General features: G+C 39.9%; 1 protein-coding gene, 1 long non-coding RNA gene and 1 pseudogene across 20 annotated transcripts; 2 read left to right on the plus strand and 1 right to left on the minus strand.

Annotated features, from left to right (window-relative positions):
• The first annotated feature begins 280 nt into the window (after window positions 1-280).
• OSBPL6 (oxysterol binding protein like 6) lies at window positions 281-213,844 on the plus strand. 19 transcript variants are annotated; one of them, XM_053215321.1, is made up of 28 exons: window positions 281-438; window positions 95,450-95,641; window positions 101,518-101,648; window positions 120,304-120,562; window positions 141,071-141,163; window positions 148,968-149,090; window positions 151,665-151,718; window positions 153,018-153,131; window positions 153,248-153,418; window positions 156,479-156,611; window positions 163,708-163,811; window positions 164,387-164,479; window positions 169,419-169,493; window positions 174,767-174,932; window positions 178,446-178,579; window positions 179,429-179,452; window positions 187,992-188,099; window positions 190,043-190,180; window positions 199,349-199,436; window positions 199,933-200,186; window positions 200,934-201,071; window positions 201,436-201,499; window positions 203,534-203,612; window positions 205,457-205,601; window positions 208,318-208,462; window positions 209,868-209,994; window positions 211,193-211,315; window positions 212,366-213,844. In XM_053215321.1, exons 4-28 carry the CDS (start codon window positions 120,461-120,463, stop codon window positions 212,472-212,474), a joined length of 2,904 nt encoding a protein of 967 aa, XP_053071296.1. In that variant the 5' UTR covers window positions 281-438; window positions 95,450-95,641; window positions 101,518-101,648; window positions 120,304-120,460; the 3' UTR covers window positions 212,475-213,844. The 19 variants fall into 19 exon arrangements, with proteins under 19 accessions (XP_053071296.1, XP_026911208.1, XP_026911209.1 ...); XM_027055407.2 differs by having other exon boundaries at window positions 120,344-120,562; XM_027055408.2 differs by lacking the exon at window positions 101,518-101,648.
• Window positions 113,123-113,202, plus strand: LOC113598408 (uncharacterized; annotated as a pseudogene).
• Window positions 213,845-226,497: 12,653 nt separating the features above from the next.
• On the minus strand, window positions 226,498-230,521 carry LOC128312131 (uncharacterized). Its single transcript, XR_008291031.1, has 2 exons — window positions 230,150-230,521; window positions 226,498-226,696 (listed from the first exon to the last, which is right to left on the minus strand). It is a non-coding gene; the product is annotated as an uncharacterized LOC128312131 (long non-coding RNA).
• Window positions 230,522-244,181: the final 13,660 nt, after the last annotated feature.

Here is a 244,181-nt window from a genome sequence, read left to right on the forward strand (position 1 = left end):
CCCCAGGGGGCCGGGCCGGGGGTGAGGCCAGACAGTGGGATCCCGCGCGTCGGAAGCTCGGCGAGCCCGGCCCGGAGCTCAGCGGGCGGCGCGGAGAAGGGGGCCGGCGGGGCGGGCGCGCAGCAGGAGAGCCCGCCGCCCCCGGGGCCGCTCCGGCCTGGGCGGCTAGCGGGAGCCGGGGGCGGGGAGCCGGGAGCGCCGCCCCGCCAGCGCGCCCCGCCCGTGGGAGAGGAGGGGCTGCGGCGCGGCGGACCACTGGAGGCGCAGCACCGCCGCCACCGCCGCTGTCGGTGCTGGAGTCCGCGGCTCCGCGCAGGCGGCGCCCGCGCCTCCGCTCCCCGGCCAGCCCGCGCGCTCGTCCGCCCGCCCGTCCGCCCGCCGGAGCCGCCTCCCGCCGCCGCCGCCGCAGACTCGGCGGCGCCGCTGCTTGCCCTCCAGGTAGGTGTCCTGGCGCAGGGGGACCCCGGGAGCCGCCACAGCGGTGCCCGCACCGCGGCCCGGGGGCATTGTGCGCGTCCGGAGGGCCGAGGACTCGGAGGGACGCGCGGCTGGGCACCCGGGCTTTGGGCCCTCGAGGCGTCGTCGCCCCCTGGGGGTTTCCCCGGCCGGCCGGTGGGCCTGGGCGGCGGGGGCGGCGATGCCTGTCCGGCCCTATGGCCAAGGTGGGAGGGGGTGTCTGGGTCAAGGTCCCCGTTCGCCGCCCTCCCTTCCCCCTCGTGGTTGGGGAATTCCGGCCGCCGGGCTCTCACGGCCGCATTCCTCCGCGCTGTCCCGCGCCCCCGCTCCCCCTCGGCTGCCGGAGATTGAAGCTGGGGCCGGGAGAAGGACTGATGTAATTGTCAGCGGAGAACCGAACCCGCGCGGTGAGAGCGCCGGCGCCCGCGCCTGCTCCAGCTAACGCCTACGCCGCACCTCCCAGCGAATCCGGGCAGCCGAGAGGAGCGGCTGGGGAAGTTGTGCATTGGGTTTTATTGTGCGCGTGCACTGCGGACTGCCCTCGCGGGGCACCCCTGTCCACCCGCTGCTGGCTCCCCTGCAGCTTTCCCTGCAGCCTTGGTCCACACCTCCAGCCAGGGCCGAGTCTGCCTTCCCTGGTTCAGACCGGGACAACGTTTGCATTGCAGTTAAGACGTGCTTACCCTGCATCGAGCCGGGAGCTGCCCGCAGATCGTGTCGCCGGGGATGCTGGGGGAGGAGGGGTAGGGAGACCTGGGGAGGAAGCCGGGAAGAAGTAATGACACCAGCAGATTTTTCAAAAAGCCTCTACTGTTGTAGACACATTTGCGTGACACCTTTGAAGATGGTTTTGAAAGTTATGACCAGATCCTGATTTTGTGGCAATTCTGTGATATACCTGAACGGTAGCTTAAACATAGAGACCTCTAAAGCTGGGGAAAGCATTACATAATGGACATGAAGCAAATGACACGAAACTAAGTGAACCCACTGGGTTGCCAGATTCTTTCTTTCTCCAAGACGCAAAGTCCTATAGGTTGTTTCCTCCATATGAATTTCCTTTTTTTAAATCGCTGGACTAGTTTTGGCAAATTGTTATATTCACTTTTGTCTTGTTTTGTTTTTCCTAAACAACAAAATCATTTTTTCTTGGACATCTTTTCTTAATTAAAAAATAAATTGCCTGCCAGCGGCTAGTTGTAGATCACAGAGCTGATTAATAAATGCAGTCTTTCTTCAAAGGTGAAATTTAAAAACATCCCGTCTTCATGTCATTAACTTTTTTTTTCTCTTGGTTGTGATTTTTCCTCCCTCCTCCCCTCCCATTTGCTTTTGGAAGCATTTCTACAGTTTTGGGTACTGCAGGCTCACAGTGTTGATAGTCCTCAGCAAAGCTACAGCATTGCAGATACAAAGACTAATAATAAATGAAACGGGAGACCTCGCAGTAACTCAGAGTGAGCAGAGTTCCCAAGGTCGGAGGGAAGCTGCAGTGTAGCTCCCCTCTAATCACCTATGGAGACTCTGCATAGTCCTCGTTGAGTTAGAAGGAAGGCCCTGGTTGGTGGAATAGTATTCCGGTTATTCTTTTACCCCGGGATTTCCTGTGTTTCCCCCTAAGAAGTAATTTTTTTTCCCCCTCAGAGTGGAAACAAAATATTTTCTAATGAAAATCTTTGCTTTTAGAAAACCTAAAAATCCAGTTTTTGCCCATATTTTCAACTTTGATGTTGATTGACTCAATTGTACATTCAGTGGCTGGATTCCTCTTGGGATGTCTCAGTTTCAAATCATGGTGGTTCATCAGATGTTTCTTGGTATAGTGTCCTGTGATTCTGCCGAACTTTTGCAGGATCTCATAAGTTTTCTTGTCCCTGGATTGATTTACCTTATGTTACCTTACTCCAAGAAGAAAGGTGAAGTCCTTCTAAGATGAAATATGTGTGGTTGGAGATCTGTAGTACCATTGCAGAAATAGAATTAGGTTAATGCATAAGTAGGTAAAAGTTTTATGTGACTTTATTCATGAATCTGCTGGATGAGGGAGAAGATTTAAATTTCATTAAAATGCCTTGTTTAGGTAGCATTCAGTAGTCATTCGATGGATAATAACTTATTGAGCATCTACCTGTTCAAGACATTGGTGTAGGCACTGTGGGAAATACACATGAGAAATAAAGATGAATCTGCCTTCAAGAATTTGTAGACTAGTTTGGGCAGATAAGTCATGAATTCTCAAAAGAAAGATTTTTTTTTTTAACTGCAAAGGTTAAGTAATAATTATAATACTTTTTTTTTATTTTGTTTTTAATCTTCCAAAAAAGGTCTCATACTACCCATTGACTTCTGGTAATTTTTTTCCATTGAACATATTGTCACCAAGATTCATCCATGTTGTATACAGCTGTAGTTCATTCACTTTCATTGCTGCACATTATTCCATTATGTGTCTATAGTAATATGTTTCCCTGTTCTGCCAATGGCCTTTTTTTGTTTCTACTTAAAAAAAAAATTTCTAGGTGTGCTTCTCTGATCATTCATGTTTCCCGGGGCACAGTGCAAGTGTTTCTTTTGGGTAAATACCACTGTACAGAATTGTTGATTTGTAGGATGTGTGAGTTCAACTTACTAGACATTGCCAAATTATTTCCCAAAATTGTTATACTAATTTACACAAGCCAGGGAAATAAGCAAACACAAATCATCAAATACAAACAAGCATTTATATATGTGTATGTGTTGAAATGCATGTTAGTTACTTAGTTTGTTTTAAAGCAAGAGAATGATAAACTTAAAACCTAGGATAGCAGTTGTCTTCTGGGAGGACCAGGCAGATGTCATGAGGAGGAACACACAGATGGATGTAAGTTATTGGTAATGATCTAGTAGTTAGAGTTGGTGGTAAGTTCTTAAGTGATCATTATAATTTTTTTTAAAAAAGGGGGTCATGCATAGATCAGTAATAACTTAAAATTCTAAGGAAAAAGAAAATAAGGACAATATAGAGTTAACACAAGGCAGAACAGGCTACTGTATTAAAAGACCCACAAGATGTCAGCTGAGGGACAGGGAAGCAGTCCCTGTGCATAGGCATGTATTGCATAGAGTTCACAGCAGAGGCTTACAGGGAAGATGAGCAGGAAGTGGCCTTGCTGAGAAGAGGAACTTCAGCCATCTTGGACAGAGGAAGTGAACACAAGTGGAAACAGCCATGGGAAATTTTCCAACAGTGAACCACTCTAAGAGTTTATTAAAAAGTCTGGAAAACTGATAGATTGGCAGGGTGGAAGGGGGAGAGATTCAGGCAGGATACTGGCTAGGAATACCTGGCTGATTGAGATGAGAGTTCTCCACTTGGCGAGAACTAAAAGGAAAGAATGGATTTTAAAAGACATTGGGAGGAGAATCCAAGACTTAAGATCCTAAATAAGAAGAGGAGGAAGGAGTCAAAGATGTTTCACTATAATTAAAAGAAATAGAGAAGTTGTGGTAGGAGATTTTAATAGGATTTAGACGTGTCAAGTGTGGGGTAATAGATATTCAAGCTCATGTTTGAAAATGTGAGCATGGAGCTGGTGGGCAGTTAGGACACTCACAGTGAAGAATGTGATTTTCTAATGATGTATCTGTTGCACGTGGAAGATTATCTGAGAGGGAAGTGTACATAAAATTCATCTGTGTAATTTTTTATTTACTTGTGTAAAGGAGGTTAAGGATTAATGGTTTAAGGTGTGAAGAAGATGTTTTGGCATTGGCAGTGAGTAGGGTTCATGGAATTGAGAGTGTACTGGCATCACAACCACAAGGGTTGAAATCAGATCTTTCTGGACAGTTTACTAGTTGTATGTAATTTGGGGGGAAAAACCCCTCTGATCTTCAGTTATGGCACATCTAAAACGAAGATACTAATGGCCACTTCCCATGGGTGCAGGGAACAAGATGTGATTGAGGGACTAGAGTCTTTAGGGCTCATGTTTGCTTTCATGCTATTTGCCATCTAATGTTGGAAAGTAATGGCGCATGCGTTTATATTCTCTGATATATACTCCATTGAAAAAGATAAAGGGTTTCAATCTTTTAGGTTCTCTTCATTATAATAAAGAGTTGCTTGTGCCCTCCTGTGGGGACAGGATAAGGCTTTTTATTTCTAGGGCTATTCTGGGATAATATATAGGGTCACTTTGATTGAATACTATTTTAGCTGGCATTTTTTCTTTTTTCTTTAATTTTTTTAATGTTTTTTAACGTTTTTTAATGTTTTGAGACAGAGAGAGACAGAGCATGAACAGAGGAGGGTCAGAGAGAGGGAGGCACAGAATCTGAAATAGGCTCCAGGCTCTGAGCTGTCAGCACAGAGCCCGACGCGGGGCTTGAACTCACAGACCGCAAGATCATGACCTGAGCTGAAGTCGGACGCCCAACCGACTGAGCCACCCAGGCACCCCACAGCTGGCATTTTAATTTGTAAATATTATGATAGGTATTCAGCATTTTCTCATCATATTTTAAAATTCCTTTTCTGATTTTACATATATTTCTTGATGTCTTGTCATCCTCTCTAATGTTATTTTCTCACTGATTTCGCACCAGCTGATACAATGATTAGTGGCTGTATAGTTTTCTCCAAGGCAATCTAGTCCTCAGTTGCCTTTCCTTGGCATAGTGATTTGGAGAACATCTTGACATCTTGCTGGTGGTTCCAACAGCAGTTGAATGGAAATGTGGCAGTATCTTAAAGAAAAAAAGAAAAAGGAAAAGATAGACCTTCCAAAGGAAAAAGGTTGTTGCTTACCATTATAGTCAGAAATGATCTAAAAGCTCCTAAGAGAGTATAGGACTCTCTCTCTACTCTCTCATGTGAATGATTAGTCACATTCCTTGCTTCAGCTACACCTTCCCCACATTCCCTCAATAGATACAAATATTTAATGATTTGAAAACCAGGGTGGACTTAGTAGCTTTGGTCAAAACAATGAGCTAAAATTAATTTTAGGGATAACTGACATGATACACATCTCAGTTAGTGAAATTGGCATGGTTTCTGGCATGGTTCTGAGTTTCCAAGAACTTTGGAGGCAGTTTTGCATCCATCCATTCAGTTACCAAACCCTGAGCTGATCACTTTCACAGAGAAGTGACCAGAGTCTGTGGGTCTTATGTGAAGGTGACATGGGCCATCAAGTGCCTTTCTTCTTCATTCACGTAGCCTTCATTCACTGAGCACCTACTATGTACCAGACACCATATTAAGTGTTGGGTCGTAAACCTTTCTGCCCTCAGGGACCTACCCAAAACAGAATCTACCAAAAACAAGTCACTATTGAATATGTATGCATGTGTGTGGGGTGGATCTGGCTTTGGTTTTAGAATTTGCATGAAGTATCTATTTTTTCTTTTGTTCCTTAAACTTTTTCCAGATTTATGTTTAGACCTCCTTGAATTGAGAGTGCTATGGGGAAAAAAATGCAGTGCCTGCAAAGAACAGTTACTTTAAATGTACTTCTGTTTTATCGGCTTTTTAAAGCAGAAGGTTTTAAACTCATGGTAAGTCCTTTTGTCATGGACACTTAAATGTTGTCAAATAGGAGAAAGGGATCAGGAAAGGGAGAGCTGGGTGAGTGAAGTCAGATGTGTAACGAATGGAGTGTGTCCTAGTGCTGAATTGGTTTTTAAAGGGAAAAATAGAAAATAGACAAATATGAATGTCTATTAAAAGATCCAACATAGTACTATAGGGAATTGAATATACTGAATCATGGTGGTCTCAAGATGATGTTCCTGTTGAGTTATATGAACCCTTTCTCTTTGAGTTTATGTTCACTTACTTGGTACAGTAGTGTAGTTTTTAAAATCAGTCCTATTTTTTTTTTTTGAAAGTTTATCTCTGTTTCTTAGTAATCTCTAACCCCAACCTGGGGCTTGAACTCATGACCCTGAGATCAAGAGTCACATGCTCTTTCGACTGAGCCAGCCAGGTGCCCCTTAGTATAGTTTTTATACTAGAATAAATTATAATGTAAATGTTAAATATCTGTAAACTGTAAGGATTACATTAACTAAAGAAAGCAGAACAATCCGATGACTCTTTCTGCTACTGCTTTGGCAGTTTATGAAAGTAAAACCTACCCTTTGTGATGGTATTCCATCTAACAAGGCCAGTGTCTCCAAATCTGCAGTAAGCTGTCAAACAGCAGAGCTAGAGAGGAGGCCAAGCCAAGTAGCTGAATATCCAGGACTATCTAAGGGAAAATTGGGTTAGAGAGAGTGTTAAGTAGGTGACTAGGTTCTTAAACTTCAAATAAGTTTAAATAAGTAAATATGTAAACAAGTTTACGTAAAAGTAAGTTTAAATAAGTACCTTAAAATTTTTTTTTTTAATGTTTATATTTATTTTTGACAGAGAGAGAGAGAGAGACAGAGAGACAGAGCATGAGCAGGAGAGGGGCAGAGAGAGAGGGAGACACAGAATCCGAAGCAGGCTCCAGGCTCTGAGCTGTCAGCACAAAGCCCGACACGGGGCTCAAACCCACAGACCGCGAGATCACGACCCAAGCCGAAGTCGGATGCTCAACTGACTGAGCCACCCAGGCACCCCTAAATAAGTACTTTTAAATAAGATACTGGCAGATTGTACTTTGAATGTGTTTCACCAGTGTTGACGCTGGGTGCAAAAAATTCATGATCAATACACCAAGAATTATCTTCTGCTTTAGAGACGATGGATTATATTTTTTTCTACTCAAGAAAACCTATATATGAATTTATAAAATATATGAAGAAAATACTCAGGCACTAGAAATACTTATCTTTGCTTGATGTGTTGCTGCTTGAATGACCTTCATATTGATTCATAAGATGTTAGAGCTGAAAGAAGTTTAAGAGATCTTCTACTCCGGGGGCACCTGGGTGGCTCAGGTGGTTGAGCGTTCAGCTTTGGCTCACGTCATGATCTCACAGTTTGTGAGTTCAAGCCCTGCAATGGGCTCACTGCTGTCAGCACAGAGCCTGCTTCAGGTCTTCCGTCCCCCTCTCTTCCCCTTCCCTGTTTGTGCTCTCTCTCAAAAATAAATAAATCTTAAAACAAACAAAAAACATCTTCTTTTCCAGCCTCTCCTGTTTTCCAGGTGGATAACCTGAGGCTTAGAGATTTGCCCAGTGAGGTGCAAGCCCCATGTACAAATATAGCTAGAAGATAATGTGCCAAAGAATTTGCTTCTGTTGGGGATAACAGGAAATAATGCTCTTCCCTAAATTATGGGTAAATGAATGAGAAAATGAACCGATAGCAACCTCTCCAGTGGAATTTTAATCCTCTTTTGCATCATTCTCCTTCTTGAATGTCTGGTATAGAAAGTGAAATCATACATATATCCATTTTTAATTTTGGGGGGGTGGGTTTAGAAAAAAGACTTTGTTCTGAGGGTATGATGAGAAGAATGAACACTACAAATATCATTATTCAAAAATTTTGGCTGTTTGCTGTTTTGATACTCATAGCTTTGTCTTTTAACTCCATGGACAGGAAAGGATAGAGAAAAATTAAATTATCCAGTGCTGTGTACTTTTCTATCTCTTTTCCTTTGTCATTCTCTTTCCATATGCTAATATAAGAGACAATCAACGTGTGGAGGGAATGGAGTCAGGAATAGAACATTAACTTCTACTTTTTGATCTTGCATCATATTGAGGCAGTTCTCACCATAGATCTTGAGACAGACCTACCCACTTTTTGAAAAGAGTGTGGAAGTAGAAGGGAGAACAACAGCAGTGTATTTTTAGAACCTTTTTTTTTTTTTCAAAAGTCAAACCTAAAATAAACCTGGCCTCGATTTTTAGCCATAGGTTTATTTTACATCTTCTATACAGTACCTAAGTTTTATCCTAATTTGAACAAGCTACTTTGATTTTTTGTATATTGTACAATGTTGCTATAAGTAACAAACTATCATGACTAGAGTTTCAAGAATAAAGTATCTAAAGGAACACAAAAAATTAAAAAAAAATTGTTTCATGTCATTTCTGGAGATGAAGTCTGATTTTTTTTATTTTAAATTAAGATAACATTTTTGCTTTCTGTTTATCTGTAGCAGCTAGACAATCTTTTGCATATTCGCACCCCATCAGGCAACAATCTGAGCAGTTTTTGTTGTATAATTTTCCTAGAATAGAAAAAGCAGCACAGTTTGAATGGCATGTTGATTATGAAAAGACATTAATGAAATTCTTTTTGATCTCAGTAAACTTCAAATGGAAGCAAGAACTATAAAAAGAGTGTGAGCTCCAAGGTAGGCCAAGCAAATGTAGGGTTCACGTGAAACTTGGTGAAGAAAGTGAGAGAGCAGCAAGCAAGGTCTGAAAGAGCTCAGGGTGATGGAGGAGGAAGGTCAGGGAGGGAAGGACATGGGTATTCTATCCCAGCTTGTCTTATAGTCTCATTTCAGTCCCAGCTGATGGAAATCAGATACAAGGGAAGATATCTGCCTCTACACTTAACAAAAAAAATCAACTTTGAACTATCTTGAAGAATGCAGAATAAGTAAGATAAGTGGTGATAAACTAAATTCCATTTAAGGAACAATATTATCTGTACAGAGAGAAGATAAACATGGCCACATGAGAAAGAAACTGTATCATGTCACAGACAAGGCATAATTCCTCAATATCCAAAGAGCTCCTATAGATCAACAAGAAAAATAACTGTTAATCTAACAGGAAAGAGGGGGCAAAGGAACAAACAAATAGTTCACAGAAAAGGAATTACAAATGGTGCTTAAAAAGATGAAATTAACTCATGATAAGAGAAATGCAATTTTAAACTATTTAACCTATTAAGTTGGCAAAGATCTTTGATGTTTATTAATCCCTTATGGTGGCAAGGCTTTAGGGAAGCTGAAAGGCTCATATACTATTGATAGGGGTACAAAATGGTACAGCATCTATGGATACCAAAATTAAAAACTCACCTACCTTCTCATCCTGGAAAATCTAAGAAATTTTTTTTTGTTCTTTTTTTATTTTATATTTTTAATTTATTTGTATTTTTTAAGCATTTATTTTTTTATTTTTTTTTTTAAATTTACATCCAAGTTAGCATATAGTGCAACAATGATTTCGGGAGTAGATTCCTTAATGCCCCTACCCATTTAGCCCATCCCCCCTCCCACAACCCCTCCAGTAACCCTCTGTTCTTCATATTTAAGAGTCTTTTATGTTTTGTCCTCCTCCCTATTTTTATATTATTTTTGCTTCCCTTCCCTTGTGTTCATCTGTTCTGTGTCTTAAAGTCCTCATAGGAGTGAAGTCATATGATATTTGTCTTTCTCTGACTGACTAATAAGAAATTTTTCTATAGTTCTACTTGTACATCCGAAACAAATTTGCACAAAGATGTCCATTGCAACATTGTCTGTAATGGCAAAAGACTTAGGGAAAGCTAAATATCTATTCATATGGGATTGGTTAAAAAATTATGAGCAGAAACAAAACTAGGTAGCTGTTAAAAAGAGTGAGATTATTTTATATTTGCTGATATGGAATGATCTCTAAGATATAATAAGGGAACAAATCAAGGTACAGAGTGGTATATGGCCATTGGTATTAAATATGAGTTTATAAATATGTGTTTATGTGTAAAGACTATGTCTAGGGCACTGGGGTGACTCAGTTGATTAAGTCAACTTTGACTTTGGCTCAGGTCCTGATCTCACAGCTTGTGAGTTCAAGCCCCACGTCGGTCTCTGTGCTGACAGCTCAGAGCCTGGAGCCTGCTTGGGATTCTGTGTCTCCCTCTCCCTGCCCCTTCCCTGCTTGCACTCTGTCTCTCAAAAATGAATAAATGTTACAAAAAAAATTTTTTTTTTAAAAAGACTGTCTCTGGAAGATGACACAAGGAATTGCTAACAGTGATTGACTCTGGGGAAGAAAATTGGACATTTGGGTGGGGATGGAAGGACACTTACTTAGGACACTTATTTAGTATATCCCTTACTTTTGAATTTTTAAGCATATGAACATATTATCTATTCAAACCAAGTTAATTTTAATATTTCTTTAAGAGGTGCAAACTTCAGTTATAAGATATTTCAGTCATGGGGATGCAATGTACAGCATAGGGAATATAGTTACTAATATTGTAACAGCTTTGTATGGTGACAGAAGGTAACTAGACTAATAAGTGGGATCATTTCATAATGTATAAAAATGTCAGATCATATGATGTACACTTAAAATGAATAGTATATTGTCTGTCCATTATATTTCAATAAAGTCTTGAGGATCAGTTGTACTGATCAAGAATGTTGAGTAGTTGTAACCAATAGCATTGCTTTGGAAATGGGGGGCCCATTCTGGACTGAACATGGTAGTTGCCATGAAGACTCACCCTTACTACTACTCTGACAGGCTACAGTCCAAAGAGGAGGGAAATCACAAGTGGTTGCCCTTTGGGACAGAGTTGTCATGCATCGGTTTGCTTGGTGTCCCTGGTCTTGCCACTGGGCTCCCAGCTAACTGTTCTCACTGGGAGGGAGACCCAAGGAACGCTGATTAGGAACAGGGTGCAGATGAGAGTTCAGAGAGAGGAGACATTGAAGGAGATGGTGGCAGAAACCTGAGGCTGCAAGAATGCAGACATGGAGATGGTATTAATTGCTACTCTGACTCCCTCAGAGGTGGTTTACAGTGGTAGCACAGAGAAAAATGTCATGTACGGGTCGCAGCCATTTTTCCTGAGGTGTGATACGGTGTCTAGGAATATGCATTTTTATTTTTTTAAGTTTATTTATTTGAGAGAAAGGGAAAAGGGGGGGAGGGGCAGACAGAGGGAGAGAGAGAATCTCACGCAGACTCTGCGCTGTCAGTGTGGAGTCTGATGCAAGACTTGAACCCACGAAATGTGAGATCATGACCTGAGCCGAAACCAAGAGTCGGACGCTCAACCGATCGAGCCACCCAGGTGCCCCAGAATATGCGTTTTTTATTTAAAAAAAATTTTTTTTAACGTTTATTTGTTTTTGAGACAGAGACAGAGCATGAATGGGGGAGGGTCAGAGAGAGGGAGACACAGAATCTGAAACAGGCTCCAGGCTCTGAGCCGTCAGCACAGAGCCTGAAGCGGGGCTTGAACTCACGGACCGCGAGATCATGACCTGAGCCGAAGTCGGACGCTTAACTGACTGAACCACCCAGGCGCCCCCAGAATATACGTTTTTTAAAGTGCCCTTGGTTTTGGGAGCTCGTTCTAAGAATCACTGGTCTCTTCCACCCTCCTTGTTGTATAGATAAGACTCTCCCCTTCATACCTTGAAATATCCATTCCTCGGAATATTTTTATAATCTCTAAAACCTTTTCTGGTGCTCTACTGTTAAACACATGCTTTCTTTAGGGGGATTGTTTCATCATGCCTTTGCCATCTTAAAGCCCACAAAAGGATGCTGAATATTAAGGTAGAGATTAGTAAGACGGAGAAAGCCAAGGTAGCAACTGAATAGTTAGTGGGTCATAGCTTTGGGAGGAACAATAATATGCTGATATGAATTTAATAAGCAATGATATGAATAGTTATGAGTTATTCTAAAGGAAAGGAAAACTTTGGTGATGATCGTAGGAATCATGTTGCAAAATACTTTTTCTAAAAATTGTTACAATCCTTTTTAATTATCATTATTATGGTTCTTTGAAAATTAGTTTGTTAAGTAAGTAGAAAATCCTGATTTCTAACCAACTTGGGGTAAAGCAGCCCTCAGTCCCCTAGGTCAGCCCATCTCTGGCTGTTGCAAGGATGCTGCCCTTCCCTCTCCCCACCCAGTGGCATTTTGTCTCTTCTCAGCTTCCATCACCGGCTCTTGCCCTTGCCACACACAGGTCTCTCTCTCCCATCACTTCCTTCTTGCCCCCTCTTACCTTCTCATTCCTGAAACCCCACAGCAGTCACTGTCCCCTACAACTCAGAGGCTCCTTCTTGTTCCTGTTCCACCATGGGTCTTCCCTTTGGCCGCCCCTTGCGGATTTTGTCCTCCCAAGTAAAACAGCAGCTTCTTTTTTAGGGCCAGTTTATACTTGCTGAGAGTGTGGGAGGTGAATGATCATTTGGCATTCTTTAATCCTGTCATCTTTCTCAAGGTCATCAATTTATTTAACAGAATATTTCTTGATCACCTACTGTGTGCCAGGCTCTGCTTTGAGGTCAGAAAAGGCCTCTTCGCTCATGAGGCTGATGTTCTAATGAAGGAAGGCAGTCAGTAAAAGTAACTGAAAAATAAAAGACAGTCATTTGCCGTTTTAGATACCATTGAGAACTGTAAGGACAAGGAAAGTGACTGATGGGTCAGAGAGCAGTTAATAGTGGTGGTGGGTATATTAGTTTCCTAGCCCTGCCGTAATAAAGCACCAGGAACTGGGTGGCTTAAAACAGTAGAAATGTACTTTCTCAGTGCTAGATGCTAGAAGTCCAAAATCAAGATGTGTCTCTCCTTGTCTCCTCTACCTTCTGGTGACCCCAGGCGTTCCTTGACTTGCTGTGGCATAACTCAGTCTCTGCTTACCTTCTTCCCATGGCCTTCTCTGTGTTTGTGTGTCTCCTCTTTGAATAAGGACACTGGTCATGATGGATTAAGAGCTAATCCTACTCCAGTATGACCTCATCTTAACTACTTACATTGCAACAATTTTATTTCTGAATGAGGTCACATTCTGAGGTATGGGGGGGGGGTAGGAATTTGGCATATCTTTTGGGGGGATACAATTCAATCCATAACAATGACTTATTTGGGTGAACTGTCCAGGCAGAAGGCCTTGCTAGGTGGAAACATTTGAGCTGGACTTGAAGGATGGGAAAGAGCAGGTTGTGAACAAATCTGGGTCCAGATCCTTTCCTGCCAGGATTTGTTTCGTGCTTTAGAAAGAAAGCACGCTGGGGATAGGTAGAGAGAGAGGGAGAGAAAATCCCAAGCAGGCTCCGTGCTTTCAGTGGATGCAGAGCTGAACCCACAAACCATGAAATCATGACCTGAGCCGAAATCAAGAGTCAGACGTTTAACCAACAGCCACCCAGGTGCCCCTTGGCAGGTTACTTTTATGATTAGTCAATAGGATTTTACTTTTGAATACTCTTGGATGTTTTTACTTTTGGTGAGGCAAAGACTGAAACAATTTTTCTTTAAAAATTAACTGCTGAGAAATCAGACCTACAAGCAGTGGCTTATGATATTTTAAGAATTTTGTTCATTAAAAGTTTGTTTTGCATTTTAATAATAGAATTCTCTACTATTTTTGGATTTATTAATCTAAAAGCTCTAAGTATAACATCTGGGAATTAAGCAGACTTTGTAGTAATGGAGATTATTTTCTAGAGGTAAATTAATTAAGGCTAAGTATAGCCTTTAAAAATCTAACATCATATATTAAATTGTCATTTTCAACAAGATTATAGAATTATTATAGTTGTCCTCTGTGACACTAATGCTAAGAACCATTAGTGTGATTTATGTTACATATTCATGAAAATTCTTAGTTTTCTTGAATTTAAAAATTGATTCAGAATACAGAAAAATCTATATGAAAATATAAATTTGCCAGGAGACTGAAGAATATTCCGTGTTAGATTGGTAACATTCAGAAGTTAAGATGAGGTAACTTAAAATATTGCACTATTTAATGTGAAATTGGTACTATGATACTTGCATTAGTGTATTGTATATGCATACTTTAGCCAGAACTTTGATGTGGTTAATACAGATATATTTGTTTATATTATAGAAAAAAATGTTATTTATGAATAGCAAGCTTCTGTAAAAGTTCTAGATGGGTTAAAAAATGCTTATGTAAAATTAGATTGTTCCAGAGAGTGGCTGTTTAGGTAAGGCTTAGTGTTAATAAGCACAGACTGGGGCCAAGGCTGCCTGGGTTCAAATCCTGGCTTGGCTTTGTCCAGTTGTGTGACTTTGAATAAAGTCCATTGGCTCCTCTTTGCTTTAGTTTCCTAAAATGGAAAATATAAAAATAGTGCCTAACACAGAGGATTGTTAGGAGGATAGAATGCGTGAAGGCATATACATTTCTAAGAACAGGGTACATAGTAAGTGCTACGTAACACCATGTTAATGGAAAATTAACTACATTATTCATTAGTTAGAAACTTACTATGTAAAATGTAAATACAGTCATAATGTCTTTTATGCCTTGTTACAGATCAAAAGCTAATTTGAGAGAGATAAGAAAATTGCCAACAGTATTTCTAAGGCTCTGTTTTAATGTTACTAATCTGTTAAAAGTATTTTATATGCTTGCCCACGTAGTTACTGATAAAAACGACTATGTTCAAGAGGTTTTGTTAGGTCTAAAGGGAGAAATAAAGATGATTTAGCTGTCAATCCTGCTTTGAAGAACCTGCCCTTCCAATATGGGAGATAAGATATAACTTAGTGTAATATCAAATGTAATGAGGTTAAGTGTCACACCAAGAATGTGATTTAGTGCTGTGTGGTATCCCAGGAGGTTTTGTGGTTAAGAGGGGCATGGATAAAAGTTTAGGAACAGATGACATTTTTAGGGAGTGGGAAGACCAGAAGGAGAAGTCTGGGGTAGAGGAGGAACAGATAGATGGATAGGTGAAAGACTGAGAGTCATGTCCCTGAGTCAAGGCAGGGAAGAACTTTTAGGAAGAGAAATGGGCTATCACAAATATAACAGAAGACTCACAGAGAAGGAGGTTTAAAGAAAGACCATGAAAAGCATTCCCTCCTCATCCTTCCTGGGGTCAGAGAGATTTGGTTGGGGATTTATTGACTTTTCTTGACAAAATAGCATATAATAGAATTTCTGGGACATGACATTAAACCAAAGGAAGCACCAATTCAGATAAGATACATTTATTTATATTGATGTGATTCATATATAGTAAAATTTCTAGTTTTCTTTCTTTCTTTCTTTCTTTCTTTCTTTCTTTCTTTCTTTCTTTCTTTCTTTCTTTCTTTCTTTCTTCTCTAATTCTCTAAAGGGCACTTTTAAGACTAGCTACCATTTGTTTAGCATTTTTTGTCTGGCAAGCATTCTCCTAAACATTTGAGATGATTATCCTCTTGTTTAAAGCCTTGCAGATGCTCTTGCAGTAGCTATTGTTACTTCCATCTTATGGATGAGGAAGCTATGGTCCAGGCAGGAGGTAACCAACTCACAGTCCACCTGCAGAAAGTGACCAAGGTAGAGTCAAACCTCTCTGGCTCTGAAGCCTGGGCTCTTAACCAATTTTAAATAATAATTGTTCAGTAGCTTCAAGGTGTTTTAGATGCAGAGCTGTGAAGACCCAACTTTTACTGATGACCAGCCACAGTGACCTTGTTGCTGTTCTTTTAATAAACCTGGATTAGTCCCACTCCATGGTCTTGGCACTTGTTCTTTTTCTTCCTTTAGAACACCTTTCCCCCCTGGGCTCCTCCTCACCTTTCCCATGTCAGCTCAAATATCAGAGAGGCCCTCCGCAGCACTCCGCTGATGTCTGTTTATCACACCCCCGTGCATCCTAGTCTGAGAACATCTTCCTTATATGTTTATTTGGTGATTTTTTTTTTTGTCTCCTAACTTTCATTGTCTAGCTTAGTTATTGCTGTATTCCTAGAACCTAGTTCATGATGGGTGTTTAATATTTGTGGGATGAATGAGTACATGATAGCTCAAAGATACAGGATTTTATGTCATTGGTGAGATTCTGCAGGTTTGTGGAGATGTTAGAAATGTCAGTTTATGTCAGTGATTGTTCCTTTTCTATTTAACATGTCTTTTTTCAATAACTTTGAATTAAAAACTAGGTGACATTTTAAAGGAAAGTACTAAAACTTTCAGCCATATTTAAAGTGATGCAAGCTCATTGTAGAAAATTTTGCAAATACAGAAAAACATATTTAAAAATCACCTTTAAGACTGTTTCTAATGGCACCTAGGTAGCTCAGATGGTTGAGCATCTGACTTTGGCTCAGGTCATGATCTCACAGTTCATGAGTTTGAGCCCCGTGTTAGACTATGTGCTGCCAGCTCAGAGCCTGGAGCCTGCTTTGGATTCTGTGTCTCCTTCTCTCTTTGCGCCTCCCCTGCTCACACTCTGTCTCTTTCCCTCTCAAAAATAAATAAACATTAAAAAATTTTTAAAAATACCGTTTCTGGGGGCACCTGGGTGGCTCAGTCGGTTAAGCGTCTGACTTCGGTTCAGGTCATGATCTCACAGTTAGTGAGTTCAAGCCCTGCACCGGGCTCTGTGCTGACAACTTAGAGCCTGGAGCCAGCTTTGGATTCTGTGTGTGTCTCTCTCTGCCCCTCCCCCGCTGATGCTCTCTCTCTCCTTCAAAAATAAGTAAAAACATTAAAAAATTTTTTTAAAAAAATATCATTTCTGGAAGCAAAATTTTAATGTTTGGATATATGTTTTTACTTCTTTACAGATTGCTTTCTTTAACTCAGTAATGAATCGTGGTTATTTATCATCTCCATTCTTCTAAACTTAATTTTAAAAATAGACTTTACTTTTCAGAACAGTTTTGGGTTGACAGCAAAGCTGAGCACAAAGCATAGAGATTTCCCATATACCCCCTACCCCAAATAAGCCAAGCCTCCACTATCAACACCCTGTACCAGAGTGGTACATTTGTTAAAATGGATGAATCTACACTGACACATCATCGTCACCCAAAGTCCATAGTTTTCAGTAAGGTTCATTCTTCGTGCTGTATATTCTGTGGATTTGGACAAATGTATAGTGACATGTATTCACCATTATAGTTTCATACAGAGTAGTTTTACTGCCCCCAAGTCCTCTGTTCCACCTATTCATCCTTCCTCCTAACAACCATAGCAACTTCTAATCCTTTCACTGTTTCGATAACTAAACTTAAAATTTTTTTTGTTTATTTATTCACTTTGAAAGAAGGGGAGAAGGGACAGAGAAGGAGAGAGAGAATCCCAAGCAGGCTCTGCGCTGTCAGCACAGAGCCTGATGTGGGGCTGGAACCCACAAACAGTGAGATCATGACCTGAGCCAAAATCAAGAGTTGGACGCTCTAGCTGACTGCCAGGAGCCCCTGGCTAAACTTAATTTTTAACACGTGCAGAATATTCCGTTTTATGCACATGCCATGTTTTACTTATTCTAGTTGGGACAGCCAGGTGGTTTTTCTGCATTATAAATAACCTGATGAATGGCCTTGTACATAGATTTTTGTTTACAACTCTATTCCCTAAAATGGCCATATTGAGGATAAAAGGATGTGAACACTTTAAGGCCTTTGTTACATGTCCTCTAATAGCCCAGTCCTTCAGACACTTTTTAAAATCATTTTTCACTCCGGCTAAGAATGTATGAAAGGGCTTAGTAGAAAGAATTGTCCTATTAGCTGTGAAAACATAGACACAATAATAATAGCTGATGTTATGCAGTTCACTAGGTGCTAGCCATTGTTTTAAGTGCTTTTCTTGAATTAACTATTAAATCCTCACAACAATGCTACTGGTTAGTATTATTATTAGCTCCATTTTAAAGATGAGAAAACTAATGCACAAAGGGGTTAAGTAACTTGCCCAAATGTTTTTCTTCACTGTAATGTAGGCCCTAAATCTCAGGTTATTGTGTCCAGTGTTTTGTGCTTTTCTGGCCCATAGTACACACTCCCCAAATGTCACCCGAAGTATTCAGGATGGGAGTAGTAGCATCACAGACGTATGAGAGCTGAAATGATCATAGTGAATTTAATTGGCTCTTGTTTTTCAGTTAATGGATAGTTACTCAACTAGAAATTTCCTTCAGATTTCGACCTTGTCTAACTCACTCGGCATTTAATACAACATTGATGTTAAGTAACTATTATTTAATGACAGTTTATAATTTTTTAAAACTTTCTGAAAAGAGACTGGATGTAGCATATGTCCCTTGGTTGCTTTGCAGTCTTAACTCTGGCTTTGCTATTTTCAGTATATAAGTAAATGCTATCTGGCAAATAGTAAAATATGACTAGAATTACTACTTTTTGACCAAAATTATTAATCCCAATTGGTAATTAAAAGAAGGATAGGCAAAACCCTCACTTAAAAAATTTTTTTGTCAAATATTCATTTATTTTTGAGAGAGAGACAGAGTGTGAGCAGGGGAGGCGCAGAGAGAGAAGGAGACACAGAATCCAAAGCAAGCTCCAGGCTCTGAGCTGTCAGCACAGAGCCCGACACAGGGCTAGAGCTCACGGACCGCGAGATCATGACCTGAGCTGAAGTTGGACGCTCAACTGACTGAACCACCCAGGTGCCCCCAAACCCTCACTTTTCTTAAAGCACATGAGAGTTGCCATGTGACAGCATGTAAAGACAGCATTTTAATTTTTAAAATCACGGTGGAAATGCTGCATTAAATAAAAGAAAGATTCTTTTCCCTCCTTTCCACTGTTCTTCCTCGACCATTACCCCTTCCACACATTTCATATTTCTGTTGATTTGTCCTGAGGATGCTTGATATTTGCTATATTTGCTGCTGAGTGCTTTTCTGGGTCTTTTTAGAAGAAGGCAGACTGGTTTATTGCCTAGGTCTGGGGCTGTATCCTATGGTTTCCTGGCTCACTGAGATATTGAGTCTTCAACCTTTCACTGCCTTTCAGTGAGTGCTGAGATGTCATGGGGAGCCTCAGTGGGACTGATAACCATTAAGGGTTTTTTTATTTTCACTTGGTAAATCCCCAAAACTAATGCTATTAAAGAGCTTTTCATAGAAACAGAAAGCTCCGTCTATTCATCTTTTTAGCTCCCATGTCACATAGCTTTGTACATAGTGGGCATTCAGTAAGTGTTGTTGAATATATAATTTTTGTTAATTGGTTCATATAAAATTATACTGTACATTGTTTGCTATTAGAAACACTAATTATGGGTTTATTTAATTTGTATTTATACTCTGATCTTTGAGAGCATTGAAGAAAAAGCTTCTAGAGTTTTTCCTTTAAACTTTAAAGGAAAACACGTATTTGGGTAAAAAAGTGCCATACTTCTATTCTCAAATGTCCATTTATAGGGTAGCCAGCTGACAATTATTTGCTTCTCTGTGTAAGAAATATATAAGAAAATACTTTGAGAAAAATTCCTAATTGTTCTTTGTAAGCAGGCCACATATGTGAAGTGACAGGTTTAGGGATAATAGTTTTCAAAGCCAACAATAAAGTAAACAAAGGTTAGCATGCATTTCTTTCAGTTGAAGACGCTAGAGCTTTTTAATTGCTTCCTTTTGGTTTAAAACAGTCCATTTCACATTTCTTTGCAAAGCAGTAATGTATGAGTTAAATGAAAGTAAGGTTCTGTTTCTTGAGACATTTTAAAAAGCTATCCACAAGTCTTTTTCCTTTCTCCTCTTCTGGTATAGATATGATGACTGTGTTTACAATAGGAAATTAGCAATCTCTTTTTGAGGGTGGTGATAGAACATTGACTTTGACAAGTTAGTTCACATCTGCCTCCAAGTTTTAGTTTAAAAATGCAACTTGGATGATAATATTGCATGTAAAAGTACTTTGTACCAGGATGTGTTGTGGGGAGAGGGAGTTACTTGGTAATTTTGTGTGGTTTTCCATGATTCCTTTGAATTTTCTTTCTAAAATGGATGGATTTTCTTTAGGAATTCCAGAAAACTTTTAGAAGAATGTTCCTAAAATTGTATGCCTCACATACATTATTATTTTTTGAGGATTAAAGTTAAATTCATCTCTCTGATTTGAAGACACTTAAGAGTCACGGTTAGTACTCTGTCTAAAGAAAATATTGATAGCAGTGTTGGGAGTTGGCAGATGGTGGACAGCTGATTTTCATAAAATCAGAATGACAACTTGAGAGGGAAAGAATGACCATGCTTCAGAATAATGTTTTTGGGGGATTACTTTGAGACTCTTTTGTGACAGATGCCCAAAGTATCTATCATTATATTTTCTTGTTGTCTAAATACCTAATATTTAACTAGGACATTAGCCTATCCAGCATTATCCAAATCGTAGAAAGGACCTTAGAAACTTCTGGTCTACCTCTCTCATTTTGTAGATGAGGAAACTGAGGTTCCGAGAGGTTCAGTGAAGTGTCCAAGCCAGTGCCAGTCTGACACTTATCATCAGATGTCTGGCTGTTTTATCCAGACCTGGTGCAGGGCAGACATTAGGGTTGGTTTGCAAATATGTATACAGATGTGGAGAAAGTGCTGATGGGACCAGTGGTATTCTTTTCCATCCTGAGAAGTCTGTCCGCTGATTAGGATTCATGGTTCTTCATCATCAGATATGATGTCAGCTTTAAAATCAAGTCACATGGTAGGCATGTGTAGATCAATGGGTTTCCTATAGTTCTGGGGGCTGGAAGTCTGAGGCCAGGGTTCCAGCATATTCGGTTCTGGCGAGGTTTTTTTTTCTGGGTTGTAGACATCTCATATCCTTACATGGCAGAAAGAGTTGTGGTTTTCCTCATGTTTCTTGTGCTTGGGGTGCATTGAGCTTCTTGGATCTGTGGGGTTTTAGCTTTCAAGAAGGTTTGACAAATTTACCCCATTATTTCTTCAAAGCTTTTTTTCTAGCTTTTCTTTACTCTCCTTTCCTGTGGGAGTCTGTATTTACCTGCATATTGGACTGCTTCAAGTTGTCTTATAGTTCACTGATGCTCTGTTCATTTTAAAAATTCTCTTTTCTTTCTGTTTCACTTTGGATAGTTACTATTGCTCTATCTTCAAGTTTAGTAATCTTTTCTTTGGTGATGTCTAAAATATTGATCCCATTGAGTGTATTTTTCATCTCAGACCTTGTAGTTTTCATCTCTAGAATTGATAGTTGGGTCTTTTGAAATATCTTCCATATCTCTATTTAACTTTTTGAACATACAGAATACAATTATAGCTGTTTAATGTCCTTGTCTGTTAATTCTAATATTTGTATCAACCCTGGGTTGAGATTGATTGATTTATGTCCTTATTATGAGTCATATTTTCCTGCTTCTTTGTGTCCCTGATGATTTTTGATTGGATGCCATGTATTGTGAATTTTGTCTTGTGAGTGCTGAATCTTTTTGAATTCCTATGAATATTCTTCAACTTTGTTCTGTGATGCAGTTAATTTACTTGGAAATGGCTTGATTTTTTTAGGTCTTATTTTAAGATTTGTTAGGTAGGTCTAGAACAGTGCTTAATTTAGGGCTAATTATTCCCCAGAACTGGGTAAGATCCTTCTGTGTACTTTGTCTAGTGTCTCTGGAATTAAAAGATTTTCCAGTGTGGCATGTGGGAGCAGGCACTGTTCTTGATTCGGTGTGAGTGCAAGCATAGCACTATAACCTCTAATCCTTTTTGATGTTTTTTTTTTCCTTCAAACCTCCTTAATTTCCTTATACCAATGAGCAAGACTCAGCTGAATTCTCGAGGAGAACTCTCTGCATATCTCCATATGTCTCTCTGTGAAGTTTTCTCCTTTTCTTTGAACCATAGCTGCTTGGTCTTCTGGACTTTCAACTCAGTAAGTCTGCTTGTACAATCTTAGGACTCACTCACTTTCCCATCTTCCAGAGATCACTGTTCTTGTTGCTAGATGGTGTCTTGAAAACCATTTCTTCATATGTTTTGCCCACTTTTTGATTGTTTCAAATAGAAAGGCAAATTTGGTCCTTGTTATTTCATCTTGGCCAGCAGTGGAAGTTTCCCCTGGGTCTTTGGAAAGTCAGAAGGCAGAGAGAGGGATGAAATAGAGACCTTGAGAGGTTGTAGTAAAGGTTCACATAGACGCTGTGGTGAATGGGAAAGCATAGCTGAGGTGCTAAGAGTTTGTTCAGCAATGTTCAGAAGCTCTGTTGATTGGCTACTGGCTTGATTGATTGATTGATTGATTATTCTTCTTTAGTCACTGTTTATGTGTTTGTTTGTTTAGTGCCTGCTTTGTGCCAGGGCCCTGACATACATTATTTCTCATTTATGCAATAGGCCTGAAAGGTGTTCTTATTGATAATCCTTCACCCCACTCTGCCTTCTTCCCACCCTCAGTCCCAGCTCTTCTCAATATCAGAGATGAGGAAATATAAAGCTGAAGTGACTGCCAAAGTCCCACAGCTCATAAATTGTATAATCAACTTTCAAGCCCTGTTCCTTGTAGCTTCCAAACTAATTGGTCCATATTACTTTCTCCTTGCCAACAGTGAGATTTGTGTTAAGGGAGTGTTTGGAGAATTGAGCATGCTGAAAAGGAAGAGGTTGCAGGAATAGCTCCTGACTAACTAGATCAGGAAAGGAGAGTGCCAAAGATGAAGGCTGATGGTTGGGAAGAAGAACAGTTTCAGAGTCCGTAAGGTCTCTGTGGTATTGACAATGGCTGTGATGACCTTAAAGGAATAAGGGAGCATGTGGTTAGCCCTGGATGATGGCCATGAAAGTGATATGGAAGGAAGAAGTCCCCAGAATTGTACCTGATCTTCTACAGGCATCACAATCCCAGACTTTAGCCTCTACTACAAAGCTGTAATCATCAAGACAGCATGGTATTGGCACAAAAACAGACACATACAGTTCCAGATCTCCAACAACAGTTCCAGATAGATTGTAGATCTGAAAAAGGTAAAACAACAATGCTCCTAGAAAAGAAATAAGAAAAGTTTTTTTTAAAAGACATAAAGAGTACTCATCATAAGGGAAAGCATTGTTAAATTTGACTGTAGTACAGTTATTTTATAAAAAATGCTGGCAGAGAGCAAAAGAGCAAGCAACAGGGTAGAAGATATTTCCATTATGTATTTTCAAATCATTTTTAAGTCAGTCACTTGGACAAATGGGAAGACAAAGGTGGTCATTTATTGAAACACTCAAATGTTTTATTCTATTAGAAATTCATTCACAAACACAATGGCTTTGTATATTTCCAGAATTGTTTGTCTAATCCTCTTAAGAGCATTATGCCACTAAGCACAACTAAGTGTTTGATCAGTTTTAATTAGAATGATCATTTGTCACACTTTAGAAGCCTTTGGCTCTTGGCTATAGAAGTATCAGAGAATGGGCAAAGAAATATTAATTCTGCCATCTTTTAAAGTTATATTTAAAACTGTTAAAACTAGTTACAATTGAATCAGTATGGAACCTTCAACCATTCTAGTTTATTCAGTATGCTGATTAATCAGATTATGCATCTAATTTTCCACAGTAATTTGTTGTTAATATGTGAAGGCCATGTGGCTAGGATTTATCTTATTGGCTCTTTTGAGGAAGTTACCATCTAATTTTTGTCTTGTATGAAGGCCTAGAGTGTTTTCCAATAGGTATGATGTAATTAAAAAAAAAAAGTCCTTTTTGGGTTCTTGAATGGGTGAAAAGCTATTGTATATTATGTCAACATAGAGAAAAATCAAGAACTCCCAGATTAAGTGAGAACTCAGGGACTATAAAACTGAGACTGAGTCCACAAGCCGCATGTGAAAACAGTGTCACTACTTGATAGTTTCCTTCCATAGACAGCAGACCAGTGGGACAAAATGTCAGAGCATAAAACCATGAGGCCAAAGGTAGTTCGCCCTGTATACCAAGTGATATTACTATTTCTTAAGGTTTTTAAGGTGAAGAGGGAGAAAATTTGATTCATGTTGAATCACTTAAAAAGGATTTAATTCAGTTACCAAAGGCTTTTTTAACATCTTCACCAACTTTCCCTTATAGGAGTTGGGTTGTTTCTTTTTTTTAATGAAAAAAAAAATGGTATAACTAGTGGGTCCCTGCATATAAAGGTGTGGGCCCCTGTGTGTGCTGGCATAGCGTGGTGGTAGTTTAGTTTCCTATGGCTGCTATAAAAAATCACCACCAACTTGGTGGCTTAAAACAATACAAATTTGTTCTCTCATAGTTCTGTAGTCCAGAAGTCCAAAATCAGTTTCGCTGGGCTAAAATCATGGGGTTGGTAAGGCCACTCTCCCTGCAGAGGGACGAGGAGAGAATCCCTTCCTTGCCTCTTCCAGCTTCCGCACTACCAGCATTCTTTGGTGTTTCTTAGCTTGTGGCCACATCTTCCTAAATCTGTCTCATCTTTACATCACCCTTTCCTCTGTCTCTGTCTTCTCCTTTTATGTCTTTCAAAACTCCCTCTGCCTCTCTCTTCTAAGTATACCTGTAATTGCATTTAGAGCCCACCCAGGTAATCCAGGATAAGCACTTCTTCTGCATATCCTTAACTTAACCATATATATTTTTCCCATATGAGATAATATTCTCTTTGGCCCTGTAAGGTAACATTTACAAGTTCTGGGGATTAGAAAGTGAACATATCTTTGGGAAGCCATTTTATAGCCTGCCACAGTTGGTTTTTCCGGCTGTGAGTGCACCTGCCACCAGGAGATGCCTGCAGAGGTACATTAGCAAACATCTGGATACCGTGAGAATGCAAGGGAAGTCACCTGTGAGAACCCCAGGTGTGCTGGGCTGGAGTCATTGCTCCTGGGTGTGTTTGAGGAGAGGAAGAGATGGAGACGGAGTGAATATTTATTGGGAAAGAATCTTCAGGGGAAGATAGCAAATGTTCAGGGAACTTTCTAAAGCTATGTAGTAACTTCTTTAAGACAGTCTAATTTAAGAGATAATGACTTTCAGCTGATATTGAGAGTACTTTTTCTTTCTCAACTGTTTGATGATTAACAAATATCAACCGAGATATGGAGATTGGGTTTAGAGAACTTGTATTGATGAGTAGCTAGGTTTTATCAGAAGCAAAGCGTTATCCAATAGAGTACTTTCACCGTTATTGCTCAGTTTGGTCTTAAACCTTTTTTAAAAATTATTGACATGCACTTAAAAAAATGTGCAGGCTTAGGGGCGCCTGGTTGGCTCAGTCAGTTAAGAGTCTGACTTTGGTTCAGGTCATGATCTCGCAGTTCCTGAGTTTGAACCCTGAGTCGGGCTCTGTGCTAACAGCTCAGAGCCTGGAGCCTGCTTCAGATTGTGTCTCCCTCTCTCTCTGCCTCTCCCCCTGCTCCCACTCTGTCTTTGTCTCTGTCTCTGTCTCTCTCAGAAATGAATAAACTTTAAAAACGTTTTTTTTTTTTTTTAATGTGCAGGCTTTGTTCTAGGCACTTTTTTACATTTATTAATTTACATTTATCATATTTTATTTATTTTTAGTTTCATTTTTAAAATTCATAATAACCCTAGGAAATCAATAACTATTATCCCTGTTTTACAGACTGATGTGTAAAGAAACTGAGGCTCTGAAAAGTTAAGTAACTTGTTCATGGTCACATAGTTAGTAATGGATTACTAGTATTTGAATTCGGAATCTATGATCTTAACTACGTGCCAGAGGTTGGTGAGATTTTTTAAAAAGGGCCAGATGGTAATTATTTTAGGCTTTGCTAGCCATAAAATCTCTATTGCAGCTATTCAGCTCTGCTGTTGTAGTAGTAAAGCAGCCATAGATAATATGTAAATGAATGGATATAGCTGTGTTCCAATAAAACTTTATTCACAAAACTAGTCGGTGGGCCAGTTGTAGCCTGTGCTCCATAGTTTTCAGCCTGTGCACTGTGCTGTACAAAGATGTTTTTTGTTTAGTGTTTTAATTTTGTATTTTCAAATAACTCTAGACTTACAGAAAAGTTAACAAATGTACAGCAAGCTTTCCTGGTCAACCAGGAAAAGCTGGTTTAGGAGGAAAAGTTCCTCCTAAAGTCAGCATCTTACATCACTATAGCATATAGATGAAAATAACATTGTTACAGTGCTACTAACCAAACTATTGGAATTACACCGTTTAAAAAATGTGCTCCTATCCCAAAGGCAACTCTGTTCCCCAAGGATGGGTCCTTCCCCCACTCCCCAGGAACGACATCTGGGCAACAGCCATTAAGCTGCATTAGTAAAGATGCTCCAGGAGTGTGGTCCGGCCAAGGCTCTTTCCAGCTCTAAATACTAGTGATGCCACGATCTTCTCGTGCTGTAGACTAAACCACAACCTCTAAACTCCATGTGGCATTGCTTTACCCAGAAGTTACGTTTTCCTTGAGTGCTCTGTCCTGGCCAGAGATACCTCTTGAATCAGGAGATTAATATGGTTCTTCAGGAAAGGACCTAGGTGAACTGGGGTTATTACCACAGAAAGTGACCTTGGTTCACCGAATTTGCCTCTGTTTTGAAGGGGCTTGGTTCAGAGTGACTTGTTAATTTACTCTTTAACTTCCTTGTGTGGTGATGGGTAAGTACACTCCATACACTCGACACAAATGTGCACGGGGTAGACTTAGCCCTTCCTCCAGTACTGAGTGTGAAGGCAAGCCTTGATGTAAATTACTCTTTACCCTCCTTACCCAAAGAACCCTCTAACTTCTAGGAGGAAAGGTCAGAAATGCTTTATCTTTGGTTTTATGAATCCCACTTTTGGTGCAGCTTGAGAGGCTGCAGACTGGGCTGCCAGAAAAGCTCATAGCCTAGTCTGGTAGTCATGTGGAGAATTTGGAAAACCTGTATCCATATTGGATTGTGTTTTAATGGATAATGGCTGCATTTTCCCATGTTAGAAGGATCCTAACAAAAACACCTGTTATTTAAGTTCCTGAAGATCTAGTTGTTCAGAATCCCCAATGATTCTGAAATGATTAAGAAATTTATCTTAACCTCCTCAGGTCACATTGTAGGAGCCGGTATAGCTGTGGAATTTTCTTAAGAACTCAAACTTTTAAAAACACCCATGTAGTTAAAGTTGGGAGGAAAGCAGATAAAAATAATAAAATTTATTTTTTTATATTCATTAATAAATGCTGTTGTGCCTGGGAATGATCAATCATAACATGTCAGGGTTTTTGTTTTGTTTTGTTTTGCTCTTTGTCATTTATTGTGTTATTTATGTTTCCAAAAAGCTAAATAAATATCATTTTTATTTAAATAAATAAATAAATAAATAAATAAATAAATAAATAAATAAAGTGATCATTTTTCTGTTCAGAGATCCAACCTGGGATCCTCTCACATGGCATTTGTTATTATTGCCTCCTCCAGTCTGTGACAGCTTCTTTGTCTTTCCCTATCTCTGATTACCTTGACACTTTTGAAGAGTACTGCTCAGATATTTTGTAGGATACCCTCCAATTAAGGATGGTCTGAATTTTTTGAAGATTATAATGAGGTTATGAATATTTGGCAAGAATACTATAGAGGTGATATTATGCCTTTCTCCGAGCATGCTATCAGGAGATGCTTGATGTCAGTATGTCTTATTATAGGTAATGTTGACCTTGATCACTGGATTAAAGTGGTATCTGCTGGGTTTCTCTGCTACAAAGTTGCTATTTTTCCCTTTGTGATTCATAAGTAGCTTGGGAGAGATAGTTTAAGAGTAGGCACATATCCTGTTTCTCTTTAACCTTTTTCACACTAATTTTAGTATCCATCAGTGGGTCTTGACTATAATAGTTATTACTGAGGTGTTCCCCTAATGTTGAGAAACGTCTCCCTTCTGTGAGAAAGAGTTGTCCCTTCTCCCTCACTTAAGTATTTATGTCAGTATAGACTTTTGGATATTTACTTGATTGTACAGGTTATAATTCAATTCTAACATTATTTACTTTGTTTCTCAAATTGTTGGAACTTTGGCCACTGGGAGCTCTTTTCCTTTTTGAGCACTGCCTTATAGTTTAACCAAAAATAACAATAGTTTTCTTTTCTCCTCCATCCTGTTGCCTCCTCCTCAGAAACAATCACCGCCACCCCGTTTAGTTAATTATTTTGATATTACTCCCCATATCTCTAAGTCAAATATATTACTAATTTATTATTTTCTCATTGTAGGAATTACATATTAATTTCTTACTATGGAACATTTGTATTAACTTTTTCCTAACACCTTTTGCCCACAACCAATTTCCTATGGTCCACCGTTTCAGTAGAGTTATATTTTAGTTAGATCAGTATTCAGTATTTATGTTACTATGACTATGAAAACACACTTTTCACACACTTGCTGAGCCATGGAGTAGACCATGATTACTTTTCTCCTACAAAATTTTTGTTTTGCTTTAGTTGATAATTATGGTTTTTGTGCTTTGCTTAGTCTTCTATGTATCTGTTATGAATTTAACCCCAGGTTATCATCAGTTGTCAAGGCTTTGCTTCTCAAAGTGTCATTCTTGGCCCACAGGCTTGGCATCACCTGGGAGCAGATTAGAAATGCAGAAACTCAGGCTGAACCTGACCATCTGTATTAGAATCCCCATTTTAACAAGATCCCTTCCCACATTAAACTGTAAGAAATCTGTTATACATTTCCTCTAAAGATATTTATTTAAATTGCCACAACTTTCTGGTTTTTACTTGCCTAGCTGGGCTGCCTTCTATACTCAGCAGGACGCATCTGTCATCCCATTTTTCTCTTTAGTGTTTTCCCCTGAAAACAGGACTCCCCTGAACCTCTCTTTTTCTCTCCCTCTCTCTCTCCCTCCCTCCCTTCCTCTCTGCCCTCCCTCCCTCCATCTTTTTTGACCTCCTCCAAAGATTTAATACATACAATATGAAGAACTGTTTCTAACAATGTGAAGATACTCAAGTCTAGTGCTAAAAGGATACAGATTTCTTAAGTATATTGTGCAGGTAAATTCTTAGTATATTTGTCTGCTTGTTTTTCATCTCTGACAGAATTATGTTAAAATCTCCCACTGTAATTATGTATTTGTCAATTTCTCCTTCTATTTCTATCAGTTTTACTTTATAAATTTTATTTATGTATTTATTTATTTATTTGTTTTTAATTTATTTTTAATGTTTGTTTATTTTTGATAGAGAGAGACAGAGCATGAGTGGGAGAGGGGCAGAGAGAGAGAGAGCGATACACAGAATCCAGAGCAGGCTCCAGACTCCGAGCTGTCAGCACAGAGCCTGACACGGGGCTCAAACTCACAGACTACAAGATCATAACCGAGCCAAAGTTGGACACTCAACCGACTGAGCCACCCAGGTGCCCCATTGCTTTATAAATTTAAAGCACTATTATTGGGTACATACAGTTTATGATTGTGCTGTTTTTATGATGGATTGACCCCTTTATCAGCAAGAAATACCTTAAAAAAACCATTAATGACTTTGCCTGTAGGTCTATTTTGTGTGATATTACTCTAGCTAAACCATTTTTTTTAATCCAGATTTTTATGTTCAACTTTTCTGTGTTTAAATTGTATTTTTTGTAAGCAGCATAAAGTTAGGTTTCTTTTCCATTCTGAAAATCTTTGTCTATTAGTTTGAATGTTTAATCCATTTACAGTTTAAGTGATTACTGTTATATTTGGAATTATGTCTATTTTTATGTCTTTTTTTCCTCTCTAGCCTCCTTTGCATTAATCCAGTATTTTTTTACTGTTCCATTCCCCACTCCCCTCCATTTCTTTTTGATGTAGCATACCCTTCATTAGTTTCCTGAGGCAAAGTTTTGATACTTTAAATGTCTGTAAATATTTTTACACTATTCTCATTCTTTATTGCTGGTTTGACTGGACATAGAGTTCTAGGTTGGAAATAATTTCTTTTCAGAATAATCTGAACCTTGGGAGATTGTCCTAAGTCCCTTAGGTTCAAATGTTTCTGTTAAGAAGACAAAAGCTATTCTAAAACCTCATTTCTAAAAATCTAATCCCACTTTACTTTCTGTCTGGCAGTTAGTAGTATTTTCTTTTTATGAATCCATTTTTTTCTGAGTATTTGGTGGGCTAGTTCATTCTGGAAAGCTCAGGTCCTTACATCGGAAACATCCTTAGTTCTGTTGATGATTTTCTTCCCTCATTTTTCTCTATTCTCTCTCTCTCTCTTTTTGGAATTCTTTTTATTTGACTATTGAGCTTATAGAAATCACTGGTTCTCTAATTTTCTTATCTTTTCTCATATTTCTTCATTTTTAATCTTTGTGCCCTAGCTTCTGGAGGATTCCCAAAGCCTTATTTTTTAGCCCTTCTGTTGAATTTTTTATATCTTGATTTCTTTTTTTCCTTAACCATACCTTTCTTGTTTTGTGGATATAATATCTTCTCTTACCCCCTAAGGATGTTTCCTTTTCCTTGTACAACCTCTAATTCCTTCATATTACTTCCCTTATGCTTGCTTGTTGGTATGCCTTTCATGTTAAGAGCTTTCCCTTAAATATCTGGTGATGCTTGATTATTTACTCTTATTTAATAATGAGTCCCCAGGGAGCTGATTTGGAAGCTCCCAGAACTCAAGTGTGGCTTCTAAAGTGAGGGCTTCAGACAGAACCAGTTCAATTTCTTGAGGAAGCATGCCCCGTAACATAGCAATATCTTTAGGTTTTTCCTGTTGGTCAGGACAGATGTTATAGAGGACAATCTCCCAAGGTTCTACTTGAAAGCCTTGGCCTGGCTGCCATTTCTTCTTTTGTACTAAATAACTTAAGTGGCTTTTTATTTTTATTTATTTATTTAATGTTTTTTAAAAAATTTATTTATTTTTGACAGAGAGAGAGAGAGAGAGAGAGAGTGCGAGCATGAGCAGGGGAGGGGCAGAGAGAGAGGGAGACACAGAATCCGAAGCAGGCTCCAGGCTCCAAGCTGTCAGCACAGAGCCTGACGTGGGGCTCAGACTCACAGGCTACGAGATCATGACCTGAGCTGAAGTCGGACGCTCAACCAATTGAGCCACCCATGTGCCCCTTAAATGGCTTTTTAAGACATAATACCTTCAGCCTCTTTTGTCCCTTTCCATATTATTGCTCTATATAAATATAACACTGTATTAACAAGTAAAAACTATAATAAATTTAAAAATAAAAAGAGTAGAGACATCTGGGTACTTACTCGGTTAAGCATCCAACTTCAGCTCAGGTCATGATCTCATGGTTCATGGGTTTGAGCCCTGTGTTAGGCTCTGTGCTGACAGCTCACCACCTGAAGCCTGCTTCAGATTCTGTGTCTTCCTCTCTCTCTGCCTCTCCCCTCCTCATGCTGTCTCTCTGTCTCTCAAAAAATAAATAAACATTAAAAAAATTATTTTTAGGGGCGCCTGGGTGGCGCAGTCGGTTAAGCGTCCGACTTCAGCCAGGTCACGATCTCGCGGTCCGTGAGTTTGAGCCCCGCGTCAGGCTCTGGGCTGATGGCTCGGAGCCTGGAGCCTGTTTCCGATTCTGTGTCTCCCTCTCTCTCTGCCCCTCCCCCGTTCATGCTCTGTCTCTCTCTGTCCCAAAAATAAAAAACGTTGAAAAAAAAATTTAAAAAAAAATGATTTTTAAATAAAAATAAAAAAAGTCAACAAAGCCTTTTAAAACCTTCTCCTAAAATTAGGACAGACTAGTATTTTACCGTTAGATGATTCAACCTAAGGATATTATTTGATGGCCATCTTTTGAATATTATGGCTTGATAGATTTTCAAATTTGGATATCAATTTAGAAGACTGATGTAGGGTTTAGAAGTCTAATGTAGGGGCATCTGGGTGGTGCAGTTGGGTAAACATCCAACTCTTGATTTCAGCTCAGGTCATGATCTCATGGTTCATGAGATCGAGCCCCACGTTGGACTCCACACTGACAGCAGGGAGTCTGCGTGGGATTCTCTCTCTCCCTCTTTCTCTGTCCCTCTTCCTCTCTCTCTCTCTCTCAAATAAACAAACATTGAAAAAAAAAAAAGACTAAGGGCACCTGGGTGGCTCAGTTGGTTAAGCATCCGACTTTTTTTTTTTAATTTTTTTAACGTTTTATTTATTTTTGAGACAAGGAGAGACAGAGCATGAACAGGGGAGGGTCAGAGAGAGGGTGACACAGAATCTGAAACAGGCTCCAGGCTCTGAGCTGTCAACACAAAGCCCGACGCGGGGCTCGAACTCACGGACCATGAGATCGTGACCTGAGCCGAAGTCGGCCACTTAACCGACTGAGCCACCCAGGCGCCCCAGCATCTGACTCTTGATTTTGGCTCAGGTCATGATCTTACAGGGTTCGTGGGATTGAGCCCCATGTCAGGCTCTGTACTGACAGCATGGAGCCTGCTTGGGATTCTCTCTCTCCCTGTCTCTCTCTGCTTCTCCCCCACTCACACACACACTCTCTCTCAAAATAAATAAATAAACATTAAGAAAAATTTTTAAGTTGAAACAAGACTAATGTATATACAATATGCCTTATGTACACTGGACATAGAAATGACCACTCTCTGGGGATAGAGCAGAGGCTAGGATAGGGAGTGGAATGAAGACCGTTATCTGGAGCCAAGCTGCCAAGTCTAAATGGGGTGTGACTATATGGATAGACCAAGATACAAAGTCCAGGAAGTTCTGAACCTAGTAAATCCTAGGAAGGTTGGACAGAGGAACTGCCTGTGTACAAATTGGGGAGTAGCTGCATAGCTTTTTATATGGCTTCAGAGACTTTGGCTAGCAGTATGTCCTGAAAGCCCAAGGGTCTGCAGTCTTTGATTAATATCTGACCTTACTTAGGACCCACCTTTAGGTTGTCCCTGACTCCAAAACTACCTTTCCCCTCAGGGCTCTTGCCAGAACATGGTTGCTTCCAGCACCTGCTACTTAACCTCCTGTCCACAGCCTGATGTCATTTTGGTAGGGAATCCCTAACCCTCCTCTATCCCTATAGCCCTGCCAGGGCTTGAGTCTTTGCCTTAGCCTACTCTCAACTACCTCCCACATCCTTATCTTTGGATTCAGTATGTTACATGCAGCGACTGGTCCTGACTCCCAGCTGCTGCTCTGCATTACCATTCTGCCCAGCTTCCCAGTTTGGAACCAGATGGATTCTTTTCCTGTGGCTCTTGGTCCATTCTGGGACTGCTGCAGAGGAAATATCCATTCTTGAATACTAAATTGTGCTCAATGTATTTTCTTCACAAAAGCGTTGTTATAAATGGTGGGTAGGAACTCTAGTTATACACTGTTATGGTTAGCACATGGCCTGGGCTCTACCATTTATGACACATTTTTTAAGGAAAAATATGTTTCAAGTTTTAGGTAAGAGACTTGAAAAACCAACTTTTTGGCACAAGTCCTATTGATAAATTGGGGACTGCCTTATAACAACGTGCAAAGGAGAAAAATGTTGTTATCAAATATTCATTAAGTTCCCACTTGTGCATCATGCTGTTGTGACTGCCGGATCTATGGGCCTCTGCTGGGCCTGTTTTTATAAGCTATAATAAGGCCGCCTTACAAATTGCCCTCTGAACCTCAGCACATTGTAGAGCTTTCTCTGACACATCTTGTGTCGTACTAATGGGAAGGATTAAGGCAAGAAGTGTTCCTAGTCTGAATATGTGCAGTTTTAATTTAAATGCGGTCTTTCCTAGAGCCTAAGTTCTTTTAGTCACTGAGCCTGCACTAATTTGTGTTATTCTTTTGGGCGCTGGGGCACTCTTAGAACTTTTTTAAATTAGTACTTCCTATCGGTTCAGTGTTTTCTTTCAAGTGAGACACTCTTAGAATAATGTGACACAAAGCGATTTTCAAAAGATTAAAGCAGTGTGTTCTAATGTGAGCCTTACAACTAATTGCCTGAACTAATTATACATAAAGGGCCAAGCCATTAGTGTTAATAAGAAGTGACTTTGGAAAGTACAGTTTGACCCAAGGACTGAATAACTATTGCAAACAGTAATCAGTGAGGTGGTATCCAATGAATAAAACACCTTTAGCTGGAAATTATTCATGTCCATTCCAATTGGGTTTTTCTTAAGTTGTAACTCTTACACTTCGTTATTTCCTTGTCAGTGCAAGTGGGTACTCTTCTGAGCATGGAGGCTGAGCTAAAATAGCTCACAGAGAAGTCTTCGTATAAATAAATGTGTACTCTGTGAATATAGATCTTCTTGATGTCTCCTCTTCAGGCTCTTTTTCCCCACCCACTTGAAATGTCTGTGCTCCCAGGGCTCTATCCTGGGTCTTCTTCCCACCCTATGCTCCTTCCCTGTTTGACCTCATCGTGTTCTGACTCTGTGCTAGCAAATTCCCCATATAAATATGGGGAATCTAGACCGGGTATCTTCTGGATTCCAGATGCAGATTTTCATGGGAGTATCTTGTAGGAATTGCAAAACTGCAAGCCCAAAATAGAACCGCGATCTCCTCTCCCAAATCCGCCCTCTCCCCCCATCCTGCCCCTTCAACGTAGGAAGTGATCCAACACAACTCCATGTTTTGTTGATTCTCTTTCAACCATTTTTGTCTATCCCCATCACCCTGCCCTTGTCCATGCCCCCATTTTCTCCTTCCTGCACTGCGGCAAAAGCCTTGTAACTGGTCTCCTCAAATGCAGTTTGCCTCCTTCCAAAGTATACACAGCTGCTAGCAAAGTATTAAGGCCCAAATCTGATCATGTTGTTATCTGCTTCAAAGTGTGAAGTGATTACCCATTGCTGAAGGTCAGTGTCTTTCACTAGTGTGGTCGTTTGATCTTGTACACTCTTCAACCCTAATTCACAGCAGCTCAGAGTTGCTGGCCATCTTTCAGGTGCTTGAATTCACTCAGAACCTTCTCTGTGCAAGGCCTTTGTATTCATGGCTCCCTCGGCCTGGGCCGCTCTTCCTCTTGTGCTCTGCCTGGTTACTGCCTACTTGCCCTTCTAGTCTTAGCCTCAGTATAATTCCTCAGTGACGATGTTCCCAAAAGCCCTCCCCAGTTGGTTAGATTCCCCTGTTTAAATATGCCAACAGCATCCTGTATTTGCTAGCACTCATCATAATTATAATTAAATGAGTATTTGTATAATTACTATTTTGATGCCTGATTATCCTACTAGCCTGTAAACTCCCTGAGAGCAGGGACCATGCCTGTCTGGCTCACCATTCTCTCCCCAGTGCCTTTCATAACAAATATTTGCCAAATGAATATATAATGAATGCAGTTGGACAGAAGCCGTGGCATATGTTATGTGTATTTGTACTTATGTTTGAATATGGGGTATCTGATGTTCTAGGACTCAAACACTTCCCACTCCATAATGAGCAATACTGTGAAAGCCTTATTTAGATCTTGTTAACCGTTCAGCTGTTGCATGCTCTTTCCCCTTTTATTCTGGGAGTAGACCGTATCGGTCAGGGTTCTGCCAGAAAAATAGAACCGGTAGGAGAGAAAGGATTTATTGCAGGAATAGGCTAATGTGATTGAGGGGGCTTTGAGGCAAGTATGGAATCCGTAGGGCAGGAGGTCAGGAAAGGCAGGCTGGAACTCATGGACATGGAGGGCAAGGCTGCTGTTCTAGGTGGGAGTTCTTCAGGGAACCCTCAGTTCCACTTTTCAGGACTTTTAATGGATCGAAGCAGGCCCACCCAGATTATCTAGGCTCATCTCCCATACTTAAAGTCAACTGATTATGTTCTTCAATTACATCTACAAAATGCCTTCATAGCAACAACCTAAATTAGTGTTTGTTTCAAAACTGGAGACTATAGCCTGTATCTCAGCTGACACACAAAGTTGACCATCAAATGTTCTGAGGCAAAACACGAGTTTAAAAACAAAATGAACCTTCTGAAAACAACTTGGCACTCCTGGAATTGAGAATGGTAATTAAATACTTATTCGGTGGGCTTATCAAGTATGGAAATAATGGCTGTTTTAAAGAGATTTTTGCCTATTCTGCTGAAGTATGCCCAGTAACCTAATTACTCTGCTGTTCAAAACAGATGTGTGACTACTTCAAACGTGAATCAGTAATAAAATCCTAGGAAAATGGGCTTTTATGTGTAGTGCTTTTAATAAGTGGACAACAATGTCTTCCATGGGTGCCTTTTCATTTATTAACAGAGCAAACATTTGCTGAGCACAGAGTTGGGCAGCAGAGATACAACACAAGGCAGAATACCACCCTCTACTTTGAGGCGTTGCAATGGACAAATAAGTCAACAAGTAGACAGATAGTTAAATCATTGCAGGCCTGGAGTGTGGTGTGGTTGTAGTATAGAATGTGAGGGGGTATGGTCTGGTGGCAGAGCATGAAGTACCCCGAACACCAAGCTTGGGGATCCAGCTTTATTCTTCAATGAGAGAAGAGGTTCTCTCTGTTGGGGAGTGCCATGTTTATATCACCTAGGACGAGGAATCTGAGGTGGAAGGTGAAGTGAGGGGGGAGAGAGAGTGTTAACAGCAGGGGTACTAGAGGCTGGATTCTAGCACTAGCAGAGTTTGTGCGTTGAGGAAGAGGGAAAATTTGAAGATGAAACTTGGAGGTTTATCGCTTCTAAGATGGGGACCGTCCAAGACCGGTAGTGGAGGTGGTGGTGTCGGAGGAGGAATGGATGTTTAGTTCTGAGGCAGGTAGAAGGACAAAACTAACACGATTTACCGAGCATCTATGCTGGGTCTGGTGCATTGACACACATCATCTCATGTCAGTGGAGATACTGGTGTGACTTTTAGCCATATGAGATCACCTACGAAGTATCCTGAACCAAGGGAGAAGTTTGAGGAAGACGCTTAGTATTGAAGATTGTGTTTTAGGTGTTCAGTCTTTTTATAAAGGATGATATAGGTGCTTCATTTTGAAAATTACCCAACATTTGATTCTAAAAGGGTATAATTAGAAATGAATGTCAGCTGGTAGCTATTGAGAAAAAAAAAAGGCTAACATCTGTGAGTGATTTCTATGTGTTGTCTTACAACTCCCAAAGCAAATTGAAAAAGCAGAGTTTTTTGGCCTTGAACATGCGTCTTGGTACATGAAATTGTATTCACTAGATCTGCTTTCCAAAGAGGCAAGTGCAAGGGGCTCTCAGTGATCTAATCTGGGAAAATGGCAGCATCCAAATAAATAATGATAATAATGTGTTATAAACCATTAGATGAAATAAGATTCAGTGCATCTATATTGATTAATAAATAAATGGGAGGAGGGGAGAGAAAGCTCTTCCTTATGGGAGAATGCCAACAAATAAATATAGAAAGAGTGAAAAAAATAGAAAAATCACCATTTGGGAAACATCACAGTGATGGTTGACGACGACAGGAGTTGTCCATGGGTGGGTGGATGTTTGATGAAGAACAGGGTGTTGGCATGGGCTTATGGTATTTTTCCACCAAACACTCCTAATTACAAAGAAGGCAATGGTGACTCTATGGGGAAGACTGGCAGATACAAACTTGTCCAGGTGATCAAGGTTAGCACCGTCAGTGATGGGACAGTCTGGCTTCCTGGGCCTCCTGGTGTGATGTGCTAAGAAGAGTCTCGCATCATTTTTGGGGTTGTCTTGCTACGAGTACATGGCCTGAATGTGGTCATGAGGAAACATCAGATGGATCCAAATTAGGGTGACCCAGGTCACCTGAGGGAGGAAAAGGTTTTGGCTCTTTAAAATTGTCAAGGATGAGAGAGGCAGGTGAAGACTGAGGAACCATTCCAGACTGAAAGAGACCTATGATCGTTCCGTAAAGTGTCCTTGTTTGGAACAACACATACTGGGGTATATGGGAGTGAAGGGACTCCACGGTTACTCTGGTTTGGTGAAGTAACCATGGTTACTCTGGTTCAGAAAAATACTGAACAATTGGGTGTCTAGGTCAAGGGGAACCAGGAATTCTTCGTGTTGTTCCTGCAGCTTTTTTGTGTGCTTGAAATTATTTTAAAATAGATTATTTTTGATGGGTATTGAGGAGGGCACCTTTTGGGATGAGCACTGGGAGTTGTATGGAAACCAATTTGACAATAAATTTCATATATTGAAAAAAAATAAAATAGATTATTTTTAAGAGTTATGAAACTCAAGGGAGGACCAAGGGGCTGTTTTAGACTGAAGGAGACAGAGACATGGTAAATACAATGAGTGATCTAGATTGGATCCTTTTGCTGCCAAGGAAATCATCGGGGTAGTTGGCAAAAATTTCAGGAGGGTTTTTAGGTGAAAGGTTGTGCATTCTCTGTTCTGTTCTGGCAGTTTATCTGTAAGTTTCAAATTGTTTTGAAATAAAGTCGTTTAAAAGTGCAAGAAGGGCTTTTCTGAAACTCAAACTAACTTTGATTTCCTTTTTCTTTGATCAGAATAGGATAGGATTTGTTCCTGCCTGTCAGAGGCCAGACTGTGCTTTTAATGACAAGATTAAAGAATGTTAAAGATGTTAAGAGTAGGAGATGCCCGAGTGAAGGATCTGTAGACAAGTCAGCCTCTTGATTCTTTGTCCTCAAATGTAAATCCAGGGTAACAGTACCTGCATGGCCTGTCATGCAGGGTGGGTCCTCCTGAGGGCAAAATGAGACAAATTTTGCCTGCCCACTCCCACATTTCCCTGCCCACATTTCCCTGCCCACTCCCTTGCCTTGCTTCTCTTTTTGTTGTGGCCTCATGAATTCTAGATACAATGTTTCCATTTGCCTTTATTCAAGAGGAAGGCCCATCTGAATTAGATTCCTAGCAACAGACGATTGGTAACAGGTGAAGTTTTGTTAGTAGCTACTATTTACTGAATGTATACTATGGGCTGAGAATTGTTGGTTACATTATCTTATAGTCACAATCCTCACAACACCATTTTAGAGTAGGTGTTTTCATTATGCCCATTTTACGGAATAGGAAACTGAAGCACAGATGTTGAGCAACTTACCCAAAATAAAAAATAGTAAGTGGCAAAGCTAAGCTTCAAAACACAAGTGAATTTCAAAACTCATGGTGCTTCACACCCACAGTATAGCCCAAGGATATCAGTTCCATACCTTTTGGGTTCTACAGGTAGTGCCTTTGGGGTCAAGGATGACATTTAGATGAGTATCAAAATGGAGCCAGGGATAACCATCTTGTATTGTTTACAGTAGTGGTGAGGAGAGGCGAAGCTCAGTTGTAGGTCAGCATCTGAATGGCTGGTTCTTGGCAAGTCATTATTTATAATCGGTGCAGGTTGTTGCTGAAAGCAATCCCCTTGGACCCCTTTCCAGAACGGTTCTCCTTTTGGAATGTAACGGGAACTAATTACGTGCTATTAAATCCAGGACCTGTTTCATATTCGGAGGTTCCAGTGGTAAGCCTCACATGTCAGAAGCAATTAGTGACATTGTGACATGTCATCTTCACTACACTGGACTTGGATCGTTTTCAATAACCATCACCACGGTGCCATCTGAGGAATGCTGCTTCAAGACAACACATTCTGGGCATTCGCCTAACTGGTCTTCTGGAGACTTGAGAAATGTGAGAATACCGTTCATTCTGACAGTTTTCAGATTTTGAGTGCCCAGGAAAGGGGCTAGAGGTACTGGGCAGGGGGCAGAGCCATGCTGCACGGTCTGCGAGCTGGTCTTGGGGGCCCTGCTCTCACGCGGTTCTGGTGGAATGACTGCTGTGCACCGACAGCACCTGGGCACCCACATAACCAAACGCCAGGATGTGAAAACAGGCTTGGCTGAGGCACGAGAAGCTGAGTGCTGATGTGCTAATTCACGACCTTGGATTAATGGGAAGTATATAGTCCACCATTTTTTTTAAGCTAAAAAATGAACAGACTTCTAACTGGAATTTGAAATTCTTGCTTATATATCTTGTACGTATCAGGTCCCAATTCTACTTTATAGAGAAGAATGCGAAAGACAAATGTATTTTTCCTTTGGAAATACGTAGCAGAAGTGTCATCGGTGGAGCTGTGTATACAGCCTGCTTTGTAATTCTGCCTACGTTGCTGACATTAGGATTATCTCCTGAGTGGGATCTTCCTGTTGATTTTGGATTTTTACCATGTTGCTGAGACACTGCATGGGAAAATGCAGTGACTGGATTTTTTTTGCTAGAGTGTAGTGGGGCCGTGAAAGCATCTGGAAAAAAATTGCCCTCTTGGGTTAACTGGACTGTGTCCATTAAGTCAGGTTCTGCCCCAGAATGCCCAGAATGTTATAGGCTTAGCTCACAGGTGATTGACTCTTCAGTGCACTGAGGCTGCCCGAAGACTCTCTGTGGTAAAGAACCTCTTTGTTCCCCCTCCATTCTGGGGCTTGGCTATTTCAACTAGATTATTCATATTGACTGTAAATTTTAACCATGGCAAAAAGGTCTCTGGAAACCGAACTGGCCAAACTTAGAGGTGGCCCCTTAGCATATGCCTTAAAAAAAAAAAAAAAAAAAAAAAAAAAAAAAAAAAAAGAAAGAGTAAAGAGGAAGAAAAGAAAGAAGAAATATAAAGCTGAATAAAAATAACTTGAGGGGCATTGACTAAATTTGGGTGGGCATGATGTTGTTTATTATTTGAGTGTAGGGTGGAAACATCGCTAGGAAACCTGATAAACACACGATACTGCATAAAGGGATGTATTGTAAAGTAAGCATACTTTAAGAAATAAAGCCCTTTAATAAATGAACGTGTCATTATTGAGTGAAATGGAAATAAAACACCCTGCAAGGGAAGATGAAGCTATGAATGTGATTTTTTGGGAAATATACGTTAAGTTCTAAAATTATTTGGTCCTAAATCTATTTAAGGTGTGTGTGTGTGTGTGTGTGTGTGTTATGCGTGATAAATTTTTCACTTGTGTTTCCCAAGTAGTAAACTTCTACTAAATATCCTCGCCATGATATTAACTGACCTTCAGTTTTGAATAAAAATAACAAGCGGACTGGACTGTCCATCAGTCAAGTACCGTCTGTTCTTAACAGAGATGTGGATTGAGTTTACAAAGGTGTGGCTTTGAATAGTAACTGATACTCAGAGGATAATTGAGTCAGTCAAACAGCCAAGTTTTGGGGGGTTTGGGGGCTGGTTTCACAGTTGAATATACATGAAGTAGCATGCTGTAGATCCTTTTATTTGGCTGACCAGGTATAAATGAATGGATTTTACTTTCCTGAGCTGACATTGTCAAGTGACCCCTCACAGACGCAGTATCCCCACTGGAGTAAACCACCACAGAGCTCTATATTTGAAGAAGTGCACATTCTTACATCCTATATTCCTGTTGTACTGTTGGCTTTTCTCTTTCTTTGTGTGCATTGGGAATAGAGTGGAAAGAGGGAAGGAAGGCCTCTGCTAAAGAAATCACCCTTATGGAGTCTATGGCCAGAGATGGCTTGCAGCAGGTTCCTGTCCAGCCTTGGGAAGTTCTGATTCTATGATTGTGTCAGAAGCAGCCCTAGGCCACAGCTTTCCTGGGTAACCAGCTTGGCTTCCAGGAATTGATGCTGGTGATGCCATTTTAATCTCTTGTGCGTCTGTCTCCCTAAAATCCATAGTTGTTTAAGGACCTTCTATATTCTAATTTGTAGAGACTCAGATATTGCAGAGATGTTTAATAATCTTGGCCTAACACAAAAGTTTGTTGACAAAATAAAACTTTTGGTATGCATGGAAATTAAATACAATTCCTTTTAACATTTCAGAACTAAATGTTGCTTTGGGAAGTAGTATTTGTTCATGGCAGAAAAAAATTAAAGTAGAGCCTCCCCTAAGAAATAAAAATCACCTATAGCCCATTATCCAAAAATAAATAGCACTTGGTGTCAAATACCCAGATTTTCTTCACTAGGATTTATATTCCTATAAATAACATATATATGTTATATATATTAAATATTATATTAATATTATAATGTCAATATAGTAATACTATATTAATTATATATTATGTAATAATATATAATATAATAATATTAATATATAACATATTTCAAATATATATTAAATATTATATATAAATATATATTAAATATATACATATTCTTATAAATAGCATATATGTTATATATGTTTTATATATATATATATATTTTTTTTTAACCAAAATGGAAACATGCTACTTTATAAATCTCTCCCTTTCCTTACCTTTGCCCCAACCAAAAAAAAAATATATATATTTTTTTGAGCCATTTTTGGCTACTATATATTTACGTCATCATTTAGAATGGCTGCAGAAATTTGCTGGACATGTAGGTTGTGTCCTGATTTTTTGCAAGGCAAAAAATAATAAGCAATACTTTGATGAGCATCTTTGTACACACGATTGGGCACTTGCTTGATTATGTATTAAGGTAAGTGTTTAAATGTAGTAGAATGTATTAGATCAAAGCAGAACATATGTTGAAAGCTTGTGAGACTTGTTACTATGTTACTTTCCCCAAAGTTTATTCTGATTCCTTATCAGTTATGTTAAAAGTGGTTTCTCATTGTTTTGAATTGTATCTTTTCAGGCTGAGCATTTCTCTGTCATGTGCTGGCCACTTAAATTTCCTGGTAAATTGGCTAGTTTGCGTTCTTTTCCCATTTTCCGTAGAGGTGTTTCTGTTTTGGCTTATTGTTTTGTGAGAGCATTTTATGGCTTAAGGACATGGATTTCTTCTCTGCTTTGTAGGCTTTTGCCCAGTAGATTGGAATTTTTATTGAGATTTAATCAAAGGTAAATTAATGAATTTAGTGGGTATGAGCATATTTCTGAATATTGAGTCTTGCTATTTGAGAATAATATCTCACACACTTCTCATGTAAGGACATTATAAGGACTAAACATATGGAGTGACATTTTCCCAGGCCTTTCAGTTTGTTGCCTTGCTTCAGAGTAGAACTGCTTTTAAATTATTTGAGAAACTGAGTAGCTTAAGTGTTTTTACCAGCTAAGTGATTGGATTCCATCTGGTTGATTTTTGAAGTATTCTTTTTAATGATTTTAGCACACTCACCTATTGTTATTCCTTTTCAAAGCTAGTATCTTTGGCTCTTTGAAATAGATTGTTCACATGGGTCTTTATGGCTTTGGGAGTCTGACAATTTTATGATTATGCAAATGTTATTGAGCTCATCTTGATGGATGTTCCCTGAGCCCTTGGCTGATTGCACAGAGACTGCGCCTTTAACTGTCACAGGGTTGGCTAGTGTGACCTTCACATCAGGCTGCGTAAAACATGCTTGCCAGGCATCCTAGGACAATTTGGAGCGGTTGCCTGGGCAACCTCACTTGCTTCTAATCAAATGCCCAAAGGATAACCCAAGTCCCAGTGGGAATGCCTCATCTGAAGAGAGGAACTCTGTCCTTAGCAGTGGAAGTGCATTTGTCAATTTTAGGGCACTTTGCTAATGTTGGGGAGAGATGAGGTTATGCCATGATCTGACAATGAACTTGGGGGAGGGAGAGGATGAAGGAAAAGTGCACCAACAGAACAGGGATAGAGGAGAAGTTCGCATGGAAGTGAGTGGTAGAAATCAAAATAATAAATGCCAACATAAAAAAAAAAAAAACCACTATAGCACAGGCACTGAGAATGAATACCAAAAAGTTATGTTTAGTGAAAAAAAAAATTCCATGGCCAGTAAATGAGTATCTGGAGAGGGAATAAAGAGTAGTGAAGACTTCTGAAAAGCATACAATAACAATATGGTTTTTTTTTTTTTCCACTGAAAACCATCTAATGTGTTTGGTCAGCCCTGGTCTAAGGAACTAACATTGTTTTCACCTTGTACTCTTCATTGTAGCCTGAGTAAATCATGAGTGATTTTTCTGGAATCAGAATGACGCCACTCAGAATCATAGGACACTTTTTACTTGTTAATTCCATGAATCAGCACTGTTACAGATTTGAAACTGGTGTAAAGTCAATTTGGTTTTTCTTTGAAACAAAACAAATCTACAGTCTACCAAGCTGGTTATCATGACAGGTGTGTTTTAGCTGCTTGGATATGCAGAATGCAGATTTGAGCAGAAAGGCATTGCGTAGCCTTGGGTTGGAAGCCTTTCTGGGGAACATCAGTGAGCCAACCATTCCCTATTCTCAAAACGGTTAGGTGCTTAATTCATCCCATTACATAAAAAACAAACAAGCAAAAAAAGTCTGTGACTCACTCCTAAAATACCCACAACTGCTCTTAAGACTCCCTTTTTTGAAGATCTCAACCAGGTCCAAGAGAGATGCAAACTTTAGTCAAAACTGGCATACTCAGTACGCGATAAAAGGTGCTGTCCAAGGTAGTTATTCAGCAAGTGTTGGACAGGGATGATATTGTCCAGATGTCAGACTCTTTGAAAACGTTAAGTTTTGCTCAGATATTTTCTAGAGATTGGATTTCGTGGTTGCAGAAAACTGTGGTTTCAGTTAGAGTCCTGGCAGGTAAGGGATGGCATATCCTAAAGGTTTACCTGGAGAGTATTTAATGAAGGAGTGATTTAAAGAGTTGAGGGCAGGGCTCAGGGAACCCCCCGGTGATGGTAAAGCAGTCCACGGGTGGCAGAGGTGGGATCCAACACTGTCTCTAGGCCAGAAGAAATGAGGGAGGAAGCAGTGTGCCTGGGACCCAGTGAGAGCCATGCCCCTGGAGCTGTAAATGTAGATACAGCTACAGGCTGGACAGGAGCGGGCAGGGAGATGGGGGTGAATGCAAATATGTTGACTCCTCTTCCCTCTCTCCGACTCTCCAGTCTCCTGCTGGTGTCTTTTGTTACCCAGATCCATCTGGGAGCTAGAGTAAGGGATCCTGGGTGATGCAGTTTATAGAGGTCAGTTTCCTAGAGCCAGAAGGGCAGAGAAGGCTGGATTATGGATCTGGGGCGGGGAAGGGCAGATGGAGACTAACCAACAGAGTATATAAATCTTCTATTATCTGAGGATCTCCTTGCCCTTTGGAAGCATAAACATTTGGAAGAGAAGTTATTTATAAAAGAATGTCTTTTACAGGAGATGTGTAGCAGATCAGAGACACCAGTGAGTCTTACGACTTTCCCAGCTGATGACTTCCTTTTTTGTGCTCCACTGAGTCTAGTGCATACTGTACAATTACTGTTATTTCTTTATATGTGCATGTCTTCCTCTCTAGACCTCAGGTCCTTTATATTACAAACTTCCTTTTATATGTCTTAGTGTCCCTGCATCTAGCCTAGTGCCTAGCATTTAGTAGAAACTTGTGTGTGTGTGTTTTGAGAGAGTGCATGTGAATGAGAAGTCATGGGGGAGGGGCAGAGGGAAAGGGAGAGAGAGAAGCCGGCCCCACACCCAGCTCCGAGCTCAGCCCACTGCCGAGCTGAATTCAGGGCTCCATCTCAAACCGTGAGGTCATGACCTGAGCTGAAATCAAGAGTTGAATGCCTTCTGGATATCCCAGAAGGATCAAAAATTTAAAAAAAATTTTTTTTTTAACGTTTATTTATTTTTGAGACAGAGAGAGACAGAGCATGAATGGGGGAGGGTCAGAGAGAGGGAGACACAGAATCCAAAACAGGCTCCAGGCTCTGAGCTGTCAGCACAGAGACCTATGTGGGGCTTGAACTCACGGACCGAGAGATCATGACCTGAGCCGAAGTTGGCCACTTAACCGGCTGAGCCACCCAGGCGCCCCAGGATCAAAATTGTAAATGTCAGGAAGAAAGCTTTAACACTTGGGAGTAGGAAAGGATTTCCTAAATGTTTTCATACTTTTAGTCTTTAGAGAAGGTTTCTTAACATACAAAGAAACATTTAATATAAAAGAAAGATTGACAAATTGGACTCTATTAAAATTAAGAATTTTCTTCATTTAAAGAAGACTTACTGAAATTACATGATGCCTGAGATTTGCTTCAGTATAATTTGTGGGAGGGGAAATAGAGGTATAGATGAAACAAGATTGGCCATGAACTGATCGTTTTTGAAACTGGGGGATGAGTATGTGGGGTTCATTATACTAAGCACACAGAAGATGAAAGGATTAATAGAATATACAGAAAAGTCCTGCTGATCAAAAGGAAAAGCATGGTGGCTCAGTTGGTTAAGCGTTCGACTTCGGCTCAGGTCATGATCTCACAGTTCGTGAGTTCGAGCCCCGCGTCGGGCTCTGTGCTGACAGCTCAGAGCCTGGAGCCTGCTTCGGATTCTGTGTCTCCCCCCTCTCTGCTCCTCCCCCACTCATGCTCTGTCTCTTTCAAATAAATAAATAAATAAAAAGTGCTAGGGCAGATGGAGACCTAGAGGATCTCACACCTGATAGTAGATTGGTGCAAGTACCTTAGAAAATAGTATTGACATTATCTCATAAAGTTGACCACATTTCCAACATTTTACTCCTAAGTATATTTGTAAAAGAAATTGTTGCACATATGCACCAGGAAATATGTGTGGAAGTATTTATGGCAGCACTGTATATGACATCAAAAGCCTGGGAACACCCAAAATGTCTGTGGGCAAGAGAGTAGTTGAATGAACTGCAGTATATTCACCCCATGGGACACAATTCACAAGTAAAGCATAATGGAAGAGTTACAACATAGATGAGTCTTACCAATATAAAATGAAAAAAATATTACATACAGTTCCTTTTCTGTAAATTTAAAAAGAACTAAAATCATAACTATAGGTTTTAGGAATACATATAGATGAGATGAAAATATATAGAAAGGAAAGCAGTAGAATATTGAGGACAGGAGTCAGGATGGTTGTTACCTCAGGTAGTGGGAACCAGGAAGATGAGACCAGGAGGGCCATTTGGACAGATAAGTTACTGTCGAAATCTGAGTTTTATGTCGGGTGAAGGGTTCATGGTTGCCTATCACAGCATTAGAAATGAAGAATGAGTGAATGGAGGCAGCGTGCATGGCCCAGAGATGTGAATGTGTCTCATCTCAAGATGGTGATTAACCCAGTTCTGTGCAGTTGAGGTTGAATAAAACAAGAAAGGAGGATTAGGATGAGTGGAAAGGGAACAGCAGCATAGTACATTTACCACTAGGAATTTGGAAATTATACATTTTGCATAGGAGGATAATCAGGAGTTAGGCTAAATAGTTGTTACAAAGAGACACAAATAAGATGAATTGCCCAAATAAGATGGGTAATCACTTTCCCATTTCCTCTCCCTCATTCACATAATAGTTTAGAACATACCGTTCATTAAATATGTGTGAGTCACATATGTCACAATATGAGATTTCTTAGTAGCCATGTTAAAAAGGGAAAAAGAAACAAGTTTACATTAGTTTTAATAACATTCTTTTTAACTCAATATAGTCAAAATGTTATTTCAACATATAATCAGTAGGAAAAAACACTAATGAGATATGTTACGTTCTTTTTATCTTACTAAGTCTTCAAAGTCTGAGATATTTTACACTTATAGCGCAGCTCAGCTTTGACACTAACTTTTCATCAGAAATACTTGATCTGTATTTAGATTTCATGATTTAAAGTTTTATATTTTTTATTTTTATAATTTTAGATTTCAAAGTTTACAGTTGAAAAAAGTAGTGTCACATATTCAAGATGTTCTAAATATACTTAAGGTTGTCATTAACTAAGTCAAGTATTGGAATTTAAGTTGATTAAAATTAAATAGCATTAAAAATTCATCTCTTCATCTCACTAGCCACTTTTCAAGTGCTCAGTAACCACATGTGGCTAGTGTCCACCTTAATGAAAGAGTGCACCTGGTTTATTGGCTATCAATATGTGCTCCCCAGCCTCTTGCACCAGATCAGCAGTGTTAATATCACTTGGGAACTTGCTAGAAATGCAAATTGTGAATCAGAAACTGTGGACGGAGGGGTGCCTGGGTGGCGCAGTCGGTTAAGCGTCCGACTTCAGCCAGGTCACGATCTCGCGGTCCGGGAGTTCGAGCCCCGCGTCAGGCTCTGGGCTGATGGCTCAGAGCCTGGAGCCTGTTTCCGATTCTGTGTCTCCCTCTCTCTCTGCCCCTCCCCCGTTCATGCTCTGTCTCTCTCTGTCCCAAAAATAAATAAACGTTGAAAAAAAATTTTTTTTAAAAGAAACTGTGGAGGTGGACCCAGCCAGGTAATTCTGATACACACTAAAGTTTGAGAACCATGGGTATAGAGGTCTTCAGAGACCTGGGCTCTAAAATGTTCCTGTACCATCATAGTCTTGCCCTCATCTGTAGGGTAGAAGCTGGCTGGCTAGGACCCCTTTTGAATCCTACCTGTAGGAAGGTAGGGGACTAGGGAGGAGGAATGCAGTGGGCAAGCACTTTGCTTTTTTTAAAGTCTGAGAGCCAAAAATGCATACCTCCTCACATCCCTTTGAGTAGAACTAAGCAGCCATTACCTAGCTGCAAGGAAGGCTGGGAATTATAGACTAGCTGGCTGTGTGCCAACTAAAACTTGTGGAGGTAGTTCTGTTTCTGAAAGGAAAAGGTGGAGAATGGACTCTAAAGCAATCTGCAATCTCACCATAATCGTTGGGTACAGTTTGATTTATTTTGCCACCTAGAGCTTAGCCTTGGTTTTATTATTTCACACTATGTGATCCTCGTTGGTATATTGGTTTCTTGGAAAAGTAAAATAGACAAAATAGGGATACATATAATGCCTGAGGAAGTCTTAAAGGTGCTATGAATTATGTGTAAATTCGAAATGTGCCAGAGAGAAGTCGAGTCATTAAGGTCAGCCCCTGACCATCCTCCTTTGAGGCAGAGGCTAGGCACAATGTGGTACATTGTGTGGACAGCAGAATTTACCCCTAGTTGAGATATTCAAGGGCAAGTATATGATTGGTTCTATTCTACTCCATAGTGATAATAATCATGGACTAAGTTGCCTAGTTTCTTGCTCTCAGGGTTTAAATAACATGTTACATTTTGTTCTTGTTTCTGTTGTCTTGAAATCACCTGGGTGGGGCTCCTTATTCCCAGAACACTGAGTTTCCACTCAGCCCACCACTTTATTCTGGACTAACAGCTCCCAATCGGTCTTCCAAAAGTAGCCCCAGCAATACCCCTCCTCAGTTCCTTTCCAGGCTGTGTGGTGGAGGTGGGGCCCATCCTGAGCCTCAGGTATTCTTGTTTAACTGCTCTCACTAAGAAACAGTGCACCGTGACTCAGCATGTGTGATTTTTAAAAACTACCACATAATGCGTCATTGTGACCGACATCGGATAGCAAATAATTACATAAAGAGATTTCCTAATGGCTTGAATAGAAACAGCCTATGGTATACTGCCTGGAATGTATTCATTTTCATAATATTGAAAACTGTAAACTCTTTTATACTCTTTACAATTCTCCAAGCACTTTGAAAACAGCTGATTCAAGACACATGTTTAATATTAAGAGTGTAGAAATAAGAAGTGTTGCTCCTTCATTCTTTGGGTAGATGTGAAATCAGGACCTCTCCTGTTTAAAAAAAAAAAAAAGGCGAGAAAATACAGGGAATCCTTGAATTGCCTTCAGCAATGAAATACACGGTAAAAGTGAAATTAGACAACAACTAGTTGTGTTGATGAATTTCTTACTCCTATAAAATTGCCTTGCTCTCTTGAAACTTTGGCCATTTCCATTGGCTTTGCTTGGCCTTATTTTATCATGGCTACTTCCTCAGAATTGGCTAAGGCTTCTCAATGGGATATGAGTGGGACTTCTTCATTTCTGGCAGTTCTGTTTTCAATGTAAATTCATCCAGAAGAATTGGAATTATGGTGAATATTATTACTTGCTTTAGTTGGTCGTTAAAATGTGTAGTGTCAGATTACAAACCTCATCAAGAACCCTGGACCCTTAATTTCTCTCACATTCTCAGAGCAGTCCTGGAGGACCCTTGCCCTCTGGGAGGAAAGGTGGTGATGACATGTGGGAGCAGAGATGGGAATTGAATGTTCAGTAGTTGGCGGCAGGAGTTTTGGCCTCATAAGAGATCTGACCGTGGACAAGCTAATTAAGCTCCCTATTTTCCCATCTTTCATAACAGTACCTACTTCATGGGTTGTTGTGTTAAGATGATCCACTTATGATAAGCTTAGCATAGTATCTGACGCATATAAGTACAGTACCTTATGAGTACCAGCAATTAATTAGTATTATTATTCACAGTAGGTGCCGTTCTAAAGACCCTGAAAGTACTCTTGCTGGTACACTTTATTGAGACAATAATAATTCTCTAGGACTAGTTTTTCTCCTTTTCTCTATAACTTACTTTACTCAGCTTTCTATAGTCTTATTTTTCATTTTTTTAATGTTTATTTTTGAGAGGGAGAAGGAGAGGGAGAGAGAGAGAGAGAGAGGGAGGGAGAGATTATGGGTGGGGGAGGGGCAGAGAGAGAGGGAGACACAGAATCTGAAGCAGGCTCCAGCAGGTCTGAGCTGTCAGAACAGTTTGACATGGGGCTCGGGCTCACAGACCACGAGATCCTGAACTGAGCCGAAGTCGTCGGATGCTTAACCGACTGAGCCACCCAGGCACTGCCCCCCCCCCCAACTTTCTATAGTCAAAAAATAATGTTCACTCAGTATTAGATTAATAGGAGGAAATACATATTTTCCTAACAGTTCTTAATGTGAATTATAATATATATTTGAAGTCATATCATTTACTCAGTTTCTATGGTACATGTCATAACACTGCTTTGGAGAGTAAAACAATAATGACGACAATAACAACGATCGCAGCTTTTGCACTTACATCTGAATTCTTACGGAACAGGAGGAGAACACGTGTCCAATGCAGGTGAACATTGCTGAAGATTTCACAAGTTGTGAATTGTCGACTTTACTGGATGTCAGTCCTGTTAAATAAATAGTATTTCAGGCTATAGTATAACCCACTGGCATGTTACCAAAGTGCAATATAGCTGTAGATAGATAGTTACTTTTTTTTTTTAAACTTTTTTATTTGAGATAATTAGAAATCACAGAAAGTTACCAAAAAATGTACAGGAGGTCTCGTGTACCTTTCACTCAGTTTTCCCTTAAGGTAACATCTTCCCTAACTATAGTACAGAGCGAAACCAGGAAATTAACATTGGTACAATCCATAGAGTTTTTCAGATATGCAGGTATTTTCTTTTAGTATGTAACTTGTCTTTTCATTCTATTCATGGGATATTTTTTTTTTACTTGTTTTCCACGTTTTTTTTTTTTAATGTTTATTTATTTTTGAGACAGAGAGAGACAGAGCATGAACAGGGGAGGGTCAGAGAGAGGGAGACACAGAATCCGAAACAGACTCCAGGCTCTGAGCTGTCAGCACAGAGCCCGACGCAGGGCTGGAACTCACGGACCACGAGATCATGACCTGAGCCGAAGTCAGCCGCCTAACCAACTGAGCCACCCAGGCGCCCCATCATGGGATATTTTTGTAGAGCAAAAGTTTTTAATTTTGATAAGGTCCCATTTATCAATTTTTTTTTTCTTTTTATGGTCTAGGGTTGTATTTCTCAAAAGCATGTCCAAACAGTACCTGCTTTGGCATCATCTCAAATGCTTGATAAAGCCCATGTGCTTGGGCCTCACCCCAAACATTCTGAATCACACTCTTAGGGATGGGGTCTGATAGTCTGTCAATTTTAGAAACTCCCTAAGATCTGAGAACTGCTGATTCAGAGAGTTTGGCCTTGAGTCTTTTTTCTTCTTTCTCTACTTTGTCTATGACTCCCCCCATTCATTCTTACCACTTGCATTATCAAATACATGTGGATAACGTCCACACCAACCATCTGACGAACTCTGGATTAGGTGCCCTGCTGGATACTCTCTGCTGCTGTACAGAGAAAGTCTTTAATAAATGATTAAAGGATTATTGGTTAGATGTTACTTTCCTGGACCCCTGTTAATAGGATGCAGTAGAATAAGGGCCATCCTAATTATTATTTATACATTGTCTGTCAAAAAGGCAAGACATTGGTCCTGATGCTTGAAATTACTTAGTTATATCATATTTGGGGGGAGGCGGGAGAGGGGAGGGATGTAGTTACATAAATAATCTTGGGATTATTTGTTTCTTTTGCTATTTGGTCTTATTTTTTACCTCCTCTTCTTTTCATTAGAGCAGATCATTTGATATAACCTCTATTTGGAGAAAAATTCACAACACTTGATGAATACCAAGATTTCTATGTTTTAACAACCTAATATTTAGATATTTCGTTTTTTTTTAAACATTTTTAAAGTATTTTTTTCATTAGCATAAAGAACTATTAGTGGGATGTCTCTAATGGCCCTCTGAAAAATGGCAGTTTCATGTCTGGATATTTATTTGATTTTGGAATGTAATTAGAACCTTATTAAAATATCAGTTTTAGAATGTTTCAATTTTATATCATTTGCTTGAAGTAGTTAGGCCAGTTTTATTTATTTAATATTTAATAAATTAAACTCTCCTTTTGTGTGTTCTTCTGAGTCATTTGCTCTATTCAATCCATGTTTCTGTTTGCTACAGTCCCTTAAAAATTGAGTTGTCCTGGGGCACCTGGGTGGCTCAGTTAGTTAAGCGTCCAACTCTTGATTTTGGCTGAGGTCATGATCTCATGGTTTCATGGGATTGAGCCCCGTGCTGATCTCTGCACTGACAGCACGGAAACTTATGGGGATTCTCTCTCTCCTTCTCTCTCTGCCCCTACCCCGTTACTTGTGTGCATACTCCCTCTCTCTCTCTCTCTCTCTCTCTCTCTCAAAAAATTAAATTGCCCCTTTAAAATTATAGGGCATGCTGTAACAGGCCTTGTGCTAAAACATAGCAGCTGAAATGATGGCAAAATATAAATTTGTTTCTTGTATCTTGATCTTGGAAGAAAATGCTAAGTTTAGGAAATAGCCCTTACCGGTGTTTGTGTCTTCAGACAGTACGATCAATTAGAGTTTAGAGGCAAGAATGAAAGCTAATTTTGTCTTGGTTGTAAAGTTGGATTCACTTGTTACCACAGTAAAGAATAGTGATAGCTGTAGGCCATGATGTCCATCCTGTAATAAGGACTATTATGTGCTACCATATCATGATAGAATCTTTTTCAATGTGCAACTCTTAGAAGAGTTCGATGTCAAAGAGATTTGATTTCTACCAGCCAGCCCCGGTGACACAGTCTTTACTAACTTCATATGGTCACGTCACTGACATGTGCTGTGGGATGTACAAGGGGACCCAGTGACAGTGTGATTGGTGCACCTAGACAGAGACCTGTTGTTAAGTGGTCACCAAAAACTGACGCTGGTAGGAATATATTAAGGATGGTGCAATATAGGAAGCTCGGGTCCTCCCTGCCACCCTTAGATGTCAAAAATAGTCTACAGCCATTTACAGGCATGCCTTTGTCTTGGACCTCATCATGATTTGAAACAATTTATCATCCAAGATCTGAGACCTCAGAATTACCATCTTGACCTTGGCTTCCTATCACTCCTTTTCTGTTCAGTCTTCCTCCTACCCAACCTGTGCCCAGCCTCCTTTCTGTCTTCTCAGTTCATCTGGTTTAGATTTCATTGCCTTGGTGTGGACCTCAAGTAAGCCAGTTCAGCAGAGCTGTCTAGTCTATGTTACCTTTTGTCCTCTTCTTGAGTTATCTGGTCAGTCCTGACCTTGAGAAAACCCTGATGTTACTCTCTTATCTTTTGCTCCAAGGATAAATGACTTTTTTTTTTTTCTGTAAATATTCAGGAAACTGAGTTTTTTGTTTTGTTTTTTTTTTCTCCTACCAATTCCTCATAGGTACTTGGTAAACCTTTTGTGTTCCTCTAACTCCTTCACCCACATAGGGGCTGTTCCAAGTGTTTTTTCCTCTCAGGATCCTACTTCCACCCCCATATTATGCAGAGTTCCTGCTGCTTATTTTTCTAAGGAGATAGATCAAGGCCATCCAATATGAGTTCCCTCAACTTTCATCTTTCATCTTTTTGGTCTCCAATCTTCTGTATTTACTGTTGTCTCTGCTTCCATTCCCTGTTTCAAACAACTTGGGAAGGTCTTCTCTTTTCCAGTGCTCATCTACCTGCTTCTGCCCATAATCAAATACCTTCCACTCTTTTGAGACCCTGATTTGTCATTACATCCTTCCTTTTTTTGTAACTTAAATTTCATAGCTCTTACCATGTGAAAACGCTCAGATCTTTCTGATCTTTTAGAGTAGGATTTCTCAGTGATTGGCCGTTGATATTTTGGGCAACATCAACATTTTGTGCTGGATGATTCCTTGTGGTAGGGGTCAGTCCTGTGTATTGCAAGATGTTTAGCAGCAACTTTGACCGTTACTCACCAGATAGCCAGTAGCACTCTGGAGTGTTCCCAGACTGCCAATATCTCTCAAGGGGCAAAATTGCCCCTGGTTGAGAACCAACACCTAAGAAATTCTTGCAACCAGGCCAATCCATCCATTGTTCTTCTGCTCTTCTTTTCATTTCCATAGTCACCAAGTTTCCCTGTGGACCACTCAATTCTTATCTCCACCCCCTCACCACCCAGTCAGACCTGAATCAGACTTCTGACACTACCCCTTACTGACAATGCTCTCAGAGAAATGAAGTGACCTCCTGGCAGCCAAACCCAGTGAGTGGCCTTTTCTCGGTTCCTCAGTTTTCTGAAACTTTTGACACTGTGTCCTCATTTTTGGTTTCCATTTTATGTATCCTTTTTGGCTTTCTTCTTAGCTCCCTGTCTCCTTTAGATCTCCTTTCTCCTAGACTTTCTAAATATAGGGACTGCTCTCTGTGTAGGCCTCTGCTGTATTCTTTTTCGTGGTTCTTATCCCTTCTCATGTCTCTTCTGGTCACTGCTATGCAGATGACTTCTAAATATAGATTCCGTCTCTCAGCCTCACTCTAGGCTTACATGTCCTTTTGCCTTGTGGGTGTGTCCATCTGATCTTCTACCTGCCACACTAACTCAATATATTTCAACATGTTCAAAAACAAGCTCCTTGCCTTCCCTCCTTTCATTGATTCCCATTAATGGGACCACAGTCCTTTATATTAGTGGCTCCCCAAATGCTTTTGGTTGTACACCACATCACTAAAAAGTTTTTGTGCATGTCATATCCAGAGTATGATATTTATTAATAAATTTTATGCACACACATAGTATTAAGTTTTAGAACATGAAGTAGAAATTTTACAGAGGTTAGGAAAGATGAAGTTAATACTTAAAATTTTACAATAAACCATTGTTCTTTTTTTTTAAGCTTATTTATTTATTTTGAGACAGAAAGCTCAAGTCAGGGAGGGGCAGAGAGAGAGAGACAGAGGGAGGGAGGGAGGGAGAGGGAGTGAGTGAGAGAGAGAGAGAGAGAGAGAGAGAGAGAAAGAGAATCCCAAGCAGGCTCCACGCTGTCAGCACAGAACCTGATGTGGGTCTCGAACCCACAGACTACGAGATCATGACCTGAGCTGAAGTCAGATGCTTAACCGACCAAGCTACCCAGACACCCCAAAACTGTTTTGTTCTTTAAAACATTAATAACTTAATATACTTCATTTTTAAAATCGAGATTTAATATTTGTTATACTGAAATCTAAGTACAGTTTATTTAGATTCTTGATTTTAATGTTGTCTTAGTTGAAAAAGATACCCTGCAAACATGTGTGGATTCAAATAGAAGAAGTATATTATTGGCTATACTTATGAAATCATAATTCTTTTTTTTTAAGTTTATTTATTTTGAGAAAGAGACAGAGACAGCATGAGTTGGGGAGGGACAGAAAAAGAGGGAGAGAGAGTAGCCAAGTAGGCTTTGCACTGTCAGTACGCAGAGCCTGTGGAGGGGCTCGATCCCACAAACCATGAGATCATGACCTGAGCCAAAATCAAGAGTCAGACACTTAACTGACTAAGCCACCCAGGTGCCCCTGAAATCATAATTCTTAGGTAGTATGGTGGTTGTTAGGGATTCAGGAGAGAAGGGAATGGTGGGGGGAATATTGTTTAATGGGTACAGAATTTTAGTTTTTCAACATGAAAAGAGGAGGTGGATGGTGGTGATGATTGCGCAAAATGTAAATGTACTTAACACCATTGTACCATATAATTAAAAATAATTTAGATGGCAAATTTTATGTTATGTCTTTAACCACAATTAAAACTAATAATTTAAAAAGTGTTTGGCAGAGAACTAGTCACATAGTAATTACTTAATAAAAGTCACTGTTAATATTGCTATTATTTTTGTTTTTTATATTTTTAAATGTTTATTCTTAAGAGAGAGAGAGAGAGACAGAGCATGAGTGGGAGAGGGGCAGAGTGAGAAAGGGACACAGAATCTGAAGCAGGCTTCAGGCCCTGAGCTATCAGCACAGACCCTGACGTGGGGCTCGAACTCATGAGCCGTGAGATCATGACCTGAGCTGAAGTCAGATGCTTAACTGACTGAGCCATTCAGGTGCCCCAATAATTGCTATTATTATTTCTATACCACTGTCATTTGTAATTGTCCCCATTGGCCCATTCATATTTGTCAGGCAGTGTCCTCATTTGGGTTCAGTAACTGATTACCTTACTGTGCCTCACACAGTTCCTAATACAACATAGTAGATACTTAAGGAACACTTTTTGAATAAATGATGTGACAACAATGGATTACAATCACCTTTTGCTTTGCTTTACTTCAGGGATTTAGTTCTATGAAAATGGACATGGCTCATGAGTAAATACTTGATTCATTTTTATTTGATGCCTTAAATGTACTAATGGCATTCTGCATGGATGGTTATTCATGGTAGAAGCTTATATTTAAGGCAATTAAACACATATTGCACAGATACACTTTTTACCCTTAGAAATTTACCCTTACACATACTGTGTATTGGCCATATAAAAAGTTTTATTTTGTGACTTTAAAAAGATGTCTTATCAAGTTGTGCCAAGTTAGCCTGATTGCTTGGACAAAAGTGGGCTTAAGATGTTTTTAAAGTATATCTTTTGAACGTGTGACTGAGAAGCTGTGTTTTTAAGTGGGTTCGATGTGGGAAATGTGCACTCAGAGAAGGAAAAGGGAACACTTGGTCTCAGTCTTTCACAGCTAAGACTGTGCCTTTTGCTTGCCTGCTTAACCAACACTATTTGACTCTTCTGATCTCATTTCACAAAATAGCTGCCTTTCCTTTCTTTCTTCATTGGCTACCAGTAACCTTTTTGAGCAGTTGTCCAGCTCAGCATCCTACTTTCCAGTAAAATGTAATCACAATTCCCGTATCGCTCCTGGCTTCACTGTCTGCTCCTCCTAGTACCCCCCTTTCCGCGTGAATCAGCAGATGTGGATGACGTCATCTTTTTATTTGGCCGTCTTGCCTGTGTTAAATGTCGCCCTGCTAGAAGTTGAGCATGGTGAGCCTGCTTCTGCAGTTTTTCCTCTTAGGAAATTGGTGGAAATTTTGAATGAACAGAGAATTTTGAATCCTAGCAATCTGGTTGAAAAACAGAGGTCAACGCAGGGATCAGATACGGGCTAGGAGTCCCTTACAACCTGAAACTATGAATCAGTGCTTGATACAATAAGTGATTCCATACCATCTTGCAGTGCTTTTCAAAATACTACAAGTTGGCCAAAATGTGAGAATATTGATGCCCTAAGTTTTTATCAAAGAGATAGTACATGAGCTCATTTAATCTAAGTCTTGTCTTAAATGTTAAAAAATAATTTTAAGATTTTATTATGATAGCTGTGAAACAATATGCATAATATATGAACCACAGAAAGTCTTCAGAAATGCATGTGTATTCTCTTATATAAAATTTGTTTATATAAGAATATTGTTGAAATTATTTTCATATGTATTTTGTGTATTTTATTAATATATTCATATAAGTATATACTTTATAAGATATATGAAACTGATTGCATATATAAAAGTTTACAAAGTCTGTAACACTTTATACTGGGTTTGTTACAAAGACTTCTCTGCTTTCTTAGAATGTAAATTGCTATAATTGAGAATGAGCACTGTTCACAGTTCTTAGGAAAGATCTGTTTTCCCCTCTCATTGGCCCACTCCTTGGCATGGTAATGGACTGTATCCAGAGGCAAGTAAGAAGGTGGGAATGACTTGTTCCAAGAAGGCTGGACAAGTTGAGCTACTAATCTAGATTGTCAAGAGTGAAATGGCACACGCCTTACATTTCTGTTTCATTTAATCCCACCACTTACTTGACTTTCCCATCTGGAGGTCTCATTTAACTTCTTAACATTTTGGTCAAAACCAGTCTTTTGATCCCTTACTTAGCAGCTAAGCCTCTGCCTCCCACTGGGTCCCTGTCTTTGTATGAAACCTGTATTCAGTCACTTGCTCCAGCTAGAGACAGGATCACCTTTGACGCCCCATTCCCTCCCACTCTCCCTGCCTGTATTGAATAGTCCTATCCATCCATCTCTAGAATGCATCCCAAACTTATCCTCTTCTTAGAAAACAAAACAAAACCCAAATATTTCATTTGATTCCAAATTATCTGGCTCTTGCATACAACTACCACCTCATTTAGTGTCTTCCTCTCCCTCGTACACTCCACCCAAATGCCACTGGTCTTTTTCTCGTCCTTGGTATGTCCAACTCTTTCTTGCCTGAGACCCTTTGCACCTGCTGTTCCCCCTGTCTGGAGTATCCTCTCCCTCTTTGACCTCAGTGTTAGCATAAATGCTAGTTCCTCTGAGAAGCCCTCTCCTCCTTTCAAGTTAAGTTAGGTCCCTCTCATTTTTTTTTTATAGTAGTATAACTTTTTTCCTTCTAGCATTTAAAATTTATAATCATATGCTCAGCTATTTATTTATTTATTTATTTATTCATTCATTCATTTATTTTGGTCTCATTAGACCATAGGTCCGTGAGAGCAAGGACAAGTCTGTTTTAACACCACATTCCCAGCTCCTAGCACTTTGTCTGACACATAGTAGGGGCTCAGTGTATGAATGAATAAATGAGTGTCTTTTTTTATAATAAGAGAATAATAATAATATCACAGTCCTAACATTTTCTCTTTGGGTGTAAAAAGGAAGTAGGTAGCTTTCTTGAATTGAAGGTGTTCAATAGATGGTGCTACTACTATTTGCTTTTATACTTTCACGTGATTCTGAATATCCGGGTGTTTGCTATTCGGAGGGAGACTACTGCTTATGCTTATTTCATGGTTCCTGACACTTGGTTAGCAATTTAATTTTAAATCACTACTGAGACTTGCCGCGAGTGGAAAAAAAGACTTTATCTAGGTTGTTTAAAATGTATGAACCTTACTGTACTATGTAGTTCAGCAAAAATAATTTGCTTCTTTGGTAGTGAAAAAAATATATATATTTTCTCTACATGTGTAATCCTCCCCCCACCCCAACCAAAGTACTCAGTTACAGGTGTAATATTACCTCTGTAATAAAAAGATCTTGATCGAATCGTAGGTAAGGCTGTATCAGCCATATTAAAATGTACTTTTCCAGAGTATGCTCCGTTTCAGAGGTAACGGGGATGCAAATGAGACATGACATGATGGATTTGCCTGCCGCAGCTTCTTACTTGATGATGCCACAGAATTCAAGCTTGTCTCCCGCTGCCAGCGGGTTTCTGTGGAACCATGTGAGAGCCATGTGGGCAGACCCTGCCTCCTGGCTCGGCTGGGATGTGGTGGTTGATTTTCTCTAGGTGCCTTTTCTAGATGCAATGGCTACGTGCACTTGGAACATGATATCTTACTGTTTTCTTCTTAATTAAAAAAAAAAATCAGTGTAACATATGGCAACCTTTTCATAATTGTACTTGTGCTCATTTGGAAATGCTGTTACAAAGTGTATGTAGTTGAACTCCGTTTCAGTGTGCTAGGAGTCTTCACTAAAAACTCGGGCTGGGAACCTACCCCAGGTTTAGAGATGATGGTTTCATGTGCCATGGTGTGGGACATAGAAAGCAGTTCAGCCATATGCCCTTCATGAAGACAAGGTTGGTTCTTAGTTCAAGTGTGTGATAAACACCTGTACAAAATACTGTGTCAGACCCTATGTGGGATGCACACAGAATAAGTAAATATTACCTCTAGCAAGAAACAAGTGTATGTGGAATAACTAGATCCATTAATTTATGCCACAGGGCTGGTCTGCCTTCAGGGTACATCCACACAAATAGCGTGTTTGGAGACCTCACACTGACACTATGAAGTAGGTCGGGGTGTGTGTGACTGGTATTGTCACACCTAATTTACTGATGGGTAAACTGAGCTTCGGATAAGTTAGGATGTGTTTGTTCCCAGGGGAACAAGTGGGGAGTGTCAGAACTGGCGCACCCAGCTATGTCTTAGACTCTAAGCCCCCAGCCTTGAATTCCACAGTACACCCTAGAGGGATTCAAAGAAGGAAAAGCCATTCACGTTGCCACTGGGATGCTGGCCTAAGTGAGGTCTCCACACGGCATCTGCACTCCTTGCTGTCACAGTTTTGGAAGGGACCCTGAAAGCTACCTTTGCAGCATCCATTCTGACCGTGGCTCCTTCCTCTCTCCTCGCTCTATCACCTATCTCCTCTTTTTGGTATTTGTGCAGTTTTGACCTTACCACTGGCCGTTCTGTTTTTCTTCCCTTCACCGTGAGTGCATTTCCTGATCCTCCTTTATGAATGCCATTCACTCCTCAACCTGAAACGGTTTCTCAGTAGGATCACCAGTGGTGTCTGAGGTTCCTGTTTTTGAGCCCTCACTCTCTGTGGTGTCTGTACAGTCTGCCTCTGGGGACCAGCTGCCATTTGCAGAATGTCTCCTCTGGTGGCTTCTGGGCACCTTCTCTTTTGGCCACCTTCTGTTTTGGCCACGTTCCTGCTGCTATTTTTGTCTTCTGGTACTCTTCCTCCACTTCCGCCCCTTAAAATTTGAAACTTCCAGAGTTGTTGCATGGTCCTTGTAGACACGAGCACTCAATTACTCATGGTCCATTTCTAAATGTCCAGCAGCCACCCCGTCACCAGAGAGATGACCACCCCCAGGATCTCCAGTTCCTGCCCCCTCCTACAGTCCCACCGAGCCTCTAGATCATATCTCGCAGTGCCCAGCATGGAGCAGAAATTCTTTCCACCTACTATGGAGCCATTCTCTAGCTTCCCAAAATAGAAGCTTTGGTGTCTTCTTTGTATGGGATCATCAGGAAACCTTGATGCTTTTATCTCAGAATTATTTATTGCGGCCCGCTAATTAGCCTCCCTTTCAGTCTCGCCACACTCTATAACCTCTTCCATTCCGCTTCTAGAGTTACCTCCTGTACCGTTTAGTCTGATTATATCACTCTCCTTACTAAAGGTCCCCGACTCCGCATTTGTCTTCCCTGCAGGGCGAGAGCCATTGCCATTGACAGCCACCAGCAACTGTGTCCTCCATGCTTAGACGCTCAGAAGTGTGTGCGGAATGAATGAATCCAGTTCCAGTCTCGATGATCAACTTTATCTCCCTGTGACCTGCCCCTGTGCTGTTGTGTACCCAGCTCCTCGCCATTTATCACGCATGTCCATTTCTTTTACTTTGCTGTTTTTAGATTTTTCTCCCATGTTCCTTATTAAATTTCAACTCACATCTATTTTCTCTTGGGCACCTTAGAACTTTTCAGTTCTGACGAAAAAGTTCTTCTGTCTCTTTCTTTACTTTCTTTCTTGAATTCAGTCGACTCTCCTCACATTTCTTCCTTTTCTGTCCTCGTCCATTTCTGTTGTTAATTTTTGTATGTCTGATTCTGGGTGTGTTTTCAGTTCTCCAAATGCTTGTGTGACGAGGATATTTAATTCAGTTTGGAGTGTTGCTAGAGTTTCCTTCTGCTTCCTGGTTTTCGGTGGGGGGAGTTTTCAGCAGCTACGTGGTTTGGTTCTGACATTGTTCTATTCCTAAGCATTTCAGCGGTGCTTTTCTTGGTTCAGGAGCTCTCATTTCTGTCAGAGGGGCTGTTTCTTCAGTGTGTGATGGTGGTGGTGGATGGTGTGTTGCAGGATTCTTACTCTCTCTCTGTTCCTTCTCTGCCATAGCAGACGCACAGAGAGCCTCTAGTTCCTTCTCTCCCAGAAGCAACACTTCTCTGAAGCCTGTGGTCTCTCTCACCTAGTGCTTTCCTCACATGGAGCTGGTGCTGAGAACTCCCAGGTCTCAGGCCTGTGTGGGATACGTGGAACTTGGTACAGGACTTTCCCTCTTGGGGGGGTGATGTTGTCTGGGCTTCATCAAAGTCTTCTCTGTGCCCCTGTTTTCCTTTTCACAGTTGCCTCTCCTCACACTCACTGGTTTGCAGCAGCAGAAGAAGCTCTTTTTGGATACTGGTATTTCCTTTGACACTTACGGGTAATTTGAAGTATGTGGTATTTTGCGTCCCTAATCGTAACAAATGGCTTGGGTCTTGTGAGGAGGTTTGTCATCTTGTTGATTTTGTAGTCTTTTGGGAAGAAGGTGTAGAGGGATTGGGATCCATGCAGCTGCCATGGTCCTCTAAACTGGAAAGCTTCTCAGGGAAAGTTACATTCCCCCCACTTTTATTTTATTTTATTTTATTTTATTTTATTTTATTTTATTTTATTTATTCTTTTAAATGTTTATTTATTTTTATTTTTGACAGAAAGAGAGTCAGCTGGGGAGGTGCAGAAAGAGAGGGGGACACAGGATCTGAAGCGGGCTCCACAACGACAGTAGGGAGTCCCATGTGGGGCTTGAACTCACAAACCTGAACAGAGAGATCCTGACCTGAGGGGAAGTCAAAAGCTCAACCCACTGAGCCATCCCAGCACCCCTCCCTCTACTCTTAGATGAGAAAACTGAGACTCAGAAAATCTAAGTAACTTGGTCAAGATTGCACAGATACCAAGAACTAGGATTTAAGGAGAATTTCTTCTTTTGCTTACATCAGAGGAAGTTTAGTCTGCTATTATGAAGCTTATTTATGGTTTATGTTTTTTTTAATTTTTTTTTTCAACGTTTATTTATTTTTGGGACAGAGAGAGACAGAGCATGAACGGGCGAGGGGCAGAGAGAGAGGGAGACACAGAATCGGAAACAGGCTCCAGGCTCTGAGCCATCAGCCCAGAGCCTGACGCGGGGCTCGAATTCCTGGACCGCGAGATCGTGACCTGGCTGAAGTCGGACGCTTAACCGGCTGCGCCACCCAGGCGCCCCTATTTATGGTTTAGCAGAGAGGCGATGTAAGTTTTCTGGATAAATTTTTAAAGTCCTGTGGGGAAGTAAAGGCCCTCTGAAAATACTTAATGTTTCTTTCAAAGAAATTTCAGGTTCGGTCGTGACTGTGATGGGGTGTAAATATGTACAGACTGAAAGTTTGTGTGGCTTTATCTTATAATGAAATGAAATTTTTCCTGTGATCGTCTCTTGGTGCATACTGTTGAAGATTCAACAAAGAATGTTAGCTATTTTGTAACTGTGATGTTGGTTGTTTTAGGCTTAGAAAAGCATAGCCACTGGTGGGGAATGTTTCATTATGGAAGGATCAGTAAATATCGCTCTCCATGTATACAACAGTGTCATGTTCCTTTTACTGTGAGGGTGGTGATGGAGACATTTGTATCAAGACTTCAGTCTTAGAGTTTTTCGTGAGCATTTCCTTTGGAGATTTGAGGACTAAAAGTGTCAGGTATTTTGGAGGGAGAAATCAGAGTTCTCTGGTTTGTTTTATTTTCTGTCTACACAATTAACATTTACTCATGCTGATAGTTTGAAAAAAAAGTACAAAAAAAGAAAATCATCTGAAATCTCATTATCTAGAATCAACTGTTATTGATTTTCTGGTATTGTTTGCTCTGCTGATTTTTTTTTTCTATTGTATATTATGCATACTAGTTTGTAACCTACTTTTTTGGCCTGCCAGTAAAATGTGAACATTTTTCCAATACATTATCTATGGGATTATGTTTATTGCTGTACATTTTTCTTTACATAGATGTGCCATACTTTACCTAAATCAGTCTGCTATTATTGATTTAGGTTGCTTGAGGTCATTTTTGCTATTATAGCATTACAATGAATGAATATCCTTGCAAACATATCCTTGTATATACTTCAATCTGTAAGGTGTTACTCTCTTTTTTAAGATTACCATTTTTCTGCTTGGAGAAATAGGATAAAATGTACAGATGCTTTTTATGTCTATTTACTTTCCTTCAACTTTTCATCTTTGTTTTGTGTTTAAGTAACTCCCTACAGGCTCATTCCTTGACCCCTCTGTTTTCCTCCCTAAGAGTTCACTTCTGCATCAAATTACTCTATCTAACTCTGGGTACCATGTATATGCTGATGATACCAGATACTGACCTTTTAGTCAATTTATAAGTAAATCTCCAGCTGCTATTATAAAATCTGTAATAAGGTGTTTGATTCATAATCTCATAGCAGCACTGAACATTTATCATCCCTCCCACTCTCCCAGCAGGAGAGAGTTCTGAGCTGCAGAGCTGAGCTATCTAACTGCCTACTGGACATCTTGCCCAAGGTCACTGGTAAGACATTTCAGACTTCCAGTGCCAAAAAAAAAAAAAAAAAGCCCTAGCTGCTAATGTTTTTGTTTGTTTGTTTGTTTGTTTGTTTTTACATTACTGTGTGCCAGGAATCATGCCAAATGTTTTAAATGCATTTGCCCTTTTTATCATCACAACAGCCACATGGGTTTGCCCTAATTCCCATTATACAGGTGATGGAAACAGAGCATAGAAGCTAGGAGAAGCTAGTAAATAGAAGCTAGTAAATCTTACTGTGCTCCTTACAGGTAAGCTGTGTGGTTTATGAAATGGAATTCTTGATGCTTCACCCTACAGTGTCTTCCCGAAGCATTTCTTATCTTGGTAAATGGTGCGTATCTACCCAGGAGCCCATGCCAGAAAGTTGGGAGGCGTCCTTAGTACCTGTTTCTCCTTCATTTGTCAGTATCTCCCGTTGATCCTGTTTTCCAAATATAGCTTGAGTCATGCCACTGTTCTGCACACTACTGTGCACCCACCCCACCCCCCTGCCAAACCAGGCCACTGGCACCTCCTTCCTCAGCCATGCCTAACCCTGCTTCTGTTCCTGCCCCTCTGGACTAGTCCTCACCCACAGGGTGGTCTTTTATTATTTATTTTATTTTATTTTTTATGTTTATTTTTTGAGAGAGAGAGCGAGAGCACGTGAGAGTAAGCAGGGAAGGGGCAGAGAGAGAGAGAGAGAGAGAGAGAGAATCCCAAACAGACTCCACGCTGTCAATGCAGAGCCCCACATGGGGCTCAGACTCGTGAACTGTGAGATCATGACCTGAGCCGAAACCAAGAGTCGGATCCTTAATAGACTGAGCCACCCAGGCACCCCAAGGATGGTCTTTTAAATATGCAGATCTAATCCTTCACTGCCCTGTTCGCAGCCTCCCATTGTACTTAAAATGAACAAAACCCCGTACTTTGACTTAGAAGGCCACCTCTTCTCTTCCCAGCCTCACTCTCATCTCCCTTGACTAGGCCACACTCTCTCTTCCTTGGGGTGCCTGCACCTGCCCTTCCTTCTGCCCAAAATGTTCCTCAGCTCCATTCTTCACCTGAAGACCTCCTACCCCTGGTTTCATTTTAAATGTCACTTCTGTATAACAGCAGCTTCCCCAGATCCTGAATGAGGATCCCCCTTTATATTCTCAGACTCCTGCTATTCATACCCTCACGGCACTGAACACAAGGTATAGACTCATAATCCTAGACTTAGACACATCTATAATATAAGCTGACACTCTGTGGGATTATTTATCTGATAACTGCCCCCCCCCCCCACCATCCCCTCACCTGTCAATGCTCTGAGAATGTTGCATCTGTGTCTATTTTTTCACCCTTGAACCTCAACCGGAAGGACTATCCTTGGCACATGGTAGGCATTCATCAAATATCAGAATTTAAAAAGGCATAAACATATTGAGCTCTGGCTGAAAGTGAAATGAGCTGGGATGTCTCTCTTCTGTCCAGGGGTGTGGGCTTGTGGTTGATTTTCTGTGTTTTCCAGCAGGAGCCTAAGAACCTCAGGCAGGGACCCACCTTTACGTAAACAAGGGAGTGGTGGGCTCAGGGAGTGGGCGATGGTACACAATGGAGGAGTAAGATTCAAAGGATGGAAGAAAGAACCACAGTTCTGCTTCTGTACCAGTGGGAGCCCATTGTGATCCCTAAGAGGGGTGGAAGGATTGAATTAGTCCCAGTTCTTAAAGTTTTTATTTGGTAAACCATCTACTCTGTCAATATTGTAAAGTCAAACTTAGCACCAGTTACTGTGAGTTTTTTTTCCTTCCTGCTCCTCTCAACTAGAGGACTATCTGTGTTTAATTTTCTATGGCATAAAATTTCATTAACTGTGAGTGTGCCATTTCTGCTTACAAGGGCTTTCCGTGGAGCAGAAAGGAGATTACAAGGGGCCCTTCATGCCTGATTACTGCAGAGGAGGTGGTATTCAGCAAGGGCCTCTCAGAGACCATAATATGTCATTCTGGCAGTCTGTCCTCCAAGGCATCTATGGAGGGCTCTTTTAAGGCTCAGAGTAGTTTCGGTTTTGAAGGCAGTTGTTCCTTCTGATCACGCGCCCTTCCTGCCTAAAGCAGCAAAGTCACAGGAGAACTGTGTTGATTTAAATTCTAAATTGCTACAACAGTGACAGTACCTTCATAGGCGCTGGCACCAAATGGAGACAATTTCTGTATTCCTGCCCCACTGCATTTTCCTCATCACACCACAAATAATGGTGGTGGCAGCCATCCTGTGCACATGCTTGTCATGGTGTAGTTTCATGTTGTGAAATGCTCAGAGCAGAAAGTCATATGCTTTCTCATATGGCCATGCTTGTATGTTTCTCCTTTGGATCTTCAAGAATGTGTGAGGCCGAAGAGCGGTGTCCTATTGGAACTACTCGTGGCCATAGGAGCTCCTACACCAAAAATGCTCCCTGGACACTTGGAGACTGCAAGGGATTAGCAGAGATTGGCAAACTCTGTAAAGGGCCAGATAGTAAATATTTGGGGGTTCATGAGCCATATGGTCTGTCACTAACTACACACCTCTGCTGTTGTCGTGTGAAAGCAGCCATAGACAGTACATAAATAAATGGGCATGGCTGTAGCCCAGTAAAACTTCTGTTACAAAATAAGCAGAGAGCAAGATTTGGCCCTTGGGCCACAGTTTGCCAATGTAATTAGCGTAATTGCCCAAACCAAAACATTTAAAGCAGGGAGGATGATTTGGGCGAAACAAAACATGGGAGACATTTGTTCTTATATGGTCAGTGGTTTTTGTTAAACACATAGGACTGAGTTAAATGCAATCTGTAATCACAGGGAACGACATTGGTTACTTGAGGCTCTTTGAATAGAACCAAATTTGGATATACAGAAGGACATAAATCTTATCCCATTTCTTATAATTAATGTTAATACTTCTAGGTTGTCTTTGGTCAGCATGAATTAGAGGTCTGCTGTTCCTTCCTTCCTTACTTGATAAGATCATGACACAGCTCCATCTTAGAATAGATTTGGATATTCTGCTAAAATAATATGACCTTTGGTAAACAGTACAATAGGGATCACCACATGTGATAATGGCCCCTGGTGTGATCACTATGAGGGACCACTAGTTTCTGCAACCTTGAACATTTCTGCAAGAGTCGACTGTGGCCAGAATCAATAGAAGGTGGCAAATATCGGTGAACATTCAGGCCACTGTACAGAGAAATTGTTATTATTGCTGAGTTTCGAGAATATAGGTTTCAGGAAATGCTTTTGTTCTTTCTTTCTTTTTTTTAATGTTTATTTTTGAGACAGAGAGAGAGAAAGAGAGTGAGAGTGAGTGGGGGGTGAGGGGCTGTCAGCACAGAGCCTGACGCAGGGCTCAAACTCATGAACTGTGAAATCATGACCTGAGCCAAAGTCAGATGCTTAACCAACTGAGCCACCCAGGCGCCCCTCAGGAAGTGCTTTTGAAAGAGAAATAGAAATGGATGACAAATTGAGTTGATTGGGGTTTCTGGGGTTTTTTTGTTTTGTTTTGTGTTTTGGTGAGGAAACTTCCTCCAGGAGACATGAGAATTTCAGATATGGATGATTAACTTTGATATAGGTGAAGGCTTGTAAATAATTCAGTGGTTTGATGGAATTTTAGATCTAGTTCAACCCTTTCCATTTCACAGTTGCAGAAAGGGAGGTTATCCCTATAATGTCATCCTGCTTATTCTCACAGTTTGTTCTGTTAGCTACATGCTGTATATTCTAAAGGGATAAATTCAGAGCCAGCAAATCAAAAGAGGCTATAACAGTTAGTGTGTTCTTTATGTGCATGTCGATTTTACTCATCATCATAGTGGAGGTGGGGCTGCGAGTTGCCATATTTAGTAAATAAAAATATAGGACACCAACTTAAATTTGGATTTCAGATAAATAAGGAATGGGTTTTTTAGTATAAAAGTTTAGTACAAAATGCAGTATTTTTTGAGACATGTTTATACTAAAAGATTCCATGTTGAATTGACATTCAGATTTAACTGGATGGTCCTGTATTTTATTTGAACTATCCAAGGGCAATATAAACTGGGAGAAATATAAACTCAGAGCCTAAGTTTAATGGTGAAGGCTTTTACAAGCAGGGTGCTAGCTGGAATGAGAGTTTTAGCTTGAAGCCTTGATTTTTCTTCAGATGACCAGTACTTTTGCTACCGTGTTATATAATGTGTTCTACCATAACAAAAGAATAAGAAGTGAGCAGTTTCAATCATATTTTTGTTTAGTAATTTCATAAACAGCAGCTCAGATGGTGTTCCTTGGGCCATTCTGAAACCCAGCAGTTGGCAGGGTAGGCCAGCACTTTTTAGAGAAGTCATGTGGAAAAAAACAGACATGGCGTTTGAGGCTGCCTGAGGAGGAGTGCACCAGGTCACTTCATGCAGAGTGGAAAGGCCAGGCTGGAGAACTGACATGTAGGGAGCACATTCACCTAAACCGGGACTGGGAAGATGTTCGAACACTGAAAGTAGGCACTTGGTACGTATATCTATTATTTGAAGATAAGATTAATGCAAAAGTTGGGGCGCCTGGGTGGCTCTGTCGGTTAAGCATCCGACTTCGGCTCACGTCATGATCTCATAGTTTGTGAGTTCAAGACCCACGTTGGGCTCTGTGCTGACCGCTCAGAGCCTGGAGCCTGCTTTGGACTCTGTGTCCCCTCTCTCTGCCTGCCCCTCCCCTGCTCATGCTCTGTCTCTCCCGAAAATAAACATTAAAATTAAAAAAAAGAGATTCATGCAAAAGAATGTATCTAAGTGACTTTCTTGTAAAGTATATTTTTTGAATTGGAATGTTCTTGTTAAAACATCACTCTGGCATGCTTATTTACTTTGAAACTTGAACCAACAACAGCACACCAGGCCAACCCCTTAGTGTTTTCAGGGTACACACTGACTAGACTAGACTGAGACATTAGGATAGAATTACACCACCTCTCTCTATCTCTGTGTCTCTGTCTCTCTGTCTCCATTTCTCTCTGTCTTTTTCCCAGTACAGGTTGTATTTTGTGATAATTGTAATTGACCAAGGGTAGCATAACAGACAAGTTAATAAAATAAAGGAATGGTCCATATGTCTACCCGGCTTCCTTGGGTTGAATAGTTATGTGCCTTAACATTGGAGAGCCATATGTTTAGCCATATGTTTAGAAGTCCAGCTTTCTAAGTATCATTAGATTCACATTAAGAATGTACTGTTTCTTGTCCCTAATGTTGTGATTTTATATGCGCTCATGAACATTATTTTGGATGGTCAAGCTTCAGTGGGTTATGTAACAGTTGAACCTCGATTTTAAACATGTGAATTATCTATATCGTTTGAGTTCCTAAACCACCTTCCTTCTGGAGTGTGCTTTTAAGGTATCTTCTCTCAGCCATCAGGTTGATGTTGGTATAAGACACTCAAACTTTTTCTAAAGGCATAAATTTCTGCATTATTAGGGAGTTATGCAAAATATATTTTCTCATAAATATAAATGACACTTATGTTATCTATCCTTTTGATTTATCAGCTCTATTACTATTTTTTCAAGCAGGAATTATTATTTTTTTTAAAGTGTGACTTATTTAAGTGACCCCTGCACCCAGCGTGGGGTCTGAACTCACAACCCTGAGATCAAGAGTTGCACGCTCCACCAACTGAGCCAGCCAGGTGCCCCAAGCAAGAATTACTGAGAAATGAATAGCTATATCTCATGTTTCTGTTGAAAGAAAAATATTAATGATCTCCTCAAACATTCTAGAATGGATTGTAATCTATTAGTAATTATAAATCTTCATTATTATTTTGTTATATTTATGTATTACTTCGCAGCTTAGGGAATTACTTTTATTTCCATTGCCTCACGTGATAACTTGGCAACAACCCAGAGTTATTTTGAGTGAGGTGTACAGGGATCATCATCCTCAGTTCATAGATAAATAAAATGAGATTCAAAAGGTTGAGATTTGCCAAACACCCAATAGCTATTAAGTAGTGGAGAGGGGATTAAAGCTCTAGTCTTTTTTAAAGAACGTTAGCATGGAAATTTTTAAACATATACAAAGTAAACAGAATAGTATGGTGAACTCCCATGTACCTATCCTCCAATCTCAACAATTATCAGTATTCTGTCATCTTAAAACATCTATACTTTCACTAGCTCTTACCCCCACATGATAGTTTTTATATGATGATAGTTTTTATAGTTTTTTAAAGTTTATGTACATTGGAAAGCACTAACCTTAGCTGCATAGTTTTAACAAATGGGTCTACCTATGTAACCTACACCTCATAAAGACAATTCCATCTTCCTAGAAAGTTCTCTCATCCCCTTCGTAGTCAGCTCCTCACCCTCCCTACGTAACCACTGTTCTGGTTGTTTTGTTCTTGTTTTTTGTGTTTTCCCACCAGAGATTAGTTTTGTTTGTTCTTGAGCTTCCTAGGAGTACAATCATTCAGTACATACTCCTTTGCATCTGGCTTCTTTCCGTCAGCATCATGGCTGTGAAGCTCTAGTCTTTTGACCCAGAGTTAGGTACTTTGTTCAGACTGGAGCTATATTCCTATCTCATCGCTACAGAAAGATGATTCCCTGAATGATACCCTGAGAAAACCCAGGTCCTGGCCTCATTTCATCACTGCTTAAGCTCACATAGAGAGTTGAACAGTTTTTCTTTACATACGAAGCATCTATCATTCCCTCCAGCAAGAGCAGATTCTGTTTGGAAGGTTGGTGGTGGAGGAGGTGCTGCACCCTGAAAAAATTTGCCTGTAGCTAGCCAAGTCATTTGCTTATATGGAATGTTTCCCCACCTCTTAAGTCCCCTCCCCACCAATTTCCGCTGATGTATCTGCCTACATGTTTTTGGAGTCCTCTTGATGAAATTCCATTTGAGCTTGTGCTGATTTTTTAAGGTCAAGTACTGACAGTTGTAAGATTCAGAAAGCCATTTACCTGTCTTGTCATTTTTAATGGGATTATTTAATGGTTTAGTTTTGCTAATTAAGTAGAAGAGGAATGATCAAAATAGTGGTTAAATTACTGTACCCAGAACTTGAATTTCATTTCATTTCATTTAAAAGAAATCAGTGAGGACTCAACAGTAGAATTAGATCCAAATGTGTTTTTCTTCTGTAGGGAATTTTCTTTGAATTCTTTAACTCGATTATCTCTATTTTCGGTTACAGAAGGACAACAACAGACCCAAAAAAATAAAAGCAGAATTACCCTTACTTGTCACTTTTAGGGGATATATGTGTAAGAATTTGTCAAGGAAAGGCTCATAAGTAGAGCGGTGAACCCAACGATGAACTCATTTATAGGTGCCTCTGGCTCCTTTGGCAAACAGTTTCTTTCCCAAAGAAAGTTTATACACTGATGTTGTTGAATTATTCATAGTTTCTTTAACTGATTGGGAAGAAGACAGTCTGAAAGGTAAACTTAACTTTGACTTTATTCTATTTGCTGTTTGTATTAAGTCAATAGTGGATGATTCATTTCCCCACGAAAACTTTGAAGGATGTGGCTGGCTTCTGGTGATCGTATCACTGAGGACTGTTGCCGAGATCCCATGCACTCATTAGGAGGTGCCACAGGGTGATCTTCTAACTCTAACATTCTTCTTTATTTATTAGCTGGAGTGCTTGCATAAAGAGAAACTCTTCTGTATCGAGTTCTCACTCATCCTGAGGAGCAAGCTTGTAATAGAAAAGCAAGATAAATGGTGATTCTTTCCCTTTACTTTACCAGTTTCAAAACGAGTTGGTTAACTGGCTTCCTCTAAAAGTGACCAATAATTTTTTTTTAATGAATTTATAGATTTAAACACATTTGATGTGTTTCAGTCCATTTGCAATCATTATTCTGTTTGATGATCAAGTTGCCCAATTTTTGGCTAGGGAGGCTTCTTCTAAGTGGCTTCTGAACTGTGTGTATAGTATGTATGTATTTGTGTACATATGTATGTATGTATGTATGCATACGTGTATTAACCATCCACTTATCTTTTTTTAAAAATTTTTTTAACATTTATTCATTTTTGAAAAGCAGAGACAGAGTGCAAATGGGGGAGGGGCAGAGAGAGAGGGAGACACAGAATCGTAAGCAGGCTCCAGGCTCTGAGCTGTCAGCACAGAGCCCGACGCAGGGCTCGAACTCACGGACCGCGAGATCATGACCTGAGCTGAAGTCGGATGCTCAACCGACTGAGCCACCCAGGCGCCCTTATCTATCTTTTTTTTAATTTATTTAAAATGTTTTTGAGGGACTCCTGGGTGGCTCAGTTGGTTGAATGTCTAACTCTTGATTTTGGCTCAGGTCATGATCTCATGGTTTTTGGGATCGAGCTCCATGTCGGGCTCTGTGTTAACTGTGGAGCCTGCTTAGGATTCTCTCTCTCCTGTCTCTCTGCCCCTCCCCACTTGTGCCCTCTCTCTCTCTCTCTCAAATAAATAAATAAACATTAAAAAAAAAAAAACAAAATAAAATAAAATGTCTTTGCTAGAGAAGATGTTCCAGGCTCATTGTACTTTTTGTTCTCAGACCTCAATTCAGCCATTTCTCCAAGGAGATCCGGCTCCTTTTGATGGAAATAGTATTTCAAGACACAGAATGAACACTAGGGGTGGTGATTGCTGCTGGCTTGCCATTATTTTTAGGTCCTTTCAGAGGACAAAGTTAGGAAATTAAGTAAATTGCTTCATGAGTTCAGACTGATACTTCTAATTCAAATTGAAGATTACTAAAAAATGATGATTGTTTGGAAGAGTATGGAGCAAGTAACCAAGGACTGTAGAATAATGGAGAAGGAGCTATGGAAATAATTATAAAATTACAGAAGGTAGAACTGCAAAGGAGATCTTAAAATATATGATCTGTTTTTCTGCCTACTTCTTTGCCCTTTTCATAAAAGCTACATTTGAACGTGTCTGAGTAGAGAAGAGGTTCAAGAAGGTGAAGCTCAAATATTAGTCACTGGTGTCAGCCATACAGGAAATGGCTGGACGCCTTGATGTGAAGTGATTTATGTGAAGTGAGGAGATCAGAAAACAGATTATGGCAGTTCAAATGGAAAACTTTCTACTGAGCAAATTTCAGCTTCAGTTGACCCTCCTTCAACTGTTTTCTCACTTTGAACTTCTTGGAAAAGGGCTCTTATCTCTAGAAATGAGATATTTGGTGTGTGAAAACAAGGCAAAATTCACTGCCGACAAGCCCCTCGTACCCATGGTGGTTTTGCTTTTCCTTTATAGTCAAGAGAGCCCTATGCATTATTTTTGTCAGATTTCTCCTACTGATCTTAACTTTGATGTTGTTATTTGTGAGGCAGTGTATGAGACATAGTATTTTGTATTACACAGGGTGGAGGCAAGAGGACCAGGCTTCAGTGTCTCCTGGCAGGTCTGGAAGGTATATGGGTTCATGTACCCATTCAAGGTCTAAAGCAAAATAGTACACGTATGCAGGTTATTATCATAATTAGAGATGCAAACAGGAATTATTTTACTTACTCCAGAGGGAGATTCAGAATTAAGTGCAGAGATAAAATTTTGTTCTTTGCAAGAAATACTCTGCTTATAAAGGTTTAAAATGCCAGTCTCTGTTTTCAAATTGAGTATCTACAATAAATGAAGTAAATGTGTTAAATGTACCCAGTTGTTTTAGTATTAATTTTCTTAAATGCTTGTTGCAAAAGGGAGTTGTTTTTGATGGGGGAAAATACAAATTTACCAGCTTTTAAGGTTAGTATCAACATGTTAGCAAAACTGTATTTCATTATTATATTCAGAATCTGTCTCCAAGGGAAGCATTTCATGAATCAAGATACATAAATGAAGTGTCATTTATGTTTATTTTAAACCTAATATTCATTTTTAAAGAGCAAATGTTAATATTTTGAAATAGACATCAATGAAATGCAATGTTGTAAGGACAAGTTTCCTTTTGATATTTCAACAGAAAATAGCTTAATAGTCTCCCTCTCTAGGACTGTAGGTTCCAATGAATTAAAGGTGGAAGAGGCTGGCCTTCATTGAAATTAAAAACACCACAGAAGGACGCCTGACTAGTTCAGCTGGTTAAGTGTCTGACTCTTGATCTCTGCTCAGGTCATGATCTCATGGTTTGCGAGTTCAAGCCCCGTGTTGGGCTCTGCACTGACAGTGTAAAGCCTGCTTGGAAGTCTGTCTCTCTGTCCCTCCCCTGTTTGCTCTCTCTCTCTCTCTCTCTCTCTCTCAAAATAAATAAATAAACTTAATTAATTTTTTTTATTAAAAAAATTTTTTTTTAATGTTTATTTATTTTTGAGAGAGACAAAGACAGAATGTGAGTGGGTTGGGGCAGAGAGAGAGGGAGGCACAGAATTTGAAGCAGGCTCCAGGCTCTGAGCTGTCAGCACAGAGCCAGATATGGGGCTCGAACTCACAAGCTGTGAGATCATGACCTGAGCCAAAGTTGGATGCTCAACCGACTGAGCCACACATGCGCCCCAATAGACTTAATTTAGAAAAATAAAAACTTCTACTCTGTGAAAGACAATGGCAAGAAAATAAGAAGGCAAGACACAGATTAGGAGAAAAGATTTATAAAAGACATAAAGGGTTGTTATCCAAAATATACAAAGAATTCTTAAAACTCGACTATAAAAAAAACCCAAACAACCTGATTAAAAAATGGACCAAAGACCTTAACAGACACCTCACTCAAAAAGTGGTATAGATGGCAAATAAGCATGTGAAAAGATGCTCCACACCATATGTTATCAGGGGAATGTAAATTGAAACAACAATGGGATACCACTGCACTCCTATTAGAATGGGAAAAATCCAGAACACTGATAATACCAGTTGGTGAGGATGTGGAACAACAGGAACTCTCATTTGTTGCTGGTGGGAATGCAAAATGGTATCGGCTATTTTGGAAGAAAGATTGACAGTTTTTTTACAAAGCTAAACATACTCTTACTATATGATCTGCAATCACACTCCTTGGTACTTACCCAAAGGAGTTGAAAACTTATGTTCACCCAAAAACCTGTACAGGGATGTTTGTAGAAGCTTTATTCATAATTACTAAAACTTGGAAGCAACCAAAATGTCCTTCAGTGAGTGTTTCAATGGAATATTAGTCAGCACTAAAAAGAAATGAGCTGTCAGGTTATGAAAAGATATGGAGGAAGCTTCAGAGTATATCACTGAGTGAAAGAAGCCAATGTGAAAAGGCTACATACCATATGATTCCAACTATATGACATTCTGGAAAAAGGCAAAACTATGGAGACAGTGAAAAGATTAGTAGTTGCTCATGGGTTGGAGTGGCTGGGCAGGGAAGGGATGAACAGATGGACACAGAGGATTTTTAGGGCAGTGAAAATACTCTGTAAGTCACTATAATGGTAGATGTCATTGTACATTTGTCCAAAGCCATAGGATGTATAACAAAAAGAATGAGCCATAATTTAAGCTATGGATTTTGGGTGATTATGATGTGTCCCTATGGGTCCATCATTTGTAGCAAATATACAAGTCTGGTGAAGAATGTTGATTACGGGGAAGCTGTACCTGTGTGGCTGCAGGGGGCATATAGGAAATCTCTGTACTTCCTCTTCAATTTTGCTGTGAACCTAAAACTGCTCTAAAAAAGAAAATCTTAATTTAAAAAAGTTCTGGGGGGCAGAAGGTGGTAGGAAAAAATGGAATTATTGGGTTTCTATATCTCTCAGTGTTTCTAAGAATTCATAAATGGGGAAATATGGGAATAGAGGTGAAGAATCAGAATTGAAATTCAGAGTTGGAGAAAGTATGTCCAAATCCCATCTATGTTTCAATATACACAGCACCTGATACTTTAGTAGCTCTTGTCTTATCAGAAGCTCGAGACTCAGTCTTTTGTAGATGTAGTTGCAAGTTTATAATGGAAATGGAACGTGTGTTAGTATGATCCTGGACAAAAGTACATGTAGAATAGACTGTCAGAGCTGGAAGGATCTTTGTGATCATTTGGTAGCCTAACATCCTCAGTTTGTTTGTTTGTTTGTTTGTTTATTTATTTTTTTAACGTTTATTTATTTTTGAGACCGAGATAGACAGAGCATGAATGGGGGAGGGTCAGAGAGAGGGAGACACAGAATCTGAAACAGGCTCCAGGCTCTGAGCGGTCAGCACAGAGCCCGATGCGGGGCTCGAACTCATGGACCGCGAGATCATGACCTGAGCTGAAGTCGGACACTTAACTGACTAAGCCACCCAGGCGCCCCTAACATCCTCAGTTTATAAATAAAGAGACCAAGCCCCAGTGATGCTGCCCAGTGACTTGCACAATGACACATTTCAAATCAGCAGGGCTATAACTAGAAACCCAGACATCCAGCTCCTGGTCAGTGTATTTTTCAGCTGTCTTGGGATGCTTGGTGATTGTGCCTTTCTCTCTCTGACCACATGTCTTTCACACCTTAGTTAGGAAGCCTGAGTGCTTGCAGAGATGCTCAGGTTATAGGTATATGCGTGTTTTACTCGTGAGGCACAGAAAATTCTTAGTACCTTCCAAAATGATAATGAGTAATTTAAAGTTGGCCTCAGGATATCCTTGAAGCCTCTGACATTGTAGCCTTTTGCCAAGAGCTTTTTCCTTTTGCTGGCCAGAGTCACACTAAGCCCATATTTAGAACAGAGGACAGGACTGTGGCCTGGTGACAGAAGGCTCAGGGAGCTGTCCAGGGTGGGGCCTTCTTTCATTATGACCCACACAGTTGGGCTATACACGGAACACTATTCTAACACTGCTCTAAGTCATGAATGCTAGTTGCTTTGTTCCTTAAGGTCTTCCATTTATTTTTGAATTGTGGAAGTTAACCAGAGAAGAGTAAAATCCACATATATGATGGGGCGCCTAGGTGGCTCACCCGGTTAAGTGTCCGACTTCAGCTCAGGTCATGATCTCATGGTTTGTGAGTTTGAGCCTCATGTGAGACTCTGCGTTCATAGTGCAGAGCCTGCTTGGGATTCTCTGTCTCTCCTTCTCTTCCTCCCCCTCTCCTGCTTGCTGATGCTCTCACATGCACTCTCTCTCTCTCTCTCTCTCTCTCTCGCTCGCTCTGTCTCAAAAATAAATAAACATTTAAAAAATTTTGGCTCAAAATAATAAAGACCTATTTCACATGTGGACCTTTTCCATCGGTGCCACGGGAAATAGGACCAATTTAAGTAACTACTAAGCTGCGTGACTTTGAACTATATAAAGTATGAGGACAAACATAAACTTTCATGGTTTTCAGCATGGCAATAATTGGGCTTTCATGCGTTCAATCTGCAGGTAGTACTTGGTTCTGTGGGTGCATGTGAGCCCCTCACAACAATTACATCATCTCCACCGGGTCCCTAGGCCTTTAGGTAAGGAGTCATTGGTGCAGGCCTCAAGGGGGTGTGAAACATCAAGAGTATTACCAGTGGACCACAGTGGTTTTTTAATATTTTACTTTTTTATAGTTTGGTACTGATTGTTTCTGTTTCAAAAGTGTGTGAATGTGTGTGTATGTATATAAAATGACTAAATATGGTCCCTAAAGTTTGCACAGAACAATTTAGTTTAGTTCATGCTGTTTCAAGCTCTAGGACTGAATAATTTTCCCCCAGCTGTGTTAGAGGTCATTGAATCTTTCCTAGTGGCTTTGACTGGAAAGATTTAGGCCAGCTCTTGGAAGTGTGGCAACCTTTTGGTGGTGAGTGTGACCAGGTCAGCATGCTTCCCCTACCACTGGCTTCCATCTGATGAGACTGAAGCACATATGCAATAGACCGAATTCCTCCCCAAATTCAAATTCCTAACCTCCTCCCCACCGCCTCCCCACCACTGCAAAATGGTGGTATTAGGAGGTGGGGCCTTTGGGAGGTAATTAGGTCCTGAGGGTGGAGCCCTGATGAATGGGATCAGTGCCCTTATAAAAGAGACCTCACAGAGCTCCCTTAGCCCTTCCACCTTGGTTAAGCCACCAGTGTGTGGTATTTCAGTATGGCAGCCCAAAGAATGGACAAAGTCAGTGACCGTGTCCTTACATCTTTCTCTTTAACTTTGCCTCTTGCTCCCCTTTCCTCCTCTACCCTTTTCATCACCTCTCTCCCTTCCTTTTTACTTCTTTCCCCACTTTGTTCTGCAGATACTTGAGAACCATGTAGCTGTGGGAAGCTTCCAGACCGGTGGTTAAAACGTGTGCCTACAGAGATCACAGAAATCTCTCTTTGCAAACTGTGACATCTGCCGCAAGGATGCGGGTGCTAGGAGAGCATGATAGAGGGAGGCCCACCTGCGGGGTCAGAGAATGTGGGGGACTGACAGGTGGGCCAAAGTGAGGTTCACTAGATGATGAAGAAAGGGAAAGAAGTGTTATGCAGGCAGAGGAAACAAAATGCACTTCAAGAATTAAAAGGAAGGATGTCTTGGGTGGGGTGGGGCAAGGACAAATCATGGGACGTTTGTAGGACTGGCTGCTTGGAATTCTTGTCTCAGTCCTAAGAGTCGGCTTTTTTCTCTGAGATGCTTCTTTGTGCCCAGGTGATTGAAGGACTGCACTAGACTACGTATATGTGTTCAATGATTTTTACGATTGTATTAGTCAGCTAGAGCTACTGTAACAGAAACCAGCCACATGCTGGGTGACTTCAGCAACAGATATTTATTTTCTCACAAGTTCAAGACCAAGGTGCCATTGGGGTTAGTTTCTCTTTCTGGCTCATGGACGGCCACCTTCTCACTGTGTCCTCACATAGCTTCTCTGTGAGCTAGAGTGGGTGTGGGAAGGAGAGAGATTGATCTCTGCCGTCTCTTCCTCTTCTTATAAAATGTCAGTCCTATCTGATTAGGGTTCACCCTTTAACCTTAATCACTTCCCTAAAAGTCCTATCTCCAAATGTTAAGCATTGGAGCTTCAACATATGAATTATGTGGGGACATAATTTTTAGCATACACTGACCTGTCCTGACCTGGAGCATGACTTCTGATGATTGTTCCCAGGACAATACCTCATGAATTAGAGTGGGCTGTTATCTCTGAGGAGGATAAAAAGAAAAGCCCTGCGGCATTTGGGCTTCTCCCTTTGAATACTAGTGAAAGAACCACACAGAAACTGATTCTGTTAAATCAGCATGCCCTATCACGGAAGCCACAGGCTTGTGGTTGATCAACTTGCTCAGTCTCTGAAGTGGGCAGAGCTCTTGGGAGGGGGCGGCTGGTGCTCAGTTGCTGCGATGCCGCAGGTCAGCAGGAAACTCAACATGAAGCCTTGACACGTGGAGAGAGTCTGAGACTTCCAGAAGCAACCCTCAGTCTTGTGACTTCAGGCTATAACAGGTCGTTTCAGGAATCACATGAGGCCTGCTGTATGTAACAAGACCACAGAGAAGGAAATTATGAAACTCAAGTTGTTCATGGTTCTAAGATCAGTGGTAATTATTGATCAATGATAAGGCTTATCTTTTTCTGGTACTTTTATACTAGTGACCCTTTGAAAAGTCATATTTAAAAATATATATATTGGGGCTGGGGTGCCTGGGTGGCTCAGTCAGTTAAGCCTCCGACTTCTGATTTTTGGCTCAGGTCATGATCTCACCACAGTTGTGAGATCGAGCCCGGTGGTTGGGCTCTGGGTGGAGAATGGAGCCTGCTTGGAATTCTCTCTTTTCCTCTCCCCCAACTCATATGTGCATGTGCTCTTTCTCTCAAAATAAATAAATAAATAAATAAATAAATAAATAAATAAATGAATGAATGAATGTGTGTGTATGTGTGTGTGTGTGTGTGTGTATGTGTGTGTGTGTGTGTGTGTGTATATATATATATATATATATATATATATATTACATATGCTGGGGACATGAATAAGCATGGCATCCTACACATCATTCTCCAGGGTGTTTTCTGGGCGTGTGGATACATATGGCATCAGCAGGACCATGAGCACTGTGGGAAGACTCAGCCAGAGAGGGGTGGCTATTTTTGTTTTTGCTAGTGTATCAAAAGTCATCAAAGTAAGATTTATCATTTTCTCCTCGATGACATGAGTCTATTGATTACATCTGTACTTTCCCCACTTTACCTCTTCCATATTCTTATTATAGGATTCTATAATAGGATGAAATTATATAGGATGAATTTCTTTCTATTATCAGATGAAAGCGTTAATGCAAGAAAGAAAACTTAGTATAGCATAAACGACGTCCTATACTCTACTAATAGATAGAATTTATGTAAATATAAACTGTGTATTTTCTGAAGTGTTTGATAGATTTTCAGGCTTTATAGGTGGCAGAAAAACCTGAGGAAACCTGAGGCCGAGAGAAGCACTATGGTGTTATAGATTGATCAACAAGAAATTATTTAAAATGTGCTCTATGTGAGACTGTGCTTGGCATTTAAGGGCATAGAAAGATTTAAAACAACCGAGGAATTTATATTTTAAGTTAAACCAGACATAAATATAAGCAAAATATAAAATTATCAAGTAATTGAAAAAAGTACAAATGAGATGTCAGAAGGTGGTATATCATTTATTGCCAAATAAATAGTGGTGCCAGTAAAGTGATTTTCTCTACCAGCATCCAAACTCCATAACAATGAGGACCATGTACGTTATGCTTGTGATGTTTAGTATAGTGGTAGGGTTTCATTAATCAGTCAAGATGAGGGAACACTTAACTTCCTAAATTAAGGATGTTTTTTGCTTGTTTGTTAATAAGGTATAACTTACGTACAGTAAAGTATGCAAATGTTAAGTGTAGGCTCAGTTAATTTTCTATATCTTTATCTATGCACAAAACCACCTCTGGATAAAGATCTAAAACATTTCTAGCAAACTGGAAGGCTCTGTCACGCCTCTTACAGTCTGTACCGACCAGCAGTAACCACCATTCTGACTGCTGTCACTGCACTTTAATTCAGCCAGTCTTTGAACTTCATATAAATGGAATTATACAATGGTCCTCTTTGTGTTGAGATTCGTCCATGTTGTTGCTCGCTATTGCAAGCATCAGTAGTTCATTCCTGTTCATTTCTGTACACGGTTCTCAATGGATATTTGCGTTATTTCAAGTTTGGTGCTTGAGCAGGTTCACATTTGTCTTTTGATGGACATAAGCACTCATCTGTCTTGAGCATATTATCCAGGATTGAAATTGGTGGGTCACAGAGTATTATTGCTACTTTTAGCAGATATTGTCAAACATGTTTCCAAAGTGGTCATACCAACTTACATTCCCCCCAGCAATGTAAGAGAATTTAAATATGGATTCTAAGTTGTTTCAGTAAAGTTCATTCAAAATGTATAAAGACCCTGGTCATTACAACCCAGAGAAGTGAGGGAATGAGTTTTTCCCATTGTTAGGATTGCTCATATTTCCAGATTCTAAGCTCTCAGGGCCAGAGCACAATGTAGGCATTCAGACAGTATTTGAATGGATTCTAAGGTGGGTTCAGAGTTTAGGAAGAAACATGAATATGAGAGCAGAGCATAGTGACAACCAATTATTGAGTTCTGACCTTTACAGATATCAAGGCTCCCAGCTGTATCCCTTGCCAGTTTCATGATGTCACTCATTCTGCAATCCTAATTGAGAGTCTGCTCTGTGCCAAGAACTCTTGTCCTACCGTTGCTGCTGAATAACATTAAGGATGTCAGGCAAGGCCCATAATAACACAGTGGCTGGTCCAGAATGGGTTGGTGACTGAAGCTTTCCTCCCTTCCCAGAGTAGGACATGTTTGTGGACTACACCATGGTAAAGTGAGCCTGTGATAGGGTCCTGCAGCAGGGCTGGGGGTAGGCTCAGGTCAGGTCTGTACCAAGTAGGACAGGAATCAGGCAATGAATGCTTTCTAAGAAATTCTTCTGTGTGGCTGTCTTATCAAGGAAGTTCTCTTGTTTTCTTTTTTGTGGCGAAAGATATGAATAGGAGGAACCACCAAGCATGACCAGGAATAATTTGAGTCTGGAAATATGTGCAGTGTGACTTTTGGCCAAAGCTGTTTTATTTTATTATTTTTTTAAAATCTTAAAAAAAATTAAATGTTTATTTTTGAGAGAGAGAGCGAGCGAGCGAGCATGAGTGGGAGAGGGGCAGAGAGAGAGGGAGACACAGAATTCAGGCAGGCTCTGTTAGCACAGAGCATGATGCGAGGCTTAAACCCATGAACTGTGAGATCATGACCTAAGCTGAAGTTGGACGCTCAACTGAGCCACCTAGGTGCCCCTGGGCAAAGCTGTTTTAAAAGCTCACACTGAGTGCCTCCTACATACCAGACATTCTTCTTTACTCATCGTTATAGCCCTATGCAATGAGTACTCTTACAGCCCCATTTCAGATAAGAAAACCAAGGAACAGAGAAAAGACAAGCTAGAGAGTGCCAGAGTAGGAATTTGAATCTAGATGCTTCCAGAGACTAGGCCCTTAGCCACTCACTGCACAACAACTGCTTATTAGTTAGGGTATTTTAAACTTTTAAATATGTAATCTTTATTTCTGTGAGCCTCATAAAAGTTGGGTGTTTGACAAGAACATTTCGATGATTTTTTTACTTGTAAATTTTGCATGTAATTTCTTCCTGGAATGGTAAACTTGTAGCCTGAAGACAGTTTGGCATATAGAGGTGTTAGAATAATCCAGGGATCTCAGTTTTTGAAAAGACTAATTCTAACCTAATATTAGTTGATCTGTATCTGAAAATTTGTGAATTAGCAGCCAATCATACATTCAATAATGTCTCTGTGTTTTTGCATAAACAGTGTATGCCGTGAGAACTAAAGGATAATTCTGGGGGTGCCTGGGTGGCTCGGTTGGTGAAGCGTCCAACTTCCACTCAGGTCATGATCTCACAGGTTGTGGGTTCGAGTCCTGCGTCCCGAGTCCCCCTCTATGCTGACAGCTTGGAGCCTGGAGTCTGCTTTGGATTCTGTGTCTCCCTCTCTGCCCCTCCCGTGCTCACACTCTGTCTGTTTCTCTCTCTCTCAAAAATAAATAAACCATTAAAAAAAGAATAATTATGAAATCCAAAAATTTGAGAGTTAAAAAACCCTTATATTCAGTTACCACTTGAGCACATGTCATGTGGTATGTGCACCTCTAGGTCCTGAATATGCATGTCTGTAATCTCCAAAGCAGCTTGAACTAGGTTTTATTAGATTCCAAACCCCCACTTTTCAGATGAGGATACTGAGGGACAGATAAGCTGAATAAAATAAGCTGCCCCGTTTTATAGCTAGAAAACGTCACCTCAGGGATTTGAACTAAGCCTGTTTGACTCCAAGACTCCATGCTCTTTCCATGATACCATAGGCTGCCACGTGTGCCCAAAGGAAGCACTCAATTTCAAGGAAGTTGCCGCTCTGTGATAACATGGTCCACCCTGCTTCCCCATCCTTTTTTGTTTGTTTGTTTTTAATCAATCTATGGCATCAAATTAAATTGCCAGAAAAACAGTTTTGAATTGTAATGGATGGCATTGTTCACTGTCTTAGCATTTTCAAATTTGTTCTGATTTTACTGACAATACTATATCTGTCTAAATACAGGAAACTTTAGTCATAAGAATGCTAATAGGCCTGATTTAGTTGTCTATTTTTTTGTGGTCTCATGAGCAAACAAGCAAGTTACTGTGGAAACCAAATAGAAACCTAGATGAATTGATACGGTAAGAGGCCTAAGAAATGGGGCAGCTTGAAATAATTCCATCAAAGTGGCATAGGGGATAAAAGAGAATGCCTTGAAGATAAATTAGGCCAGGGTTATTCAGTTGAGCCATATATATGGAGTATACAAACCTTATATTTGTTTAGGGCCTATTTTATCATTTAAGCCATTGTGTAATTTATGATGATACCACTGACGATATTTACTTAATCTGTTAAAGTAAGTTTTTAACTTTATTTTGACTTCAGTTTGCATGTGGTAGTTATATTTGTACTTTAAAAGAACATACGCAATAGTAAAGGCAAGTAAGATAAAACAGAGTCTCCTGCTATCTGCCCCAAGGATTCAGTTGCCATTCCAGTGATCCAAGAGATGCTGGCAATGTGATATTGGAGACTCAGTGTTCCAAATGTCATTGATATGAAAGCCATATCAGATAGAGCACTCAACAGAAATTTCCCGTTAGCACAACTCTGAGTCAGGCCATCCCTGTAAGCCTGTTCTTTCATGTGGGTTTAGGGCTTGGGTCACATACTCTTTCAGGATTTGGGGCTTAGGAAAATTACTTATGTCTAGGAGTGCGTGTTAGAACTCATTTATGTAACAGTTTGTAAACTGAGTAGGCAGAGAAATGTCATCTGTGAAAGAAGGACTGCAGACAGTAGGCAGCTGTCCAGAGGTCTGGCAAGAACGCACGGATCAGCACAGCCCTGCAGCATCAGCCCAGAGCGAAGTCAGCCTCTCCTTTGTGATCCAATAAGCATTTGACTTAATGCCATCCAAGTGGCCTGTTAGGACTAGTGAACCTGTGCCCAAGCAGTATCAGACTGCCAGGGGTTTGTTCAGGGGCTACTTCATTAATTTTTCCCTCTCTTGGCATTTTTTGGGTTCTGTTATGTATCAGATTCTCTGATTTTTGCATTTTGGTCCTTGAATATTTCCCATTGAAGGCATATGAGATAAGACAATTGAAATTATCATTATATACACAGGTCTTGAGAACTCTTTAACCAAAGCCCATAGGTGACCAGTGTTTTGAGTCTATAGTAGAAGAAACACAGGACTGACTACCTTGTGATTTCTCTAACTTGAAAGAAAGTACGTTATCAGTTACCTGAGTAGAAGGGAAGCTTTTAATGTACTGCTGTTAGTAATTGTAGGCAAGTCACTGGATGGTAAGTGTACATGGTGGTTTCTTTGCCCTAGGAGTAGCATTAAAATTCTCATCTCTCAACTTCATGAGAAAACAAGGCTTGCTGCATATCTTTTAAACTGAAGACTTTCCTTAAAGCTTGTCTGAGTATGTCAAAGTATGTTTCCATCCATTTGGTGTCAATGATCAATCACAAGAAGCTTTAGCAAAAGGTCTGAGTTCCTGCCATGTGCAGATGTGCCATGGTGCAGTTGGGCTTATGAAGATGAGGGAGGTGTGGATATTGCCCTCAAAGAACATCCAGTTTGGGGAAGAAAAGACACGTGTCTCAAGAACTCTGATCAAGATGGACTGAGGAAAGTCTAAGAGGTGCTGAGCAAGGACTATGAGAGTTAAGAACCTGGAGAATTACTTCTATCTGAGCCATAGGAAATGACTCCATGTCACCCACACAGGGTTTAAAGGAAGGATGGGATTGAGGTAAGGGGAAGACTGTTTCAGTTAGAGGAAGCACACAGAGTGGGTGTGCCTGGGAGGGGGGGGGGGGGGAGTTGCTAGCAGTTCTTTTTGGTTGAAGATTTCAAGAAACCTGTCATGGAAGATAAAGCCAGAAAGTTTGTTGGAATTGGGTCATGGAGGACCTTTAATGGTAGAATAAGGAATTTGGACTTTATTCTCTTTTTCCTTAGTTTCAAATACTTACACAAGTGTGTTACTTTAAGGCCCAACTCTTAAGTATGATTATTAATAAAGAGTAAAGTTATCCTTTTGGCAGTTTGTGGGAAAATGCAAAAAGTGCTGTTATACAATTGCATATTTGTGGTATGGGTCAAAATAACTTTTTTTGGCTGAAAAATTTCCACAGAGACAGTGCTAAATATATCACATAATCCTATAGCTAAGGTGGAAGCCAGCTACATCACTACAGCATGCCCTTATTTTGATTCCTCCTTAGGTTCAATGATGTTGGGATCTACATTTCACAGCCTTTTTTTTTTTCGGCCAGGTGGGTGGTGCTAAAATGCCTAATACCCCATTTCTCTGGCAAACAAGCTGATTTGTTTGAATTATGAGTCATTAAGCTCCTTTATCTTTTCTCCCAATTTCCTACTTCATGCTTTCCCTTCATATTGGGCACTTTGTAAGCAGTGAGGTGTTTCATTGATTTGCTGCCCATAAAAGAGTAGCTCTGGTCTTTTTTTCTATTCAGAGGAATGATTTTAACCTACCTGTGATGTGCATTGGAAATAGTCTGAGCTGGTACTTTTAGCTATTAGAGGCTAACAGGAAAAAATATCTGAATTTTATCAGATAGTTTTGAAACACTTTTCAATTGATAAAAACATTAGTGAAAAGGGCTATCTTTGTTAGTATTCTCTGGCTAATTAACTCTGTTGACTAAAGCTTGAGGCTTATATGGCAAGGTCAATTAGTTTTACTCTGTGATGATCTTTTGGAACCTCTGGTCCTGGCCATTGCCATTGATTTCAATAAATAATTATAATAATAGCAGGCACTTATATAGCTTTAACTGCTATACGTATAGATTTATTTAATTTTCAGAATAATCCTAAACAGTAGGTACTGTTACTGTCTCCATCCATAATGGATCATGAAATTGAGAAGCTATGTGACTGACCCAGGGTCCCCTTACTGGTAACTGAGCTGCGATTCAAACCTAGGCACTTGGACTCCAGGGTCTTTATTCTTGATTTCATTACAATCCAAGGACACCCAGCAAGCATGTCCGTAGACTTAAGTAAACACAATATGTGTCTAAACATTTAAGACTATTTATTTTGTATAGTATGAAGCTTTGAATTTAAGAAATTTCAAACCAGTGTTATGATATACAGACACCACAAATCTATTTAGTGTCTCTTTTGCCATCTGTGCAACATAGTTGGACCCTTGGGCGAGTCTTCATGGAAATGACATTTGAGACCTGAGCCAAGACTTCAAATGTTCAGGTGTTCAACAGGCAGAAAAGAGCACCACAGGTAGAGGGAACAGCATATGCAAAAGTTCAGAGGTGAGATGGCATTCAATGTGCATGTTTGGAGGATGTGCATCCAAAATAGGATGTCCAGTGTATCTAGAACAGGGTGGAAGATGAGCAGAGTGACTAAGATACAGTGGAAGGCTGCAGGTTGTACCCCGCTGAGGAGTTGAAATTGTTCTCTCAGACGATGACCTTTGTTTTGATCAAGGACTCACAAATTTTTATATCATTTCAGAGGGTTCCTAGATGCTCTGATGCTTACCAGTAGGTCCATAGACCCCTTTCCCCCAAGCCATAGAGATTAATTGAGAATCAGGAAGTGTCTGTGAAGGGAGAGTGGTAGGAAGCAGAGAAATGAAGAGGCAGATGCAAATAGTCAAGGCCAGAGATCGCTGAGATGGCTAAAGAAGGTGAAAGAAGGTAGGAAATAGAAGTGAGCAGGCTTGGGATGAGCTACACGGGAAGGTTGCAAATGGAGTGGGTAAAAGAAACTGCAGTTTCTAGCTTGGTTTAAGAATAGATAGTGATGTCACGAACAAAAGCTGGAGACAAGAAGAGAAAAGGTGCAAGAGTAGGAAGGTAAGGGGCGCAATTTTTAGACCCATGGAGTTTCAGGCGCCCATGCTACATTCCAGTGGAAATGTCCAACAGACAGTTGGAAATGCAGTCTGGAAAAGTCAGCCTTGGAGAGAGATTTAACTGTCTCCATAGCAAATGGTAGGTTGAAGCCCTTGGAGTTAGGGCCACCCAGTGAGAGCCTTAGGAGAAGGCAAGGGCTCCTGAAGAGCAGCAGTAAAGCTGGCTGCCGAGAAGAGACTCAGGGGAGCCACAGAAGCATCACAGCACGTGAGCGCTTCCCGTGCGCTGAGTTTGTTCTGAACCCTTCACATGCCTTAGCTTGCTTCATCCTCTGCCACCTCCGTGACAGAGCCACATTTCACACATGCAGAACCCAAGACACTGAGAGGTAAAGTAACTTGCACAAGGTCTCACAGAGTTAGTGAGTCACCTTCAATGCTGAATTAGTGGTTAGCATCATCAAACTGATGTAACTGAGTTAAGATAGTTTTTGTCATAACTTTTCTATAGATTTAAATATAGCCTGGTAAGCTTCAAAGACAGTATTTCCTTACTTTTCCCCTGGATCTAGGAAGTAAATATAGTATGATCATCAGAATTCACAGAGGAAGCATGATCTGAGACTTCCATAAATTTCCAAATTCCCTGGCTTTCTCTCACATGAATATTCTGTTAAGAGTCATGCATTTCTTAAATATTTTCTTATTTAATAGGTAAAGCTTTCACTGAAGTTTTTTCTCCCAGGGAATGAGCATTTTGGGCATTGGTTGGAGCATTTCCTGAAATGGTTTCATGAGTCACATTTTCATATTTCCTCTTAGAATATACATTGGTCTCTCTTAGGGTGATCTGGGATTATCACCAAACTCCCCATTCCTATTCTAATGTACCCAAAATGTCTCTTGTTTACTTAATTCCATCACTGCTTAGAACCTCTCCATTTTGTTTTCTTTTTAATCACTACACTAGTAGTAGAGATTTTCTTTGGAGCCCATTTTCTCAGAGTAATTTTTTTTTTTTTATCACTTCATCAGACTTATGTACATTGAGGAACAAAAAACAATGAAATCACACAAATTGCTACAGCTGGGCTATCTGCTAGGCAGGGGTCAGCAAACTACAGTCTAAGGACTGAATGGAATCCACCACTTTTTTGTAAGGAAAGTTTTATTGGAATATAGCCCTGCTCTTTCATTTACATATTGCCTCTGGCTGCTTTCCTGCTGCAATCACAGAGTTGATTAGTTGCAACTGTGTGACCCCCAAAACCTAAAAGTCTAAAATGTTTACTGATTTGGACTTTCACAGAGAAAGTACTGACTCCTGCTATATAGCATACTGCTTTTGGAAAATCAGAATATGTCCAAAGCACATTTATAGTGCTGTAGAGTTTCTAAATAAAATTTTAGCCAACTGAATAATAGAACCATTGAGTGGCTTCTGTGATATTTGTTTTTCAGATATAAAACAGAAGTTGGGCAAGGGAATAATAAAATTGAAGACTCCTTTAAGTAATAGATCATTAGAATTCTTACCTGTATAATCAGTCATCTGAATTTTTGTCAGTATTGACAAAGCTGTTAATTTGGAAAAAAAAAATTTTTTTTTTAATGCTTAATGGATATCAGGTCCTTAATTGTGCGTGTCCTTTGGGGTTTGGAAAAATAATCCTTTCCCTATCCTCAGAGAAACACATGTCAATTTAAACCAAGTTAGATATAAACAAACAAACAAAAATCTGGAAAAATTGGCCTAGATCATTGAACTATAACACATTGAGAACATGTGTCAAGTGGGGCACCTGGGTGGCTCAGTTCGTTAAGAGTCCAACTTCGGCTCAGGTCATGATCTCACCATTCATGAGTTCAAGACCCACATCAGGCTCTGTGCTGACAGCTCAGAGCTTGAAGCCTGCTTCGGATTCTGTGTCTCCCTCTCTCTGCCTCCCCCACTTACACTCTTGTCTCTCTCTCTCTCTCTCTCTCTCAAAAATAAACATTAAACAAATTCTTAAGAAAATGTGTCAAATTATTTCAGTTAATTAATGTTGACCATATATTTCTTCAATCATATCTCTGAAAAAAATGGATGCGTTTTATTCCCCCTTGTTTTACTAAGACAAGAAATACATGAGGCCAGATAGGATCACATTCTGCTCTGTCAAATACAAGTTCCTCGCTTGACCCTCCTGAAGGCCCATTTTCCCAGGTAGCTCCACCCTCCTTTTGGGGCTGCTGATGTCTTCTGAGGTCCTCTCTTGCCTTTGGGTTCTCTCCTCGAATGTGTTCTCCTGGATTAGCCCCATTGGTGCATCATCACATGACTCCCCAGCTCTGAACTCCACTTCTGTTCTCTACAGCTCACCTGATGAAATCTGGCCTTTTACTAGTACTGAAAACCTTCCACAGAGGCCTTTGTGGAAAGTCATAAAGGTTCCACACCCCCTCCTTTTTTGTGTACCTTAACTCTGAGAACTGGAACTGCAGTCTACCCTTTCCCATCTGTTACTTTTCATACACTTTTCCTCACTGTTTGAAATGTCCTTTATCCGTGTCTGCTTTTGTCCATTTCTTGCCTGAATCTATTCGTCTTTCAGATGCCTTCTCTTTTGAGCAGTTTCCTCTGGTCTGCTTTCTACCTACCTCATAAATTCCAAGCTAGAATTGATATTTTCATGCCATGAATATCCACAATACATTTTCTGCTTTTGTAACTTAAAAAGGATCATTCACATACCTTCTCCTGTTAATGGCTAAACTCTAAATTTCTTAAGGGAAGGAGCTTTGTTTTTGTTGATTGTTTATTACACTTCTACATTTTCTTTAGTGTCTGGTTTGACTGTTTGTATATAATAACTACACAATCGACTTATTGTTGAGTGGATAAATCAATCAATGCTTAGTGGCAGATATGAAAACTGTGTTATATCAAATGGTGAATTTTACTTGTTTGATATATGGTAGCCCTAATGAGATGAGATAAATTTTCCAAGTTATAAATCAGCTTTTCAGTTATTGACAGGAAAACCACAGTAGTTACTAGATGAAAGTGCCTAAAGATTGTTTTTCATCTTCAGGAAGTTATCTCAGCACAGCCTGTTTTCATAAACTCTATTGGGTTGTGGCACTAAAACTATTCTCCAGGGGTTTAGACACAGTGTAAAAATCCTCAGTGTACTTGGGATTATCACAGGTAAGAAGAGGAAAATCAATTTCTTGTCTAAACCTTGCTGCTGGTGAAAATAGCAAATGGCAAGGTCTTTTTACCAACTATTTAGTGCAGACAGTAGACAAAGTAAACAAGATAATGAGAAAAGGTCTTAATACCACATTTGAGGCTAGTTTTCCGGGAAAACAATTTAGGATGTTTAACCCTAAATTAAGACCAATTCGTCTTTGTGAAAATGATACGGGCATTGAATCAGAACAATGGGCCACCTAATGTACAGAAAATAGTCAATAATGTCTCATCACTTATTTTTGTTGTGAAATGGACTTTGCTATGTAGACTGCTTTGTTCAAATACTCTTCCGGTGGTCTTTCTGTCTTTACTATTTTAAGGTTAATTAATTAATTAATTAATTTTTTAGTATTTTATGGAATGGTGGAGCTCGCTTTATCTTGTCTCCATTTTGCATTCTATGCATTAACTTAGTAGCTACAGAAGACAGTCTGGTCTTCTGTAGAATACGTCATATGCTCTGAGGGGCTTGAAGAAGAAATGAGTGGAATGTGTGGGGAGTGTGCTGGACGAGAACATGGTGTATAGTGGGCAAAATTCAGGCTGTGGGAGGATTAGTCATAACCTACAGGAAAAATTCTGTTGCAAAGATAATGGATCATTTGCTTCCTGAATGAGCCATTCAGAAGGAACCTTTGCCAAATTCAGTAAACTCCCTGATGAGATTCTTCAGAGACTCCTACCCAAGTATTGGTTGTTATAGAAGGCTTTGTTTGAATCAGCTTTCCCAACCTTTACAACTTTTAATTTATTAATTGCTTAGGTGGAGGGTGTCAGGAGCCTTTTTGGTTTGCAGAATGTATCATTAAATTAGAACATGATTCTTTTTGTGTGTTTTGATAAAACCCAGATATAATTTTTTTTTTAAATCATCCATTTTGGTTATAGTTTTAAAAAGAAACGACCTCTTCCCTTCTCTGAGTATATTTTTAGCAAGAGTTTTAAGAATTAATCTTCAGTATGTGTTGTCACAAGGAGTAATCAGACTTGAACTTTATAAGCTTATTGCCTTTGAACTTCTGCCCTGCACACAGTTTATATATAAGAGAAAATAACCCTGTGTAGTTTCTTAATTAAAATAAAGTTTAGTTGCCACTTGGTTAACTTCTTGGTTTCTTAATAAAACAATATATTTTGTGAGTCACCTGTAATTTGTAACTTGAATGTGATGATATAAATCTTTCTGTCCTAATCAAGTTTTTGAAGCTGAATAAAACAATTCCTAATATATCTGCCTTCAGTAACTATCAGGGATGATTGATTATATCTGAACCACGTATTGATAGAGTGCTAATTTTTTTTAATGTTTATTTATTTTTGTGAGAGAGAGAGAGAGAGAGAGAGAGAGAGAGAGAGACAGACAGACGAGTGGGGAGGGGCAAAGAGAGAGGGAGACACAATCCAGAAGCAGGTTCTAGGCTCTGAGCTGTCATCACAGAGCCCAACACAGGGCTCAAACCCATGAACCACGAGACCATGACCCAAGCAGAAGTCGTACACTTAACTAACTGAGCCACCCAGGTGCCCCAATAAAGCCAATTTTTTTTTTAGTATTTTTATTTATTTTTTAGAGAGAGAGAGACAGAGTGGGAGAGGGGGAGAGAGAGAGAGAGAGAGAGAGAGAGAGAGAGAGAATCCGAAGCAGAGCAATAGAGCTAATTTTTAATCAGACTGGTTAGCTCCCACAAAGGATGTCTTTCGGAATTTGCACAGAATGCCCATATGAACATTCATTATAGTCTCAGAACAATTCAAAAGCTGGGGCGCCTGGGTGGCTCAGTCGGTTAAGTGTCCGACTTCGGCTCAGGCCATGATCTCACCGTCTGTGAGTTTGAGCCCCATGTCAGACTCCGTGCTGACAGCTCAGAGCCTGGAGCCTGCTTTGGATTCTGGGTCTCCCTCTCTCTCTCTGCACCTCCCCTCCTCATGCTCTTTCTCTCAAAAATAAAATAAAAACATTTTTAAAAAGTTAAAAAAAAAAGAACAAGCCAAGACATTTATTCCATGACCTTGCATACACACTGTATGCAAATAGACACTTTTGCACAAACGGAACAATAATAGATTCATTTCTTACAACATACATATAAATAGAAGCATTGTAAGTTTCACTTTTTAACTCACACTTACTTTGTGCAGGGAACTAAGGTCCAGTCCTTGCTCCTCAGAGTCAATACAATCTGATGGGGGTGGGGGGAGGGTAAGAGGTGTAAGCACCAGGTAAGATCAAGACAGCTGTATACCAATAAAATTGACCAAAGTACCAGGTGTGATGAGAAGTTGCTTCTTTCTAGTAGAGAAGATCAGCAAAGGCGTTGATTGAGAGTTGTGGCTTTGAGCTAGGTTTTGAAGGATGCGTAGGCAAAGAGATGGAGAAAGAGACGAATGAAGTGCAAAAATGCTCCTTGGGCCAAGGTCTGAGTTACATAAGCTGGCGACAAGACACACACACTGTTTGGGAATTCGTTGAGTATGGTTAGTAAGATTCACCTACCTTCTCCCTGGCCTCTGCAGCTGGACTGGAGGAAGCAGATGGAGAGGAAACCTTGATTTTACCCCATGGTCATCTGTTCTTCTTTACCTTCCTACTTGCCCTTACAGGATGGTAAGAGGTGGAGAAGAAGACTAGGGAAGAGGACTGGGGGAGGGGGGTGTGGATGAAAAGAACTGCAGTGTAGCACAGGGGGCTCTTCGCCATACTTTTCTTCTTTCTTTTCGTTTTTCAGTGTTCCCTCCTTTTCCAAAGCTTGGCAGAGTCCATCATAGAAAAGAGCAAAGAAAAGGTGGTCAGGGGATTTTCTGTAGCTGACCATATTCAGTCTATCTATAATTATATGGGATTAAAGAGCATAGGGACTCCTGGGTGTCTCAGTCGGTTAAGTGTCTGACTTCGGCTCGGGTCATGATCTTGCCACTCCTGGCTTCAAGCCCCGCATCGGGCTCTGTGCTGACAGCTCAAAGCCTGGAGCCTGCTTCAGATTCTTTATCCCTCTCTCCCTCTGCCTCTCCTCCGCTCATGCTCTGTCTGTCTGTCTCTCTCTCTCAAGAATAAACATTAAATTAAAAAAAAAAGTGTAGATTGAGTAGTGTTTGCAGAAAATAAATATGTCATGCTGAACATACAAAAATAATCTTGTTAGACCCTGGCTTTCGTTCTCTTATGTCCTCATTACAGACATCAAGTAAATTTTATTTAGGACCTACAAGATGCATGGAATTGTCTTACAACATAATAGAGATTTAAAAATCATTTTTTGTAGAGATGTAGGGGGATTTAGGACCCCCCCCCTTCCCTGCCCCAAACACTTTTTTTTCCTAGAAAAATAATACTTGCAGGAGCTATCACAGCATAGGATCCTGAGTAGACATCAATCTTTTGCGCTTCCGTGAAGACGTTGTCTTTCAGAATGTGTGTGTGTGCATTTATTTTTTCCTTTTCCATAGGTAAAAAGAAAACTAAACCTGAGTGACAGAACAGGCTTGAAAGATAATCAAACCTGGGGAGTAATTTTTAAAGCTAACTTGTGAAGAAACGAGCTTGCTAGAGAGGTTGCTCAAAGGAAACTGCTGTCACATTTCAGGATCAGAGTGACTAATTTAGCTTCTACTTTAGAATAGGTCTGTGTGTCTGTCTTTCTATCTTCCTTCCTTCCCTCCTTCCTCTTTCTCTTTTTCCTCCTCTACTTCCTCTTCTGAATCTCCTCTTCCTCCTCCTTTTTCTTCTTCCTCTGCCTTAAAGTGAACATATTTTATATTCTTGTAAAATATTCTCTGCCTTCTGAGAAATAATGTCAAGTTGAAAATTGTATTCTTCGGTAGTATAGTCAGCTCTTTCACTAGAGGATTGTTGTAGGAGTTTGGCAATTGTACTCTGTAAGGCAAATTGCAGACTATTAATGAGTCCTTATCAGGGAACAGTGATAGTGCATTTATATGCTTATATGGTGAAACCACTTCATACTTACTGGTTTTTAAAAACTAAGGCTTACATTTAAATGGAGGGTTAAACATGTTTCTGGAAAATATGCTTTGTCCCCTTTTAGAAAATATTTGCTATATAAATTGAGAGTTTTCATGCTCCAGACTCTGGGTGAGGTGGGAGTTATGAATGTTACTGATGGCTGAGTTCAGTGACTACATCTTTCAGGTTACGTAAGACTGAGCAAAGGAGGTAAAAATCTGAGACACCATCCTTAATGAACTTTCACCTCAAAAGATAAATTGGAAGGAATTTCCTGATTGGTCATTGGCAGCCCCCTGAGAAACTCATGCGGATTATGTGGAGTTGTACTATGTGAGTGTAATCTCTCTTTTTCAGTTCTGCCCGTTGCTGCAAAACAGCAAGAGAAAGAAATCAAGGAGCCTCTCCTGTCATTGACCAGATAACCCCACTGGGGTCAATAGACAGACGGAGTTCCCAGGGGAAAAGCTGCCGACATCAGAGGATAAAGCACTTTGGACAGCTTTTACCTTAACGCTGACCTGGAAGACTTTGACACCTGGTTACAAGGTGAGTTAGGAGAACACAAGCTTAAGATCAAAAATGGGGTTAGATTAGGCAGTAATCACATTAAAAGATTAGTGAGACATTACCAAATGACAGGAAGTTATTTCTTTATATCTTCTTTTGTGTATATCTGATCTAAAAGCAATACACAGTAATCCTGGTTATGTGTAGGCATCTTGATAAAAAGTTCTACTGAAAATTTTTTTAAGGATAGGAAGTAGAAAAACATGCTAAAGTATTTGTTAACTTTTTTCTATCTGCAGTCTGGCATCATGTGGAAATGACACTCCCCTTCCCTTCTGAAATAATAAAGCTGCAGATTTCAGCCTAAGCAATGAAATGACAACCCTGCTTGCATTATATATGTATATGCAAATACATTCATGCATACACACGTTCTTAAAATGCATCCATTTTTTATAATCTTTCATAGTAAACAAGTAGGTTTTTTCCCCCCAAGAGACTGAACTATGATACCAGCAATGCTTACTATGGGCTCCTTGTCATCTTTGATATTTGCAGTTATTATTTTCAGAGCCACTTCACACATGCTATTTGATATGTTAGGCTCAGTGACTTTGGCCTTCACAATTTGGACACATTCCTCCCAGTTAGGCAAAGCTTTCTACTTTCTTGAGGTCAGTGACCCCCAGAGTGGGAGGGTGTACCATGAAAGTTGTTGGGAGGCTCTCACAAGCTGTGTGTCCGCTTCTCAAACTCTTATTTGCCCTGGGACACAGGGGTGGTGGTGGTGATAATGTAGACATCTGTAATTTGGAAACACCACGGTTATTTTGATATCCTCCGACCCTTTCTTTGTACGGACTGGTTCTTCTTGGTAGAGCAGAAACCAAGGCTCAGTAATTTAGTGTCGTCATTGTTCTGTGAGAAGCTTTCTGCTTATTACTGCATTATTTAAAATTACATTTTAGGGGCCCCTGGGTGGCTCAGTGGGTTGAACATCCAACTCTTGATTTTGGCTCAGGTCATGATCTCAGGGTCATAAAATCAAGCTCCAAATCAGGCTCTGCACTGAGCGTTGAGTCTGCTTGGGATTCTCTCTCTCCCTCTGCCCCTCTCCCCTGCTATGCTCGCTCTCTCTCTCTCTCAAAATAAATAAATAAATAAATAAATAAATAAATAAATAAATAAATAAATAAATGTTAAAATAAAATAAAAATAAAATAAAGTAAAATAAAATAAAATAAAATAAAATAAAATAAAATAAAATTACATTTTAGTGCAGAGCTTGCAAACTGCCGGCCCATAGGTCAAATTTTAGACTATAATCTCTTAACCTGTAAACATTTTCTTTTTTAAAATTGAATGAATTGCCAACATTGATCAGTCTGGAAACTTCATAGAAAAAACTTGGCTTCTCTTGAAAGATTAAAAATCTGGTTTTGTTACTATTCCAAAGACCAAAGTTTGCTAATCTTTACCATTCCTTACATATTTAACCCAACCAGCCTTACAGATTTATGTTACCTGCCTGGCATCTGTAGGCTTTTGCTGTCAAGATTCCTGTTTTAGGCATTAGTTTCTTCTCTCCTTTCATGAAGTCACTGTCATGTACTTTACACATAACACACTGTTAGTCTTTATTCTTGTTTGGCATTTTATTACTTTATATAAAATGTGTGTGTTTTGCGGGGTGCCTGGCTTAGTTGGTTTTGGTTTCAGTTTAGGTCATGATCCCAGATTCATGGGGATCAAGTCCTGTGTCTGGTTATGCACTGAGCATGGAGCCTGCTTAAGATTCTCTCCCTCTTTCTTTCTCCCTCTCCCCCTTAGCCCCTCTCCTCCACTTGTGCTCTCTTTCTCTTTCTCTCAATAAAATAAAATAGAAATACAATACAATACAATAGAATACAATACAATGTGTGTGTTTTAAAAATAGTGGTTTTCTGAGGTTAAGCTGATATCTCCCAAACTTGCCAGTGAAGAAGGAAGACTTTTCCAAAATCGGAATGGTGCGTTGTTCTTAATTTGGAGATCTCATTTGCATGGTGATGGGGTTTGAATCTTTCTTTCTGTACCTTCAGGGTGTCATTTCAGAGTCTGATATTTCATGACCCAAGGGTTCTATCACCTAATCTTTCTGTTTCGGTCCCTGGGAGGCAAAACTGATTCATTGATTTGGCCTCTTTTTGAATGACACCCATAGGAATTAGAGTCCATTGACCAGCTCCCTACTCAGTCTGGACACCAGAGTGATTCAGTGAGCAAAATGCTGTGCCATCTTCTTGTGTAGGACTTTTGACATTGAGAAATCTCACCATCAGAATCAGATGTACCCTCAAGCACATTGGTTGTAGTTCATCACAAAGTGTCTCTTTCCCCATCTTTGATCACTGTCTATTGTTAGGAGCTGAACTATTTACAGGGGTATTCCTGTTAATTTGATACTGAATCAAACTTTCGTACGGTAATAAAGAACTTTAGCCATGAAGATATTTCAAATCATTGGGTCCTTTTCTGTCTGCATTAGCTAAACTCAAACATGAATTATTTGATCAGAGTTTACAGATGGAGGAAACTGATTTTGATCCTAAAATAGCAGTTCTTGTCCCAACAACTCAATTACCTTCAGACAGGTAGTGCTGTTACTTAAGCAGATTTTAGGCCTCAGATTACCGATTTTTAATGTTGAAGCAAACAGGAAAGAAGGCCAGCTGGTTTGGATGTTTATTTTGAGTGGTTTAGTGGCCTGGCTGCATTGCTTTGCTCTGTCTTATGGAATCTCTTAGGTCAGTATTGCTTAGGATCTCTTGATACTTGACCACAAGCAAAGATGAAATGTACATGAGTCCCTTTGACTGTCAGGTTTAAGTTCCTGGAAATAAAGTAAGTGGAAATCTGTTCCCACACATATTTGCCAAGTTGTGCGTTGACTGTATAAGACGGAAATTAAACTTTTTTTTTTAAAAAGGGAAATGCAAGTGATCAGCATCTCATTTCCTTTACGAAATGTGTTTATCTGATATTGTTCTTTTGTCACAGGAATTAGTTTGTACTCATGTATATTCAGGAAAGCTTTCAGAAAGCGCCTTTGCCTCTTTTTCTTGGAGTTCCTGGTATCACCTCTCTATTCCCTTTCACTTAATTCCCTGAGGAAAGGGCAACCAGCACTGAAAAAAAAATGGAGTAGGGGGTGTTTAGAAGTCATTATTGACATAAAAACAGGTTGAAATGTTGCGAAAAAGGTAAACTCAATAAATCAACTAATCAGCAAAGAGAACATGGGTAGAGGAGAAAGTATTCCACTTTTTGCTGATGTTTGTTCCCTTTTATCTGTTTTGAGGGTCTTGAGACTCCTCCCTCAGGTAGTGGCAATGGAGAGACTATCCAATGAGAACTGGTAAGGCGGATGTCATTTTACCTGTCCCTTTCTTCCTCTCCTGGGCTTTCCCTCCTCTTCTGTCTCTCTGAAGGAGGTCTCTCCTGCTCAATAGGCATCTCATTCTAAAATGCTGAAGGGGCCAAGGCGAAGGGAGCAGGCCAGTAGCCAACTGGAAGAGGAGTGTGAAGAACCTCAATGAGATGACAAGAGTGGAAACAAAGGATCAGGAAAGAACCTTTGTCCAGGGATAAAGGCCATGCCCTAGACCAGTCCTCCACCTGTACGTTGTCTTTCTCATTCTGCTTGGTGAAGTTTTAGAAAAATGGTCACCCCCTTAATCTGAAAAATTTAGACCAACTTTGAAAAATAAGTTGTATGTTAAATACATATTCAGTAAAATTGGGAATGAAGAAAAGTATACTGTTAATATCAGAAGTTTCATAAATGAAATGGTAGGGAAGAAGGAAATTTTGATTTGTTAAGAATCTTTTCATCTTTTGCTGTTTTTTTCTCTACTTAAAAAAATACCTTTCATTGAGAAAAATTTCAAATTACACAAAAGACAGTGAATAGTATAGTAAACTCCCATACACACACCCAGATTTGTCTATCCATCTCCCTTTTATTCTGAAGCTATTAGAAGTAGACATCATGTATTTGGATGAACTAGTATTTTACCCTGAAATACAGTCATACAGGAAAAAGCAGAGTAAGTGCTTAATACTTCCTTTTTAATAGACAGTTTTAGAGTTGGTACTTTAGTTTTTTCAAAGGGTATTAAAGAGTTTCCTTTTTTTTTTTTTTGAGTATCATTATATATTCATGGATTTAAAAAATATTATGTTTTAATTAGTTGCGGTGATTTTTTTTTTCTGGATGCTCAAGTACAACCTTGGTTCACTGGGATCCCCTTCAAGTTGGCTCCTGTGTATACATAAAGAAAAGAGAGCCTCTCATAAGAGAATCACAGTGAATTTTCACAGACTGGCCAGTTCCATATCATCAGCAACCAGGTCAAGATAACAGAACATCCCAGAAGCACTCTTGTCCTGTTAATTTCTTTGACCCTACTTTTTGGTACAACAGGATGCTTCTCTTGTACATTTCATATCCCAGTCTAAGTATCAGCCATTCTAAGAAGCTCTGGTTCTTTTCAGTAGGTAATGGAATTTAGAAACTAGAGTCTAGGGGCACCTGGGTGGCTCAGTTGGTTAAGTATCCGACTCTTGATTTCAGTTCAGGTCATGATCTCACAGTTCATGAGATCGAATCCCATGTCAGGCTCCCAGGCTAATGGTGTGGAGCCTCTCTCTCTTTCCCCCTCCTCTGCTCACACACTTGTATGCTCTCTGTCTCTCTCTCTCAAAATAAATAAACAAACATTAAAACAAAATAAAATAAATAGAAACTGCAGTCTAGGTCTTAGGAGGGCTTATTCCTGTGGGTTCTCAGTGATTCTAGGCTTTTTGGGGGGCAGGGTAGAAACTATATACATTTAAAAATAATACATATGAGTTCATACTGGTTTTTTCAAGCTAACTTTATGGAATTTTAATGTTGTTTGATTTTATATTTGTATCTCTTTTCTCTTACACTGAAGATCTTGGTTCCAAAATCAGATTACAAACTTATTTGCTCTATTCTTTATTTTTTTAATTTTTTTTTCAATATATGAAATTTATTGTCAAATTGGTTTCCATACAACACCCAGTGCTCATCCCAAAAGGTGCCCTCCTCAGTACCCATCACCCATCCTCCCCTCCCTCCCACCTCCCATCAACCCTCAGTTTGTTAAGAGTCTCTTATGCTTTATTCTTTAAGTACACAGAATACTTTCAAATGAATAAGCTCAGTCAGCATTACTACTACTAATTATTATTCTGTTTTTATGCAGAGAAAATATGTAGAGTTTTATTTATCCTTTTTTTTTTTGGTCATTATTTTTGGTCTTTTAAAATTCATGCATGAGGTTAGAAGATGAATGTTTCCTTCAACTCCATTTTTAGTATTAATGTTGATACGTTTCTTGGCAGTGAAATTCAGTCTATTAAATCTTTAGTTTACCAGATAATTTGAGTTATTTGCAACTCATTACATCATAAGCAGGAGATGTTCCAGAAGCGACAGTGGGATTATTGTTCTCTCTGGGTGGTAGATCGATTTGTGCTGCATTGGATGCATTTATTAGTGTCTACCCTTCCTCGTAGTGCAGGTCCAGAGATAGAAGAAAGATAAACACTCTAAATGAAGCAGAGAGCCTGAAAGTGCCCCAGAATTTTTGTCTTCTTGCTTCTTTTTATTTGATAGATGGTTATTTGATGGGTGCATATTTTGGAATGCCTTTTCGCCCCCTTGGTTGGTCAAGTGATCAAGTGCTTTGACTTTTGGACACATTTTGTAATATTTGACCCTGGGATAAATGTAAGCATTCATAGAGAATATGGGTGTAGGTAGTCTCTCCCACCTTCCTCCTGTCCATCCTTCCTTTCTGCCAACCATCTATCCTTCCTTTTTTTTTTTTTTTTTGCACACCCAGTTAATTCCTGGACCCCAAGCCGAGGGCTGCACAAGGGAGGAATAAGGAGAGCTACATCACTCCCTATTTTGTCTTTTAAAACTTTTAACCTGTCTTCTCAAAACCTCTTATTCTCAAACCACCTCCATAAGGTATTTGAGTTCTTTCCAATATATTTTTACATACAGAAGAATGATTAATACTGTAATTAGTCTAACTGTGAGGTTGATTTAAAATTATTTGTTTATTGGCTTTTTACATCAGATGAGTAATGCTAGGAAGTACTGTGTATATGAACCCACAAGACACATCGCTTTGAAAGGTTTGGCTTTCAGAGAACAAGGATGTATTGGAGTAACAATTCTAAACTTTGCCCCAGTAAGAAATGATTACAAAGATGATGGACTAATACATCGACTCCCCAAAACTTCATTGTGTATGGCTGGTGGTAGACTTTTAAAGGTTTGGGATTTCAGAAACAATGGTGTGTCTTTTCTCCTGTGCCTTATAGCAACCCTGCTGTATCTGAAGTGTTCACTCATTTGTGTAGGCATTTGGTCATTCATTCATCCATCCATGTAGCAAAGTCTCTGGAGTATCTATCTATCAATATGCACCAGTCACTATTTTGGACCCAGGAATGATAACAAAGAGAGCAGGAATCATAACTGGTGAAGTCTCTGGGAAAAGATAATAAGCCAATAAACAAATAATGTAACTATTGAATGAGGTAAGAGCTGTGAAGGGAATGAAAAGAACATTGTGCTAGAGAGCGACAGAGATGGTGCCTATTTCAAGGCAACAGGAGCTGAGAACTGAAAGATGATTTGCTGACTGCATGTTCATGTTTGGAGTACTGAATTTAGAAGCACTGTACAATTTACTTAAACAATACCTGACAAATTCAGCATGTGAATTTATTTCCAAATGTCTTGTTTTTTTTTTTTGTTTTGTTTTTTTTGGTTGGTACTTTAAGGTTAAAATCTCTTGTTTTGTCAGTTTATAAAAACTGGAGGAAGTCCTTGGGGGAAGAGTATATATGGGAACTTGCTGTGGTGTATTTGTAATTCTCTGCAAATCTTAAATTGTTCCAAAATAAAACACTTAAAAGAAAAAACTGGTGAGGAAATACCAAAATTTTTAGCAAATCAAACACAGTGTTGCTTCGATTTGCAGAGATGAGGTAGCTAGGTTTACACAGGAAGGTCCTGTGCAGAGAGTGGCACGTGTTGAGAATTTATTACTTAAATGGTCTCGTACTTGTCCCATCACTCATTTTTGGACTGGACCAATTTCCCCCCCGGTTTTTGATCCTTAATTTTATCTTCTTAAATTTCAGAAATGTAACAAAACTTACCAATAAAGTTAATTTACACTTTTCCTTTTTTAAAATAATTCATGCATTTTCTTGAAACCGTCTTGGACTATGTAGGGTGTTATGTTTCAGTTGGATATTAGCAAATCTTTTTCACGTGGGGCTTTTAATAAAAAGTTTACCCTGATCAAAGTGATCCCCTCTACCCTTTATTCTATTAATAATTTTCAGTTTGTGTATTTCTAAACATAAAGTATCTTCTTTTTTACATGTTAGGGGAGATAGAGAAATCTGAAGTTGGCAAGAAGCATTAAATTCAGAATCTCCTCTGTGAATGCTTGCCAGCTGCAATGTGGATTAACAGCCCTGCCATGGGAAGCTGTTGGGGAATCTACAATCTTTAAAAGTACTTTGCAGTATTTGGTCCCAAGAATGCTTACTCATCTTCAATAATCTAGTTCAAGGATCAGCAAATTATAGCCCACAGGGCAAACCTGGCTTGCAAGCCTGGCTTTATAAATTAAGTTTTAGTAGAACATAGCCATGCTTATTCATGTGCTCATTTTCTATGGCTGCTTTTCCACTACAATGGCAGTGTTGAGTAGCTGCGGTGAGACCGTATGGCTCATAAAGCCTAAAATATTTTGTTTGGCCCTTTACATAAAAAGTTTGCTGACCTCCGATGGAGTCAGATGGTGACTGGATTATCTCTGCCCATTTCGGAATCTGGGATCCAAAAAATGTTGCAGTTGCAGGGATTAGTAGACAATAGAGTCCTGTTGGGTTATGATAGAGCTTTTTGCTTTATTTTATTTCATTTTTAAAAATGTTTTTATTTAGTTTTGAGAGAGAGCGAGTGCGAGTGGCAGAGGGGCAGAGAGAGAGGGGGCAAGGGATCTGAAGCGGGCTCTGTGCTGACAGCAGAGAGCCCAATGTGGGACTTGAACCCACCGACTGTGAGATCATGACCTGAACCAAAGTCAGACGTTTAACTGACTGAGCCACCCAGGCGCCCTGCTGTATTTTCTTTTTTATTCATAGGTAGAGATACTGTGTTTGTAGTAAAAATACTTTTTCATAAGCTTTCTAATGTTTTTAGTAACAGTTTTGTAGTATGAAGCCCATTTCTATAAATGTTAAATGCTAAACACCTTAGTTATCAGTTGAAATTCTTATTATATATATTTTTGAATTGCTGAGGAACAATTTTAACAATTCCTTAGTTTTGAGGCTTTACATCTATTACTTGGGAGTGACTGTGTCTAATACTATATTATTATTCCCTAGTGTTAGTGTTAGGTCATCGAAGAACAGGGCCCAGCTGGCGATCCTTTACACCTGTGTCCAGAGTCAGGCTTGTTGAAACAGAGTGCTGGACAGAGTGCTCACAGGTTTTGACCCACTAGTGTGGACAGGCGCAAGAATTTGCATTTGAAATGAGTTCCCAGGTGGCATGTTGGTCCCGGATCACCTTTCAAAACCTCTGTAGTAGACAGCACTGGTATTTCCTAAGCTTGGGATTTGGGGAAAAGTAGCTTTTTTCATCTCAATTCAATATCAGGTGACACATTAAAACTTCCTTTGAATTTCTTAAACTTCCACTCATCATCTTTGTGGCAGGACTCACTAATGAACCAGGTATCATTTTACTACTTTTTTCTGTTTTCCAGTCCCAAACTTCTGTTGCCATTGCCTCCTGGCCTCACTGCTCTTGGGTTTTACTTTTTAAAAAAAGAAAATCTCTTTACTGATGTTTTCAGTGGAATTTTGGGATGAAACAGATTCTGTCTATATTCAGTCTGCCAGATTTACCCCAGTGTGGTGTGTGTGTGTGTGTGTGTGTGTGTGTGTGTGTGCGCATTTTAAAGTACTTCTTTCTTTTCTTGATTCTCGTAAAATCCTGTGAAGTGAGTTGGGAACTCAAGTATTTTCTCTGCATAAAAGAAACCAAGGTCCTGAGACACAAGATCTTGTGATCTGCTGGAAAAGGAAGGCTCCAGCTCAAGCTTTTTGACTGACATCCATTTCTTTGTTAGTTGTACCATGAGTTTGACACTATCTGGACCTCAAATGTAGTTTGTCAAACTATTAGGACCCCTATTATTTCACTTCATATCAGTGTCTCAATTATTTTTGATAATAAAATAATCTTAAGTGTGTTATTTGATCGTTCTTTTATATTTAAGTGTGGGCTTATTTTTAATAAGGATATGCCCCAAATGCATTTAAATACATGAACTGGTACATCAGTTTCTATTTTGTGGATTTTTGTTAAATTATGCCCCCTCCCCAAATATTCTTGATGGAAAATTAGCAACCTTTTTCATAGGGGCTTTTAATAAAATAGTGTCATGGATCAAACCAGTCTCAAAATTAGTACTCTGGAGAAAGGTGTCCTGAACCTGCTCATGGAGGAAGTTGATGTTCTCGTGGGTACAGTGTGTCCTCAAATCTTCTCCCTGACAGTCATTTGGAGGAGGGGCTCAGAAGAGGATGCATAATAACAGTAACCATTTTACACAAATAATGGCATCTGCTTCTCACAACTTCATGAAATAGATATTTTTATCCCTGTTTTTAAGTTTATTTATTAAAAAACTTTTTAAACATTTATTTATTCTTGAGAGAGAGAGAGAGAGACAGAGTGTGAACAGGAGAGGGGCAGAGAGAGAGGTAGACACAGAATCTGAAGCCAGCTCCAGGCTCTGAGCTGACGCGGGGCTCAAACTCACGAGCCATAAGATCATGACCTGAGCCAAAGTCGGACGCTCAACCAACTGAGCCACTCAGGCACCCCAATTTATTTTTAGAGAGAGGAGAGAGAGCGGGAAAGGGGCAGAGAGTGAGGGAGAGAGAGAATTCCAAACAGGCTCCTTGCTGTCAGTGCAGAGCCTGATGCAGGGCTCAGTCTCACGTACCATGAGATCATGACCTGAGATGAAATCAAGATTCAGACGCTTAATCAACTGAGCCAACCAGGTGTGCCTATCCCTATTTTATAGATGAGGAAATTGAGGCATAGAGAAATAAAGTAAATTGCCTGATGTTTGATAGCTAGGAAATAACAGAGTTGGGATTGGTTTCAGACCTAGGCAATCCATGAATTTTTTTTAAGTGTGAAAATAGAAAAAACAGCACAGGATATATGCAGTGGAGTACTGACAAACATTTAAAAATCACCTCTCTAAAAAGGGGGAGGATGCTGATTTGCATGGCTTACTTCTATCATGGCCAATTTCAAGTTCCTAAGAGGATGTCTCTGGAGGCTGGTCTGGCAGGCAGGGGGCTCCTGAGCCTGTGTAAGCTCGCTCCAGCCCACCACCAGGTGTGTGGGAAGATTACCACACCCCAATTAAATGAGTACATGATGCTGAACTGCCTGGGGCCTGGCAGCAAATCCTCAGTTATTGTCAGCTGTTCCTTCTCTCCTGTGGCAATGAATGAGCAATAATTGAAACTAACACTCATGCTGAATACCCGATGCAAATAGAAGTATGGGCACCCTGATATGTGGGTAAAGGTCTACATAAACATTGTTATTCTGGAGGGATGACAGTTTTTTAAAATTCTGCGTAAGGCTCTTAATCATGAAATATTTGCGATTAGGTAGATAATGGCTAGTCAATTAGGTAGGTGGCAGGTGCGGTAACTCTGTGCAGCCAGGCTAATTCATCATCCGTATTGAAAGAATTACACTACTGCCTCTCTTCCTATTCCTAATGTATGACTCGGCACCAGGGAGAACAGAGCAGATAATGCCCCAGGCCCCTAGAGTACCATTAGCAGGTTGGTGGGTCTTTTTTTAGGAAAACCCAGAGGTTTCCCCTTGGGAATGTTGAAATCTGTACAGTCTTTCTCTCTATTGAACAGAAAGGGAACTCCACTCTGCAAATCATTTGGATTATTTTTGGGTTCTCTTTGGGCAAATATAATAAAATCCAAGACTTGGCATGAGGGGGTTATCTCAGGCAGCCTGTGAGCACAGTCAACTGTATTTAATGTATATAATGAGGGCTTAGATCTTAACTGAAATGATAAGCCCAGCAAACAATCTGAGTGGTTTTTGTGGTCCCTGATATCCGACTGCAACGATGAAAGTGACATAGTCCCCACCCACGAAGATTATACAGAATCGGTACAAATAAACAGTGCGGTGGTATTCAATAATATATGCATGCATAAATATAGAAGTAATACAGATTGCAGTGGCAATTCTAATTGATTAAGAAAGATTTTATAAAGAAAATGAAACCTGAGCACAAAATAACACAGAAGTGATGTCTGCATATTATAAAAGTTATTACAGGTGATAATACAGGAACTTTTTTATTTTTGTAAAATATACATAAAATTTACCATTCTAACAGTTTTTAAATTCTTATTTCAGAGGCACTAAGTACATTCACATTGTACTATAACCATCACTATGGTTTGAATGTTTGTGTTGCAACAAAATTCATATGTTGAAATCCTTATTCCTGAGGTGATAGTATTTGGGGAGGTGATTAGGTCATGGGTGGGTCCTTGTGAGTGGAATTAAAAGAGACTCCAGAGAGATCCCTTCCCCCCTTCTGCTATGTGAGGACAAAACAAGCAGATGACCATTTATGAACTAGGAAAGTGGGTTTTTACCAGGTGCCAGATCTTCTGGTGTCATGATCCTGGACTTCCCCAGCCTCCAAAACTGTGAGAAATAGATGCTTGTTGTTCAATTTTTTCTTTAACATTTATTTATTTTTGAGAGAGAGAGAGAGAGACAGAGAGAGACAGAGCGTGAGCAGGGGAGGAGCAGAGAGAGAGGGAGACACAGAATCTGAAGCAGGCTCCAGGCTCTGAGCTCTCAGTGTAGAGTCAGATGCAGGGCTTGAACTCAAGGATCATGAGTCATGACCTGAGCTGAAGTCAGATGCTAAATCAACTGAGGCCACCCAGGCACCTAAATCCTTGTTGTTTTTAAGCCACTTAGTTTATGGTATTTTGTTAATAACAACACAAATGGATTCGGACAACCACTTTTTAATTGAAGTATAATTGACACAGAATATTAATTAGTTTCAGATGTGCAACATAGTGATTAGCAACTCTTTGTGTTATGCTGTGCTCACCACAAGTGTAGCCAGCACCTGTCCGCCAGTGTCCCCATGCTGTACCTTTCATCCCTGTGACCTATTGATTCCATAGCTGGAAGCCTGTACTACTCGCTCCCCTTTATCCATTTTGCCCAGCCCCCAGCCCAGACAACTACTTTCTTTCTCGAGAACTTTTTCATCTTCCAAACTGAAATTCTGTACTTATTGAACCCAAACTCCGTTTCCCCCTCCTCATGGACACTGGCAAACACCCTTCTATAAATTTGACTCTGTAGGTACCTAATATAATTTGACTACTGTAGGTACCTAGTATAAGTAGAATCATACAATATTGGTCCTTAGGTTACTCAGCATAATGTCTTCGAGGTTCATCTGCAGTGTAGCATGTATCAGAATTTCCGTTCTTCTTAAGGCTGAATTCTATTCCATTGTACAAATGTACCACATTTTGTTTATACGTCCATCTGCTGATGGACACTTGGGTTGCTTTCACCTTTTCCCTATTATGAATAATGCTGCTCTGAATATCAGTGTACAAATATCTGTTCAAGTCCCTGCCTTCCATTCTTTTGGGCGTATACCCAGAATTGGAATTGCTGAATCATATAGTAATTTTATTGCTAATTTTTTGAGGAGTCACCATACCATTTTCAATAGCAGTCTGCCATTTTACATTTCTGGTAGCAATGTATCAGAATCACTTCTGGAACATTTTTAACCTAAGCCATTTTGTCGGCTTTAAGCCAACTCTTCAGCATAGCTCAGTACAGGAAATTCCTCTAGAGAACAGGACATTTGCCGCTACTCAAGTCATTTGGTGTCTCAGTAAAAGTTTATACACACTCAACATGGATTAATGAATTATTATTTAAGATCACAAGGCAGAGGCAAAATCTTTGATGTTTCCTGTTGTTGCCAAAAAGTCCCCACTGTGCTGACAATCAGTAGCTATTAGCAGTCATGGGAACCATAATTCCCAGTATTATCTTTCCTGTTAAAATATGAATTATGACATTACCAAGCTTCCTTTCAAAACATGTTAGCAAGAGTCAGAAACCAAATAATGAATGAAAAAGTGGCTGACAAATCTTAGAAAATTAGCATTGGCAAAATTATCGAGGTGATGGTACCAAAATGGCCTTGTCAAAACAGGCTGTGGCACATGCTCCCATCAAAATCAAATGTCCTGTGATCGCATTATGTTAAATATGTTGTACAGCTTTTGTGCCCATGGATTGTCTTTTAACCTGTACTGGTAAGAATCCTTTTAGTAATATGAACTCCCAAGGATGTACTTTTTTTAGCCTTTTGATAATCCGATGAAAGGTATTGAATATCTCCCTAGGAAAATATGATGCTTGTATGCCCCATACATTTCATATCATTTAAGAACCTCTATAAATTTGTATTATACATCAGTAATGTACCATCCTGTAAAAAAAAAAAACACCAAAAAACTAGAGTTCTCATTTATTCATTGATTTATTAGTAAAATAAGGGTAAATAGCAGTGAAAGAATTTGTTTCATGGGCTTTGAGGTCAAATAGATTTGGAAACCAAACTAAGGACCCTGTTTAACAAACCTCCTAAATCCTACTTTTGTCATCTATACACTATGAATAACAAAAGAGTTCTTGGATGGGAAGTAGGACATCTGGCCTGCTGGGTTTTTTGTTTTTTTTTTAATTTCTCTTTTTATTATTATTGTGTTTTTTGGTTTTTGTTTTTGAGAGAGAGAGAATGGGGGAGGGGGAGAGGAAGAGGGAGAGAGAGAATCCCAAGCAGGCTCCATGCTGTCAGGGCACTGCCTGACTCAGGACTTGATCTCATGAACCATGAGATCATGTGCTGAGCCAAAATTAAGAGTCAGTTGCTTAACCAACTGAGTCACCTAGGCACCCCACAACCTTCTCATTTGATTCTGTACTTGAAATAGACATAAAATAGAACATTTTAACATGTTTTATTTCTATTTATCCAGAGTTTATATGTCTTTATTATTTGTTTTTAGGTTTATTTATTCATTTTGATAGAGAGAGAGCACAAACAGGGAGGGACAGAGAGAGTGAGAGAGAATCCCAAGCAGGCTCATCACTGTCAGCATGGAGCCTGACACAGGGCTCGAACTCACGAACTGTGAGACTATGACCTGAGCTGAAGTCAACATTTAACCAACTGAGCCTCCCAGGTACCCGCTAAAACTTTATTTTAAAAGCAATTTTAAGCTTACAGCAAAATTGCAAAAGGTAAAATTGCAGAAAGTACAGAGGATTTCCACATCCTTCCTGCTCCACACACATAGCCTCTTCCATTGTCAACATCCCACACCAGAGTGGTACCTCCATTACAATCAATGATGAGCCTACACTGACAGGTCATTATCACCTAAAGTCCATAGTTTACGTTAGGGTTTACTCTTGGTGTCGTACATTCTGTGGTCTGGACAAATATATGACACATATCCACCAATACAGCATACGTAGAATAGTTTCACTGTCCTAAACATCCTTTGTGCTTCACCTATTTTATCCTTCCTCCCACTCTCCCACTCCCAACCCTGGCAACCACTCATCTTTTTTTTCTGTCTCCATATTTTTGCCTTTTCCAAAGTGTCATATAGTTGGGATTATATAGTATGTACCATTTTCAGACTTGCCATTTTCACTTAAAAAATGAAGATGGATGGATGGATGGATGGATGAATAGATAGATATGCAACCAGCTACATTACTGAAAGCTTGCTTTCTTTTCACCCCTTCTGGTTGACTTTCATTTGATTCTCATGTGCATTTAATTTTTAAAATCTTTTTTATTTTTTACATTTTATTTTTGATGGGGTTGGGGGGGAACAAGTGGGGGAGGGGCAGAGAAAGAGGGGGACAGAGGATCCAAAATGGGCTCTGCACTGACAGCAGAGAGCCTGATGCTGGGCTTAGACTCACAAACCATGAGATCATGACCTGAGCCAAAGTCAGATGCTTAACTGACAGCTGTCCAGACCCCCCTCATGTGCATTTCAGATGAACGATTATATTGTTCCCTGGTTAGCATTCTCAGAGCCCAGTGTTAACAAGGTAATAGCCAGTATGATTATTTTGTTGTTGACATTGACGAAAATGGTACTGATGTTTCACCATTGAGCCTGATGCTAGATTGATTTATGTGTCTGTGTGTGTATGCTTATGCGTTTATATATAAACAATAGCACATAGAAAGGCAGCTATTCCCAGGTGCCTGAGTAGCTCAGTCAGTTAAGTGTCCAACTGTTGATCATGGCTCAGGTCATGATCTTGTGGTTCGTGAGTTTGAGCCCCATATCAGGCTTTGCACTGCCTGCTTGGGATTCTGTCCCTCTCTCAGTCTCTCTGTCTGTCTGTCTGTCTCTCTCTCTCAAAATAAATAAATATAACAACAACAAAAAAGAGGTGTGTGGGTGGCTCAGTTGGTTAAGCATCTGACTTTGGCTCAGGTCATGATCTCAGGGTTCGTGAGTTTGAAATCCACATTTGGCTCTCTTCTGACAGCACAGAGCCCACTTCAGATCCTCTGTCCCTATCTCTCTATGCTTCCCCCACCTCAATATAAATAAACATTAAAAACATTTTTTTTAATAAAAATAAAGGCAACTATTCCAATATTTGTTCAGAGTTGTTAAATATTTGGCAATGGATATTAAATGGTGTACTTTTTAAATCAAGATGATTGTAGAATATTTAGCCTTTGGATTATTATTAGTTTTAGTTATTTATTATAGATTGCAACAATTATCTAATAACTTAGTGTCTTCTATTCCTTGGTTATGTACTTTTTATAACCTTCTTTCTGTACTTATGGTTCCTGTTTTTCTACATATTTAGAAATGAAAGTATAAGTAAATAATGTAAATTAGTTGATAAATCTAAGACGTTTATTTGTTTATATTTTTCTTATATTTGGCTTTTCAAATTTCATAAATTATAAAATTAATGCATTTTTGTTTGTTCATTTATTTATTTATTTACTGAGTAGGCTGCCCACCCAGCACGGGAGCTCAACGTGGGGCTTGAACTCATGACCCTGAGATCAAGACCTGAGCTGAGATCAAGAGTTGGATGCTTAACCAGCTGAGCCACCCTTGAGATCTGTTTTTATTCTTTTGTGTTTAATAATGGAAATGATTAAGACCATGAATTTTCCTTTCATTATAGCTGTAGCTATGTTCAACATTTCTAACATATTCTTTGATTGCTTTTACCCTAGTCTTTCACCTGTGAGTTAACTGGACAATGCACTCCCATCATTCAGAAAGAAAGGGGAGGGAGGTGAGGGACAGGACTGAATGCTTTTGGTTTCTGCTCTGTTTTCAAATGTTCTACAATATCAATGTGCTTTATTTTTTCTTCAACCTAAGATGTACTTAGGAGAGTATATTTTTGAACTTTTTCTAGGATTAACCCCTGCTTGCTTCCAATGTTTCATTAATATTTAACTTACTGAATTGCTTCAGAGAGTGATCGAAATTCAGCAGTATCATTAAGATCTTATTTTGATTTGCTTTTTACTAATTTTGCCTGGTAAAGATTTTTTTTTATTTTCCAGATAAAGATACTTATTTATATTGTTAAAGATTTTATTTTCCAAATTGAAGTCTTCCTTATGTTAAGGAATATTTTTGAATACTATTCCTTTTCGTTTTTGGTTTTTGTCTTCAGGGCGATCCATATCTGTAGATTCAGGTTCTATTATCTGTTAACTTTTCCTGCCCTTTTTTCCATTTGCAAGATGATTTCCTAAACTTTATCTTTTAAACCTACCTCTTGACTAGATTTTTCTGCAGAAGTGTTCAGTGTTTCATTAATATCATTTTAATTATTTTAAAATGATGGTGTCATCATTTGTTACCTTTATTTCTTCCTTACCTTTACTAGTTCCCACTGCTTCTGAACCTGTCTTATTTCTTATTCAGAGAATTTTTTTTTTTTTAATTTGTGAAAGTGTGAAACAGTGGTGCTCTAAAGCTGCCCTCTCTTTTACTAGGATTAGCATTCCAGATCAGCCCTCTAGTTACCTCTTGCACATAGTAATTTGCTCTCCTATTGGAGGAATATATTTTATAGTGTTTTATACACACACACTTTTTTTTTTTAACTTTATTTTTCTTTAAATGAGATCTGTTCCTTGTCAAAAGAATATTTATGCCAGTTATCCTTTGCTTCTTTAGTGTTTACTTAATTAGCATTCAAAGACTATACTTTCAGGGATCATTTCTATAGTTCTTTACTTAATTAGCATTCACATCCTCTGTAAACTCACCCTGGAGGTCTAAGCGATGTTGTAGAATGAAGGTCTGTCCTGTTCATTTCCTTGGTAAAGGATCTTAGGAGAGTGAGTAGAGAGTGACCAGAGTTTTCATCAGTCACAATGAGAAGTCTGTTTGTATGCTCTTTTCCTCGTTAGTTTTTTAAATAAGTGCGCCAGAAGCCATCTTGGCAGGGAAAGCTGTATTTTGGGGGTGCTTTGGAATATGTCCATGATGCTCTTTGGAAGCCAGGACCAAGGAAAGCAGCAAAAGATAAGGCAGGGCCATGTTCTTGAGTGCCAGGAGAGCTGTGCCTCCAGGCCTAGGAACGCTGTTAATCTGTGGTGAGGCTTTTCCCTGGGCTTCTTGCTCCTCGCCTCTCTTATCTAGAGAAAATAGGTGGAGTTTGCCCGCCTTTCTTCTTTTAACACCACTTCACTGTCTTAAGAAGGGAGATCTATTTGGTTTCATACATCATGGTTTGGTTGTGATAAAGTGATTCCTTACATTTTATGGCATTTATTCTTTTTTCTTTTTAAGTTTGTTTCTTGAGAGAGAGAGAGAGAGAGAGCGTGCACAAGTAGGGGAAGGGCAGAGAGAGAGGAAGAGAGAGAGAATACCAAGCAGGCTCTGCATTGTCAGCCTGGAGACCAATGTGCATCTCGAACTCACAGTGAGATCATACCCGGAGCTGAAGTTGGACGCTTATCCGACTGAACCACCCAGGCGCCTCATGGCATTTATTCTTTAGTGAAAGTACTTGATTTTTTAATTTTTTTTTAAATCCTTTTAGCCTCTGCCTTTTAGTCATTTTCTAGGAAAATGTTTATCAAATACCTTATACCACCATTTTTTTTTCTTTTAGAAGTGATTGGCTTATCTTCATGAAAGCATTCCTTGATTTTCTTTTTCTTTTTGTGCGTTAATGACCTTAGAAATAAAAAGATTCCCTACCCTCTCTCTATAAGGGAGAAAAAAAAACCCTAATGTAAATGACATTGTAATGACTGTAATATATAATGATAATAGGCATTCATTGCTCTGGTGATGATCTTGATCGGAAAACTAGTTTATTCCATCCAGCAGTACAATGACATTTGCACTGATAAGATCAGTTGATGATAGGATTGCCCTGTCCCTGTGGCTTGTGCCACATCTACTGTGGCTCCTCTTGATTCTCTGTAAATAGTCATGCAGATGTTGAAAAAGACAAACCATCAACAACCCAGATACTAATTTAAAACACAACCTAATGTCAAAACCATGAAGGACTAGACCCTAATTTTATGAAGGCTGCATCCCAAATTCAGGAAAATAGTGACTGAGCCAGGTCTTGATCGTGGCAAACCTCAGCTGCTGTTGCAGAAAAGGAGGCTATTTGAGAAAGAGCAGAAAAAGTATTACTTAATTCTTCCAGGCTGTCTTCACACTTGGAGATTCTGGTTGGCCCCAGTCAGAAGTGGTATCAGCTCCTCCATGTTGTGTTAGAATACTGAGTGTAATTCTCTAAAATTTCAAATTAAATCACCAAGATTGGGAAAAGGACTAGGAAAAGAAAGTTTTGAGGTAGGGTGGTGTGGGGGAGGTTTTATATTGCAGGGGCGACTAGAAGGATACCATTTTACTCTTGACTGTCACATACAGACTGTAGGTTCCAGCAGGATTTAGAGAAACTTGAAGGGAAACAGAATATTACAAGGGAAATTTTATCTTTCACAGTAATGGCAAATATAAAACTCAGTTAAAACCATCTTAAAATCAGTATTATAAGGAAAAGCAGATTATAAAGGAAAAGCCATCAGGCATTGAAAGAAACAAAGAACCATAAAATAGGAAGTGTAGCATGATTTGTCAGGGATAAGGCCAACTATTAGTTATAATATTAAATGGAAATGGGAAAAATATCGCTAATATTAGATTTTTTTTAACAACTCAACATGATCTTTACTACAGGAATACATAATACAAAGTGATACAGAAACTTTAAATGTAAAAGGATGGACGAATTTCACTAATCACTTGCAACCAGAAAGAGAGCAGATGATACCAAATAAAGCAAAAAAGTATTGAAATGAATGAAGAGGGCCATTTTATATAATAATCAAACGCAAACGGAATTATTATGAACTCTCCCGTGATAAATTTCATTGTTTCAAAATATACAGAATATAAACGTATCATGGTATATCCATGTGGTGGCCTCATGCGTAGTGATTAAGAGCCATGATACTAAAGCTCCTTTGTTCACAAAGAAGGCTGTTACCAATATATTGTTGGTTGAAAAAAGCATATTGCAGATAGATTGGACATTATTTTCCTACTTTGGTTAAGATAGAATCAAATGTTAACTAGGGTTATTTTTAGGTTGACGAAACTAGAGTCAATTAAAATATTTATATCTGAGCTTTTAATCTTTTTCTATGGTGAATATAGTAGATTATTGTCCCAAGTATTTTTTGTTGCCTTATATTGGATGCTTTATACTTTCATGCATCGTCAACCTCAGTTTGGCTATGTGACCTGTTTTGGCCAATAAGATGTGAGTGAAAGTGACATGTTCCACCTGCACCTAAGAACTGTCTCATGGTTCTACCTTCATCACTTGGGGGTTGAAACAGGGTAGAGCTGCAGCTGAACTCTACAGGACATGTAAATAAAACATGTAAATAAACCTTTCTTGTAAGCCCTTGAGATTTTGTGGTTGTATATTACCACGTCACAACTCAGCCCCGCTGACATAGTCAAGTTCCAGATGTTTTTCTGAACACATACAATTTATAATGCTTGTGAACAGCAGCTTGTAGAAGTCTTCCTTGCCACCTCATGCTTTAGTCATGTCTCTAGGTCGTAAATCTGAATTTTATGTCACTCAGTGTAAATGCAAATGTTATAGCACTTACAAACAATTGTAGTGATCCCACTGATATGAATGGGGAAGAAGACAGGAAAATCAGATGTTCAGCTCTTGTATTGCTGTTATTTGCAGCAACAATATTTTTCTCATTGAGTATAGAAATTATGTTGGTATTGATTTTAAAATCTATGGTCTTTCAAAAAACTAAATAAAATAAAATCTATGGTCTTTCTTTACCTTGGGATTTTGTTTAGGCAATTTCTGAAAATGTGCTTTGATAGAGATGAAGTAATTTTTTTTAATGTCACACTAATTCTTATACTTTAGGAGTAAAGAGTAAATAGGTATAGCCTACTAATAGAATTTAGACTTACTTTTGTAATACACTTTGAAATAGAGCAGGTGATTAAACACTTGATTGATAATCAGATTGGAATGAACTTTAAAGGTCATCTCACTCAACTTTAGGTACTCAAAATCCTCTTTGTTAAAAAAAATCAGAAGTTAATAAAACAACAGTAATGTCAAAAATGATTCTTAGGGCGCCTGGGTGGCTCCATCCGTTAAGCGTCTGACTTCAGCTCAGGTCATGATCTTGTGGTCTGGGTTCAAAACCCGTGTTGGGCTCTGGGCTTACAGCTCAGAGTCTGGAGTCTGCTTCTGATTCTGTGTCTCCCTCTCTCTCTGCCCCTCCCCTGCTTGCTCTCTGTCTCTCTCAGAAATAAACGTTAAAAAAAAATTTTTTTTAATGATTCTTAGAGTGAATTAAATTCTCTAAATCACCTTTTCTTATTCTTGGTATTCTTCAAGATATTCATAATGGTAATTCAACCAAAAGATTGCGTTTTCATCATCGACAACTTACCCTGAAAATGTCATTTTAAATTAAAAACCAAGGTATTAGCATTTGGTATGTATTAATGGGGAAAGTGCAGTTGGGAGTTGGGCGCAGTTAAGAAAAAAAAGTTCAAGGGGAGCCTGGGTGGCTCAGTCAGTTAAGTGTCTGACTTTGGCCTAGGTCATGATCTTACGATTCGTGGGTTCGGGCCCCAGCTTGGAGCCTGGAGCCTGCTTTGGATTCTGTGTCTCCCTCTCTCTCTGCCCCTCCCCTGCTCATGCTCTCTCTCTGCCTCAAAAATAAATTAAAAAACATTAACAAAATTTTTTTAAAAATCAAAAGAAAAAAGTTCAAAAGAGGAAATGTTGGCTCTTGATGTAGCTTGGATTGAATTTACTTCCAAATGGATAACAGTCTAATTGGTTTGGTTGTTTCAACCTCATCCCTTGGGGACACGTGAATACCTCACAGAACCTCCATACTTTTTAGCTCAAGTATCAGCAGCTTGTAAGACATCTTGGACCAGAAAGTACTTCAAGTCAGAGACCTGAGCAGTGTTCTTGCTTTCTGTTTGCTGGCATCACAGCTTGGCTTGAGAAATTTCAGTCACGCTTTAATTAGACTACCTTCACAAAACAAAAGGATTGGATGATCCATCTATCGCATGTCGGTATATCACTGCCTTTTGACAATACTCATTGCAAGCTGATCTCCAGCCAAGGAAAGAGCACTGCAGCTCTTTACATTTCTGTTAGTCCAAAAACTAATTTTGTTTCCAGAGAAAGTTTTCCAATTTGGGGGATAAGTGGTGGTGATAATGAAGTTGAAATCTGAAGAAAGGATTTTAAGTTTTATTCGCTAGAGAGTCCAGGTCTCCCAATTTAAAATAATTTGCCTTTTAATTATTGGGATTGTTCTTTTGAATCTTCTCTGTAACCAGGTGCCATTAAAATCCTGATTAACACATTCAGGGTCACAAATCCATTAACGTACTGTTGCAGATTTAGAAAATAATAACTATTTGTAGGCCTGTGTAAAATGTACCTGCACTTGCAGAGTTTACCTGATCTGTACAGAAATCATACAACACATTTATATCAGAAACATAATCTTTAAACATTTGTCTATAGCCTAAATTTCTCTGAGCTAGGGACTACATTTCCAAGTGTTTATCTCCATTTGAATGCCTCAGTTATACCTAAAACTCATTGGGTTGAAACCATACTCGTGCCTTTCTGCCAATCCTGATTTTCTTTGGCCAGACTTCACTCAGAATACCAGAAACCTAGGAGTCTTCCTCAACCCTGTCTTCTCCTCTTCCCCACTGCCCCCCTTCATACCCTGTTACAGCTGACAAGACTGGATGCTGAATTTCTTGCCAGCTCTCTAATCCATTATCTCTTGCATCCTGATTGGGTCTCCCTCACCTCCTGTATTTCCCCAATTTGGTTCTCCTCGTGGCTATCAAAGTATCCTCTTATTTATTTTTTTTTAAATGTTTATTTATTTATTTTAACAGGGGTGGGGGCAGAGAGAGAAAGAGAGAGAATCCCAAACAGACTCCACACTGCCAACACAGAGCCCAATGCAGAGCTCAAACAAACTCACGAACCGCAAGATCATGACCCGAGCAGAAACCAAGAGTTAGACACTTAACCGACTGAGCCACCCAGGTGCCCTTCAAAGTATCCTTTTAAACACACAAATCTGGTTATAGCACACTCCTTTATAGCTTCTTATGCCTTAATGATAAAAATAGAAAAGTTGAACATGGCTGACAAGGCCTTGCCCCTGCCTCTCTCTGACCCATCATGCCACTCTCTGATCATGATGGGCAGCACTAACTTCTTGATCATACCAAGCCAAATATCCAGGCACCTGCTTAACTCGTGCTTCTCCTTCAGACCTCAGCTCAAACACACTGGATCAGGGATACCTCAGACCTCCAGACCCATTGAGTTCCTCTCACCATGTATCCTCAGACATCTTTATTTTTTTTTGATTTCTTGATTGACTGTCTCTTCCTCTGGACTCAAGTTCAGGTCCCATTTTTCTTTAGCCTTAAGATTGCTTTCTGATCATTGCCAGGAGCTTTCTTTTCCAACCTGCACTATAGAACTTACCGAAGTCTTCTGTGCTTCCTTCAAGGAGTACTATCATTAAAATAGGGGCTAGAATTTGGTTTTCTGTTTTCTTGGATGAAGAAAACTTTGGGTAAGCTTTTCATCTTACACCGTCATGCTTACCTTAAATTTTTTCTTTTAATTTTAGTTTATTATTTTTTTAAATGTTTATTTTTGAGAGAAAGAGCATGAGTGAGGGAGGGGTAGAGAGAGAGGGAGACACAGAATTCGAAGTAAGCTCCAGGCTCTGAACTGTCAGCACAGAGCCTGATGTGGGGCTGGAACCCACAAACCACTAGACCATGACCTGAGCCAAAGTCAGTCACTTAACCGACAGAACCACCAAGGTGCCCCCCCCCCTTTTTTTTTAATTTTAGAGACAGAGTGTGTGAACAGGGGAAAGGGACAGAGGGAGAGAGAGAATCTTAAGCAGGCTCCATGCTCAGTGCAGAGCCTGATGCAGGGCTTGATCCCATGACCCTGGGATCATGCCCTAGGCAGAGATCAATAGTCAGACACTCAACCAACTTAGCCACCCAGGCTCCCCTAAAAAATTAGTTTTTAACAACCTGTGTTGCCAATTGAACGATGCTTCTTTCAGGCATAAGTTTTTGGTCCTAGTACTTACAATGCAGGCTTTCTTTATTTGAATCCAAGTGAAAAATGAAGTGGCTCTTGGTTGAGGATAAATGGAAGGAAATCTGAGCATTATCCGGTTTCAGAACATGCCTGTCAATCTGTAGGTACTTGAAAGCTTGTTGTTTTCTGAGCTGAGAATCATATGTAGATGTGCTGTGATCTTGAGGTGCAAATAACTGAGTGTGTGTATTCTTGATCCTTCCTAAATGCTGGATCACACAATGCATAAAATGTGTGAACCCTTTTTTGCCTTTTGTATCTGTTTTGTGTTGGATTTAACATCACATACATGACTTGGCTGAACTCAACTGAAGACAGACATGGGCTGAGCTCTTATGATCCATTGGGCAGGGAAATTTAACTTTCAGGGGAAGAAACTGACGTACTTTGGGTACTTTGGCCTGAGGGACCATGTAATCTGCTTTAAAACAAAGAGAATGGTAGGGAAGAATATGACCTTGGCATGTGGTTTCTTTCCATTTTCCTTGTTGACAGCCTTCTTTTTCATATTAACACCTTTAGCCTCCACGTAAAACCTAGAGGAAGAAGAAGTATTTCCTAATGTGTCAGAGTTCTTCCTCTCACTACGTGTTGGTAATTTTTCCTAAATATAATGACTTTGTATTTGTATTTTAATTACATGAGGTTTTCTTGCTTCTTTTGCTTGTAGGTATTTTGGACGCCTTCACTATTTGCCTTCCGTTTTCTAGTCAAACCTGATTCATGAAATGGAACTGAAGCTGAAAACCCATCTACTTCTTTGTCTGTGAATTGGAGACACGACTGGGATGGTCTTAAGCGCATACAACTAGACTCCAACTGCAGCTATGAGTTCAGACGAGAAGGGCATATCCCCTGCTCATAAAACATCCACTCCAACCCACAGAAGTGCCTCTTCTTCAACACCCTCCCATAGGGACAGTCGGCAGGTAAGAGAATATGGTCCAAAGTGCACTTTGTTATCTTATTCAAATACAGTACCATTAGGATATGGTGGGCTTGCTGATTAATCCTGAAATTTTGTTGTGAAGATTTTTATTCCACAGGAAGGCTCACTGTTTTCTGTAGATCTACGTGATGATGCCATGAAGATCCTGTTCTTGTTTCTCTGTTATTTAGGATCCTTTTTGAGAGTGTAGACCACAGGCAGGGTGGCTAGGAGAAGCCCTGCTTTCCTCCTCTCTGGGCACCTGAAGAGGGGGAACTGCTTCAGAACTTAAATGCTCTGCTGTCTATTCGTGGAGGTGGAAAGGGATGTGAGCCTGCCAAAGGCCTTCTTCCTACAAGTCTGTCACTGGCCTGTCCTGCACAAACTTCTGTTTGGGTTTCGTGGAATCTGGTTAACAGTCAGATTCAGGAATTAGGATACAAATAAAATTGTAGCATTGGGGAATTAAGAGCAGTGAGAGCTCAGGTAATGCTTAGAGCCAATAGAGAAAATGAATTCTTATTTAATTATCCCATTGAGCCAATTCTGTACATTGTTTTTGTTTACGGAGGTACTTTGTTGCCACGTCAGTGGCTGTTCTATGTGCCAAGGTTGTGGGGGAATCGGCCATATGGATTTTCTTCATTTCCCAAACAGGCAGCTGTTTTGCCCAGCACATGTCTCAGTATTGCTCTTTGCCGTTATGACATTATCTTGTGATAGGATTTTTTGTTGTGTAACTGGAAATTCACAGTAAACAGGTTTAGTTAACTGTTTATAAAAATTTCCCTTGTGAGGGATATTCATTGAGTAAATTATTCTTGCAGGAGTTTTCCTCCCTATTCTGTGTGTTCAAGGTATATTGTCTAGTTTGTAGCACTATGAACATGAGTTCATTCATGGTCCGTAGCATAGACTTGGGTCTTGAGACAGCCAATCCAGGTGTGAATTCATTCTTCTAGATGGTGGGGAAGCACTGTTGAGGGAGTGGGGTCCCTTAGGGAACTTTCAGTCTGTCTACCTTCCCAGCACCCCCTCCTCCCATTTCTAGCAAGAGATTCATGGGGAATCTGTAAGAATCAGAGATTCCTTAGATGTGTATCTTTCATAGATTCTAAGGCAGATATTTGTGCTGCAGATATTTTTGACACTGGTGCCCCGCGTTATAGAGTTCAAACGGGACATCTACGTTCTGTTCATGAGAAGCAGTTATAGCATTAACTAAATCTGTGATTACACCCAATTATACATTTACTGCACTGCATTCGTATAGTAAAAGAAAGCAAAAGTACCATGAATGAAAGTACATTTATATTAAATAGCAACTACATGTTGAGATGCTTTCTAAGTTTGCAATTCCAGTTTATCCTTTACCTGCCTCTCTGTCCTTTCTTGTTATGGCTTCTCCATTTTTTCCTTGCCCTGGGCATTTCAACCAAGAGACATTTTAAGCAGTGTGGCCTTCCTGGCTGCTGCGGGAAGGACGGGATCGACCCAGGTCACCCTGGAGAATTGTGGCAAATGGAAAAGACTGATGAGGGCTGCGGAAACATCTGTCATGCATTGTTGATCTGCCTGTTGCACCTGAGCTCCAGGGCCGCCGTGCAAAACAACAGGGAAAAACTGAGACCCGAGGCTGCAGAGGGAGTCTAAAGGAAGAATATGGAACTCCTGGCTGGCTTGTGAATGATAAGTTTTATGATGGGAATAAAGTAGCGTGACTGTAAATTGATAATGAATTTTAGAAAAGTAAGAGACAATGTTCAAATGGTTGTTGTCTTTAAGGAGAGTTTAGTTTTTGTTCATCTCAGTGCAAATTCTCCCCAAAATACTTTCTTCTCTGCTTCCTTCCTGTCTCCTGTTTTGTGTCTTTTTCATCTCTCTCAGGGGAGAGAATAAAGAACAATTGTAGTTCTGTTTTTTCTTCCTTATCTCAATCACTTACTAACATCCAGGTTTTTATGGAAATCGGAAATTCGAGTGATCCTGTGATGTAATATGAGGCACTGGTTTTTATATGCACCTCTTTTTGTGTGTGGCTGTTTTCATAGTGAAGGGACATAGAGGAGGTGTGATAAATTAGTCTTCATTAGATGTTACCATTCTCCTGGTTTAACTGACATCTATGCAAATGAAGGCCATCATTCATGCAAATGGATCGTATAGGACATGATCTAGCACATAGCTGAGAATTCAGCGATGCCTTAATGCACATTGCCTGTCATTCCCAAGTTCTGGTTCTAGATCACTAATTAATTGATTGGGCATTTCTACCTTTATTTACCACTGCATCTTAAATTAATACATATAAGCCCGTTTGCTGTCAGGATAATCATTCTCTTGTGGGCCCAGGGTCAAAGCCATTCCTTTCTCCTTTGATTCTCCCACATTCAGTAGGTGAACAAATTTTATTGATTATTTCATCCTTTATAATGTGATCATTTCTTTCTATTTGCACTGTCCACTCGCTAGCCCAGACCCTCATCACCTCCACCCAACATCCTGGAGAGTACTCTGGCCTCGCTGTCTCCCTTATGGCCTGAGGTTGAATTTCCTTAACATGGCAGATTTATGCTCACAACCCTTTAAAGACTCTTGTTTACCAACATAGTTAAGGTTGGATTTCCTTACTTGGTATCCCATGACCACCAAGATCTGATCCAGCCTCAGCGTCCCATTGTCCTCCTACTCTGTACAGTATCATGTGTGCACCATTCCTAAAACTGCCTTATCTCTGTCTCTGCCCTTGTCTTTCCTGCACGGAATATTCCCACTACACTTATCTTGACCTGATACCTCCCTGTGCTTCAAGGACTGGCCCACGTGAACTTCCACTGACCACACGACCTCATGTTGCCCTCTCCCTTCTCTGAACTTTTATAGAACTTTTTGACAATATTTGACATTTTCATATTGTTTGTCTTTTTGTGTACAGATCTCCTAAACTGTGTTGCAAACTCTTTTAAGCAAAAGACACACTCTAATTCTTCAGAGACAAGCCTTGCACCTCAAATATTTTAATATATCCTACAAAATATTTTTAAAGGCTGCAGTGGTATTAGTCTTGTCTTCGTACTACAGATTTGCCATTCCAGATTTATTTGTCCTCTCCCTTCTTCCTTCCTCAGAGATAAGTAAAACAAAGAACATCTGCCAAGTGCATAGTAGTAATTGGCTATCCTTCCTGTGGCAAAATTATGTAGCACAACAGGTGAAGGAGGGAGAGGAGCTAGGAAATGAAGTGATTCAGTTGCCCCTGTGATTTCACTGAGTGTTTCTTCATCAACACAAGAGGGTCAAGTCTCCACTTAGTATTTAACAAGTTGGAAGACTTTAGTAAATGCTCCATTTACATTTCATTCCAGACTGATATTTGATGTTAGAACATCTAACAAAATTAACTGTATGTGTGTGTGCAAGAGAGACAGAGAGGGAGAGACAAAAACAGAGAGAGAGATCAATAATGATTCATAAGCTGCAAGAAATATATGCCCTAAAATTTTCAAAAAGGATATAAAGGAGTTGCTTAGGACATCTAGGTTTTACATAGAAACCAGCATTTCCCAGTGTATGCCAAAGAATGCTTTCCCCTTGATGTTGCATGAAAAAGAGAATTTTATTGTCAAAGAAGTTAGAGAAATGCTAAACATGGTCTCTTTTTGCAATATGCGTTAATAAATTAATGTATATTAATATACATTAGGCAGCTAATGTAACGAGTGAGTTACAACTTTAACTGAATACTTCTAGAATATAGTAGGTTGTGGAACTTTTTTTTATTTTCCGAAGATTTAGTTGTTATTCCAGATTCTTCTTTCTGTTAAGAAATTGGAAAATCTAGGAATACTGAGCCCAGATTGCAAATGGCAACACTAAACTGGGCTCAGGAGTAGCTTCCCCTTTAGATGGGGCATATACCCTCTGATCAGCCACAGTCCCCTACCTCTCCTTATTGTATTTCAATACGTATGTTTCCTGCCTGGCCCCAGAAGGCATTTGAATTGCCAGCCCTGATCCTGGATATCATGTCAACCACAGTGATATTGAAGTTACCAAGGGTGATCTCCACTTGGACGTTAAGAAGGCATCTCGGGGTGCCTGGGTGGCTTAGTTGGTTAAGCACCCGACTTCGGCTCAGGTCATGATCTCACAGTTCGTGGGTTCGTGCCCCACGTTGGGCTCTGGGCTTATGGCTCAGAGCCTGGAGCCGGCTTCGGATTCTGTGTCTCCCTCTCTCTCTGCCCCTCCCCCGCTCATTCTCTCTCTCTCCCTCTCTCTCTCTCCCTCTCTCTCTCTCTCTCTCTCAAAAATAAACATTTAAAAAAAATTTAAAAAAAGAAGACATCTCACACTTAACATGTCCAAAACTGAATTCCTAATTTCCCTCTCCAATCTGCCCCTTCCCAGTCTTCCTTATCTCAGTAAGCAGCAACTCTGTCCTTCCTTTTGGTACAGCCAGAAACCTCACCAGGAGTCATCCTTCTTGTTTTTTTCTCACACCTGCTTCCAAACCCTCAGTGAATCCCATCAGTTCTACCTTCAGATGTACCTGGGTTCTGACCACTGCTTATCACCTCCTCCCTCTCCACTCTGGTCTGAGCTATCATCATTTCTCACCTGGATGATGGCCATAGTCTTCCAGCTGGTTTCCCTGCTTCTACTGTTGCCTGACATACAGGTCATATTTTTACAGAGTAGTCAGAGTGATCCTTTCAAAACCTAAGTCAGAGCAAGCCACTCCACTGCTCCAAACCCTTCATTGGTCCCCATCTGTTTCTAAATAATACTTAAATTGCTGACCATTGCCTACAGGGTTATTCATTATCTGGTTCTGCCTACCTCTCTGATCCCGTTTCCTGCCTTGTTCTCCTTCACTTAGATCTCTCTAGCATTTTTCCTCAGTTGTGCTCCCACCTCGAGGCCTTTATGTTTTGGATCCTCTTAGCCTCACTTGCTTTTCATTCCAGGCATCCCCAGGTTTGCTCATACATTTGACTCATTTCCAAATGTAGCCTTTTTGCATAGCCTTCTCTGACCTACCCTGCATATCTTCATCACTCATCGTCTATGTACCTCATTTTATTTGTCTCTAAAGCATTAACCACGACCTGACAGGTTACATATTTATCTGTTCATATCTGTATCCCCTTCCTCTCTTGATTGTCACTGACCTGTAAGCTCCCTGAAAACTGGGATTTTATTTCATTCAATAATGTACCCCTAGCACCTCCCACAATACCTCACATATGGTATGGCTCAGAATATATTTGAATGAATAAATGAGTGAGGGATTGGCATGGAGAGGCAGATTGGGAACCAGGCTCCAGAGGTCTTGAGAACTATGAAGGAATAGTCATGAGGTTGGGAGGTGACAAAGAAAGTAGTATAGTGGGGAGCTCCGTGTCTCCCAAGAAGAGTAGATCTTGAGAGTGGAAGAGGGATGGTCCAAAGGTGGCAGGGGGGAGCTAAGAACACAGACTTTTCTGCTTGCTGCTGATGGTGATTATATGGTGGAATAAATGACTTGAGGCTTATGAAGCAAATGGCATCAGACAAAAGCAAAGCATTGGCAGTGTCCTGCACACATATTAAAAATATTGTTGGGGGTGGGAGGTAACATTTTATTTTATTTTATTTATTTTTTATTTGAGTATAGTTGACACACAATGTTAAATTAGTTTCAGGTGTACAACACAATGATTTGACAACTTCGTAAATTATGCTATGTTCACCAGAAATGTAGCTACCATCTGTCCCCATACATTGCTATTAAAATCATTGACTGTATTCCCTATGCTAGGCCTTTTGTCCCTGTGACTTACTTATTCCACAACTGGAAGCCCGTGCCTCCCACTGGTCTTTGCCCATTTTACCCAATGTCCCACCCCACTCTTCTCTGGCAGCCATCAGTTTGTTCTCTGTACTTACAATCTCTGATTCTGATTTTTGTTTGTTAATTCAGTTGGGGTCTTGAGTTTCTTTGTTTGTTTCTTATGGGTTTTTTTTTTTTTTTTAGATTCCACTTATGAGTGAAATCATATGGTATTGGTCTTTCTCTGTCTGGTTTATTTCACTTAGCACAATACCCTCTAGATTCGTCCATGTTGTCTCAAATGGCACAGCCTCATGCTTTTTACGGCTGAGTAATATTCCATTGTGTATGTATGTAGGTATGTGTGTCTGTGTATGTATACCACATCTTCCATATCCATTTGTCTATAGATGGACACGGGTTGTTTCCATGCCTTGGCTATGTAAATAATGCTGCATTAAACATAGAGGTGCATATATCTTTTCAAATTATTGTTTTCAATAACTTTTTAAATTTTGTTTTTAAGTTTATTTATTTATTCTAAGCGGGTGGGGGGCGAGGGGCAGAAAGAGGGAGAAAGAGAATCCCAAGCAGACTCTGTGCTACCAGGGAAGAGCACAACCTGGGGCTCCATCTCACAAACCATGAGATCATGACCTGAGCCAAAACCAGGAGTTGGACACTTAACCAACTGAGCCACCCAGACACCTCCAATAACTTTTTTTTTTAAAAACAGGAGTTACTATTGCCCAGTCATATTACTTATTTTAAGGTAACATTATATAATAGGCTAAGTTTATGACCAGCTGACTGGATTTTATTTGTTTGTTTGTTTGTTTTGATAATTACTCTTACATTTACATATTTTAGAGAATTTTTTTTTACAATATATGAGACTGAGACCACCCTGTTGAGACAGTTTCTGTAGTTCTGGGATTAGGCCCAAGGATCTGCATTTTTAAAAGTAAGGCCCCTAGGGGCACCTTAGTGGCTCTGTTGGTTGAGCATCCAACTCTTGATTTCAGCTCAGGTCATGACCCAGGGTCATGGGATCAAGCCCTACATCAGGCTCTGTGCTGGCAACATGGAGCCCGCTTGGGATTCTCTCTCCCTCTCCCTCTGCCCCTCCCCTGCTCTCTCTCTCTTTCTCTCAAAACATAAAAATAAATAAAAGTGAGGCCTCTGTTTGGAGCCATTGATTATTTTTTATTTGTATCATTAACAGGTCATTTCAGAAAATCAGACACTATTGCTCTAAGAATTTAGGATTTGGAATGCATAATTACCAGATGATAGTGTCTGTTATCAGTGAATTGTTTTAGCTCTACTAGGTTAGACATTGCAAATGCTTAATTAAATGAGTCAGGCTTTTTAATTTAATGGAAAATCAAAGAAAAAAAGTATTAGCCATTCCTTATAATGATTTAAAGTTCGCCGAAGCTCAGAGATCATACAATAAATAATTTTTAAGGAAAAAATTATATTATGAATAGGTCATAAGAGGCTGGGAGTTAATCTTCTTGCCAGTTTTTATGAAATATATATTTAGTATTGTAGTCGGTCTTAATGAATAGAGTGTCAATTACATGGGTGTCTAATGATGTTTCCTACACATCATTAACAACAGTACACCCCCCAGCCAACCATGGCCCCTTCTGTTAATGTCCATGGATGACGAGTGAAAGGTATCCCCAGCAGAGGTTCTGTGGGACTCACGTCACCATGGACTGGCGACATAATCTCCCAGTTCTGGTAGCAGCAGCATATGCTACATGTGCAGCTTTCATTGTAAGTGAGGAAGGTGCCCAAAAAACTAGAAAGTGAAAGTGTTCTTCATCAACGTTTATACTTTATGTATGGGGTTTTCATAACAACATTTCTCCTTAGACAAACAGGCTGATACAAACATCCCCTAGCATCTACGTGAACTGAATTGGAATGTGTCTCTCCCAACTGAACCTCTGACACATCTTCTTCAAATAGCTTTATTAAATGAAATAACCAAATCGCTGCTTTGAAATATAGTATGTCTACCTGCTGAATATGAAACCTATTTCCATCTTTGAGTTGAAAAAAATAAAATATTACCTCAAACAAAAATATTCTAGCTCTTAGAGGGGAAAAAAAAAAATCAAGGCTTCCTGATTTAATACCAAACCTCCAATTTAGCCTTTTTTGGGATTCCATTCATCCCATGGAACTTAAGTTCGAAGACTTAGGACCGAGGTCAATGGGAAAAAAAATAATTTCTTACAAAAACACACTGTGAGAAACAAAATACAAAATACAAAATACAAACAGCATTTTGTAAACTGGGTGTTCTGAAAAGTTTAAATGTTAGGCAAAGTTCATGAATAAACAAATAGAACAACACCAGCAACAGCTAGTATTTCGTGCGTTCTCACTGTGGAAGGTTGGGATGGTCATCACCTTTTTTTTTTTTTTTTTAATTTTTTTTTTTAACGTTTATTTATTTTTGAGACAGAGAGAGACAGAGCATGAACGGGGGAGGGGCAGAGAGAGAGGGAGACACAGAATCGGAAGCAGGCTCCAGGCTCTGAGCCATCAGCCCAGAGCCTGATGCGGGGCTCGAACTCACGGACCGCGAGATCGTGACCTGAGCTGAAGTCAGACGCTTAACCGACTGAGCCACCCAGGCGCCCCGGTCATCACCTTTTTTAGAGACCTAAACTATGGCATAAAGTGGTGAAATGTCTTCCCCACAACTAATGAACAGCCTAAGACAGGGTCTGCTCCCTGGAAGCCTGATTCTGGAGCTCCTAAAGTTCTTGACCACACCACTGTTAGCTCTGTTGCAAGGTTTGACAAGCTGAATGTCCAGGAGAAGGGCCTTCTGTTCACTTCTAAGCAAACTCTGTAAGCAGCATTTGTCAATTATTTTGAGTTATGTTCGCCTCCTCATTTTTTCTCTCCGTAGCAACAGTGATTTTTTACATCCTCATTGGCCGAGGAAGCAAGACCAAATGATATATAGACCACTGTATTAATAGTTTTTATCGTGACCTACTGTTCTCAAAGGTGAATCACTCTCTTTGTGCTTTCCTGAATTTTCTGTATTTTCACTACACCTATTGCCTTTGGAACGAGAAGTTTTGAGCATTTGTTCATTGAGAACTGTGATTAGCCTTTTCCGTGAAATGAAATGAGCATCCCCATAGTTTTCTTGCTGTGCCCACCCTTTGGAGACCACTGTCACCGCTGCTTGATGTTTACAGTGTGTGCCCAGTCCATGTCACAGGTGCTAAAATTGAGATCATTGGAAAGAAATTTGCCACCTGTCATTCAGATGCTCATTATCCACGAGTAATTCAGAACTCGACATTATTTGAGAATCTGGCCACTGCTTTCCCTGGTGTGTTTGCAGAATCCTTTGATTTTTCTATGACTGTTTTATCAGTGTCTCACTGAAGAAGTGATCTCTTATTACTTGAGCTGGCTGGTTTGGGATAGCATTTTCATAGCAACAGATTTGTCTCCAGACTCAAGATTAACACTGCCTGTTCAGTTCTTAGGCATAACACCAAATGGAAAGAGCCACAGTATAATCAGTTAGTGAACCCCAAAGGATCTCATTCGTAGGTCACTGAGGGGGCCTGGGAATCTGTCATATATAGAAGCTTCCCTAGGAGACTGTTATTTACCCAGATTTGGAAAGCATTGCTCTTACAGGATACATTTATAGGTATTTCTGAAGGACAATAAAAACATCGTCTCAAAGGATCATAAATTCTACAAAAACTGCTTTATTTGATTTTCAGTTTTGACAAATAGAAAATTTTACCATCCCTTTGCCCAGTAGCCACTAAAAGTGGCTAGGCTTTAAGTAAAATACTGTCACAAAGGTAAAGGAAAGCCCCATGCATGTTGTATACTTTAAAGTTCCAGACTTCTTGACTTCAAATCCTAATTAAGAGGTGATTTTGTGATAGTGATAATAGCCAGTGTTCATGAGGTTTGAGGGAAATGGACATTCTCGTGCACTACTGCTTAGCATGTTAACGGATTCTCCTTTTCTGGAGGGAAATTTTGTAATGCATATCTAAAGACTTTTCAAAGGTCATCCCATAGGACACGGTAACTCAGCTTCTAAGAAATGTATTCCAAGGAAACACCAAAGATACATGTAAAGATTTTTGTGCAAAGACCTTTATCAAAGTATTTTTATACTATTAAAATATTAGCAACTGCCTAATGTTAAACAAGAAGTTATTTAAATAACCTGTTTTGGGGTGCCTGGGTGGCTCAATTGGTTGAGTGTCTGACTCTTGGTTTCGGCTCGGGTCACAATGTCACTGTTCATAGATGCGAGCCCCACAGTAGACTGCACTGGCAGCGTGGAGTCTGCTTGGGATTCTGTCTCTCCCCTCTCTTCCCTTCCACCCCCTTGTGCTGCCTCTTTCTCTCTCAAAATAAATAAATAAACTTTAAAAAAAAAAAAAAACCTATCTCAGGATGCCGAGATTAAGCAGTGGCTCAGTCGGTTAAGCATCTGACTTCGGCTCAGGTCATGATCTCACGGTTTGTGAGTTTGAGCCCCACATTGGGCTCTGTGCACAGCTCAGAGCCTGGAGACTGCTTCGCTTTCTGTGTCTGCCTCTCTTCTTTCCCTGCTCGCCCTCTGTCTCTCTCTCTCTTTCTCTCCCTCTCTCAAAAAAAAATAAATAAATAAAATAAACATTAAAAAAAATAACCTATCTCATAGTCATGCAGTGGAATATTGCACAGCTGCTGAAAATGTTTTTGAAGAATTTTTCATGCTGTGAGAAAAATGTTACATTGTTAATTGAAGAAAACTGGCTATTAAGAATTGGGTGGATATATGAATTGAAAAAAAGCTGAAAGCAAATATACCAAGATATTGAAAGAGGTTATTGCTGGTGTGGTAGTTTTAATTTCTTTTTTCTTTTCTGTTCCCCCCACCACATTTCTGCAATGAATGTTTATTGCTTCTATAGTAAAAAATATATGTCATATTTTGTGAGTCATTTATTTTGTGAGTTACTGTGCATATGTATGTAGGTTTAAATAGTATTTTGAGCAGAGTAAATATAAGTGTCAGCCGTTTTAATAATAAAATTGTAAGCCTTAACTCCATAAAGATTTACAAATAAATGAATATGTAGGATGTGCTACAGGGGAGACTTGGAACAGATTTTTAAAACCATCTTTGAGGTGCTGAGGCAGAAGCTGGGCCAGCTTTTCTCCTCTTAGCGACCTGTATTTATCTCGTGCCAACTTAATTTGTTCTTTCATTCAGCAAAGACTTATGGGTACATATAGGCAAATTATAGATATATCTGCTCTGAGTTCACACGGGTGATCACAGCAAATCAACTCTGTCTTAAGTATACATATGTAAATGTTGAATAGATACATATAGGATTTTTTTTTTTTTTTTTTTTTTTTTTTTTTACTTTTATTGCTAACAAAATCACGTGAGTGATTGTCCTACTAAAATCCTTTGTCTGTTCTGGGCCATTTGAATAGCCTTTTAGAAAATTACAAATTACCTTGACTTTAGTGTTCTTTTCCAGTCACACATAAGTGCTCTCCTGCCTTTTATATTAACTCTTCATGTTCCGGAGCCTTTGCTCTTGAAGTGACCTAGTACTTGTCTCCATTATTCACCATTTATTTACAGTTGCTGAATGGTCATAGTTGCTGGGGTTTTCGGTGATCTTATTAATGTGCTTGTGAGTATTAGAGTACAGGAGAGTAGCAAACCTGCTCCTAGAAGCAGTAAGTTCTGCTTCTAGTGCTACTTGAAGGCAATCATGGGAATTAAAAAGCTGTTTATTCACATGCCTTTTGCCACTTCATAGTCAAGATTGCTGAAATGCTCTCGGCTATAAATGGGCCACTTGATGGGTCCTGATGGCATTTCTTACAATGCAGTGTTTCCAACAATAGGCCACTTCAATGTGGGGCCAAAGCTGTTGGTTCTTAGGAAGTTTTCATGCTTGTACACACACAGAGTCAAGACTGTGGTGACTGCTACTGCTCCCTTTAGGGTTTTCCAGGTGTGCTGTGTGGAATTTTTCCAGCCACTGTTTCTAAAATTTTCTTTCATTCATTTCAGTGGCGCTTATGTAGAGATTTATTATTAATGCAATTCTTCCATCTTTCAGTGAGAGTAAGACAATTGCTACTATAAAGAAAGTAGTAGGATTACTACATATTCAGTCATGGCCTTATGGCTTTCATGATTTTAATATTTTATGCTATTCCAATAATAATATTTCCTTGAAGGGAGTTATTAAGAAGACAGCGACAAGTCCATATGCCTCTTCTGCTGTGCCATTCAGGGGGGTGCAGGGTGGGCATTGCCATTCAGGGGGTGCAAGGTGGGCATCACCATTCAGGAGGGTGCAGGGTGGGCATCACCATTCAGGAGGGTGCAGGGTCGGCATCTCCATTCAGGGGGTGCGGGGTCGCATAGCCATTCACAAGGTTCAGGGTCGGCATCACCGTTCGGGGTGGTGTGGGGTCAGCATCCATCTGCTGCTCTTTGTCCTGCTAGCAGGTGTTTAGGGCATCTGTGTCCACTCATTCTGTCAGCTTCCTCAGTAAGTTCTGATGCTCTGTTCGCAAAGTAGTGCTGACTTTGGTTACTAGGTTGACCAGGTAACATGATGATCATGTCAAGTATGGATTCTTCATTTTCACTTAAAAATATATGTTTATTTTGAGAGACAAAGATAGAGAGTGAGCAGAGGAGGGGCAGAGAGAGGGGAGAGAGAGAATCCCAAACAGGCTCTGCACTGTCAGCACAGAGCCTGACCAGGGCTCGATCTCACAAAAGATGAGATCATGACCTGAATCAAAACCAAGGGTTGGATGCTTAACCAACTGAGCCACCCAGGTGTCCCTGGATTCTTTATTTTCAGATGTCACACCCCAGCAGGGTGTTTGGACACATCCTTCTATGACAATAAAATCGCACAGAATTCCTTTTTTTTTTTTTTTAATTTTTTTTTTAACGTTTATTTATTTTTGAGACAGAGAGAGACAGAGCATGAACGGGGGAGGGTCAGAGAGAGAGGGAGACACAGAATCTGAAACAGGCTCCAGGCTCTGAGCGGTCAGCACAGAGCCCAACGCGGGGCTCGAACTCACAGACCGCGAGATCATGACCTGAGCTGAAGTCGGATGCTTAGCCGACTGAGCCACCCAGGCGCCCCAAGAGTTCCTAAACATTTATTCTTACAGCATTACCACCGAGATGTTAGCTACCATTTATTAAATGCCCATGGTGTGCAAGGCCCTGGGCAGCACTGTGCATACACTGGGTGCCAGCTCTGTGATTTGCAGTGTCTTCTAAGGTAGATGTTACTATCCCCATTTTATAGATAGAGGACACTGAGGCTGAGAGAGGTTCATGATTTGCCCAAGTCATGTGGTAAATAGCAGCATGAGGGTTGGTATGCTCATCTGTGTGACTTCAAAAATTACATTGTTTTCTCTGCATTGGACACTGGATCTCTGAAGGAAAAGCTAGCTGGCTTGCTCTTAGTTCTTGACTTGGAAACACCATAAGGCTGTACCATATTTAAGAGTGCTGCAATCCTGTTCTGTTTTACTCATTTCTGCCTCTCTGCTTCCACAAAAGCCTGTGGTAAGAGGATGGCTTTTGATGTGTTCAGTTAGTCTTGAGGGAATACACTGCTTGAAATTACTATCGTTTCTGCCGTTTACCGTCAGCTTTAATTTCAGTAGAAGGCAGTACTTAAAAGCTCGGACGCAGAGTAAAGTCTCCATTCACATTCCAACTCCAACACTTACTGACTCTGTGTCATTAATTTAACCCCTCTGTGCCTCTCCCTGTTCAATCGGCCATAAAATAAATGTCATAGTCATTACTCAAAGGCTTTTTGTGGAAATGGAATGAAATAATCCATGTAAAACCTGGAGACAGGGATATAGAGAACACCAAATATTAACTGTCTCCACCATCGTTGTCATCAGCACTATCACATGAAGGTTACGAGCATCACTGAAATAGTGCTGCTGTGTTAGAATTCAGTGTCACTAGAAGAGACACATGCCTAGCAACCAAAAGCTTGAAGGAGAAAATCCTTTAGAGGTTTAGAAATTATTTTCGGTATTTTTCTTTGAAAATATTTTATATAGTTGATGATTATAAAAATAGCTTAGAGGGGCGCCTGGGTGGCTCAGTCGGTTAAGTGGCCGACTTCGGCGCAGGTCATGATCTCGCGGTCAGTGAGTTCAAGAGCCGTGTCGGGCTCTGTGCTGACAGCTCAGAGCCTGGAGCCTGTTTCAGATTCTGTGTCTCCCTCTCTCTGACCCTCCCCCGTTCATGCTTTGTCTCTCTCTGTCTCAAAAATAAATAAACGTTAAAAAAAAAAATAAAAAAAAAATAGCTTAGGATCATCGGACAATTTCAGCAGAGTTAACATTTAGAGAGAGGTGGGCCAGTTCTCCTTTTTACTCTGCTAAACTTGTATGAAAAGTGAATCTGTACAGAAATTTGTAGCCATGGCCTGAAATAGTTATAGCAGCTCCTATACGTCTTTGAAATGAAATGAGTAAATGGACAGACCCAACAAACCAGGAGAGCTGTTCAGATCTTGTGCACTCTCATGTTAGAGTAATGTTCCCCTCTGCAGGAGTTGCACTGGATGAACTTTTACCAAATTAAAGAGCTGTAGTGGCATGTTTGTCCTGGACTCCTGGCTTTAAGTGAAATATACATCAGTTCTCTTTGAGCAGGAGGAATAACGGTTAGCCAAGTAGTACTTCCCACCTTCTCTGCGTGTGCTAATAAGTTCCCTAGAAAACTGACCTGTAACCAAGCTAGGTTCATCACTATCACAAATGTACCACTCTGGTGGGGAATGCTGACTTTAGGGGAGACAATGCCTATGTAGTATATGGGCCAGCGGTATATGGGAAATCTCTGTACCTTTCTCTCTGTTTTGCTGTGAACTTTTATAAAACTACTCTAAAAAAAAGTCTTTAAAAAAAAAAACCCCACTGACCTGAAAATTAAGTTGTAATTTTAGGATTTGAAAGGAAACTTGACTTTAAAAGAATAATTAACAGGGCGCCTGGGTGGCTCAGTCAGTTGAGCGTCCGACTTCAGCTCAGGTCGTGATCTCACGGTTCGTGAGTTCGAGCCCCGCATCAGGCTCTGTGCTGATGGCTCGGAGCCTGGAGCCTACTTCAGATTCTATGTCTCCCCCTCTCTCTGCCCCTCCACCGCTCACACTCTGACTCTGTCTCTCAAAAATAAATAAACATTTAAAAATTTTTTTTTAATAAATAAAATAAAATAAATAAATAAAAGATAAATACATACATACATACATACATACATACATACATAAAAGGGTTATGTAACCCTTTATTTAAGCTCCTTATCTAATATGTATAACACCTTGACAGTATTTCCACATTACCGTGAAAGAATGTGAAAATAGCCAGCTTGTAAAGAAAAGTACACAGAAGTATATAGCACAAATTATGATCTTAAGGGAAACCTTATGAAACAGATTCATTTTTGTTACTGAAGATGTTGCTACATTAAATTTTACCAACCATAGCTTTAAATTGAATAAACAAGAGCCCTGAGGTTAATCCACTGGATATTTCGATTTTAAAAGTTAAGTTCTTTAAATGTTTTCAAAAGTTCTAGCCTATTGGAGCTGTGATTTTTATAATTCCAAGATGAAGCTAGAAGGCAGTTTTATGCCTAATCATGTGTCAATAATTACTGAGGGACTGTTCTCTACAAATTATAATCAGAGAGCACTGAAAAATTCCAGAAATTTCTGACCGGCTACAATTTGCAAGGACTTGTGCCAAGGGTGGGCTGGCAGTAGAGGAGGCAGGATACCAAGATGAATATGAGCTTGTTCCCCGCAATCTAACTAGAGTCCAACACCGAGTATGGTTAAATTTGAAAACTATCTTCTTTTTATCTGCCGATGTTGAAAATGCAGCATTCAAGTATTTAGATAGTTCACTACAAATAATGAAGCATTGTGTGTAATTATATAACCTCAGGATATGCTTTTGACTTTAAACACCATGAAGGCAATTCTTAAGGTAGTGGATTAATTTTTTATCATGGGACAATAATAAATAATTGGATAGATAGGTGTCTATAGAGACAAAACTCATTTTTATCATACTTTAAATATCCTAAATTGATCTTCTATAGGTCTGTGGCTTGGTTTGGAAATTAGAGGATTTAGTTTCCTTCCCCTGGCTAAATTCCTGAGTTAATCCTTTATTTCCTGCCTGCATAGTTACTAAGGTCAAGTTTTGCTTTCCTTACCATGTTTATTTGACAGGGATGGGGTGGGGGAGGCAATGTATATGTGTTCTATTGCTCAGCAACCTGCAAGGATGAGGGCTGAGGAGGGCCCTTAAAGAGAAGCTCAAGCCAACGATATTTCCCTGGACAATATGAAATAAGTAAAAGCAGTAGCCGCATGGAACAGGGTTAAGGCGCAGGTTTATAAAAATTTGTTCAGCCTTTTTTGGTCTTTGGTATAAGACCTCTCTCTAGAATATAATCATTAGGAGCAATTCTCTTGTCTATTTTGTTCTCCGCCACCCTGTCATCTGCTCCTAGCACAGTACAGGGGCCCAATCACCAATAGGTTATTTGGTGATTAATTGAACCACTGGATGGATGAATGAATTACAGGTACATTTCACCGGCAGACAGAGTTCATTGACACCTATATATCTTTTATGCTCATGGTTGTTTTTTTAGAAAAACCAACTCATGCATTTAAAAAATACTTTCACGTTTTTTTTTTTTAATCTTTATAGAATTTACAATTAGGGAAGGTTTTCTCAGATATATTTGAAGAGTACATGAAACATGATTTGGTTTCCTCTTACCGGTTTATGTGATATGTCTGGACAGTTTGGGATTGTTAATGAGTAGATTTATATAATTTAGTTTGAGGTAGATTAAGTAGTTGTAAGTAAATTTTGAAATATTAGTTTTTTTTTAAAATGCTTTTCCTGAAAATAAGCTTTATGAGAAAAAGAATAACTTAGGTGCAAGTCAGAATTCTCCATTTTAATAACCACAAAAGTTTTATAGTATTTTTTCTAGAATAGCAGTTCTCAGGAACCCTTTACCCTCTTTAAAACTAATGAAGACCTCAAAGAGAGTTGTGTATATGTGGATTATGTCTGTCTGTATTTACTGTATTAGAAATTAAAGTGTATAAAAAATTTAATATTTCTTAATATATTTATTTATTTATTTAAAAAAATTTTTTTTAAACGTTTATTTATTTTTGAGACAGAGAGAGACAGAGCATGAACGGGGGAGGGTCAGAGAGAGGGAGACACAGAATCTGAAATAGGCTCCAGACTCTGAGCTGTCAGCACAGAGCCCGACGCGGGGCTCGAACTCACGGACCGCGAGATCATGACCTGAGCCAAAGTCGGCCGCTTAACTGACTGAGCCACCCAGGCGCCCCTTAATATATTTAAAAATAAAATAGACTCACCACATGCTAGCCTAAATAACATTTTTTATTTTAAAAAAGTATTACCGGGGCACCTGGGTGGCCCAGTCAGTTAAGCATCTGACTTCAGCTCAGGTCATGATCTTACAGCTCGTGGATTCAAGCCCCATGTCGGACTCTGTGCTGACAGCTCAGAGCCTGGAGCCTGCTTCGTATTCTGTGTCTTCCTGTCTCTCTGCCCCTCCCCCACTCAGACTCTGTCTCTCTCTCTCAAAAATAAATAAACATCAAAAAAAATTTTTTTAACAATATTACCAAAATTAATTTTAGTGAAAATTATAATGTTTTATATTTTTGTAAAAAAAATTTCTGATGTTTGTAGAAAACAACTAGATTCTCAGTCGGCTTCTGTTTAATATGTTATAATACCACATGTTATGTATCCTCCAAAAACCTCCACTGTACATTAATGAGGGAATGAGAATTAAAAAGGCAAGTAACTTCTTGGCTTTATTATAAAAGGAGTTTTCACCTCTCAGACCCCCTGAAAGAGCCTTAGGGACTCCCAGGTTCATGGACTACCTTTTGATAAATCAGTGCTCCAGAAGCTAAGGGGTAAAGTGATGAGCAGCAAAGGAATGGGAGGTTTGACCTTTTCTGTATTTCTCTGTTGTGTTTGAATCTTTTGTAATGAACGTATATTAGTTTTGTCATTTTAAAACATAAAAATCAAATGAAAGTTGGGAGGGGGACATTACCTCCCAGAAGAAGGTAATAACATTCTTGGGGTTGTTTTGTTTTGTTTTGTTTTGGCGGGGAGCAGGGGGCGGGGAAAGGACAGAGAGAGAGAGGATCCCAAGCAGGCTCCATGATCAGTGCTGAGCACAATGTGGGGCTCAATCCCATGACCCTGAGATCATGACCTGAGCTGAAATCAAGAGTCAGATGCTCAACCAGCTGAGTCACCCAAGCACCCCATAACATTCTTGTTTCAACAGCAACAAAATTCTCATTTTAGTTTCTAATTATATGCTCTCAGAATACATCTAAAATTTAAATTTAGCTGATATGTTTTGAATAGGATCCTATCCAAAATATCAATATGCAAGTCCTGAGTCTTTTGCTCCCTTTTTGTCTAAGATCTGAACACACACCACCAGCTTTTCACTCCATAAGATGCCTTTGCTTTTGACTATCTCACAAAAGGCACTGACACAAATATGGATGCTGAGCTACCTTCATCATTTTTCTCTGCTCATTCAGATAAATCCAAATATGGGAAGAACAGAGTCCCAGCTAATGCTTAGATTGTCCTTGGACACTATAGGTGTCAGGTTAGGAATTCTTGCTGCCCAACTTTATATTTGGCCCCAAAATATCTGTTCTTTTCTCATTTCTTATATTTCCTCAAAATTGGAGAAATGGGGAACAGTTTATAAACTTTTCACTGTAATTATTCTTTTTTTTTTTAATTTTTAATATTTATTTATTTTTGAGAGACAGAGCATGGATGGGGGAGGGGCAGAGAGGGAAGGAGACAGAGAATCTGAAGCAGGCTCCATACTCTGAGCTGTCAGCACAGAGCCCCAGGTGGGGCTCGAACCCATGAACCATGAGATCATGATGCTTAACAGACTGAGCCACCCAGGTACCCCAATTATTCTCTAATAAATGATTTTAAAAATGCATTTGGGGAGGATTTCAAAATCTGTAATCAGACACTTTATTCTCAAGGTAATAGAAATAACCAAAAGCTTGGAAACTTACCAAGAAATTAGAATAATTTGGCTCAGGTTGGAGTGTAATTTTTTCTTGAAAAAGCAAATATTAACCTAAAAATTTTCCAGTGAGATATCAAAAAACAGAGGCCTCAATAAGTAAATAAAATACTGACCTCATTTATTGAAACAGTGAAATGTTCCCACTAGAATAAAAAAGTTACTTTTCATTTTCAGCCTACACCTAAATATTAATTCCATTGAGTTATTTCTTTGATGTCTTTCAGGTTTATTCCCCCATAGAAAATACTTTTTCCCAAATACACAAGTTATATCTACTTATTGCATTAAAAAATAAGAAAAAATTAAAAATACCTATAATTCTATCCCCTTTATGCAGTTGCTGTGAACATTAGGGAACATGTTTTGATTATATGTATAGTATCATATTCTACATACTCTTGATAGCCTGATTTTTCAGTTGACAGAACATCAGGGGTATTTTTTCCATATCAGTAGATATAGATCCACATTGTCATTTTCGATCACTGCATGGAGTTGCCTTATAAGTCTCATATGTGTTAGATGTTTTTTACTACAGTAAAATAATAGTAAGCTGTCTGTCCTTATATCTTTGTATAGCAAATCTGATTCCTTCAGGGTAAAGATTTAGCTATGGGATTGCTAGGTCAATGAGGCATGTTCTTTTTCCAAAGAGTTTTTTTTTTTAAATAAAACGGCTCCTCTTTAGAAAGATCACACCCGATTTATACTCCCTTTCTCCCATCTGATCTATTCTTGAATCTAATGGTTTTAAAAAAAAATCATTATTTGGTTTTCATTTCTTTGAATACTTCTGAGGTTGAGGTTGAACATCTTTTCAAATGTCCTGCATGAGTTGCCTGTTAATGTTCTTTGCTATTTTTCTGTTGGAAAGTCACTGATCTGTGAGTCCTTTTTGTAGTCTATAATACACATCTACTGTTTTGTATTTGATGAATCATTTTCTTCTCTGCTCATTTAAGAATTTTTGTAAGATACTACGATTACAATGATTTCATAAGGATTATAAGAAACTCTAGAGACTAAGTGGTATTAAGGCTCTGGGATTTTTGATGTAGACCTTCCCTTTTGTCTGTTGCCCTCAGAGAGAGGTAAGCAGATATTTTTATGTAAGGCTAATTGTCTAAGTGGTGGATATACATTCTCGTAAAGTAATAAATATGTTGAGGCATGCTCTGTGGTTTTTTAAATGTGTGCAATCTCTGACTTTTTCTCGAAGACAAACCAGCTGTTGTAGAGCATATCTGGAAGAGGGGAAAACAAAATCCCGTGCTGGCATTTTTCTGACTGTTGCTGCTGCCTTTGGTCTCCTCAGGAACTTGCCATCGTTACCATGGCTCACTGTGTTTACTGTAGTTCACTGTGTGACCTCGCCCCCGTGTCCATCCATGTGAAAAATGGGCTGTCTCACCCTGGGATGTATTTCCATTTATTTTCAGAGTATCCACGTCTTGGAGAGGACTGCTTCCTCCAGCACCGAACCCTCTGTAAGTCGGCAGTTGCTAGAACCGGAGCCCGTCCCCCTCTCCAAGGTCAGTGGTGGAATGTGGTGCTTTCTCAGACGGCTTGATGCCTGCTGTGGGCCAGCTGGATCGTAAACAGCCCTTACACCTGACTCCCCTGAGGTAGCTGTGATACCTGTTGTAGCACTGTGCTACCACGTCTTTCTGCCTCCAGTATGTAAGGTTTCTCTGCCCTGTGTAAGGGAGGAATAGATGAAAGTATATTTTGCTGCAATTTGCAAGGTTACAAAGATCCAAAATACTCTGGAGTTTAAAGGAAGAGAAAGTATTATCGTTCCTCTGTTGGAGACATGAGCAGATATTTCTATGCCAAGCTAATAGGAAGAAAAAAATCACTGGGTCCAACAGAAAAAAAATAAAAATAAAAAATAACACCACCACCACCAGCAACACCACCTGTTACCATCATGGCCCCTGCACTGTGCACCAGGCATTGTGCCAGGTGCTTAAATATATTATCCCATTTAATATAACCCTTGCAAACAGCTCCATGCAGTGGAGGTATTTATTACATTTACAAATATGGAAACCAAGAATTAGTAACTTGCTCAACGTCTGAAAAAGCAAGCAGAAAGTAGAAAAAGTAGCAGAGCAGGGATTTAGACTTAGACCATTTCAGTGCTAGGCCACCTGCAGATAAAATAGTACCTACCTGAGGGGCTGTTGGACGTGAGGGTTCCAGCCTTCTCCTTATATCTGGCCTGCCTTGCAGTGAGCTCTTGGAAGAACACTGCAGATTATTAAGAGCTCTTCCACTTAATGGAAGCCAGCATTCCCTCCCTTCAGCCTTGTCTTTCATGGACTAGGGAAACATTAAATTTATTTATGTCTAAAATACAAAATCCTAAAGAAAAGCTGGGGAGATGCCATCCTGCTCACCCCTACCTCTTGCTCGACTCCTGTGATCTTCAGTGGGCTGCCTGTCTTGTGGAGAAACTCAGCAAATAGACTGCATGGGGATTTTGAGTTCAGATATAAAAATAGCACTTTATTTCCCCCAAACGACTTTGAAATATGTTGAACTGATTCTTCTTTGCTTTCCCTGTGTTAAACAGAATCCTTTAAGGAAAGAACACTTTCCTACCCTAGTGGTATGGAAAATATGTGCTTGTACCCTTCATATTTAGAAGATATTACAAGCTATGAAGTTTGTGTTATTGGACAGGAGTAGACTGCTAATCTAAGGAAAGGGGGTTACTAAACTTAAAAAATAATTTAGAGAGAAATAGAAAGTAATCTGATTTCTATTTGAATGGCAAACAGAGAATGGTGACTTGGTAAATACAACTGGTAATCTCTTTGAAAATATCAGCTCTCTCTTACAGGCAGCTAACAGAGAGAGAGAATAAATAAATCCTGGGGCCATGGGAATGGCAGCTAACATTTATTGGGCGTCTACTTTGTCTCAGACATTGGATCAGTACATATAGTCTCTCACATAATCAGCCTGCTGGATGAGGTGACTATTGACGTTCTCCTCATTTTACTGATGAGGAAACAGACTTGACGCCTAAGTAAGCTAGTTGTCCGGAGTCAGATAGGTGGTGTGTGACAGAGACCAGGATGGTGAGAGATACACAGTGAAAAGAGAATGACACACAAAAACGACAAGGAGAATTGCTGGGCTGAAAACCACAAATAAGGAAGAACTTCCTGGTCGGTGAACATGGGGAGGCACTGGAGGATTGGCACCCCTGCAGAGGGCATGGAACTTCCTCACCCTTTCCCCGTACCTTGTCCTCTGCATCCCTTCCACCTGGCTGTTCCTGAGTTGTATCCTTTTACAATAAACTGGCGATCTAGTAAGTATAATAATTAATAATAATAATAATAAGCAAACACACACAAGACTTGCTTGGGTCCTTCGTCCCCCACCAACTGCATCTCGAACCTCCATGGCATCTCACTTTACACTCCAGCTACATCCACCTGCACACAGTTCCCTACACTGGCCATGCTCTTTCTCTCCTCCACTGCTGCATGTCTGCTCCTTCTGGAGTACCCCTAGCTGAAAGCCCTACTCTTCTAAGTCAGGCCCACAGGAATCCTTCTTCAGATGCTGTTTATCACCTCCCTACCCCAATGCACCCTCCGCCCCAGCCTGTCCCTGCACTTACCACATCTGTTACTTTATTTTACATCCTTTCTTACTTCGGGTCCTCTAGAAGGAAGACCTGAGACTGGGCTTAGGGTGTTTGTGGCTCATTATGGGAGAGCCCTCAAGAGAAAGGGTAAGAGAAGAGGTTAGGACAGTGCGGTGCTGGCAAGAAGTGGTTTTGGCCGGAGTCTACCTTCAGCCCGACTCCACGGTGAGCCCTGGGCATGAATTGTATCACAGTGTTGCTGTCATTCTGAGGCAGGGATTTTTGTTCCGTCAGCTGTTGGTATTCTTGTGTCCTTCAGCAGTTGAGAGTCTTGAAGGAAGGAGATGCTGAGGTGTAGATGCCCCAGCCATGGAGGAGGGAGATTCATGCCCAGGCTCTATGGCCCCAGGTTCAGTAAAAGGCAGTTCACGGTAGAAGGAGGGAGCCTCTACCGCTGGGGCGTGGATCCACTGGGCTCTTACAGGCATCTAGGTAGGGCACCAACTGTATCCACTTCCCATTACTCTTCCACGCTGTTACCCGCTTGGATCTTGCTGTAGGACTACACTATTGTTGTTGTGTTTTGTATTAATACCACATTGCTCAGGGCCTCATGAAATCAGAGGGTCCCATCCATTCCAGATACCAGAGCATCTCACCATCCCTTTGAGAAGAGATGGACTTCCTGGGCCCTGGTTGACGGTAGAAGAACATTGTTTGAAGTACATATTGTCCTGTCTCAGGATTTGTCGAAATTCTTAGTTTGGTTGATGTAGCACCCCACCCCCATCCCTGACACTCATGCCTCTGGAGTATACCCTTGAGAAAGGAAGTGTCTCAAATGAACAGATGAGGGCTGTTACTAGGTTACTTTCTGATTTTAGTTGTTGTTATTAGATTAAAAGTATATTTTAAATTTCTGTAATAGCAAAAATGTTTGTGTATCTGACTCAAGTCCCGATATGATCACATAAGGGCTTTTGACTGTTTCCATTACAAGTGTACCTACAAAAATTGGAGACTTTTAAACAGAAAATTAATATCCATTGAAATTACAAAAACTCCTTCAATTTTCAGAAAGTAATTTTAAGTTCCTTAAGATAGACCTAGTCTACTAAGCATAGAGGTGGGTCCTATTAAAGGCTGAGATGGGCTGTTTTCATTTCTTACACACCTTATTTGTAACATTGTCATCTGCAGTTATAATTGAAATAGGGAGGATGTTGTTTGCTCTGGATTTACCTTTTTGCCTCTTTGTCAGTTGGACAGCTTATTTAACTATAAGAACTGTATTGGGATTCTTTTCAATTTCTTTGGGTTTAGTAATATTGAATCAGAGCAAATAGAGTTATTTGTTTGGAGCTACTGCATTTATGTTTAAGAAATACATTTTAACCTTTTGCCTTTTCTGTCTTATCCCTTTATTTCCCTCCTCTGTAGTTAAACTAAGAAAAATACTACTGTGATAGAAATCAGTAACCATTGTGCCACAGGAACAAGCTGGTATTATGGTCTGAGTTTAATTAGAAAAAAAAAAATCCAAAAAGCATTGTACTTATTATTAAATGTTTCCATTTTTACAAGTTATCCAGAGTATTCTTCATCACATGTATATGTATTTACTTATGTATACATGTATACATATATACCTATACATATGTATATATATACACACACGTACACCATGCAGATCATATGTATATATACACACAGCCACACATAATGGCCACACATACATATATAATGTATATATATATACACCCACATACCACACATCATATATATGTATGTGTACACACACACACACACACACACACAGAATAGATGAAAGATGAACACTAGCCTTCAAATGAGAACTAGTTGAAAATAAAAATGTTATTCTAGAGATGCTATACATGGATAGGGCTACTAAAAATAGAAATGTCATTAAATACAGCTGATATCTAAGAACAGAGAAAGCTCTAATGAATATATTTATACATATACAGAGAGTTATTCTTTAATTATGTGATTATATCAAACTTTTAAAAAGAAATCAGTAAAAATCCATCATTTTTATGAAATTTTTTGTCTACTTTCTTTGGTGAAAGTAGAACCTAGTATCTTCTCTGATGATTGCAACATTATTCCTAAGCAATGCTCACTTGTTAAGGTGCAATTCAGTATTTTATTTTATTTTATTTTATTTTATTATTATTTTAATGTTTATTTATTTTTGAGAGACAGAGAGACAGAACATGAGTGGGGGTGGGGGGCAGAGAGAGAGGGAGACAGAGAATCCGAAACAGGCTCCAGGCTCTGAGCTCTGAGGTCCAAGGTGGGGCTCGAAACCACAAACTGCAAGATCAGGACCTGAGCCGAAGTCAGACGCCTAACAGCTGAGCCACCCAGGCGCCCTCCAGTTCAGTGTTTTAAAATGGGAATACCAGAGCACCCCACTTTGTGCTCCAGATGATAATGCCATCTGTACTGGTATTGTCCAAAAAACATGGTATACAGCCTGAAACTGTCTCATCGGAAACATTTTTTTAAAAAATTACTGCATTTGGGTGTTGTGTATAAGTGATAAATCACAAAATTCTACTGAAATTAATGTTATACTATATATATTAACTAATTGGAATTTAAGTAAAAACTTTAAATATATATATCAAAAATATTACTGTATCTAATTAACAGTTTTGACCAGCTCAACCACATGTCTTAACAGTATTATCTTTATACCACCTCACGCCAGTCAGAGTGGCCAAAATGAACAAATCAGGAGACTATAGATGCTGGAGAGGATGTGGAGAAACAGGAACCCTCTTGCACTGTTGGTGGGAATGCAAACTGGTGCAGCTGCTCTGGAAAACAGTGTGGATGTTCCTCAAAAAATTAAAAATAGAACTATCCTATGACCCAGCAGGAGCACTGCTAGGAATTTACCCAAGGGATACAGGAGTACTGATGCATAGGGGCACTTGTACCCCAATGTTTATAGCAGCACTCTCAACAATAGCCAAATTACGGAAAGAGCCTAAAGGTCCATCAACTGATGAATGGATAAAGAAATTGTGGTTTATATACACAATGGAGTACTATGTGGCAATGAGAAAGAATGAAATATGGCCTTTTGTAGCAACGTGGATGGAACTGGAGAGTGTGATGCTAAGTGAAATAAGTCATACAGAGAAAGACAGATACCATATGTTTTCACTCTTATGTGGATCCTGAGAAACTTAACAGAAACCCATGGGGGAGGGGAAGGAAAAAAAAAAAGAGGTTAGAGTGGGAGAGAGCCAAAGCATAAGAGACTCTTAAAAACTAAACTGAGAACAAACTGAAGGCTTATGGGGGGTGGGAGGGAGGGGAGGGTGGGTGATGGGTATTGAGGAGGGCACCTGTTGGGATGAGCACTGGGTGTTGTATGGAAACCAATTTGACAATAAATTTCATATATTTAAAAAATAAATAAATAAACAGTATTATCTTTAAATAGAATATTATTTCTTGGGGGCATCTGGGTGGCTCAGGCGGTTAAGTGTCCAACTCTTTTTTTAATCTTTATTTTTGAGAGAGAGAGAGAGACAGAGTGCAAGCAGGGGAGGAACAGAGAGAGAGGGAGACACAGAATCTGAAACAGGATTTTTTTTTAAATTTAATGGGACACTAGCAGTTACTGTAAAGAGTTCTTAATGTTGCTAAATGAATATTAGTAGGTATGTTTTTGTAAGGTAAATAGTTCATTCAGTGGGGACCCCTCAGGGATGACCAAGTAGATAAAGAAATGACACTGGTCTCAGATTGGTTTTCCTTGTGGAGTAGGGGACATTTACACTTGCATTTGGGAGGACAGAGGCATGATGTTGGCTTAGAGGGCTTTTCATAAGCCAGGAGTGTCTCCTAGGCTTAGCGATGCTAGAATGAAGCAATGTTCAGCTGCATCTCCTAGAAATATAGCTTACTGTGAAAAAACACACCCCATTTATACATGCTTGGACTTAAACATAGATTTGACTTGGCCATTGGGCAAGCAGCTTCTGGGATGGAAGGAGGGACAAAAGGAAAAGAGGAATGGATGATAAAATGCTAGCCTCTCCCTTCTGGTCCCCAAGGCCAATGTCCGTAACCAATCGTGGCACCTTTGCCTCTGGGCCTTGTCAGAGCCTCACAGTCCTTCAACAGGGGCGGCCACCACCTAGACATTTGTGCCAGCAAGTCCAAGATGGAACTCATCAGTTCCTGTTGGAGCCTTGTTGTGTGATTGAAGGATGATTCCTGATAGAATATATGTCTTCAGAAGACAGTTTCCTGAGTCCATTTGGGATGGGGCATTCTGCAGAGATGCCTGCCCTGATCTGTGGGCTCGTCCCGCTTTCTGAAGCTGAGGCAGTGGAGCAGGTTACACCGAGAGATTGTGCTTCCCTGCGCCGGGGGCAGGATCATAGCAGTTGTGAATGGGATGTGATGTTTGCTCCTGCCTCTACTGCTTGCTTTGTGACCCATGCCTGAGATCTTGAATGGGAGTGTTTGCCAGGTCAGCGGTTACTTCAGGGTGGCGTAGGCCCGTAGGAACCGCCCGGTCCAGGGATTTGAAAACCCAGGATGGGGTGGCTCAGTCAGTTAAGCAACTGACTGCAGCTCAGGTTATGAAACCACAGTTCATGGGTTCGAGCCCCACGTCAGTCTCTGTGCTGACAGCTCAGAGCCTGGAGCCTGCTTCAGATCCTGTAGTCTCCCTCTCTCTCTGTCCCTCCCCTGCTCACTCTCTGTCTCTCAAAAATAAATAAATGTTAAAAAAAATAAAAAAAATAAAAAAAAAAGAAAAGAAAACCCAGGATGTCGCTAAGGGTTGGGTATCTAACACGGAAGCAGGCCTGAGGGGGGCCGTGACGAACTGAACATGTCTGGACACCCATCCCTCGGGGCAGACCCAGTGCTGCCAGATCTGATAGACTTTAGCAAAACACTCAAAATTCAGATTTTTTATACCTGAAACCGTCTGACTTTTAAATGTTGACAGCTCATTAAAAAATTTAGACATCATAGACAAGACAAAATGTGTCTTATGAAAGAGGAAACCATGATTTGGCCTGTTTTTAACAGAGGAGGGTGATAGCATAGCCTCTAAAATCCAAGATTTCTGGCTTTCAAGTCTGGTGCTCTTTACATGGGCGCCCAAGGGTGAGTGTTTCTCAGGATGTGTGTCTCTGAAAGCATGGACTTCTGAGTGTCCTGTGGCAGGCAGGGCATTTCACGAGCCCTCTGAAATACGTGCAGCCCGTAGCACTGCTTTTAGCTGGGTAGGTGATGGGCCACTCAGACCACTGCAGCCTTTCCATTTTATACAGGAGCCCAGGTCTCCACACTAATTGAACATTTGTCATCAAAATAGCCTTACTTTAAAACGTTAAAGTGCCTTTGTGCCCAGAGATGAACTGTCTGGAAAAATGCATTTTAAATCTTCTGAGTACATGCAATCAAAACTCCATTCTGCTCCAGCCCCCAGCACCCAGCCCCCAACCCGTCTCTGATGGACCTGCATGCATCCAGGTCTACTGGAAACTCATTTTAACTTCACTTATAAGTGCGTCGCTGTGTCTGATGTTAGAATTTGCTTCAGAATGTGGTTCAGACTTCCGGTGTGTCCAGTGTTGTTTCAAAAGCAGCTTCTACTTAAGAGTCTGCTTTGACTGTGTCATCAAACACCGAGAAATACGTGATTTGTTTTTCTTCTTTTCTCTCAGGAAGCTGACAGCTGGGAAATTATAGAAGGGCTGAAAATAGGCCAAACCAATGTCCAGAGACCAGACAAACATGAAGGCTTTATGCTGAAGAAAAGAAAATGGCCTTTAAAAGGCTGGCACAAGGTACCATTTTCATCATATTCATCTCCAGACCTTCGTCGTCAATAGAGAAGATCTTATTTGGTGTCATTAGGTGGGAAACGAAGAGAATGGTTGTATGTGTAAAACTAATTTTCAAAGCCTTTTTTGTTTAACCGTGTGGGCTACAACCCATTATACCCATTTAAGTCTGAGATACATGATATCTGTATGCAGGGAAAAAATATTTTACATTATATTTAAAATCCAGTTTGCACATGTTGTCTATTCTACTTTTTCATTTAAAAATAATATGAATATAGAAAAATAATAACATGAATGTTTGCTTATTAAATATTCTCTGAAATAAGATGTTTTTAAATGCATGCATATGTTCTGTTCCATTGGATGGATTTATGCTATATATCACACCATTATTGAACCAATTCCCTATTGCTGCACATGTAGGATATATCTAACTTATTTACTATAATGCTGTTGTGATGAACATCCTTATACACAAATTTCCATTTAAGTCCTTGGAATAAAGTCCTGGAATTACTGTTACCAGTACAAACTGAAGATGGAAAATCACAGAAGTCTGTTTACTGCTCTTAAAAGTATGTGATTTATTCCTCTCTCCCCTACCTCTACATCCTTTCTCCATCTTCCAGTTTTAATTATGGAGAAAATATTTTGTACTACACCAATGCAGTTATCTAAGTAACAAGAATTCTGTGAGGCTAAGAAGAAGAAAATTATCCTCCATTTTCAATATAAGGTCTTCGACAGACCACCAGTACCTTCTCTGAAATCACTGGAAGAACAAGTTCATGTACTTACGGCACCTGCTGATGGATTTCATCTCAGAGCAGATGGATCTATTGGCCCAAATGACTGGCTGGTGACTCTCCAGTGGCCCAAAACAGGGATGTTATGGATTATAGCATCTTTTGCAAACACATTTTTTGCGATTTAAGGGGAAGACTTAAAAATTAACCGACGGCAAATGCCCTACTTCCCAGTCTCTGTGCGTGAAATAAAAATAGCTCAAAGAGGCTTCTAATGTTCCTTTCAGAAGCCTTCTCAGTCTCCCCTGAACCCATAATATTATCCCAATACCAAAATTTCTGTCCACCCTTGTTCTTCCTTGGATTTTGGCCAGCTGGCCATACTGCTTCCTAGAATCACCTTTTGCTTTTCATTCTGGCTTCACCACTTTGCAATTCCTCGAATCACTGGCCTTGCTAATCTCTTCCCCCATGATCACACAGTAGGTTATACCTGCTAACATTCTTTGATAGGTAGAAATGGAAAAGTAGAGAAAAGAAGTCAAAGAAACCAATGTTACATGAATCACTAACTTTAATTTAGCATTCTCAGGTCCACATCTCAGTGGTTCAACAGCCATTCTTTCTAGGTCATACCTTTGAGCATTTTTCTATATCAGTAGTAGGAGGTTCTCAACTTGGATTGCCTTTTCTTCTGGTCTCTAGCGCCATCAGATATTTAGTCAAGCATCAGCATATGTGATTGCCCGTGTCTTGGGTGATTGAGTAATCAAGTGTTTTTCAGCTGTGGGGATACTTTCTTCTGGTGCTTTCTTATTGCCCCCCCAGTACCTGTGTCAAAAGGGTTTTCATGGCTTTCTGTGAGTTCTGTGCAGAGTATCCCTGGGCTTGACCACCTGCTACCTCAGCAGCTAAGTGGTCCCAAATCACATAAAACCTTCCCAGCAGAGTAATTTTCCAGCCATAGAGAGACTCCTTGCACTTTTAGAGACCATAGGAGGGCACTGGACCCGTTGTTTGAGTGGGTCCTGAGAATTGTTTGTTCCCTTGTGAATTGCCCATGGAAAGGAAACCAGCAGAGTCTTCCTGAGTGTTTGTGGAGCAATAATGGCTAGATTCATTTGGAGTGGACCAGGAGCTTCTTGAAGGAGACAAAAATTGCCAAAAATCCCTCTCTCTCTCTCTCTCTCTCTCTCTTTTTTAACCCTGAATGTAATTTAGAAGTATTTTTAATCTCTTTTAGTGAAATGCAAGCATTTTGCTAAGTGGAGATAACAAATATATTGCTAAAGCTCCTTCGTAAATGTTCCAGATAATTTATTACTCCTAGATCTAGTTCACTGGCTTCTGTAACAGACTTGAGCATTTTCAGGAATTTTCTATGGTATCCAGGGAAATGCAGGAGTTTACATCCAGAGTGAACAATTCCCTGTAGAGAAGCTCCTTACAGAATCACTGTGATCTAAACTGAGTTATTCTCATTTCTCACTTTCAAAGACACCCTGATGTGGTTCATTCAAAAGTCTTGGCTGTGGGTCCTGAGACTCCATCCCCCAGGCCCACTCCCTTCAAGGAAAGCATGGCGAGAGATTCGCTCTCCATCAGATTGTGTGTAAAAGAACCCTAGTAAGCTAATAGTATGGAATTCAAGCTCAGATTTCCTTACCATTTAATGTGACTGACTATGGCCAGGTACACTGAATTCATATAAGTTAAAATGATCAAACATACTGATTACTTAATGCCAAGCAACGTTAGACCCATGCTTGTGAATGTTTTATAGAATTCAAAATGTAGACGGTAACTGGGCGTTGTTTGGTTTTTGCAGCGGTTTTTTGTCCTGGATAATGGCATGTTAAAGTATTCCAAGGCACCACTCGATGTAAGTAGCACACAGGACATGTTTCAAAGATTGTTTTAAAGTGAGTAAACACCACAGTTGTGTAAGCCTTGTGACATAGCTACCAGCTTTGTGCTCTTCTGTGCCTGTAAGATTTAATAAGTTACCCTGCTCACTTCGGCAGCACATATATTAATACGTTACCAAACTTCCATGTCCCATGGAAGATGTGTTTCATGCTTATGCTCAAGCTAGCATAAAAATCTCAGATGGGAGCATGAAGATTTAATTTAACAATTGTGATGTGTGTTTTTCAAAACAGAAGGTTACACCTAAAAGTGATACACTAATAAAAATCACCCCTTCTGTCTTGGAGAGAAAACCCAAATAGACTTTTTTTTTCTTATGCATCTCTCAATGAACTATGCTTTATGTGCTTTTTTTGAGATTTAAAGCAACCTTTGTTCTTGTCTATATCCTTTTAAAACCTATCTTATGAACTTCATTTGTGTTTCATGCATCCTTTTATCTTGGGAATCCCAACTCAGTAAAATTATTACAAATTATTTTTCTTTAATATAAGAAGTAGTTGTTTGCATGTAAAACGGGAAAATGCCATCCTTTTTATCATTGTGGTGTAGGGGAAATAACAGAAGGCTCAGATTTCAGTTTTGTCCCCGTCTCTTTCACTGAATCATCTGTGTGTCCTTGATCAGACAAAGGCAGCCAAGAGGGAGCCCTGGCTGCTCTGTGCTCTCAGTCTCAGCTGCCTGGTTCTGCCTCAGCAGCTGTCTTCTAGTTGATTACTTGGGGATGTTCTGAGTTGTGGGTCAAAGATTGACCATGGTTATTTTAGGAACCACTAAGCCTATCTTTTTTGGGATATAAGCTTTGCAATCTAGAATTATGAAGATTAGCATTATACATTGTGCTAGAGACAGGACTAAGAAATGAATAGTCTTAGGTGCCTGGCTGGCTCAAGTTGAAGGGCATGCAACTCTTGATCTCAGGTCATGAGTTCAAACCCTCGCTGGGTGTAGAGATTACTAAAAGCAAATAAACTAAAAAAAAAAAAAAAAAGAAAGAAAGAAAAAAGAAAAGAAAAGAAAAATAAATGAATAGTCTTATTTATTGAAATTGGTGTGAAGAGGTCACAGAAACTTCACCTGTCCTCAGATTAAGGACCTTAACCTCGGAACCTTAACCATTTTTCTTTGTGTAAAGAAGGTGTGGTATTCCCTTTCCCAAAGATAAATTAAAGATTACATTAAGCTCATTTCAGTACAGAAACACATCAAATCATATATCCTTCTAGCCTATTTACTAGTCTTCTGACTTCAGATTCAAAAGGGGAAGGTCCATGGAAGCATTGATGTTGGACTCTCGGTCATGTCAATTAAAAAGAAAGCTCGGAGAATAGACCTTGACACAGAAGAGCATATCTACCATTTGAAGGTAAAGTCATTTCTCAATAGTTTTTCTGCCTTTATCAGGGGAATTCACTTGCCTGTGCCAGTGGTAAACAGGAGATTGGTTTCACCATTACCATCTCCTCTTGTTCATTGTTTTAGGTGAAATCCCAGGACTGGTTTGATGCATGGGTCTCCAAATTGCGCCATCATCGATTGTATCGGCAGAATGAAATTGTCAGATCACCAAGAGATGCTAGTTTTCACATATTTCCTTCAACCTCCACAGCTGAATCCTCACCAGCTGCTAATGTTTCTGTTGTGGATGGAAAGGTACGACTCTGTTATATAAAAATCAGCCCAGAAATTGCTTGGAAAATTATGTAGGCACATAACTGAGTGTCATTTGACAAACCAGGAAGAGAAGATTTATTTTGTAAACTAACCCTCAAGACAACAGTGACTTTTGGCATCAGAGTTAATCACAAGTATAGGTTAGGTAGAATGTGGATCACCAAGAGAATTAATAGTTACTTTTCCTTTCTATGAATGGACCATATCCTAATTTTATATGGCTTTGTAGGGATATTAGGAAGTAGAGTGAACATTTGGCTAATCAGCCCCTAGAAATTGATATTTTCCTGGGTGGTGATAAGAAGACCACAACGTTTTGAAAATTAAATTTGCTTCTCTACCTTGAATATATTACACGTGTAATATATTGCATACATGACTCAGAGAGATACCATTGAATTTGCCCATGAAGTTAAGGTAAGTTGGCTAAAGAATGTGACTATAATATATGTAGTAGACTATTTGAGTGATTAACCATTGTGTTAAGCATTTGACACTCATCTCTAGTTTTTAATATAGACTAAACTCAGAGACAGTAAAAACTTTTTTCAAAAAAATGACATAACCATTAAACAGCTGAGCCAGAATCCAAATCCTCATCTCTGTGTTTCCAAAGTCAGTGCCCTTTCCACTGTACTAAGTACCAGATTAAGGCAGGCTGAAGCTGTTCTTTGTCCTGTATTAAGAGTTCATATTTTTCATGTGGCTGAAAAGCTAGAGGTGTTGCCTGTTAAACACTGAAGTGAGGACAAGAGACAGGGAGACGGTTGTTTCTGCCTTTGATTCAGTAATTAAGTTTTCTGAACCATAGCCACATTGCAGTGCCCAGGGGTGTTCCAGCTTCCCACTTGGCACCTGATATTGAGAACACAGACATCTGTGAATGAATAACTGGCTGCCATAAAGATTTGGGTTTAAGAACCTTTCAGTGAAGATTCTGCTTTTCTCTGCTTTCTTATTTAGGGATGTATGTAATATATATCCAAGTGTCCTTAGCAAAACGTTGAAAAACCCCATGGAATCTGCGAGATTACTCAAATCAGATTACATGAAATACTGCTGTATTCACTATTTACTATTTTTTTTAAATGTTTTTTATTTATTTTTGAGAGAGAAAGGCAGTGCTCACATGCGTGCCCATGAGTATGAGAGGGGGAGGGGCAGAAAGAGGCGGGGACAGAGGATCTGAAGTGGGCTCTGTGCTCACAGCAGAGAGCCCAGTGTGGGGCTCAGACTCACAAACCATGAGATCATGACCTGAGCCGAAGTCAGATGCTCAACAGACCAACTAAGCCACCTAGGCACCCTCATTATTTACTATTTCAATGGGAGTCACTTAAGTGATTTTTGTTAAATCCCATTAATTATGTTTCACAAGGCTCTTAAACCTTGTTTCATTCTGGTGGTAGCCTTGCCAAGAATCGTTTAACCAACATCTTCCTCCTAGGACCAAGGTATTGGGTTAACCCTCATACTATCCAGTTCTGAAGTGAAAAAGAAGGAGGGCAGAGGGTAGGAAGTAGAGCACTTACTGGGTGACCCAACACACAATGACTAAGACAGTCCTCAGGTTTTCCAGGCCCCCTGAGTTCTCACCACAGAATAGAATGAATCCCAGGGTTAGTCCAAACTAAACAAGAATTATATCCCAGATGGATATTAAAAAAATTTTTTTAACGTTTATTTATTTCTGAGACAGAGAGAGACAGGGCATGAGTAGGGGAGGGGCAGAGAGAGAGAGAGGGAGACACAGAATCCGAAGCAGGCTCCAGGCTCTGAGCTGTCAGCACAGAGCCCGACGCGGGGCTCGAACTCACAAACCGTGAGATCATGACCTGAGCCGAAGTCGGTCACTCAACCGACTGAGCCACCCAGGCGCCCCCAGATGGATATTTTAAAAATATGAACATTTAATCCTTTAAGATGCTTCTGCCTGCATCTTTGGCATAGACTATTGATAAAAGATGTAGTATTTTCATCCCTGTGTTAGTTATTAAATAACTTGGGTGATACCCGAGAATGGAGAACTGAAGCCAGTTCTTCTCCACTGTTTGCCTTGGCATAAGAAGCTCTTTAGCTCTGGTTTTCATAGAAGATCTATTGCTGTAGTTACGAATGACACACCTCTAAGATTGAACTTGGTGAAAGATCTCCGTGACACTTAGCAGAACGCAATAAAGAGTGAAGAGAGTTTTTTGTCACTTGGCTTGCATTCTAAGTATCAAATTATGAGAGTCCTGAACGTTAATTGGTATGTGGCCCCGTGTGGGTAATAAATAAGTCTGGGTTTGCTAAATACGTGCATCTTTCACTTCATGATGATTTAGGACAGACACAATCAATTGTAATTGAATATGAAAGTCAGATATGGAGTTTTGACATTGTTTCAGCTTTTTCAAAAGTAAGTTCCTGCTTTTTCAACTAAGTGTTCACTGAACTCACTGCGTTATCTCCTTACTATACTTCCTGCAACTTCATTTCACATAAAATCCCTTTACGGGAAAGTCTATCAGCTGTAGATAATGATAGTTTGCCAATGCTGACTTTTTGTATATTACAGTTTTTAATATGCATTCAAAGCAGTGCGCAGCTGCTGGATGGTGGATAATGCATTTAGGAATCACATGTGGCTGATGAGGCCTTGAGCTGATCATAAGGAAGTAAGAGCTTCTGGAAAGGAAAGGCCTTCACTCATGAATTAGAAGTCCTGTAATAAGGACCCCATGCCCAATACAACTTGCTGAGCAAATTAAATTTTTTGGGAATTTGAGCTGGCAGACCCTTAAGATATGAGATATAACATACATCAGTGTTTTCCACTCCTCATATGGTGGAGATAGCGGCTTAATGAGTGTTATCACTTACGAATTTCGGCTTCACTGAGCATGTACACATTTAGCCCCGAGGCTTCCTCCCTATTTCCAGGGTGCTCTTTCTTCTCTTTTTTGATGTCACTTTGAGGATATCTCAAAAAAATTGTTTAAATCACTTAAATATACTGTTTCTGCTTAACCATCCATTTCCTCTTGTTCACTGTAGGTGCAAGCAAACAGCTTTCCATGGCAGTCCCCTTTACCGTGCAGCAACAGCCTCCCCGCTACCTGCACGACCGGCCAGAGCAAGGTGGCAGCCTGGTTACAGGACTCGGAAGAAATGGACAGGTGTGCAGAAGGTTAGTTCTTGCCCAGGGCAGGCTCTCAGGATAAGCCATGAGAACAGAAACGAAAGAGGTGAACTTGAACTGTGGATGCTGCTCCCTTCCCCCTCCAGCCTCCTTGTTTGCCTCCACCTTTCTAGTTCTTATTTTTCTGCACCAGATCCTTCCCCTTCCCGTGACTCCATCTTCCTACCACCTGTTCATTCTCCTGCACCCTCACAACTACTGAATCTTGTCTCCCCGTTCCCCTGCCTTTCACCCCTTTCCGCTTTGGCCTTGCCACCTCCTTCCTCACCACCAGTCCCCGTCTTTCTTCATTAGCCTCCTACCTGCCCCACCCCACACCCTGGGGGCAATCTCACAGCCCAGTACAGCCCCCGGGGTACCTCCACCTTTGCTCTCGACTGCTGCCAGGTCACTTGTACAGCTTCCTTTGCTGCTTCAACTTGTCCTAGAGCAGGTGTATGTCTCCTGACAACCCGCAATAAGTAGCAAAATTATATGGCATTTCCTAGCCACACTTAACCTGTTTTGGTGTTCCACCATGGGACAGTTATTAACCATTCTGAACATATACACAATTCCCTCACTCTGCCATTGTGGAGCCTCTTAATCTCCAGAAACTTTTCTATTCCCTCGTAATAAGCCTGACTGAGCATTTTGGCCCAAACTGCCACAGACCATTTCCATTCTATGAGATAGTTTTCATTTGATCTAAACTGAGAAAACAAGGATAACATGGCAAGGATTTTATAAAGCTAAATTGATTTAATTTTTAAAAATTATTTTGTGATGATATTGGACCTAACTTATTTATATTAAATTATTTTCTCTTATGGAATTATGGTGAAAGTAGATGTTGGATTATTTTCTTATGTCCTCATTTAGAAAAACTGAAGTTTGGCAATTCCTGTTGATCCCAACCCCCAAAAGTATATATATATTTTTTTGTTCTCTGTATGTGTGAACTCAAAGTCTACAGCATTTTGATTAGCCCTGGACACATCCCATACTCAATCTTTATGTGAAAATATGATTTTACACAGGATGTTATATTCATAAAGCATGTCCAACTGACATTCCATTCAAAGGCTTGTACTTAAATGTATTCACAAAACACACAGATATTCATCTGAGTATGTGGTCTTCAGGTTGGGGAAAGAAGCCAAACCTCACTGTCTTAAAACACTGTAGTCTCGCCTCAGCAGTGGTTCTAGATGTTTCCACCTGTCTGCTAACTTCACAGTTTTGTAAACACGCATGGTATTTAACCTGGCTGCCTCCTTTGCCGACAAGATTGACACCATCCACTGGGGCAAAATCCATTCATCTGACCAAAGTGAAGAGACATTGGCTTTGATGCCAGGAAAGCCCCTGGCTGGTGGGGCAAGAGGGATGCGTTTGTCTCTCTGTGTGCTCTAGAATACTCATGGCCCTTCCCTGCGCCTCCTCTCCTGTCTTGGGGTGCTCCTGCTTCTTCCCACCCTGACTACTCTACCTGTGTCTTCTATCCTGCCTCTCTGTTTCCTTCAGGATTTAGTGCAATAACTACCCCTTCTCTGGGAGACAGCCTTATCTTCCATTCACTTCTACTCTCTGTCCATAGACTCCAGCTTCTCTCCGTAATTTGATGTTTGCCCCTTTTGTTCAATGAAAAAGGCATTCTTAGTAGCAAGAGGTCATCTGATCTCCACTCTGTTCTCAGACCTCATCTCTGACCTGCCCTGTAGGACCTCCTCTGGGAGAACTTCTCCCTGAGACCCCATGAAGTTTTCCTTTTTCTCCAACTGCTCCTCCTCCATTTCCCTGGATTCTTGTCTGGTCAGCGTCAGTTGTGGGGATCGATCAAGGTTCAGTCTTCTGCCTTCGGCATCTGTAATAGTAACTCTGGTTGACTGGGAGCTCGTTAATGGGCCAGACACTGAACTGGGCGCTTTACATACGTGGTTCATGTGAATCTTCACAGTAGTACCAGGCAGGAGTTAGGAACCATGTGGTTATAGATAGGGAAACCGATGCTTCGAGAGGTCAAATACCTAGCCCGTGTTACACAGCAAATACTTGGGGAGAGCTGGAGGGCTAGGGCAGGCCAACTGGATTCTAACGACTACGCTCTGCACTTCGGAGGTGACAGGCATGCGCATAGTGTCAGCTGGAATCTCTATTTTGATGAGATAGTGGTGATGGTGATGGGAGTGGTGGCGGTGATGGTGATGATGAGGGGGGTCGGTGGCAGTGATAATAGCAGCAGCTAACAGGTATCAGGCTCTTCCTGTGTGACAGGCACTGTCCTAGCTGTTTTGTATGCATCAACTCATTTGATCCTCTCAGAGCCGTTTTACAGATGAGAAAACCTAGACTCAGGGGAATCAACTCACTCCGACCAAGTTCACACAGCTAGCGACGGTGGAATTGGGGTTCAAGCGTGGGTGGTCTGACTCCAGAGCACATGCACCATAACCCTCTCAAAAAGACTGAAAACTGCATGAATCTCAGCTCCTCATCCAGCCTATGTTTTGTTCCTGCCGCCTCTCCTCGCCATTGGCTCCGTCTGTGTGTACTCTCTGTCACGCCCCTCCTCGGCCTGTCTGAAACCAGCCTCTGTCTTCTCCCGGCAACAGCCCCAGCTGCTGGGCTCCCCTGTTTTTGTCAGTGCTGCTGTCATAACCACCTCTGAGACCCGAGAGGTTTTTTGACCCTCCCACTCTGTTCATCTAGCCCAAACTCAGTTCTGTTATTTCTTTGAAAACACCCACCCTTCCCCCTGCCCTCATCTGCCCTTCCTCTCAAATTGCTTCCCTCCTCAGACCCACCGTTCACCTAGTCTCTGGCCGGTCAGCAGCCTTCTGGCTGGCGTTGTCGTCCTCAGTCTCCAGCTCTGCTGTTCACCTCTCATAGGCTTTTGGGAAATTGCCATTATTGAACGTGTTAGCAACTCTGGACTGGCATTTCCATGTTTTTTAATGTTTATTATTTATTTTTGAGAGTGAGAGAGAGAGAAACAGAGTGAAAGCGTGGGAGGGGCAGAGAGAGAGGGAGACAGAATCCGAAGCAGGCTCCAGACTCTGAGCAGTCAGGACAGAGCCCGACAAGGGGCTTGAACCCACAAACCGTGAGATCATGACCTGAGCCGAAGTCAGACGCTTAACCTACTGAGCCGCCCAGGCCCCAGGCCGGCATTGAGCAAGCCATTGCACTCAGCCATGAGACGCAGATATTACTAATCCCCACTTTGCAGAAGAGGAAAGTGAAATGCGTACAAGTTAAGGAATTTGCTCAAGATCACACAGCTGCCCTGGTGAAGATGTTTGACTAACCCTGAAGCCAGTTCTTTGCCCATGACATACTTCTCCCTTCAAGACTGACATATCTTTAAATAGCTTTTATGCAAAAAAATCCCTTCAGGTGTTTCTCCATGGGCTCTGCAGCCCAAACTACTTAGCCTGGCATTTAACATCTACCCTTCAGGAGTGCCTGGGTGACTCAGACGGTTGAACATCTGACTCTTGATCTCAGCTCAGGTCTTGATCTCAAGGTCTTGAGTTCAAGCCCCATCTTGGGCTCTGCACTGGGCATGAAGCCTACTTAATAATAATAATAATAATATCCACCTTTCAGCTTTCAGTCCCTACCTACCCTTTCGACTTTGCTTTCCTTTGGCCCAACTGAACGTATTTGCTATTTCCTGAACACACTTGCATGTTCCCTCCTCCGTGCTTTGGTGCGCATTGTTCTTTCCCACCTGCAGGGCCCTTTCTGCCCTTCTCCACCTTTCTCTTTTGCTGAATCCTTTCCATCAATCCTCCAGACCCAGAAAAGATTCCAGTCTCTCTTTTAAGTGTGCTCTGATGATATCAAACCATGATAACTCTATTTTCTAAATTCCCACAACACTTTTATTTTTAGTCTCTCCTAATCATTTCATAGAGTCCCCAGTATTGAGGTTTATATTTCAAAAATTCATCATGTAACATCTTGAACCCATAATATATCTGATTTATAGTGCTAATACTCAAAGTGGTGAACCATTCATAGATCTGAACTTACATCAGTCCAGATCTCAATTACGTAAGGGAATTGTTTGGCTCTTGGAAAGCATTTTTCCCCCATGGAAACGAAATGTTAAATTAGTATTCTATATGTCAGTGTTGAAGATGGATACTTAATAGTTTAACATACAAATTGTTTGCAATTTTTTTTTTTACCAGAATGTAAATTCCATGAATCTTACTTGATTGCTATATTCCCTGTACTTAGAACTGTACTGGGTACCCAGTGTCTTCCATCAGTGGTATCTAAATGAAATAATAGGTTGATAACTTTGGACATACCGTAATTTATTTAACCATTCCACAGTTGGACGACTTGTTTCTTTTTGGAGCAAGGTAGAACATGATGGGAAAATAAGTACATTGCTAGATATTTAAGTTTTTAACTGTTCACTATTATGAACTATCTCAGCAGTTATTTTCTCAGCATACTTTTCCTTTTCCCCATTGCTAAAATTAGATTTAATCTTAGTTAAAGAAATTTTAGAGATTTCTTTTTTTAAAGATACCTCTGTTGCCTTTGGCAAATCTTTATAATCCTTATGTACATCCAGACTTAGGCAAGCAGTGAAATCCTGCCAAGGAGTTCATCTCTCCCATATTTCGAGCGATAGAAGTGGTGAGGACGGGTGCAGCTTGCTCCAAGTTAAGGCCATGCGGCATGATTAAACACAGTGTGATCAGTACTTTTCTGGGCTTCAGCGTTTTCCCATCTACCACCTCAGTGGCTACTCTAAAGCAGGAAGGGAAGAGGCGGGTATATTACTGCCACCACTTGGCAGGTGAAGAGACTGCAAACCGGAGATGTAAAGTCAGTCCGTGTCACCTGAAGCTTAGTTTTAGGTTTCTTGCCTTGAATCACTTTCATTCACAAAGATCTCTTTCCATTCTTCTGGAAAAAGAGTGGATATTATTTTGATGGTTTGAAGCCCCGTTTCCAGATTCCTATGCTACCTCCATACACCGTTTGTGTATAATAATCACGCTCAGTAAGAAGCATGGATGTCATATTCACTAGATGGAAGGCTCAATGCATGGATAATGTGAAAAAATGTCCCTGCTAGCATGGTGCTTATGATACAGTTTTGTTCTTTAAAATGCAAATTAGGGGTGCCTGGGTGGTTCAGTCAGTTAAGCGTCTGACTCTTGATTTCGATTCAGATCACGATCTCACAATTCGTGGGCTTGAGCCCCGTGTCAGGCTCTGCACTGATGGTGCAGAGCCTGCTTGGGATTCTCTTTCTCCCTTTCTCTGCCCCTCCCTTGCTTGTGCTGTCTCTCTCCCAAAATAAATAAATGAACATTAAAAAACATATAAATACAATGCAAATTAAAATGTAGGCCCTTTCTAGCCCATCTCCCTTCTCCTCTTCCCTCTAACCCTCCTTCCTTATTTGCACTACTTTCTTCCCTCTTTCTTTTCCTTTCATGCTCTGTATTTCCTACCCTCCTGAACCAGTGGACCCTTGTTTTCTTCATAGGGAAGAGGATGGGAGCACAAGGGCACGGCCTCCCCTGAAGGTGGTGGCAGGTGCTGTCTTCTTCAGTACTGTCCTCCACACACCTTCTCTCTGAAGGAGTTTAAAGGCACTGATGGCCAACGGTTCTCTGAAGAACAACCATTGCCCTTGAGCAGCCCATCTGGGCTCCATGCTCAGGCAGATGCTGTGAAGAAGAGCGTGTGGCCTGGCCCTATAACTGCTGCTACCCTGCTCTCCATAGAGTGTGCAGTGATTGGGAGTCCTAGAAAGACCCTTGTAGTAGTAGTAGCTCCTCTGGTTTTTTGTTTTTAACGTTTATTTATTTTTGAGACAGAGAGAGACAGAGAATGAACAGGGGAGGGTCAGAGAGAGGGAGACACAGAATCTGAAACAGGCTCCGGGCTCTGACCTGTCAGCACAGAGCCCAATGCGGGGCTCGAACTCACGGACCGCGAGATCACGACCTGAGCCCAAGTCGGCCGCTTAACCGACTGAGCCACCCAGGTGCCCCTAGCTCCTCTGTTTTTATATCCAACAAAAGAGTCAAAAATCCCCCAAACACAACTCCCTGTGTTATTTGGCCCAGCTCATCTTGAGCCATATTTAACAGCAATATTTTGCTGCCTGTACTATATCTGTAAAAATGCAGATCCTTGAGACTTAATGAGAAACAAAGAAAATATAAATGAAATTTCCCACCAAAATTTGACTGACTACATACTCTAACCACTTTATAACAGATTTATAGATGTGTCCTGTTGCGGTCTCTTTATAAACAGTATACGTCCAAAAGTAATCACATAACTACCAGCACGTTCTAAATATTGATAATTGTGTAAGTAATACTAATAACTCAATACTCTTGTACCAAAATTCAATTTTTAAGAGTGATGTTTTATTATGCAAATCTTTAAAATTCTCTCTTGTTCAAATATAGCCAAAAATTAAAAATAAAATTAAAAGCCATTTCTTCATTAAACATTCAATAAGCTTCATGCCCAGGTGATTCTCATGCTGCTGGGCCAGGGAACACACTTCGAGAATCTTTGGTTGTGTTTAGTATAACATCCCTCAGAGGTTTTAAAGAAATCATTCATTGCAACATTGTTAGTGATCTAAACCACAGAAAAATATGTCTATCTGACTTTGTATTCCATCTTATTTTCCTGAACTTGACTTTGACTCCATCTAAATTCCAGGTAGCCACCTTGTAAACTATGTTAGGAGTAAGTAGACAGGTTCCTAAGACTAAAACCATACATACAACTGCTGAAGTTCCCTTGAACGTGCTTCCTATGTAACAAGGGCCACCTGAACAGGAAAGTGAACACACACAATTTCACTGAGATTGTCGTGGCTAGCTGTTAACTCGTAAGTAGGCATTGACTTCATTTAATCCTCAATGCTTTTAAGGTGCTAATCTGGAGAAGGGTCTGTTTTGTTTCATTTGCCAGTATCATCATTATATGAACATGGTTCTACCTAATCCTACTTGCCATAATTTGGATTGACTGTCTTTTATTGCCATCCCTGCCCCTCCCTGCCCAGTTCTAACATATTTTTATTTCTGATTTTTCTTAGACCTTGCACACTGCCAGTCAAACCTTGTGGAACTTAGCAAACTCCTGCAAAATTTGGAAATACTTCAGAGAACCCAGTCAGCACCTAACTTTACTGACATGCAGGTAAACATTACCAAAAGGACTTTAAGTCATTAACACAGAATTTTTACTGGATTGTTCTACGAATATATAAGGTAACATTTAAAAGGAAATGACTAATACAGTACAAATTAATCTATATTCTGGAGTTATCCTAATATTTTTGAATTCATGGTGTCATTGTGTTAAGATATCTATTTTGACATCTTAATGTATATTTTATATCTAAGTACAAACTCATAGAAGAAATAAATATGTGAATTATTCTTCCATGTTTGTGTCACATTAGAAATGATAGCTTTGAAGATACAACTTAGTATCAGAATTACTGCCATTTTTTTTATGTAGGAAAAAAATGCTAAAGATCTGTAATCCCATTTTCCTTTTGTATAGCAGACAGATATATTTTATGATCAAGTTCTTATCTCTGCTTTTTATTCCCGCTGTGCGTCAGATATGACTTTCTCTCCTGGCTGGTTTGCTTTAGGGTGGCTAACAAGGATTCTTTACTAACATGTTATGCTCTGTTTGTCTATATCTGTATCATCTGTGTGAACTTAATAATACTTTGTTGCTTTTTAACTATTTGTGTAATGTAGGCTAACTGTGTAGATATTTCAAAGAAAGACAAGCGGGTCACAAGACGATGGAGAACAAAAAGTGTCAGCAAAGATACAAAAATACAACTGCAGGTACAGACTTTTCCTTCATTCATATTTTTATATGATTTTAAGATGTTAGTCTTTATATGTCAATTCATGGAAGTTAAGAAGTTTAAAGCAGCTGAAATGCTTTAAAGCCAGGGCTTTACAGACTGAGTTATACTATCTAAAATAGCAAGAAATCTATTCATCTTACTCTGGAATAAGTAAAAATAATTTAAAAGAAAGGTTAAAATGATTTAATAGGACTACAAAATGCCATTTTCCTTCTCACTTATGGCCTTTGAATCATTAAAATGTAACTTAACAAAAAATTACCTTAAAAATCTAGGCTAAAAATCCAGTGTGTTGTAATGAGCACTCATTTATATACACTTGATCTTAAAAGAGCCTTTTATGTATTAGCTTTATCCAAAATTTTATGTATCAATAAAAAAGGATGAGGTCTGCAAAAGATTGGAAGTCAGCAAACTCAGGCTCTAGTGTAATCACTGTGATTTCCTGGCAGTATAATCTCGTGCATTTCTATTAAATTTTCTAGGTTTCCATTTGCTCCCGGGTAAAGTGATGGAGTTAACTTAATTATCTCTGAATTCCTTTTCAACTCTAAAATTCTATGATTTGTCAAACAGAGGTATTATTTGACGATCAATAATCACTTTTAAAATCTGTATCATGAAAGTCTTAATGACTCATGATAAATTTACTTGAAATTTATTGTAAGTAAGTTATTTATTTGAATGAGTAGTTTAAAATTTTTCAAGTAAGAACATCTTATGTTATTGCATCGAAGTGATATGAAATATGGTAAATGCCTAAAACCTCTTGTGTCATAATCATATTATTTTCAGATCTTTAAACTAGAATGTTTACTATTCTGATCCTAGCTATATATTATCTAAAAAACTCTTGCCCCAACAATCAAAATCAGACTTAGGATTTTGCTTTTCTTTTTATTACACCATAAATCAATTTTTGGTGTATTCTAAATATTCTAATAAAAGGTAAAAGGAACTGCTTTCCAGAAATCTTCAGTGTCTTCTGAGTGAATAATAATTCTTTAATTCTGACCATATTGATATTCTTTGTGTTGTGTGTAAGTAACAAACTCTTTGGTGCTTTGCTTGCTAATAGGATATATTTGAAAATAAATTTTCACAAGCACTAAAGATTCATGGTTTTTTTAGTTAGACTGTCCACATTCTATGAACACAATTTATTGTGTTCCTTTATTCAGTATGTTTTTGTGTGTTTTCTATTCAGAACGTTAATACTGTAGAAGACATATGTGCCAGATGACTTCACCAAAAATTTACCTCAAATTGCTTTTGGTAGTTTCATTTGCTTTGAGCACGTGATTGTCTAGTTTTGTGGGGCTTTTTAAAACATGTTATCAATGGTTCTCATAGCCAATAAAGAAAGAACCATTATAAAAATAATTGAAGAAGGCCGCATCATATGAACGTATACATTTGTAGACAGATATTGTTTCGATCTCGTTTTTATGAGGTATGCCATTGAACACATTGCTGTTCACAGCCATTGCCTTGAAGAGGCTGGCTGGTCCTCAGAGAGTCTGAGCCGGATGCCCGTGGCTGCCCTGCCATGGCCGTGAGGCTCACCGTGGTCCCTATTATCTCTCGGTTTTTCCTGGAGGAAACAGAATGCAACTCTGAATAGCCCTTCTAGTCACAGGCTGTGCTTTTCTGTATGAGGAGAGTTTATGAAGATGTTTTTGAGTCATCGGAAGAAATTGGTCAAAAAGCAGGAAAATATTCTTCATTCGTGCTTCTGCCGCATATTGGGGTAGTTTGCTTTTAAATGTTTATTTATGCTTTGTTTTTGTTTTGCCAAAGAGTAACAAAATGGCCCTTGTGATTCCAGTTCAATTATTTTTGAGGGAAACTGAAACCACTTCATCCCCACACTCAAAGAAAACGTTAAACTTTCAAAAGTAGAAGATTCAGTTCTGACTCCAAGTGGAAATCACTAGGCCTGGAGGTGGCAGTGAGCTATTTATTACTCCCAGAGAAACCCTGCGCTCAGTTAGATTGGTAAAACAAAAGGTATTATAGAGTGAATGCTGCAGAATTTGGGACTGTCCCTGCACCTATGCTGCTTACCCAAACCAGCAGGCCTTCTAGCAGCCCTTAGGATGCTCATTATTTTTTTTTTAATTATTTTTCACATTTATTTATTTTTGAGAGACAGAGAGAGGCAGAGCATGAGCAGGGGAGGGGGAGAGAGAGAGAGAGAGAGATAGAGAGAGAGAGAGATACAGAATCCGAAGCAGGCTCCAGACGCTGAGCTGTTTTAGCACAGAGCCTGACGCGGGGCTCAAACCCACGAACTGCGAGACCGTGACCTGAGCCAAAGTCGGATGCTCAACCAACTGAGCCACCCAGGCACCCCTGGGTGCTCATTCTTTATTAACAGGAAGTTACTTGGAGGTTTCTCCAACATACACACTTGGCTAGGAAACCATAAAATTAGCCGGGGATGCCTATGACCAATGTAAATGTCTTTACTCGTCATTGTTTTACTTACAGAAAGACATAGCATTTATCTTTATTTAGTGGATAAATAAAGATACCACCTTCTCCCACCCTAGTACACAGGTTGTTCCCTCCTTGATCACAGGAGCCGAGGGCAAGTGTTTATTTTGAGCCCACTGTCATCTCCCTTCTTGAACCACTTTCTCTGTGTCGTGGTGGCAGCCAATGTGAGAGGCTTTGTAGGGAGTGGCTCGTTTTTCAACCCCTCTGTTGTTTGTAACCTGTGGTGCACCAGCCCTTTGTGGAGGAACCTCGATGGCCTGGTGGTGGTAATGGTGCTTGTTGTCACTGCTGCTGTTACTGGTACTGTCGCACTGACCTTTGTATTCAGCATTCTGCAGTAGTTGTTGTTTTGAAATGATTATAAGACAGGTCATTTAGAAAACTGACCTCGGGAAAGTAGCAGTGAAGAACGTGTTACCCTGTATGTTCGGGATCTTATTCTTCACATAGGTTAGGTTGTGCTGTTGATTTGAATATGAAGGTTAAATGTTGGATCTGTATGGCCGTATTTCTACTAGAAGCTGTTGAGAAGCTAGCCTCAGAAATCCTTCATGTGATTCATCGAAGGCATTTTTTCTGGAAGGCTCTGTGGAGATTACCTTTTAGAAAAAGGACTTTCTCCCAAACTTCAGGTTTCGGGTTCTAATAAAAATCTCATTATAACCATCACACCGTAACAGTTTGGCTGTTTTCAATGAGGTAGAGGAGGGCGAGAAGGGACTGGTTTGTGAAGGGTTGCCACAGACCCGAGAGCTGCTGGGTTTCCTGCATGACTAATCGCACAAATTAATACCAGATCCCTAGTTGTTGGAGAGAATGAGGACTAGCAGGAAGCATGGAGAGTAGCAGATAAAGGATCTGTTGTCATTCATATGTAGCTGTCCTAGACCTCACAGGTGCTCAAATTATACTGAAGGGTAAAAATGAGTTCTTCCTCTTTTTACTTACTACATGAAAGATGAAGGGGTTCTGTATAGAAAACTTTTTGTGGAAAGCACATTATACAGGCATATGTGTATCCAATAAATATATACGTAATGCATGCAGATTTATGAACGTGGAAGAGCAATGGGAATGTCACGTGGAAACTTCGAAGAGGATTAGAGAGATAAAAATTTAAAATATTTTTCTGTTGTTCCAAAAAGGCTTAAGCGGTCATACTGCTTTTCCTTAATCTGCACTGTTAGGTGGTATTAAGTCCCTCTCGGGTCACTGGAATTGAAATTACTGCTCACAATCACGAAGAGTGAGGGTCTGTCAGATGGATGCAGACTTGAGTGGTTAGAAGGAAATATCATTCTTCCATAATCCTGGCCACCAAAAAGAGACAGAGAAGAAAGCTCCGGTATTCTTCTACTAGTTTATGCATAGATGCACATCACTAAATGAAACCCATGCTTTCAGGTTTCCACAGTTGATTTTTGTAAGCACAGTGCCAACACACTGAGGACGTTGAGTGTTGTGTTGTTTGTTTGTTTGTTTTTTCTCTATGCTGTGGGGACTGGCTTCCTCCTTGAAAAATTCTCCAACCTGAAAATCCCAACACCATTCCTAATGTTGAATCCCAGTGAGCTTTCTAGTAGGGGAATAAGTGGGAAGCTGAAGATTCCTGGTACCCTTGCTTGTGTACTTTTCCTCCCAGTAAGGAACAAAAAAAAATTCTGCCTGGCTGACGGGAGACTCCCATTACAACTTGCTGGTTTTGGCCTTTGCACATTATTTATTTAATCATTTTTCCTGAACTTAGGTTCATCTTTGCTTCCATTGATTGGAAATGCCGTTGGTTTCATACAACGTGACATTGCATGGGTAAAACAATATGCGCATTTATTTTACCATAAAATCACAAGCTGTTCATCACTTCATAATTTCCCATATCCCTTTGGGGTGGGGTTATATTCAGCAACTAGACTTAAACGTTTAGGGGTTCTGCAATGAAAACAACAAACTTTGGGGAGCCTGGGTGGCTCAGTCGGTTGAGCGTCCAACTTCGGCTCAGGTCATGATCTCGCGGTTTGTGAGCTCGAGCCCCACGTCGGGCTCTAGCTTGGAGCCTGGAGCCTGCTTCAGATTCTGTCTCCCTCTCTCTCTCTGCCCCTCTTCCACTTGCGCTCTGTCTCTCTCTGTCTCTCAAAAATGAATAAATTAAAAAAAAAAACAAAAAACTTTTCTCACAGCATTATGAATGCCCCTTTGAGCACTTGTCAGGGCTATGATTTAGGACAAGTCAACTCCACTTAAAAACTCTCCCTTTCCCTTGTCCGATTATCTCTCACCCTCCTGTATCCTGTCCTCTCCTCCCCCGCCACCGTGTCTTCCCCTCCCCGCTCCCCGTGTCCTCCTTCCCCCCCCCCCCCCCCCCGCCTCCCCGCGTGGCCTCTCCTCCCTCGTCTTCTCTCATTCACTGTCAGGAAGGGCCATCTGCGAAGGGCCAGTTCAGCACCACTCGGCGCCGGCAGAGGCTAGCGGCAGCAGTGGCTACAACAGTGAGTGGATTTCAATCTCAAGTGGACATTTAATAAGAATGAGAAACTGTCCAAGCGTCACCTTCCCTGTCCCAGTGGTGCCCCTTCTGTGTAGCCGCATCAACTGTAACCCACTCCCGTGCTGGCCTAGCTTTTGCATGCTCTCTGGCTGTCTCTGCATGGCAGGTGTCACACATGGGTATTCGTGTTTGCGATGGAAAACTACTCCCTGATCCAGTTCTTCAACTGTCCGTGTAAGAAACCATGTAAATTCGAGGTTGCAAAACTGAGTAACCTGTTACTGATACAGAATTTCCTAAAATGATATTGTTATCTACCTATCTACTTATTTATATTTTCTATTTTTTTATTTTTTGGTCATACTGATATCAGAACCCCTGCTAACTGATTTCTGTTTTTCTAAGAAAAGTCATGTTACTACAGACATAAATTGTGCTTTTTTTTGTAGCATTGTGACTATTTGAAAAGGATGTGAGAATAAAGAAAAGAGAGGGTAAGAAAAGGTGAATTTTGATGTCATTTCTAAATGGCTACCCAAATTACACCTAGCGAGGGAAAATTGTTTTCTGGAAAGATTATTGAGCTGAAAATCAGAAAATACAGTGTGGAAAGGAGAAAACTACAAAGTTAAATAGTGCTTAATGTACATATATAGAGACAGGTTGGTTTGTTTTGGTTTTAAGAGAAAATACGATGGGTATTAGGAGGATAGAGTAAGTATTGAAACAGATAACGCAAATAACCAAAATTTTAAATTGAGTAGAAGCTGTTTAGAATAGTGAATGGTGCATTCTGAATAGAAAATAGACTATGTAAATACAAGAACCCTTTGCTGGATAAAAGCATATCATAATATTTGCTTACTCCTGACATCCTGTCAACTTTTTAAAATACAGAATACTGAGTTCATAGCAATCATGGATGTTAGGTTTTTCTGGCTATTAGGTAATATTTTCTGAATTAACAATAGTCTTGCCCTTGCTGATGGTGGAATATACTTGAAGGCTAGAATTGCTGAAAAACATGAAAAGGTTTTGGTTGCATTGTAAGAGACTGGATACTCATGCAAGGATTGTTGGTTTTCTATTTTTGATTAATAACTGACTCCTGCCTTATATCTGGGTGCTTAGCTGGATCTTTTGAGAGATAGAATTGCTTTTGATTATGAAATGAACCAGTGGCTTGGAGTTTATCAGGGAATTGATTCTTAAACTCAGTTTTGTGAACATTTAAACAAATCAGTGAAACTGATATATGATTAATCTATATCTTATGCATGTATGCATAATATGTGACACCATAACAGATTACTACAATAGAAAAATGTAAAATTAGGTAAATAGTTCTTAATCTTTCATTTATAAAATTCAGAAATCCAGATGATTATCAGAGAGAGAACAGTACCTCAGTATGGAAAGGAAAGGTCAGTCCTCTTGTGAAAATACCTGTGGTTCCTTAAATAATGTCCTTCAAGAATGCATGCAGGGAAGTGATTGTGTTTCTACTGTGTTCATCTTTCTAACTGCAGATATATACATATATATATATATATATATATAGATATATATATATATATATATAGTGAGTATAAGAAAACTGGGATTAGAACCTATTTAAATAGAATGGGAAACAGAAAAGAAAAAGCTTTTAAAAGCAGAGAGTATTAACGCCCACCTCTCAGGGTAGCAGTGACCACAGAAGTTAAGAATAACTTCCAATAATTCCAAGCATCAAATGACAAAAGCTGGCTACATTTAGTAATTATTCAGAAATAAAGGGAGGAAATAGTTACTCTAAACCTTGTAGGATTTATAGCTTTGACTCCATAGCAAAGTATAACACCATCTAGCACGACCTTCAGCTTGCTCCCTTGGCCCCCTCATTTATATCTCAAGTGATCTGATGCTGGTGACTCTTAGTCAGTGTTCCTCTGAATTCCCTGTCTTCCCTCTTCCCAGCACTAACTCATCCTATACATTTTGAGTGTGTCCTATTTTACCTAGAATTCTTCCAAATGACTCCTAGCTACTTACTCTCCCTCAGAGAGAAGGAGACCCATTCAAGTGTGTGGGGCCGCTGAGATTGCTCCCAAAGAAAAGTATACCCAAAGGAGATGTTTCAGAGATGTATTCTTGTCGGTTCCTAACACTGGAATTTGAAATGGTTCACTTATCACATCAGCCAGACCCAACAGAACAGGAGTTTGGGAAAAGAGACACACCGGCCCCTCCCCTCAGAAGAACACCGAGGGCCCCCAATGCGATCGGTTCTCCACCTGAGGCTCCCTGTACGCATGAGGCAGAGGAAGGACAGCAGGACACTTTCCACATTTGCTCCATCAGTTGCATATGCTTAGGATCTTAGACCTGCTTTTGTGTCTTCCTTTCCTCAGTCATGTTTACCATTGCTGTCGTTCTGCTATCGGTCATTTCTCTTTTAACTTCTTTACAGACAGGTGTTCAGAGTACCTCCTAACACCCCCATTCCAAACTGCAGTTAGCTGGTACCAGAATGTTCCAGGATCAGGCTTCTTCCCCGGCACAGGATCTCAGGGAAGGCTTGGACTTTTTTCCTGAGCAGGGTGTAAAGTCTGCAGCCAGCACTGAGGATTCTGGGGCACAAACCATGAGACCTGTCGACAGCTCCCATCCCAACCATCACTGACAGAAGACCTAGCTACCACTTCAGTTTCTGAATCCCATAATACCCAAATCGATGAACACAAAACTGAAGGGGCTGAAGAGGCATTCAGTTAGAGTTAGATTAATACATCTCCATTTGTATTCTCAATTTCACGTCATGAATGCTTCGGTTAAAATGTCCATTCCGTATACTTCTTTTAACAAAAAGAGTACCAATACTTTCAGCCAGAAGTATATAAAAATTAGGTTCAGTTTCCCAGGGAACTGTCTGATTGCAGTTGGAATGGAGCATTCTGAGTGCTTTTCCCTGGGGGCTATATACAAGATCATTTTCACTGTTTGTTTTTTAGGTTTTTCTGTTTGTTTCATTTTGACTGCTTAAATTACCAATTTAAACTTCCATTATGTTCAATAAAATAAATGTGTAATGTGTTTTTCTTCTCAGCATATTATTCCAACTTTTAATAGACAGGCCATTATCTCAGGGACAAGTCTGAGCCCTCACTGGAATGTCTGGGCCTTTATTGCATTGTGGCCTCCACTGGCCTCCCTGCCTCCCCTCCTACTTCATGCCAGTCCTTGGAGCGTTGAGGGCACCCGGATGCAAACAGAACCCTTTTCCATGATCCTCAATGCGTTTCATTCCCCATCACCAAACACCACCATTTCTTTTTCTTAAGTGCTCTTCTAGATCTTTGTGTCCGGAAACCGTCTCCTTAAATCTGAACACTCCCCGGTCTACCCATTTGCTCAAGTCACAGTTTCTCCCCATGACTTCCTGATCTCCACCAGCCTTCCCATGGATTCTCTGTGTCCCTCCCAGAGGGCTATGGGCTTACTGCTCTTTCTGGATTTAGCATCCTCACAGTTAAGGTCAGAAATGCCCTTCATCTATCTTCGAATATTCTTCTACATCCTTTAGAGACATCCCCAAAAGACCTCAGTCATTATCACAGAGTTACCTGCACAGGTTTCTAGCACATTATGGAACCCAAGGATTCCATTTTCTCAAATGGCTTCTCTGCCACTTTTATGTTTCTTCTCTGGAATAACAGGAATTCTGATCCTGCTGAGATAAACCAGTTGTAGATGTGTCCCAACCCAGTGTAACCAAGGTCCCCATGAAGGACAAAGTAGAGCTACTTGGTAATTCCAGGTACCAGATGCTTTGGATATCATATATGAACGTGCTTAGCTTAGCTGAGTTTAGGGGAAAGCTTCATGCCCACTTCCTTCCCCAGTAAGTTTTGGATATCCTTGGAGATAATAACTCCTTGCCACTGCCATGGCAAAGCTACATGCAAAGGACCCCCTCCAGTCCCAGCTGCCCTCACTCAGGGCCACAGACTGCCGTTCAGCCTAGGTTTTTTGGTTTGCTCCTTGTCTTCCATCTATCCTCTGTATCCTCAGTACACATGCGCATGCTCCTTTTCCCGTCCTCTCCTCCTTTTTTTCTGTCTCACGCTCTCCATCTCTCCCTGCCTCCCTACCCCTCCCCCACTGTCTCTCATTTTCTGTCAAGAACTTTAAAGCTAAATCAAAATGTGAAAAAAAGGAAGTGGCTCTGATATACATATACATCAGACAAGCATATTTCCTGTTAGCTAGAAGGTGTGAACTACCCCTTAATTTATATAAAATTCATCTCTTGGAGGAGTCTAAAGAATGATTCTTGAAGACATCTGAATGAACATCTGTGCAGTAAGAATTAGGGGAGATTACTGGTGATCTGATTTACAGTAGGAATTGGTATTCTCATTTTCTAAGAATGTTTGGCCTATGGCATTTGTAATAGTCAGGTATAACCTTCCAGAAGGAGAGGGAAAGGTGCTTTGCCCCCACCCATCAGAAGGCTAGCCCAGATCCAGCATGAGCAAGAAAGTACCTCTAGCCATTTGGGAAAATCTATAGTAATATGACTTTTTTTACTTAATGTTTTTCAATATTGGCCAGTTCGTAAGCCACATTCATATGTGTAACAGTGTTGTATGTGACAAAGGGAAACTACAGTAATTTATTTCACTTACAAATATATTTGTAATAAATCAATTTCACTTACAAATATATTTTATATATAATGTATATTTCACTTACAAACATTTTAATAAATCAATTTCAAATTTATTTGCGTCCCTTTAAGCCATTATTGTATTTACTATTAAACTTATTTATGTTTTGTCTGATGGCCACGGAGCAAGTAAATCTTTCTGTCTAGGTGCCTCTTGAATTTTTACCTGTTCCGTAAGCTCCTGTTCCGGGCCCAGAAACAAGTGAGCATAAAAAGCCCTGTGACACGAGTACCCAGACTTTGTAAGAGAGTTCAGGCTACTGTTTCCTGCCAGCAATTTTTTAGACACAACTGTATCGATGCCTGTCCTTGCTGTCATTCTGTAGCCCTCTCTCCCTGTAACGGGGAGAGGCCGGTGAGTCCACGGGCAGTACCACCTCAACCATGGGGAGTGAGGCTCTTTCCCACCGCAGCCACCTGCAAATTAAATGAGTCCTGAGTGTCTCTGCGTGTATCATTGGAGAGGAATCTAGTATTTTGAAGAAGGGAAGAGATCTTTCCTGTGTAAGAGAATGTGGAACATGTACGGTTGCTCTTTCCTAACTGGTGTCTTGCCCCCTCAGGTCCCTTTCAGTGCTACCATGTCGCCAGTTCGCTTGCATTCCTCCAACCCCAACCTGTGTGCAGATATCGAGTTTCAGACACCCCCTAGTCACCTCACAGACCCTCTGGAAAGCTCAACGGATTATACAAAGCTTCAAGAAGAATTTTGTCTAATTGCACAGAAAGGTAACAACAAACGTAACGTGCCCTTTATAGAAGCTCTCTTCTTTGGTGAGAGATTACCATTTACTCTCTCATCCTTGCCTAGGTGGTCATGGTAGAAAGATTAAATAGTGCATATACTGATTGGAGTTCTATATAAAGAATGCAGTGGGGTATCATGCCTGCCTCTTGGGAGTACACGCGTCATAGGTTTACAGTTTTGACTGAACAAATAAAGTGTCATGAGTGGGGAGAAAAAGGAGGAAAGACAAAGTTTTTCTAGGTAGGCCACCAGGACGCTACTACTCAACATCTTTTTTTTGGTGTCTTTTAGTTATCATTTCATACCTACTTGTGGGTTATCCTCACTTAGCAAGGAGCTCTGTTGGAATCTTTCTTTTCCTTTATTAAATAACACTCATGGATTGTATCTTACAGTCTATAGTTCAGGCAGGGCTCGGGTAGGCAGTTCTTTTGTGCCATATGGCATTGCCTGGGCTCAGTGGTATTTGGCTGGAGTCTGGATTGGGCTGAAAAGATCCAAGGTGGCTTCCCCTGTGTTCCTGGCATGTTGGAGGGGTGGTTGCAAGGTTGCACATAGCTGTGTCCCTCTTTCTCTCCATGGCGGCTCAGGACTCCAAGGGGATAGAATAGACGGGGATAGAAGCTACCAGTCCTGTTCAAGGCCAACTCTGGGATTGGGACAGTCACTTCCACTGCACTCTACTGCTCAGAGTCTCACAGGCCAGTTCAGATTGGAGGGGAGGGGAAGCTGACCCCACCTTAGAGTCACTTTTTTTAATATTAAATTTTCAATAAGGTGCGTTGCATAGGTTCAGTTATTGCCATCAGCCATAGAGAGCAGGGTGTAATAAATAAGAGTCAGGGCAGTAGCTTGTAGGTGGATTGAGCAGTCCTATCTGTGTTTACCAAGAGCCTGGGTTCCAAATTACCACCCTCACTTTTGCTACAGTATTTAAGTTTCAGTCACTGAAATTCATTTTTTGATCTAAGATAGTGCCTTCCCAGGCATTGTCTTTTAAAATGCATAATCTCAGGGTGCCTGGGTGGCTCAATCGGTTAAGCATCCGACTCCGGGTTGCAACTCAGGTCAGATCTCACAGTTTATGGGTTCGAGCCCCATGTCGGGCTCTGCACTGATGGTCTAGAGCCTTCTTGGGATTCATTCTCTCTCCCCCCCCCCCTTGCTCTCTCTCTCTCTCTCTGCCTCTCCTGCCTATGTTCTCTCTCTCTCAAAATAAATAAATAAAACTTAAAAAAAATAAAATGCATAATCTCTTAGAGAAAGATATACATTATGTTGTTTTCAGTCACTAACATCTTACTGTAAATTAATGACATTTATTTACCCTGGGGCTATTGGTAATAGGTGCTAAAATATTTTGAAAATGTGTGCTAAATAGAACATCTCAAGGGCCCAATAATGCCCAAGAGCCTGGTAGCTCAGGAAAAGAAGGGGCATGCACTGAGGGCATCTCTAGGAATGTTGAAGTCCACAAAATTTTATACTGTGAAACTATCAGCAAAGATGTACTATGAGATATTTCTTCAGTTCTATAATCTGGAAACAGTTAAGCTAAATCATCTCTCCGCTTTTTTTCTGTAGATTTCCCAATTGCAATTCTGTAAGGCCAACTCTCTTTCACCTGCTATTTTACTCCTGCTATTTTTTTTTAAGTTTATTTATTTTGAGAGAGACAGTTGAGTGGGGGAGGGGCAGAGAAAGAGGGAGAGAAAGAGAGAATCCCAAGCAGGCACCACACTGTAAATGTGGACCCCAAGGCAGGGCTTGAACTCATGAGCCTCAAGATTATGACCTGAGCCAAAACTGAGTTGGATGCTTAACCAACTGAGCCACATAGGTGCCCTATTTGCTAGTACGTTTTTATTACACCTCTGAGCCAGATGCTAATTATGTCAATGTTATTTTCTGTATGTAACAGCATAGGATTATGGCCAGTAAAGCCAGTACCTTTCACTTCTAACAGCAGGGGCGGGAGGTGGTTGTAGAAGCAGGTAGAATGAGATAACAAATGTGTGAATTAAGTGTGTATAGCACAGCCTCTAAAAGGAGATGAATAAATTTGAAGATAGCCCCAGGAAAGTTTTGTGTATTCAGTTGCAGTCCTGAGGTTTTCAGGAAATCCATGTTTCAACAGGATTTTAAAGCCCCTGTTGAAACAACATATTTTTTTCTAACTATGCTAGAAAAAAGGGCTTTTCTATGACTACTGGTTGAACTCTTTAGAAAGAATTATGGATTTTGAAGTGTATGAGAGTCTGCTTATAGAACTGCCAGTGGGGTTAATGTATGCCAGCTATCAAGTTAGTAACTTTAAATTGATGATGACTAGAATATGGCACATAAATCAATAGATTTTGAGTCCCTTGTGATCCCACTGTTTTTCCCTCTTAATTCAGGCCAGTGATTTTGCTAAGAATTTCCACTTCTTTTAAAAACAACCATTCTTAAACAAGGAAATTCCTATTTTAGAAGACTGCATATTATAGAAACTGTTATTCTAAAGATAGGAGTTGGAAATTCAGCCTTCTTGTATTTCGGAATTAACGACAGCCTCAGATTTTACAAATGTAGGTTATTAGATGTACAGAAATGGGGGGGGGAGGAGTTGTTTTTATTATTACATTTATTTTGGGTGTTTTTTTGGTAGCTGTACTGATATGTTTGACATATAATATTTCATAAGTTTAAGGTATACCTGTTGATTTGATACACTTGTATATTACAAAATGATTACCACTGTAGCATCAGCTAACACCTCCATCATGTCACATAATTACCATTTCTTTTTAGTGGGAAAACATTTAAGATCTACTCTCTTAACTTTGAGGTATGAATACAATATTATCAAATATCACCAAACTGGTATATTTCCAGAACTTATTTGTTTTAAAACTGGAAGTTTTACTCTTTGAAAGCACTTCTCATCAAGGTATTCCTGGCTGAGAGAGTAATTTAAGTATTATTTTCAAGTCCAAATCATTTCCTACCTCGAAGAGAACTAGTCAGGACTTCTAAATCAGCCTGTTTTATTTTGGCAGGATTTATAAAATATTCTTTTTGAGTACCTGCTTTCGGAAATAATTACTGGATAGTTCTAAATGATTTGCATGAGAATTCATTGTACACAGAACTGTTAATATTCTTATCAGCCAGTGCAGAGTAAAACTTATTCCTTTTTCTTCATAGGAATTATAGAATAATTTTTTAAATATTGATATTTAAGAATTAATATCAATTTATTTTGTATCCTGTTTCTAAGTCTTTTCTGGTAGGAAATGCTAGAATTTCCACCCTGATTAATTACCATTACTGTATTTGTTTTGTGTATCGGTATTTTGAAAGATACCATTGTAAGGCTAACTTGTATTAGACTGTAATGTCATCTTTCCAGACAATGTCTATACATGAGTTAAAGTGCTAAGAAATGTATCATTTTGTATGTTCTTTCTGGATGCATTTGATCTTTGTTTCTCACTTTTTTCCCCACCCAGTGCATTCTCTTTTGAAGTCTGCATTTAATAGCATAGCTATAGAGAAGGAGAAGCTTAAGCAAATAGTTTCGGAACAGGATCATAATAAAGGCCACAGCACGCAAGTGGCACGGCTCCGGCAGTCACTGTCTCAGGTAAACGAGGGTGTTTGTTTCACTGTCTTGACACATTCCCCACCCTGTAAGGCAAGGATAAGGGTGGAGGTGGTCCATCATGGATGGCATGTTCAATCGAAAATCCCCTAAGATGTTGCAGTTGCCTGATTAAATTTTTAAATTAAAGCTTAAATTAAACTTTTCTTGCAAAAAAAGTCAAGGTAAGAGCAAAAATCAACCAAACTTGCTTGTAAACATATAATTGCTATTTCAGCTGATTGAATACTTTTTGATGCTTCTCAGTGGCCATTGATAAGGCAGTCCCTGGTTTTAAAAGAAGAATCATGCATTTATACTTGGCTTACTCTTTTTAAAGTATGTTCTAGAATATATTCCATCCAGTGTTCAATAGAACAGAATCTACTAAATCTTCCACACTTACTATTTTTTCTCACTTACACTGCATCTTAATCTGTTGAAAATTACTGATTATTATTACCTTTTGTTTTCTTTTCTGATTTATACTTTTAGGATTTTCTTCCTATCTAACTTATACTCCCTGAAGCTAGACTCATATATTTCAAGACATATTGTACATTATAAAATATATTATTTAATATATTCATTATATATTATTCAATATATATTATATTGATTAATACTAATCAAATCCTTATATATATCAAAGTTGATATTTCTGATAAAAATCCTTTAAAACTGTATGTAATGCTTTTTTACACTGAGCAATTCCTCTGAAATAATTTCTTCATTCAGTCTATAACTGCACTTTTAAAACGCCCTTTGGGATCTCAATGTTGTTATGTGATTTTTGTGTGAGAACTCAGTGTTTATATAAAATATTGTTCACTTCCTGGTGCCTTGGATCAGAGTGAAGGAGCAAGCAAATCCTGGGTAAGTGGTTTTCCATGTGGATCAGCTCCCGCTTGAATAGTTTCCCTCCGTCCCTGAAAATAGACTTGAACTGTCTCACCATGTTTTATGTACCTGAACCGTCAGCTAACTTTCAGTGTTAAGTTTCATGCTACTGTGTATGGTTACCTGGGCCACACTTTTGTTACCCATAAAACACTGTCAGTTGAGGTGCATATTCTGCTTCCCATGCAAAACTGGGGGACTCAGGAGCATGAGCATTCAAGCATTCAAAGCAGCAACTGTTGTGCCAGTCTGCGAAGGGGTTTCTTCATAAGCATATTTTAATGGTTTGCCTTGGGCTCCTTATGTCATGTATGTGTTGAATCCTCGGTCTGTGTTAATTGATCTTCTGAATCATTATTTTAAAGTATTAGAATCAGAAAGATCAAGCTAATGGTTAGGTAAATGTACAAATGTCATCCTGTAAACATGTAAAATACACTTTTATCCCCCTAAATGTTGCAATGTTTCCTTTAGATGTATTAAACGATAGAGGCTTAGTGGTACAAGCTTATGCTAAGAAAAACAAGAAAACGTATTTTTTCTTTCTTTGCACATTTTTAAAAAATTTTTAATTGTAATTACCTGGTGCTCACCACAAGTGCACTGCTTAATCCCCATCACCTATTTCACACTTCCACCCCCCTGCCCTATTCATCACCCCTCTGGTAACCAACAGTTTGTTCTCTATAGTTAAGAGTCTGTTCCTTAGTTTGTCTCTCTCTCTCTCTTAGTTTCTTCCTTGTTTTGTTTCTTAAATCCCACATATGAGTGAAATTGTATGGTATTTGTCTTTCTCTGACTGACTTATTTCGTGTAACATTATACTCTGTAGTTCCATTCATGTTGTTGTAAATGCCAAGATTTCATTCTTTTTATGGCTGAATAATATTCCATTGTGTGTGTGTGTGTGTGTGTGTGTGTGCCACATCTTTTTGTCTATCAGTTGATGGACACTTGCGTTACTTCCATATCTTGGCTGTTGTAAATAATGCTGCTATAAACACAGGTGTGCATGTATTCCTTTGAGTTAGTGTTCTTGTATTCTTTGGGTAAATACCCAGTATATGACTGCTGGGTCGTAAGGTAGTTCTATGTTTAACTTTTTGAGGAACCTCCATACTCTTTTCCACAGTGGCTGCACCAGTTTGCATTCCCACCAACAGTGTAAGAGGCATCCTGTTTCACCACATCCTCACCAACACCTGTTTGTTGTTCCTTGTGTTTTTATTTTAGCCACTCTGATGGGTGTGATATCTCATTGTAGTTTTTATTTGCATTTCCTTGATAATAAGTGATCATAAAGCATCTTTTCATGTGTCTGTTGGCTGTCTGTATGTCTTCTTTGGAGAAATGTCTATTCATGTCTTCTGCCCATTTTTAATTGGATTGTTTGTTTTTTGGGTGCTGAGTTAGGTGTATCAGTTCTTTATGTGTTTTGGATACTAACCCTTTATCAGATATGCCATTTGCAATTATCTTCTCCCATTCCATAGGTTGCCTTTGCCCTTTAGTTTTGTTGATTGTTTCAAAATATATTTGTTTCTTGCTTGCTTGCTTTTTTTGTTGGCAAACCAGAGAATGAGAAATAGAGATATGTTTTGGGGCATCAGATGAAGTTAGAAATGATGATAAAGAGAAATTTCTAAAGTGATTCATTTGTTCATTTATTTGTTATATTTCATTTAATTGATGGTATATTAGGTATAGTGCAAGGTATGGAACACCAAGATGAAAGTAGCCCTGGCTATGTTCCCAGGAAGCTTATGATCTGGTTAGTGAGATAAGCAGTATTTACTAAGGAAACAGTTAAATGGACCATGTGATAGTCCTTTCAGAGCAGCATATGGGTGGTGCAGATTTCCAGAGCTCTGGTTGTTCAGAAGAATGGGAGATCCCTGACTTCTAAGCAGAGCCACAGATCAGAAGGAACTGAGCCTTGAATGGGACCTAAATAGACAGCAACAGTTCACAAGGAAAGACCTGATGCTAACATGATAAAAGCAAAGTAAAGCAGAGTTACATCAATTTTATATTTCCTTCTCTTATCAAAACATAATTTACTTGCCTCTAAACTTAAAGTTAAAAGATTTTTGTTGTGTTGTTGTGGGGTTTTTTGGGGTGGGGTGGGGGCTGTTATATATTTATTTATTTATTTTATATATATTTTATGTATACATTTTTTTAACCAGAGCACTCAATTTTATCCTCACAAAATGTAAAAATAATCTGGTACTATAATGATAGTTTGTTATACCCTATTCTCTAGAGAATTCAGGGTTTCCAGTTGTGTGCCATCATAGCATTTTGGCTGCGTTCACATTCTTGTGTCTGTCCATACCCTCCCATTGGGCCAGCTGTACCCTCACTAGCCATCTGTACTCATCTCCCCTAAGGCTGGATGGACTGTCTTTTGGAACCAACCACAGCTTTTGCTTAGGCATTTTAGCTTACTGACAGTTCACTCCTTTCTAGGGAATCACTATCCATGGCTAGACCAGTGGAGAGGTATCTGCAGAACGGGAGTTAATTCATAGTGCCTGAAGCATGGGTTGCACAAGGACGAATTAATCTAGAAATAGCTAAGTAAGTGGGTGGGAACCAGCTCATCGAGGACCACACAGAGGAGTTTAGATTTATCTCATCACTGCTAGGGAGGCCTTAGAGAATTTTAACTAGTGAGTGATAATACCAGAAATTGCAAATAATAGTGTGTATATCTGTATATTAGAAAGATTACTCTGGTACAGTATGGAGGATGGATGGAATTAGGGCAAAGCCAGTTGGACAGTCTTAAGGTATTTGAAGTACCAGGTTGGTAGAAGGAGGGGGTGAGTTTCAAAGACTGGGGAGGGGAGGGGAAGGGGAGGAGGGGGTAGAATCAGCATGGCTGATTATCAGCTGCATGTTAGAGAGAGACAAGGAGACAGAATCAAGACTTCTTGTGTAGCAGAGTAGTGACGGTTCTTTTCCCTGAGATTGAGAATACAAGAGAAACTGATTTTTCAGGCATAAATAGTGAGGTGGGCCATCCATCAGACAATCAGATATATAGATGTAGAGCTCAGGAGAAAGATCTGGTCTAGAAAGAAGGGTGTGGATACCCTGGTACATCGGTGAAGTTACAGATACTGATAAATCAGAACAAAAGAGGGTCAGTGGTGCTGCCATATAGAACATTAATAGTTAAAGGACATTAAAAAAAAAAAAAAAAAGAGGATCCTCTGATGGAGACTCAGGGGAAGCAACCAAAGAATTTAGATGGTGTTGACCATTGAGATCAGAGGTAAAGGGCTTTAAGAATCTGATTTAGCAGTAAACAACATATGGACTGAAAGTCATCCTTGAACTTTGGTAGTTGTGGCAGCTTGTTCATGTCATGAAGGGAAGGAAGCAGAGGATGAAGATGGGGGGGAACAGTGAACTGATGGGGCCATCCTGGTTGACCAACTCTGTTTTCACTGTTTAACATGGCACTCAGAATTGAACAAGATACTAAGTAGCATACATTGAGACAAGTGTTCTGAGTATGTCCTTATGTTAGCATAACTTCACATTATAGTGTCATTTTAGATGACCTGAAGACAGCTTTGATCCATATTCAAGTGTCATCAGTTAAACCCCTAGATATTTTTTTATGACCAGTTAAGTCACTCCATAGGGAGGGAAGGAGAGAGAGACTGTTTAAATAACTTCTTAAATAGTCTAACATTTTTAAAGTATATTTTTTATTTGTCATAAGTCCTGTGTGATATATGTAAAAATTTCAAAATGCTGCTTTTCAATAAAGTTTTTAAGTATATCAACCTGGCAAATTCCATCATCTTTTTAGAAGGCACATAGCATATAAAATACATGAAATTAGCATTCTTTACTACCTGCTCAGCATAAATTGTTACCTGCCTTAGGCATGTAATAATTTGCAAGGCTGAACAGTATAATGAATTCCTCTTCCAAAGTGGTATTTCTTCCCTGATCTATGAGTACACAAAGGCATACATAATTCTGTTATTTTACCTCCATGAAACTTTAAAAGTAACTTTTACACCTGAGAAGCAGCACAGATGTTGGATTTGAGCCTGTAGGACAGAGCATTGTATATGGTCTCTCTCCCTTTATAAATGACTTTATTTCACACAGCTATAATTTCGCTATCATTCTATTTAATGTAGTATCCTGAACAACAAAATCAAACAGTATATAGGACTAAAGTAACTTCAGTACCCCAGGTTTACTATAATAATAAAATATTTGACTTCACTTGAGTCTATCCTTAATACATTACACTTTGACACTGTTAGTAGTTTGATCTCTGGCCCCAGAATCTATGCACAGCTTATGTCAAACGTAGTGGGTGTTGGGTCCATTCAAATGTGAGCGGCAGAATATGACCCTTGTACTCCAGCTAGAATCACCATATTTCATTAAGTCAATATACCACAGATTATTAGATGCACCATCATTATGTGCATTACTAAAAAAGAAAAACAAAAACTTCGGTCAATTAAATTGACAGTGCTTCCGAGTTGTTAAATGTAGGGGGAAATGTGCATCTTAGAATCAATGAAACATGGTACGTATGGACAGGTAAGCAAAAAATTGGCTTAAGGCACATAGTATATGATTAAAATCCCAATTGTAGTATTTACCATCCTTCCTGTCTACATTTCACATACACAAAATAAATATTCTGGGGTATTTATTGAGATAAAACTTCCAAGAGTATTCCTGAATTCGAGTTCCCTGAGACTTGGCAAAATTTGTACGTGAAGATACTCTTCATAGAATTGTTTATATCTCTTTTTAGCTATCCAGTAAATGTAAATTGATGTAATTTTGGACATAATTTGGTAATATTTCTTAAAACCTTAAAAAGATTTTATCTTTGACCCTTTGGCCTGTGGCTGAGGAAGTAATGCTGAATGTAGAAAACCATTATGCATATAAACATTCAGGGCAGCATTACTTATTCTAGTAAAAATCAGTAATACCATAAGTATCTAATAATAGAAAATGATCACAACCATTAAAGTCATATTTGTGAAGCGTTTGCAACATAAAATAAATGTTTACATGCAAAGAATGAGTGGCAGGCACAGACGTAAAGTATGCAACCATTAAATAATGTGGAAAATGTATGGGAAAAAGCTGGAAAGAAATGTACCGAGCTACCAACAGTTGGTTGATTGGGTAATAAGGTATGAATTTAAATACATATATTTTTTACTTCTTGCATTTTCCAAATATACTGTAATAGCATGTACTAAAATTAAAAACACAAGGTAATTTTAAAGAGATTCCCAGGATTTGGTTCTTGATAGCTCTAGCTTTGACAGTTCCTGTACCGATTTTCTCACTCCTTTTGAACTAGTTCTGCTTTTATCCAAAGGATTTAAGTCCCTGATGATTCCATCTTGCCATGTGTTTCATATCCTCTCCAGCCATCAGGCTTCCATATTTCCTTCCCAGAACTCACAGTTCTGTTCAGTAAAATGTATATGCCAGAGTCTCACCCAGTCGAAGGTGATTCTTACCCACTGTCTGCCAGGGGATAATGGTAGTTAATAGTCAACTCAGTAGGGATTTGGACACTCCGTCAATTCTGGCTCAGGACGTCAAGATGGTCACTTCCTTTATAGATTGGGATGGAATGGTGTGTTTTTTGGATATATTCAGCTTGAACGTATGAAGGACATGAGGTCTGGGGAAATGAGAATACTTTATAGAGAGTTTTTATGTAGTCCAAGCTCAGTAACCAAAACAAGTGGTGAGAATAAGCATACAACCTGCCTGGTGAAGAATCCAAGGACAGTTCCTATGCCTGGGGGTGCTTCCTCCCTGGTAGGCCTTTGGTCCCACGTGTCCCTGAGAGAGCAATGTTATTACTAACTAGTCTCCTTAGCTTTTCTTGCTCGTTGGCTGGTATGAGTAGCTGATGATCCACCTCCTTTTTCCTTGCTTCTGCCCTGTTCATGATCCTTGGGTACATTCTGAACGTTGTTTCTGCCATCATCTGGGCTCTTCTATGGTAGTTATCACTAATAGTGTCATTTCACTGAAAATACCTATATTCCTCAGTGTTCCCAAGATTTCCATGATACCATTACGGAGAAAATAGTTGAGTTTCAGGGTGGCCCTAAGCACTGCCAGAGAGCACTGCACCCCAAAGCTCATGGCACTCAGCTGTAGCAAACTTCAGAAACAGTCTGTGTGATCAAGGCAAAAGGAGGAGCTGCCCAGGGAAGATGTGCAGAAATGGACTGTTTCACGCTTAGCTAGCTGTCTGCCTGCTTCCACCTTCTGCCGCTGGGGCTGCCAGAGTTGGAAGAGTATTTATGTTCATGCTTTCGGGGCTATATGACAACAACCTGCTTCTACCACTGCATATGTATTATTAATAAAAACTTTCCTTTTGAACTTTTAGGTCACCCCCTATGGATATTGTGGCTACAAGTTACCTTGCGTGCCTTCACACACACCTGTAGGCAGAATTACATTTAATGAACATTGGATGAGATAAGAGCTTAAGTGAGAATTTAACAAAATATCCAGAGCAAACAATAGTGCAAGTTGTGTTATAAATGGCAAGCCTGTATTGAAAACTCCTCCTCTGAGGAAAACCGTTATTTTCCCCTGCCATTGAATTTTGTGCTGTTGTGTTGTCCAGCAACAACAAAAGGTATCGTCACTTTGGAGAAACCCTCTGCAGAGATTTGTCTGAAACCATCAGGTCAAGACTATGATTCTGCAGTTAAAACCATCAAAGAGCCCATCACAAGCCTTCCTACTTACAAGACAGTAAAATATATCTGATTCCAAATATTTCAGTAAACAAGACAACTTTCGATATACTTGTGGGCAAAGATATAATGAAAGAACAAATAAGCATAGGTGAAGTTGTCACAAAGGATAGAAGTAAGGATAGTAGTTTGTTTTTTTATTTTGTTTTCAAATACCAAGTGTCAGAGACCTTGCTCTAGGAAAAATGATCCTGAGCACTTTTGCAGAATGTAAAGATGTTAGCACTCTTCCTTTAAAGTACATAGTTTATTTACTATAAAAGTGATCACATTTTATCTAACTAACACATCCCTGTTTTAGGAACTAGACACATATTTCCTTCCATCTGTAAACGTAACAATTGTAAGATCTGTACCCACCTTTAATCCATCAATACTTGGCAGCCCACCAGGCCAGGTGTGTTATATTTTACACATATTTTACAAGCTGGTTATAAAGACTTTAAACAAAAGCCAAAAGCTGTAAGTGAACAATTTTCTCCTCAAAAAGCCAAAGTCAGGTTGAAGGGAGAGAGGAAAGGCTGTTCTATGCTCCATGGGCAGAGACTGTGTACCACTCAATGCAAGTCAAGTTCAGCCACTTTGTAATTTATCCTGGTTGTTTTAATGGATACAGAGTTAGAATCATATTATGTTTGTATATGTGTTGGTTTGCTACATCCATACACTCCATATGAAGGAAGCAGTAGTCTGTTCCCTGGGGAAGATGCCTTCACAAGTCTGACATTTATCTTCCACCTCGTAAGGCATCCACCTCCATCTTCTAATTGCTGATTTTAATGCGAAGCAAAGGAACTGGCCAGCATTTCGCTGGGCTTTGTTCTCCCATGCCCTGATCCTTGATGTAATTCCAGTTAGCTACATCTGTCTTATGTATATAGAACATGTTCCCATGCATTGATGTGATGACAGTACCTTTGTCCACAGGGCACCTGTAGGGAGACCATGCTTATGTAAAGCTATTCTCTTCCTGCCACACGTACTAAATTGTTGTGCCAGGTAGTGTTTTACTGATGCAGACTCTGGGCATGTTGAAAGTCGTGTGATGCTGGTAACTTGGAGTTTGTTTCCTTCCGGTGGTGTGTTCTTTATTATGCTTGTCAAGGTCTACACTGCTCAATGAAGGCACCTTTGGGTCTGTACATGAGTTAGTTCTTCCATACTGTCATATGCATGTGCTCCTAGGAAATGAAAATACAAGTATTTTTTTCACTGGAATAAAATATAATTCTATAAATTAAAGTTAGGTCATTGTTCCTTCCATTTCCAAATAATTTTTAGGATATCTATCTGGCTCTGAGACAAGTTCCAAATTTTAGAAACTAGAACAAAAAAAAATGGAAAAAATCCATAGTTTTTATCCCAGGCTGTAAAACATAATATATATGTGGTGGTAGATTGGGCTTGGATGTAATGGGCCTGACTCCAAAGGGGAGATAATTCCATGAATCATTTTTTTTTAATGAAATCTGTGAACTCTTTAACCCACTAACCTACTAAGCAGCAGTATTATTTTACCAAAAAAAAAAAAAAAAAAAAGAATACCTTAATTCTGAGCCATTCATTTCCTTCTTAACAGTAGGATCTGGCCTATGATGACTCCACAAATTATAGCTAAGAACATCCTAGACTTTGTTGTCTAATGTGTTTGTGTGCTTGTTCTGCTTTATGCTTGCTTATTAACTTGAAATTACATGTGCAATTTTTGTTATTTTAAGGCACTCAACCAGAATGCTGAACTAAGAAGTCGGTTGAACAGAATACATTCAGAATCTATTATTTGTGATCAGGTTGTCAGTGTAAATATTATTCCTAGCCCTGATGAGGTAAGACTCATTTTTAATAGATGTCGAGTACTTATTTTATGGCATCTAATTCTACTGTATATTTGGGGGTGGGGGGTTCTTTTTTACAGTTCTTACAATGTTAAGAAGATTCTCTGCATAAGTATTTGTGTTGTTGACAGTTCAGTGTTCTTTAGAGTGAGGGATGTCCAGAAGCTCAATATCATTTCTTCTTGGTGATCAGTGTCTATTTTTTATTTATATCTATGTTCATCTGATGCTACTGAATATTTAGTTTGTATATCTACTCCAGCTTGTGAATTTCCTGTGTCTGTCGCAGTCTTCATTTGAAATGTTCATTATCATCAAATGACCCATGAAATGCTGGGGAAAAAACATTTTTAGCTGAGAGGGTGCTAAATGCAAGTTTTCTTAAGGTTTATTTTGAAAGCCCCATCTTAGGAAAGAAATCACCTAACCTTGCTAAAATAATACTAATGATGCTATTGCAGTTACTAAAAGTGATGATGATAATTAATAATTAGTTGCTAACAGAGGTCAAGTGAATGAATGCTTACCGTGCGGTAGAAATTGTGCTAACAACTTAACGTGTGTTATTTCATTTGACACTCCCAATGATCTCTGAGGTGGGTGCTATTATTATTCCATTTTTCAGTAGAATTTTTGAGGTATTAGTAAAAGGATAGAAAAACATTCAGTATTTGGGCTAGACTTAGTATATAATTCTGTTTATAACCCTTTATAAAATTATGATTTTATAACCATGAGACTTTATACTTTTCAACAGTAATATTAGAGCCTTATATACAGGAATATATGTAACAAGGTAAGGGTTTTAACTAATGTGAAGGTCATATTTACAGAAGCACATTTTACTAAACATCTATAGGTGCCAGGATTCTATCATCTAATTGCTTGGGATATGCCATCCCAAGACAGCTTCTCTTTTTTTAATGTTTATTTTTGTATTTTGAGAGGGAGAGAGAAAGAGTGAGAGTTAGTGGGGGGAGGAGCAGAGACACATACAGAGAGAATCCCAAGCCAGCTCCATGCTGTCAGCACAGAGCCCAACATGGGACTCGATCTCATGAACTGAGAGATCGTGACCTGAACTGAAACCAAGAGTTGGATGCTTACCCAACTGAGACACCCAGACACCCCAAGACAACTTCTTTTTGACTTAAATTTCCCACCCTATGTTCACTCACCTTCATGCTGATATCACATGATATCTGGTGATACTCACGCTCACTCACCTGCTCAGAATCCAAAATTATTTCCAAAACTTGATCATTCAAAAATTGTTAAATCTTAGTTTGAGTCTCAGTCTTAGTTTGAATCTTTCCAACCTGAAATGTGTACTATTTTACACGCACATGCGCGCACACACACACACACACACACACACAGTTTGACTTACTGAATAAAAATATAATTTGACATAGGTTTAATACTCTAGTCCTCTTATCTCATTGGTCAAAATCCATGATCAAATTGGAAAATGACTTATATATTCTGTATCAAAAATTAGTTTTACAGATTGTTTTCTAGCATATCTAGCTTCTACAAATATGTCTTGAGATTTAGTATACTGGTTAGAATATGGCTAGTAACAACAGATCTAAGTATATGAGAATGAACCTGTCTGCACAATCAAATCGGGGTATTGATAGGGGTTCAAGCTGTTAAACTCCACTTAATATCCATTGAGCATAGATCTGAAATCGAGTCACAGTACCAACACCTTTCAACTATGCCTTTCAGATTCTTTAGACATATTAGAAGGAAACTTATGCAATGGTCATTACTGAGTTGCAAGTGAAAATTACTTGTGGTCACCACTCTTTTAACATATGGTGTGAATTTCTCTAGAAATCTGGCCTGGCACATGATGGTCTAATTTCAACAAATAGCTTTTCTTTCAAGGGAAAAACAATGACAGCAAGTGCTTCTCTCCTCTGTAGGCTGGTGAACAAATCCATGTCAGTCTCCCCCTGTCACAGCAGGTAGCCAACGAAAGCCGCCTGTCCATGTCAGAGTCTGTCTCCGAGTTCTTTGATGCCCAGGAGGTGCTGCTCTCTGCAAGTTCGTCAGAGAATGAGGTAAGGTTTTTTGATGTGTCAACTCCAACTGCTTCTGATAATGAGTTTGGGTTAAAGATAGTAAGACTATGGGACTTTTTTTTTTTTTTTACATCATAATAAGATTCTCAAATTGTAGGAAAGCCAAAACATGTAAACTACATTGGTTCCCATTTACTTAATACTTTTGGGTGCTAACTTATTACTTACTAAATTGGATGAATAAAAGGAAAGAATCTAGCTTTATTCAGATGCTCCTGTACAATTTGTATTTTGGGGTAAGCAAATAGTTGATGGCAATTGTTTTTGTAGAAGGAAACTAGTTAAATGTAGAAAGAATGAGAGAATTTGAATATCACCATTTATACACCTGTGTGTGTGCATGCATGTGTGTGCACACACATACACACACACATACATCTTTGCCAGAGACATGAATTTGAGCTTCTTTATTATTATTATTATTATTTTAATGTTTAGTTATTATTGAGAGACAGAAAGAGAGACAGAGCATGAGCAGGGGAGGGGCAGAGAAAGAGGGAGACACAGAATCCAAAGCAGGCTCCAGGCTCTGAGCTGTCAGCACAGAGCCTGACACGGGGCTCAAACTCACAAACTGCGAGATCATGACCTGAGCTGAAGTCGGACGCTTAACTGACTGAGCCACCCAGACATCCCAGATTTGAGCTTCTTTAGAAGGAGAATGTCTAACATGAAAAGGTGCTCAATATCGCTCATCATCAGGGCAATACAAATCAAAACCACATTGAGATACCACCTCACACCTGTCAGAGTGACTAAAATTAACAACTCAGACAACAGCAGATGTTGGCGAGGATGTGGAGAAATGGGAACCCTCTTGCACTGTTGGTGGGAATGTAAACTGGTGCAGCCACTCTGGAAAACAGTGTGGAGGTTCCTCAAAAAATTAAAAATAGAATTACCTTATGACCCAGCAATTGCACTACTAGGAATTTATCCAAAGGATACAAGAGTGCTGATTCATAGGGGCACATGTACCCCAATGTTTATGGCAGCACTACAACAATAGCTCAGTTATGGAAAGAGTCCACATGTCCATCAACTGATGAGTGGATAAAGATGTGGTTTATATATACAATGGAATACTACTTGGCAATGAGAAAGAATAAAATCTTGCCATTTGCAACAACATGGATGAAACTGGAGGGTATTATGCTAAGTTAAATAAGTCAGGGCAAGACAGATATCATATATTTTTATTCATATGTGGAATTTGAGAAACTTAACAGAAGACCATGGGAGAAGGGAAAGGGAAAAAAATAGTTTCAAACAGAGAGGGAGGCAAACCATAAGAGACTCTTAAATACAGAGAACAAACTGAGGGTTAATGGGGGTTGAGCAGGAGGGAGGGAAAAATGGGTGGGCTTTGAGGAGGGCACTTGGTTGGGAGGAACACTGAGTGTTGCATGTAAGTGATGAATCATGGGAATCTACCCTTGAAGCCAAGAGCACACTGTACACACTATTTGTTAGTTAACTTGATAATAAGTTATATTTTAAAAAGAAGGATAGGGGCACTTGGGTGGCTCAGTCGGTTAAGCATCCGACTTCAGCTCAGGTCATGATCTCACTGTCCGTGAATTCAAGCCCCACGTCGGGCTCTGTGCTGACAGCTCAGAGCCTGGAGCCTGTTTCAGATTCTGTGACTCCCTCTCTCTCTGCCCCTCCCCCACTCATGCTCTGTCTCTCTCTGTCTCACAAAAATGAATAAATGTTAAAAAAAAAAATTAAAAAAAAAAAGAAGGATAATGTCTAGAATATATAGTTGGGTAATTATGGGTTTTGGAGGTTACCACTGGCTAACATAAAAACTTTTTTGTTGTTTTGTTTTTTACTGAGGTATAATTTACATACAGCCTTATTTAGTTTCAGGTGTACAACGTAAGAATCGATTTTTGTATGTATTGCAAAATGCTCACCCCAGTCCGTCTAGTTAACATCTGTCACCATGCATAGTTACAGAATTTTTTTTTCTTGTGATGAGAACTTGTAAAATCCATTCTCTTAGCAACAATCAGACATGCAGCACAGTGTTATTAACTATAGTTGACATGCTGTACGTTACATCCCCAGGACTGACTTATTTTATAATTGGAAGTTTGTACCCATAAAGGTTTTTTGGATTGTTCTTCATGCTCCTAAGTCTTGGAAACAGAGTTTTCCTTAATCATGTTGCAGAAATTGATCCTTTAACTGAAATTTAGAAATTTAGTTAAGCATACTTTGAATTTTCTTTTTTCTCTCTTTTTGTCTCTCTTTCTTTTGTCTTTCTTTTCCTTCCTTCCCTCCTTCCTTCCTTCCTTCCTTCCTTCCTTCCTTCCTTCCTTCCTTCCTTCCTTCCTTCCTTCCTTCCTTCCTTTGAATCTTTCTTTTGGCATGGGAGAAGCAGCCAAAGCTCTTTCCCACACAGTTGATTAAAACTTTTGTCATTTGAGGTTGCAGATTTGGTACTGCATTTTTATAAAAAGGAAGTGAAATAGTTGCTAAATAACAAATAGTTGATAAATGTTATTTCCATGTGCATAGAAAATAGATTGGAAGGAAACATCCTGACAATTAGTTGTAGTTGGTTTTGGATGTTTGAAATTATGAGCAATTTTAGAAACAAAAATAAGTGGAGAAGAGAAAGAAATAATGAACACATCTCACTTTTATAGTGGGGGAGAGGTAAAATAGAATTCTTGTATCGGGTACTGAATTTACCACACCAAGCCATGCACCTGCCTCTTAGATTGCTAGTCATATGTTAACAGATTCACAGGGACTCCCATGTACAAGCCAGAGTACTAGTTTAATTATTCGTAATGATAATTGATCAGATGCTATCAGATGGGCAGAATAATCATGCTTGCTGATTTATATCTCTTTCCCTAAGGCCAACCCACATGGGAAGCCTAACTCTAGTCAGCACATTGCTTGGTGAGCAAGGAACCGGAGCAGGAAAAGTGATTTGAAGGAACCAAAGGCTGGGAGGGCTGCAATGTAATAGCCTCCCGCACAGCTTTGTCTCGGTTATCGGGCTACTCTGCCACATGGATGGGGTATTTGCGCATCTCCACACCCCCCAGGGACCACCATGCTGGAGGCATGCTACCAGCATTTTCTTTTCTGAGTCTCTCTTTTCTGACCTCCCGTTGCTGACCACCCTTCATCCGTCATCAGTCAGGTTACAGTCAAACTTGGCTCCATGTTATCTGAACTCTGACCCATCATCCGATGACTTTGTAGCTTATCCCTCTGTAAGCAACCTAATTTCCCTATTTTCAAGGTCTTGGAGGCACACTGACTGGGTGCCCAAGTGCCACTTGTCACAGACACTGACAATACAGAAATGAAGAGGACGTGAAGCAGGTTATTTATGTCACAATCCAAAGCAGCATGGTGGTACCGGCTCTGGGGGAAGAGTGAACCTAGTGGCAGAGGGAAGGATGGGGGCACACGGAGATGATGCATTTACTTTGAGGCATTATGTATTTATCAGACCTCTCAGTGGAGTTATCTGGCCAGCATTTGGGTATTCAAATCTAAAGCTAAAAGAGAGGGGTGCCTGTGTGAGTCAGTTAAGCATCCAACTTTTGATTTTGGCTCAGGTCATGATCTCCTGGTTCATGAGTTTGAGCCCTGCATTGGGCTCCGTGCTAAGCATGGAGCCTGCTTGGGATTCTCTGTCCCTCTCCCTCTGCCCTTCCCCTGCTCTCATATGCATTTGTTCTCTCCCTCTCTCTCTCTCTCTCTCTCTTTCTCTTTCTCTCTTTCTCGTTGTCTCTGTCTCAGAAACATTTAAAAAACAAAAATAAATAAATAAATAAAGCTCAGAGAGAGAGAACAGGTCTGAAGAGAGAGCAAGAGTCAACTCAGGATCCACATAACCAGCTGCCTGTGAGACATTGTCACCTGGGTGTGCCACACAACCTCTCAGCATGTCCAAAAATGGATTAATCAACAAACCCCTTACACACACACATATCCCAAGTGGGGAGAATCCTGCCCGTACTTCTCATATTGCTTATCTAAGTGCTCTTCTACCCAAGTGTTCACATCAAATACCTGGGTATTGGCCTTCACCCCATCTGCCCTACTAGGACTCACCACATTGATTTCTTCCTTGGCTCTGTAACATTTGTCACCTAAATGCTACCAAATCCATACATTTTCCTACAGCTTCACTTCCACTACTCCGATTCAACCCTCCATCATCTCCCCACTGGATTACCTGATCAATCCCCATTACTGCTTTTCCTGCCTTCTTTCTTGCCCCTCTAATCCATTTTCCACTGGACAGCCTGATTAATCTTTCTGAAATGGAAATCTGATCATGTCCCTATTCTCCAGGGTCCTTAACATAACTATCTAAACTCCTTAGTTATCACACACTTTATAATCTGCTCTCTCTTCTCAGCTGCAGCCTTTTGTAATTTCTATTCTTCTGGGGCCTTTCAGGGGCCAAATATTTGCTAACTGAATGAAGGAATGCTTATAGCACTTTAACACATGATTAATCTGAGAAACATCTGGGCATTAGCTGTCTTACATTAACATTTTCCATGAGTGGGAAAAAAATCTGCTTTGTGTGATATCTACCCATGCACTTCATTTAACGAATGTTCAGCTCCTTAAAAAAAATGCTCTTCTCGCTCCCAGAATGATCTATGTCCTTTCCTCTACTATTAACTTGTTTCCACAATACTATATGCCTGGTCACGTATAGAAAAATATATATATATTTCCTGAATTCTTTTGAATCCCTAAGCTCTTAAAGAGAAATATTTGTCCCCAGGACTTCTTGACTATTGGGAAGAAAATGAATGTATATTGATTGTTTTATTATAATACTGCAGAGCCTTAACTTTATATACAAGATAATGTACATGGACCACAGCCAGACTGCCCAGCCTTAGCTATTCCTCACACATATGAGAATGTAGGTCTTTCTCAGGGCCCACTGTCATTGTAGAATTGTTTTACATTCTACATGGACCATTCATTCTAGAAGGAAATGGGTATTGGACCATTTTTATCATGGATTAGCTTGGGAGGGATTAGAAATTCAAGAGAAATGGGCTGTTTATAGCTTTTTGTAGGATAAACATGAATGTTATCTTAACAAATATTCAAACAGTACATAAGCATGCAACACGAATTTGGCTTAAGAAGGCATTTGTCTCCTCTAACATAATTAGGTGTGATTAGCTTTTTAAAGAGAAATCATGTGGAAGACTTTGATTTACTCTTTTTTTTTTTCTATCAAGCTTAGGAAGGTGGCTTTCATGTACCATGATGATTTAACCATCAGCTCTTTTACAGTCAATAAGAACTGGAAACCAGTTGCAGTGGGAAAATGTGAATCAGGAAAAGACTTTACTTTTAATTTGCCATCTTTATAGACTTGCTCAGTGTGCAAAGCAAAACCATCATTCTTCATTTATGTATACAGTAGTTCTATCATTGTTCTCCATAAATATATTAATCCTCCTCAACTTTAATTTTTAAAGCAACAGCAAGAAAGCCTGAAACCTTAAAGGCAAAGACTGATTGATTTTATTATCTACAAATTTAAAACTTTTACATGGCAAGAAAAAAGCTAAAACCACATTAAAAAATAAATTTCAAACTTGCCAAATGCACTCTATATGACAAACTAAAAAATGTGTGAAAGAAAACAAGTTTACAGATTAAAAATAGAACTACCCTATGACCCAGCAATTGCACTACTAGGTATTTATCCAAGGGATACAGGTGTGCTGTTTTGAAGGGACACATGCACCCCAATGTTTATAGCAGCACTATCAACAATAGCCAAAGTATGGAAAGAGCCCAAATGTCCATTGATGGATGAATGGATAAAGAGGATGTGGTATATATATATATATTATATATATATATATATGCGCATACATACAATGGAGTATTACTCGACAATCAAAAAGAATGAAATCTTGCCATTTGCAACTACGTGGATGGAACTGGAGGTTATTAGGCTAAGTGAAATTAGTCAGAGAAAGACAAATATCATATGACTTCACTCATATGAGGACTTTAAAAGACAAAACAGCTGAATATAAGGGAAGGGAAGCAAAAATAATACAAAAACAGGGAGGGGACAAAGCATAAGAGACTCATAAATATGGAGAAGAAACAGAAGGTTACTAGAGGGGGTGTGGGAGGGGGGATGGGCTAAATGGGTAAGGGGCATTAAGGAATCTACTCCTGAAATCATTGTTGCACTATACACTAATTTGGATATAAATTAAAAAATTAAAGTAAAAAAAAAGATGTGTGTGTGTGTGTGTGTGTGTGTGTGTGTGTATACACACACGCAATGGGGTATTACTGGACAATCAAAAAGAATGAAATCTTGCCATTTGCAATAACATGGTTGGAACTAAAGTGTATTGTGCTAAGCAAAATTAGAGAAAGACAAATATCATGACTTCACTCATATGTGGAATTTAAGATACAAAACAGATGAACATAAGGGAAGGGAAGCAAAAATAATATAAAAATAGGGAGGGGGACAAAATATAAGAGACTCTTAAATACAGAGAACTGAGGGGTTTGTTGCTGGAGGGGTTGTGGGTGGGGGGATGGGCTAAATGGGCAAGGTTTAAGGAGGACACTTGCTGGGATGAGCAGAGGGTGTTATATGTAGGGGGTGAATCACTGGATTCTATCTCTGAAATCGTTATTGCACTATATGCTAACTAACTTGGATGTAAATTTTTAAAATTAAAAAAAAATTTTAAGGAAAAAAAAGAATGCAAATTTAAAAAAAGATAAAATGCAGAATTTAAAAAGAAATTTTTCTACATAAGGTAAATAGATACTAAAAAGGGATAGTGTTTAAGTGGGTGTAAAGAGATGGATGTTTTCGTCTGCTGCTAGTGAGAACAAATTACTACCATCTTTCCAGAGAGCAACTTGGCAACATGTGTCTAAAGCCTAAATGTGACCCATTTGATCCAGCAGTTTCACAGCTAGGAATAAATGTTAATGAAATTGCCAGACAGAATCACAGAAATATACTTACAACGATGTGCATCCAAGTATTGTCAGTAATAATAAAAAGTTGGAAGCCATTTTTTTTAAAGTATATTTATTTTGAGAGAGTCAGAGACAGCGGGATTGCGGGAGGGGCAGAGAGACAGGGAGAGAGAAAATCCCAAGCAGGCTCCATGCTGTCAGTGCAGAGCCTGACAGGGGGCTCAAACCCACAAAACCGTGAGATCATGACCTGAGTGGAAACCAAGAGTCAGACCCAACAGACTGGGTCACCCAGCTGCGCCAAAATTTGGAAACCATTTAAAGGTTGGCTGAGTTCCTTGTGTTATACCTGTATAATGAATTACGTTGACTTTCCAAAGAAAGATGAGAGGTGTATTTATTATAATGGAAATACATTCAGAACACCATAACACAGTATATAAACTGACCCCCTTATTCAGTATCTAAAGATAAATGTATCAACATGTTTTTATAGGCATTTCGAAATTGGGGGTAATATCCAGATGTTAGAAGCAGTTTCCACTAGGTGATGGAATTATGGTTCATTTTTATATAATCTGTTTACCCTCACATAATTTCTAATTTTTACAATAAGAATGTTTTGTTATATATGCAGAAAAAAGTGTAGTGTTATATCCATTTTCAAGACAGTAAGTATGTGTATCAACAGCTTTTTTTTTAAATTTTTTTTTTTAACGTTTATTTATTTTTGAGACAGAGACAGAGCTTGAACGGGGGAGGGTCAGAGAGAGAGGGAGACACAGAATCGGAAGCAGGCTCCAGGCTCTGAGCTGTCAGCACAGAGCCCGACGGGGGGCTTGAACTCACGGACCATGAGATCGTGACCTGAGCTGAAGTCGGACGCTTAACTGATTTAGCCACCCAGACGCCCCAACAGCTTTCTTGCCTACAGTAGACACGATGGTTATTCCCATTTCTGAGTGGCTCTATTGTCCTGCTCTGTTTTCTTACCTGATCCATTTCTAGCTCCCCGTATTAGTACATATGTTGCCCCTTAACTTTATCCCCATGCAAATTTTGGTTTCATTTTATGACATGTTTTTCTCTTATACAGAGCGGCGTAATTCTTGATTTCCCCCATCCCTGGATCTTCCTCTCTCACTCCTAAATAATCTGCCAAATTTTGTCCATTGTCATCAAATGTGGCTCTCAAGCAGCTTTACTTCCAGATCTTCACTGTGGCCGTCTGAACCTAAGCTGTCAGTTATCTCCTACGCAGATCTATGTAGTATCCTCTTAGCTGAGCTCCCAAAGGCAAAGCAGCCAGGTGTCTTCCTGAAAACTAACAGTGACTCAGTCATCCCCTTGCATGCAATAACTCTGTGGGATTTTATGGATCCCTTTATGTTGTCATGAAACGCCCTTCACAGTGGGACCCTCCTCCTGTTCATCCCACCCTCTGTCACAGCCCCTCAACTCCTGAGCATTCCTAGATAATGGAATGTTTCCCTCGTGTTCCTTACCTGTGTACATTCTCCCTTCCTCCTGTGCTTCTTCCCTTTCTAAATACCTCTCCAACACCCAGTGCCAATTTTATTTCCCCTGAGCAGCCTCTCCTGACCCCTCTAGGGAGGAGTAGAAGCCCTCCTATTTTTTTGCATGTTCTTATTGTATTATGCTGAAATACGCCTGATTATGTACTGGGCTCCCGCAGCCTCTCACCCTAACTAAGGCAGGGAGCTACTTAAAGACAAAGGCTGCTTTGGGGGCACCTGGGTAGCTCAGTTGGTTAAGTGACTCTTGGTTTCTACTCAGCTCACGTCTTGTGGGTTCAAGTGCCACATCAGGCTCCACACTGACAGTGTGGAAGCTTGCTTGGAATTCTCTATCTGCCCCTCCCCTGCTCTTTCTCTCTCTCTTTCTGTCTCTCTCTCTCAAAATAAATAAATAAACATTAAAAAAATTTTTTTTAATAAAAAACAAAGGCTGCTTTCGAGCAGTGTTATATTCCGGCTGATGGCACACACTCTCGCTCAAGTGTTCATTGCATGTGGGCCAAGCTCATTTCTCCCTGTGACCCAGGCTATTTATTTGGACAACAGTTTGTTCTTAATCATTTGATTTTTTTGACCTTTTGAGATGAAACAATAATTCTGATCCTTTCTGTGTGCTTTCCCTTTTTAGGCTTCAGATGATGAGTCTTACATCAGTGATGTGAGTGATAATATATCTGAAGACAACACCAGTGTTGCAGACAACATTTCTCGGCAAAGTAGGCATCCTTTGAGCTTCCAGGTTGTTCTGTCTTCTTGCCAAGTTAGAACCCTGGTGATTCAGTGAATAATCATTTTCTCTCCTTACTAATTGTTTCTTCAATACATTTTATGTTTGTATAATCTGCTGAGGTAAATGGTTGAAAAATCTGTTAGGTAGATGAAAAAATTTTACTTCTTGTTTAAACCAAAAGTTCGAGTCTTTCTTATTAACTCTATGTACTTTTTAAAAATTTGACTTATCTTTTCTGGACTATTATTTGAGTTTATTTAATACCTTGTTTTAAAAAAAAAAAACTATACGTTGACATTTTGTGCATTTATTAGCATCCCTGTGTTGAAATAATTCCATTCACTCTTGAGAGAGTATAGTGAAGGCGTAAGAAATGTATCACAATCATAATTATTTGAAAGAGTTATTTCCTTCCTAGATGTGATGAAATCAAAATAGCGAAGTATCTTTTATTATGATTCTTGTCTTTCTCTCTCTTCCAGTCTTGAATGGGGAGCTTACAGGAGGGGCCTTCCGAAATGGACGTCGAACATGCCTGCCAGCTCCCTGTCCTGACACCAGTAACATTAACCTGTGGAATATCTTGAGGAACAACATTGGTAAAGACTTGTCTAAAGTCTCCATGCCTGTGGAGCTGAATGAGCCACTCAACACGCTGCAGCATCTCTGTGAGGAGATCGAATACAGTGAGCTTCTGGACAAGGCTTCAGAAACTGATGACCCCTATGAGCGCATGGTAATAAATAATAGAACAGCGCTTTTTAAGGATTCGTCAACCCTAGATGTGGACTAAGGCAGTATTCATTAGGATGGAATCTTTGGGTTTTGCGTAACACTCTCACCAAGCAGTTCGCATAAATTGGGCAGGGCCGTAAAGTTCCAGATACCTCTATAGAAGATATATGCTTTGTGACTTATCTTTGTCATGAGTGTTTCTGAAGTTAGGAGGTAAAGGTATCACACTCCTTATAGGTCTGAAGCGTTACACGGCCTTGCTTTATTAGCTTTTCCTGAAAGCCAAGAGAGCCCATCTGTTCAAGAACTTGGGTCAGAAAAAATAGCCTCCTATTTGTGCTCTGCCCTGGCCTCTACTCCACATGACTGTGGAAAACCTGACTGCCCTCTGGAAAGAAAGCACCAGCAGCCACGAGCCTCCTGCACGTGGCACTAAGCTATGCAAATGACATAACCTATAAACTAGGTGTCAGAACCATTGAACTCTGTGACACTCCAAAAACTGGGTGACAGGTGAATGAAGAATACTTGGCCTCAGTTGCCTGCTGTTTCCCACCCAAGTTGAGCCTCATTTTCACTCCTTTTTTACCCATGAGTTTATGAAGAGCCTGTGCAAATAATAGAGAATTAAAATGCTGCCAAATCAGCCCCCATTGACAGGGGGGTGTAAAATCTAGAGGAATGAGGGACGAACAGACCTGGAAGTAGTCTCTCCTATATTATTTTCCTTTCTTAAATGTTTTAACAGGTTCTTATTGCTGCATTTGCAGTTTCAGGATATTGCTCCACCTATTTCAGAGCAGGAAGTAAGCCATTCAACCCTGTCCTCGGGGAGACTTACGAATGCATTAGAGAGGACAAGGGATTCCGATTTTTCTCAGAACAGGTAAGCCCAACTGGACTCAGTGAGGTTTCTGTGCAGAAACTATAGGAAGACAGTTTGACGATGAAAACAGCTTTTTTGATAAACCACTGCTTTCAGTGGGGTATGATACCAGCTTCCAGAAAACTCACTTTGCTTATCTTTTAATGTATGTAACTTCTTTAGAGAGTGTTTATATAAGCATGAAGTCTTAAAGTGACCGATTCAGTAATTTACTTACACATTTTGAAAATAATTCAGTAACAGAGATGGATGAGTTGACTAGTTCTTTATTTGGGGGTAGCCTGTATATGTTGCAAAAAACTTAATCATTTACAGAAGTTTTAACACTGATGACATTGCCTTCTTTTTTGTTTTTAATTACCAGGTTAGCCACCATCCACCCATTTCTGCCTGTCACTGTGAATCCAAGAATTTTGTGTTTTGGCAAGGTTTGTATTTCAATTATAACTTCAAAATCCAATGAAACAGTTTCTGCTTTCTAAATGTACATTATGCTCAGGTTAGATTTCTGCCTTTGGAACTCGGAGAATGTTAGTAATTGGTGTGGAGTTGAGTTTGAGAAATTAGATTTCCTGGCTTTAAATATGAAACCATCTGGGAGATGAAATTGTATACGTAGGCAACAAAGCCCTAGGGACAGCAGAGCTCCATGCCCACTGTGCCAGCTCAGGGCTATCACTCTACCTCATTATGCCTCATTATCTGCCCTCTATAATATGGAGGTTCTAACTGCTGCCTTCTTGTTTTTTGAGTGTGTTCAAGATCTTAATTGTGAAAGAAGTTTCTGTGGCACATCATCTATGGCCACAGTCTATTTAGATATGTAAACATTGTGCTGATTTGTGGTCTTTAACTCACTGAGGCTCAGAGATTTGAATTGAAATCTCTACTTAACCAGAATGTTTAATCACAATGTTACAAACTTACCTGAAATTACAAGTTTCAAAACCCCTTTTGATTTTTAAAGTTTATTTATTTTTATTTATTTTGAGAGAGAGAGAGAGAGAGTGCATGCGCATGAGCAGAGAGAGTGAGAGAGGGAGAATCCCAAGCAGGCTCTGCAATATGAGCTCAGAGCCCAATGCAGGGCTCAAACTCACAAACCACTAGATCATGACCTGAGCCAAAATCAAGAGTCGGACACTTAACCGACTGAGCCCCCCAGGTACCCTTCAAAACCCCTTTAGAAAGAAAACTATATAGTTGACCCTTGAAAACACTGGGGTTAGGGTGCTGACCCCCACAGTCTAAATTTCGTGTTACTTTTGACTCCTCCAAAAACTTAACTACTAACAGGCTACCATTGACCAGAAGCCTTAACAATAGCATAAGCAGTCAATGAACACATATTTTGTATGTTATATGTATTATGTACTGTGTTCTTATAGTAAAGTAAGCTAGAGAAAAGAAATTGTTATTAAGAAAATCATAAGGAAGAGAAAATATATTTATAGTACTGTACCCTATTGATCAAAGAAAATCTGCCTATGAGTGGACCCATGCATTTCAAACCCATGTTGCTCAAGGGTCAACTGCATATGTACGTTTAACCATTAAGTATAAATTGTTCCTTCATGTTTGGAAGGGAGCGTCATTGCTCACAGAATGCCTCTTCTCATATGCACTTTCTCAACCTGGAAACACACAAAATGATAGAGTACTATGACTGTATTTGATTGCAAAATGAGAAAATAAGTCATTTCTTGGTCATAACAAAGAGTCAGAAATTTTGTGGAAACCACACTAAGCTCCCTTACTTACAGTCCATCAAAATGGGGCCAAGTGGTTATTACAAATGCACAGGCAAACCTGAGTGTCCCCCAGTAACACATAAAGCCATCATGTGAGATAAACATCATATGAGCCCTGGGCCATATCTTAACAACCAGCATAGGAACATGTTCCTTAGGTTAATTTCATTTTCTCATAAATCTTACTTACTTTCTGTATTAGAGATTTTCTTTTTTTACTATTTTCCCAAATCATATAACTTTTCAAATCAATATGTAAATAAATCCATGGTATTGCCATACTGCAATTATTTTTATTATACATGTTATTTTTAACATGTATGTTAACTGTTTCCACCATTTAGTTAAAACTTACAACAACATTTATCTAGACATTAAAGCACAGTAGAGTCTATGTGTATATGTGTACGTGAATATTCATACACACATGTGTATACACATACTGTTCTGAGTTTTTCCCAGTTGTATTAGTTGAAACAGATAAGGAACATGTGTCATGGAGAAACATAGACAGTAGATTTTTTTGGTTCACAGTTAATCTTTTCACCGTGGGCCATCCCCAGGTACTTGATATGTTAAATCAATATAGAATCAATTGTGATTGCAAAAGTTCTTTGTGGAACGTAGAGTGTGATACACATGTTAGGTTTTTATAGAATAAATGATTAGATATGGAATATATATTTCCTCTCCTCTGCCTATGTTGTTTAGATATCAGATGGAAAAACAAGTTCTGGGGGAAGTCGATGGAAATCCTGCCTGTTGGAACACTGAATGTCATGCTTCCCAGGTAGGTTGCTCTCATCTTCCTTTTGGTCTCTTACCTGCTTTTCTAAATCAGAAATGGGCCTTTGAAACTCTAGAAGGTGCCAACAGTCCATTTCTATGTATGCCCAAAGCTTCTGTTAACATCTCCAAAGTTTTGAGAATGGATCCCCCCACCAAAAGCAAATGAGGACTTTAGCATCTGTATCAAAGCTCCCTACTTCTCTCTGCTCATCCTCCGTTCATCAAGTCAATACCAGCCACCTACCTGTCCCAGTCACCATGTTAGTTTGCATTTTACATCAGAGGTTCTTTTTAGCCACTTTTTTCTATATAATATATGTTTTCACTTTTGAATTCACCTTAGATCCAGGGACTATTTCTAATGTCTAAGTTATTGAGGAAGAGTGATGGAATTCTTTTATGGTATTTTTCTAGAGGATATAGCCTCTAAATTTTTTAAACTAATTGAAGTTTTCATTGAGGCCAAAGGCTTGATTGTTGTTTTGTTTCTTTCTTCATTTGGTTGGTGGTGTTTTGTTTTGCTTTGTTTTTTGCTTATTTAATGACAGAATTTGCTGGTGGATGGGATATGAAAGAAGGTGGGGAACGGGAAGAATTCCCAGAACCACAAAATAGACTTTATTTGCAAATTCATGAGAAGAGTTTTCCCTCTGTATACACCATGGTGTATATAGAGTCCACATGATACCAACTCATAAGTCTTCTTAGAAACTTAGAAGTGTTTTATTTTATTTTGAAAAATAGATAAATTTTATTAGCCTGGGTGGCTCAGTTGGTTGAGCATCCGACTTCGGCTCAGGTCATGATCTCACGGTTTGTGGGTTTGAGCCCTACGTCGGGCTCTGTGCTGACAGCTCGGAGCCTGGAACCTGCTTTGAATTCTGTGTCCCCTTCTCTCTCTGCCCCTCCCCTGCTCGCTCTCTTGTCTTTCTCTCTCTCTCAAAATAATAAATAAACGTTAAAAAAATTAAAGAAGAAAATATAGATAATGTGTAAACTTAAAGGCAATCTGAAGCTATGTCATCTCATTCCTTGGCAGAAACTCTGTCCCAGAATTTGCATTAGGTACATGCTGTGGTCATTAGTCTTTTCTCAAAGAATTATTCACATCTTTGGTCTTAACTCAGAGTATGAAACAATGTGCTGAGGATAATATTACTTAATGTCCCATCCTACCATGCCTATCTCCTCCTTCAGATCCTTCCACAGTGGCACATTACCTGCACTGTGAATCCAGCCAGACTCATTGGGACATCATTGAAGGCTTTCCCTGCTCCATCCCATCCACCTTGCCAGTCTTGCCACCCACCATACCCGCTCATGTGTGGCACACCACTGGCAGGCCCCCAGATGCACCATGCTATTCTGACCTCTGTGGCTTTGTCAATGCCTTTCCCAGCCTGCAGCACCCTCCTTTCCACCCTCTAAGCTTAGACTGAACCCAGCCTTCTCTAACAAATCTTCCTTGATATTTACCGCACGTTCCAGGCAGATATAAGGACTCCCCTTTCTCTGTTCTCATGCTACTTCCTCATCATATTTTATTGTAAGTATTTGTTTCCATGTCCATCTACCCCTACCATACTGTTGGCTCCAAGAGAGCAAGACACAGGTCCTATTCAACTTGGTAGCTTTAGCACCTGGCCTACAGGAAGCACTGAAATGTTCCTTAAATGAATAAGTCATATCATAAATATCCTTGACTACAAAGAAATGTTCAACAAAGAAATGAGAGGGAAAAGGAGGGAAGAGAGAGCTTTGGCCAAATAATATTCTCAGTAGTAGAAACAGTCATAAATATTTGTAACCTTCATTGTTTTTAATCAGTGTTGTATTCTTCCCTAGGTATGGAGATTGCTATGTATGGAATAAAGTCACCACATGTATACATAATATTCTCAGTGGGAGGAGGTGGATAGAGCATTATGGAGAAGTAACCATTAGAAATACCAAAAGCAGTGTTTGCATTTGCAAACTCACATTTGTTAAGGTAAATAATATCACACAACAGTCAAGAAAAAAACAAACAATATAAAGTGCTTTGTAAAGGAGAAATAAAACAGTTACCTTAAACAGCAGCAAGTGAATCTCTCCTGTACCATTGATCCTTACGGGCATTTTAGATAAGAAAGCAGAACCTACTGGTAGAGTTACACAAGGCATCTAGACTTCTGAATGTGTGGAGGTCAAAAAAGGCACCATCTCAAGACAGAAGAAATACCCTTTCCAAAGAATTTTCTTTTTAAGCAGCCAGTCAGCACCCATTAGGTAAAATTCCAGAAAACACTTCTTGCCTATAGCGAGTCCTCTGGTTTCTATTTCTATTCCTGCTTGATTGCAACACAGTCAAGTGATCTTATTTTAGGGAGCTAATTATAATGCATTTGTCATTTTCTGAGGATGCGTGTGGATGATAGCTTCCAGTCACCACAAGCTTATCCAACTCTGCCACTATTATAATCCAAATACATTCAAGAAAAAAACATCACCTTTATTAACAGGAAAAGATTCCTGGGATAGAAATGCTTACACAATATCATTTTCCCTTAGTGTCTGTGGTCCAAAGAGGAACACACAGTATTGCCCCCTTGTTTAGGCATGCTACAGAACTCATCATGGTACAGAGATCCCACCAGCCCCTTTATCTGTTCTACTCCTGATCTCATTCTGTCGTGGCAAAAGTGGGTAACATATTGAAGTCTTAACACTCAAAAATGTTCTCTTAGTAAAATCCTTTGAAGCCATTTGGAAGGTCATATTATTAATTGAAGGTCTTTATTTTTACTCAAGATGTTTTTTGCGTTTTCCTTTTTTCCTTGGAAAAAAAGCTACTCGTTAGGTGGCTCAGAACTGAAAAGCCAGGATCATTAGTTGGCTCTGGTTGGGTGGCGACAGCAAATGTATGCAGTTAGTTTTGTGGGCCACGAGAAGCTTCGATTTAGGCCTGCCCCTAATATTTCCAGAGCTCAGAGCAAGAGTACAAATGGGGGCCCCAATTCCATATGTGTAAATATTTAAAATTTGTAGATCAAACCTACAGTCTGTCAAATAGCTTACATTCTGTTCTTTGACCTTGACAAATATGCCTTTTATAACAAAACCCCCAAGGCCAGATTGGACCCTTTAGAACTGTGAGCTGGAAACCTGGCAGCACAGGAGAACCAGACCCGATGGATGGCCTTCCCACTTTCCCCCCTCCTGCAGCTGGCTCTGTCCTGCCCCACAGGGGCCTTGCCCACACATGTGAAGGCAGTCCAGCTGCATGTCTGAGCTCTGTCCACACTCGCCTCAAACACCACTGGCCACCCCTCAGGCCTAAATTCACACACTGGTGGTGGATGGTCTGCCCTTTGGATGGATGAATCCAAAGGAAAGGCCAGTGCGGACTGTGGAATAAGCTTAGAGTTGTTGGGAGGGGGAATTCTAGCACCTGATCTAGAAGGGGGCCATGGGATCCAGATGGGTAAATTCCCACAGACTTCTAGTCTCCTGGGGAGAAGCATGGCTGGAAGAAGGCCAGACCAGGGTTTTCCTGATGAAATCTAGCTATTTGCGCACACTATAAAAATTATTTCACAAATGACTTCTGCAGCATCACCCACTGAAACTCATTAAAATCCATGAGCAAAGGAAAAATTTGAGATAGGAGGATCTAAGGAAGAAATTACTAACCTGTAAATTAATTTTAGGTTATTAGGATAGAAACAGAGTCTTTTCTGCCCTAGCATAGAGATTATCCCTTTCTTTAAAGAATGAAATCCTGCCTTTTGCAACAACGTGGGTGGAACTGGGGAGGATTATGCTAGGTGAAATAAGTCAGTCAGAGAAAGACAGATACCATATGTTTTCACTCATATGTGGAACTTGAGAAACATAACAGAAGATCATGGGGGAAGGAAAGGGGAAAAAATAGTTTCAAACAGAGAGGGAGGGAAGCAAATCATAAGAGACTCTTAAATAGAACAAACTGAGGGTTTATAGGGGGCGGTGAGGGACAGGGAAAAATGGGTGATGGGCATTGAGGAGGGCACTTGTTGGGATGAGCCCTGGGTGTTGTAAGGGATGAATCATGGGAATCTACCCCCAAAACCAAGAGCACACCGTATACACTGAGGTTAGCTAACTTGGCAATAAACTGTATATGTATTAAAAAAAAAAAAAAGATGGGTAGGGGGTGGATGGAAGAAACAGGTGATGGCTATTAAAGAGGGCACTTGTGATGAGGGCTACGTGTTGTATATGTTGAATCACTAAATTGTACACCTGAAAAGAATATTACATATAGGTTAGCTAACTGGAATTTAATTAAAAACATAATTAAAAATTAGAAAATAATAATAAACTCAGATCCCCACATCACACCACATACAACTAATTTGAGATCGATCAATGGTGAGTGGCAAGTCCATAAAGTTCATAAAAAGAAAAAAAAAAGACTATCCCCATAGCTTGGAAGTAATCAAGAAAATGTACTAGCCATACAGGTAAAAACTGATTACTCAAATTTCATTTAAAAAATTAAAAAAAATAAAGTTAAGCCAACTAACACTTAGAAAGCCAGACTTTCATATAAAACATTTTGAGGTAGATTTCTGGAAGTGATTTGAATGAGTAACTTCAAAGTTAAGAAAATTTTCCTTGTGGAAATTATAGGGATTGGTGTTATTAAAGACATCGGATGTTTTAATTGAGTTTGGTTTTTCCAGGTGAATTACTGGAATTCTAATGTGAATGAAGTCCAGGGGGTTGTAATGGATCAGGAGGGGAAGGTGGTGCACCGGCTATTTGGGAAGTGGCATGAAGGGCTCTTCTGTGGCGTGGCCCCTTCTGCCAAGTGCATCTGGAGACCAGGTGAGATGGGTATGGGTGTCTTGCGTTAGGAGGGCACCTTGGGAATGTCACATCTCATGAAGTTCCCCTCATGTTTGTTTTCTTTAATAGTGAGATTAAAAACGTAGATGCTTGGTGGGCCTGGGTGGCTCTGTCAGTTAAGCGTCTGACTCTTGGATTTGGCTCAGGTCATGATCTCACCGTACGTGGGATCGAGCCCTGTGTCAGGCTCTGCACTGACAGCTCAGAGCCTGCCTGGGATTCTCTTTTTCCCTCTCTCTGTCTCTGCCCCTCCCCCATGCTCGATCGCTCTCTAAAAACATAAACAAACAAACCGTAAAGAAAACCGTAGATGCTTAAGACAAGTATAGTTATATATTTTTACCTAACATATAAATTAGGTAAATCCCAACATTTGATAATAAGGAATTATAAAATTTAAGCCAAATCAGACGTGTGGTCAGAGATTAGGCTTCATGTAAAGTCATTTTAAATGTAATGCCCACGTTCAAAAGCTAGGTGTATTTATTAAAGAATTCAGATAATTGAACTGTACAAACTAAAATCCTTATTTATTCTCTGTTCTAATAAAACAAGGGAAAGCCTGCAAACATCTATAATCCAGAAATTCAATAACTTAACCAGAGTAAGTGATCTCACTTGAGCGTCATAAAGCTGCATTATGTTGACATTTAACAAAAAGACATCAAGAGAGTTCTGGTAATACACTAGCAATACTTGAATATCAAGTGTAAATGGAGTAAGTGTCCACCTGACATTTATTTTCACTGGAATTTTGTCAGTTACTCCTAACTTTAAAATTAGTTGTTGGTTTTCTAAGAAGCCCCAATGAGTATTTAAATTTCCTGTTAGTAGAGTGGTCAGTTCATTCAATCAGCTGCTATTTATTGAGTAGTGACTATGCATCAAACTTTAAGGGCTTGGAATACATCAATGAGCAAAGCAGACAAAGATCCTGACTTTGAGTTTAGTTAAAAAGTGCCAATAAATATTAACGTAGACCTGTGCCTTTTTCTTTTTCCAAAAGGAAGTAAATTGTCAAGTGTTTCTCGTGAAGTCTTAATGTTCATAGTTAATCACCCTGGCATTTAGTTACCCAATTGAATATTTGGGGGAGAAATCATGGCATAGTTTAGCTAGTGAAGACTATTATATGTACATAGTTTTATGTTAAAGACTGTATTTTATTAAATATATGAATCTACCACTTCTGATAATTAACAAAATGTTTCCTATCTAGCAAAATACAGCCAAGTTAATGCACTTAAGAAAAATCTTAATCTGATATTTATGACTATAAATTTAGTATTAGTGTGGGTATTAATTAAGCACCTGGGTTAAGAAGTCAGCTTCTGCAAGCTTCTTCCTCTTTGCCACTCACAGTGGTTTATTGGCACCGTTCCAGGTTCCATGCCAACCAACTATGAACTCTACTATGGTTTCACAAGGTTTGCTATTGAGCTCAATGAGTTAGATCCTGTGCTGAAAGATCTCCTTCCACCAACAGACGCCCGATTCCGGCCAGATCAGAGGTGAGCATGGCATTGATATTTAAAATGGACACTAGATCATGGCACGGCAGCACTATAGATGTCATCAAGGCTTATTTTCACCACTATCTTTTATTAATTGAATCATTCACTCATTCCCTCATTCACCCTGCAAGAGTTGAGCCTTCTATCCTAGCTAGCATGATATTCATGGGTGATCATAACAGATACTTAGCACAACAAAAAGCTTCCCAAAGAAGATAACACAGTTTTTAACAAAAGGTTTCCGCCCCCAGCCCCCAAGACATCAAAAGTATGCAAATTCACGAACTCTGTCTCCACTAAAACCTCCTCCAGTGTTTTTACCTCTTTGCTTCTACTACTCTTTAACATGGAGTATGTTTTAACCTGAGGAATAAGAAGATAAGCTACAGAAATGCTTTGAGTCAAAGCCTCGTGTTTACCCAGCATGGTTTTGACCCCACAGGGTATGAGATGTACTCAAAATACAGTACCCAGTATTGAATGTCCTACTATTCAATTCTCTTGTATTCCACCCCCCTCTCTAGAACATGAAGTCTCACTGTTTGACATTCACACTCATCAACACACTTTCCGTGTGCATCATATTGAAGTTTGCTTCATTTTGAAATTTAAATACAGGTTTTGTAAATTGCCATTGGGTCTGCTTTTTCTTTTCGATTCTAGTCCAATATTCCCTCACTTATGACTCCTTTCCTTTCTGTGGCCTTTTGTAATTTCCTCTACTATTATCTTTTCTTTTTTCATCAGTTTTACTCTCATCAATAAGACAGGGACACTCCTTCCCTCTCACTCTGCTCTAAAAGTAGATGGAGAGCAGCCAGCTACCATCCTTCCTGTGGGCTTTAGCACGTGTTTTTTGGATAATATGGAGAAAGAGTACATCTGGTACTTCATGTTGTCCTAAGCCTGAGAGAGCACAGAAAAGTCTTCAAGGCCAAAGTACTCACCTTTCACTCCTAGCTTTACATTGCTGTATGCGATAATTCAGTTGGCATCCACAGCAAGTAATGTTAATTGGTGGGCGGTCAGACAGAGGTAGTGTGGCCTGGGGCGGGAGCCAGGGGACATTACCAGAGTATGACTGTTCGCCATGTGATATCCTCAGCAGCCAGAAGGTAATGTTATACAAAATGACACTTTTTTTTTTCTCAGAAAAGAGGATAAAATATTAAAGAGATAACTGTGTTCTGCTTAGGTTTTTGGAAGAAGGAAATTTAGAAGCTGCGGCAGCAGAGAAGCAAAGAGTAGAGGAGCTGCAGAGATCACGCAGGCGCTACATGGAAGAAAACAACCTTGAACATATACCAAAATTTTTTAAGTAAGTCGGTTCATTCCCAACAGGTGCACACTTTGCAAATGATTGCCAAAAGCAGTGAGAAACTCCAGGTGAAAAAAAGAAAGTGAGAGATAGTTTAATGTCCAGGGAACTTCAGATTAAACTGATTTTGGTCACTCTGGTTTCGGTAGTGAAAATATTGAGCCAGATTTTGCACTTGTGAACAGTTTGGAACCATAAAAATAAATTCTCCTCAACAGCTCTTTTCTTTTCGTGGGCAGCAAAAAGGTTGAGAGTCTTGTACAAAAATGTTGTTTGTCCTTCAACTACACCATTTGGAATGGTGGAACCTTGCTTCCACCCCCTCACTCAGGGCCATGATGGGACCCCCACTGCCCTCAAGGGCATCCTGGCTTCATTAGTATTTCATTTTATTTCTATCATACGGGGCTTATGTCATTCAGATTTGGCCTTTCTATGGTGTGTTCATGGGTGATTATTACAGGATTATTTGCAGGATCACGTAGACATCACACAGAGTAAGCTGTATTTTCCAAATCCGTCTGTGGCCCTCCAGAGCCAGGCCGTTATCAGCCCAGAATAAGCTCATATGCTTTCAAGGCGCCATCTTGTGACTGTTCTGGGGAGGAAGGCAGCCGTGCCCTTTAGGTGTCGAAGGTGCACTCTGGGCGTGAGCCTTGCAGAGGCTCACGGAGCTACTGTGGTTGTATAATTTTCCCCACAAGTGAAGCACAGACTGTTCTTGTGTGGGACCTGAAGCTCTTAGTACAGTACCTGCATGTGCTTTTTTGGGCACTGTTCACTTTCTAGCCTTGCCTGGAAGTGATTTATTTGTGCCCTTAACCCCTCTCCCCAGGACCCCATCCACTTCCATTTCAACCAAACAAGAGGAACAAATATAAATGAGTTTCTTTTTGGTCAAAAATAGTCAAGCCATCAATAAGCAGATAGGAAACTAACTGGCTCACGAAGTACCACTTATACATACACATCTCATCTACAGGAGAGGGTCCAATTACCAGGTCATCTTGATGTGATTGGAGTCTAATGTCGGTTTTTATATTTCCACAGAAAAGTTATTGATGCCAATCAAAGAGAAGCCTGGGTTTCTAATGATACCTACTGGGAGCTGCGAAAGGACCCTGGGTTTAGCAAAGTAGACAGTCCTGTTCTTTGGTAAACTGGGAATGTAGAGCTAGCCAACATATCACGCTCTGAATGAATAAATAACTATGCACAATTATGTTTCCTAGAGCTCCGCGTGGTTTCTGGGTCGACTGAAAACCGACCATTTGCTTTTCTATTCATCTTTATAATGGACTTTCAGAAGTGCATTAGACAAGGCCCCTAACCACTTTTGGATCCTTTCTGTTTTGCTGCAACCATATCCCTTAAAAAACATCCACGCCCTCCTTGAAAAGCAGAAAAAAAGGAGCAGAATATAAAATCCAAAGTCTGAAGTGTCTGTGAAGAAAACAAACTGTAACTGGTGCTTAAAGCTGATCCAGAGAGTTAAAAGCAACATGACGTCTAAACCACGCGTTTGGTCCTTTGTCTGGAAGCACCATCCCATCCTCAGAGAAGCTCCCGGGCCATGGCAGCTGGTCAGCTCAGACTTCGAGTGTGTCTATTTGATGTGGTGTACTTGTGCTGACCTTGTCAAAAAAGATGTGATACTTCTCAGAACCTGTTCCATCTATACGCCATTGTTCATGCCTTAAGAAATGCAAAGATGTACAATAAATCATTTTTTAAATGTGTGCTCCTAGGTTTATGTGAAGGACAGCTCTTTTGAATCATGGCATGATTCACTTTCTGGGATCAGAACAATTAGGAGACTAACACATGGATTTTTGCAAAGTAAACGACACATGCTTTACTTTGATCTGTCAGCTACTGTATCATATATCCTAAGGGCAAGAAGGAAAAGGTGTGCTCAGTAGATCTCTGTATTCACATTGCTCGTCAAGTTCCTGTCCTGCCACCCGATAATAAACCCTCTTCGACCTAACCTCACAGTGTGCCCTGTTATTTGGCAATATCTGTATTTGATTTGAACACTTGGCATCAGTGTTAAAACCCTAGAAGGAAATAACAAAAAGCATATGGAATTTTGTGTGGGCTTAGGAGTTACTGTAAACATAAACTGTTTCTGAGTGGAGCACAATGTAACCCCCATGTCGGGCTTGTGCCCAGCCCATTGGCACGAGTGGAAACCTGCTGGGAACAGAAGCAAGAATACTAGGGGCTTAGTTGCATTGTTTCAATGAGTTCTATGCAAAATCATACTTTATATTTTCATCCAGTGATTCTGTGTAATACATAATGACATATTAGGCATCTATCTTGCCTTTGGCAGAGATAGAAAACAAGCTCAAGAGTTTATCCATCCCAACAAGAGGGAGGGGGAGGGAGGAGGGAAGGGCAGAAATTCGCTTTGCATACTTCAGGATTTGGGTTTTTTTCCAGTATTCAGAGGCTTTTGTAAGAAACTTGCATCAGTGTTCCTGAGTTTCTGCACGTAGATGACTATATAAATGCCTGTATGTTTTTAAAAAAAAAAATCTCTTTAGAGATTTTCCTAGAGAATTATAAAATTACATATATTTTATTCTTAGAGTCTTACCATCGGATTTTAAGTGTTACTTTAAACTCTGATAACAAGGTTATTGACATTTTACATTTTGTTATGAGGTATTGATTGTAGTGTTCTTTCTCCTCAGCAGAGCATTCTCCATAATCCACTCTCAAACCAGAACTGCCACGGAGAGCAGAAGGAAACACTCTGGAGTCTCCACTAGGTGGAGCCGTGTTTTAGTTCTGAAATCCCTCCTTCCATCTGAGTGCCTGTATCCTGTGTACCCTATGGTTTTAAGTGAAATTTCCTTCTCAAGGGCGCCTGGGTGGCTCAGGTGGTTATGAGCCAGGTCATACTTCGGCTCAGGTCATGATCTCGCGGTCCATGAGTTCGAACCCCTTGTAGGGCTCTATGCTGACAGCTCAGAACCTGGAGCCTGCTTCAGTTTGTTTCCCTTTCTCTGCCCCTCCCCAACTTGAGCGCATGCGCTCTCTCTCTCTCAAAAAATAAATAAACATAAAAAGTGTAATTTCCTTCTCAAACTCCCTAATCCATCACCAGATGTATGCATCCCACTGAAGCAACACCCTCCCTAGGATTCTCAATGCCTTTCATTCCCATTTTAAATCTATAGGTGGCTTGCGTCGAGATAGTAAAATTCTTCCCTTGTTATTGATTCTTTTGCTACACATTCATTTTGACGTCTTTTTATCAACATCCCGAGCTACATGCCTTTCATTTTAATTAAAACGTAATTAGAATTCGGTTGTCTTTCCCATAGGAGTCTGTTCACCCACAGTTGGTAAAGCTTTAAATACCATTTAAAGTGGTTCTGGTCTGTACTTACTAGCACTTTCCTGAATAGTCTCAAAATATTTAGCCTAAAAATAAGAAGAGAATTCTGCAAAGCAAATACACTGCAAGTAGAGAAGTAGGAAGATGAGGTGTGACTGTGGATGTATCCGTTCATGCAGCTGCAAGAAGACTCAGGACCCACCAGGGAAGTGACTGCTGTAACCTAGCATTCAGGCTGTAACTGAGAAGAAGAATAACCACCAGAGAGGACCTTCACTAGATAATAAGTTCAGGCTACAAATCAGATAGGTAAATGTTCATCAGAGCTAACCTGAAAAGCACTACAATGTATAATAACACCTTGCATTGAGAATCTCTTTGGAGATTCAGATATCCTTAAACTCCCAATTCAAGTGATCAATTCAATTTCAGTTAATATTCCTGTAATGCCTCATTCACAAATCTCCCTATTAAATGTTCATGCTGATGTAATGGCCTCACTCCCCCCATCCCCTTTTTTTTTTTTTTTTTTTTTACTTTTTACTAATACCATCCATGGTTTTAGAATTGTGAGATACATTCAGTCTGGAATTTTCATCTGCATAATTTGGGGCTTTTGAGACTAGTTTAAAATGCAAAAGGAGAGAATAAATATTAGATCATTCCTGATGTAACCTGACTTATTTCTTAGGATTTTATATAAGCCTTTTGTGTTTCAAGGGTACTTTTCTTATTTGTTTTTCCCTAAAACAATCTAAAATAGAGGAAGACTTAATATATCTTTATACCTCCCCTGCGATTTATTCATAAGCTTCTTCATCTTTTTGAGCTGGTCATTAAGGAAAGCAATAATAAGTGATGATGGTCCTGTGGATGCGGCTAGACTGAACAGATCAATGGCACATGCCAGCACTCAGAGGCCGACTAGAAACTAATTATTTTGCTCCCATATGCTGCCACCCAGGGTGCAAATTTACTCTCAGATTTTGCTGTTATTGTTTTTTTTTTTAAATTAAGTCATTGTTTTTCATGGGTTACTTAAAAATACCGCATAATTTCCAGGCAGTTGTAAAAATAAAACTCATTTAAGATACCTTTTAATATTTCCTATCAATTTATATGTGACATAAAAACTACCAAATCTATTTTCTGAGTAAGAGGTACCAAGGGGTCGTCAATACACAGGATGCCTGGTTGTTGATTTTCCAAACCTTTTGTTCCTCTTCATTATTCTGGTCCCCGTGCCTTTCAGCAGTCCCACTAATCAATCATTAGCTCCTGCCCCAAAGAGCACTTGGAGGGCAGGGGTTAAAGAAGAAACTGATCAACGGTTTGCTTAGTTCTGGTTACAGCTGTGGCTGGAGATGACTTTATAATACTAATCTAATGTAAAAATTTGTTATTACAGAAATTAATTATCCATCTTGTCTAATCTTGTTCCCTATCATCCTAGATAATGAAGTGTTTGTGGGAGTAGAGCTCCTCACACACCAGAGGGTGTAATAAATGTTTGCACTTGGCTCAAGTTGTTATATAATGAATGTGGCACAGTAAATAGAGTTTGTGTACAAAATACTAGTTTATTTCTATGGGAGCCATTCTGTTCAGGATATATATAATGTATCTAATTAAACAATTATGAATCTATTTTGTGCTCTAGAAATGTTCTTTTGGGGGGAAGATGGAAAAAATGTAATTGGAGCTAAGATTAAGCTAAGTTTTGTTGGGGGTTGTTTGTTTTCAAGATTTCCCAGTCATGTAGAAATACTGCTTATCAAAACAGGATTAAATCCTATAAGTTTTAACTGAATTTATTTTGTAAAGTTGATACATTTACATTGAATGAATCATTCTGTTAAACCCGACTTTGTTTAGCTTTAATACATAACTGAGAACATACCTTGCATACTCATGTGAGAACATACCTATGTGACTGAATCGTAAGACCTTTCTTGCAGCCTTTGCTATTAGAGAAAATGGTAAATTGTTTAAGGGGTTAGTTTTAATTCCTTCCAAATGAGATCTAAAAAGGAGTTCTTTAAAAATCATTGGGATGAAATAGCACGCCCAACATTTGAAGCAAACAAAGCCCCATGATTAAGGCAACTTACAGATGATAGTTACCTGTCTGTTACATGCATCTTTCTGTTTCCCAAAACCACTCTCATTTTTTTTCTTCCTTCTCGTCCTGACATAGTGAGGGACAGGGATACACATGTCTATTCTTTTGCACTGTGTCAACTGAGTATGGGGAAAATATGCAATATGTATGCACAATTGCAGGGTAATATATCAATCCTGAAACCCCTGTATTTAGCCTCTGTGGAACACTATTGAATGTTTGTGGATTAAAAATTGCCCCGTAATTACATAGTATTAGTTTCCTTGGCATCTTCAGATTGATAGGGGAAAAAAACCGTAAAACAAGAATGTCTTTATTTTCTGCAATTTTTTTCTATTATACTTTCTTTCTAAATATAAACTAGGGCTATTGTGATGAGAGGATGTTGAGTTTTCAGAAAATGAGGCATAATTCTATTTGAGTTCACCTGTTTCTTCTTCCTTTAAGTTCAATAAAATAAGCAACAACTTAATACTGTTAGAGAAGAATGCTAAAACCATTTTTTTAACGTGTTTGTTTTTGTTTTTGTTTTGTTTTGAGACAGAGAGAGACAGAGCATGAATGGGGGAGGGGCAGAGAGAGAGGGAGTCACAGAATCTGAAACAGGCTCCAGGCTCTGAGCTGTCAGCACAGAGACTGACACGGGGCTCGAACTCCTGGACCGAAGTCGGCCGCTTAACCGACTGAGCCACCCAGGCGCCCCTAAAACCATTTTATTTTAGGCACCAACTTCCCCACACCCTCTAGTTATCCTCATCTAGTTCTTTGAGAAATGGTGTGGTTACTGGAAACTTCCTTCAATCATTTCAAGCTTATTGAGGTGTCACTGACATAAACTTTACATACATGAACAAGTAATTTGATACACTTGATGTATATGTACACGTCACACCTTCACCGCGATCATGACAATGAGATCCATCACCATCAAACCTTTGCGCTGCCCCTTGATAATCCCTCTCCTGCTCCTCCCCATCCACCACTCCAAGGAAATCATTGTTCTGCTTCCATTACTTCTTAAAACCCAGATATTTTCTTGTATTTATTGCATCTGAGACTTTTCTAGAAGGGTGTGGTGCACATGGGGAGATGTGTGCCTCCAAACTCCTCCCATGCCACTACCCCAGGATCCAACATCAAACAGTAACACGTTACAAAAGATCTTAAGTTCTAGGTCAGTAGCCCAGTAGAAATTCTAGATTTTAAAGGGAAGACAATTAACTCTTTCATTTCAAAATAGCAATGTAAGTTACTAAATTCATTTCCATCTTCAGAGAGGGGGCCAAAATAATGGTAACACCGAAGTTGTTGGCAGTACTGTGGGAAGCATTTTCCTCTTGTTTGTAAGGAACGACTCCCCGACAAAGCCATGGGAATCTAGAATGACTGCTGTTGAAATGATGGCATCTTGATGATGGTGAAGGAAGTAGCCTTTGCTGATTCATTTATTTGCCACCTTAGCCCCACTTTTGAGTCGCAAACATTTGAAAGCTCCAGTGTTGAAGAAGGCTGCCTTTCCATCCTTTCTAATGCACACACTCCCCATCTGGAGATAAGGTTGTTAAACTCTGAAAAAGACATGGAAATGAAGTAGCTGCAGTCCAGGGAGCTTCCTGCCATTGACAGCCCTGCAAGTTGAAAGCTTATTCCTGATTTCCTGCCCCTCAAAGCCTGTTGCTCAAAAATAGAAAACTGTTCCAGAGACTATCAAATACAGCATGCTTGACATTAAGTGCTAATGAGGAGTCAAGAGTGAATAAAAGAGAAATGGAATCTGAGAAAGAAAATTAGGCTCCCTAAGTGACGCAAGGGTCATGCTCCTTGGGGGTGTGTGGATGGATCCCCGGAGGCCGAGTTATCGCCTTGGATGTTTATTTACACACAGATTTCTGAGCTTCCCTCTGAAGATTCTGAGTCCAAAGAGCTAGAGTATGGACCAAGAATCTGTATTTCACCAACCACCTTTGGCCCCTAGGGAATTCTGAGACAGATGGGAAAGCTCCATGAGCATGGGCTGGCCTAACCCCCCACTCCCTGGTCCCTGCTCCAATCTCAGGATCTTGTTTGTTGTCTCATTGTGACGTTTGGGACGCAATAAGAAAATCTAGTTGAAGGAATGAAAACCAACTAGAGCTTGGTGACTTGTGACTCTGTCATGTGTGGCTTTTTGTCACTTTGATGACTTCTGTCCCAAGGCCAGTGCTGTGATATGGAAGTGGGGAGGAGGGAGGACAGAACCCTGAAACCTGAAAGATGAGACTATGTTAAACCAGAGACCATCAAAGGGTATTCTTGAAGCATTCTAGCCAGCCCAGATAACCAGAACTTCACCCTTCAAAGCCATGGCTCAACCTCTCCTACTCACCTTCCATTTCCCTCTTAGACCTGGCTTATGCCTCTAAGGGAAGTTCTAAAATTAGGCTGATGGTATGCTCCTGGCTGGTGGAAGCCACAAGGAAATTCTGTGGTAAAGCACGCTCCTGATTACCTGACAGATTTTCCTAGCGACGTAGAGCAGCAAATTCTTTCTCCATGTCAGCTTCTTCCCTGAAAATAATATATTTTTAAATGTTTCACTTGAAAAACCTCCACTGTGAAATTACTCTGCTTATAATTGGACGTGTAAAGGCCATAGTCATATTGTAAGTTGGCATACGGTCGTTTTGAGATAGAAAAATTAAATTTTATCTTATATGAGGGATAGACTTTCAAGCAACTTTCTACAGAAGAATAGCTTGTAGTTCAATTTCCTAATGAACAAGTAATTACTCACTGAAGAATATTGTCTAATCTGTGCCACTTCAAAATAAGAACTGTGTCTCTTCAATGAATGTTGTATACCAGAATGTTACATTTGTAAGAGCACAGGAAACTGAATAAATTTTAAACTGCATAAAGAGACTTGAGTTTTGTGTGCAATACATTCTAATGACCTTCTCACAAAATGCGTAAATATCTGTATCTCCAGGAGGAGACTTCAAGTTGGATATAAAGAAAATTGAATACTTACTCTGACTTCCATTTCCAGCTTTTTTCATGTGGTAACAATGTAGAAACTGTTTTCAAATCAAATTCTGGAACAAAGGATTTCTCCCTGAATTTTGAACTTATTTATATGAAGATTTAGAGAGCTGGTTTCAGGTTTCTATTTTGTTTCTAGCTTATAGAAGTAAAACTATATATGGTTCTTAAAGGTTGCAAGGAACTCAAGATCTCACAGATTCGTTTTTTCCATTGCCGGGCTCTTGTGAAAGCCACTAGGGATTAGCTTTTCCTCATCCAATTGTCTTCACTCAGAAGGAGAGTGTTCATAGGGAATGCTTTCTGTCACTGTTGAAAGCCCTGCCAAATAGTGACAGTGTATTTTGCTTTTAGTCTTCATACACATTGTAGGCAGAAGATTTATCATTCTTGACCTCCAAGTCTCTAATTTCTTATCAAGAGGTGGAGGAAGAAATATTTTCAGAGGCAGTGTCAAAGCAATATACCAAACCTTTGGTCACTAGAATCCCTAAATCAGTTTCTTAAAAATATTGGCAGCCTGCCTATTTCAATCCTGCTAGAATATGTTAAGCACATAGGCCCTGGGGTTTCAATAGCCCAGTTCACTGTGGAACGTTCACGGGGTAGCGCCTTATCCAGACACTGTCCAGACACGGAGATGTGAGGGTCTCATCATGGCATTTCCAGGGGATGGGGTCCTAGGATTATACTGAGAAACATCCATGTGGTTGGCAAGAATGCACGAAGAAATCTTTCTTCCTTGTGTCCTTTTCTCCGTACATACCAGAAGCTCTTAGCTTGGAGAGATGGAGGGAGGAAAAGAGAGGGAGAGAAAGACTGAGAAAATAAGAACTCAAGATCCCAAAGAAATGCCCCTCCTCTTGCTGTGTGTAATAAAGCAACAGGAAAGCAAATTGAAAATAAGTAGCAAAGAGACACAGTAGATGAGACTTTTAGTTGCATAGTTTGTGATTATATAAACATCACTTTCCTGGTCCAACTATGATATCATGCCAGAGAATTAACCTCTTCTGAGTACACATAGTCCCAGTTACATACACTATTGCTGGTTTGTAGGTAGTGATTTCTTGGTTTACTTTTAGCTTCCTGGGTACAAAATTTAGATGCAAATTGGGATAAATACAAATGATCACCTAACTAGGCGGCTACAGGGCATCTGAATGCATGGGAGGACAGCAGGGCTGGGAGCTCTCCCAGCATGGCTTTTTAGATCAGTAATGTTCAGGTTTGTAGGATCAGCCCCGAGAGTTCAAACTCATTTTCTAAATTCCTCACAGTCTTACCAAACACAGTTAATGATATTTAGTGGAACATTCTAAACTTATTTTGTTCAGTGAAAAAGATGTTTTTCCACAGTCTCGCTACACTGATGAAAATGCCTACAGCTAGCATTGTTAGAACCCCTTATATTATTCATTTAGACGCTTTATTTTTAAGTTGCTAGCATCTGGGACAAATCCTGACAACAAATCTATGTGAGTGTTATTATCCATGCTTTAAATTTGACAATTCTGGGAGAGCTTATCTATCTCCAAAGTACTATCTCACATTACACTGTCTTCTCAATAGATTTGGGGGAACCATAAGAGAGAATTTTTCTTTTTTCTAGCCAGTGGGGGAAATTTGCAAAGCTGCTAATTTATGGACAACACTGATGATTTTAGAGACATCCTAAACTCTACTTCTATAAGTTACAATTATGAATTGTCAAAACCGTAGGCCTGTAGCTGTATGAATTTCCTATTGGTGCTCTAATGAATTACCATAAACTTAGTGGCTTAAAACAATGCATATTCATTCCCTTACAGTTCTGGGGGGCCAGAAGTCCAAAATGAGACCTACAGGGCTAAAATCAAGGTATTGGCAGAGTGGGTTTCTTTTGGAGGCTGCAGGGGAGAAATCCGTCCCTTGTCTCTACCAGTTTCTGATGGCCGCCTGCATTCCTTGACTCATGGCCACACCTCTCTACTCTGCTTCTGTAGTCACACTGCCTTCTCCTCTTGCATAGTCAAATCTCCCTCCTTGCTTTTATTAGAAAACTGTGATTACATTTAGGGTGCTCCCAGATAATCCAGGATAATCTCCCCATTTTAAGATTTCTAATATAATCAATCTGCAAAATCTCTTTGTCACATGAAGTAACATTCACAGATTCCAGGGATTAGGATGAGGACATCTTTGGAGGGCCATTATTCATCCTACCACGATGGATTGACCTAGCAGGAGGAGGTGAGTTGCAAAATGCAAATGCAGAGGAAGTAAAAAACCTCTCGCTAAATAACATAGAATGTAATAGTTGCTAGAGTTGAGACATCTAAAATGATTCACAAATCTATCATCTTCACCTAAACCAGTGCTTGGCATGTTGTAGGTATGCAAGAAATATTTTTTTTTAATTTTTTAATGTTTATTTTATTTTTGAGAGAGAGAGCACAAGCTGGGGAAGAGCAGAGAGAGAGAGGGAGACACAGAATCCAAAGCAGGCCCCAGGCTCCGAGGTTTCAGCACAGAGCCTGACGCGGGGCTTGAACTCACAAACTGTGACATCATGATCTGAGCTGAAATCGGCTGCTTAGCAAACTGAGCCACCCAGGGGCCCCAAGAAATATTTATTGAATGAATGAATAGATGAATACAGCTCCCCTTGGAGATTGCAGACAGAAGAAAATGAAAGTATCTGTAGAAAATAACTTCAAATTTTTTTTTCATTACATTAAAACCAAATAAGTATGTTTGAAAACTTTTTTGTGAAAAGGATTTTCCATTTCCACAAAAGTGACTAAATCTGCTCATTAAATGGGAAAATCAAATAGGTAACAATCTGGGATGGGGGTCATCAGTAAGCATCGATCCCTGGGTAGACTCATTCAGTGAGGCATACACCTCTAAAGAAAGTGGGAACAAACCACATTTTAAATGGGACCATTCCTTAATTATGGCCTGCCTCTAGCCTTTTCTTTGGGTTCTCCATCATACTGTACTTCATCTGGCTACTACTTTAATAACAGTGGGTGACTAAAGGGGGCGCCTGGGTGGCTCAGTCGGTTCAGCATCTGACTTCGGCTCAGGTCATGATCTCGCGATGCGTGGGTTTGAGCCCTGCATAGGGCTCTGTTGACAGCTCGGAGCCTGGAGCCTGCTTCGGCTCTGTGTCTCCCAGTCTCTCTGCCCCTCCCCTGCTCATGCTCTCCCTCTCTCTCTCTCAAAAATAAAAAAGCGTTAAACAAAAAATTTAAAAGAGTGGGTGACTAAAGGTATCATTCTAAATTTAGACTCAGGTCAGCACAATGGCTGGACAACTTCAGCTGTTTCAATTGGTACTAAATGGATCTGACTTTGGAATAACCAGCTCCCATCCCAATTAAATCCTGGATTAAACCAGTATGAGAACCAGACTCCTCTAACATACTTAACTTGAAAGGAGAAGAACTGGGGCACCTGGGTGGCTTGGTCAGTTAAGCGTCTGACTTCAGCTCAGGTCGTGATGTCACAGTTGGTGGGTTCGAGCCCCACATAGGGCCCTGGGCTGACAGTTCAGAACCTGGAGCCTGCTTTGGATTCTGGGTCTCCCTGTCTCTCTGCCCCTCCCCCACTCATGCTCTGTTTCTCTTTGTCTCAAAAATAAACAAACATAAAAAAATAAAAAAGAAAGGAAGGAGAAAACGTGTGAATTGGAGAAGTCCAGTTTGTAAATTATAAAATGCTTCTCTCAGCCCTTCTCTCTAAACAAACTCACTTTCTATTCTCATTGACATATGAACTTGTTGCCTAATGAGCCAATTGAGATAAAAAGGTCACCCCCTATCAATCTCACTCTTGGGGAGCAGAAGGAAAATATCACAAAAGAGCCAGTATGAATTTTAAATAAAGCCGTCGTAACTGAGAATATAAAGATAGTATGGAAACTCCCTGGGAACAAGTGTATGCCTGTACACTCTATTGACGGCATTCTTACACAAACAAGAATTGACAGGGAATGTGTGTTCTGTGCTGAGGCCACAGCCAGGAGTGGTTCATGTCAAGCAAGTGGCATCTGTTGTCTATCACCAGCAGCAGAAATCTGAACAATTCTGCCAGTACAAGTGGGTTTTGTTTTGATACCTTGTTAGTGAAACAAAAGTACTGATGTTTCAACATAGTGGGTTTTTCCTCTTATGTTTTTCCCTTGGCAAAAATCTAAACAAGGCAAGAGCCTTAGAAAACCAGTGTTGTACTTTGTCTTGTTCTGTTTTAGAGAGAGAGAGCATGGGCAGAGGAGAGAAGCAGAGGGAGAGAGAGAGAGAATCCCAAGCAGGCTCCCGATGTGGGCTCGGCACTGAGACTTGGTGAGGAGTCAAAACATGAAATAGGATTTTCCGTTTCTCCGGAAATTTGATGAAAAATATATAACTTGAACAAAATGTTTATCAACATTTATCATCCACCATGGGCGATTTCATCCATCATGAAATCAATAACCACATTGTGGAAGTAAATGAGGACCATCCAAATGAGAACAGAAGCTATTTATCCAGAGCTTGGTTTAGCAAGGGAGCCACCATCACTTGTGTTTGGCAGGAACTGACTCAAAGGCAGACAGGGGAGTAGAAAAGTGCTATATTGAAAGAAATCTCAGATATGCTTAGATGGAAAGCTGTTGGCACGGGCAAGATGGAGGCAGGCTCACTCGAAGCAGAGCTTGTTTCTCTTGGGAAGCATGTTTGGCTTTCTCTGGTCCTGAGTTGGAAACTGAGACAAAAATACAGAAGCCGGAGCCATTGACTAGGTCCTGACACTTCTGGGCCGATTGAACCAATGGCTGCAGAGGTTCTGGGTGAGAGCTCTATTGTCATATGTGGTCTGGCCATTGTCTGTTTGTACATTCAGTCTTTCAACATGAAAACCAGAATGTTAAAAAACAAAACAAAACAAAACCCCAGAAGGTTTAAGTCTGCTGAAGAGGCATCAGCATAGACTTGAAAGTTAGTTGTTAAGAACATTGTACCTGAAGGGGCGCCTGGGTAGCTCAGTCCGTTAAGCATCTGACTCTCGGTTTCGGCTCAGGTCATGATCTCACAGTTTGTGGGTTCGAGTCCCACGTCAGGCTCTGCGGTTCTGTTGGGCTTCTCTCTCTCACTCTCTCTGCCCCTCCGCCACTCATGTGGGCTCTCTCTCTCTCTCTCTCTCCAAATAAATAAATAAACTTAAAATATACATATTATGGTCTATCAAAGAGAAGCAATTGAAGATGTTAATAATCGTAAATAATCTGCAACTTCAAAGAATACTGTAGGCAATTTTAAGTGAAAAAAAAATTATGAGACCATACTAAAAAATACACACTTCAGAAAATGCCAGTGACACAATTTTAGAAAGAGAGATGTTTAAGAAACTGATTAATGTACACAAATATATGCCAAAAATAATTATTCTGATGGATTTTTTAATGTGCAGATAACCAATATGAAGACATTTTAAAATTTGTTTTATTTTAAAGTATTTAGATACATATTTTATTGTAGAAAAAATGTTTATAATTTTTCTGGGTTTTTATTTTTAATTTTTTTTAACGTTTATTTATTTTTGAGACAGAGAGAGACAGAGCATGAGTGGGGGAGGGTCAGAGAGAGAGAGGGAGACACAGAATCTGAAACAGGCTCCAGGCTCTGCACTGTCAGCACAGAGCCCGACGCGGGGCTCGAACTCATGGACCGTGAGATCATGACCTGAGCCGAAGTCGGACGCTTAACTGACTGAGCCACCCAGGCGCCCCTCTAGGTTTTTATTTTTAAAAAGATTTTTTTCTGAATGAAAATTTTAAAAACTTTTACAAGTTTTAGTGTCATAGAAAATACTTTTTATAATAAAAAAGCCTGCATAAACTATGCACGTAGAATTTAATGACAAATATGATTTTAAAAATTAAACAGAGACATTCTGGAAGTAAATGCACAAAAATATCAACCACGATTTTCTTGGGCTGGTAAGATTACTTTTTTAAAATTGTTTTTGAATAGAACTATTTTATAGGTCCACCAATATAATAAAATGAATTTGTTGGTCAATAGATAAAAGTTTCAATGAAACATGTAATTGTAACTTTTAGGACCCCCATTTCAAATATGTCTTGGTTTGGACAATAAATTATACAGTTACCCTATGTATCTGTATTGCCCACTCTTTCCAAAATTAGGTTCCTTGAAACCCTTTTTTCCTGATGGCCTTTGGTTTTCTGAGGATTTAGGTCTAAAAAAAGGACTTTTAAAAAATAAGGAAGGAACCGACAACTCAACAACAACAAAAACACCAACCTGATTAAAATGGGCAAAGGACTTGAATAGACATTTTTCCAAAGAAGTATACAAATGGCCAACAAGCACATGAAAAGATGCTCAACATCACTAATTAGGGAAATGCAAATCAAAACCACAATAAGATGCCTCATCATATCTATTAAGATGGCTACTCTAGCACAAATAAAAATAAAAACAGAAAATAACAAATGTTGACAGGGATGTGGAGAAATTGGAAACCTTGTACATTGTTGGTAGGAATATAAATGGTGCAGCTGATATAGAAAAGAGTATGACCGTTACTTAAAAAAAATAAAATGGAATCATCATATGATCGAGCAATTCCACTTCCGAGTATATACCTGTAAAAGTTTTCTGGGGCTGCCATAACAAAACACCACAGACTGGTGTCTTAAACAACAGAAATTTATTTTATTTGCTTACAGTTCTGGAAGCTAGAAGTCCGAGATCAAGGTGGAGGTAAGTTTGGTTTCTTCTGAGGCCTTTCTTCTTGGACAACAGATGGTCCTCCTGTTGCTGCTTCTTCACATGTTTGTCTCTCTGTATATTCATGCCCCTGTGGTGTCTCTCAGTGTGTCCAAATTTCCTTTCTAAAAGGAATCCAGTCAGATTGGATTAAGGCTCACCCTAATGGCCTCATTTTTCTTAGTCACCTGTTAAAAGGCCTTCTCTTCAAGTACAGTCATATTCTGAGATACTGGGGGTTAGAACTTCAACATATGAACTTGAGGGGGACACAATTCAGCCTCTAACAACACCCAAAATAATTGAAATCAAGGTCCCAAAGAGATATTTGTGTGCCCATATTCATAGCAGCATTATTCACAATAGCCAAAAGGTAGAAGCAACCCAAGTGTCCATTGATCAATGAGTTGATCCACAAAATGCTGCATATACATACAATGGAATGTTATTCAGCCCTAAAAAGGAAAGAAATTCTGATATATGCTACAACATGGATGAAACTTGGGGACATTATGCTAAGTGAATTAAAACAGTCACAAAAAGACAAATAATGTATTCTACATATATGAGGCCCCTGTGAAGTTCATAGAAACAAAAAGTACAAGGGTGGGTGCTAGGGGCTGAGGAGAGGGAGGAATGAGGAGTTGGTGTCTAATGGGTATAAGGTTTCAGTTTGCAAGATGAAGCAGTTCTGGGAATTAGTTGCACAACAATGTGAATACACTTAACACTACTGAAGTGTACACCTAAAAATTGTTACGATGGTAAATTTTGTGTTATGTACATTTTACCACGATTTTAAAAATTTTAAATGATAAGGGACCCCTGGGTGGTTCAGTCAGTTAAGCGTCCGACTTTGGCTCAGGTCATGATCTCACAGCCTGTGAGTTTGAGCCCTGCATCGGGCTCTGTGCCGACAGCTCAGAGCCTGGAGCCTGTTTCAGATTCTTTGTCTCCCTCTCCCTCTGCCCCTTCCCCGCTCATGTTCTGTCTCTCTCTGTCTCTCAAAAATAAATAAACGTTAAAAAATTTTTTTTTTAATTTAACTAATAAAATGACATAAATGTATACACACATACACAATTTCCATTGTTAAATTTCCTTGTTTTCATATGGTACTATAATTATGTAAGATGTAACCCTTTAGGGACACAGGGTGGATAGAGGAAACCTCTCTGTATTGTCTTTGCAACTTCCCATGAATCTATAATAAACTTCAAAGCAAAAAGTTGTTCTTAAATCGCACTTTTGTGTTTAAGAAGGAAGTTATAGACTGCCAATTCAATTTCTTGGACCAGCATAACAGAACTTCACAGAGACAGAGATTAAAGAGTTTATTTAACCATAGCCTGCCCGTGAGGGTAACTTTGATCAGAAAGAAGGTCACAAGCTGGGACCCAGCAGGACCAAGTAGCCCATGTAATGATTATTACAAGTTATTAGCTGTCAAAGGAAAGAGAATCAACATGCTTTCTCTTTGGTACCGGGGCCTTGGTAATGGCTTCCAACTGAGAAGAGTTCCCAACAATAATTCTGCATGTCGAATGCCTCATTTACCCAACAGTAAACTATGAAGTATAGCCCAGATTCTCTTCCCGTATATCACTCAATATCACACTGTGAGGGCACAACCGACAGCATTGTTTCTAGCCAAAGCCAATTTGTAGTGGCAGGTTTTTGCCTCCAAACTCAGACATAAGATTTACCCCTTCCCTTGAAAAAAGATTGGTTTCCCTTCCCCCAAACTGGAGTCTAGAAACGTGTAAACGTTATGGGTGCAATCTGTCTTAACCACCAATTCTCTCTTTTTTTAAAAAAATTTTTTAATGTTTATTTTATTTTTGAGAGAGAGAGACAGACAGAGTGTGAGTTGGGGAGGGACAGAGAGAGAGGGAGACACAGAATCCAAAGCAGGCTCCAGGTTCTGAGCTATCAGCACAGAGCCCAGTGTGGGGCTTGAACCCAAGAACCACAAAAATCATGACCTGAGCCAAAGTTGGACACTTAACCTACTGTGCCCCTCAAATACCAACTCTCTTAAGGAAGTCCCAACTTTTTTAATGACAAATTTGGAGGTGATATCTAGAACTTTATCTAGTTCTTTCGCCTATGATTCAAATCTCAAATTTTCCACTGTAATGACTGCCTCTAGAAGAAATATTTTTGTTGCCTGGCTCTGAAAATAACTCACATAAGGCTAGTTAGAAAGGAAACTAAAGGAAGATCTCTTCTTTCAAGGTCGTGTAACCAGGGTGGTTTCATAAGCTTTTTAAAAAAATTTTTTAATGTTTATTTATTTTTGAGAGGGGGGCAGAGAGACAGGGAGACACAGAATCTGAAGCAGGCTCCAGGCTCCGAGCTGTCAGCACAGAGCCTGATACGGGGCTCAAACTCACAAGCTGTGAGATTATGACCCAAACTGAAATCAGACACTTAACTGACTGAGCCACCCAGGCGCCCCTATTTCATAAGATTATAAAGGAGAAACATACTTCCCCATTCACCAAGAAAAAACATCCCGTAAAGTGCCCAATACCAGGGCCTAATAAAGACAAATAGATGATACATCTTTTTTTTTTTTAAGTTTATTTATTATTTTGAGAGAAGGAGAGAACGCACGAGGAGGGGAGAGGTAGAGGGAAAGGAAGAGAGATGGAATCCCAAGAAGGCTCCATACTGTTAGTGTGGAGCCCAACTTGGGGCTTGAACCCAGGAACCATGAGATTAGTACTTAAGTCAAAATCAAGAGTCACTTGACTGAGTCACCCATGTGCCCCTTGATGACCCACCTTGTGTGATCTTGTAGCGCCATAGACTGGATGTTTGTGCCTCCCCCCCACCCAAAAATCATGTTCGTTACCGGTGAGTCTGCTTTGTGTGAATGGAGGTCCTGGTCCTTGGATTCTCCATGAGAAGATTTACATGGGGATCTGAGCTCAGAATTAGCCAACCAAGTGTAACTTGCCCCTAGGTTGTTTGGGGATTGGATATAATTGGGTCTCTCTGGGAGGAACTGTGAGGTCCAGTGGAGTGGTCTCTAATGGAGGCTGTTTTCCAATCATTTGGGAAACTCCTCCCACAGGTTGGGAATGAGGGGTTGACCTGACAAGGTTTTTACCAAACTGTCATGGAAGCCTTTCTCCATGGGGCAGAGTGGAGAGTGGGGTGTATCCACAATGCATATGCATTATAAATTTTTTTTAATGTTTTCTATTTTATTTTTGAGAGAGAGAGACAGAGACAGAACACGAGCAGGGGAGGTGCAGAGAAAGAGAGGGAGATACAGAATCCAAAGCAGGCTCCAGGCTCTGAGCTGTTGGCACAGAGCCTGATGCAGGGCTTGAACTCAGGGATGGTGAGATCATGGCTTGAGCCAAAGTCACCAACGGAGCCACCAACTGAGCCACCGAGGCTCCCCAATGCATATGCATTACAAAGAGTCTAGGGGCTACCCTGGGGCAGAGGTGAAAGAGGAGAGGGCATGCCCTGCACCTGTAGCTCTTGCTCTGTCAGGCCCAAGGTCTTGGAAGCCACAAGTTCAAGATAGTGAGCACCCTGGCTTTTAAAGTGTAGCTTACTTGTAACCGTCCTGGCCTCCAGCTCATGTCTCTATCGTTCCCCTTCAAGGACTTGGAACTCTGCCTTGGGGCATTCCTTCCACTGCTGTGTCTAGCTTCTACCTAATATGTTGAAACCAATTCCCCAGTGATGGTATATGAGGGGGGGCCGCTGGGAGGTGATTAGGTCAGGAGCATGGAGCCCTCACTAATGGGATTAGTGACTTCACAATGAGGAAGCAGGCTCTTGGCATCTTGGTCTTGGACTTCCCAGCCTCTAGAACTGTGAAAAATAAATCTGTTGTTTATAGGCCACCCAGCCTATGGTACTTTGATATAGTAGCCCAAACATGTAGCCTACATCAAAACAAAACAAAACAAACCCCAATAATATTTGGACTCTGATCACAGAATAAAAACTAATTCTTGTGTAAGTGTTCAAACTAAATACTATGAAATTCTTCTAAAGTCATTTTAGGGCCTGTCACAATAATGTGAAGTAGGCTTCCTTATCTTTCCATCTTCCAAACTATGTTCCCCCATAACAGCATTCAGTATGTATAGAATAATATTAATGATGGTTAAAAATCTTCTCTGCAGCAGGTACTTTGAAACATTAGCTCTAATGTTCTAACAACATACTCAGGAGGTATCATTAACCTGAAGTTATAGAAACAGAGGCTCAAAGAATTAAGTCACTTGCCCAAGTTCCACAGCAGAAAAGATTTCAACAAGAAAACAAATGTGGGCAGTAGTGAAGGAAAATAGAATTTTTAAAATGATATGTATGGATATGGTTGCAGCAAAAAGAAGGAAAATCATAGATATAAAAGGAAACTAAAATTTTAAGTGTAAGTGATGGCAATTAGGAAAGGGTTTTAGTTTTCCATTGCTGCTAGAAAAAAAATTACCAAAAATTCGTGGCTTAAAACAACACACATTTATTATCCTAAAGCTTTGGAGATCAGAGGTCCCACAGGATCTCACTGTGCTAAGAACAACATGTCAGCAGGGTTCATTCCTTTCTGGAGCCTCTAGAGGAGGATCCATTTCCAGGTTCTAGAGGCAGGCCTCTTTCCTTGGCTCATGGCCCCATTCTTCCATCTTCAGCCGTCAACATTAAGCCAAATCCTTTTTATGCCACCACCTCTCTCTAGTTCTTTTTCTTCTGCCTCCTTCCTCTTTAAGTCCCCTGTGATTACATCGGGCCCATCTAGATAATCCAGGATAATCTTCCTATTTTAAAATCAGCTGACTAACAGCTGATTCCATGCGCAACCTTAATTCCCCTTTGTGCCTGTCGACATCCTTGAGTGGCGATTATCCTGCCTACCACAGACAGGTTTGAAGACTATGGGATCAATTCATGCTACACAGACAAGTGGGCCTTAGGAATTCACTTTTCCGTTCTATCAGTATTTATTGTGTGCTTACAAAGCATCGGGAACTGTTCTAGGTGTGAAACCGGTAACCAAAGGGTTAACAAGAATACTAAGTGCAGCTGCAACTTCTTACTCAGACCTTTTCTCTTTTGCCTTTAAAACACCTGGACAGATGGATATAAAGGTAGGGCCAGAGTAAGCTTGTGCTTTTCAAGCAGTGCTATTACATCAGGATGAAGGAGTCCTATCAAAGCTGCCTTAAGAAGTCATTGGAAAGGTAGGACAGGATGGTGGGCCGATAGGAAGCCAGGATGAGCAAAATCAGCATTTCCTTGACTCTCCTTCTTCCGGGAGGCTTGCACTCCCGTCTACTTGTTAGGATGCGTTTCATAAATAAACACATTCCTTGCTGCATCCCCCATGTCTCAGAGATTGGTTTTACAGCATGTTGGGCATATAAACTTGGGTTCTGTTACAGGTGCTGCAGATAAAATAAAAAACAAGGCAGATTGGTTTGTGTTTTCACTGGGTTTTCAGTATAGCACCCATATATTTATATTACATTAAAAAAATCTGTTAAGATGAAACAACATAGCAATATAAATGACTTTCACTGAATATCTTTAGCCCTGTGGGTTCATAAGAGAAATTGTCTATTACTACCTTTTCTTAGTCTGTCCTTATTTGATTTGGTTTCAAGGTTATTTAATAGTAGTTCCCACAGTTTGCATTCCTTCTGTTTTCTGGAATAATTCATATAAAATACGAATTATTTCTTTTTTGAAAATTTGATTGAACTCATCTCTAAAACTGTTCAGGCCTGGGTTTTTGTTTTGTTTTGTTGAAGTTTTCATTCCCAATTCAATTTATTTAATGGTTATTAATCTATTCAGATTTCTGAGACTTTATGTTTTGAATATTTGTCAATTTCATCCAGGTTTTCAAGGTTATTATTGCTGCACCATCATTGATAATGTTGGTTTATTATTTCTTAACATTTTCTGTGTCTATAATTACTTCTCCCTTTTTATTATTCATTTTGTTTCTATGTATTTTCTCTCTCTGGGTTGGTTTGTTGGCTTTTCTCTTAAATTCTGCCAGAGGTCTATTAGGATTATCTTTGGTTCCATTAATAATCCCCAATATTTTTGGTTTTATTAATGGATTTTTTTGCCCTTATGCTTATTATTTCCCTCCTTGTTTTCTTTGCTGAATGTGTTGGCCTTTTGTAATCTCTTATTTCCTAGCTTATTTCTCTTGCATTTTCTTTTTTCTTAATTTTTTTAATGTTTATTCAGTTTTGAGAAAAAGAGACAGAATGTGACCGGGGAGAAGCAGAGAGCAAGGGAGACACAGAATCTGAAGTGGGCTCCAGGCTCTGAGCTGTCAGCACAGAGCCCGATATGGGGCTCAAACCCACGAACCGTGAGATCATGACCTGAGCTGAAGTCGGACACCTAACCAACTGAGCTACTCGGGTGCCCCTGTCTCATGTCTTCAGTAAAATATACTTAGAGCTGTACATTGGTCTTTAGGTATTGCTTGTTGTGTTGCACAAATTTTCACATATGTTACTTTCATGTCATCTGTCCTAAATATTTTGTGATTATTCTCCTAATTTTGTCTTTAACTGAATATTATACTTTTAAATTTCCAGACTCGTGGGGTGCCTCGGTGGCTCCGTCGATTGAGCATCTGACTTCGGCTCAGCTCATGATCTCATGGTTCATGGGTTCAAGCCCCACGTTGGGCTCTGTGCTGGCAGCTCAGATCCTGGAAACTGCCTTGGATTCTGTGTCTTCCTCTCTCTCTGCCCCTCCCCTGCTCACGCTCTGTCTCTCTCAAAAATAAATAAACTTGAAAAAAACTAAAAATTTCCAGACTTGTGAGATTTGTCTCTCAACCTGATGTTGATTTCTAATTCTACTTCATTATGGTCAGAGAGAATAATTTGCATGATGTTGATTCTTTGGAATTTATTGAGGTGGGTTTGTGTGTGTGTGTGTGTGTGTGTGTGTGTGATCTAGGTCATAGAAGATTTTTGTGAATGTCTCACATGTAATAAAACATGTATATCCTTTCTGGGCTGCAAAGGTCTAGATATTTCTATTAGTTTGTGTTCATTGTGATTATATTAATATTATCAGTTATGAATTGATTTTTCTATTTGAGTTTCCGAGAAGGGGGCTATACTACAAATAGAATTAATTTATCTATTTCTCTCTACTGCCTTGTCAGCTGTTGCTTTCTATATATGTTTACACATGTATTTCATGATCATTTTATCTTCTTGATCAGTTACTCTTTTTACTTGCATAGTTTGCTTCTCTTTATCCTTTCTGATGCATTTCACCTTGAATGAAATAGTGTCAGTTACTAAAACAACTTCTCTCAGTTTCTTATTGTGCATAAAATCTAGGATAGCCTTCTTAAATCATTAAATTCTATCTTTTTGTATTCTAATATTTTAAATGTATCTTTGTAGATTCATATTTCTTCTTGGTTTCTTAATTAAACTGTCTTAGTTTGTGAGTTTTAGCCACTTAACTTTTTAAATAGCTGTTAAAGTTTATTTCTAGCTTCTTATCTTTATTTTTTTTCACCTACTCTACAATTTTAAAATTTACCCCCTTAGTTCAGTCTTCTGTATTTCTTTTACTTTCACATAGAACATTTCATTTCTGACCCTTCTGGGCATCAAATGTGTGGGATTTTTCTCCACACCAAGCAATCTGCAACACCAGCTGGGTGCCCTACAACTTAATTCTGATACTGTCTACATGGAGATAGCATCGGATCCCACAGATTAAGGGCTTAGTCTCATTAGACTGCCCTCTCACTTTAGATGCCAATCATAATTAGTCCTCCAGTTATCCACAACTTCCATCAAACTTGGTTACCTACCAGAGGTTCTCATGGTCTCCTCCCCCTTGGATTCAATTATTTGCTAAAGTAGCTCACAGAACTCAGGAAACATGTTTACCGGTTTATTAAAGAATATAATAAAGGATACAGATTAATAGCCAGATGAAGAGATCACATAGGGCAAGTTCTGGGAGGGTCCCAGGCACAGGAGCTTCTATCCCAATGGAGTTGGGGTGCATCACCTTTCTTGGACATGGATGCGTTCAGCAAGCTGGAAGTTCTCCAAACCCTGTACATTTAGGGTTTTTATGGAAGCTTCATCACATAAGTATGATCAGTTATTAACTTCATTTCCTGCCCCTCCCCTTTCTAGAGCATTCTGCTTCTAATCACATCTTGGTCTTTCTGGGGACCAGCCCTCATCCAGTAGACTACCCAGAGTCATCTCATTAAAACAAAAGACACTCCTATCATCCAGGAAATCACAAGGGTTTCAAAAGCTCTGTGTCAGGAAGGAGGGTCAAAGACCAAAAATTAGAACAAGAGATGTTCCTGGTGTTCTCATTACTTAGGAAATGGCAAGGGTTTTTTTTTTTTTTTCAATATATGAAATTTATTGTCAAAATGGTTTCCATACAACACCCAGTGCTCATCCCAAAAGGTGCCCTCCTCAATACCCATCACCCACCCACCCTCCCCTCCCTCCCACCCCCCATCAACCCTCAGTTTGTTCTCAGTTTTTAAGAGTCTCTTATGCTTTGGCTCTTTCCCACTCTAACCTCTTTTTTTTTTTTCCTTCCCCTCCCCATGGGTTTCTGTTAAGTTTCTCAGGATCCACATAAGAGTGAAAACATATGGTATCTGTCTTTCTCTGTATGGCTTATTTCACTTAGCATCACACTCTCCAGTTCCATCCACATTGCTACAAAGGGCCATATTTCGTTCTTTCTCATTGCCCTGTAGTATTCCATTGTGTTATATAAACCATAATTTCTTTATCCATTCATCAGTTGATGGACATTTAGGCTCTTTCCACAATTTGGCTATTGTTGAGAGTGCTGCTATAAACATTGGGATACATATGCCCCTATGCATCAGTACTCCTGTATCCCTTGGGTAAATTCCTAGCAGTGCTATTGCTGGGTCATAGGGTAGGTCTATTTTTAATTTTCTGAGGAACCTCCACACTGCTTTCCAGAGCAGCTGCACCAATTTGCATTCCCACCAACAGTGCAAGAGGGTTCCCGTTTCTCCACATCCTCTCCAGCACCTATAGTCTCCTGATTTGTTCATTTTGGCGACTCTGACTGGCGTGAGGTGATATCTGAGTGTGGTTTTGATTTGTATTTCCCTGATAAGGCGCGACGTTGAGCATCTTTTCATGTGCCTGTTGGCCATCCGGATGTCTTCTTTAGAGAAGTGTCTATTCGTGTTTTCTGCCCATTTCTTCACTGGGTTATTTGTTTTTCAGGTGTGGAGTTTGGTGAGCTCTTTATAGATTTTGGATACTAGCCCTTTGTCCGATATGTCATTTGCAAATATCTTTTCCCATTCCATTGGTTGCCTTTTAGTTTTGTTGGTTGTTTCCTTTGCTGTGCAGAAGCTTTTTATCTTCACAAGGTCCCAGGAATTCATTTTTGCTTCTAATTCCCTTGCCTTTGGGGATGTGTCGAGTATGAGATTGCTACGGCTGAGGTCAGAGAGGTCTTTTCCTGCTTTCTCCTCCAGGGTTTTGATGGTTTCCTGTCTCACATTCAGGTCCTTTATCCATTTTGAATTTATTTTTGTGAATGGTGTGAGAAAGTGGTCTAGTTTCAACCTTCTGCATGTTGCTGTCCAGTTCTCCCAGCACCATTTGTTAAGGAGACATTTTTCCATTGGATGTTCTTTCCTGCTTTGTCAAAGATTAGTTGGCCATACGTTTGTGGGCCTAGTTCTGGGGTTTCTATTCTATTCCATTGGTCTATGTGTCTGTTTTTGTGCCAATACCATGCTGTCTTGATGATGACAGCTTTGTAGTAGAGGCTAAAGTCTGGGATTGTGATGCCTCCTGCTTTGGTCTTCTTCTTCAAAATTACTTTGGCTATTCGGGGCCTTTTGTGGTTCCATATGAATTTTAGGATTGCTTGTTCTAGTTTTGAGAAGAATGCTGGTGCAATTTTGATTGGGATTGCATTGAATGTGTAGATAGCTTTGGGTAGTATTGACATTTTGACAATATTTATTCTTCCAATCCATGAGCAGGGAATGTCTTTCCATTTCTTTATATCTTCTTCAATTACCTTCATAAGCTTTCTGTAGTTTTCAGCATACAGATCTTTTACATCTTTGGTTAGATTTATTCCTAGGTATTTTATGCTTCTTGGTGCAATTGTGAATGGGATCAGTTTCTTTATTTGTCTTTCTGTTGCTTCATTGTTAATGTATAAGAATGCAACTGATTTCTGTACATTGATTTTGTATCCTGCAACTTTGCAGAATTCATGTATCAGTTCTAGCAGACTTTTGGTGGAGTCTATCGGATTTTCCATGTATCATATCATGTCATCTGCAAAAAGTGAAAGCTGGACATCATCTTTGCCAATTTTGATGCCTTTGATTTCCTTTTGTTGTCTGATTGCTGATGCTAGAACTTCCAACACTATGTTAAACAACAGCGGTGAGAGTGGGCATCCCTGTTGTGTTCCTGATCTCAGGGAAAAAGCTCTGTTTTTCCCCATTGAGGATGATGTTAGCGGTGGGCTTTTCATAAATGGCTTTTATGATGTGTAAGTATGTTCCTTCTATCCCGACTTTCTGAAGGGTTTTTATTAAGAAAGTGTGCTGAATTTTGTCAAAGGCCTTTTCTGCATCGATTGACAGGATCATATGGTTCTATCTTTTCTTTTATTAATGTGATGTATCCCGTTGATTGATTTGCGAATGTTGAACCAGCCCTGCATCCCAGGAATGAATCCCACTTGATCATGGTGAATAATTCTTTTTATATGCTGTTGAATTCGATTTGCTAGTATCTTATTGAGAATTTTTGCATCCATATTCATCAGGGATATTGGCCTGTAGTTCTTTTTACTGGGTCTCTGTCTGTTTTGGGAATCAAAGTAATACTGGCTTCATAGAATGAGTCTGGGAGTTTTCCTTCCCTTTCTATTTCTTGGAATAGCTTGAGAAGGATAGGTATTATCTCTGCTTTAAATGTCTAGTAGAACTCCCCTGGGAAGCCATCTGGTCCTGGACTCTTATTTGTTGGGAGATTTTTGATAACCGATTCAATTTCTTCGCTGGTTATGGGTCTGTTCAAGCTTTCTATTTCCTCTGGATGGAGTTTTGGAAGAGTGTGGGTGCTTAGGAATTTGTCCATTTCTTCCAGGTTGTCCAATTTGTTGGCATATAATTTTTCATAGTATTCCCTGATAATTGTTTGTATCTCTGAGGGATTGGTTGTAATAATTCCATTTTCATTCATGATTTTATCTATTTGGGTCATCTCCCTTTTCTTTTTGAGAAGCTTGACTAGAGGTTTGTCAATTTTGTTTATTTTTTCAAAAAACCAACTCTTGGTTTTGTTGATCTGCTCTACAGTTTTTTTAGATTCTATATTGTTTATTTCTGCTCTGACCTTTATTATTTCTCTTCTTCTGCTGGGTTTAGGCTGCCTTTGCTGTTCTGCTTTTATTTCCTTTAGGTGTGCTGTTAGATTTTGTATTTGGGATTTTTCTTGTTTCTTGAGATAGGCCTGGATTGCAATGTATTTTCCTCTCAGGACTGCCTTCACTGCATCCCAAAGCATCTGGATTGTTGTATTTTCATTTTCGTTTGTTTCCATATATTTTTTAATTTCTTCCCTAATTGCCTGGTTGACCCACTCATTCTTTATTAGGGTGTTCTTTAACCTCCATGTTTTTGGAGGTTTTCCAGACTTTTTCCTGTGTTGATTTCAAGCTTCATAGCATTGTGTTCTGAAAGTATGCATGGTATGATTTCAATGCTTGTATACTTATGAAGGGCTGTTTTGTGACCCAGTATGTGATCTATCTTGGAGAATGTTCCATGTGCACTCGAGAAGAAAGTATATTCTGTTGCTTTGGGATGCAGAGTTCTAAATATATCTGTCAAGTCCATCTGATCCAATGTATCATTCAGGGCCCTTGTTTCTTTATTGACCGTGTGTCTAGATGATCTATCCATTTCTGTAAGTGGAGTGTTAAAGTCCCCTGCAATTACCACATTCTTATCAATAAGGTTGCTTATGTTTGTGAGTAATTGTTTTATATATTTGGGGGCTTCCGTATTCGGTGCATAGACATTTATAACTGTTAGCTCTTCCTGATGGATAGACCCTGTAATTATTATATAATGCCCTTCTTCATCTCTTGTTACAACCTTTAATTTAAAGTCTAGTTTGTCTGATATAAGTATGGCTACTCCAGCTTTCTTTTGGCTTCCAGTAGCATGATAAATAGTTCTCCATCCCCTCACTCTCAATCTAAAGTTGTCCTCAGGTCTAAAATGAGTCTTTTGTAGACAGCAAATAGATGGGTCTTGTTTTTTTTATCCATTCTGATACCCTATGTCTTTTGGTTGGCGCATTTAGTCCATTTACATTCAGTGTTATTATAGAAAGATACGGGTTTAGAGTCATTGTGATGTCTGTATGTTTTATGCTTGTAGTGATGTCTCTGGTACTTTGTCTCACAGGATTCCCCTTAGGATCTCTTGTAGGGCTGGTTTAGTGGTGACGAATTCCTTCAGTTTTTGTTTGTTTGGGAAGACCTTTATCTCTCCTCCTATTCTAAATGACAGACTTGATGGATAAAGGATTCTCGGCTGCATATTTTTTCTGTTCATCACATTGACGATCTCCTGCCATGCCTTTCTGGCCTGCCAAGTTTCAAAAGAGAGATCAGTCACGAGTCTTATAGGTCTCCCTTTATATGTGAGGGCACGTTTACCCCTTGCTGCTTTCAGAATTTTCTCTTTATCCTTGTATTTTGCCAGTTTCACTATGATATGTCGTGCAGAAGATCGATTCAAGTTATGTCTGAAGGGAGTTCTCTGTGCCTCTTGGATTTCAATGCCTTTTTCCTTCCCCAGTTCAGGGAAGTTCTCAGCTATGATTTCTTCAAGTACACCTTCAGCACCTTTCCCTCTCTCTTCCTCCTCTGGGATACCAATTATGCGTATATTATTTCTTTTTAGTGTATCACTTAGTTCTCTAATTTTCCCCTCATACTCCTGGATTTTTTTATCTCTGTTTTTCTCAGCTTCCTCTTTTTCCATAATTTTATCTTCTAGTTCACCTATTCTCTCCTCTGCCTCTTCAATCTGAGCTGTGGACGTTTCCATTTTATTTTGCATCTCGTTTAAAGTGGTTTTCAGCTCCTCCTGACTGTTCCTTAGTCCTTTGATCTCTGTAGCAAGAAATTCTCTGCTGTCCTCTATACTGTTTTCAAGCCCAGCGATTAATTTTATGACTATTACTCTAAATTCACTTTCTGTTATATCATTTAAATCCTTTTTGATCAGTTCATTAGCTGTTGTTATTTCCTGGAGATTCTTTTGAAGGGAATTCTTCCGTTTGGTCATTTTGGATAGTGCCTGGAGTGGTGCGGACCTGCAGGGCACTTCCCCTGTGCTGTGGTGTATAACTGGAGTTGGTGGGCGGGGCGCAGTCAGACCTGATGTCTGCCCCCAGCCCACCGCTGGGGCCACAGTCAGACTGGTGTGTGCCTTCTCTTCCCCTCTCCTAGGGGCGGGATTTACTGTGGGGTGGCGTGGCCTGTCTGGGCTACTTGCACACTGCCAGGCTTGTGGTGCTGGGGATCCGGCGTATTAGCTGGGGTAGGCAAGGTGGGTAGGCAAGGTGCAGGGGGGCAGGAGGAGCAGGCTTAGCTCGCTTCTCCCTAGGTGATCCACTTCAGCAGGGGCCCTGTGGCAGCGGGAGGGAGTCAGACCCGCTGCCGGAGGGGTGGCTCCGAAGAAGCACAGCGTTGGGTGTTTGCACGGAACGAGCAAGTTCCCTGGCAGGAACTGGTTCCCTTTGGGATTTTGGCTCGGGGATGGGCGAGGGAGATGGCGCTGGCGAGCACCTTTGTTCCCCGCCAAACTGAGCTCTGTCGTCCCGGGGCTCAGCAACTCTCCCTCCCTTTGTCCTCCAGCCTTCCCGCTTTCCGAGCAGAGCTGTTCACTTATGACCTCCCAGATGCTAAGTCCCGCTTGCTGTCGGAACACACTCTGTCCGGCCCCTCGGCTTTTGCCAGCCAGACTCCGGGGCTCTGCTTGGCTGGCAGGCTGCCCCTCCGCCCCGGCTCCCTCCCGCCAGTCCATGGAGCGCGCACCGCTTTGCCGCCCTTCCTACCCTCTTCCGTGGGCCTCTCGTCTGCGCTTGGCTCCGGAGACTCGTTCTGCTAATCTTCTGGCGGTTTTTGGGTTATTTAGGCAGGTGTAGGTGGAATCTAAGTGATCAGCAGGACGCGCGGTGAGCCCAGCGTCCTCCTATGCCACCGTCTTCCATGGTCGAAATGGCAAGGTTTTTAAGAGCTCTGTGTACAGGACATGGGATGAGACCAATACAGATATTCTTTATTGTTTCATGCCTCCCTTCCTGCTGCCTTCCACTGGATGCAGGGAAATTCATCCTGCTGGAAAGAAGTTATGGATTCTATTTCTACTCTTCTGGTGGTTTCCCCTAATTACTAAGACCCATTCTTTCCCCCATCAACTTCTCTATATATCTCTTTTTCATCCTCTCTTCCCTCTCAATAGGCATGCCAACCACATCAAGATAAGTACAGTAAAACCTTGGTTTGCAAGCATAATTCATTCTAGAAACATGCTTGTCATCCAAAGCACTCATATATCAAAGTGAATTTCAAGAACCATTGGCTCAGTTGTGATCATGTGACATTCAGTGTCACATACTACTCATATTGCAAGACATTGCTCCTTTATCAAGTTAAAATTTATTTAAAATATTTGCTTGTCTTGGGGCACCTTGGTGGCTCAGTCGACTGAGCGTCCAACTTCAGCTCAGGTCATGATCTCAAGGTTTGTGTGTTCGAGCCCCATGTTGGGCTGGTCGCTGTCAGCATGAAGCCTGCTTCAGAAATCTGTCTTCCTCTCTCTCTCTCTGCCCCTCCCCCATTCGCTCGCTCATGCTCTCTCTCAAAAATAAATAAAAATTAAAAAAAAATGTTTGCTCATCTTGCTGAACACTTGCAGAACAAGTTACTCGCAATTCAAGGTTTTACTGTATATTAGTTCCCAAGCAGCTTACTGCTCTCAGCTCCTCCACCTCCAGGCCCTTGTATCCTAAATACACCCTCCCAATTTCCCCAGGGCAAGCCTCAGGATCCTGGCTCAACCCCATAGTACCAGCAGAGATCTGCCTCCCAATCTGGACAGACCCACCATGGAGCCTGCCAGTACTCAGGGGTCGCCTCCCTAGGGCTGGTGTTGGGGGGGACAGTGTGGACTTTCAGATCCCTGCCAGCCCCGGTTCTGTGCGCCAGCAGCATTCCTCCAGGTGATGTCACGTGGTGGTGGGAGGGTCCACTGTCTCTGGATTCCCATTAGCGCATGTCTCACCCAACCCCCTCTTCCTAAAGCAGCTCTTGGTAGGGATGATCCGGACACCATCACACAGACCCTCCCTGTCTGCCCCACACAGCCCTGGGCTGGACTGTCGGGAGCTTTGTGTGAGACCTGTCAGGACATCACACCCTGCTCTCAAGTCAAGGCCCTCGTGATCATTTTCATCTTTTGTTGAAAAAGGGAGAAGAACGTTGCACGCGGAAGAGGCAGGATTGTGCAGTGGTGGCTGAAGAGTGGACAGGAGCTTGAGTTTCAGTTTTCTTATGAGAAATTTTCCAGAAAGAATATCTTCACTGTGAAATAAAGGCAGAAAATAGCAATATTGTCCTGACAATAGCAGATCACGATAAAGAAGTATCAGTAGGGGTTTTCCTTCAGATTTTAGGACACTGTACAAAGGGCTAATACCAATCCTTCAATGGGAAGATACTTTAAAAAGGTACCTGTGTGGTTGTTGATTTATATAGTTAGGCATAATACCTTGCCTCACCTAACTTGACTGGTGTTGACCCTCTCTGGCAGGGCTTACCTCAGCTTGCTTTATAGTGAAGCACTGATAATAACTATCCTTAAAAAGTTGAAGTTCTGACGTGAGGAAAGAGGAGATTTGTTTTCTGATTCATAGAGCACAGGAATGATCAGTGACTTGAAATACAGTTATTTTTACTTTACTATGAGAAAGGATTTACCATTTAAAAAACCCTTTCATTCAATGATGTTGGAGGAAAGACTGACTTCTCTTTCTATTCTGTCTATAGAAAGTATTACCAAACTGTGGTCATTCATTGGGTTATTTCTGTGAGGGTTCAAATGGAGTCTGGGAGATTTGATGGGGTGTGGTAAAGTGGAACCCAAACATCAGATGGGGATTGCACCTGATAACCTTTAAGTTAATAATTAAGAGTGCTGGCTCAGAAATAAGACATACTTGGTCCAAATACCAGCTCTTCCACTTTCTATCTATCATGTACAGTTTTAAACTTCACGCCATGAAAGTTAGATACTACGTACATTGTTATTCTTAATTTTAATTGGAGTGTTAAGTCACTTACGCTTAGTGTAAGAATTGATATGGTTGGATTTAGTTCTGTAATTTTATTCTGTGTTTCTTGTTTGTTCCATCTGTTTTTTGTCCTCTGTCCCTCTTTGCCTTATTTTGGGTTAAACATTTAGCCAAATACCACGCTGTGTGGGTGCAAGGTGAGACTCTGCCAGGCCCAGCAGAGAACATCTGTTGGGGAACAGTAAGCTGAATAGAGATTCCAAAGGTTCTCCAGGGCTGGGAGACATAGGCACTTGGACCAGCCAGAGGGGAGACCCCACAAAACACCAGGCATTTAGTTGGCATCTTGGAGGGACTGTACTTTAGGAGTAGGGTTACTCTAGGCTTTAGAAAATGGCTATTTTAGACTCATGTTAACAAACTAACAGCCTCAAAAGAATGAAGGTGATTGATTAGTAAATGAACTGCCTTCCAGGAAAAAAAAAAAAAAAAAAAAAGGCATGACTCTCAAAAGGAAGACAACAAAATCCAGATTCAACATAGAATCATCCACGTCCTGTGAGAAATGCAAAATGTTGGCATGAACAATTTCGTCCAGCCACCCAACCCCCTTCACTGAGAGACTTGACCCAACTTCATCATGACTTCTAGCCATGTCCCTGGGACAACCCAACAGGACTCAAGTCCCTGTCTGGGAAAACTCAAGGCTGGCAAAAGAATTTACTGTTTGTTCCAGCTGACACCTGGGATAGGCCTCTGATCTCCCTTTTCTGAGAGCATCCACTTTAGAAAATGTACAATGATTGATTCTTTCTCTGTGCCTTTGAGACAGACAAGAATCTTCTAACCCCCAGAGATGTCTTTTTCAAGGACCTGAGAGCCATTCCTTTGAAATGTAATCATCAAGAAGGATATGGCCCCTGCCTCCCAGGCTCTGTGACAGGATAGGGGCTGATGTTGGCAGACACAGATGGCTTAATTACACCCTTTGACCTCCTTCTGTGTTTTGCCTTTAGCACACTCCAGCCTTTAAAGGGCCTTCTGCCTTTTGTTTCAGAGGAGCAGAGCTCAGGTTACACTGGGGTCTCCCTGCTACTGCAGTAGTACTGAATAAAATCTGTCTTACAGCCTCTAACTAGTGTTTGAGACAACAGTTTAACAACTAGCTTTGTTTCTCTTTGACAGCAGCATACCATAGATAAAAAATTAT

The sequence above is a fragment of the Acinonyx jubatus genome, chromosome C1, assembly GCF_027475565.1.
Source record: "Acinonyx jubatus isolate Ajub_Pintada_27869175 chromosome C1, VMU_Ajub_asm_v1.0, whole genome shotgun sequence".
In the NCBI taxonomy this organism is placed as follows: domain Eukaryota; kingdom Metazoa; phylum Chordata; class Mammalia; order Carnivora; family Felidae; genus Acinonyx; species Acinonyx jubatus.

What these genes read in the sequence shown, in the direction of transcription:
- OSBPL6 (XM_053215321.1), top strand. Translation starts at nt 120,461, where the DNA reads ATGAGTTCAGACGAGAAGGGCATATCCCCTGCTCATAAAACATCCACT. An exon ending in ATACAAAAATACAACTGCAG is followed by an intron (nt 164,480 to 169,418) that starts GTACAGACTTTT and finishes ATTCACTGTCAG; the next exon opens with GAAGGGCCATCTGCGAAGGG. An exon ending in CTGAATGTCATGCTTCCCAG is followed by an intron (nt 203,613 to 205,456) that starts GTAGGTTGCTCT and finishes ATTCTTCCCTAG; the next exon opens with GTATGGAGATTGCTATGTAT.